Raw genomic sequence first — 243,793 nt, forward strand, 5'->3', positions numbered from 1 at the left:
TCCCTACACAGTGCCAGATATGCCCCCAGTGCCAGATACACATGTCCCTACAGAGTGCCAGATATGCCCCCAGTGCCAGATACACATGTCCCTACACAGTGCCATATATGCCCCCAGTGCCAGATATGCCCCAGTGCCAGTTATGTCCCCAGTGCCAGATACACATGTCTCTACACAGTGCCAGATATGCCCCCAGTGCCAGATGCACATGTCCCTACACAGTGCCAGATTTGTCCCCAGTACCAGATACACGTCCCTGCACAGTGTCAGATATGTCCCCAGTGCCAGTTATGTCCCCAGTGCCAGATACACATGTCCCTACACAGTGCCAGATACACATGACCCTACACAGTGCCAGATATATCCCCAGTGCCAGATACACGTGTTCCTACACAGTGCCAGATATGCCCCCAGTGCCAGATACACATGTCCCTACACAGTGCCAGATATGCCCACAGTGCCAGATACACATGTCCCTACACAGTGCCAGATATGTCCCCAGTACCAGATACACGTCCCTACAGTGTCAGATATGTACCCAGTGCCAGTTATGTCCCCAGTGCCAGATACACATGCACCTACACAGTGCCAGATATGCCCCCAGTGCCAGATATGCCCCCAGTGCCAGTTATGTCCCCAGTGCCAGATACACGTGTCCCTACACAGTGCCAGATATGTCCCCAGGACCAGATACACGTCCCTACACAGTGTCAGATATGTCCCCAGTGCCAGATATGTCCCTAGTGCCAGATACACATAACCCTACACAGTGCCAGATATGCCCTAGTGGCAGATATTTCCCCAGTGCCAGATATGTGTCCCCCCGCCCCCACTGGCTGCTCACCGCGCATCTTGTGTGCTGAAGAGCGGGGAGGCTGCTGCTGCTGGCTTCTGCTCTTACATTGAGGGTGGGGAGGAGAGCGCAGTGTGCGCCTCTCCTGACCCTGTCTCCGGTGGCCGCGGCGGTGTTTAACTCCAACTAGGCGCTGGTCTGTGAGCCAATCAAAGCTCGCGGTCCGGCGGCCAAGCAGGAGTCTCAGCTGCCGGACCAAGATCTCTGATTGGCTCACGGGCCCGTTAGCGGGGAGGGGGTTTGGGCTGTGGGATGTGATGCAGGGCACACGGCACAGCAAGTCTCTGCTAGTAGGCGCACAGCAAGTCTCTGCTAGTAGGCGACACTGCTGCTCTCTGGGGATGGCTCCAATATGGCGATCAGAGCTAGCGGCGCCCATAAAGTGTGGCGCCCTGTTCGGCCGCTCTATTGGAATGTGCCTGGAGCCGGCCCTGAGGAACATCTCAAGTATCAGTGGAAACAGGATACAACTGAGCTCAATTTTGAACTTCATGGCAAAGGCTGTGAGTTTTTTATTTTTAATAAATTAGCAAAAATCTCAACAAAAACTGTTTTCACATTGTCATTATGGGGTATTGTGTGTAGAATTTTGAGGGAAAAACGAATTTATTCCATTTTGGAATAAGACTGTAATATAACAAAATGTGGAAAAAGTGAAGCACTATGAATACTTTCCGGATGCGCTGTGTATATATATATATATATATATATATATATGTGGTTTATATATATATATATATATATATATATATATACACACACACACAGCTCCAGCCCTGCCCACATGCCAGGTCCGCAGCTGCAGCAGTCACTAAATAAACAAGCCGCCCACCGCCACATCTCTCACAGGCATTGCTAGACTTCCTCCCCTACCCCTGCCTCCCTCAGTCCCCCTTTGAACCATGTTCACATGCCAATGCCTGCATTCTGGGATTGACGTAGTAAGGGTTGATCCCACGTACCCATTCTATTCAGCACTCCCCCTTATTTTTGCATTCTTATGCTCTCCCACTTACACTAATTGTAAAATGGTGCTATCCATGCCCAATAAGTGGTGCTAGCCATGCCCAATAGGTGGTACTAGACTTGCCCCTCCGGCTTTGCACACCTTAATAAAATGTGCTGCACAAGCCTATGTAGGCTGTAGGACATGCCGAGCAACACCAAGGTCAGTATCCAGCTTATATCTGCGGATCATTATCCACTGATCTTGTTAGGTACTATGAAGTGAATGAGAAACATTTGGGGGGTATGTAATGCTTGTCGGATCCTTTCCGACGGAAAGTATCCGACTATGCAGTATTCAATGAGCGGCCAAATCCGACAGGATTTGGACAGTCCTCACAATGCCAGTCCGACATTTTTTAAAGAATTGCCGACTTGTCGGGAAATAAGCAGGCCGACTGAATAGGTCGGAACAGTTTCTGACCTAAAAAAAGTCGGAAACTGACGTCTTTCCGACAAGACGGCAGTTTCCGACTGCAATTGAATACACCCCTTAATAAGCAATTGTTTAGTCTGGACAGGGAGAATTGAAATATAGCTTTCCCAGAGTTCAAAAAACTTGGCAACTCTAGATTCCTTTTCCAAGGACGCCTCAATAAAATCCATTCGAAATAGATAAAATACTTTTTCTTTAAATAGAGAAATGGAGGTGTTTCTGGATGAGTCCAGACTTGTAGAATAGTCTTTTTTGCCGCCGTGCTCAAAATCAATACTAGTTTGCGACAACCACGTGACACCCGTTGACCCTGGGGAAGAATACCCAGAATAGCCCATTCAGGCTTAAATGGCAGATAGTTGACTATATTACCGAGGACCTTACTCTTCGACAAGACCACAGACAGTGAAATAGGTCTGTATTTTCCTTTTGACAGCGAGGGTATCTATGCTAGGAGGATGACCCCATCACATAGCTTTGATGAGGGCTAATATATGTTCTGTGGTGAATGTTCAAGAACAACTTCCTATATGAACTGGCAGGAATCATATGACAGGAGTCAGACAGATTCTTTAACAACCTGTCAACTGTAATGTCAGGAAAATGCTGCCGCCATTGGGGTAAGGCAGATTGTATTGTGTCAAAATCAATTACAGTATGTAGCACGTTATAGTGTCTAGAAATTGCTTTGTACTCGGGTGGAGAGTGGGATAAAAATGTGTCAAATGAATTGTTCCAATCCTGATCTGAATAATTACAAATAACTTGGCTTACATAATGTTGTTTGACAAAATAAACTGACTCTTTTACAAAGGGGCAGTACGGATGGTGTAATGGTTAGCATTACTGCCTCACAGCACTGAGGTCATGGGTTCGATTCCCACCATGGCTCTAACTGTGCGGAGTTTGTATATTCTCCCCGTACTTGCGTGGGTTTCCTCCGGGTACTCCGGTTTCCTCCCACAATCCAAAAATATACTGGTAGGTTAATTGGCTCCCAACAAAATTAACACTAGTATGAATGTGTCTGTGTACATGTGGTAGGGAATATAGAATGTAAGCTCCACTAGGGCAGGGACTGATGTGAATGGGCAAAATATTCTCTGTACAGCGCTGCGGAATATGTGTGTGCTATATAAATAACTGGTAATAATAATAATAATAATAAAATGCTATACTTACACCAAACCGTTCCTGAATAAAACGCAAAGGCTTGTTGCGGAAAGTGAGATTATCCTATATCCAGAGCGGGAATTCCCAACCACAGTCCTTAAGGTAGACTAACAGACCATATTTTTTGTGATATCCATGCTTTAGTACAACTGGTTAAATCAAAATAACTGAGGTACTAATTAAGTCTCCTCTTCTCAAGTATGGCTATCCTTAAAACCCGGACTGTTAGTATAACTTGTTGGGAATTCCTGATCTTCAGTAATTGTCCTCCCAGAATCAGTTATGTCACACGCTGCTGAATGAGAGTCTGAGGGAGTTTAGAGCTAACTGGTGTATCGAGATGATATATGGTTATTTTAATGATGTGGTGAATTGTAAATAGTGCACAGTACCATAACTAGACATTTTAGTGCTGTGTGCAAGAAACCGCATTGGCGCCTCCCCCCATATTTAAAATAGGGCCAGTGCGCGCTGTATGTGCGCATCAAAAATATAGGGGCATGGCTTCATGGGGACGTGGCCACAAAATAATACCAATTCATATCACATTGCACAGTAGTCTCCATTGTTCAAATTACAACAGGAAGAGCTCCTTTTTACACATTACGGCAAGTAGAGTCCCCCTTTTTTACACATTACGGCAAGTAGAATCCCCCTTTTTACACATTATGGCAGCAGAGTCCCCTTTTTACACATTATGGCAGCAGAATCCCCCTTTTTTACACACTACGACAGCAGAGTCCCCCTTTTTACACATTACAGTGTCAGAGTCCCCCTTTTTACACATTACGGCAGCAGAGTCCCCTTTTTACACATTAAGGCAGCTAAGGAGATTTATGGTAGACTTACCATTAAATCTCTGTCTGTGAAGTACATTAGATTCCACAGGGAAACATTGGGTGTAGAGTGGATCTTGATCCAGAGAGGCACTAACAGGCTAAAGCTTTAGGCTGTCCCAGGATGCATTGTGAGGCCTCCTCTATAACCCCGCCTTCAGGCACTGTGAGCTCAGTTTTGCTAACCAGTCCAATGCAGGAGCAGGTAAAAGAGAAGGCAGATATTAGTTACATAGAACCACATTCTCACAACAGGAGAAGGGACCAGCGGCTATGGCCATACAAACCCAAAGAAGCTAGGTGCGTCAGGGTGGGTGCCCTGTGGAACCCAATGTATTTCGCAGAAAAAGATTTAACAATGGTAAGTCTATCATAAATCTCCTTTTCTACAGCAGGGTACATTGGTTTCCACAGGGAAACATTGGGTGATGTCCTAAAGCAGTTCCTCAAGGGAGGGGACGAGCCTTAGCGGGTATGAGAACCCGGCGTCCAAAGGAAGCATCCTGGGAGGCAGAAGTATCAAAGGCATAGAATCTAATGAACAGGTTCACTGAGGACCATGTAGCCACCACAATTGTTCAGCAGCCACTCGAGAAGGTCCAACAGACTGAGTAGAATGGACAATAACAGCCGCAGGAACTGGAAGTCCAGCCTGTGCATTCACCATTCTAATCCATCTGGCCAGGGATTGCTTATTCGCAGGCCAGCCACGTTTGTGAAAACCAAACCGTACAAAAAGGGAATCTGACCTCCACATAGAGGCAATCCTCTCCACGTATATACGGAAAGCCCATGTCACATCCAAAGACCGCTCTTTGGAGGACAAACCAGAAGAGATGAAGCTCGGAACCACAATCTCTTGGTTAGGTGAATAGATGACTCCATTTTAGGTAAATAACCAGGGCGAGTTCTAAGAACTGCCCGGTCACGGTGAAATATCAGGAAGGGTGGACGACAGGACAAAGCTCCTAGGTCTGACACCCTCCTAGCAGAGGCATTAGCCAGTAGAGACAGGACCTTGACTGTGAGCCATTTAAGGTCCACTGACTCAAGAGGTTCAAGTGGAGACTCTTGTAGGGCATTCAGGAAAACAGACAGATCCCATGGAGGGACATAGGGAGGCTGAATCCATAAAACACCCTGAGTGAAAGTATGAATGTCAGGAATAGACACAAGTTTTCTCTGAAACCACACCGACAAGGCAGATAATTGAAACTTGAGAGAGGCCAGACGAAAGCCGAAGTCCAGGCCTTGTTGCAGAAAAGCCAAAAGTCTGGAAGTTCTGAATTTGTATGCATCGTAAGTCTTAGCAGCACACCAGGTGAAGTAAGAATTCCAGACCCTGTAATATATCTGTGCAAATGCCGGTTTTCGGGCCTTTAGCATAGTTTGGATAACCACCTCAGAGAATCCTTTGGCCCTCAGGAGTGATGCTTCAAGAGCCACACCGTCAAAGCCAATCTGGCCAATTCCGGGTAGACACAAGGGCCCTGAACGAGGAGGTCTGGGCATTGAGTGAAGTAGAAGAGGGCGCTCTATCGAGAGACCCTGCAGGTCTGAGAACCAATGCCATCTGGGCCGCGCTGGAGTGACTAGAAGTAGTATTCCTCCTTCTTGTTTGAACTTCCATAGTACCCTGGGCAGGAGTGACACTGGAGGGAACACATAAGGCAGCCGAAAGTTCCATGGAATTGCCAGTATGTCCACGAACACTACTTGAGGATCCCTGGTTCTTGATCCGAAGACCGGAACTTTGTGATTGTGTTGAGACGCCATCAGGTCTACATCTGGTAGCCTCCATTTGTCCACTAGGAGTTGAAAGACTTACTGATGAAGACTCCACTCTCCAGCATGCACGTCCTGACGACTGAGGAAATCCACTGCCCAGTTGAGGACTTCCGAAATGAACACTGCCGATATTGCTGGCAGATGGCATTCTGTCCAACAAAGGAATTGTGACACTTCCATCATTGCCATGCAACTTCGAGTGCCTCCTTGTTGGTTTATGTATACCACCGTGGTGGCATTGTCTGACCGTACTTGAACAGGCCTGTTCTTTAACAGAGGCAGGGTGAGAGTCAAAGCATTGAACACTGCCCGCAATTCCAAAATGTTTAGCGGGAGGAGTGATCCCTCCTGGCCCACTGACCCTGGAAAGAGTGTTGCTCCAACACCACACCCCAGCCCCTCTGACTGGCATCCGTAGTCAGTAAGACCCAGTTGGGTATCCAGAATGGACGGCCTCTGTTGAACTGTTGGTCCTGTAGCCACCAGGTCAGCGATAGACGAACCTCCGGAGTCACGGAGATCATGTGAGACCTGATCCGATGAGGTAGGTCATCCCACATTTCAAAAAGATTAACCTCTGCAGAGGGCAGGAATGAAATTGAGCGTACTCTTCCATGTCGAAAGCTGACACCATCAGGCCTAGTACTTGCATTGCCGAGTGTATCAACACTCTTGAGCGAGAGAGGAAGTATCTTATCCTGTCCTGAAGCTTCAGGACCTTCTCTGGAGACAGAAACAGCCGTTGACTGTGTGTGTCCAGCAGTGCCCCCAGGTGCACTATGCTCCGAGCAGGGACCAGCGAGGACTTCTTCCAGTTGATGAGCCATCTGTGGGCTTGTAGGGAGTTTTACCGTCAGTTGCAGATGATTGAGGACATCGTGGGAGTTTGCCAGGATCAGCAAGTCATCCAGATACGGCAGGATCCTGACTCCCTGGTGACAGAGATGAGCCGTCATCATGGCCATAACCTTGGTGAAGATCCGAGGGGCCGTTACCAGTCCAAACGGCAGAGCCTGGAAATGATAGTGAAGGTTGCCAATAGCAAACCGCAGATATTGCTGATGTGATATGGCAATAGGTATATGCAGGTAAGGATCCTGTGCATCCAGGGATACCATATAATCTCCGGGTTCCATGGCCAGTACAATTGAGCGCAGTGTTTCCATACGGAACTTTGGATACTCTCACAACCTTGTTCAGTAATTTGTGTTTGAGTATAGGCCGGAAAGACTCACTGGGTTTCGGTACTAGAAACAGAGTCGAATAGTATCCTCTGCCTCTCCGGGATAGAGGTACCGGAACCACCACTCCTGTATCCAAGAGGGAACTCACAACCATTTGTAGATCTTGCGCCTGTAACAGATCCAAAGGGATAACCGTTGTGCAGAACTGGCGAGGGGGATGGCTCTTTAAAGAGACTGCTCACCCGTGACAGACAACTTGTCACACCCATGCATCTGAAGTGGTCTTTAACCAGACCTGGATGAATCACAGAAGTCGGCCTCCCCCAGGGGGAGGCTTGTCCCGTTATGCAGCACGCTTGTTTTTGGAAGCACGAGATTGTCTTGGGTATGCCTGACCTTTTGCTTTCCCTTGAGGCCGAAAGGAGCGAAAAGTGGTACCTTTTGTCTTCTGTGCAGAAGGAGTAGTGTTAGGGAGAAAGGCAGTTGTAGCAGTCACCAAGTCAGCCACAATTTTATTGAGGTCTTCCCCAAACAGGATGTCTCCCTTAAAAGAGAGTACCTCCAAGGTCTTTCTGGAGTCCAGGTCCACCTTCCATGACCTCAACCACAGAATACGGCAAGCCAGGATGGACTTAGTCGATGCCTTGGCCGCCAACACACCTGCCTCAGAGGATGCCTCCTGAATGTAATAGGCGGCGGTGGTCACGTGAGACAGGTAGTGTCTGGCAATGTCAGATATATCCTGAGGCAGCTCTTCCTCTAATGCCTAAACCCATGCTTCAATTTCTTTTTGCAGCCCAAGAGGCTGCTATAGTGGATCTATGTACAGCACCTGTAAGGGAGTAAATAGACTTCAGGAATCCTTCCACACGCTTATCTGCTGGTTCCTTCAGTGAGGTGACAGTGGTGACAGGCAGAGTAGACGACACCACTAGACGGGTGACATGGGAATCCACCGGTGGTGAATTTTTCCACTTGTTACACAACTCTGTAGGGAGAGGATAGCGAGCTACCATCGTTTTAGACAGGGAGAATTTCATTCCTGAAAAAGACCAGGGTTCTTGTCGTATGTCCACTAGATGGTCAGAAGTAATAACGTTTTAGTTACCTTCTGACGATCAAACCTATCAGCTTTCTTAGACACCGTAGTGGAATCCTCGTCATCATTAGTGATTTGTAGGATCTGCTTATTGGCAACCACTAAGTTAGGGACATCAACCTGATTAGTGGATTCCTCGTCGGAAGCAGCTGTGTCAGTGTCTGATGGGACAGTATACTCCCCATCTTCATCAGAAGAATCTTCTGAGAGATTAGTGGATTGTGAGGGGGAAGTAGCCCGCTTAGATGACCCCGTGACACGAGAGTGACTTGGGGCAGTTTTATGTCTAACCAATGAGTGACTCCATTGCTGCAATTGGTTAGACAAATTATCTGCCCAAGGTAGATTTACCGTAGGGACAATATGTGACTGTAATTACACAGGAGGTCCCATAGGGGGCGTAAGGCATGTCACATGCGTATTGAGCATAGTTGAGAACGTCGCCCAAAGTGGCTCCTGATTGGTTACAGGAGCCGCGGTCTGACTGGGAGATGTATGGCACATAGGGGGTAATTCCAAGTTGATCGCAGCAGGAATTTTTTTAGCAGTTGGGCAAAACCATGTGCACTGCATGGGGGGCAGATATAACATGTGCAGAGAGAGTTAGATTTGGGTGGATTATTTTGTTTCTGTGCAGGGTAAATACTGGCTGCTTTATTTTTACACTGCAATTTAGATTACAGATTGAACTCACCACACCCAAATCTATCTCTCTCTGCAAATGTTATATCTGCCCCCCCTGCATGGTTTTGCCCAACTGCTAAAAAATTTCCTGCTGCGATCAACTTGGAATTACCCCCATAGTACACAGACCGTCATACAAAACTTCCCCCTCAGGCAAATCCTTGGCGCATGTGCTGCAGAATGTAGGGTCGTCCTCGGATTTCCCTCCCTTTGTGTTATTATTATGACATTATTAGTGAATGCAACCGCAGAGTGTATTAGTACGATACAGCCAGACAGAGTACAATATCTGCGAATAAATTCCCTAGTATGTGACTGCGTACACAGTACACAAACACCAGTGAATAAGTCCGGTATTATGCGACTGAGCCTGCAGTAAACACCAGCAAACAAATCCGGTATTAGGTGACTGAGTACACAGTAGAGTACACTTTAATCGGTAAATACTGTGAAGCACTATATATGGACCCTGACACACCTAGTCCCTTAGGGTACAGAATACAGTGATAGATATAGCTGGGATACACTGAAAGTGAAATCCACACAGCAGATACAGGCACACACAGTCACTGTGAGAATGCAGATAATTATTTTAGTAATACAGTAAAACTGCACTGGACTAGTATATGTATATTATATATACCAATGCACGGTCTGAGACCAGATGTATATATCAGAATACTCGTACAATATATTCTGGCACAGGTACACTTGTTCTTAACTAACACTGTCTTATTATCGACATTTAGAATACTTCAGTGCTTGTAAAACCACGGCGCTGATGTACAGGCGGGTTTACAAAGGAGACCTTGCCCTGCAGTCCCAGAGACCAGTTGCATCTATTTTAGAATATGGCACTCAGCATCTCAGTAAGGGAGTGAGGGAGAGTGTGAGGCAGCTCCAGGGCAGGAACACCAACAGTAGATGGCGCCCTGGGCCGGGGGAGAGGCTACAGGTCAAGCACCGGTTCCCCTATGCTGGACTTTACCACCTGGTACTATGGAGTCTTATTAAAATGGATATTAGGATATTCAACCTGTACTCCTATGCCCTGGTGGATATAGCGGGGTACCTGCTCGATGACAGTGTCCACGCCAGCGTCGCAGTCCGTCTCCTTAGACTGCGTCAGGAACGCGATTTAGTGGCGGGTCCCACCTGGGAGACCCTCTTACCTCCTCCCCGTAGCAGCCACGCGAACCAGGAGAGTGTCTGCGACCGTGTGCCTAAGCCGGAGCGTCTCCGCCGCAAGTACCCGAGAACAGGCCGTGGGAGTATGCAACGCCACTTGGGAGGTGATGGAGCTGCAGCGCTGAAGTGTCACCATGACATACAGCGCTGACAGCCCAGTTTTGAAGACATTTTCTGTCAGTAAAAGCTTTTTCAGGGCTGCCAAGTGCAGCCCGCCTGTTAGTGACTGCTTCTGCAGGCACCAACTCAAAACTGAGCTCACAGTGTCTGAAGGCGGGGTTATAGAGCATCCTGAGACAGCCTGAAGCTTTAGCCTGTTGGTGCCTCTCTGGATCAAGATCCACTCTACACCCGATGTTTCCCTGTGGAAACCAATGTACCCTGTTGCAGAAATAAGTATTTTTGGAATAATATCACTTAGAGATGAGCGGGTTCGGTTCCTCGGAAACCGAACCCGCCCGAACTTCAGTTTTTTTTACACGGGGCCGAGCGACTCGGATCTTCCCGCCTTGCTCGGTTAACCCGAGCGCGCCCGAACGTCATCATCCCGCTGTCGGATTCTCGCGAGGCTCGGATTCTATCGCGAGACTCGGATTCTATATAAGGAGCCGCGCGTCGCCGCCATTTTCACACGTGCATTGAGATTCATAGGGAGAGGACGTGGCTGGCGTCCTCTCCGTTTATAGAGAAGAGAGTGAGACAGTAGAGAGAGACACAGTAGTAATTTTGGGGAGCATTAGGAGGAGTACTAGTAGTTGTTACTTGCTGAAGTGATAGATAGTGTGACTGTATTATCTGACTTGTGGGGGAGACACTGACAGTGGGGAGCAGTTAGAGTCTGAGAGCAGGACTCAGGAGTACATATAACGTACAGTGCACACTTTTGCTGCCAGAGTGCCACACTGCCATTGTGACCACACTGACCACCAGTATAATATATATTGTGATTGTCTGCTTAGGAGTACTACTTGCAAGTTGCTGATAGTGTGACCAGTGACCTGACCACCAGTTTAATAATCACCACCAGTGAGTTTAATATATATATATATATATATATATATATATATATAATTGTATATAATATATATATAATATTGTATACCACCTACCCGTGGTGTTTTTTTTTTCTTTCTTCTTTATACATACTACTATAGTAGCTTACTGTAGCAGTCTGCGGTGCTGCTGAGCTGACAGTGTCCAGCAGGTCCGTCATCAGTCATTACATAATAAATATATCTACCTGTCCGGCTGCAGTACTAGTGATATTATATATATATATATATATATTGATTTCATCTCATTATCATCCAGTCTATATTAGCAGCAGACACAGTACGGTAGTCCACGGCTGTAGCTACCTCTGTGTCGGCAGTCGCTCGTCCATCCATAATTGTATACCACCTACCCGTGTTTTTTTTTTTTCTTTTCTTCTTTATACATACTACTATAGTAGCTTACTGTAGCAGTCTGCGGTGCTGCTGAGCTGACAGTGTCCAGCAGGTCCGTCATCAGTCATTACATAATAAATATATCTACCTGTCCGGCTGCAGTACTAGTGATATTATATATATATATATATTGATTTAATCTCATTATCATCCAGTCTATATTAGCAGCAGACACAGTACGGTAGTCCACGGCTGTAGCTACCTCTGTGTCGGCAGTCGCTCGTCCATCCATAATTGTATACCACCTACCCGTGGTTTTTTTTTTTTTCTTTCTTCTTTATACATACTACTATAGTAGCTTACTGTAGCAGTCTGCGGTGCTGCTGAGCTGACAGTGTCCAGCAGGTCCGTCATCAGTCATTACATAATAAATATATCTACCTGTCCGGCTGCAGTACTAGTGATATTATATATATATATATATATATATATTGATTTCATCTCATTATCATCCAGTCTATATTAGCAGCAGACACAGTACGGTAGTCCACGGCTGTAGCTACCTCTGTGTCGGCAGTCGCTCGTCCATCCATAATTGTATACCACCTACCCGTGGTTTTTTTTTTTCTTTCTTCTTTATACATACTGCTATAGTAGCTTACTGTAGCAGTCTGCGGTGCTGCTGAGCTGACAGTGTCCAGCAGGTCCGTCATCAGTCATTACATAATAAATATATCTACCTGTCCGGCTGCAGTACTAGTGATATTATATATATATATATATATTGATTTCATCTCATTATCATCCAGTCTATATTAGCAGCAGACACAGTACGGTAGTCCACGGCTGTAGCTACCTCTGTGTCGGCAGTCGCTCGTCCATCCATAATTGTATACCACCTACCCGTGGTTTTTTTTTTTTCTTCTTTATACATACTACTATAGTAGCTTACTGTAGCAGTCTGCGGTGCTGCTGAGCTGACAGTGTCCAGCAGGTCCGTCATCAGTCATTACATAATAAATATATCTACCTGTCCGGCTGCAGTACTAGTGTGATATAATATATATTGATTTCATCTCATTATCATCCAGTCTATATTAGCAGCAGACACAGTACGGTAGTCCACGGCTGTAGCTACCTCTGTGTCGGCAGTCGCTCGTCCATCCATAATTGTATACCACCTACCCGTGGTTTTTTTTTTTTCTTTCTTCTTTATACATACTACTATAGTAGCTTACTGTAGCAGTCTGCGGTGCTGCTGAGCTGACAGTGTCCAGCAGGTCTGTCATCAGTCATTACATAATAAATATATCTACCTGTCCGGCTGTAGTACTAGTGATATTATATATATATATATATATTGATTTCATCTCATTATCATCCAGTCTATATTAGCAGCAGACACAGTACGGTAGTCCACGGCTGTAGCTACCTCTGTGTCGGCAGTCGCTCGTCCATCCATAATTGTATACCACCTACCCGTGTTTTTTTTTCTTTTCTTTCTTCTTTATACATACTACTATAGTAGCTTACTGTAGCAGTCTGCGGTGCTGCTGAGCTGACAGTGTCCAGCAGGTCCGTCATCAGTCATTACATAATAAATATAGCTACCTGTCCGGCTGCAGTACTAGTGATATTATATATATATATATATATATATATATATATTGATTTCATCTCATTATCATCCAGTCTATATTAGCAGCAGACACAGTACGGTAGTCCACGGCTGTAGCTACCTCTGTGTCTTTTAGTTGTGCCTATTAAAATATGGAGAACAAAAATGTTGAGGTTCCAAAATTAGGGAAAGATCAAGATCCACTTCCACCTCGTGCTGAAGCTGCTGCCACTAGTCATGGCCGAGACAATGAAATGCCAGCAACGTCGTCTGCCAAGGCCGATGCCCAATGTCATAGTACAGAGCATGTCAAATCCAAAACACCAAATATCAGTAAAAAAAGGACTCCAAAATCTAAAATAAAATTGTCGGAGGAGAAGCGTAAACTTGCCAATATGCCATTTACCACACGGAGTGGCAAGGAACGGCTGAGGCCCTGGCCTATGTTCATGGCTAGTGGTTCAGCTTCACATGAGGATGGAAGCACTCAGCCTCTCGCTAGAAAACTGAAAAGACTCCGGCTGGCAAAAGCACCGCAAAGAACTGTGCGTTCTTCGAAATCCCAAATCCACAAGGAGAGTCCAATTGTGTCGGCTGCGATGCCTGACCTTCCCAACACTGGACGTGAAGAGCATGCGCCTTCCACCATTTGCACGCCCCCTGCAAGTGCTGGAAGGAGCACCCGCAGTCCAGTTCCTGATAGTCAGATTGAAGATGTCAGTGTTGAAGTACACCAGGATGAGGAGGATATGGGTGTTGCTGGCGCTGGGGAGGAAATTGACAAGGAGGATTCTGATGGTGAGGTGGTTTGTTTAAGTCAGGCACCCGGGGAGACACCTGTTGTCCGTGGGAGGAATAGGGCCGTTGACATGCCTGGTGAAAATACCAAAAAAATCAGCTCTTCGGTGTGGAAGTATTTCACCAGAAATGCGGACAACATTTGTCAAGCCGTGTGTTGCCTTTGTCAAGCTGTAATAAGTAGGGGTAAGGACGTTAACCACCTCGGAACATCCTCCCTTATACGTCACCTGCAGCGCATTCATAATAAGTCAGTGACAAGTTCAAAAACTTTGGGCGACAGCGGAAGCAGTCCACTGACCAGTAAATCCCTTCCTCTTGTAACCAAGCTCACGCAAACCACCCCACCAACTCCCTCAGTGTCAATTTCCTCCTTCCCCAGGAATGCCAATAGTCCTGCAGGCCATGTCACTGGCAATTCTGACGAGTCCTCTCCTGCCTGGGATTCCTCCGATGCATCCTTGCGTGTAACGCCTACTGCTGCTGGCGCTGCTGTTGTTGCTGCTGGGAGTCGATGGTCATCCCAGAGGGGAAGTCGTAAGCCCACTTTTACTACTTCCACCAAGCAATTGACTGTCCAACAGTCCTTTGCGAGGAAGATGAAATATCACAGCAGTCATCCTGTTGCAAAGCGGATAACTGAGGCCTTGACAACTATGTTGGTGTTAGACGTGCGTCCGGTATCCGCCGTTAGTTCACAGGGAACTAGACAATTTCTTGAGGTAGTGTGCCCCCGTTACCAAATACCATCTAGGTTCCACTTCTCTAGGCAGGCGATACCGAGAATGTACACGGACGTCAGAAAAAGACTCACCAGTGTCCTAAAAAATGCAGTTGTACCCAATGTCCACTTAACCACGGACATGTGGACAAGTGGAGCAGGGCAGGGTCAGGACTATATGACTGTGACAGCCCACTGGGTTGATGTATGGACTCCCGCCGCAAGAACAGCAGCGGCGGCACCAGTAGCAGCATCTCGCAAACGCCAACTCTTTCCTAGGCAGGCTACGCTTTGTATCACCGCTTTCCAGAATATGCACACAGCTGAAAACCTCTTACGGCAACTGAGGAAGATCATCGCGGAATGGCTTACCCCAATTGGACTCTCCTGTGGATTTGTGGCATCGGACAACGCCAGCAATATTGTGTGTGCATTAAATATGGGCAAATTCCAGCACGTCCCATGTTTTGCACATACCTTGAATTTGGTGGTGCAGAATTTTTAAAAAAACGACAGGGGCGTGCAAGAGATGCTGTCGGTGGCCAGAAGAATTGCGGGACACTTTCGGCGTACAGGCACCACGTACAGAAGACTGGAGCACCACCAAAAACGCCTGAACCTGCCCTGCCATCATCTGAAGCAAGAAGTGGTAACGAGGTGGAATTCAACCCTCTATATGCTTCAGAGGTTGGAGGAGCAGCAAAAGGCCATTCAAGCCTATACAATTGAGCACGATATAGGAGGTGGAATGTACCTGTCTCAAGCGCAGTGGAGAATGATTTCAACATTGTGCAAGGTTCTGCAACCTTTTGAACTTGCCACACGTGAAGTCAGTTCAGACACTGCCAGCCTGAGTCAGGTCATTCCCCTCATCAGGCTTTTGCAGAAGAAGCTGGAGGCATTGAAGGAGGAGCTAAAAGGGAGCGATTCCGCTAGGCATGTGGGACTTGTGGATGGAGCCCTTAATTCGCTTAACAAGGATTCACGGGTGGTCAATCTGTTGAAATCAGAGCACTACATTTTGGCCACCGTGCTCGATCCTAGATTTAAAACCTACCTTGGATCTCTCTTTCAGGCAGACACAAGTCTGCTGGGGTTCAAAGACCTGCTGGTGACAAAATTGTCAAGTCAAGCGGAACGCGACCTGTCAACATCTCCTCCTTCACATTCTCCCGCAACTGGGGGTGCGAGGAAAAGGCTCAGAATTCCGAGCCCACCCGCTGGCGGTGATGCAGGGCAGTCTGGAGTGACTGCTGATGCTGACATCTGGTCCGGACTGAAGGACCTGACAACGATTACGGACATGTCGTCTACTGTCACTGCATATGATTCTCTCACCATTGAAAGAATGGTGGAGGATTATATGAGTGACCGCATCCAAGTAGGCACGTCAGACAGTCCGTACTTATACTGGCAGGAAAAAGAGGCAATTTGGAGGCCCTTGCACAAACTGGCTTTATTCTACCTAAGTTGCCCTCCCACAAGTGTGTACTCCGAAAGAGTGTTTAGTGCCGCCGCTCACCTTGTCAGCAATCGGCGTACGAGGTTACTTCAAGAAAATGTGGAGAAGATGATGTTCATTAAAATGAATTATAATCAATTCCTCCGTGGAGACATTGACCAGCAGCAATTGCCTCCACAAAGTACACAGGGAGCTGAGATGGTGGATTCCAGTGGGGACGAATTGATAATCTGTGAGGAGCGGGATGTACACGGTGATATATCGGAGGATGATGATGAGGTGGACATCTTGCCTCTGTAGAGCCAGTTTGTGCAAGGAGAGATTAATTGCTTCTTTTTCGGTGGGGGTCCAAACCAACCCATCATTTCAGTCTCAGTCGTGTGGCAGACCCTGTCACTGAAATGATGGGTTGGTTAAAGTGTGCATGTCCTGTTTATACAACATAAGGGTGGGTGGGAGGGCCCAAGGACAATTCCATCTTGCACCTCTTTTTTCTTTCATTTTTCTTTGCGTCATGTGCTGTTTGGGGAGTGTTTTTTGGAAGGGCCATCCTGCGTGACACTGCAGTGCCACTCCTAGATGGGCCAGGTGTTTGTGTCGGCCACTAGGGTCGCTTATCTTACTCACACAGCTACCTCATTGCGCCTCTTTTTTTCTTCTTTGCGTCATGTGCTGTTTGGGGAGTGTTTTTTGGAAGGGCCATCCTGCGTGACACTGCAGTGCCACTCCTAGATGGGCCAGGTGTTTGTGTCGGCCACTAGGGTCGCTTAGCTTACTCACACAGCTACCTCATTGCGCCTCTTTTTTTCTTCTTTGCGTCATGTGCTGTTTGGGGAGTGTTTTTTGGAAGGGCCATCCTGCGTGACACTGCAGTGCCACTCCTAGATGGGCCAGGTGTTTGTGTCGGCCACTAGGGTCGCTTATCTTACTCACACAGCTACCTCATTGCGCCTCTTTTTTTCTTCTTTGCGTCATGTGCTGTTTGGGGAGTGTTTTTTGGAAGGGCCATCCTGCGTGAGACTGCAGTGCCACTCCTAGATGGGCCAGGTGTTTGTGTCGGCCACTAGGGTCGCTTATCTTACTCACACAGCTACCTCATTGCGCCTCTTTTTTTCTTCTTTGCGTCATGTGCTGTTTGGGGAGTGTTTTTTGGAAGGGCCATCCTGCGTGACACTGCAGTGCCACTCCTAGATGGGCCAGGTGTTTGTGTCGGCCACTAGGGTCGCTTAGCTTAGTCATCCAGCGACCTCGGTGCAAATTTTAGGACTAAAAATAATATTGTGAGGTGTGAGGTATTCAGAATAGACTGAAAATGAGTGGAAATTATGGTTTTTGAGGTTAATATACTTTGGGATCAAAATGACCCCCAAATTCTATGATTTAAGCTGTTTTTTAGGGTTTTTTGGAAAAAAACACCCGAATCCAAAACACACCCGAATCCGACAAAAAAAATTCGGTGAGGTTTTGCCAAAACGCGGTCGAACCCAAAACACGGCCGCGGAACCGAACCCAAAACCAAAACACAAAACCCGAAAAATTTCAAGTGCACATCTCTAAATTATCACTTACAAGTGCCTCCAGGAAGAGGACCATTGAATGGGCTGTAGTAATAGGATGCAGCAGCCAGTGAAGGGAAAGTGGCAGTTGAAGGTTACAGCAGCTGAAAAGTGCCAAGACACACAGCTCAAGTGCACAACCCGCGATTTGTTGGTCTTTGAAGTTGGTGAAGGGGGTGGGGCTTAAATAGCAGCTTGCGGCTCCAGCTTCTTTGCAGGGCAGCGCTGCAGAGGTGGGAGGCAGTGAGAGAGAGTGGGCAGTGGCCGTGCGGTTGGTGCTGCCAGATGGTGCGCCCACAGTGCAGTTGTGCTGTGTGCATGGTGCTACTGGCACACACTAAGTTACGGGCCTGATAGTGCGCATTAATTCAACTGAAAAAATAGGATTTTGATAACCTACCGGTAAATCCTTTTCTCCTAGTCCGTAGAGGATGCTGGGGATGACATCAAGACCATGGGGTATAGACGGGATCCGCAGGAGACATGGGCACTCTAAAGACTTTTCATTGGGTGTGAACTGGCTCCTCCCTCTATGCCCCTCCTCCAGACCTCAGTTGTAGGAACTGTGCCCACGGAGACTGACATTTCGAAGAAAAGATTTACTTAAATTAGTGGTAAGATATCTACCAACTCACACCCTCAACCATGCCGCACACATGGCATTCAACATAACACACGCCAACAGGCATGAACCAATTGCAGCAACATGCTGAAACCAAGATAACACAACTTATGTAACTGTAATAACTAAACTGCAGGTAAAGTATACACTGGGACAGGCACCCAGCATACTCTACGGACTAAGAGAAAAGGATTTACCGGTAGGTTATCAAAATCCTATTTTCTCATACGTGCTAGAGGATGCTGGGGACGACATCAAGACCATGGGGTCTATACCAAAGCTCCAGTACGGGCGGGAGAGTGCGGATGACCCTGCAGCACGGATTGACCAAACTTTAGGTCCTCATCGGCCAAGGTGTCAAACTTGTAGAACTTAGCAAATGTGTTTGACCCTGACCAAGTAGCTGCTCGGCAATGTTGTAATGCCGAGACCCCCCGGGCAGCCGCCCAGGATGAGCCCACCTTCCTAGTGGAGTGGGCCTTTACCGACGTCAGTAATGGCAATCCAGCCGTAGTATGAGCTTGCTGAATCATATTTCTAATCCAACGTGCAATAGTCTGCTTGGAAGCAGGACAGCCAATCTTGTTGTGATCATACAGGACAAACAGAGCCTCTGTTTTCCGTATACGAGCTGTTCTAGCAACATAGATTTTCAAAGCTCTAACCACATCTAGAGACTTTGACTCAGCGAACGTGTCCGTAGCAACTGGCACCACAATAGGTTGGTTTATGTGGAAAGAGGAAACCACCTTTGAAAGAAAATGTTGATGAGTTCTCAACTCTGCCCTATCTTCATGGAAGATCAGGTAAGGGCTCTTGTGGGACAAGGCCCCCAATTCAGACATCCGCCTTGCGGATGCAAACGCCAAAAGCATCACCACTTTCCAAGTGAGAAACCTCAACTCTATTTCTTGTAGAGGCTCAAACCAACCCGATTGAAGGATCTGCAACACCACATTAAGGTCCCATGGTGCCACTGGAGGCACAAATGGAGGCTGGATGTGCAGAACCCCTTTCACGAACGTCTGAACTTCTGAAAAGGAGGCCAATTGTTTTTGAAAGAAAACTTATAAGTACGAAATCTGGACCTTGATTGACCCCAATCTAAGTCCCGCATCCACACCAGCCTGCAGAAAATGGAGAAAACGTCCCAACTCAAACTCTCTCGTAGGAGCCTTCTTGGATTCACACCAAGACACATATTTTCTCCAAATACGATGGTAATGTTTAGATGTTACTCCTTTCCTGGACTGAATAAGAGTGGGGATGACTTCCTTGGGAATACCCTTTCGGGCTAGGATCCGACGCTCAACAGCCATGCCGTTAAATGTAGCTGCGGTAAGTCTTGATACACACACGGCCCCTGCTGTAGTAGGTCTTCTCGAGGAGGAAGAGGCCGAGGATCTTCTATGAGCAACTCCTGAAGATCTGGATACCAAGCCCTCCTTGGCCAGTCTGGGGCAATGAAGATTGCTCAAACTCTTGTTCTTATTATTATTTTGAGAACTTTTGGAATCAGTGGAAGTGGAGGGAAAACATATACCGACCGAAACACCCACTGGGTCACCAGTGCATCCACTGCTATTACTTGAGGGTCTCTCGACCTGGAACAATATCTCTGAAGCTTCTTGTTTAGATGAAATGCCATCATGTCTACTTGAGGAACTCCCTAAAGACTTGTCACCTCTGCAAAGACTTCTTGGTGGAGGCCCCACTCTCCTGGATGGAGATCGTGTCTGCTGAGGAAGTCTTCTTTCCAGTTGTCCACTCCCGAAATGAAAATTGCTGACAGAGCTCTAACATGTCTTTCTGCCCAGAGGAGAATCCTTATCACCTCTCCCATTGCCGCTCTGCTTTTCGTTCCGCCTTGCCTGTTTATGTACGCAACTGATGTTACATTGTCCGACTGGATCTGCATGGGATCTTGAAGAAGATGTACTGCTTGTAGAAGGCCGTTGTAAATGGCTCTCAATTCCAGAACGTTTATGTGAAGGCAGGCTTCCTGACTTGACCATTTTCCTTGGAAGCTTTCCCCCTGTGTGACAGCTCTCCAGCCTTGGAGACTTGCATCCGTGGTTATTAGGACCCAGTCATGAATCCCAAACCTGCGTCCCTCTAGTAGGTGAGAACTGTGTAGACACCACAGGAGCGAAATCCTGGCTTTGTGGGACAGGATTATTTTCCGGTGTATGGTAGGTGGAATCCGGACCACTTGTCCAACTGGTCCCACTGGAATACTCTGGCATGAAATCGGCCAAACTGTATGGCCTCGTAGGCCGCTACCATTTTCCCCAACAACTGAATGCATTGATGGATCGATACGCTTGTTGGTTTCAATATTTGCTTGACCATTATATGGATTTCCAGAGCCTTTTGCACTGAAGAAATACTCTCCGTACTTCTGTGTCCAGAATCATCCCTAAAAAGGACAATCTTGTCGTCGGTTCCAACTGCGACTTTGGAAAATTCATGATCCAACCGTGTTATTGGAGTATTGACAGGGAGAGTGCAGTGTTCTGCACCAACTGTTCCCTGGATCTCGCTTTTATCAGGAGATCGTCCAGAAAAGGAATTATATTGACTAATTTTTAATGAAGGAGGACCATCATCTCCGCCATCACCTTGGTGAATACCCTCGGTGCCGTGGAGAGTCCGAACGGCGCGTCTGAAACTGGTAATGGCAATCCTGTACTGCGAATCTCAGATAAGCTTGGTGAGGAGGATAAATGGGAACATGCAAGTAAGCATCTTTTATGTCTACTGACACCATGAAGTCCCCCTCTTCCAGACTGGAAATCACTACCCTCAGGGATTCCATCTTGAACTTGAACCTTTTCAGGTAGAGATTCAGATTTTTCAGGTTTAAAATCAGTCTGACCGAGCCGTCCGGCTTCGGAACTAGGAAGAGGCTTGAATACAAAACCTTCTCCTTACTGTGCCAAGGGTACCAGGACAATGACCTGATCCTGACATAATTTTTGAATTGCCGTTGTTACTGCCTCTCTTCCCGGAAGAGAAGCTGGCAAGGTCAATTTGAAAAATCGGCATGGAGGGACATCTTGAAACTCTAGTTTGTACCCATGGGACACTATTTGTAAGACCCATTGGTCCAGGCCAGATTGAATCCAGATTTGGCTGAAAAGTTTCAGACGTGCTCCCACCCAAGCGGACTCCCGCAAGGGAGCACCAACGTTATGCTGCAGATTTGGCAGAAGCAGCGGTGGACTTCTGCTCCTGCGATCCGGGAGATGCTGCGGATTTCTTTCCTTTTCCCCTTCCCCTACCTGCAAAAAAAGGGGAGACCTTTGGCCTTTTTGTATTTGTTGGGCCGAAAGGACTGTATGTGAGAGTGATGTGTCTTTTTCGCCGGTGTAGGAGCATAAGGCAAGAATGACGACTTACCTGCGGTAGCCGCCGAGACTAACGCATCCAGCCCATCACCAAACAAGGCCTCACTTTTATACGGGAGAGCCTCCATATTTCTTTTGGAATCTGCATCAGCATTCCACTGGCGAATCCACAATGCCCTCCGAGCCGATACTGCCATGGTAGCGGTTCTTGATCCCAAGAAACCAATATATTTAATGGATTCTAGTACGTACGCAGCAGCGTCTTTGATATGACCTAACGTTAGGAGTATCTCGTCTCCATCTATTGTGTCAATGTCTAATGACAAGTTTTCTGACCACTTTTCAATAGCACTACTCACCCACTCACAGACAATGGTAGGCCTGAGTAGTGTCCCATTGGCCACATCAATAAATCACCTCACTCACTTGCGGTCTGTCGGCTCCTTAAGTGAAGCCATTCCAAGTGCAGGGAGAAACACCTTTTATCTTTTATGACAGGGCCCTGTCTAAAATGCGGGGTGACTCCCACCTTTTTTGGAAAAAGGTAAGCTGCCTGATATCCTTTTGGGAATCAGAAATTTATTTTCAGGTTAAATCAGACCTGAGGTAGAGGGAAAATTACATTACTTCTTTACTAAAGTAAACCCTCTCCTTGTGGTAAAAGAGGGGGCTTCGTAACTTCTAACACCTCCTTTATAGCTAAAACATGTTTTGAATGCTTTTTTGCTAACTTAGGACCTATTCCCCTGGAATCACTAGTGTCGACACAGGAATCAGAGTCCGTGTCGGTATCAGTGTGTACTACTTGTGCAAATTTGTATGTGACCCAGAAAGGTCCCTGTGGATGAAAGGCAGAACTATTAATAATCACATCTTCAACAGATTATTTTCATTTTCTGTATGAGATTCAGTCCAACCTCTTACTGATATGATTCACACTATCATGTAACCTTTCACCCAGTCAGGCTCTTGGTGTCATATTACACCTCTATGTCCCTAACATGTCTCCACAGAGTTCCCTGCCACAGACATGTCACACACGTGCAGAACCACCCCACAGACACTCCGGGATTTATAGGGGACAGACCCACAGTAAAATCTGTCAGAGGGACACAGATAGGATTTTGCCAGTTCACAACCCAGCGCCAGTAACACAATGGGGTATATGCAATTCACGGCGAATCGCGGCAATTTTTCGCCGTTTTTTAATTCGACTTAATTCGACAGGTGAATTCCGGAAGGTGGCTGCCGGAATTCACCATATTCAATGAAAAACGGATTCGCCAGAACCGCGGGCGAAAATTAGAGATGAGCGGGTTCGGTTTCTCTGAATCCGAACCCGCCCGAACTTCATGGTTTTTTTCACGGGTCCGAGCAGACTCGGATCCTCCCGCCTTGCTCGGTTAACCCGAGCGCACCCGAACGTCATCATGACGCTGTCGGATTCTCGCGAGACTCGGATTCTATATAAGGAGCCGCGCGTCGCCGCCATTTTCACACGTGCATTGAGATTGATAGGGAGAGGACGTGGCTGGCGTCCTCTACATTTAGATTAGAAGAGAGAGAGAGAGAGATTGACCTGATTTACTGGAGCTTAGGAGTACTGTAGAAGTGTAGAGAGTGCAGAGTTTACTAGTGACTGACCACAGTGACCACCAGACAGTGCAGTTTTATTTAATATATCCGTTCTCTGCCTGAAAAAAACGATACACACAGTGACTCAGTCACATACCATATCTGTGTGCACTGCTCAGCCCAGTGTGCTGCATCATCTATGTATATATATCTGACTGTGCTCAGCTCACACAGCTTATAATTGTGGGGGAGACTGGGGAGCACTGCAGTGCCAGTTATAGGTTATAGCAGGAGCCAGGAGTACATATTATATTAAAATTAAACAGTGCACACTTTTGCTGCAGGAGTGCCACTGCCAGTGTGACTGACCAGTGACCTGACCACACTGACCACCAGTATAGTTAGTAGTATACTATATTGTGATTGCCTGAAAAAGTTAAACACTCGTCGTGTGACTTCACTTGTGTGGTGTTTTTTTTTTTATTCTATAAAAAACTCATTCTGCTGACAGACAGTGTCCAGCAGGTCCGTCATTATATAATATATACCTGTCCGGCTGCAGTAGTGATATATATATATTTTTTATATCATTATTTATCATCCAGTCGCAGCAGACACAGTACGGTAGTTCACGGCTGTAGCTACCTCTGTGTCGGCACTCGGCAGTCCATCCATAATTGTATACCACCTACCCGTGGTTTTTTTTTCTTTCTTCTTTATACATACATACTACTACATCTCTTTATCAACCAGTCTATATTAGCAGCAGACACAGTACAGTACGGTAGTCCACGGCTGTAGCTACCTCTGTGTCGGCACTCGGCAGTCCGTCCATAATTGTATACCACCTACCCGTGGTTTTTTTTTCTTTCTTCTTTATACATACATACTACTACATCTCTTTATCAACCAGTCTATATTAGCAGCAGACACAGTACAGTACGGTAGTTCACGGCTGTAGCTACCTCTGTGTCGGCACTCGGCAGTCCGTCCATAATTGTATACCACCTACCCGAGGTTTTTTTTTTCTTTCTTCTTTATACATACATACTACTACATCTCTTTATCAACCAGTCTATATTAGCAGCAGACACAGTACAGTACGGTAGTTCACGGCTGTAGCTACCTCTGTGTCGGCACTCGGCAGTCCGTCCATAATTGTATACCACCTACCCGAGGTTTTTTTTTCTTTCTTCTTTATACATACATACTACTACATCTCTTTATCAACCAGTCTATATTAGCAGCAGACACAGTACAGTACGGTAGTTCACGGCTGTAGCTACCTCTGTGTCGGCACTCGGCAGTCCGTCCATAATTGTATACCACCTACCCGTGGTTTTTTTTTCTTTCTTCTTTATACTTATACATACTACTACATCTCTTTATCAACCAGTCTATATTAGCAGCAGACACAGTACAGTACGGTAGTCCACGGCTGTAGCTACCTCTGTGTCGGCACTCGGCAGTCCGTCCATAATTGTATACCACCTACCCGTGGTTTTTTTTCTTTCTTCTTTATACTTATACATACTACTACATCTCTTTATCAACCAGTCTATATTAGCAGCAGACACAGTACAGTACGGTAGTCCACGGCTGTAGCTACCTCTGTGTCGGCACTCGGCAGTCCGTCCATAATTGTATACCACCTACCCGTGGTTTTTTTTTCTTTCTTCTTTATACTTATACATACTACTACATCTCTTTATCAACCAGTCTATATTAGCAGCAGACACAGTACAGTACGGTAGTCCACGGCTGTAGCTACCTCTGTGTCGGCAGTCCGTCCATAATTGTATACCACCTACCCGTGGTTTTTTTTTCTTTCTTCTTTATACTTATACATACTACTACATCTCTTTATCAACCAGTCTATATTAGCAGCAGACACAGTACAGTACGGTAGTCCACGGCTGTAGCTACCTCTGTGTCGGCACTCGGCAGTCCGTCCATAATTGTATACCACCTACCCGTGGTTTTTTTTTTTTCTTCTTTATACTTATACATACTACTACATCTCTTTATCAACCAGTCTATATTAGCAGCAGACACAGTACAGTACGGTAGTCCACGGCTGTAGCTACCTCTGTGTCGGCACTCGGCAGTCCGTCCATAATTGTATACCACCTACCCGTGGTTTTTTTTCTTTCTTCTTTATACTTATACATACTACTACATCTCTTTATCAACCAGTCTATATTAGCAGCAGACACAGTACAGTACGGTAGTTCACGGCTGTAGCTACCTCTGTGTCGGCACTCGGCAGTCCGTCCATAATTGTATACTAGTATCCATCCATCTCCATTGTTTACCTGAGGTGCCTTTTAGTTGTGCCTATTAAAATATGGAGAACAAAAATGTTGAGGTTCCAAAATTAGGGAAAGATCAAGATCCACTTCCACCTCGTGCTGAAGCTGCTACCACTAGTCATGGCTGAGACGATGAAATGCCAGCAACGTCGTCTGCCAAGGCCGATGCCCAATGTCATAGTACAGAGCATGTCAAATCCAAAACACCAAATATCAGTAAAAAAAGGACTCCAAAACCTAAAATAAAATTGTCGGAGGAGAAGCGTAAACTTGCCAATATGCCATTTACCACACGGAGTGGCAAGGAACGGCTGAGGCCCTGGCCTATGTTCATGGCTAGTGGTTCAGCTTCACATGAGGATGGAGGCACTCAGCCTCTCGCTAGAAAAATGAAAAGACTCAAGCTGGCAAAAGCAGTAGCGCCGCAAAGAACTGTGCGTTCTTCGAAATCCCAAATCCACAAGGAGAGTCCAATTGTGTCGGTTGCGATGCCTGACCTTCCCAACACTGGACGTGAAGAGCATGCGCCTTCCACCATTTGCACGCCCCCTGCAAGTGCTGGAAGGAGCACCCACAGTCCAGTTCCTGATAGTCAGATTGAAGATGTCAGTGTTGAAGTACACCAGGATGAGGAGGATATGGGTGTTGCTGGCGCTGGGGAGGAAATTGACCAGGAGGATTCTGATGGTGAGGTGGTTTGTTTAAGTCAGGCACCCGGGGAGACACCTGTTGTCCGTGGGAGGAATATGGCCGTTGACATGCCTGGTGAAAATACCAAAAAAATCAGCTCTTCGGTGTGGAGGTATTTCAACAGAAATGCGGACAACAGGTGTCAAGCCGTGTGTTCCCTTTGTCAAGCTGTAATAAGTAGGGGTAAGGACGTTAACCACCTCGGAACATCCTCCCTTATACGTCACCTGCAGCGCATTCATAATAAGTCAGTGACAAGTTCAAAAACTTTGGGTGACAGCGGAAGCAGTCCACTGACCAGTAAATCCCTTCCTCTTGTAACCAAGCTCACGCAAACCACCCCACCAACTCCCTCAGTGTCAATTTCCTCCTTCCCCAGGAATGCCAATAGTCCTGCAGGCCATGTCACTGGCAATTCTGACGAGTCCTCTTCTGCCTGGGATTCCTCCGATGCATCCTTGCATGTAACGCCTACTGCTGCTGGCGCTGCTGTTGTTGCTGCTGGGAGTCGATGGTCATCCCAGAGGGGAAGTCGTAAGACCACTTTTACTACTTCCACCAAGCAATTGACTGTCCAACAGTCCTTTGCGAGGAAGATGAAATATCACAGCAGTCATCCTACTGCAAAGCGGATAACTGAGGCCTTGGCATCCTGGGTGGTGAGAAACGTGGTTCCGGTATCCATCATTACTGCAGAGCCAACTAGAGACTTGTTGGAGGTACTGTGTCCCCGGTACCAAATACCATCTAGGTTCCATTTCTCTAGGCAGGCGATACCGAAAATTTACACAGACCTCAGAAAAAGAGTCACCAGTGTCCTAAAAAATGCAGCTGTACCCAATGTCCACTTAACCACGGACATGTGGACAAGTGGAGCAGGGCAGGGTCAGGACTATATGACTGTGACAGCCCACTGGGTAGATGTATGGATTCCCGCCGCAAGAACAGCAGCGGCGGCACCAGTAGCAGCATCTCGCAAACGCCAACTCTTTCCTAGGCAGGCTACGCTTTGTATCACCGCCTTCCAGAATACGCACACAGCTGAAAACCTCTTACGGCAACTGAGGAAGATCATCGCGGAATGGCTTACCCCAATTGGACTCTCCTGTGGATTTGTGGCATCGGACAACGCCAGCAATATTGTGTGTGCATTAAATATGGGCAAATTCCAGCACGTCCCATGTTTTGCACATACCTTGAATTTGGTGGTGCAGAATTATTTAAAAAACGACAGGGGCGTGCAAGAGATGCTGTCGGTGGCCAGAAGAATTGCGGGACACTTTCGGCGTACAGGCACCACGTACAGAAGACTGGAGCACCACCAAAAACTACTGAACCTGCCCTGCCATCATCTGAAGCAAGAAGTGGTAACGAGGTGGAATTCAACCCTCTATATGCTTCAGAGGTTGGAGGAGCAGCAAAAGGCCATTCAAGCCTATACAATTGAGCACGATATAGGAGGTGGAATGCACCTGTCTCAAGCGCAGTGGAGAATGATTTCAACGTTGTGCAAGGTTCTGCAACCCTTTGAACTTGCCACACGTGAAGTCAGTTCAGACACTGCCAGCCTGAGTCAGGTCATTCCCCTCATCAGGCTTTTGCAGAAGAAGCTGGAGACATTGAAGGAGGAGCTAACACGGAGCGATTCCGCTAGGCATGTGGGACTTGTGGATGGAGCCCTTAATTCGCTTAACAAGGATTCACGGGTGGTCAATCTGTTGAAATCAGAGCACTACATTTTGGCCACCATGCTCGATCCTAGATTTAAAGCCTACCTTGGATCTCTCTTTCCGGCAGACACAAGTCTGCTGGGGTTGAAAGACCTGCTGGTGAGAAAATTGTCAAGTCAAGCGGAACGCGACCTGTCAACATCTCCTCCTTCACATTCTCCCGCAACTGGGGGTGCGAGGAAAAGGCTCAGAATTCCGAGCCCACCCGCTGGCGGTGATGCAGGGCAGTCTGGAGCGACTGCTGATGCTGACATCTGGTCCGGACTGAAGGACCTGACAACGATTACGGACATGTCGTCTACTGTCACTGCATATGATTCTCTCACCATTGAAAGAATGGTGGAGGATTATATGAGTGACCGCATCCAAGTAGGCACGTCACACAGTCCATACTTATACTGGCAGGAAAAAGAGGCAATTTGGAGGCCATTGCACAAACTGGCTTTATTCTACCTAAGTTGCCCTCCCACAAGTGTGTACTCCGAAAGAGTGTTTAGTGCCGCCGCTCACCTTGTCAGCAATCGGCGTACGAGGTTACATCCAGAAAATGTGGAGAAGATGATGTTCATTAAAATGAATTATAATCAATTCCTCCGCGGAGACATTGACCAGCAGCAATTGCCTCCACAAAGTACACAGGGAGCTGAGATGGTGGATTCCAGTGGGGACGAATTGATAATCTGTGAGGAGGGGGATGTACACGGTGATATATCGGAGGATGATGATGAGGTGGACATCTTGCCTCTGTAGAGCCAGTTTGTGCAAGGAGAGATTAATTGCTTCTTTTTTGGGGGGGGGTCCAAACCAACCCGTCATATCAGTCACAGTCGTGTGGCAGACCCTGTCACTGAAATGATGGGTTGGTTAAAGTGTGCATGTCCTGTTTTGTTTATACAACATAAGGGTGGGTGGGAGGGCCCAAGGACAATTCCATCTTGCACCTCTTTTTTCTTTTATTTTTCTTTGCGTCATGTGCTGTTTGGGGAGGGTTTTTTGGAAGGGACATCCTGCGTGACACTGCAGTGCCACTCCTAAATGGGCCCGGTGTTTGTGTCGGCCACTAGGGTCGCTTATCTTACTCACACAGTCAGCTACCTCATTGCGCCTCTTTTTTTCTTTGCGTCATGTGCTGTTTGGGGAGTGTTTTTTGGAAGGGCCATCCTGCGTGACACTGCAGTGCCACTCCTAGATGGGCCCGGTGTTTGTGTCGGCCACTACGGTCGCTAATCTTACTCACACAGCTACCTCATTGCGCCTCTTTTTTTCTTTGCGTCATGTGCTGTTTGGGGAGGGTTTTTTGGAAGGGACATCCTGCGTGACACTGCAGTGCCACTCCTAAATGGGCCCGGTGTTTGTGTCGGCCACTAGGGTCGCTTATCTTACTCACACAGTCAGCTACCTCATTGCGCCTCTTTTTTTCTTTGCGTCATGTGCTGTTTGGGGAGTGTTTTTTGGAAGGGCCATCCTGCGTGACACTGCAGTGCCACTCCTAGATGGGCCCGGTGTTTGTGTCGGCCACTAGGGTCGCTAATCTTACTCACACAGCTACCTCATTGCGCCTCTTTTTTTCTTTGCGTCATGTGCTGTTTGGGGAGGGTTTTTTGGAAGGGACATCCTGCGTGACACTGCAGTGCCACTCCTAAATGGGCCCGGTGTTTGTGTCGGCCACTAGGGTCGCTAATCTTACTCACACAGCTACCTCATTGCGCCTCTTTTTTTCTTTGCGTCATGTGCTGTTTGGGGAGGGTTTTTTGGAAGGGACATCCTGCGTGACACTGCAGTGCCACTCCTAGATGGGCCCGGTGTTTGTGTCGGCCACTAGGGTCGCTTATCTTACTCACACAGTCAGCTACCTCATTGCGCCTCTTTTTTTCTTTGCGTCATGTGCTGTTTGGGGAGTGTTTTTTGGAAGGGCCATCCTGCGTGACACTGCAGTGACACTCCTAGATGGGCCCGGTGTTTGTGTCGGCCACTAGGGTCGCTAATCTTACTCACACAGCTACCTCATTGCGCCTCTTTTTTTCTTTGCGTCATGTGCTGTTTGGGGAGGGTTTTTTGGAAGGGACATCCTGCGTGACACTGCAGTGCCACTCCTAAATGGGCCCGGTGTTTGTGTCTGCCACTACGGTCGCTAATCTTACTCACACAGCTACCTCATTGCGCCTCTTTTTTTCTTTGCGTCATGTGCTGTTTGGGGAGGGTTTTTTGGAAGGGACATCCTGCGTGACACTGCAGTGCCACTCCTAAATGGGCCCGGTGTTTGTGTCGGCCACTAGGGTCGCTAATCTTACTCACACAGTCAGCTACCTCATTGCGCCTCTTTTTTTCTTTGCGTCATGTGCTGTTTGGGGAGTGTTTTTTGGAAGGGCCATCCTGCGTGACACTGCAGTGCCACTCCTAGATGGGCCCGGTGTTTGTGTCGGCCACTAGGGTCGCTAATCTTACTCACACAGCTACCTCATTGCGCCTCTTTTTTTCTTTGCGTCATGTGCTGTTTGGGGAGGGTTTTTTGGAAGGGACATCCTGCGTGACACTGCAGTGCCACTCCTAGATGGGCCAGGTGTTTGTGTCGGCCACTAGGGTCGCTTAGCTTAGTCATCCAGCGACCTCGGTGCAAATTTTAGGACTAAAAATAATATTGTGAGGTATTCAGAATAGACTGAAAATGAGTGGAAATTATGGTTTTTGAGGTTAATAATAATATGGGATCAAAATGACCCCCAAATTCTATGATTTAAGCTGTTTTTTAGGGTTTTTTGAAAAAAACACCCGAATCCAAAACACACCCGAATCCGACAAAAAAAATTCGGTGAGGTTTTGCCAAAACGCGGTCGAACCCAAAACACGGCCGCGGAACCGAACCCAAAACCAAAACACAAAACCCGAAAAATTTCAGGCGCTCATCACTAGCGAAAATCGGCCGATTTGGCGGATTTTGCCGCGATGTTAAAAAACGGGAAAACCCCGGAAAAAAAAAAGGCGTGGGGTCCCCCCTCCAAAGCATAACCAGCCTCGGGCTCTTCGAGCTGGTCCTGGTTCTAAAAATGCGGGGAAAGATTGGGCAGGGATCCCCCGTATTTTTAAAACCAGCACCGAGCTCTGCGCCTGGTGTTGGTGCCAAAAATACGGGGGACAAAAAGAGTAGGGGTCCCCCGTATTTTTAACACCAGCATCGGGCTCCACTAGCTGGACAGATAATGCCACAGCCGGGGGTCACTTTTATGCCGTGCCCTGCGGCCGTGGCATCAAATATCCAACTAGTCATCCCTGGCCGGGGTACCCTGGGGGAGTGGGGACCCCTTCAATCAAGGGGTCCCTCCCCCCAGCCACCCAAGGGCCAGGGGTGAAGCCCGAGGCTGTCCCCCCCATCCAATGGGCTGCGGATGGGGGGGCTGATAGCCTTTTGTGATAATGAAAAGAATATTGTTTTTCCAGCAGTACTACAAGTCCCAGCAAGCCTCCCCCGCAAGCTGGTACTTGGAGAACCACAAGTACCAGCATGCGGGAGAAAAACGGGCCCGCTGGTACCTGTAGTACTACTGGAAAAAAATACCCAAATAAAAACAGTACACAGACACCTTGATAGTAAAAATAAGAATTTACTTACCGATAATTCTATTTCTCGTAGTCCGTAGTGGATGCTGGGGACTCCGTCAGGACCATGGGGAATAGCGGCTCCGCAGGAGACAGGGCACAAAAATAAAGCTTTAGGATCAGGTGGTGTGTACTGGCTCCTCCCCCTATGACCCTCCTCCAAGCCTCAGTTAGGATACTGTGCCCGGACGAGCGTACACAATAAGGAAGGATATTGAACCCCGGGTAAGACTCATACCAGCCACACCAATCACACCGTATAACTTGTGATCTGAACCCAGTTAACAGTATGACAAACGTAGGAGCCTCTGAACAGACGGCTCACAACAAATAACAACCCGATTTTTTTTTTTTTAACAATAACTATGTACAAGTATTGCAGACAATCCGCACTTGGGATGGGCGCCCAGCATCCACTACGGACTACGAGAAATAGAATTATCGGTAAGTAAATTCTTATTTTCTCTAACGTCCTAAGTGGATGCTGGGGACTCCGTCAGGACCATGGGGATTATACCAAAGCTCCCAAACGGGCGGGAGAGTGCGGATGACTCTGCAGCACCGAATGAGAGAACTCAAGGTCCTCCTCAGCCAGGGTATCAAATTTGTAGAATTTTGCAAACGTATTTGCCCCTGACCAAGTAGCAGCTCGGCAGAGTTGTAATGCCGAGACTCCCCGGGCAGCCGCCCAGGATGAGCCCACTTTCCTTGTGGAATGGGCCTTGACAGATTTAGGTTGTGGCAAGCCTGCCACAGAATGTGCAAGTTGAATTGTGCTACAAATCCAACGAGCAATCGTCTGCTTAGAAGCAGGAGCACCCATCTTGTTGGGTGCATACAATATAAGCAGTGAGTCAGACTTTCTGACTCCCGCCGTTCTTGAAATATATATATTTTCAATGCCCGGACCACGTCCAACAACTTGGAATCCTCCAACTCGTTAGTAGCCGCAGGCACCACAATAGGCTGGTTCAGGTGAAACGCTGACACCACCTTAGGCAGAAAATGAGGACGCGTCCGCAGTTCTGCCCTGTCCGTATGGAAAATCAGATATGGGCTCTTATATGATAAAGCCGCCAATTCTGATACTCTCCTGGCTGAAGCCAGGGCCAGTAGCATGGTTACTTTCCATGTGAGATACTTCAGCTCCACCGATTTGAGCGGCTCAAACCAATGGGATTTGAGAAAATCCAAGACTACATTAAGATCCCACGGTGCCACTGGGGGCACAACCGGGGGCTGTATATGTAGTACTCCTTTTACAAAAGTCTGGACTTCAGGAACTGAAGCCAATTCTTTCTGGAAGAAAATCGACAGGGCCGAAATTTGAACCTTAATGGACCCCAATTTGAGGCCCATAGACAATCCTGTTTGCAGGAAATGTAGGAATCGACCCAGTTGAAATTCCTCCGTGGGGGCCTTCCTGGCCTCACACCACGCAACATATTTTCTCCAAATGCGGTGATAATGTTGTGCAGTCACCTCCTTCCTGGCTTTAACCAGTGTAGGAATGACCTCTTCCGGAATGCCTTTTTCCTTTAGAATTCGGCGTTCAACCGCCATGCCGTCAAACGCAGCCGCGGTAAGTCTTGGAATAGAAACGGTCCCTGCTGAAGCAGGTCCCGTCTTAGAGGTAGAGGCCACGGATCCTCCGTGAGCATCTCTTGAAGTTCCGGGTACCAAGTTCTTCTTGGCCAATCCGGAGCCACTAGTATCGTTCTTACTCCCTTCTGCCGTATAATTCTCAGTACTTTTGGTATGAGAGGCAGAGGAGGGAACACATACACTGACTGGAACACCCACGGTGTTACCAGAGCGTCCACAGCTATTGCCTGAGGATCTCTTGACCTGGCGCAATACCTGTCCAGTTTTTTGTTGAGGCGGGACGCCATCATATCCACCATTGGTTTTTCCCAACGGTTCACAATCATGTGGAAGACTTCTGGATGAAGTCCCCACTCTCCCGGGTGTAGATCGTGTCTGCTGAGGAAGTCTGCTTCCCAGTTGTCCACTCCCGGAATGAATACTGCTGACAGTGCTATCACATGATCTTCCGCCCAGCGAAGAATCCTTGCAGCTTCTGCCATTGCTGTCCTGCTTCTTGTGCCGCCCTGTCTGTTTACGTGGGCGACTGCCGTGATGTTGTCCGACTGGATCAACACCGGCTGACCCTGACGCAGGGGTTTTGCCAGACTTAGAGCATTGTAAATCGCTCTTAGCTCCAGTATATTTATGTGAAGAGACATCTCCAGGCTTGACCATACTCCCTGGAAGTTTCTTCCTTGTGTGACCGCTCCCCAGCCTCTCAGACTGGCATCCGTGGTCACCAGGACCCAGTCCTGTATGCCGAATCTGCGGCCCCCTAACAGATGAGCACTCTGCAACCACCACAGAAGAGACACCCTTGTCCGTGGCGATAAGGTTATCCGCTGATGCATCTGCAGATGCGATCCGGACCATTTGTCCAGCAGATCCCACTGAAAAGTTCGTGCGTGGAATCTGCCGAATGGAATCGCTTCGTAAGAAGCCACCATCTTTCCCAGGACTCTTGTGCATTGATGTACAGACACTGTCCCTGGTTTTAGGAGGTTCCTGACAAGTTCGGATAACTCCCTGGCTTTCTCCTCCGGAAAAAACACCTTTTTCTGAACCGTGTCCAGAATCATTCCCAGGAACAGCAGACGTGTTGTCGGGGTCAACTGAGATTTTGGAAAATTCAGAATCCACCCGTGTTGTTGCAGCACTACTTGGGTTAGTGCTACTCCGTCCTCCAGCTGTTCTCTGGACCTTGCCCTTATCAGGAGATCGTCCAAGTAAGGGATAATTAATACGCCTCTTCTTCGCAGAAGAATCATCATTTCGGCCATTACCTTGGTAAAGACCCGAGGTGCCGTGGACAATCCAAACGGCAGCGTCTGAAACTGATAATGACAGTTTTGCACCACGAACCTGAGGTACCCTTGATGTGAAGGGCAAATTGGGACATGCAGGTAAGCATCCTTTATGTCCAGGGACACCATAAAGTCCCCTTCTTCCAGATTCGCTATCACTGCTCTGAGTGACTCCATCTTGAACTTGAATTTTTGTATGTACAGGTTCAAAGATTTCAGATTTAGAATAGGTCTTACCGAGCCGTCCGGCTTCGGTACCACAAATAGCGTGGAGTAATACCCCTTTCCCTGTTGTAGGAGGGGTACCTTGACTATCACCTGCTGAGCAAACAGCTTGTGAATGGCTTCCAATACCGTCTCCCTGTCTGAGGGAGACGTTGGCAAAGCAGACTTTAGGAACCGGCGAGGGGGAGACTTCTCGAATTCCAACCTGTAACCCTGAGATACTACCTGCAGAATCCAGGGGTCCACCTGTGAGCAAGCCCACTGTGCGCTGAAATTCTTGAGTCGACCCCCCACCGTTCCTGAGTCCGCTTGTAAGGCCCCAGCGTCATGCTGAGGGCTTTGCAGAACCCTGGGAGGGCTTCTGTTCCTGGGCAGGGGCTGCTTGCTGCCCTCTCTTACCCCTTCCTCTGCCCCTAGGCAGATATGACTGTCCTTTTGTCCGCTTGTTCTTATAGGACCGAAAGGACTGCGGCTGAAAAGACGGTGTCTTTTTCTGTTGGGAGGGGGTCTGAGGTAAAAAGGTGGATTTTCCGGCAGTTGCCGTGGCCACCAGATCCGATAGACCGACGCCAAATAATTCCTCCCCTTTATACGGCAATACTTCCATATGTCGTTTGGAATCCGCATCACCTGACCACTGTCGCGTCCATAAACTCCTTCTGGCAGATATGGACATCGCATTTACTCTCGATGCCAGAGTGCAAATATCTCTCTGCGCATCTCGTATATAAAGGAAAGCATCCTTTAATTGCTCTATAGTCAATAAAATACTGTCCCTATCCAGGGTATCAATATTTTCAGTCAGGGAATCCAACCAGACGACCCCAGCACTGCACATCCAGGCTGAGGCGATGGCCGGTCGCAGTATAACACCAGTATGTGTGTATATACTTTTTAGGGTAGTTTCCAGTCTCCTTTCTGCTGGATCCTTGAGGGCGACCGTATCCGGAGACGGTAACGCCACTTGTTTTGATAAGCGTGTGAGCGCCTTATCCACCCTAGTGGGTGTTTCCCAGCGCGTCCTAACCTCTGGCGGGAAAGGGTATAATGCTAATAACTTTTTTGAAGTTAGCATTTTTCTATCTGGGTTAAACCACGCTTCATCACATACATCATTTAATTCCTCTGATTCAGGGAAAACTACAGGTAGTTTTTTCACCCCCCACATAATACCCCTTTTTGTGGTACTTGCAGCATCAGAGATATGCAAAACCTCCTTCATTGCCGTGATCATATAACGTGTGGCCCTTCTTGAAAATACGTTTGTTTCATCACCGTCGACACTAGATTCAGTGTCTGTGTCTGGGTCTGTGTCGACCGACTGAGGTAAAGGGCGCTTTACAGCCCCTGACGGTGTCTGAGACGCCTGGGCAGGTACTAACTGGTTTGCCGGCCGTCTCATGTCGTCAACTGATTTTTGTAATGTGCTGACATTATCACGTAATTCCATAAACAAAGCCATCCATTCCGGTGTCGACTCCCTGGGGGGTGACATCACCATTATCGGCAATTGCTCTGCCTCCACGCCAACATCGTCCTCATACATGTCGACACACACGTACCGACACACAGCAGACACACAGGGAATGCTCTTATCGAAGACAGGACCCCACTAGCCCTTTGGGGAGACAGAGGGAGAGTTTGCCAGCACACACCCAAGCGCTATAATATATATGGGAACAACCTTATATAAGTGTTGTTCCTTATAGCAGCTTAAATATATCCAGTATATCGCCAAAAAATGCCCCCCCTCTCTGTTTTACCCTGTTTCTGTAGTGCAGTGCAGGGGAGAGTCCTGGGAGCCTTCCTCACAGCGGAGCTGAGCAGGAAAATGGCGCTGTGTGCTGAGGAGAATAAGCCCCGCCCCCTATTTCGGCGGGCTTTCCTCCCGTGGATTTAGATAAGTGGCATGGGTTAAATACATACATATAGCCTTAATGGCTATATGTGATGTATTCTTTTGCCTTAAGGTAATAAAATATTGCTGCCCAGGGCGCCCCCAGCAGCGCCCTGCACCCTCCGTGACCGCTTGGTGTGAAGTGTGTGACAACAATGGCGCACAGCTGCAGTGCTGTGCGCTACCTTCATGAAGACTGAAAAGCCTTCTGCCGCCTGTTTCCGGACCTTCAATCTTCAGCATCTGTAAGGGGGGTCGGCGGCGCGGCTCCGGGACGAACCCCAGGGCGAGACCTGTGTTCCGACTCCCTCTGGAGCTAATGGTGTCCAGTAGCCTAAGAATCCAATCCATCCTGCACGCAGGTGAGTTGAAATTCTCTCCCCTAAGTCCCTCGATGCAGTGAGCCTGTTGCCAGCAGGACTCACTGAAAATAAAAAACCTAAAAAAACTTTTTCTAAGCAGCTCTTTAAGAGAGCCACCTAGATTGCACCCTGCTCGGACGGGCACAAAAACCTAACTGAGGCTTGGAGGAGGGTCATAGGGGGAGGAGCCAGTACACACCACCTGATCCTAAAGCTTTATTTTTGTGCCCTGTCTCCTGCGGAGCCGCTATTCCCCATGGTCCTGACGGAGTCCCCAGCATCCACTTAGGACGTTAGAGAAACTTTATTACACACTACCGACACACACATACTTACCTATGTTGACACGCCGACTGCCACGGTCTCCGACGATCCGAGGGTACCTGTGAAAAAATTATACTCACTCATCCACGTCCAGAGTATAATCCACGTACTTGTTAAAAAAACAAACCGCAAATACCCGCTCCATACCGGACTGAAAGGGGTCCCATGCTGACACATCAGACCCCTTTCTCCCGAATGCCGGGACATCACGTGACTCCTGTCACTGAAGACCCTTCAGCCAATCAGGAAGCGCTACTTCCGTGGCGCTCACCTGATTGGCTGTGCGCTGTCTGTGCTGTGACAACGCATCGCAAAGCCGCTCCATTAGTTTCAATGGTGGGAACTTAGCGGCTAGCCGGGGGGTTACCCGCGGTCAGCCGCTGACCGGCGGGTGACCTCACCGCTAGCCGCTAAGTTCCCACCATTGAATATAATGGACGGGGCTGTGCGATGCGCTGTCACAGCACAGACAGCGCACAGCCAATCAGGTGAGCGCAACGAAGTTGCGCTTCCTGATTGGCTTTAGAGACCTTTGTGTGACAGCTGTCACTGACAGGTCTCATTCGTGGAAAGGGGTCTCATGTGTCAGCATGGGACCCCTTTCAGTCCGTGTGGTCGGTTGTCCGGTTTGTTTTTTTCTCCAAGTACGTGGATTTATCTCTGGACCCTGGTTGAGGTGAGTATATTGATCTTTTATTTTCAGGTACCCCTGGATTCTACATGGAGAAGAGGACCGATGTCGGCGTGTAAACATAGGTAAGTATGTGTGTGTCGACGTATGAAATAAAGTTTTACTATCAAGGTGTGTGTGTCCTGTTTTTATTTGGGTATTTTTTCCCCAGTAGTACTACAGGTACCAGCGGGCCCGTTTTTCTCCCGCATGCTGGTACTTGTGGTTCTCCAAGTACCAGCTTGCGGGGGAGGCTTGCTGGGACTTGTAGTACTGCTGGAAAAAACAATATTCTTTTCATTATCACAAAAGGCTATCAGCCCCCCCATCCGCAGCCCATTGGATGGGGGGGGGACAGCCTCGGGCTTCACCCCTGGCCCTTGGTTGGCTGGGGGGGGGGACCCCTTGATTGAAGGGGTCCCCACTCCCCCAGGGTACCCCGGCCAGGGGTGACTAGTTGGATATTTGATGCCACGGCCGCAGGGCACGGCATAAAAGTGACCCCCGGCTGTGGCATTATCTGTCCAGCTAGTAAAGCCCGATGCTGGTGTTAAAAATACGGGGGACCCCTACTCTTTTTGTCCCCCGTATTTTTGGCACCAGCACCAGGCGCAGAGCCCGGTGCTGGTTTTAAAAATACGGGGGATCCCCTGTCAATTTTTTCCCCGCATTTTTAGAACCAGGACCAGCTCGAAGAGCCCGAGGCTGGTTATGCTTTGGAGGGGGGACCCCACGCCATTTTTTTTAAGGATTTTACCGTTCCAGCAATAAAAAAATAAAATAAAAAATAAAAATATTTAAAAATATATATAAATAATATTTGTGCCTCCAAAAAAAAAAAAAAAGTACCTAATCCCTTCTAATATAAATAGATATGCTATTCCTAAAAAAAAAACCACCAAAAAAAACATGTTTAAATTTTTTTTTATTGTTTTCACCCTCCAAAGTGTGGCGGATTGAAAATGACGAATTTGCTGTCTAAAAGCACTGCTGTCGAATTTCCAAACTTGAATTGAATATGCTTTGGTCGAATTGCAGCACTTGTATCATTGCAGAAAAGTCGAATTTGCAAAAATTCGAATTTCAAAAAGTCGAATTTTGAAAGTCCGTTTTTTGGTCGGAAAGCACTGAATTGCATAGGCGAATTTTTTTTTTGGGCGAAAATGACCCGAAATTCGACAATTTCGGGAATTCGACCGCAATTGCATATACCCCACAGTCTGTGAACACAAAATGCCCACTGACGTTCAGCGCTTTTATAATGTTAATCACACAATTATATAGCACCAAATTCACTGTGGCCCACCCTGTTTTGCGCCCTGATACTTGTTCAGTAGTGGAGGAGGACCGGTGTTGTCTCTGCAGCCTGAGGAGAGAGAGAAAATGGCGCTGAGCAGTGTGCTGGCTGACTGAGGAGGTAGCTCCACTCTTCAATGGTGTGTTTCTCCTCAGCTTTTATGAGGTAATTTTTTATACTGGCGGGGGTAGGACTGTGCCTCAGCAACTTATGCCCCTTATTTATGCCAGTTTCCATAGGTTTTATGCTGCCCAGGCCGTCTCCCCGCGCCCTGCACCCTGCAGTGCCTGTGTATGTGTGGGCAACATGGCGCGCTGCGCTCCCGCCAGCCGCGCGGTACCTTTAGCCGTCACTTTCTTGACTGAAGATCTGTCTTCTAACACTCACCTGTCTTCTGACTTCTGGCTCTGTGAGGGGGGTGACGGCGTGCTGTGGGAGTGAGCATCTAGGCACGGCTAGCGTTCAGTTCCCTTCAGGAGCTAATGGTGTCCTGTCAGCCAGAAGCAGAGCCATGAAACTCTTTAGGAAGTTGGTTCCTACTTCTGCCCCCTCAGTCCCACGAAGCAGGGAGTCTGATGCCAGCAGATCTCCCTGAAAATAAAAAACCTAACATAAGTCTTTTCAGAGAAACTCAGTAGAGCTCCTCAGAGTGCATCCAGTCAGCCTGGGCACATTTCTAAAACTGAGGTCTGGAGGAGGGCCATAGAGGGAGGAGCCAGTTCACACCCAATGAAAAGTCTTTAGAGTGCCCATGTCTCCTGCGGATCCCGTCAATACCCCATGGTCTTGATGTCGTCCCCAGCATCCTCTAGGACGTATGAGAAACTTTATTTTAGGTTATTATAACATAAGTTGCTTACATTGGCTTTTTAAAAAGTCCAGGCTTCAGGTTGTTAGATGCGGATTCATTGGGAGACATTTTAGTTCTTAGAACAATTGGAAAATAATTATACCTGCCAATGGGGGTAATTCTGAGTTGATCGCAGCAGGAACTTTGTTAGCAGTTGGGCAAAACCATGTGCACTGCAGGGGAGGCAGATATAACATGTGCAGAGAGTTAGATTTGGGTAGGTTATTTTGTTTCTGTGCACGGTAAATACTGGCTGATTTATTACACTGCAATTTAGATTGCAGATTGAACTCACCACACCCAAATCTAACTCTCTCTGCACATGTTATATCTGCCCACCCCTCTGCAGTGCACATGGTTTTGCCCAACTGCTAACAAAGTTCCTGCTGCGATCAACTCAGAATTACCCCCAATGTATTTAGTAATGACAACTATATATCGTTCAGTGGGCCTAATTCAGACCTGATCGTAGATGTGCTAAATTTGGCACATCTACGATCAGCTTTCCTGACATTGCGGGGGGGATGCGCAGCACAGGGCTAGTCTGCCCCGCATGTCATGCCCTACCCCGTCGCACAAGTACAAAAAGCATCACACAGTGGCGATGCTTTTGTACTTGAAGAGTAGCTCCCTACCAGAGCAGCTTCTGCGCGCCGTAGGGAGCTACTTGTCGCTGTCCGGGTCGCAGTGGCTGCGTGTGATGTCACACAGCCGCGCTGCCCACCCCCCGCACAGTCCGGGCACACCTGCGTTGCCCGGACTGCACCCCTAAAATGGCGGTCAAATGCCGTTGGCCCGCCTTCTCCCGCCCAGCGACTGCCTCTGCCTGTCAATCAGGCAGGGGCAATCGCAGGGCTGAGATGGCCGTTGGCTGTCTGTCATGCGCCGGCACACTGCTAAAACACACAGCAGTGAATCAGGTCTGAATTAGGCCCTATGTCTTCACTGAGAAATGGCAGTGGTATAACTCATTCCTGGCTTAATTACGTGAATCCTATTTAAGGTCTAAAAGCACTACATTTTTAAACTTGTGGTTTGAGTTTGGACACATAGGGGTAAATTTACTAAACCTTCTAAAACAGAGAATTGGCGATATTGCCCATAGCAACCAATCAGATAATGTCTATCATTTTCTAAAAGGCAACAAATAAATGATAGACAGAATCTGATTAGTTGCTATGGGCAACATCACTAATTGTCTGTTTTAGAAGGTTTAGTAAATTTACCCCATACAGTAGAGATTGGTTCCTTAACTGAGAAGTGTGAATCATGCCTTATCCACATCTATATCTATTGTATACAAACAGATGGGAGAATTGAGTTGGAAAGCCTTCATATCGGTTAATTGAAGAATGACTCAGTTCTCTCATGGGATATCAATTACACTTTGTATTCAATATCACATACCCATATAAAATTGATAACACAAATGATGAAAATATGGACGTTATAGTAAATTAAACATTAGACCAGTGGTTCCCATACTTTTTTGAATCATGGCGCCCTAGAGTATCATAAAAAAAATTTATGGCACCCCTAGGCCAAAAGTTTCTTATTGAGAAATTTAGAAAGAAATCTTAAATTAAGTTAATTGTGTTTATATACCATCCAGGGCTGGATTAAGCCCTCGGGGGCCCGGGGCACCTAAAATAGGGGGGCCCTCTACCTTATGTCAGCACCGCACCCTTGGCTGTGCCCACTGTGCCTCCACATCATTTGCAGGATATATCTATCTATCTCTCTCTCTCTCTCTCTCTCTCTTTCTCTCTCTCTCTCTCTCTCTCTCTCTCTCTCTCTCTCTCTCTCTCTCTCTATATATAGCAGTGTTTCCACGAAGTGGAGGGTGCACTCACGCTTGTATATAAATAGTCCATACAAAAAAAAGACTTTTTATTGAGGTTGTCAAAAGCCTTATTGTCGACGTTTCGGTTCGTTAACGAACCTTTCTCAAGACCAATAACACATCGTAGTTATATTGACATCATTCGTCATAGATTAATAATGTGTCTAGAACAAAAACAGAAACAAATACACATATTAGGGGACTCTATGTCTCCCTACTATGTCTGGACAACCTCAATAAAAAAGTCTTTTTTATGTATGGACTATATTTATATACAAGCGTGAGTGCATCCTCCACTTCGTGGGAACACTGCTATTCGAGTAGACCGACTGGGTTTATTGGGAGCACCCGCCACGTTGGAAATCATGAGATGAGAGTGCAGGATCTTTGTGGATAGATATATATATATATATATATATATATATATATATATATATCTCTACACTGCTCATAAAATAAAGGGAACACTAAAATAACACATCCTAGATCTGAATGAATGAAATATTCTTATTAAATACTTTGTTCTTTACATAGTTGAATGTGCTGACAACAAAATCACACAAAAATTATCACTGGAAATCACATTTATTAACCCATGGAGGTCTGGATTTGGAATCACACTCAAAATTAAAGTGGAAAAACACACTACAGGCTGATCCAACTTTGATGTAATGTCCTTAAAACAAGTCAAAATGAGGCTCAGTAGTGTGTGTGGCCTCCACGTGCCTGTATGACCTCCCTACAATGCCTGAGCATGCTCCTGATGAGTTGGCGGATGGTCTTCTGAGGGATCTCCTCCCAGACCTGGACTAAAGCATCCGCCAACTCCTGGACAGTCTGTGGTGCAATGTGGCATTGGTGGATGGAGCGAGACATGATGTCCCAGATGTGCTCAACTGGATCAGGTCTGGGGAATGGGCGGGCCAGTCCATAGCATCAATGCCTTTGTCTTGCAGGAACTGCTGGCACTCCAGCCACATGAGGTCTAGCATTGTCTTGCATTAGGAGGAACCCAGGGCCAACCGCACCAGCATATGGTCTCATAAGGGGTCTGAGGATCTCATCTAGGTACCTAATGGCAGTCAGCCTACCTCTGGCGAGCACATGGAGGGCTGTGCGGACCCCAAAAGAAATGCCACCCCACACCATTACTGACCCACTGCCAAACCGGTCATGCTGGAGGATGTTGCAGGCAGCAGAACGTTCTTCTTGGCGTCTCCAGACTCTGTCACGTCTCTCACATGTACTCAGTGAGAACCTGCTTTCATCTGTGAAGAGCACAGGGCGCCAGTGGCGAATTTGCCAATCTTGGTGTTCTCTGGCAAATGCTAAACGTCCTGCACGGTGTTGGGCTGTAAGCACAACCCCCACCTCATACCACCCTCATGGAGTCTGTTTCTGATCGTTTGAGTAGTCACATGCACATTTGTGGCTTGCTGGAGGTCATTTTGTAGGGCTCTGGCAGTGCTCCTCCTGTTCCTCCTTGCACAAAGGCGGAGGTAGCGGTCCTACTGCTGGGTTGTTGCCCTCCTACGGCCTCCTCCACGTCTCCTGATGTACTGGCCTGTCTCCTGGTAGCGCCTCTGTGCTCTGGACATTACGCTGACAGACACAGCAAACCTTCTTGCCACAGCTCGCATTGATGTGCCATCCTGGATGAGCTGCACTACCTGAGCCACTTGTGTGGGTTGTAGACTCCGTCTCATGCTACCACTAGAGTGAAAGCACCACCAGCTTTCAAAAGTGACGAAAACATCAGCCAGAAAGCATAGGAGCTGAGAAGTGGTCTGTGGTCACCACCTGCAGAACAACTCCTTTATTGGGGGTGTCTTGCTAATTGCCTATAATTTCCACTTGTTGTCTATTCCATTTGCACAACAGCATGTGAAATTGATTGTCAATCAGTGTTGCTTCCTAAGTGGACAGTTTGATTTCACAGAAGTGTGATTGACTTGGAGTTACATTGTGTTGTTTAAGTGTTCCCTTTATTTTTTTGAGCAGTGTATATCTGAGGGCGCTAGTAATTTTGTTTGTTCCCAGTCTAAACCATCCATAATACAATGACTACTTTAAAACATATATATTAATAAAAATCTTGTTTTTGTTCATGTAAAAGTTATTCACATCAGCATTAAAAGAATGCACAATAAATCATAAAGAGCATCTGTACAGTTTCACAGAGAAATGCTTTAGGACTTATCCAGTTGACATTACATTTTTAGTATATTTCCTTGTCGTCGTAAATGCAACGTATGACATGAGATAAAACAACTGATGGACCCAATACAGAATACAGATGCCCAAAGTAAACGTGATAAAGGTAGCTTGATAAATTGCATACATCACTGATAGTACCGATTTAGATAAATCTAAAAACCAAAATGTGTCTGGTGTATTAAGACTCAGAGTGAAAAAACTCTGTTGGGGTAGGGAAGTCTTTCAAAGGTAAGTAGCATCAAGACCAACAGTCTATATTAGACCGGGAAGATGTAAAGAAATATACAACACTGAACTTTTAGTTGATGGCGCACAACCTTCTGCATATGGGGAAAAAGATAAAATTATATACAGTATACACCAGCGCTGGCTGTCTTATGAAAAAAGGCAAACAGAACGGCTGATTAATTGTAAATGTAACACATTTATTAAATGACACACAATAAAGTCTCATACAGGGGTACGAGCGCCCCTGGCAAAGTAAGGGACTGGCGCCCCCCATATTTGTAATAGGGAAGGTGCATGTGCAAAAAAGGGACACGATCTTGTGGGAAAGGGGCATGACCATACAATAGTTCCCCCAATTCAAATGACGCTACACAGTAGTAACCCTTATACACATCATTCCCACACAGTAGCAGTTCCCTTTACACATTATGCCCACACAGTAATTCTTATAACACTGAGGAGACTGTAGGACGGAAGAAGGAAAGAAAGACTCTGTGTTGGGGCATGCTTGAAATACAAATTTATATAAAACTTAACTTTTAATTCTATGTAATATAAAAGATATGATACACAGAAAATGCAGAAAACTAATAGACGAATATGTAAAACACCTCAGCATCCAAATGCGTGAAAATATTGATTGATTGTAAATTATTCACGGAACTCCTATATTCAGATGTGTTGAATTGGATACACCTGAAGTGAAAATATTTAAGACTAGAATCTAAATAAGTGTCCAGAGAAATGAAAGCAGAGGCAATTTTATCCAATATAGGATGCCTACTGTTTCAAGGGTCTCCTGGTATAAATTAGGATTCTGTATATTCAACAAGCACTGAGGAGACATCAGCAGTGCCTGGCCTGGCTGAGGACACAATGCCACCCAAGGCCAGGTAGTATTATCAAGTAGTAGTGTAAAGAAGTGCAGTGCAGCGCACTACCCAGTGGTGCAAGTTGGAAAAAAATCATAGTGGTACAAAAAAAAATGGGTGTGGCCACATGCCACATGGGGCATGGCGAATGAAAATGGGGGCATGATACACATATGACCCCAATACTGCAGTTCCAGATACACATATGCCCCCAACAGTGCCAGATACACATATGCCCCCACAGTGCCAGATACACACATGCCCCCACAGTGCCAGATATGCCCCCACAGTGCCAGATATGCCCCCACAGTGCTATATATACCACACAGTGCCAGATACACATATTTCCCTATGTTGCCAGATATGCCACCACATTGCCAGATACACATGCCTCCATGGTGCCAGATGTGCCCCCACAGTGCTATATATGCCCCCACAGTGCCAGATACACATATGCCCCCACAGTGCCATATATGCCCCGTTTTATAGTCATAATCCCCATTCCCCTCCCAGTAAATGGCCATAGCCCCCTCCTCCCCAAGCAATAGCCATAGTCCCCACTGCACATAGCCGTAGTCTCCACCTCTCCCAACACAGTCATACAGTAGTCCCAACCCCCCTCCCATCACATAACAATAGTTCCCTGCCAGCATAGCCATAGTCCCCCTCCCTACACATAGCCCCTCACCTCCCTAAGCACATAGCCATAGTCCCCATCCCCCTCCCAGCACATATCTGTGGTCCGCCCTTAGCATATATATATATATATTAGAGATGAGCGGGTTCGGTTCTCCGAGATCCTCCCCCCCTCCCCCCGAACTTCACCTATTTTACACGGGTCCGAGGCAGTCTCGGATCTTCCCGCCTTGCCCGGTTAACCCGAACGCACCCGAACGTCATCATCCCGCTGTCGGATTCTCGCGAGATTCGTATTTTATATAAAGAGCCGCGCATTGCCGCCATTTTCACTCGTGCATTGGAGATTGAACGGAGAGGACGTGGTTGCGTTCTCTCCCTGAAAAGCTCCGTAATCTGTGCTCAGTGTGCTGCAAATATCTGTACTCAGTGTGCTGCAAATATCTGTGCTTAGTGTGCTGAAAATATCTATGTTCTCTGCCTGAAAACGCTCCGTATCTGTGCTCAGTGTGCTGCAAATATCTGTGCTCAGTGTGCTGCATTGTGTGGACTGGGGACCACCAGTATATAATTATAGTAGTACAGTACAGTAGGCCATTGCTGTATCTTGCAGCTCTGTGTCAAGTATACTAGCTCTGTGCTGCATTATTGTGAGCAGTATATAGTAGGACAGTGCAGCATTTTGGTGACCAGCAGTATACATATAGAACAGTACAGTGGGCCATTGCTGTATCTTGCAGCTCTGTGTCAAGTATACTATCTCTGTGCTGCATTATTGTGAGCAGTATATAGTAGGACAGTGCAGCATTTTGGTGACCAGCAGTATACATATATAGTACAGTACAGTAGGCCATTGCTGTATCTTGCAGCTCTGTGTCAAGTATACTATCTCTGTGCTGCATTATTGTGAGCAGTATATAGTAGGACAGTGCAGCATTTTGGTGACCAGCTGTATACATATATAGTACAGTACAGTAGGCCATTGCTGTATCTTGCAGCTCTGTGTCAAGTATACTATCTCTGTGCTGCATTATTGTGAGCAGTATATAGTAGGACAGTGCAGCATTTTGGTGACCAGCAGTATACATATATAGTACATACAGTAGGCCATTGTTATTGATATATTACTGGCATATAATTCCACACATTAAAAAATGGAGAACAAAAATGTGGAGGGTAAAATAGGGAAAGATCAAGATCCACTTCCACCTCGTGCTGAAGCTGCTGCCACTAGTCATGGCTGAGACGATGAAATGCCATCAACGTCGTCTGCCAAGGCCGATGCCCAATGTCGTAGTAGAGAGCATGTAAAATCAAAAAAACTAACGTTCAGTAAAATGACCCAAAAATCTAAATTAAAAGCATCTGAGGAGAAGCCTAAACTTGCCAATGTGCCATTTACGACACGGAGTGGCAAGGAACGGCTGAGGGCCTGGCCTATGTTCATGGCTAGTGGTTCAGCTTCACATGAGGATGGAAGCACTCATCCTCCCGCTAGAAAACTGAAAAGAGTTAAGATGGCAAAAGCACAGCAAAGAACTGTGCGTTCTTCTAAATCACAAATCCCCAAGGAGAGTCCAATTGTGTCGGTTGCGATGCCTGATCTTCCCAACACTGGACGGGAAGAGGTGGCGCCTTCCACCATTTGCACGCCCTCTGCAAGTGCTGGAAGGAGCACCCACAGTCCAGTTCCTGATAGTCAAATTGAAGATGTCACTGTTGAAGTACACCAGGATGAGGATATGGGTGTTGCTGGCGAGGAGGAGGAAATTGACAAGGAGGATTCTGATGGTGAGGTGGTTTGTTTAAGTCATGCACCCGGGGAGACACCTGTTGTAAGTGGGATGAATATGGTGTAAACGCTGATTTACATACAGGACTAAAAGCAACACTTTAAAAAGACATTTCATACACTTAAAATGAAGCCGCTGCGGCCGCTATACTTAATCCACAACCTACGTACTTATTACACCATTAGCGTACAGAGTCCCTTACCGTGTACGGACTTTGCGTACAAATGCCGCGCTGACTGTACAAAGTACACGCAGCGTGTACACACCCAAAGATACACCGTGAACCCTTAACAGCTATGCATGCGATAGTAATACACTTTAAACCTTAGCAGGGAAAGGAAAACACGACACCAGATTGTATTTAAACTGCTGGGTTCCGACACCACAACATATTATTACTGAAAGGGGGTTACAATAACAAAGCAACACAATACAAGAGAATAATGGCTACAGTCAATGGTACATACTTGTTTGGATTTCGCAGCGCTACCCAGTCTGGTCCTCGGTCATCTAGATAGATAACTTTGAGAGTCTTGTGTGACCAGGCCTGCAGCTGGCTCCTTTTATACAATCTTCCAAAACTTAACACAATGGATACTGTAATCTCTTTGTCCATTGGACACAGGGATTGTCATTTACAGTACAGGAGATGTCATAGGTTGGTTTTAATAGGTGGGCGATGTCTGTTCAAGGTGCACTTGTGGGTGGTCTCCTCTGGGTTCCCGCCACATACCTAATGTACAGTAAATACAGTTTATATTCTGCTCCTGCACATAACTATTCGCAGGAATGTGCGATCTTCTGCAAACCAACACCGGAATATTACCCTTAAAATACCCTACAGCTGGATACCAAACATCATCTTATAACCTTGTTCTGTCCCCTCCTATCCTGTAAAGGTGAATCCCTTTGTTCTTATACCATTTAAACTGTTGTAACTTGCTGGTGTGATGCGAGGAGACTATGTGTACATTGTGCACTATTTGGATTAAATATGTAATGTGTTTTGATGGCTTTTCCATGCGTTCACAAACTCTACCGTAAATACCCATACCACGCACTAATGTGCAGGACCACGGGAGCGACCATACGCAAATTGCGAATATGCGCACGCACAGCAAAACAAGTACACGCATGGAGGCCATCTGTGTGTAGTTTGTACGTGATGTGTGTACTGCAATATTTTTCGACTTTGACAATGGCCATTGACATGCCTGGTTAAATTACTAAAAAAAAAAAATCACCTCTTCGGTGTGGAATTATTTTAACAGAAATGCGGACAACAGGTGTCAAGCCGTGTGTTGCCTTTGTCAAGCTGTAATAAGTAGGGGTTAGGACGTTAACCACCTAGGAACATCCTCCCTTATATGTCACCTGGAGCACATTCATCAGAAGTCATTGACAAGTTCAAAAACTTTGGGTGACAGCGGAAGCAGTCCACTGACAACTAAATCCCTTCCTCTTGTACCCAAGCTCCTGCAAACCATACCACCAACTCCCTCAGAGTCAATTTCCTCCTTAGACAGGAACGCCAATAGTCCTGCAGGCCATGTCACTGGCAAGTCTGACGAGTCCTCTCCTAACTGGGATTCCCCTCGATGGATCCTTGAGAGTAATTCGCCTACTGCTGATGGTGCTGCTGATGGTGCTGCTGTTGTTGCTGCTGGGAGTCGATTGTCATCTCAGAGGGGAAGTCGGAAGACCACTTGTACTACTTCCAGTAAGCAATTGACTGTCCAACAGTCCTTTGTGAGGAAGATGAAATATCACAGCAGTCATCCTGCTGCAAAGCGGATAACTCAGGTCTTGGCAGCTGTGTTGGTGTTAAACGTGTGTCCGGTATCCACCATTAATTCACAGGGAATTAGAGAATTGCTTGAGATACTGTGTCCCTGGTACCAAATACCATCTAGGTTCCACTTCTCTAGGCAGGCGATACCGAGAATGTACACAGACGTCAGAAAAAGAGTCACCAGTGTCCTAAAAAATGCAGTTGTACCCAATGTCCACTTAACCACGGACATGTGGACAAGTGGAGCAGGGCAGACTCAGGACTATATGACTGTGACAGCACACTGGGTAGATGTATTGCCTCCCGCAGCAAGAACAGCAGCGGCGGCACCAGTAGCAGCATCTCGCAAACGCCAACTCGTTCCTAGGCAGGCTACGCTTTGTATCACCGCTTTCCATAAGAGGCACACAGCTGACAACCTCTTACGGAAACTGAGGAACATCATCGCAGAATGGCTAACCCCAATTGGACTCTCCTGGGGATTTGTGTCATCGGACAACGCCATCAATATTGTGCGTGCATTACATGTGGGCAAATTCCAGCACGTCCCATGTTTTGCACATATATTGAATTTGGTGGTGCAGATTTTTTTTTTAAAAAACAGGGGCGTGCAAGAGATGCTGTCGGTGTCCCGAAAAAAATTGCGGGCCACTTTCGGCATTCAGCCACCGTGTGCCGAAGACTGGAGCACCAGCAAACACTCCTGGACCTGCCCTGCCATCATCTGAAGCAAGAGGTGGTAACGAGGTGGAATTCAACCCTCTATATGCTTCAGAGGATGGAGGAGCAGCAAAAGGCCATTCAAGCCTATACATCTGCCTACGATATAGGCAAAGGAGGGGGAAAGCACCAGACTCAAGCGCAGTGGAGAATGATTTCAACGTTGTGCAAGGTTCTGCAACCCTTTGAACTTGCCACACGTGAAGTCAGTTCAGACACTGCCAGCCTGAGTCAGGTCATTCCCCTCATCAGGCTTTTGCAGAAGCAGCTGGAGGGATTGAAGGAGGAGCTAAAATGGAGCGATTCCGCTAGGCATGTGGGACTTGTGGATGGAGCCCTTAATTCGCTTAACCAGAATTCACGGGTGGTCAATCTGTTGAAATCAGAGAACTACATTTTGGCCACCATGCTCGATCATAGGTTTACATTGTATCTCTCTTTCCGGCAGACACAAGTCTGCACATGTTCAAAGACCTGCTGGTGAGACACTTGTCAAGTCAAGCGGAACGTGACCCGTCAACAGCTTCTCCTTCACATTCTCCCGCAACTGGGGCTGCGAGGAAAAGGCTAAAAATTCCGAGCCCACCCGCTGGCGGTGATGCAGGGCAGTCCGGAGAACTGACATCTGGTCCAGGCTGAAGGACCTGCCAACGATTACTGACATGTCGTCTACTGTCACTGCATATGATTCTGTCACCATTGAAAGAATGGTGGAGGATTATATGAGTGACAGCATCCAAGTAGGCACGTCAGACAGTCCGTACGTATACTGGCAGGAAAAAGAGGCAATTTGGAGGCCCTTGCACAAACTGGCTTTATTTTTCCTAAGTTGCCCCCCCCCCTCCAGTGTGTACTCCGAAAGAGTGTTTAGTGCAGCCGGTCACCTTGTCAGCAATCGGCGTACGAGGTTACTTCCAGAAAATGTGGAGAAGATGATGTTCATCAAAATGAATTATAATCAATTCCTCCGTGGAGACATTCACCAGCAATTGCCTCCAGAAAGTACACAGGGACCTGAGATGGTGGATTCCAGTGGGGACGAATTAATACTCTGTGAGGAGGGGGATGTACACAGTGAAAGGGGTGAGGAATCGGACGATGAGGAGGAGGTGGACATCTTGCCTCTGTAGATCCAGTTTGTGCAAGGAGAGATTGATTGCTTCTTTTTTGGTGGGGGCCCAAACCAACCAGTCATTTCAGCCACAGTCGTTTGGCAGACCCTGTGGCTGAGATGATGAGTTTGTTAAAGTGTGCATGTCCTGTTTATACAACATAAGGGTGTGTGGGAGGGCCCAAGGACAATTCCAACTTGTACCTCTTTTTTTTTATCTCTGCATCATGTGATGTTTGGGGCTAAGTTTTTTAAGTGCCATCCTGTCTGACACTGCAGTGCCACTCCTAGATGGGCCAGGTGTTTGTGCCGCCCACTTGGGTCGCTTAGCTTAGTCATCCAGCGACCTCGGTGCAAATGTTAGGACTAAAAATAATATTGTGAGGTGTTCAGAATAGACTGGAAATGAGTGGAAATTATGGTTATTGAGGTTAATAATACTATGGGATCCAAATTACCCCCAAATTCTATGATTTAAGCTGTTTTTGAGGGTTTTTTGAAAAAAAACACCCGAATCCAAAACACACCCGAATCCGACAAAAAAATTTCAGGGAGGTTTTGACAAAACGTGTCCGAATCCAAAACACAGCCGCGGAACCAAATTCAAAACCAAAACCCGAAAAATTTCCGGTGCACATCTCTAAAATATATATATATATATATATATATATATATGTGCAAGGGAGGGTAGGGGTAATAGCGACTCACTGTGTCTACACATTAAAGGATATATATGTGAAGAAACGATAAAATACGTATTTTTCTTTTTAAAAAACAGGGGGGTATTTATTATTAAAAAACATATAATAACAATAAGAAAAATGTGTATTTTTAGGGGTGGTATAAAAAGTCAAGAAAAAATAAAAAATAAAAAAGGATTGAAGTTAAAACATGAGTTTAAACCAATTAAAACATAGAAAACATAACTGGGACTATAAAAGTATATAAAAATATTTTTAGATAAGAGAAGGTGCTTATCTTAGAAAAGGGAGGTCACTTGAGGTATACCCGACTATTTAGTTAAGCAATTAACTAAGGCATCATAAAAAATAAGATCTATATATAGCCAGAGACAGATCTAGAGGGCTTAATCTACATAGGATGAATTTAATTAAAAAACGAGTGTCTCAACCAGTGTTATAACATGAAGTGAAGAAAAATATGTCCAGGAGCGCTTTTTGCCCCACTTCCGCCCCGCTTCCTGTGTCCGATTCCGCGTACTGCGCATGCGCGCGATGCCCCGTTTCCGGTCCTCGCGTCTCTTTGCAGGCGCTGCGCTGCCCCACTTCCTGTGTGTGTAACAGCGCATGCGCACGGCGTTCCGTTTCTGACAACAGCATAACTGTGTGGGCGCTGTGTTGCTTGTGTCTTAGTGGTGATTGGATCGATAGTGTTGTCAATCATCACAGGCGGCCATCTTTAAGAAGCCATATTAGGCAGGACACGTTCATTCAGTGGTGTTTTCAGCTATTTGCCGAATTACATAAAAAACACAAATAAAGCAGAGATTAATAAGTTGTTTAAGTTCATTATAGAATTGGAGCAAAAGGAAGGTTATATTGAAAGGAGTTCATGCTGCTTGATACTTGATTTTTAGAAATCTATATATGCATAGAAAGAGAATTAAGCCTCTAACTAGGCTATTTACATATTAGTGAAGCATTTAAATATATAATTATTTTCATTAGTATAAGGCCAATATATTAAACGGTGCAAAGTACATTTATTAAAAGCATTGTGCATTTAATGTATTTAACCAGTGAGGAGTGTATATGAGTACAGAGTGCACATGCCACAATAGGGAGAAGAAGTGTTATTCCGTGTGCACTGGTGTATAATAATTTAGCGTGTAATAACGTCGGTAATAGACAGAACGTAGGAAAGCGATACATATATTGCACAGATTCATCTGTGCAACATGATTAAGTGTGTTACGTGAGGTTAAACGATAATAAAAGCGGTGGTCAATAAGCCTGTATTTATGTCAATATTTAACATTGCTGGTATGTCATGGGCTAATTGTATCTCACATTGTACAGTACCCAGTCTTCCCAAGTGGTTCCCCGCTTGGTACTATTTGGGCCCTACACTGCTTAGCTTCCAAGATCGGGCGAGATTGGGCGTCCGCCAGTGTGGTATGACTGTATCTCGTGGATAAATAACTGAGTCGTACAGCAATCTGAATTTATTAACATGACAGGCAATTTAAACCAGTGCTTCATATTGTGATTTTAACAAGTACTAAGTGTATAAGGGTTCGATATGCCCCTGAAAAGTGAAGAGAGAAATAGAAGTGAAAATAAAACTGAAGGAATAAGACCAGGCAATGGCTCCTCATCATAAAAACGGTGCGATCTCATATCCTTCATTAAATCCTAAGGGATGAGTAGTACTCAGCTGGAAGATCCAGTACATCTCTCTCTGGGATAACTTCTTCGCTAGATCTCCACCTCTTTCGCCGCTTGTGACGTGTTCAATCGCCTTAAAGGACAGTTCTTCCGGATTAGACTGATGTTCTTGTTTAAAGTGTCTGTAGAGTAAGTGTGTATCCAATTTATTCTTTATGCTACGTACATGTTCTTGTATCCTGATTTTCAACGTCCGCTTTGTTTTGCCTACATACTTTTTGTGACAGGTGCATTCCATAAGGTAAATAATTGACGTGCTATTACAGTTCATAAAGTCTTTAATTTTGAATTCTTTAGTACCATCAGTGTTACTGAAAGTCCTCCTATTCGGGTTCAGGAATCTGCAGATATTGCAATGTCCACATTTATATGCACCAACGCATTTTGGAAGAGAGCGTTGATTATCTTCTGGTGGTAGTGCTTGTAGCATACTAGGTGCGAGGATGTCCTTAAGATTTCTAGATTTACGGAAGATCAGCTCAGGTTGTGCAGGTAGAATTTCCTTGAGGATGGGATCCATCAGAAGTATACCCCAGTGTGTTTTTAGTGAGGTTCTGATGGAATGTTCATGGCTGTTGTAAGTTGTTATGAAGGAGACGGACTCCTTCCTCTCTGTTTTTTCTTTATAGGTAAGTAATTGTTCTCTCTCCAGGTTTTTTGTTTTCTCCATAGCTCCGTCCAGTATAGTTTTGGGGTACTTCTTTTCTTCGAACCTTTTTCTGTAAATTCCCAGTTGTGCTTCGCATTCTTCGTTCTTATTGCAGTTTCTCCTGATTCTATGAAATTGGGAGTAGGGGATATTGTTTTTCCACTTTTTAGAGTGACTGCTCTTGTAATGAAGATAGCTATTCTTATCAACGTTCTTAATATAATTTTTAGTGGAGACCGCCCCTTCCTCTCCAGTTAATATCAGATCCAGGAACTCAATTGAATTTTTATCCATATTGTAAGTAAAAGACAGATTAAAATCATTGAGTTGTAAAATTTTAAAAAAGTCCATAAAAGAATCGGAGCTGCCATCCCAGATAATCAGAATGTCATCTATATACCTTTTGTATAAAATGACATGTTTTTCGAAATGTTGCGTGTTATACATATGTTTCTCCTCCCATTGGCCCATAAATAAATTAGCAAAACTCGGTGCGAAAATCGTGCCCATCGCGGTACCACATTGTTGCAAGTAAAATTTGTCTAAAAATTTAAAATAATTCCGACTTAAAATAAAGTTCATCAATTCGCAAATAAAAGTCCTGTGTGCTTCTGTAAGGGATGAGTCTTTATTGAGATATACCCTGCTGGCTTCAATTCCTTTTTTGTGTTCAATACAGGTGTATAATGACTGGACATCAATAGTTATCCATATATATGAGTTTTTCCATTCAATGTTCTTCATCTCATTTAATACCATGGTGGTGTCCTGTAGGAATGATGGTAACTTTTTGACGTATGGGTTCAAAAAGATGTCCACATATTTAGACAAATTTGATGTAAGAGAGTCTATCCCTGCAACAATAGGTCTTCCTGGTGGGTTGGACAAGCACTTGTGGATTTTTGGTAAAAAATAGAATATGGGGGTGGTGGGGTTGGATTGCATTAAAAATGAGTATTCGTCCTTTGTAAGGATGTTGCTTCTCAGACCTTGCAGAAGTAAGGATCTCAGTTCATCTATGAATGTATTTTTTGGGTCATCTGGTAACAGGGCATAGGAGCTAGTGTCTCCTAAAAGTCTTTGTGCTTCTTGGACATACTTGTCTCTGTCCAGAATGACCAACCCCCCCCCTTTGTCAGCCGGTTTTATAACTAATTGCTTGTTTTTTTGAAGATTTTTTAGTGCTTCAATTTCTTTGTTGTGGAGATTTTTATTCACCACCGGTGTGGGTTCCGTTTCGCACAGATCTTTTTTCATCAGATCGTAAAAGATGCTTATATTGCTCCCTTTGGATTCAATTGGATAATATTTACTTTTTGGTTTCAGTCCAGATTTTGAGCTTGCTTCATAGTTTGATATGACGGCGTTCTCTTTTCTCAAGAAATGTCTCTTTAAAGTGAGTTTGCGTACGAATTTGTTGAGGTCAATGAACGTATCAAATTTATTTAGACCTCCTGAAGGTGCAAAAGATAATCCTTTGCTGAGAAGTGAATGTTCTGAGTCGGTGAGTACATGTGTAGATAGGTTAAAGATTCCTTTATCTCCTGTTCCGTGGGTTACAAGTTTCTCTTTTTGAACTCTTTTCCTCCTACCGCCCAGCTTTCCTCTACTTCTGCGAACCTTCTTTTGAGCGGAGAGGCATGTTTGACGTCCTCGTAAATTGTACTCCTTGGTGGGTCTTTTATTCTTGCTCCCTGTCGTGAGGATTGATTGCTTCTTTTTTGGTGGGGGCCCAAACCAACCAGTCATTTCAGCCACAGTCGTTTGGCAGACCCTGTGGCTGAGATGATGAGTTTGTTAAAGTGTGCATGTCCTGTTTATACAACATAAGGGTGTGTGGGAGGGCCCAAGGACAATTCCATCTTGTACCTCTTTTTTTTATCTCTGCATCATGTGATGTTTGGGGCTAAGTTTTTTAAGTGCCATCCTGTCTGACACTGCAGTGCCACTCCTAGATGGGCCAGGTGTTTGTGCCGCCCACTTGGGTCGCTTAGCTTAGTCATCCAGCGACCTCGGTGCAAATGTTAGGACTAAAAATAATATTTTGAGGTGTTCAGAATAGACTGGAAATGAGTGGAAATTATGGTTATTGAGGTTAATAATACTATGGGATCCAAATTACCCCCAAATTCTATGATTTAAGCTGTTTTTGAGGGTTTTTTGAAAAAAAACACCCGAATCCAAAACACACCCGAATCCGACAAAAAAATTTCAGGGAGGTTTTGACAAAACGTGTCCGAATCCAAAACACAGCCGCGGAACCAAATTCAAAACCAAAACCCGAAAAATTTCCGGTGCACATCTCTAAAATATATATATATATATATATATATATATACATACATACACACATATATATATATATATATATATATATATATATATATATATATAAAGGTGTTGAAATCCACACTGATCTGTGTTAATAAAATTATATTGCCACATATAGATGAGAAGGATGACTAAGACTTGAAATTGGATATTCCTGTATTATGGATGGATAATATACCGGATGATGAATTGTAAAAACAATGTCCCATATATATTGGGTAGGATGTTACCGGTAGGCCAATTGTAGATGATGCAGTCCTCTTATTCCTTTAGCTCAGGAAAGATTCCTCTTTATCAACGGGGATCCTAAATTGGCCAGGTGTAGAATAATCCCAAACAGGTATAACGGTCCAATTGATGTCAGCGTGTAATATGATACCAAGTGGCAGATCACAGTGTTTAGCATGGTGGGCTCAGGCTCAACACGTTTCTCTGGTATAACCAGCTTTCTCAGGAGCATGTGAGCATGTTTCACCGTTACCTAGTCTTGGAGTGCCGTCTCATTTTTTCTGGATGCATGTGGGATCTGTACCCAGGAGGGCACCCAAGCAAGTTCTAATATTTGGGGTACAGCTGCCCCTGTGGAGTGCCGGGTTTGGACTTGGATATATATACATATATATATATATATGTATATATATAAGTTCCAAGATATCGTCCGGCACTCTGGTACAATGCTGTGAAATGCTGCGGTGCCCTCCTCATGGAAAAACGCTTCCCACCATATGCCAGAGTAAAGTAGGCGGCACTCAGCAGTATGAAGATAAATCTGGTTACTTTATTGGCAACAGGCCGACATGTTTCGGAGAAAGCCTCTCCGTCCTCAGGGCCAGACAAACATACAAATGTGCAAAATGAACATATATAGCATGAAACACCAACCATTAACAACCCTAACCATACTCACCTGCTCCACGGCGCACCCGCCCGTCATCCGTCCTGATCTACTTACGCGTTTCACAACTGCGACGTCACAGATGCGCCGCGTCGCAGGCGAGCTCCATGGTAACCAAAGCATAAACTATTCATGTCTCAGGTACCAACTGATAGGAAAAACACATAAAAAAACATTGTTAAACTCCACCTAACAATGACAAAACAAACAAAACTACTATAAAAACACCTAAAACGGGCTGGAGATAGTTTCATAAGAGACTCGGCAATAAGAAGTTGTAAGTCACTAAAAACTGTCACAATTATTAGAAGCTCACAGCTAGTCTAAATAGACCTATGTCCATAGGTGTGCGCAGGGGGGGTGCCTGGTGCGCACAGGCACCCCCTAATGTCCGGCTCCCCGATCTCACATGCCAGATGCAGCCGAGCAGGCTGATTACTGTCCCCTCTGTGCTGCACCCTGTCAGGACTGCATTACTGAACGGACGCCTGGGTTAATCAAGGGTGCCACTGCCACCGGCTTTCAAACTCCCAGCTCCACCTCCATGTACAAAAACAGCGTGATGTGATGTGATTACGTCATGCTGCTCGCACGCCCACCCGCCACATGCCCACCTCTCTCCTTCTATGCTATGACAACGCCAGCCACTGATGAGGATCAGCATGCAGCCAGCGTTCCTCTTCGGAAGACAAATTAAATACTGGCAGGCGGTCAGCAGCAGCATTGACACGTCACTCGGTTTTTCCAGCAGCAGCAGCAGTACCAGTCTGCGACTGTCAGTGTCAGTGAGTTACTGACTTGTAAGTAAGTTGCTGGAGCTTGGAGGGGAAAGAGAGGGGGAGCCAGACCAGGCTGAGGAGGAGCAGTGTAATTACAGTGAGTGTCATCAGGGGTGTTTGTTTGGTGCACACCACAACATCTGACAATGTATCTGCTTTATTAGGATTGGTACAAGGGTGGATTTTTTATATTGCGATGACCGTCAATAGATGGTGCTAGACATGCCCAAAAGGTGGTGCTAGACACACTCCTCCGATGGTGCACCCCCTAATAAAATGTGCTGCGCACGCCTATGCCTATGTCTAATTAGGAGTCTCGAAAAAGGGACTACGTACTATTTTACAGAGCTTGTTGGCAGGTTAAGAAGATAGATATTAACCAGTATAATGAACATACTTCATCTCATATATCTATTATAGAAAACATTGTAGTCCTAGGTTCTCATTTAGACCCTTGGGGAAAATAGTCCCCAGGGTGTAAATCCACCTGGACTCCTTTTATAATAGAAGCCTAGCTCTGTTGCCACCTCGCAAAGACTTGGGGACATGGTCTATAAGGATAGCCCTAATACTAGACACTCCATGTTTAGCCTCCATGCAGTGACGGGCAAATGGTTGTTCGCTTTGGCCCTTTTCATGAGCTTTTTTGATAGCACTACGGTGTAAAGCCATTCGCTCCCTAAATTGTCTTATGGTCTTGCCAATGTAGGCAAGGCCACACGGACAAGTGAGGTGGTACACCACATGTGTGGTGGTACAGTTAACCTATACTTGATTTAAATTTTTCGAGCAGTGTGGGGGTGATTAATGGTGGCCCCTGTAATGAGAGTATTACATGTGGCGCACCCCAAGCATCTAAAGCATCCCTGCTTTAATCGCAAAAAGTGGGGTTCATTGTACCTAGTGAGATTAGACACGTCTAATTTCATGATGTAATCCCCGAGATTCCTGCCCCGTGTATAGCTAGGCATGAGACGTGTGTCAGCCAAGGATGTGAGAGATTGGTCCGTTTGTATAATGGGCCAAAGCTGTTTGGCCCTTAGGGCCACCCTAGTGCTGGCTATAGTATGTTTATTAACCATGGCCAATCTAGCGTCCCCCTGCTTATGTGGACTATCAACCTGTTTGAGTAATTGTGCTCGTGGTGTATTAAGTACTTTGGTCCTAGAGGCCTGTAGCTCTCTCACTGGGTATCCCCTTTGGACAAACTTTGATAGCATATTATCAAGTGCCACTATTGTCTCCTCTGGGTCCGAAGTGATCCGCCTAACCCGCAAAAATTGCGAGTAAGGGAGACCCTTCCTAAGTGCCAATGGATGGAAACTTTCATGACATAGAAGGGTATTTCTATCTGCGGATTTAATGTAGATGGAAGTAGACAATTGTTTGCCTTTATGTTTTATTGTTACATCAAGATAATTGATGACCTCTTCATCCACCGTGGTGATAAATTTCACCACATGTGTTGTTTGATTGTGGTCAGACCACAGCTGAATCAAATCCTCTTTATGCCCCTGCCAAAGAATCAATAGGTCATCTATATAACGTCTATAATAGACGATCTGAGGCATAACATGTGCATTTAAGTAAACATCTGTTTCTTAACCTGAAACATGAAGGCATTAGCGTACGATGGGGCCACTGCAGACCCCATCGCACAGCCCGCCTCCTGTAGGTAAAACCTACCATTAAATACAAAATAGTTTCGGCTGAGTACCAGATGTAATAATTTCAGGAATACAGCTACATCCGGACCTTGGTACTTGTCATTGTCCTGTATTAATAGATGGACTGCCTCTACTCCCGCATCATGTGGGATGCAAGTGTAGAGGCTAGTCACGTCCGCACTGCACAATAACAAATTCTCTGGGACATCACCCAGCTCCTGTAGTTGTACCAACAAGGAGCTGGTGTCTTTGAGATAAGAAGGAAGCGCTTGGACGCATGGATTTAAAAAAGCGTCCAAGAACACTGCCACCGGGTGATACAGGGACCCCCTCGCCGACACTATAGGTCGGCCAGGCGGGTCTATCAATGACTTGTGTACCTTAGGTACCGTGTAGAAAAGAGGTACCTTAGGAAAATCCACTTTAAGAGCATTGCTTATGTCACTTGAAATAAGGCCCTGATCTCTAGTATGCTCTAGGTACTGATCTAATTCAGTTTTATACTCCCGTGTGGGATACCTAGTGAGCCTACTGTAAGTAGTTACATCATCTAACTGGCGATTACATTCCCTGACATACGCGTCTAGGTCCTGGACCACTATGGATCCCCCCTTATCAGCCTTACGCACCACAATATCCGTTCTAGCTGACAACGCCCTCAGTGTGCCCATCTCCACTTTAGACATATTACTAAATGAGCTTTGATCAGAAATCGCATTGCCCTCCCTTTCTAGCATGCGCAAAAATGTCCTAATGGAGGGATACAGGCTTGGGGGATCAAAGTTCGAACCAGGAATGATCTGTTGTAATTGAGGGGGAATTGAACTGTTGGTATTGCTCAATGATTTAACATTATAAAACTCTCTTCTTCTCAAAGTCCTGCCAAAGCGGTGAACTTCCACCTTCCACTCTAATGGATCCGGTCCACTCGAAGGGACGAATGACAGTCCTTTGGCCAACAGCTTGTACTCCTGATCAGATAATAGAGTAGAAGAGAGATTAAATATGAGTTCCCTTAAGCTCGACGAGGTTTTGGACCGTAAGATCCTTTGGTTTTGTTGCGAGCGCCGCGTCCTCTTCCTCGCCCGGTAGGGGGGGTCTGATTTGACCGAGTCTGGATCCCTGCTGGAGTATGTCCTAAAGGGATGCGTCCTTCTTGTTGTTCCACTGTAGAGGAAGCTGCGTCTGAATCACTGGCCGATGTGCTAGTGCCCAGGAGGTGTTCCTTATAGCGTCTCGGCTGGTTCCTACGCCTTTGGTACTTTTGTTCCTGACCAGGAGTGGAGCTACCCAGCCACGGATACACCTGTCTCTGTGCATAGTCTCTCTGAATCTTCGTCAGTTTATCCTTCTTAAATCTAATGAGATTTTGACGATATTGTTCAACTTGCACCCCCAGCTTATTGATCCAATCATTCTGGGTGTCCTGGGCCATGCTTGTCTTATGTAGTGATTCAAACTGCTGTAACTGCTCTTTAATTTGATTGAGTTCCCTGGTGGACTCCATCGAGGATCAGGTCCATCGAGCATTTATTAAGAGGATCAGGTCCATCGAGCATTTATTAAGGATCGCAACCCACCGCCGGCAAAATTGTGCATTATAGCGCCCTATGGTCGGTGAGTTGCGTATCCTGAATCCTCGTGGGATCAAATTACTGCGGTAGTAATCCGAAAGCATAATGCCATGGTATGTAAAATCACATTCTCTCTGTTTGAGACGAAGCCATGTTCTGAATAATTCATCATTTGAACTAGTGACTGGTTCATCCTCCAACCGTCTCCCTATAAGGATGGCGTTTGCCTCTGCGTCGGAGAAACTCAGTCGGTCGCTTGCATCCTTATGTATTAATTCAAATGCCGCCTCCAAGTCTGCATTCACTCCTGCCATAATGGCAGCGGGTATTCGGGTATTCAGTATGCCAATATCAAATAAATGCCACTAAGGTCACTTAATGATCCCCAGGCCCTGAGAAAGAGGTGTACTTAAAAATCAGCAATGGATAGTGGCTGTTAACTGAACGCTGGTCCCTTGCAAAAATGTCCACAACTTGGATAAATAGGTGCCTTGACCGGATAATGCGCCGTGCAGTATGGCTGCTGCTATCGCATATTCCTAAATAAGTTCCAAGATATCGTCCGGCACTCTGGTACAATGCTGTGAAATGCTGCGGTGCCTTCCTCATGGAAAAACGCTTCCCACCATATGCCAAAGTAAAGTAGGCAGCACTCAGCAGGCTGAAGATAAATCTGGTTACTTTATTGGCAACAGGCCGACATGTTTCGGAGAATATATATATTTATTACACAGTGGGGCAAAAAAGTATTTGGACAGCCACCGATTGTGCAAGTTGACCCACTTAAAAAGATGAGAGAGGTCTGTAATTTCCATCATAGGTACACTTGAACTGTGAGAGACAGAATCTGGAAGAAAAAAAAAACAGGAAATCACATTGTATGATTTTTAAGCAATTTACTTGTATATTCTTGTGGAAAATAAATATGTGGACACCTACCAAGCAGCAAGATTTCTGGCTCTCACAGACCGGTAACTTCTTCTTTAAGAAGCTCTTCTATCCTCCACTCGTTACCTGTATTAATGGCACCTGTTTGAACTGGTTATCTGTATAAAAGACACCTGTCCACACCCTCAGTCAGACTGCTACCTCTCCACCATGGCCAAGACCAGAGAGCTGTCTAAGGACACGAGGGACAAAATTGTAGAGCTGCACAAGGCTGGGATGAGCTACTTGACAATAGGCAAGCAGCTTGGTGAGAAGAGATCAACTGTTGGCGCAATTATTAAAAAATGGAAGAAATACAAGATCACTGACAATCTCCATCGACCTGGGGCTCCATGAAAGATCTCACCTCGTGGGGTATCAATGATCTTGAGAACGGTGAGGAATCAGCCCAGAACTACATGGGGGGACCTGGTCAATGACCTCAAGAGAGCTGGGACCACAGTCACAAAGGTTACCATTAGTAACACACTACGTCGTCATGGATTGAAATCCTGCAGCGCCCAAAAGGTCCCCCTGCTTAAGCCAGCACATGTCCAGGCCCGTCTAAAGTTTGCCAGTGACCATCTGGATGATCCAGAGGAGGATTGTGAGAATGTAATGTGGTCAGATGAGAGCAAAATCAAACGTTTTGGTATAAACTCCACTCGCCGTGTTTGGAGGGAGAATAGCATTCCAAGAACACCATACCCACTGTGAAGCATGGGGGTGGAAACATCATGCTTTGGGGCTGCTTTTCTGCAAAGGGGACAGGACGACTGATCCGAATTAAGGAGAGGATGAATGTGGCCATGTATCGTGAGAATTTGGGCAAAAACCTCCTTCCCTCAGTAAGGGCATTGAAGATGAAACGTGGCTGGGTCTTCCAGCATGACAATGACCCCAAACACACCACCTGGGCAGGGTCCTTATATTAAGCCTGCAGCCTCCAAGACAATTCTGAACCTGGTTGCTGTGTGGAATTGTCTTGGAGGCTGCAGGCTTAATATAAGGACCCTGCCCAGAAAAATCTCTATATAGAAACTGTCAAGAGGTTCTTCATTTATGAGAAAAGGCTCTAAGTTATTGGGTTTCACCGCCCTTTAACCAATTGGGAACGACTCAATCAAAAATCAAATTTTAATCTATATATGTATGGAATATGGATACTTGTGAAGCTTTTTCCTTTTTCTTCTCTTTGTTCTTTTTTTGTGATACCATTTATTAACCCCTGAAGAAGTCATTTTGACAAAACGCTTTGGATCAAATCAGTTACAGTCTTCAGTTCACCACCACATCTTTTGAACTTATACCTGTAAAGGTGAAGGTGCTTGTTCCAAACTGTTATAGCTGACGGATTTCCTGAACTGTTTTGAGATGTTATTTTAACTATGCATGTATCTTTTAATAAAAAGCTCATTTGGTATCTCATCTAATTTTGTCCTTTGGCCATTTTTTGGGTGATTTTTTGGTGGAAGGGTATATCCGCAGGTCTACAAAACGACTGATTTCATGGAGAGAATTCTCTGAATCTTGTATGGAATAAAGTATCAGATTACTACTTTATTCTAAAGGCTATATACTAAGCGCAATTGGTCTGTGTTTGTAATATATATATATATATATATAGATATATATATATATATAGAGAGATGTCGCTTTCCTCCTCCCAGCAACTCATCACATTCACCCCTTTTATAAAATATTTAATAATCCTCCCAATCCCTTACATATATGATCCTCGACCCCTTAAATATTTAATGACCTCCCCCGCCCTTGTACAGTATATATATTTAATTAACTTCAGACACTTTCATCTTATAAAATATATTTAATGACTTCTGCTGATTGATAGGAGTGCACCCAGTCAGGCAGCTTCCCCATCCTCCCGCTCCTACTCGAGGCAGCTCCACCATCAAATGTACAGCACCGGCATCTGCTAGTATTCGCCAGCGCTGCAGGAATAGTAGGGGAGCACACAGTGCCGCCTCCCACCGCGAGAACAGACATAGTTGAGGTGGAGGCATCGGTACGATTCTACTTTTCTTCAGTATCTGCTGTCAGCAGCAGCTCTACCAGCAGCTTCTGCTGCTGCTGGCAGTGAAGCATGGAGAGAAGTAGAATCGACCCTGTACTGCAGGTCCGGCCGGGGGGGCCCTGAGATTGCGGGGCTTGGGGGTACTTACCCCCTGGGCCCCCCCTTAATCAGGCATTGATGCCATCCTTAGGTTCATTTGTATGGTGAGTTGCAAGATTTGCTTCTGTTTGGTAACATATTCTATTAATTGGCACCCACCAGCACTGGTTTTGTTATTACATTGACCGTAAATAATGTGAATTTGTCCTTGTCCACCAATCCAAGGCACCCCCGCAAGTGTTCCGAGGCATTGGTATCATCATTGTGATTATATTTGTTTCTATACCATTTGCTTCTCCTTATGTTTTGTATCCTAATTTCCCCATTGCTTAAATCAACACTTTTCTCAAGTGTTAAAGGAATGTAAAAAATGACAATAAAAACCTGTTGAACAAAACAAATTCTATAATACCATTATTCAAATAATATGTCACTATTTAGAAATAAACTATATCCATGCACAGAAATGGTGAGAAATTAAGAATTTACTTACCGGTAATTCTGTTTCTCGTAGTCCGTAGTGGATGCTGGGAACTCCGTAAGGACCATGGGGAATAGCGGGCTCCGAAGGAGGCTGGGCACTCTAGAAAGATCTTAGACTACCTGGTGTGCACTGGCTCCTCCCACTATGACCCTCCTCCAAGCCTCAGTTAGGTACTGTGCCCGGACGAGCGTACACAATAAGGAAGGATTTTGAATCCCGGGTAAGACTCATACCAGCCACACCAATCACACCGAACAACTCGTGATATGAAACACAGTTAACAGTATGAAACGATAGAGCCTCTCAACAGATGGCTCAACAATAACCCGATTTAGTTAACAATAACTATGTACAAGTATTGCAGATAGACCGCACTTGGGATGGGCGCCCAGCATCCACTACGGACTACGAGAAACAGAATTACCGGTAAGTAAATTCTTAATTTCTCTAACGTCCTAGTGGATGCTGGGAACTCCGTAAGGACCATGGGGATTATACCAAAGCTCCCAAACGGGCGGGAGAGTGCGGATGACTCTGCAGCACCGAATGAGAGAACTCAAGGTCCTCCTCAGCCAGGGTATCAAATTTATAGAATTTTGCAAACGTGTTTGCCCCTGACCAAGTAGCTGCTCGGCAAAGTTGTAAAGCCGAGACCCCTCGGGCAGCCGCCCAAGATGAGCCCACCTTCCTTGTGGAATGGGCATTGACAGATTTAGGCTGTGGCAGGCCTGCCACAGTATGTGCAAGCTGAATTGTACTACAAATCCAACGAGCAATAGTCTGCTTAGAAGCAGGAGCACCCAGCTTGTTGGGTGCATATAGGATAAACAGCGAGTCAGATTTTCTGACTCCAGCCGTCCTGGAAACATATATTTTCAGGGCCCTGACAACGTCTAGCAACTTGGAGTCCTCCAAATCCTTAGTAGCCGCAGGCACCACAATAGGCTGGTTCAGGTGAAACGCTGACACCACCTTAGGGAGAAACTGGGGACGAGTCCTCAATTCTGCCCTATCCATATGAAAAATCAGATAAGGGCTTTTACATGATAAAGCCGCCAACTCTGACACTCGCCTGGCAGATGCCAGGGCCAATAACATGACCACTTTCCACGTGAGATATTTCAGATCCACGGTTTTTAGTGGCTCAAACCAATGTGATTTTAAGAAATTCAACATCACGTTGAGATCCCACGGTGCCACAGGAGGCACAAATGGGGGCTGAATATGCAGCACTCCTTTCACAAATGTCTGAACTTCAGGTACTGAAGCTAGTTCTTTTTGAAAGAAAATCGACAGAGCCGAGATCTGTACTTTAATGGAGCCTAATTTTAGGCCCATATTCACTCCTGCTTGCAGGAAATGCAGAAATCGACCCAGTTGAAATTCCTCTGTTGGGGCCTTTTTGGCCTCGCACCATGCAACATATTTCCGCCATATGCGGTGATAATGTTTTGCCGTAACATCTTTCCTGGCTTTAATAAGCGTAGGAATGACTTCCTCCGGAATGCCCTTTTCCTTCAGGATCCGGCGTTCAACCGCCATGCCGTCAAACGCAGCCGCGGTAAGTCTTGGAACAGACAGGGGCCCTGCTGTAGCAGGTCCTGTCTGAGCGGCAGGGACCAAGGGTCCTCTGAGATCATCTCTTGAAGTTCCGGGTACCACGCTCTTCTTGGCCAATCCGGAACCACGAGAATTGTGTTTACTCCTCGCTTTCTTATTATTCTCAGTACCTTTGGTATGAGAGGTAGAGGAGGGAACACATACACTGACCGGTACACCCACGGTGTCACTAGGGCGTCCACCGCTATCGCCTGAGGGTCTCTTGACCTGGCGCAATACTTCTCTAGTTTTTTGTTTATGCGGGACGCCATCATGTCCACCTGTGGACGACCCCATTGATTTACAATCATTTGGAAGACTTCTGGATGAAGTCCCCACTCTCCCGGGTGGAGGTCGTGCCTGCTGAGAAAGTCTGCTTCCCAGTTGTCCACTCCCGGGATGAACACTGCTGACAGTGCTAGTACATGATTCTCCGCCCATCGGAGAATTTTTGTGGCTTCTGCCATCGCCGTCCTGCTTCTTGTGCCGCCCTGTCGATTCACATGGGCGACTGCCGTGATGTTGTCTGACTGGATCAGCACCGGCTGGTGTAGGAGCAGGGATTTTGCTTGACTTAGGGCATTGTAAATGGCCCTTAGTTCCAGAATATTTATGTGAAGGGCAGTCTCCTGACTTGACCATAGTCCCTGGAAATTTCTTCCCTTTGTGACTGCCCCCCAGCCTCGTAGGCTGGCATCCGTGGTCACCAGGACCCAGTCCTGTATGCCGAATCTGCGGCCCTCCAGAAGATGAGCACTGTTCAGCCACCACAGAAGAGACACCCTGGTTCGTGGAGACAGGGTTATTAAACGATGCATCTGAAGATGCGATCCGGACCACTTGTCCAACAGGTTCCACTGAAAGATTCTGGCATGGAACCTGCCGAATGGAATTGCTTCGTAAGAAGCTACCATCTTTCCCAGGACTCGCGTGCAGTGATGCACCGATACCTGTTTTGGTTTTAGGAGGTCTCTGACTAGAGAAGACAACTCCCTGGCTTTCTCCTCCGGGAGAAACACTTTTTTTTGGGGCCGTGTCCAGAATCATTCCCAGGAACATTAGACGTGTCGTGGGGACCAGCTGTGACTTTGGGATATTCAGAATCCAACCGTGCTGGCTCAGCACTTCCTGAGATAGTGCTACTCCCACTAACAACTGTTCCTTGGATCGTGCCTTTATTAGGAGATCGTCCAAGTATGGGATAATTAAAACTCCCTTTTTTCGAAGGAGTATCATCATTTCCGCCATAACCTTGGTAAATACCCTCGGTGCCGTGGAGAGTCCAAACGGCAGCGTCTGGAATTGGTAATGGCAATCCTGTACCACAAATCTGAGGTACTCCTGGTGAGAATTGTAAATGGGGACATGTAGGTAAGCATCCTTGATGTCCAGGGATACCATGTAATCCCCCTCGTCCAGGCTTGCAATAACCGCCCTGAGCGATTCCATCTTGAACTTGAATTTCTTTATGTATGTGTTCAAGGACTTCAAATTTAGAATGGGTCTCACCGAACCGTCCGGTTTCGGTACCACAAATAGTGTGGAATAGTAACCCCGGCCTTGTTGAAGTAGGGGTACCTTGATTATCACCTGCTGGGAATACAGCTTGTGAATTGCCGCTAGCACTGCCTCCCTGTCTGAGGGAGCAATCGGCAAGGCGGATTTTAGGAAACGGCGGGGTGGAATCGCCTCGAATTCCAGCCTGTATCCCTGAGATACTATTTGAAGGATCCAGGGATCCACCTGTGAGCGAACCCACTGATCGCTGAAATTCCTGAGGCGGGCCCCCACCGTACCCGGCTCCGCTTGTGAAGCCCCACCGTCATGCGGCGGACTTGGAAGAGGAAGCGGGGGAGGACTTTTGTTCCTGGGAACCTGCTGTTTGCTGCAGCCTTTTTCCCCTGCCTCTGCCTCTTGACAGAAAAGACCCTCCTTTTCCCCGCTTATTTTTCTGGGATCGAAAGGACTGAACCTGATAAAATGGCGCCTTCTTAGGCTGCGAGGGGACATGGGGTAAAAATGCTGACTACCCAGACGTTGCTGTGGAAACTAGGTCGGAGAGACCATCCCCAAATAATTCCTCCCCTTTATAAGGCAAAACTTCCATGTGCCTTTTGGAATCTGCATCTCCAGTCCACTGGCGAGTCCATAAGCATCTCCTAGCAGAGATAGATAGTGCACTTACTTTAGATGCCAGCCGGCAGATTTCCCTCTGTGCATCTCTCATGTATAAGACTGAGTCTTTTATATGGTCAATTGTTAACAGGATCGTGTCTCTGTCTAGTGTGTCAATATTTTCTGACAGGTTATCTGACCATGCAGCGGCAGTACTGCACATCCAAGCTGACGCAATTGCTGGTCTGAGTATAATGCCTGAGTGTGTATATACAGACTTCAGGATCGCCTCCTGCCTTCTATCAGCAGGTTCCTTAAGGGCGGCCGTATCCTGGGATGGTAGTGCCACCTTTTTTGACAAACGTGTGAGCGCTTTATCCACCCTCGGGGGTGTTTCCCAACGTAACCTATCCTCTGGCGGGAAAGGGAACGCCATTAGTAATTTCTTAGGAATCGCCAATTTCTTATCAGGGGAAGCCCACGCTTCTTCACATACTTCATTTAATTCATCTGACGGGGGAAAAACTACAGGTAGTTTTTTCTCCCCAAACATAATACCCTTTTTTGTGGTACCTGGATGTAAATCAGAAATATTTAACACCTCTTTCATTGCCTCAATCATGCAGCGAATGGCCTTAACGGGCATTAAATTTGACTCATCGTCGTCGACACTGGCGTCAGTATCCGTGTCGACATCTACTTGTGCCACCTGAGATAACGGGCGTTTTAAAGCCCCTGATGACTTTTGAGACCCTTGGACAGGCACGAGCTGAAGACTCGGCTGTCCCACAGTCGGCATGTCGTCAAATTTTTTATGTAAGGAGTCTATACGTGCACTCATTTCCTGCCATAATACCATCCACTCAGGTGTCTGCCCCGCAGGGGGTGACATCTCTGCTAAAGGCATCTGCTCCCCCTCCACATCATTATCCTCCTCAAACATGTCGACACAGCCGTACCGACACACTCCACACACACAGGGAATGCTCAAATAGAGGACAGGACCCACAAAAGCCCTTTGGGGGGACAGAGTAAGAGTATGCCAGCACACACCAGAGCGCTATATATATACAGGGACTAACTGAGTTATGTCCCTAATAGCTGCTTATACTGTATACAGTGCCAATTTAGTGCCCCCCTCTCTTTTCCCTCTTACTGTACTGTAGAAATGCAGGGAAGAGCCAGGGAGCTTCCTTCCAGCCGAGCTGTGAGGGAAAAATGGCGTCAGTGTGCTGAGGAGATAGGCTCCGCCCCTTTTTCGCGGCCTATTCTCCCGCTTTTTTTGGGATTCTGGCAGGGGTATTTACCTCATATATAGCCCCAGGGGCTATATATTGAGGTATTTTAGCCAGCCAAGGTGTTTTTATTGCTGCCTCAGGGCGCCCCCCCCCAGCGCCCTGCACCCTCAGTGACCGGAGTGTGAAGTGTGTATGAGGAGCAATGGCGCACAGCTGCAGTGCTGTGCGCTACCTTGGTGAAGACAGGATGTCTTCATGCTGCCGATTTTCCGGACCATCTTCCTGCTTCTGGCTCTGTAAGGGGGACGGCGGCGCGGCTCCGGGACCGACCATCAAGGCTGGGCCTGCGGTCGATCCCTCTGGAGCTAATGGTGTCCAGTAGCCTAAGAAGCCCAATCCGGCTGCAAGCAGGCGAGTTCGCTTCTTCTCCCCTTAGTCCCTCGCTGCAGTGAGCCTGTTGCCAGCAGGTCTCACTGAAAAAAACAAATTCTAAGACTATAACTTTCTAAGAGCTCAGGAGAGCCCCTAGTGTGCATCCAACCTCGGCCGGGCACGAAATCTAACTGAGGCTTGGAGGAGGGTCATAGTGGGAGGAGCCAGTGCACACCAGGTAGTCTAAGATCTTTCTAGAGTGCCCAGCCTCCTTCGGAGCCCGCTATTCCCCATGGTCCTTACGGAGTTCCCAGCATCCACTAGGACGTTAGAGAAAGATGTTTGTATTTATACAATGTTGGGTTAAAAAAAAAATCCGTGACATAATGTCACACTAAGGGCGTCATTCCGAGTTGTTCGCTCGCAAGCTGCTTTCAGCAGCTTTGCACACGCTAAGCCGCCGCCTACTGGGAGTGAATCTAGCTTATCAAAATTGCGAACGAAAGATTCGCAATATTGCGAAAAGACTTCTCTGTGCAATTTCTGAGTAGCTCGAGACTTACTCTGCCAGTGCGATCAGTTCAGTGCTTGCCGTTCCTGGTTTGACGTCACAAACACACCCAGCGTTCGCCCAGACACTCCTCCGTTTCTCCAGCCACTCCCGCATTTCCCAGAAACGGTAGCGTTTTTTCACACACTCCCATAAAACGGCCAGTTTCCGCCCAGAAACACCCACTTCCTGTCAATCACATTACGATCACCAGAACGAAGAAAAAAACCTCGTAATGCCGTGAGTAAAATACCTAACTGCATAGCAAATTTACTTGGCGCAGTCGCACTGCGGACATTGCGCATGCGCATTAGCGACTAATCGCTCCGTTGCGAGACAAAAATAACGAGCGAACAACTCGGAATGACCCCCTAAATCTGCAACATGCATACAGGGAGAAGGCTCTTCATTAAGAGAACCTTGGGGCCTACATGAATAGCATTCACTTAAATAACAAGTTTTTTCCTTTAATTTGGCATCCACAACCTTGTTTTTAAGTACTTGAAGAACAAGTTCTCTCACTTGTAGGTCAGTAAAGTTTATTATCTGTTATTTTCATATAAATAAAGTATCAAAATATTAAAACACACAAAAGTCACACATAATAAGATATAAATTAACAAAGCAGAACAGTGCTTTAGTGAGAAAAAAATAGGATTTTAATTACCTACCGGTAAATCCTTTTCTCGTAGTCCGTAGAGGATGCTGGGCGCCCGCCTAGCGCTTCGTGATCCTGCAGTGGTTACTTTGTCCAGTACTGCTTAGTTCTCGGTTTAGTACTGTTTTATTACTTGGTTAAGTAATATTGGCCCTCATTCCGAGTTGATCGCTAGCTGCTTTCGTTCGCAGCGCAGCGATTAGGTAAAAAAGCGGCACTTCTGCGCATGCGTGTGAGGCGCAGTGCGCACACGCGACGTACTTTCACAAAAGCCGATGCAGTTTCACACAAGGTCTAGCGACGCTTTTCAGTCGCACTGCTGGCCGCAGAGTGATTGACAGGAAGTGGGTGTTTCTGGGTGGTAACTGACCGTTTTTGGGTAGTGTTGGAAAAAACGCAGGCATGTCGGATAAAAACGCAGGAGTGGCTGGGGAAACGAAGGCGTGGCTGGCCGAACGCAGGGCATGTTTGTGACGTCAAAACGGGAACTAATCAGAAGTGATCGTTAGCTAGAAGTAAGTCTCGAGCTACTCTGAAACTGCACAATCTTTTTTTGTAGCAGCGCTGCGATCCTTTCGTTCACACTTCTGCTAAGCTAAGATACACTCCCAGAGGGCGGTGGCTTAGCGTTTGTACTGCTGCTAAAAGCAGCTAGAGAGCAAACAACTCGGAATGAGGGCCATTGTTCAGCTGTTGCTGATGTTTCAAGCTAGTTAGCTTGGTTTGCCTTGTATGTGTGAGCTGGTGTGAATCTCGCCACTATCTGTGTAATATCCTTCTCTCGAAGTTGTCCGTCTCCTCGGGCACAATTTCTAGACTGAGTCTGGCAGGAGGGGCATAGAAGGAGGAGCCAGCCCACACTCTCAAACTCTTAAAGTGCCAGTGGCTCCTAGTGGACCCGTCTATACCCCATGGTACTAATGTGGACCCCAGCATCCTCTACGGACTACGAAAAAAGGATTTACCGGTAGGTAATTAAAATCCTATTTTCTCTTACGTCCTAGAGGGTGCTGGGGTCCACATTAGAACCATAGGCTGTACCAAAGCTAAGATAAATCTTATAGGGATAGTTCCGCAACAGGTTATTCGTGCAGACCTAGACCTAAAAAGGGTTCTTGGTCTGTGACCGACTTTAAACTGATGATGTACACAGAGTGTGACAATTACTAGTCGGTGGTGCTCCCAGAGTCAGTAATTTTAAGGTATTTACAAGAAGAGAAGAAAGACTCTATGTTGGGGCACTCTTAATCAAAAATTAGACATCTAAAACGTAACTTTTAATAATTATATATAAAAATTAATTAAAGTGACATGGTTTATAAGTTTATACAAAACAATTATGTCAATTTTGACAAAATAAATATAGTAATGAACGCCTTGGTGAAAAATATTTGTAGTAAAATGAAAGATGGTCTATCTGTAAGATATAACAAATTATATATTTTTAGATCCCAACAGGAGATGTGCTTTGGTTACCTCCGCGTTATGATTGCTTTCAAGTGAAAAAGAGAGGGGGGTCAATATAATATGACAAATTAAATAAATTAAATAATTAAATAATTGAAATGTTGCCTATAAGGGTTACTTTACACCTACTGCTCTATGTTTAGGCAGCCGTGTACCCAGAAAGGCTTTTACTGGGTAAATATGGTATCATTCGACTTATGCTACAAGCAAAGAAGTCTATAAATGATGGATATGTGCTGACACAGCAGAATGTGTATAATAAAGAAATCTGTTAATAGAAGTAATTTATGCAGAGTAGAATATTACATATATACTTTATTAGGTAAGAGGACCCTGAATTAAATAGTAAGAAAAGATTAGGTAAAGAAAAAAGAAGATGAGGTTATGAGAGGGGGTGTCTTACTTCTGCTGTTCAGCTGGGTTGTTTACTGCACCTGGTGTTCGCTGCTGGTCCCCCAGGCAGTTACTGACCAGGCCTGCCACAGATTTGCTTCCAAGATCGAACGGGATCAGGCGTATCCTGTGGAGTATGGCCGTAATCTGCTGAATGAGAGAGTATGACTACCAAGATGCTTCTGCTGTCCAGGTTAGTGGATGAGAGAGCATGAAAATTGTAGACTGTATATTAGGGAGAACATATGGAAATAATTTTATGCTAATATTGCTGATAGAACATGTACTTTCAATGATCTCTTTACAATTATTGGCCTATAATAGATTGATTTCCAATTTGTACAGTGAAGAGTACTATTGATTACACATAGATGCACATTATCACAGTAAAAGGTGAAGAGAAATTTGAGAACAAAATAGCTTAATGAGTATAAAGCATAAAAATGCTGATAAACAGAGAGGTACTTGAAAGGTGATAGTTAAATATTGCTTAATGATCACATAGATGTATCACTAGTAAATGTCAATAAAATAAGATTATTAGTATGCAAAAAAAGGGTACATTTATCTTGTTTTGCTTTGTAACAGACATGTGCCTCTAATATAGAGGTTAGGCTATCACCTGGTTAAGAAAAGGAATGCATAGTTGTACTAAGGATATTATACTCTCACAACCAATTGATGCATATATTCACATAGCTTAGTAACCAAGAAGCATTTTTTTAAATGATAGCAGTTGGGAGAAAGATGTTTAAGGATCTTGTTGCCCAAAAAGGGCGCTTACTAGACCAAAGTGTTCCTTCTCTGGGGGTGGGCTGCGCAGTCCCACTGAATCCCACTTAGTAAACCAGACGGACCGTTTCACCTTTAGGATAGGCTTGTTCACTGGTCATCTTGGGCAACAAGATCCTTAAACATCTTTCTCCCAACTGCTATCATTTAAAAAAATGCTTCTTGGTTACTAAGCTATGTGAATATATGCATCAATTGGTTGTGAGAGTATAATATCCTTAGTACAACTATGCATTCCTTTTCTTGACCAGGTGATAGCCTAACCTCTATATTAGAGGCACATGTCTGTTACAAAGCAAAACAAGATAAATGTACCCTTTTTTTGCATACTAATAATCTTATTTTATTGACATTTACTAGTGATACATCTATGTGATCATTAAGCAATATTTAACTATCACCTTTCAAGTACCTCTCTGTTTATCAGCATTTTTATGCTTTATACTCATTAAGCTATTTTGTTCTCAAATTTCTCTTCACCTTTTACTGTGATAATGTGCATCTATGTGTAATCAATAGTACTCTTCACTGTACAAATTGGGAATCAATCTATTATAGGCCAATAATTGTAAAGAGATCATTGAAAGTACATGTTCTATCAGCAATATTAGCATAAAATTATTTCCATATGTTCTCCCTAATATACAGTCTACAATTTTCATGCTCTCTCATCCACTAACCTGGACAGCAGAAGCATCTTGGTAGTCATACTCTCTCATTCAGCAGATTACGGCCATACTCCACAGGATACGCCTGATCCCGTTCGATCTTGGAAGCAAATCTGTGGCAGGCCTGGTCAGTAACTGCCTGGGGGACCAGCAGCGAACACCAGGTGCAGTAAACAACCCAGCTGAACAGCAGAAGTAAGACACCCCCTCTCATAACCTCATCTTCTTTTTTCTTTACCTAATCTTTTCTTACTATTTAATTCAGGGTCCTCTTACCTAATAAAGTATATATGTAATATTCTACTCTGCATAAATTACTTCTATTAACAGATTTCTTTATTATACACATTCTGCTTTGTCAGCACATATCCATCATTTATAGACTTCTTTGCTTGTAGCATAAGTCGAATGATACCATATTTACCCAGTAAAAGCCTTTCTGGGTACACGGCTGCCTAAACATAGAGCAGTAGGTGTAAAGTAACCCTTATAGGCAACATTTCAATTATTTAATTATTTAATTTATTTAATTTGTCATATTATATTGACCCCCCTCTCTTTTTCACTTGAAAGCAATCATAACGCGGAGGTAACCAAAGCACATCTCCTGTTGGGATCTAAAAATATATAATTTGTTATATCTTACAGATAGACCATCTTTCATTTTACTACAAATATTTTTCACCAAGGCGTTCATTACTATATTTATTTTGTCAAAATTGACATAATTGTTTTGTATAAACTTATAAACCATGTCACTTTAATTAATTTTTATATATAATTATTAAAAGTTACGTTTTAGATGTCTAATTTTTGATTAAGAGTGCCCCAACATAGAGTCTTTCTTCTCTTCTTGTAAATAAATAATATAAATAAAATGCTGTACCAAAGCTCCCAGAACGGGAGGGAGAGCGCGGAGGCTCCTGCAGAACTGATTGACCAAACTTCAGTTCCTCAGCGGCCAAGGTATCGAACTTGTAGAATTTAGCAAACGTGTTCGATCCCAACTAAGTAGCCTCTCGGCAAAGCTGTAAAGCCAAGACACCCCGGGCGGGAGCGGTATAAAATACCTCCAATCAAAATCCCGACGGTCAAAATCCCGACATGGACAAAATACCGACATTTAAAATACTGATAAGGTCAAAATACCAACATGTAAAATGCCGACAGGTTAAAATACCGACATGCGTTTTTCATTGGTTTTTGTGTGTATGTCGACATAGGCCGACATGGACACCATATAAGTGTACCGCGTCCCCTCGCATGGCTCCCGCTCGGCACACTATTATATTCCCCCTCCAGGTCCACTGGGATGGTAAAGTATGAACAAGTCGGCTTCATTGAAAAAATCATTAAAAACCCATGTTAGCATTTTGACCTGTCGGCAGTTTACATGTCAGTATTTTGACCTTGTCGGTATTTTAAATGTCGGTATTTTGTCCATGTCGAGATTTTGACCTTGTCGGGATTTTGACCGTCGGTCAATTGCTGTCGTGATTTCGACCGTCAGGATTTTGATTGGAGGTAAACTGACTGCATCTCCCCCAGGCAGCTGTCCAGGAAGAACCCACCTTATGAGTAGAGTGGGCCTTAACAGACGTAGGACACGGCAATCCTGCCGTAGAACACGCATGCTGGATAGTGAACCTGATCCAGTGATAGATTGTCAGCTTAGAAGCAGGACACCCAAGTTTCTTGGGATCATACAGGACAAACAGAGTCCGATTTTCTATGACTAGTAATCCTCTTCACATAGATTTTCAGAGCCCTTACAACATCTAAGGACTTTGATGAAATTGAGGAGTCAGCAGCAACTGGCACCACAATAGGTTGGTTGATATGAAATGCCGACACAACCTTCGGAAGGAACTGCTGATGTGTCCGAAGCTCAACTCTATCTACATGGAAGATCAAGTAGGGGCTCTTACAAGACAAAGCCCCCAGCTCCGACACACGTCTAGCAGAAGCTAAGGCCAACAAAGTGACAGCCTTCCATGTGAGAAACTTGACCTCAACCTCCTGTAGAGGCTCGAACCAATCCGATTGGAGAAACTGCAGCACCACGTTAAGATCCCATGGTGCCGTAGGCGGAACAAAGGGAAGCTGGATATGCAGAACCCCCTTCAAAAAGGTCTGAACCTCCGGGAGGGAAGCCAGCTGTTTCTGGAAGAAAATGGATAGGGCCGAAATCTGGATCTTTACGGATCCCAACCTCAGGCCAATATCCACACCTGCTTGCAGGAAGAGGAGAAATCGTCCCAGTTGAAACTCCACCGTAGGAAACTTCTTGGACTCAAACCAAGATACATATTTTTTCCAAATACGATGGTTAAGTTTAGATGTTACTCCTTTCCTAGCCTGTATCAGGGTAGGAATAACCTTGTTCGGAATGCCCTTCTGAGCTAATATCTGGCGTTCAACCTCCATGCCATCAAACGTAGCCGCGGTAAGTCTTGATAAGCGAACGGCCCCTGCTGCAGCAGGTCCTCCCGAAGAGGAAGAGGCCTCTGCTCTTCTAGCAGTAGATCCAGAAGATCCGCGTACCAAGCCCTTCTTGGCCAGCCGGAGCAATGAGGATCACCTGAACTCTTGTTCTCCTTATGAGTTTTAGAACTCTTGGAGTGGAAGTGGAGGAAACACGTACACCGACTGGAACACCCACGGAGTCACTAGGGCGTCCACCGCCACAGCTTGTGGGTCCCTCGACCTGGAACAATACCGCCGAAGCTTCTTGTTGAGAAGAGAGGCCATCATGTCTATTTGGGGTAACCCCCAAAGGTCTGTTATTTTCTTGAACACCTCCGGATGGAGACCCCACTCCCCCGGATGGAGATCGTGTCTGCTGAGGAAGTCTGCTTCCCAGTTGTCCACCCCCGGAATGAAGATTGCAGAGAGTGCCAAAGCGTGTTTTTCTGACCAGAGGATGATTCTTGTCGCCTCTGCCATCGCAGCTCTGCTCTTTGTTCCGCCCTGTCGGTTTATGAAAGCCACCGTCGTTACATTGTCCGACTGTACTTGAATGGCCCGATTTCTTAGAAGATGGGCCACCTGAAGAAGACAGTTGTAGACGGCTCTTAGTTCCAGGATGTTGATCGGCAGGCTGGCTTCCAGACTTGACCACCTATCTTGGAAGGTTTCCCCTTGAGTGACTGCGCCCTAGCCCCGGAGGCTCGCATCCGTGGTTAGAAGGACCCAGTCCTGAATCCTGAACCTGCGGTCCTCCAGAAGGTGAGACAATTGGAGCCACCAGAGGAGTGAAAGCCTCGCCCTTGTCGACAGACGAATTCTCTGGTGCATGTGTTGATGAGATCCTGACCACTTGCCCAGGAGATCCAGTTGGAAGGCCCGAGCATGGAACCTCCCGTACTGGAGAGCCTCGTAAGAGGACACCATCTTTCCCAAAAGGCGAATGAATTGATGAACCGACACCCGGGCTGGCTTCAGGACATTCCGGACCATTGTCCGTATCACCAACACCTTTTCCTGTGGAAGAAACACCCTCTGCACTTCCATGTCGAGGATCGTCCCCAGAAAAAACAACCTCCGGGTTGGTTCCAAATGAGATTTTGGAAGGTTCAGAATCCAACCGTGGACTCTGAGTAGGTGGGTCGTGAGTACAATGGACTGCAACAGCTCCCTCTTGGACGATGCTTTTATCAGTAGATCGTCTAGATACGGAATGATGTTCACCCCCTGTTTTCGGAGTAGAACCATTATCTCTGCCATCACCTTGGTGAACACCCTTGGTGTCACGCTCGGCGTAAGTTGGGGTTCCGACAACCGAGTTTTGGCTGAAGGGACAGCTACCTGTGAGGAGAGTAAACGAGGTGGCTGAATGTAATTCCTCCTCAAGGGGTGGAAGCCTAACTAAGTGTTAACGTTGGCTGGAGGGCGTAAAGAAAAGGAGGACTTCGTAGGAAGATAACTGTAGTTTTAATGAATAATCAGGCTGTACACGAATATTGGAGCAATTGAAGAAACTGGAAGAATTAGAGTCTATGGTTAAATGACTTGAAGAGTGAAGCTGAAGAACTCCGGTAAAGAAGAACTGAAGACTGTGTTTTATGATTAAAAGATGAGGCTGAAGAACTTGGACTTTGAAGAAATGAAGACTGTGGTTTGTAATTGAAAGACGAGGCCAAAGAACTTGGACTCTGAAGAAATGTAGACATCTGTGGGAACCGCCGTTAGCACCTGGAGCTCCTCTATGACCTGGGACCCCGTGAACGCTTCCACGAGTGGCAACGGACTTAGACAGCAGGACTGCAGCAGCGTTTAGGTAACCGATGGATGAGAGCAACCAGGACCAGGGAACCAGAAGTAACCTGGGAGCACAGAGCTGGAGAACCTTTCACAAGGAGGTAACATGAAGCACTGTCACTCTCCCTCTGAGCCAGCCCCCTTTTGTAAGGGGAGAACATGCAGGATTGGCTGGACACAGATTGGGAACTTCATTGGTAATACTCTGGTCTCCAACATGGCTGCCCCCAGCACGGGAGACATACTTAGCTGTTAGCACACAGCTTTAGCCAGCTTCTGTCTCTGACACACTTTACTGTGTCTCCACTAGAGGACCTTACCGCAGCGATCCCCGCCGCAGCACCCGGCTCTCCAGACCCTCGGCCCCCGGCCCATGGCAGCCGCACATCCGTCCAGAAGGACCCGCCGCCAGCAGCTCCCTGCCGCCACAGCCGTGCCAACCAGCGGGATGGTAACCCGCTGGAGCACCCGTCGGAGGTAAGGCTCCGGAGCCTGACACTTGTTGCTGTAGAGAGGCCGAATGGCAGGGCCTGGAACTGGAAATGACAGTCCAGTAATGCAAAACGGAGATAAGCCTGATGCGGTAGCCAAATCGGAATGTGGAGGTACGCATCCTTGATATCCAGGGACACTAGGAATTCCCCCTCTTCCAGACCTGATATCACCACCCTGAGAGACTCCATTTTGATCTTGAACTCCTTCAAAAGGGTTCAGTGATTTTAGGTTCAGAATGGGCCTGACCGAACCATCCGGTTTCGGTACCACGAAAAGGTTCGAATAGTAACCCATGGCTTGCGAATGAGGAGGCACTGGCACAATGACCTGTGCCTCCACCAACTTCTGAACCGCTGCTTGTAGGACAGTCCTGTCCGCCACCAGAGCTGGCCAGCCTGATTTGAAAAATCGGTGAGGAGGGAGATTTTGAAATTCCAACCTGTATCCCTGGGACACAATATCTCCAGGCTGAACGATACCCAGACGTGACTGAACTGCCTGAGCCTCGCTCCCACTGGCCCCACATCCAGGCCTCGCGGTCCACCATCATGCGGAGGACTTCGGCGTACTGGAAGCAGGCTTAGTTTCCTGGGAACCTGCCGCAGCAGGTTTCTTGGATTTAGCTCGACCTCCCCTAAAGAAGGTATTGGACGGCTTGGCCTTTCTAGGCTTGTTAGGCCGAAAGGACTGCGATGCTGATGAAGAGAAGGATTTCTTCGAAGCAAGTGCAGCTGAGGGAAGGAACGGAGACTTACCCACCGTAGCGGGTAGCCTGACCTGTGTAGGGTAGGAACTCCACACTTTTCCTGGATTCCGTGTCGGCTGACCACTGGCGCAGCCACAGTCCCCGACGAGCTGAAACAGACATGGAAGAGATCCCCGCAGCCATGGAACCCAGGTCTTTCATGGATTCTACCATAAAACCTGCTGAATTGAGAATGTTACGCAAAAACAATTCAACATCACCCTTATCCATTGTATCCAAATCCTCAAGCAAGGTGCCTGACCATTTTACTATAGCTTTTGCAAGCCATGCACTAGCAATAGTGGGATGTAATATGTCCCCCAAAGCTGTGTACATTGATTTAAGTGTATTATCAATCTTTCGATCAGCCGGCTCCTTTAAGGCGGTAGATCCCGGAACAGGCAAAACCACCTTTTTTGAGAGTCTGGACACAGATGCGTCAACAATTGGCGGGCTTTCCCATTTTTTCCTATCCTCCTCAGGGAAAGGAACGCCACCTGGACCCTTTTAGGGATCTGGAATTTTTTCTCCGGGTTTTCCCATGCTTTCTCAAATATAGCATTTAATTCCTTTGATGCAGGGAAGGTTAGCGAGGCTTTCTTATTTTCAGTTAAAAAAGCCTCCTCAACCTGCTCAGGTGTGGTATCATTAATATTCAACACATCCCTGATAGCCTTTATCATCAATTGCACCCCCTTTGCAAGAGAGGCAGACCCCCACAACACATCCCCAGTACCGTCTGTGGTATCAGAATCGGTATCCGTGTCATCTTGCATGACATGAACAAGCGCACATTTGTGGGGGTATATAGCGGAGTGTCCTGAGGTACCAGAATCGGGCCATACAGCCATAGAGTTCTGTAATACCTGGGTTGCGGATTCATTACTTGCAACCCTATCTGAAATCTGAGAAATCCAAGATTTGATAGAGGAAAACCACTCAGGTTCCCTTGCTGGAATCTGTGCTAAACCAATGCTATCCTGATTACATGGAATGGATCATCCTGGGAGGACATATCCTCCGCAGCATATGACACAGTGTCCCTGGACATAGCTAAAGGAGACCACAAAACACTCCACACACACAGAGGGGAGGGCAGACAGAGTTCACCCCCAAGAATGGCAAGAGAGACACAGAGATTGGAGACAACCCACACACAGCATTTTTAACCAAAGGGAGACCCCTTGTCAGCGCTGACTGTGCACCTTAATAGGATACACAGTCGTATTGCAGCCTCCCCCCCCTTCTACAACCCCCTGGTACCGTGAGAGATAGCTGGAGTTGCTGTGGAGGGACCTTCTTTCTCCTGATCAGCGCTTTGCAGGCAGGAAAATGGCGCTGAACGCTACTGGGTCCGCTCTGAGAAGCTCCGCCCCCAAAATGGCGCTGTCTTCCCGCTCTTCATCTGATTATACTGGCCTGAGGATTGATACTGGCTGAGATCCTGGGACCCCCGACAGGCTTTGTGACCAGTGTAGGGTGTAAGCGCTGGCCCAGGGCGCCCCTCACCGCGCCACACTATGTACCGCTGAGCCATCCCAGAGCGCAGTTAATACTGCGCTCCTACCCTGCTGCCGCCATCTACACACCGGCCCCCCGCTTGCTAGGGGGGTCGCTGTCTTACTTGCCACAATCTTCAGCTCTGTAAGGGGGTGGCAGCATGCTGCTGGGGTGAGCGATCCCCTGTGGCGGGGAACGATCTATCCCCTCAGGAGCTCAGTGTCCTGTCAGCGGAGTAAGTGGCTCAGACCCCACAGGGCGGACACTACTCCCCCCCTTAGTCCCACGTTGCAGGGAAGCTGTAAATGAAAAGAGGATTGGATCTGTCTAAGGCGCCCCTGGCTGCTGAGTGATGTATGACAACTGAGAGAACACCCCTCTCTAGACAATAACCAATGGTACAAAAATAAATGTCAACATGTAACATCAAGCGCCAAAATAAATGGAAAACTTCCCTTAGGTGTGGAAAATCCCGTAGCGGATATTTCTTTCTATTTTCCAGTTAGTGGTTTCTCCTTTCACTCTCAATATGGATGATACATGTAAAAGAATATAACAATACAATAGTGTAGTATGTCTATAATAGGTGATATTACACCCGAGTGGTAGGTTCTGAAGTAAGGCAATAGTGCAAATCCTTCACCATGGCTTCAAAAAACTTTCCTTTCAGTTAGGTGGCTAACTTCAGGTATGCATACCCCAACTCACAGGTAAGATGTTTTTTTCAAACATAAAAAGGTATCTTTAAGCGGATGTATTAGATCCCCAAGAACAACTGTCTTAGCAGGCGTACCCCAACTCACAGCAAATGGTGATATATCAAACACATAAAGGTTTCTTTCTGAAGTGACAGGAGATGACAGCGTACCCCAACTCACAATTCAGGTGATTTTCGTAAGCATGTAAAGGTTTCTTTCAATGTCCAGGAAAAAACCAAACAATGGATAAAAAAGTCCAATGAATTTATTCCATAAAAGATATACCCCAAACTGGTTAACAAAAGGGGGATACAAAAATGTCCATAAAACATATAAAATTACAAGGAGCAATGTTGCATGGTCTCACCCAGGGAAACAGGCTTCTGGTTTCCAAACACTTGAAAAGTCGGATTCCGGAATGTCCCACTAATTCAAGGCTTCCAGAGTTCAGAATCCAAAAGGGGAGACCAGGCAGTACATAAAAAAGTGGTCAGCTCCTGTCTGCAACCAACGCGTTTCGATCTCTCCAGGAGATCTTTATCAAGGCATGCAGACTAGGAGCCATGTGCTGGAATTTATACCAAACATCTACCTGATACAGGAAGTGAGGTCACGGGTTGAATTAGCCCTCTTTATGTCCTTTTTAAATGATTCAATCGTTTTTGATATCAGCCCAGAGTGTTCATAAATCCACTCTGAGTCTAATTTATCCTGAGAATTTTTTTTTTAGCTTACTAGTAGCCTCAAATGTGCGTTTAAACCCTACGGCGGAACCGGAAGTGTCCCGTCGTGGAACGCACCATGGAACGCACAATTCCATCTTGCTTCCGGCGGAAACGGAAGTGTCTGGACGCTAGAGCTAATTTCATTGCGCTCCCTAATGGGAACGGAAATGCCGGCCGCTGGAACGCATATGCGTTTCACTGAAAGCTCACGTGACACAATACTTTCACAGTGAGCAGACCCTTATACGTTCCACTCCAAAAACGTGAAGTGGAACGCATAAAACTTTTAAAGGATCATTTAGAAAGGCTTTTCAACCCCTTCACAGTGGATCAGAATATTTATATACTCATCTATATATAAGTTAAACAATAATTGAACATATATACAATACATAGGCCTTCCAAAAATTGATAAATATAACAAAAAGCCCATCATTCCGTCAGCAGGTCCTGAGTATTCCATCAAGAACTTATTTCATAATGAGTCCATACAGAGTTCATATTTATATATGTGACTGAGGAAAAAAGCAAAAAGCAATCAGTGAATATAGCAAACAATGTTTTACAAAAACCATTTGGTCTCGAAATCACTGTTAAGACCACTGGGTATAAGGGTTTTGTAATTAAAAATAAGAGACATTTCTTTCTTTGCCAGTTCACTGGCAATGTCTTTATTCCTAATATCCTGTTCAATAATGGATAGGCCATAAAAACCAGTAATATGAGTGGGTGAACATTGATGTACTTGTTTAAAATGAAGAGAAAGGGCATGTGTTTCGAGACCATTTTTAATGTTCCTCAAATGTTCCCCTATACTTACCTTGAGGGGTAAGACATTGCCAGTAAACTGGCAAAGAAAGAAATGTCTCTTATTTTTAATTACAAAACCCTTATACCCAGTGGTCTTAGCAGTGATTTCGAGACCAAATGGTTTTTGTAAAACATTGTTTGCTATATTCACTGATTGCTTTTTGTTTTTTTCCTCAGTCACATATATAAATATGAAAACTGTATGGACTCATTATGAAATAAGTTCTTGATGGAATACTCAGGACCTGCTGACGGAATGATGGGCTTTTTGTTATATTTATCAATTTTTGGAAGGCCTATGTATTGTATATATGTTCAATTATTGTTTAACTTATATATAGATGAGTGTATATAAATATTCTGATCCACTGTGAAGGGGTTGAAAAGCCTTTCTAAATGATCCTTTAAAAGTTTTATGCGTTCCACTTCACGTTTTTGGAGTGGAACGTATAAGGGTCTGCTCACTGTGAAAGTATTGTGTCACTTGAGCTTTCAGTGAAACGCATATGCGTTCCAGCGGCCGGCATTTCCGTTCCCGTTAGGGAGCGCAATGAAATTAGCTCTAGCGTCCAGACACTTCCGTTTCCACCGGAAGCAAGATGGAATTGTGCGTTCCATGGTGCGTTCCACGACGGGACACTTCCGGTTCCGCCGTAGGGTTTAAACGCACATTTGAGGCTACTAGTAAGCTAAAAATGTTTTTCTCAGGATAAATTAGACTCAGAGTGGATTTATGAACACTCTGGGCTGATATCAAAAACGATTGAATCATTTAAAAAGGACATAAAGAGGGCTAATTCAACCCGTGACCTCACTTCCTGTATCAGGTAGATGTTTGGTATAAATTCCAGCACATGGCTCCTAGTCTGCATGCCTTGATAAAGATCTCCTGGAGAGATCGAAACGCGTTGGTTGCAGACAGGAGCTGACCACTTTTTTATGTACTGCCTGGTCTCCCCTTTTGGATTCTGAACTCTGGAAGCCTTGAATTAGTGGGACATTCCGGAATCCGACTTTTCAAGTGTTTGGAAACCAGAAGCCTGTTTCCCTGGGTGAGACCATGCAACATTGCTCCTTGTAATTTTATATGTTTTATGGACATTTTTGTTTCCCCCTTTTGTTAACCAGTTTGGGGTGTATCTTTTATGGAATAAATTCATTGGACTTTTTTATCCATTGTTTGGTTTTTTCCTGGACATTGAAAGAAACCTTTACATGCTTACGAAAATCACCTGAATTGTGAGTTGGGGTACGCTGTCATCTCCTGTCACTTCAGAAAGAAACCTTTATGTGTTTGATATATCACCATTTGCTGTGAGTTGGGGTACGCCTGCTAAGACAGTTGTTCTTGGGGATCTAATACATCCGCTTAAAGATACCTTTTTATGTTTGAAAAAAACATCTTACCTGTGAGTTGGGGTATGCATACCTGAAATTAGCCACCTAACTGAAAGGAAAGTTTTTTGAAGCCATGGTGAAGGATTTGCACTATTCCCTTACTTCAGAACCTACCACTCGGGTGTAATATCACCTATTATAGACATACTACACTATTGTATTGTTATATTCTTTTACATGTATCATCCATATTGAGAGTGAAAGGAGAAACCACTAACTGGAAAATAGAAAGAAATATCCGCTACGGGATTTTCCACACCTAAGGGAAGTTTTCCATTTATTTTGGCGCTTGATGTTACATGTTGACATTTATTTTTGTACCATTGGTTTCAGGGAGGCTGTTGCCAGCAGCCTCCCTGTAAAATAAAAAACTCTAAAATAACATTTTACTAGAAAAGCTCTGGAGACCTCCCCTAGCTGTGACCGGCTCCTCCGGGCACAATTTCTAAACTGAGTCTGGTAGGAGGGGCATAGAGGGAGGAGCCAGCCCACACTCTCAAACTCTTAAAGTGCCAATGGCTCCTGGTGGACCCGTCTATATCCCATGGTACTAATGTGGACCCCAGCATCCTCTAGGACGTAAGAGAAATGTTATTAATAAATGTAACAAATGATCTGTTTCGGGGGTTAGGATTGAAATGGACAGAATACCGACTGTTGCATCCCGTTGTTTAGAATCCCGTCAGGGGTCGGGTAAGCATGCTATCCCTCACCCCCTAACCTCCCTTACTGCAGCCTATACCCCCTGTCAGAATCCATTTGGATTTTCCTTTGTGAGAACATATTAGTAGGGACTGATGTTCACGGTACAATAGCAAGTTTATTAAAGCAGTGTACAACTGTAAACAATAAATATAAACCAGGAATAATTGGAGAACACAAAATGAAAGGGAGAACTAAGGGGACATGGGATGCCAGGAGACTGTGAATACACGGGATGCCAGGAGACTGTGAGTACATGAAAATGGTGTAGACTGTGGAAATACTAGAGACACTGTGGACTGTGAAGGCACTTTGCAATAGGATTGTTCAGTAGCGGATATTGCACCATAGCAGGATGCACTTGAACAGGGAATGCAGGGTTGCAGGATTGCACTGTGGTAAAGTATGTAACATACCAGGATAACACGATTGCACTGTAGCAGGATCACAGGATAGCACTGTGGTAGAGTATGCAACGTAGCAGGATAACAGGATTGCACTGTAGCAGGATCACAGGATAGCACTGTGGTAGAGTATGCACTGTAGCAGGATAACAGGATTGCACTGTAGCTGGATCACAGGATAGCACTGTGGTAGAGTGTGCAACATACCAGGATAACAGGATTGTACTGTAGCAGGATCACAGGATAGCACCGTGGTAGAGCATGCAATGCAGCAGGACAACAGGATTGCACTGTAGCAGGATCACAGGATAGCACCGTGGTAGAGTATGCACTGTAGCAGGATAACAGGATTGTACTGTAGCAGGATCACAGGATAGCACTGTGGTAGAGTATGCACTGTAGCAGGATAACAGGACTGCACTGTAGCTGGATCACAGGATAGCACTGTGGTAGAGTATGCACTGTAGCTGGATCACAGGATAGCACTGTGGTAGAGTATGCACTGTAGCAGGATAACAGGATTGCACTGTAGCTGGATCACAGGATAGCACTGTGGTAGAGTATGCACTGTAGCAGGATAACAGGATTGCACTGTAGCTGGATCTCAGGATAGCACTGTGGTAGAACCTGGCAGTACTATGGATAATTTAGCAGTAGAGACCAGCATAACCAGGACCAGGAACTGAGACAACCTTGACACGATGAACTGGCAACAGGGAGCCTGTGTGGCTGGCCTAAGTAGTGAGTTCAGGTGCTGCTCACAGCTGTGGTAACAGCTGATAATCAAGCTGCAGATACAGAGCAGAGTGCTGAGCACCAGAGCAGAGAGCGCCACCCCAGGCATGGAGGAGAAACTGCATGGATCGTGACACCCCCAACCCCAAACCTAACCCTCCCCAGCGCAACCTAACCCTAACCATCCCTGGGGAAGACTATCCCTTACCCCGGCTCTTTTCAGCTAAACCTACACCCCCTTCCCGCAGCCTACCCCCATGGGTTACCGCTCCAGCACGCCGGCAGTGATGCAATCGGATCCTGGCTGTCGGGTTGCCGTCCCCAGCATTGTGATCTCCTTAGGGATGCCAGCGCCGGCATTCTGCTCAGTGTCAGGATTCCGGCATCTGTATTTCGACAAATAATTGCAGCATGTTTGTGGCCGACCGATCCGTAAATATCAATCAGTCATTGCGGATTGTCCAGTATGTCTATCCAATGCAATATTTTATGTGTCTGGTCAGCCGCATCGGGCAGTGCATGCCCTAACATGGCTGATTAACGGACATTTTCCCTGTTCATTCACATCCCCAGGGGTGGTGTAACAATATCATGTGACATACACTGTGAGAGATCTCACAGTGCATACCTGTGATATCGACATTATCTGAGGATACCAGACAAAATGCTTGATGGTCTGACAGCATTACAGTACAGAACCTTGACATTGTTTACAAATATTGCTGCACCAGCGGTCATAATAGAACACACAAAGGTTAGTTGCTGTTGTAGGCAGTATGGGTTAGATGATAAGCACATGAGGGAAGAGGGACCTGCTCATGAGAGCTTACATTCTAAAGGGGAGGGGCAGGCAGTGAGCAAGAAGTGTAGAGCAATAGGTTATGGAATAATGAGTTAGGATAAGAGCTGGATGGCTTTGATAAATAAGTGGGTCTTGAAAGCTCGTTGGAAGTTTTAAAGAGAGATGGAAAGTTAGATAAGGAGAGTTCCAGTGGTAGGGAGCAGCAGGTAAAAAATCTTGGAGGCAAGTAGGAATGTGAAGGGAGATAAGGTCAGAGATTAAAATAGGAGAGGATTGGGTGAGGGCTTTTGTAAGTGAGTGTGAGATGTATAAATTGGGTTCTGAAGGAAAAGGAGAGCAGGAGGCAGATGTAGTACATTTGGAGAGGAAGATGAGCCGAGCAGCAGCATTGAGGACAGATCAGAGTGGAGAGACATGGAAGGCCAGATAACAGGGTTACAGTAGTCCAATCTGGAGATGACCAGTGAGTGGATGAGGGTCTTAGTTGCCTCCAGGGTATTTATTATTATTATTATTATTATTATCCTTTATTTATATGGCACCACAAGGGTACCGCCTCACCCAATTACAGAGTACATAAACGCATAATCAAAAACAGGAAAACAGCAACTTACAGTTGATGACAATATAGGACAAGTACAGGGTAAAAAAACATAGCTACATCAGCAGACGACACTGAAATAAGTATCAGGTGGCAGAAGACTGCTGGATTTGGTGCAGTTGAAGATTATTAAAGTAAGAAAAAGGATGAGGGGAAAAGGGCCCTACTCGTGAGAGCTTACATTCTAAGGGGGAGGGGTAGACAGATGGGGTGACACAGATGGGGTACATAGAGAACATGGAACAGAGGGTTAGGATGAGATTTGGCTGGGATTGGTGAAGAAGTGGGTCTTGAGAGTTTGAAGTTTTGTAGAGAGGTGGAGAGTCTGAGGGGGAGAGGTAGGGAATTCCAGAGAAATGGAGAAGCACGTGAAAAATCTTGGAGGTAGGAGTGGGAGGAAGTAATCAGTAGGCAGGAGAGTCTGCGTGCATTAGCAGAGCGAAGAGGACGGGTGGGAGTGTAAAGGGAGATACGGTCAGAGATGTAGATGGGAGAGGAGTGGGTGAGGGCTTTGTAAGTGAGTGTGAGAAGCTTGAAATGGATTCTGAAAGAGAAGGGGAGCCAGTGAAGGTCTTGTAAGAGAGGAGAGGTGGATGTAGTGCATTTGGTGAGGAAAATGAGCCTGACAGCAGCATTGAGGATAGATTGGAGTGGAGAGAGGTATTTGTCAGGAATGCCAGTCAGGGGGAGATTACAGAAGTCCAGTCTGGAGATGACCAGTGAGTGGATAAGAGTCTTAGAAGCATCCTGGGTCAGAAAGGGTCTGAACCTGGAAATATTTTTTTAGATGAAAACGGCAGGTTTGCGAGAGGTGCTGAATGTGTGGTTTGAAGGAGAGGGAAGCGTCAAGGATTACTCAAAGACAGCACACTTGGGGGCTAGAGGAGATAGTAGTGCCATCAATAGATAATGAGATTCTAGGAGGAGAGGTTATGCGGGAGGGAGGGAAAATGATCAGGTCGGTCTTAGACATGTTAAGTTTATGAAAGTGCTGGGACATCTAAACAGAGATAGCAGAGACACAGTTGGAGATACGAGTGAGTAGAGCGGGGGAGAGGTCTGGAGAGGAAAGATAGATTTGAGTGTCATCAACATAGAGTTGATAGTGGAAACCAAAAGAACTAATGAGCTTACCTAGTGAGGACAAATAGAGAGAGAAAAGAAGAGGACCAAGGCCAGAACCTTGTGGTACACCTACAGTTAGTGGAAGTGAGGGAGAGGTGGTGTCATGAGAGAAGACAGAGAATGAACGGTCAGAGAGGTAGGAAGACAGCCAAGAGAGGGCAGTATTACGCAGACCAATGGAGTGAAGGATTTGCAGTAGGAGAGGGTGGTCCACAGTGTCAAAAGCAGAAGAGAGATCAAGAGGAATAAGTAGAGAGTAGTGGCCCTTAGATTTAGCAGCATTGAGGTCATTGCAGACTTTTGTAAGGGCAGTTTCAGTGGAGTGGAGAGGACGGAAGTCAGACTGGAATGGGTCAAGCAGTGAGTGTGAGGTAAGAAAGGAAGTAAGGCGGTTGTAGACAAGGTAGACAAGGGTAAGAAAGGGTCTGATCCTGTAGACATTTCTGAGATAGAAACAGCAAGACTGCGAAAAGTACTGAATGTGTGGTATGAAGGAGAGCGAGGAGCCAAGGATATTAATAATTCAGCATGTCATATGCAGAACTGGTAAAGCTAATTTCTGCACCAAGCGCAGTCGCTCCATTGCAGCGCATCACTCATCTAGACTGTCAGGACATGTTCCAAGGCATAATGATAATAGAGGCTGTTTAATTTATGTGGAGCCAGTGCCGCCGGGACATAGGCTCCGCCATCTTGCCTGAGACCACTGCTCAAATGATTCCGGTCTAAGAGGGTCATTCAGACCTGATCGCACGCTAGGATTTTTCACTGCGCTGCGATCAGGTCAGAACTGCGCATGCGTATGTACTGCAATACGCAGGCACGTCGTACGGGTACAAAGCTGATCGTTGCTGGGCAATAGATTGTACAAAGAATCCATTCGCACAGCCGATAGCAAGTTGATTGACAGGAAGAGGGCGTATGTGGGTGTCAACTGACCGTTTTCTGGGAGTGTTTGGAAAAACGCAGGCATGTCCAAGCGTTTGCATGGCAGGTGTCTGACGTCAGTTCCGGCCCCGGACAGGCTGAAGTGATCGCAGCGGCTGAGTAAGTCCTGGGCAACTCAGAAGCTGCACAAAACTTTTTTGTACCACTCAGCTGCACATGCGTTCGCACACTTACAAAGCAAAAATACACTCCCCTATAGGCGGCTACTATCTGCTCGCAGCAGTGCAAAAAACCCCAGCGAGCGATCAGGTCTGACTTAGTCCTTAAATCTCCTGCATATGACTCCAGAGACCTATAGAAATACATTAGAGAAGAAGTAAGACTCTTTTGTGGGTGCACTCTTAAGACTGAATGGCGATATTCAGGATATGTAGAACATCTAAAACGTGACTTTTAATAGAGATAATTAAAATGTGGTATCCAAAATGACAAACAAAACACATATAATATAAGGTACTTAGGTCTAAAGATTATAACAATTTATAATGACCAGGAAAATCTCCTGAATAGAGTTGCACAGACCCAAGCTGCCAACCTAGCAAACTGGTTACCAGAATGATAATTTTAGAGTCCATGCAAATAATCTGTGCCAACAAATCATAGGTATAGCATTAATGTGCCAGACCAAAGTTAATAGAGGTGAGCAAATAAAGAATTGAAGGAAGACGAGCGCAGTGATTTTGCTGTCAATGTTAGGCAGGGACTCAGGGGCTAAAGAGTGATTATATTCTACTCGGTATTCCCTGGTGGTCCCCCAACCAAGTACTGACCAAGCCCAACACTGTTTAGCTTCCAAGATCGGACGGCATTGGGCGTCTTCAGTGTGGTATGAGAGTAGATAATAAGGACACATCAAATCCCTGGATCAATGATGTGAGATCACTATCAGGAAAAATTATTGATAGAACAAAGTGGGAAATGATAGATAGGTGGATCTGCTGCCAACGTTAGGCAGAGAGGGATTTTGAACAGGGATGTTTGCCCATATTCCCACTCTGGATCATTGGTGAGAGTCCACGAAAAAGGGAGCAGATTGAAATAGGTGAAACAGTGGTTCTAGCTCCAAAATTATACCAATACAGGATGAATGACAAAAGTAGTCACAACATTATTTCTGGTACATGTGAAAAAAATATGTATACCATCATTAAACAATGATACAATGGCATAGTAACCTTTAGGGTTGACATTTGCTCTACCTAAGGCTACATGAATTGATCCGTGTAGAAATATAGAAGATTCTCTATTAATGGCTACACCATTTGGTCCAATAACCTAAAATGTTTCTACGTCAATGGCAGTGTGTGGCTAGAATGCACAGTAACTAAAAAGGTCAGCACGCTTGTATTTAGGTAATGTACTAGCACCAGGTTGATTATAGAACAATGGGGGTAATTCCAAGTTGATCGCAGCAGGAAATATTTTAGCAGTTGGGCAAAACCATGTGCACTGCAGGGGGGGGCAGATATAACATCTGCAGAGAGAGTTAGATTTGGGTGGGTTACTTTGTTTCTGTGCAGGGTAAATACTGGCTGCTTTATTTTTACACTGCAATTTAGATTGCAGATTGAACTCACCACAGCCAAATCTATCTCTCTCTGCACATGTTATATCTGCCCTCCTGCAGTGCCCATGGTTTTGCCCAACTGCTAAAAAAATTCCTGCTGCGATCAACTTGGAATTACCCCCAATGTATCAACTCAGATGGGACCAGAGAGGGGCTGTTCCAAATTGAAACATGAAATAATTGGACTACATGTCACCAGCGATATCCATAATAGTTATTCTGTGATGATAAGATCAAAATGAAACATAGAATAATTCAATTACAAATCACCAGTAGTATTAGTGATAATCAGTTCCAAAATAGAATCAGGATGGAACAGGGACACCCAATTAGCAGCGTGACAGGTCACACGGATTTGCTCCCATTGGTGGTTTTAATACACAAAATAAAGGAGAGAAAACCTGTATGATAATATGACGAAAGTGTCAAACGATACTGGTGAAAAAAACCTGTCGGGGGGAGATCTGAGCCGTGGGTCTAAATGACAGCCGTCCAGGAGAAGTCCGTGCCGTGGATCTAGCAACCAGCTGCAGAGAAAGGCAGGGGAGCGGAAGACCGGTTTCGCCCCTCACGGGCTTGATCACTTCTAAATTTGTCACATTTGGAAGTGATCAAGCCCGTGAGTGGGCGAAACCGGTCTTCCGGATCAATTCATGTAGCCTTAGGTAGAGCAAAACTCAACCCTAAAGGTTACTATGCCATTGTATCATTGTTTAATGATGGTATACATATTTTTTCACATGTACCAGAAATAATGTTGTGACTACTTTTGTCATTCATCCTGTATTGGTATAATTTTGGAGCTAGAACCACTGTTTCACCTATTTCAATCTGCTCCCTTTTTCGTGGACTCTCACCAATGATCCAGAGTGGGAATAGGGGCGAACATCCCTGTTCAAAATCCCTCTCTGCCTAACGTTGGCAGCAGATCCACCTATCTATCATTTCCCACTTTGTTCTATCAATAATTTTTCCTGATAGTGATCTCTCATCATTGATCCAGGGATTTAATGTGTCCTTATTATTTACTCTCATACCACACTGAAGACGCCCAATGCCGTCCGATCTTGGAAGCTGAACAGTGTTGGGCTTGGTCAGTACTTGGTTGGGGGACCACCAGGAAATACCGAGTAGAGTAGAATCACTCTTTAGCCCCTGAGCCTAACATTGACAGCAGAATCACTGCTCTCGTCTTCCTTCAATTCTTTATTTGCTCACCTCTATTAACTTTGGTCTGGCACATTAATGCTATACCTATGATTTGTTGGCACAGCTTATTTGCATGGACTCTAAAATTATCATTCTGGTAACCAGTTTGCTAGGTTGGCAGCTTGGGTCTATACAACTCTATTCAGGAGATTTTCCTGGTCATTATAAATTGTTATAATCTTTAGACCTAAGTACTTTATATTATGTGTTTTGTTTGTCATTTTGGATACATTTTAATTATCTCTATTAAAAGTCACGTTTTAGATGTTCTACATATCCTGAATATCGCCATTCAGCCTTAAGAGTGCACCCACAAAAGTGTCTTACTTCTTCTCTATTGTATTTCTATAGTACTACTGTTGACTCAGGGTGCACCACCACATAGACTCAATTTGGCGAAATTGCCCTCGATTGTCTAAATTTGGTAATTCCTATAATTTACAAGTATTGTTACTGGTGCGGAATCACCTCTCTTACATTACTCCAGAGACCTACCAACAGCCAGGGCTCCCTATATAAGCCTCTCCCTGGCCACTACTCATTGCCAAACAACTTCTGCTGTATCCTGCCTGCTAGTTCCAGTCTGTGGTATTCTGAGTTTAGCTACACAGTTCCATCAAGATTTTGTGTATTTCTCCAGTGATAGGCATCTTTGCTGAGTGCTATTCTGAGGCCCCTATGTATTATTGAATGCTTCAAGTACCAGCCAGTCCTTCAAGACTTCTCTGCAAGTTGACTGTTTCTCCAGTGCTAGCCAGCCTTGCTGAGTGTTATTCTGAGACTCCTGTCCAATATTGAATGCTTCAAGTTCCAGACAGTCCTGATGTACGCCATTAACGACTCCTGTGTAGAGTTGTATATTTCTCCAGCACCAGCTAGCATTACTGAGTGCTACTCACAGTCTTCAGTGTATTACTAATGCTTCCAGCTCCAGTCAGTCCTGTTGTTCACAAACTGTGTTCTATGCAAGTGCTACTCAGCACAGCTGAACGTCATCCAGAGATAACAGAGAGCCAGTTGGAAATACGAGTGAGGCGTAGAAGTCAGGGTTGAGAGGTAGATGATGTTGGGTTTCTGACTTTTAATTTGTCACAATTTATTGTTTTGCCGCCTCGTGCAGGTTCCCTGAGGTCCTACATCCATGATATAACCTAATTGCCATTCGATGTTTTGTTTCACCAAAATATCATGGCGAGAAGCAGCAGTGCGGTGTAATTATCAGAGTGACTTAGCATCCTCAAGACTATTTCTATACTTTGTGATTGGAATTTTATTGTCTCCCTGTTTTCTCCCCCTCTCTCTTTTTTCTTTCCAGTGCTCTCTCATCGGTTGCATAATTTACATTAGGACAGTTACCATCAGCAACCGACAGTAGAAGCACCCTACTTTCTTCTAATACTATTTACACTCACTCACTGACCATCCGATGTTCTAATGATTGATGGTATGATGGTGAGAAGCAGCAGTGCATGATAGTTTCAGGTTTGAAAATCACTACATACTGCACCCGCTCACTGGCCATTCGATGCCCTTATTGTTGGTAGTTGGATGGTAAGAAGCAGCGGTGTATGATATTGTTCTATGAAGTTTTGCTATTTCAGCTACTTCATCTTGTATACAGTTTCCTTTTCTTTTCTTTGTTTAAAATATAACACAATTAGATACAAATATGTATGGTGGATGATTATGATATACAAATATATAATTACCAAGGGTAAATTTCGGCATTGCAGTTATAATTGTTAGGTTTGGATAACAATATGAAACAGTATCACTATGGTGGCAACATATTATAGAGACTCAGACTGAATCACTTTGTTGCTATCTGTCTACATGAAGTGTTTTTATGTTATAAAATCCCTTTTTTTGACAAGGAATTGAATCTTTAGTGAGAATGATTTAAATGTGCTATACATAGAATATTGACGTATATATTGCTCCATTGTGAGATTTGCATGAATCTCTGGAGTTATTTTTGAATACTTGACAATATAGATTTTGATTGAGTATTTGACAATTTAGGGTGGATGTTTTTTTCTCTTAATTGATGATTGCGGGCACCTGTTTTGAACATGGGTAATGGACAAGAAATCATAAATTAAGAGAGACGTCCAGGAAAAGAGCATTATGACCCTCTCAGAGAGGGCCATGTTGGGAGGTATGAGGTTTGCATGAAAGGGGATCAGCTGGACTTATTTTTAATGATGTTCCGAACTTAGTAGTAACCTAGGGGGGCCCATATACTGAACATGAACCAGAATCCTGCAGGGGAAGATGTAGAATGTCTCTTAGCACAGAGATAAGTAACAAGATAAAACATCTCCCTCTCAATATCTTATGGCTTGGGATCACTGAAGGGGGATGCGGTCAAGTTGCCGCCGGCCGGAATCCCGGCGGTCGAAATACCGACGCCGGAATCCCGACCGCCACAATCCCGACATATTCTCCCTCCGTGGGTGTCCACGACACCCATAGAGGAAGAATATAAGGTACTAGGCAAGCTGCGGTTCTCCAGCTGTGGTGAGGCCACACTGACATGCCTGAGCCCGGCTGCCACCATGGTGTGCGGAGACGTGCAACCTCAGCACAGCCATCGCTACCCGTCAGGAGATTAGAGCACAGGTTCTCAAACTCGGTCCTCAGGACCCCACACGGTGCATGTTTTGCAGGTCTCCTCACAGAATCACAAGTGACATAATTAGCTCCACCTGTGGACCTTTTAAAATATGTCAATGAGTAATTAATACACCTGTTCACTTGCTGGGTTACCTGCAAAACATGCACTGTGTGGGGTCCCGAGGACCGAGTTTGAGAACCACTGGATTAGAGAATACCCGATCTCCCGAGTCCTTGTGGTTATATACGCTTGACCCCAACCAGCGTCAGCCCGTGGGTAGGTGACACAGACCTCCAAGCTCCAGCATACAACCCACTGGCTCAGCCGCTCTGTCCCCAGCTTCACTCTCTTCATCTCTATGGTCATGAACTTTGATCACCGGCCAATCGCAGACGCTGACACAGTGAGTGGGCGTGGTGTGGGCGGAGCGGCGTGGTGTGGGCGGAGCGGCGTGACGTGGGCCGTAGTGTTGTGTGTCCTGCCGCTGCCGGCCAGGGTGCACTCACTGCCTCACACACCGGCGGCAGAGAGCCCCTGACACCCGGCCGACCTGCTGCGCTATCGTCCGATCTCCTTTGCCCGATATCTTCGGGGCGCGATCTGCCGTCACCGCCTCGCCAAGTACCTGCACCGGGGATGGAAGCGGAGAAGATGGACGAGAATGAATGGAGCTACCACGGGGAGGGGAACAAAAGCCTGGTGGTGTCTCACTCGCAGGTGAGGTGGCGGCCGGGGCTTCCCCGCCGTGTGGTGCATGCTGAGTCCCCGCAGCTGCGGGCCATGTTCCCTGTCACCGGGGTGTCCCCCGTACGGTGAGGGCGGGATAGGGGAACACCATAATGATTCGGGCGATGAAGCAACCACAGAGCTGGCGCATACGGAGGGGAAGGGGGATGTGGGTGTGCCGTGTGTCACTGAGGTGCTTGGGGTAATACTGTCATTGCACGCCTTGGCTGTGTTTCTGGAGGGCTGTGCTGCCACTGATCTCCTCGTCCCCTGTTTAGTCAGTGGTTTGCTGTCAGTACACTATGCCCCCTCTCCATCTTTTAGGGGTTGTATTTTCACTACCTACCCTATGTCTCATCACTTTTTGCAACCTCCAACTCCTGTCTACTGATTGGGAAGGGGGTGCTGTCACTGCATTCAGTACAGCCCTCATTCAGTGCAGCCCCCATTACCCCTCCCCACTGTACTTGGGGTGTTTTGCTGTCAGTGCTCATTGTAATTAATATCTTCCCTGTCTACTGGGGGCAGTTGTGCTGTCGGTATCCTCTGACACCCCCCTTTCCCATCCCTGTCTTTTGGGGTTTGTGCTGTCACTGCCCTATGTCCCCCTGTGTATTGTGGGCTGTGCTGCCACTGCCCTCTGCCACCCTTCCTGTATGTTATGGGTTGTGTTTTAACTGCCCTCTCTTCTATTGGCAATTTTTTTTTTTTTTTTAGCTGCCCTCTGTTTCCATTTGCTGTTGTGCTGTCACTCTCTAATTGCGCTCTGGTCAGGGTCTTGTGGTGTTTCCCTCTACCTCCTGCATATGTTAAGTTTTGTTGCTTTTACACTGTCCACAGGGTGTGGGTGGGAGGATGCAGGCATTACACACTTTCCCTTATCTTCTTGATTTACAGGCACCAAAGATTTCTCTGTCTGGAGGATGACTGGTCTTCCCTTGGCCTCTTTGGTTGCAAAAAAACCCATTGAGATTTCTTAATATTTGCTTGTACAGTGGACAGGCCGGGGTCTTGTTTTTGTCTATGCTCTTATTGCAGTCATCAGACCTGACAACTCTTGTAAACAAAGCTGAAAATATATGCATGATGTTTATACTGGCAGTATGGTGTGAAATATTAGCTGACGGTGAATAGTTGTGAATGTCTGTTTCTGGTAAATGTTCTTGTCTGTCGTGAATCAGTGTTGATTGCATTTTACAAGTGGCCATCATAACTACGTTTTTCAAATGGAAAATCTGAATCGTCCTCAATCCCATGTTATTGAGAAGTAACGTATGTCATGCTTGCAGGCTTTTGCAGAGCTTTAACAATTGGATCAAAAGGTAAAATGTAATCTTTCCCCTTATTTGTGTGCTGTAGTGTTTTAAATTAATAGCAATAGACACATTTTGCATTTATTTTAATATTTATTATAAAGGCATTAGTAAACACTACTGACGCTCATAGGTCTAAATAGCTAAAAAGTCCATTTGTACAGGTGCAAGCACTGTGGGTGGATTTCATTGGTTTTCCCCACGGCTGCCTATGGAGTTAAATTATTGGTCCATTCAGGCACGATTATCTGCGGGGAGACACAATCCAGCTCAGAGCCCCCTATGCTGGCAAGCAGAAATGTGTGAAAAGTGACCCGTTTAGGTACACAAACTACACTTTTTGCGTCGCGCCCAGCACTTTGCTGGATGTAGCCATTTTACGTGGCAAAGCCCAACACTTACGGGCGCGAACCCAACATTTGAATACCACCCCATCCCCTCCCTCGATCTCCCTTCACTTTACGTGTGAGATCGGGCATGGTAAAACAATTGTTGGATACATGTTGTGAGTTTTCTGATTTGTTGAAATGGATCGTCAATTTGGTATACGTGAGAAACTGTAGGAGTGGGATTTAAGGAGCGTAGACCGCTTTGTTCTTCTACATGTCTGTCTGCGTTTTTTCCCACTTCCTGCGGCTGGGGAATTTTATATACAGGTTGAGTATCTTTTATTCAAAATGCTTGGGACCAGAGGTATTTTGGATATCGGATTTTTCCGTATTTTGGAATAATTGCATATCATAATGAGATATCATGGGGATGGGACTTAAATCTAAGCACAGAATGCATTTATGTTTCATATACACCTTATACACACAGCCTGAAGGTCATTTTAGCCAATATTTTTTATAACTTTGTGCATTAAACAAAGTGTATGTGTACATTCACACAATTCATTTATGTTTCATATACACCTTATACACACAGCCTGAAGGTCATTCAATACAATATTTTTAATAACTGTATTAAACAAAGTTTGTATACATTGAGCCATCAAAAAAACAAAAGTTTCACTATCTCACTCTCACTCAAAAAGTCCGTATTTCGGAATATTCCGTATTTCGGATATTTGGATATGGGATACTCAACCTGTAGTATTTTTCAAAGCATAATGACGCAACTTGTGTCCACCTCTGTGCATTGCAGCTTGCATCATATAGTGAGGCCCACGATGTCATGGCTGGTAGCGAATCACATCACCAATGACCCGTCTTCTTCACTTGGGAAGTGCAAGGGATCCTGGATGGTGCCTTATTCTCTAAGGAAAGTCAGGAGTTTCCTGGACATTACCGGGGAGGAATTCAATTCCCATCCTGTGGGTGGGAGCTATTCAACTGACAGCATCGTGGCAGGCACTTAAGTCGGGAGATGCAGCCTGGGGCTTAGTCATAGTCAGGGCCGTAACTACGTGTGTGCCAGAGGGGCCTGGCACACAGCGCAGTTGCCCTGAAGGCGCAACTGTCCGCTTCCCTGTTCAGGGGGCCCAAAATCTGCGGCATTGTAATGAGTCAGACTGACTCATTACAAGCCGCCTCTGATCCCCGCTGCCCGGCTTCCGCCCCCACACTTTTACTGCCGCCTCCTGACCCCTGGTGCTCAGCTCCGCACGGAGAGGCAGGACCAGCAGCGGCAGTGGCGTGCCGGCTCCAGCCTCCTGACCCCCGCTGCCTGACTCCCGCCCCCACACTTAAGCTACCGGCTCCCGCCTCGTGATCCCTGCTGCCCGGCATCCGCATCCACTCTCCTGCTAACGTACGTAGAGGCAGGACCAGCAGCGGCAGCAGGGTGCCGGCTCCAGCCTCCTGACCCGCTGCCCGTCTCCCGCAGCCACAGTTCTGCTGCTGCCTCCTGGTGCCCGGCTCCTGCACCCACTGTCCTACTCCCGCACGGAGAGGCAGGACCAGCACTGGTGGCTGCATGAGGAGAGGTGAGATGAGAGGGGACTGACGAGGGAGAGAGCCAGGGTGGGGATAGACAGAGAGTATAAATGTGTCAGATAAGTGTGTGTGTATATAGATTGTGTCTATATATATGTCCGGACATCTGGTATGTACTTACGCCCCTGGCCTGTGTAAAAAGGGGACTCTGCCTGCCGTACTGTGTAAAAAGGGGGACTCTGCCTGCCGTACTTTGTAAAAGGGGAACTCTGCCTTCCGTACTGCGTAAAAGGGGGACTCTGCCTTCCGTACTGTGTAAAAGGGGACTCTGCCTTCCGTACTGTGTAAAAGGGGACTCTGCCTGCCGTACTGTGTAAAAGGGGGACTCTACCAGGTGTAATGTGTAAAAGGGGCTCTACCTGGTGGTGTGTATTGTGCGGCGTAATTTGAATAATGGAGACTACTGTACAGCGTATTATGAATTGGTATTATTTTGGGCCACACCACTATATTATTGGCATGTGCCTACGGCACACACTGGCCCTATTTTAAAACTGTGTGTGTGTGGGGGGGGGGGGGGGGCGCCGATGCTGTTTCTTGCACACAGCGCTAAAATGTCTAGTTGCGGCACTGGTCATAGTAATCTGCACTTTCCGGCTTCTGTGCCGGGCACCATGCTGCCCTGAGGCACTAGGTAACACCTCAGGAGGGTGCGAGCAGAAATCTGCTACCCACAGATTTACGGCGCAGGCAATTGAACAGCTCTGGGCACTTCACCTGGGAGCGACATGGGTGCACTGGGAATTGAACCCCCCCTTCTCCCTTCATCCCCCAAGGAGAATAGCAAGTATGGAATATGTGTGTCATTTTATAGAAGCACCTATATGCTGAAGTCCGTTTAGCAACAACTGCACCACGTGCCCTAAGTGAATAGCCACTGATAAGAGAGCAGAAAAGCTTTTCTGTAGATTACATAAGTCTTCTTACAGACTTCAACCGATAACTCTTCCATAACCTTAAAGTTACATTACAGCATTGATCTCATCATAGGTACCACTAACACTGTAGGTAAGTGTAGTCAAAAGTACATAGAAAAACAATCTAGTATAGCACAGTAATCAAATTCTCGTTCTGCTTACAGTATCTTGAAATATCCAGGTGAGGGCTCACAGAATGTTGTGATCTTCCCATCCCTATACAGTACAAATCACCAATCTCAAAGTTCCCAAAACATGGGGCAAAATTCAATTCTGAGAAAGTTGAATAGCGCCGGCTATTAGCTTCTGGTGCTATTCAATACAGCCGACGAAGGGATTTCTTCTGGTGCGAACAGAAATCCGACAAAAGTGCTGGCGCAATGCTGATTTCTGCCCTTGGTGCACCGGAAACAGCATCGTGCTGGGCAATTAAGTCGGAAAATGACGGTTCTCATGACAGAACACCTTGTTTAGTCCAGGGGAACGTGCATTTTCTGACTTGTATTCCGGGATGTATTGAATAGCACCGGGAGGTAATTGCTGGCGCTATTCAAGTCTCTAAGAATTGAATTGTCCCCATGGAGAGCTAGGAAGCTGACAGCTGTGCTAAAGTTTTAGCAAATAACATGTACGGTTTCTTCTCTATGGGCTAATTCAGACCTGATCGCTGCTGTGCGTTCTCGCACAGCGGGCGATCAGGTCTGAACTGCGTATGCAGCAAAATGCGCAGGCGCGGCAGACCGCAGCAACGGGGATCACCAGGCAGCGACAGGATGGTGTGAAAATTCTGAACGCACCGGCGATCGCAAGGAGATTGACAGGAAGAGGGCGTTTGTGGGTGGCAACTGACAGTTTTCAAGGAGTGTACGGAAAAACGCAGGAGGGACCAGGTGTTTGGAGGGAGGGTTTCTGACATCACTCCGTCCCCGATCATCGCACTGGAAGAGTAAGTCCCAGGCTGCGCAGCGACTGCACAACATTAGTTTGTGCATCTCTGCTACACATCCGAACGCACACTTGCACAGCGAATTCCCCCTCCCCATGTAGGCGGAGACTACCTGATCGCAGGGATGCAAAAAAACGCACCCTAGCGATCAGGTCTGAATTGCCCCCTATGTTCCAGCCAAACCTTTCTCAATGGCTTATGTATAGCAGACAACCATTTACGATAATGGGTTTGGTACAAAATGTTGACATTCTGAAAGTCAACATAATCCATAGCTCTGCAGATCTATCTATATATTAGTATATTATATTAGGTTTAATTAAATTTGAAGGTATGACAACACCTAGCTGCAATAGCTTGTTTCACACTCGTTTTCTTCTTTTAGGGTGTAAGGCATTGCTTTTCTCTATTGGTTTTCTTGCAGTTCTTCCCACTTCTAGAAGTCTGCTGAAGAATCAATAAGTACACCACCAGCTCTAAGGCTCCTTGTAAGTCCTTGCTTGTTTTAGCTGGACAAAATACTTTTTTGTTCGCTTAAACACTGGTTTGTCAGTTCATGGTATTGTACGGCTTCTGCCTGCATTTTCCATTCTATTTTCATTATATAGTTATACAGTTCTGGTTTTGCTGTGAGTTTTAAGCAGGCTTGAAACACTAGATTTACTGGGGCAATCTCGCTGGTCTCGTACACAGTGCTGCTTTTCCGGATCAGGACAGGGGTGACAGGGCCATAGCAACCAATCCGATTCTAGGTATTCTCTTCACCTAGAAGGTGCTAGATAAATAAGTAGAAGCCGATTGGTTATTTGGACGGACTCTCTGGACACTTAATGTGGAGAACAGGGGCACAATATGATGAAGTAAGTTCATGAAAGGTATGTTTTCAGCCTAGTGTCTTCCCCTGGGGTGGGGGTGGGGGGTACCCAAATCATTTTTCCTATTGACTCATGTTTTTGATATATGCTACTGCTTAACAAATTTATAATTTATAGATATAAAACCTCTTCTGAAAAGGGAGTAAAAGGTTTTGTAAGAGGTAAGCAGTCTTATTAGCTTATCCCTCTATGTCCACTTTTCTCTCTTTGGGGTATATGCAATTCCGGGCGAATTGCGGCACTTTTTCGCCCGTTTTTAAATTCGACACAATTCGACCGTCGAATTCCGGCAGGTGGGTGCCGGAATTCGACATATTCAATAAAAAACGAATTCGACAGTCCCGCTGTCGAAAAACGGGCGATTTGACGGATTTTGATTAGATTTTTAAAAATGTTTAAAAAACTGTAAAAAAACCCGATAAAAAATTGCGTGGGGTCCCCCCTCCTAAGCATAACCAGCCTCGGGCTCTTTGAGCCGGTCCTGGTTGCCAAAATACGGGGGAAAAAATGACAGGGGATCCCCCGTATTTTAACAACCAGCACCGGGCTCTGCGCCTGGTCCTGGTGCAAAAAATACGGGGGACAAAAAGAGTAGGGGTCCCCCGTATTTTTTGTACCAGCACCGGGCTCCACTAGCTGGACAGATAATGCCACAGCCGGGGGTCACTTTTATACAGCGCCCTGCGGCCGTGGCATTAAATACCCAACTAGTCACCCCTGGCCGGGGTACCCTGGAGGAGTGGGGACCCCTTCAATCAAGGGGTCTCCCCCCCCCCCCCCCCCCCCCCCCCAGCCACCCAAGGGCCAGGGGTCCCCGAATGCAGAGACCCCCCGTGACTCCTGTCACAGAAAGGTCCCTTCAGCCAATCAGGAAGCGCCACTTCGTGGCACTCTCCTGATTGGCTGTATGCGCGTCAGAGCTGTCAGACGCGCATCACACAGCCCCCTCCATTATCTTCAATGGTGGGAACTTTGCGGTCAGCGGTGAGGTCAGCCGCTGACCGCGGGTAACCCCACCGCTGACCGCAAAGTGCAAAGTTCCCACCATTGAAACTAATGGAGGGAGCTGTGCGATGCGCTGTCTGCCAGCTCAGACGCGCAAAGCCAATCAGGAGAGTGCCACGAAGTGGCGCTTCCTGATTGGCTGAAGGGACCTTTCTGTGACAGGAGTCACGGGGGTCTCTGCATTCGGGGAAAGGGGTCCCATGTGTAAACATGGGACCCCTTTCAGTCCGTCTGGTTCGGGTAAATGCGTTTTTTTGTTTTGCCAAGTACGTGGATTACAATAAAAGAACCGCACACTGGATCAGGTGAGTATAATTTTATTTTCAGGTACCGCGGACGTCGACAGAGGAGACGAGGCCAGAGTCGGCGTGTCAACATAGGTAAGTATGTGTGTCGGCATGTATGTAATAAAGTTATACTTTCACTGTTTTTATTTGGGTATTTTTTTTTCAGTAGAACTACAGGTACCAGCGGGCCCGTTTACCCCCCCGCATGCTGGTACTTGTGGTTCTCCAAGTACCGGCTTGCGGGGGAGGCTTGCTGGGACTTGTAGTTCTTCTGCAAAAACCAATATTCTTACATTTTTACACATGGCTATCAGCCCCCCATCCGCAGCCCTTGGATGGGGGGGGGACAGCCTCGGGCTTCACCCCTGGCCCTTGGGTGGCTGGGGGGGGACCCCTTGATTGATGGGGTCCCCACTCCTCCAGGGTACCCCGGCCAGGGGTGACTAGTTGGGTATTTAATGCCACGGCCGCAGGGCGCTGTATAAAAGTGACCCCCGGCTGTGGCATTATCTGTCCAGCTAGTGAAGACCGGTGCTGGGGGGAAAAAAATACGGGGGACCCCTACTCTTTTTGTCCCCCGTATTTTTTGCACCAGGACCAGGCGCAGAGCCCGGTGCTGGTTGTTAAAATACGGGGGATCCCCTGTCATTTTTTTTTCCCGTATTTTGGCAACCAGGACCGGCTCAAAGAGCCCGAGGCTGGTTATGCTTAGGAGGGGGGACCCCACGCATTTTTCCCCCCCTGATTTTTACACCATTCCAATAAAAAAAAAAAAAATATATAATATAATATAAAATATATATATATATATATATATATATATATATATATATATATATATACATACACACATATATATATATATATATATATATATATATATATATATATATACACATATATATATATATATATATATATATATATATTTTTAAAAATATATAAATAATACTTGTGCCTCCTAAATAGACAAACCAAGTACCTAATCCCTTCTAATATAAATAGATATGCTATTACCAATAAAAAAAAACACAAGAAAAAACATGTTTTTTAAATTTTTTATTAAATTCCGCCAGCAAAGTGAGGCGGATTGAAAATTACGAATTTACTGTCTAAAAGCACTGTTGTCGAATTTACAATCTTCAATTGAATATACTTTTGTCGAAATGCCGCATTTGTACCATTGCAGAAATGTCGAATTTGACAAATGTCGAATTTCAAAAAGTCGAATTTGGAATGGCCGTTTTTTTGGCAAAAAGTACTGTATTGCATTGTCTAATTTTTTTTTTTTTTGGCGAAAATGTCCCGTTTTTCGACATTTTCGGGAATTCGACCGCAATTGCATATACCCCTTTGTATTCATTCTGCCAAGTGTTCTGTTAAGGCAAAAATTAGAAGTGCCAAGCCGCATATGTTTATTTCCAATATGAATACGGAACCAGCAGTGATTCTTACATATGGTAATGCAGCAGGAGGCATCTGGTATAAGTAGATGTCTCCTGCATGCATGTATGATCTGCTTCATCCGAGGACCCAGCATCGGACACATGCAACACCATTGGCCGGCTGAGTAACCCTGAGGTTAAGCTGACCGGCAGCCGTCGAGGTGAAATTTGACGTAAAGTCACAACTAGGCCCAACTTTGATCCAAAGTACTTACAAGGGGTAAATGCCTAGACATGTGCAACACGACGGTGCCAGTCTTAACCCACCCTCATCCCTAACCAGCCATTTTTTTTTTTTTTTCTGTTAAGACCAGTGTTTCTAAAGAAGGATGTGAATAGTGCACATGAATAAAGTAAGTGTAAGAATCAAATAGACCAATAAAACGTTTTCTTTTTTGCTCACCCAGTTCATTCTTCTGAAACTAATTTACAGTGGTGGGTCTGACTCCTCCACATGCAATCACACAATAAACTGAAATGTAATCACCTTTTATTAAGGAGTATGATTCATTATTTCTCAATCAGGATAGTCCTCCTTGGGTTTCAAATGAGAGAGTTCCTCTTTGGGATCCACACAGGGCGTATATAATACAGTTTCACTTTCTCCTCTTGTTTAAGGATTGCTCTAAAAGCTGGGTACACACTAGACCAGTGGTTCCCAAACACTTTTGAATCACTGCACCCTACAGTGTCAGAATTTTTTTTCACAACACCCCTATTCCAAAAGTTTCTTATTGAGATATTTAGAAAGAAATATTAAAAATAGTAAATTATGTTTATATGTAATTTTTCGGTTCAGTTGTGTGGTAAGGTGCAAGATTTGCTTCTGTTTGTCCACATATGTTGTTATTGACAGCCACTGGTTATGCCTATTTGCCTCACAGCCCTGAGGTCATGGGTTCAATTTCCACCATGGCCCTAACTGTGTGGAGTTTGTATATTCTCCCCGTACTTGCGTGGGTTTCCTCCGGGTACTCCGGTTTCCTCCCACAATCCAAAAATATACTGTTAGGTTAATTGGATCCCAACAAAATTAACACTATCATGAATGTGTGTACATGTGGTGGGGTATATAGATTGTAAGCTCCACTGGGACAGGGACTGATGTGAATGGGCAAATATTCTCTGTAAAACGCTGCGGAATATGTGTGCGCTATATAAATAACTGATGATGATGTTGATGATAATAATAATATTACATTGATTATAAATCATTTGAATTGGTCCTGGGCCACCAACCAGAGGCACCCCTGGAAGTGTCCCGAGGCACACAGTTTGAGAATCACTGCACTAGAGTATAGTGTGTACCCAGCGACATCGTGTGTGGGTGGTCCCGGTGGGCTGGTGGCATCGGCAAGTGCACACACACACTTGCCGTGCCATGAGCAATGGCAGGGGGCGGGGGCCATGCTGCATTCAGCAGCATGGCTCTCGCTGGCGATATCGTCCATCAGACATGCATGCACGACCGCTGGGCAAAGTCGCTGACGACACGCAGGAGCGCGCATTGTCGGTGACATAGTGCATACACACTGGATGATATCGTGTGTGATGTGTCTGTATTGGTCACATTGTCCACTTTATCTTCTAGTGTGTACCCAGTAGAGAGATGCATGTATAACTCAAAGCATAGGGATAAGGAGTATACAGCAAACAAAGTGATAGTGCAGAGAGCTTTAGATAAATATGCTTTGTTCTCACAATTACAAAACTTCCCATTCCGGCTGTGATGGGATACAGGCTTGTCTACCCAGAGGTAGAAGTGGGGCAATTGCATAATCCCAGGGAATCATTCTCCCCACAGGGGGCCGTACCAAAATCGCCGCTGGTTGGAGTTCACACTGACCACTTAAGCTCATTGAGAAATCCTTTGTAAGTGTGGTATTGGCAGCATATTCCATCTTTACTGTGCATACTTCTAGCATTTTTTTTATTTCAAACCCAGTATATTCCCACTGAAAATGAATCTTAAAGGTAATACAGGTTGAGTATCCCATATCCAAATATTCCGAAATACGGAATATTCCGAAATACGGACTTTTTTGAGTGAGAGTGAGATAGTGAAACCTTTGTTTTTGATGGCTCAATGTACACAAACTTTGTTTGATACACAAAGTTATTAAAAATATTGTATTAAATGACCTTCAGGCTGTGTGTATAAGGTGTATATGAAACATAAATGAATTGTGTAAATGTAGACACACTTTGTTTAATGCACAAAGTTATAAAAAATATTAGCTAAAATGACCTTCAGGCTGTGTGTATAAGGTGTATATGTAACATAAATGCATTCTGTGCTTAGATTTAGGTCCCTTCACCATGATATCTCATTATGGTATGCAATTATTCCAAAATACGGAAAAATCCCATATCCAAAATACCTCTGGTCCCAAGCATTTTGGATAAGGGAGACTCAACCTGTATTTCTCCATTTATTTTTACAATTTGATACACAAATTGATTTATGTAGTCATAAATGTTGAATTTGATGTAAAGGTTTTCATTATCTGATTAAAAATTAAATATCAAATTTACGCCTATAAACATTATCCCATTTTATAATATATAGTGTATAAGTGACACTCTCCCAAATTTGAATATCTTAATATTGTATTGAGAACTTCCAGGTAATATTAAACCTGGAATGCTATGTCCAAAGTAATATTGTAAAATAGCCCTATAAAAACTCCCTAGAGGGGAGACCCCCTCTAGTTACCAGAACAGGGTAATCACACAATGGGGTCAATTCTTTTCTCCGACAGTTGAATAGCGCCGGGAATTAGCTCCCGACGCTTTTCAATTCAGTTCCAGTTAAGTCGGTGATGGCCCGTTCTCGCCGACTAAACAGGTTGAATTGTCGGGAGAACGGGCATTCTCCGACTTAACTCCCCGGCGCAAGGCTGATTCCCGACAGAATCAGCCTCGCGCGGCTGCGCGGCAGCACTTTTGTCGGGTTTCTTCTCTCATCCCCCGGGGATGAAAGAAGAATTCCTGACAATTGGGGGTCACTTGTCGCTGTATTGAATAGCGCCGGGAGCTAACTCCCGGCGCTATTCAACTGTCGGAGAATAGAAATGATCCCAATGTAGTCCTAAAAATATATCCCAATGAGAGAGGAATTATTAACCATGCATAGCTATCGGGGGAACAGTCAGAATAAGCTTACAATAAAAAGGAGTGCTAAATATCCCTGACCTTATTTTACAAACTAATTGTCTACATCTGTTAACTTTATCCTCTAGAACAGTGGTTCTACAAACTCAGTCCTCAGAACCCCACACGGTTCGCGTTTCCCATGTCACCCAGCAGGTTCACTGTGTATTACCAACTGCCACATTTTAAAAATCTACAGGTGACCTGCAAAACATGGGCCGTGTGAGGTCATGAGGATCAAGTAAGAGAACCTGTGCTCTAGAAGATCAAGTACGTTTTCTGGTGTGATTTATGGGTGACAGATTAGCAAACATACATACAGTAGCCTCAATTTGTGCATTTTAATAAAAAAAACAATGTAGGAAGCTGTTGCTAATTTTAAAATGCTGTCGCAACAGTGCATTGTCCATGCATTACAAATCATAAAATTGACATATATATGTATGAACAAGACCAAGATTTCAAGCGGTTTAGGAAGCGTTCTTTCTGGAGTACCCGTGCAAGATCCAAGCTGTTTGCAGTGTTGCTTCCTTGACAGAACATGATATTTACCTAGTATCATTGGATCTTGCTAAGATCTTCCTTCATGTCCAGCAATGAGAATGAAAGGGAAACCTTGTGTAGAGGTTACATAATTTTCTACCCAAATTTTTTCTTCTTTTACTTGGTCATCATAGGCATAGCCCTTAAAATATCTTCCTTGGGTCTATAGGCGTTACATCTTGTAAAAATCGCTAGTTTGTGGCCTATTCAATTAACTTCTTTTTCTTGTGTTATCTTTGATGCTGCCATTTTTTTATTTTATTATTTCTCTTACATCCATAGCGGATACTGGGATGGAACTTTAGTACGGTGGGCAAATAGGTTGCTGATTTGCTAGAGTGACCCATTGTTCCTGGATCTAGTTCAGGTTCTATGGGATTTGTAACCCAGTATCCAACCTTTTACAGGTCGCAGGGCCACTGCTGTAGCTGTATATTACAAATTATAGGGTGGATGGTGGTTTCTATCTGGACCCCATCTATACCCCACTGTACTAAAGTACCAGCCCAGTATACTCTATGGACTACGAGAAAAGGATTTACCGGTAGGTATTTAAAATCCTGTGTTTTGTTGTTTGTCTTGGGGGGTGGCGGGGTTTAGTACTGTAGTCTGAGAACATCATCCCTATGTGGCTAACTGGTCAGGGGTCATAGGTGCAAGGTTCTATTGGGGGGGGGGGGGGGGGAGGGGGGATTAAATTGTTTCACATGCCAGCTGCGCACACGATCTCCAGTATAAAGTGACGGGAGATTGTGGGTTCGTTATTTTTATTTTCTCTGATGTCCTAGTGGATGCTGGGAACTCCGTAAGGACCATGGGGAATAGCGGGTTCCGAAGGAGGCTGGGCACTCTAGAAAGATTTATGACTACCTGGTGTGCACTGGCTCCTCCCACTATGCCCCTCCTCCAAGCCTCAGTTAGATTTTGTGCCCGGCCGAGCTGGATGCACACTAGGGGCTCTCCTGAGCTTCTAGAAAGAAAGTATAGATTTAGGTTTTTTATTTTCAGTGAGACCTGCTGGCAACAGGCTCACTGCATCGAGGGACTAAGGGGAGAAGAAGCGAACCTGCCTGCTTGCAGCCAGCTTGGGCTTCTTAGGCTACTGGACACCATTGGCTCCAGAGGGATCGACCGCAGGCCCAGCCTTGGTGTTCGGTCCCGGAGCCGCGCCGCCGTCCCCCTTACAGAGCCAGAAGCAAGAAGAGGTCCGGAAAATCGGCGGCAGAAGACATCAGTCTTCACCAAGGTAGCGCACAGCACTGCAGCTGTGCGCCATTGCTCCTCATACACACTTCACACTCCGGTCACTGAGGGTGCAGGGCGCTTGGGGGGGGCGCCCTGAGCAGCAATAAAAACACCTTGGCTGGCAAAAATACCACAATATATAGCCCCAGAGGCTATATATGTGGAAAATACCCCTGCCAGAATATAGGAAAAAGCGGGAGAATAGTCCGCGGAAAAGGGGCGGAGCTATCTCCCTCAGCACACTGGCGCCATTTTCCCTCACAGCTCCGCTGGAAGGAAGCTCCCTGGCTCTCCCCTGCAGTCTACACTACAGAACAGGGTAAAAAAGAGAGGGGGGGCACTAAATTTAGGCGCAGTATACATTATATAGAAAAAGCAGCTATAGGGGACATAACTCAGTTAGTCCCTGCATTATATAGCGCTCTGGTGTGTGCTGGCATACTCTCACTCTGTCCCCCCAAAGGGCTTTTGTGGGTCCTGTCCTCTGTTGGAGCATTCCCTGTGTGTGTGTGCGGTGTGTCGGTACGGCTGTGTCGACATGTTTGATGAGGATAATGATGTGGAGACGGAGCAGATGCCTTTAGAAGGGATGTCACCCCCTGCGGGGCAGACACCTGAGTGGTTGAGCTTATGGAAAGAAATGAGTGCACGTATAGACTCCTTACATAAGAAATTTGACGACTACCAAATGTGGGACAGCCGACTTCTCAGCTCGTGCCTATCCAGGCGTCTCACAGGTCATCAGGGGCTCTAAAACGCCCGCTACCTCAGACCGCAGACCCAGATGTCGACACTGATACTGACACCAGTGTCGACGACGATGAGTCTAACCTGATGCCCACTAAGGCCATTCACTGCATGATTGAGGCAATGAAAGAGGTGTTACACATTTCTGACATAAATACAGGTACCACTAAAAAGGGTATTATGTTTGGGGAGAAAAAACTACCCGTAGTTTTTCCCCCATCAGATGAATTAAATGAAGTGTGTGAAGAAGCGTGGGCTTTCCCTGATAAAAAATTGGTAATTCCTAAGAAGGTACTAATGGCGTTCCCTTTCCCGCCAGAGGATAGGTCACGTTGGGAAACACCCCCTAAGGTGGATAAAACGCTCACACGTTTGTCTAAAAAGGTGGCACTACCGTCTCCGGATACGGCCGCCCTCAAGGAACCTGCTGATAGAAAGCAGGAGGCGATCCTGAAGTCTGTATACACACACTCAGGCATTATACTTAGGCCAGCTATTGCGTCAGCATGGATGTGCAGTGCTGCCGCTGCGTGGTCAGATAAACTGTCAGAAAATATTGACACATTAGACAGAGACACAATCCTGCTAACCATAGACCATATCAAAGACTCAGTCTTATATATCAGAGATGCACAGAGGGAAATCTGCCGGCTGGCATCTAAAGTAAGTGCATTGTCCATTTCTGCTAGGAGAGGCTTATGGACTCGCCAGTGGACAGGAGATGCAGATTCTAAAAGGCACATGGAAGTTTTGCCATATAAGGGTGAGGAATTATTTGGGGATGGTCTCTTGGACCTAGTTTCCACAGCAACGTCTGGAAAGTCAGCATTTTTACCCCATGTCCCCTCACAGCCTAAGAAGGCGCCGTTTTATCAGGTTCGGTCCTTTCGCACCCAGAAAAACAAGCGTGGAAAAGGCGGGTCTTTTCTGTCCAGAGGCAGAGGTAGGGGAAAAAGGCTGCAACAAACAGCAGGTTCCCAGGAGCAAAAGTCCTCCCCCGCTTCTTCTTCCAAGTCCGCCGCATGACGGTGGGGCTCCACAGGCGGAGCCAGGTACGGTGGGGGGCCGCCTCAAGAAATTCAGCGATCAGTGGGTTCGCTCACAGGTGGATCCCTGGATCCTTCAAATAGTATCTCAGGGGTACAAACTGGAATTCGAGGCGTCTCCACCCCACAGGTTCCTAAAATCTGCCTTGCCGATTGCTCCCTCAGACAGGGAGGCGGTGCTAGCGGCAATTCACAAGCTGTATTCCCAGCAGGTGATAATCAAGGTACCCCTACTTCAACAAGGCCGGGGTTACTATTCCACACTATTTGTGGTGCCGAAACCGGACGGTTCGGTGAGACCCATTTTAAATTTGAAATCCTTGAACACATACATAAAAAAATTCAAGTTCAAGATGGAATCGCTCAGGGCGGTTATTGCAAGCCTGGACGAGGGGGATTACATGGTATCCCTGGACATCAAGGATGCTTACTTGCATGTCCCCATTTACCATCCTCACCAGGAGTACCTCAGATTTGTGGTACAGGATTGCCATTACCAATTCCAGACGCTGCCGTTTGAACTGTCCACGGCACCGAGGGTATTTACCAAGGTTATGGCGGAAATGATGATACTCCTTCGAAAAAAGGGAGTTTTAATTATCCCGTACTTGGACGATCTCCTAATAAAGGCGAGGTCCAAGGAACAGTTGTTGGTGGGAGTAGCACTATCTCAGGAAGTGCTGCACCAGCACGGCTGGATTCTGAATATCCCAAAGTCACAGCTGGTTCCGACGACACGGCTACTGTTCCTGGGTATGATTCTGGATACAGTCCAGAAAAAAGTGTTTCTCCCGGAGGAGAAAGCCAGGGAGTTGTCATCTCTAGTCAGAGACCTCCTGAAACCAAAACAGGTATCAGTGCATCACTGCACGCGGGTCCTGGGAAAGATGGTAGCTTCTTATGAAGCAATTCCCTTCGGCAGGTTCCATGCCAGAATCTTTCAGTGGGACCTGTTGGACCAATGGTCCGGATCGCATCTTCAGATGCATCGCTTAATAACCCTGTCTCCAAGGACCAGGGTGTCTCTACTGTGGTGGCTGCAGAGTGCCCATCTTCTAGAGGGCCGCAGGTTCGGCATACAGGACTGGGTCCTGGTGACCACGGATGCCAGCCTTCGAGGCTGGGGGGCAGTCACACAGGGAAGAAACTTCCAAGGACTATGGTCGAGTCAGGAGACTTCCCTTCACATAAATATTCTGGAACTAAGGGCCATTTACAATGCCCTAAGTCAAGCAAAATCCCTGCTCCTACACCAGCCGGTGCTGATCCAGTCAGACAACATCACGGCAGTCGCCCATGTAAATCGACAGGGAGGCACAAGAAGCAGGATGGCGATGGCAGAAGCCACAAGAATTCTCAGATGGGCGGAGAATCATGTTCTAGCACTGTCAGCAGTGTTCATTCCGGGAGTGGACAACTGGGAAGCAGACTTCCTCAGCAGACACGACCGCCACCCGGGAGAGTGGGGACTTCATCCAGAAGTCTTCCAGATGCTGGTAAACCGTTGGGAAAAACCACAGGTGGACATGATGGCGTCCTGCCTCAACAAAAAGTGAAAAAGATATTGCGCCAGGTCAAGGGACCCTCAGGCGATAGCTGTGGACGCTCTAGTGACACCGTGGGTGTACCAGTCGGTTTGTGTGTTCCCTCCTCTGCCTCTCATACCAAAGGTATTGAGAATAATAAGAAAGCGAGGAGTAAACACAATTCTCGTGGTTCCGGATTGGCCAAGACGAGCGTGGTACCCGGAACTTCAAGAGATGCTCTCAGAGGACCCGTGGCCTCTACCGCTCAGACAGGACCTGCTACAGCAGGGGCCCTGTCTGTTCCAAGACTTACCGCGGCTGCGTTTGACGGCATGGCGGTTGAACGCCGGATCCTGAAGGAAAAGGGTATTCCGGAAGAAGTCATTCCTACGCTTATTAAAGCCAGGAAAGATGTTACGGCAAAGCATTATCACCGCATATGGCGGAAATATGTTGCATGGTGCGAGGCAAAAAAGGCCCCAACAGAGGAATTTCAGCTGGGTCGTTTTCTGCATTTCCTGCAAGCAGGAGTGAATATGGGCCTAAAACTAGGCTCCATTAAAGTACAGATCTCGGCTCTGTCGATTTTCTTTCAAAAAGAACTAGCTTCAGTACCTGAAGTTCAGACATTTGTGAAAGGAGTGCTGCATATTCAGCCCCCGTTTGTGCCTCCTGTGGCACCTTGGGATCTCAACGTGGTGTTGAGTTTCTTAAAATCACATTGGTTTGAGCCACTAAAAACCGTGGATCTAAAATATCTCACGTGGAAAGTGGTCATGTTATTGGCCTTGGCTTCAGCCAGGCGAGTGTCAGAATTGGCGGCTTTATCATGTAAAAGCCCTTATCTGATTTTCCATATGGATAGGGCAGAATTGAGGACTCGTCCCCAGTTTCTCCCTAAGGTGGTGTCAGCGTTTCACCTGAACCAGCCTATTGTGGTGCCTGCGGCTACTAGGGATTTGGAGGACTCCAAGTTGCTAGACGTTGTCAGGGCCCTGAAAATATGTTTCCAGGACGGCTGGAGTCAGAAAATCTGACTCGCTGTTTATCCTGTATGCACCCAACAAGCTGGGTGCTCCTGCTTCTAAGCAGACTATTGCTCGCTGGATTTGTAGTACAATTCAGCTTGCACATTCTGTGGCAGGCCTGCCACAGCCAAAATCTGTAAATGCCCATTCCACAAGGAAGGTGGGCTCATCTTGGGCGGCTGCCCGAGGGGTCTCGGCTTTACAACTTTGCCGAGCTGCTACTTGGTCAGGGGCAAACACGTTTGCAAAATTCTACAAATTTGATACCCTGGCTGAGGAGGACCTAGAGTTCTCTCATTCGGTGCTGCAGAGTCATCCGCACTCTCCTGCTCGTTTGGGAGCTTTGGTATAATCCCCATGGTCCTTACGGAGTTCCCAGCATCCACTAGGACGTCAGAGAAAATAAGAATTTACTCACCGGTAATTCTATTTCTCGTAGTCCGTAGTGGATGCTGGGCGCCCATCCCAAGTGCGGATTGTCTGCAATACTTGTAAATAGTTATTGCTAACTAAAGGGTTATTGTTGAGCCATCTGTTGAGAGGCTCAGTTGTTTTCATTCTGTCAAACTGGATATAGTATCACGAGTTGTACGGTGTGATTGGTGTGGCTGGTATGAGTCTTACCCGGGATTCAAAATCCTTCCTTATTATGTCAGCTCGTCCGGGCACAGTGTCCTAACTGAGGCTTGGAGGAGGGTCATAGTGGGAGGAGCCAGTGCACACCAGGTAGTCATAAATCTTTCTAGAGTGCCCAGCCTCCTTCGGAGCCCGCTATTCCCCATGGTCCTTACGGAGTTCCCAGCATCCACTACAGACTACGAGAAATAGAATTACCGGTGAGTAAATTCTTATTTTTTTTTATTTTTTTTTGCACACTGATCGTGCTCAGACAGACCGAGTTTAACTGCGTAAAATGGCTAAACCAAAATAAAGTTGCTGGATACAACGGGAAAAGTACCGTTTTGCCACTCAAATGGGTCACTTTTCAATTTTTATAGTATTGTTCAGCTGGTCAGCACAAGGGACTGTGAGCTTGAAATTCTGGCGTTGGCAGCTGTTCGTGCCCGAACTGAGCAACAATTTAAGTGCTCCATAGGGTGCCATCTAGTGGCTGCCAGCACGTTAAACAATTGAATTTTGCCCAATGGGGGCATATTCAGTTAGCTGTGGGGTTTACACAAGCTTTAATGCCCAGAACCATTCCATTTTATGCCCATTTCCTCCGTAAATCCATGGCTGATGCGCTTTAACCGATAGGTTCCGGCCTAAGTTGTTGGAGTTATGGGTTAAAGCATTTGTAACAGGCCCGTTAAAGAGCACATAGCCCTACTAACATGGATTTCTGCAGCAGGTTACATTGGTTTCCACAGGGAAACATCGAGGTGTAGAGTGGATCTTGATCCAGAGGCACCAACAGGCTGAAGCTTCAGGCTGTTCCAGGCTTCAATTGGGGCCTCCTCTATAACCCTGCCTCCAGGCACTGTGAGCTCAGTTTCAGTTGGTGTCTGCAGAAGCAGGACACTTAACAGGTGGTCTGCTCTGGGCAGCCCTGAAAAAGCTTTTTCTGACAGAAAATTTCTTCAAAATTGGTCTTTCAGTGCTTTATGTCATGGTGACACTTCAGCGCTGCAGCTCCATCACCTCCCAAGCGGCGTCGCATACTCCCGCGGCCTGTTCCCGTGTACATGCGGCGGAGACTCTCCAGTTTTAGACCCACTGTTGCAGTCGCTCTCCTGGTTCGTGTGGCTGCTACGGGGAGGAGGTAAGAGGGTCCCCCAGGCGGGATCTGCCATTAAATCGCGTTCCGTCCGCGACCTAGGGAGTCGGGTCGCGGCGCTGGCGCGGACACTGTCACAGAGCAGGGACCCCACTAGACCACCGGGGCGTATTGAGTACAGGTCGGGTGTACGAACACCTCCTTTAATAAGGCTCACAGTACCCGGGGTGGAAGTCCAGCATAGGGGAGTCGGCGCTTGACCTGTAGCCCCTCCCCCGGCCCAGGGTGACATCTACTGCAGATTTTCCTGCCCTGAAGCTGCCTCACACTCTCTCACTCCCCGACTGAGATGCTGGGCGACATCTTATAAGCATAGTTGCTATCTCGTTAAGCCACCAGTATACAGCACTGTGACTTCACAAACACTTGAGTAATCTACGTGTCTTTATACAGACTGCGTTTGTTAAGAAAAAGTGTACCTATTACAGGATATATTGTACGAGTATTCTGATATATACCTCCGGTCTAGGACTATATATAAAGTCCAGTGTAGTTTTTGTTGTTATTACAATTATCTGCATTGCCTGTATCTGCTGTGCGGTTTCAGTGTTTCCCAGCTATATCTCTCACTATATTCTGTACACTAAGGGACTAGGTGCATCATGGTCATATGTATAGTGCGTCACAGTGTTTAAATGTATTCTATTGTGTACTCCGTCACATACTAGCAGATTTATTCGCAGGTATTGTACTCTGTCTGGCTTTATTGTACTAATTCGCTCTGTTGCATTTGTGTACAATGTCTAACAAGAAAGGCAGGAAGTCTGTGGACGCTCCTGCATCATGCAGCGCCAAGGACTTACCAGAGGGAGAAGCTGTGTATGATGGTCTGTGTACTATGTGTCCTACATCTCCCAGTCAGTCCACAACTCCTGTAACCAATCGGGAGCCACCCTTGGCTGTGTTCACAAACCTACTGGGTACTCTGGTGGACTGCCTTACGGGACCACCTGTGCCATTACAGCCACAAATTGTCACTATCGTTAATTCGCCTTGGGCAGAAAATTTGTCTGACCAGTTGCAGTAATTAAATCATTCCTTGGTCAGACAAAAATCTACTCCAGGTCACTCTCTTGTCTCTGGGTCATCTAAGAGTGCTGCTTCCTCCTCACAATTCACGAGTCTCTCAGATGTTTCATCTGAGGAGGAGGGGGAGCATATTGTCCTGTCAGACACTGAATCAGGTGTTTCTGATGAGGATTTTCCATTGCAAATTGATGTCCCTGCCCTTGTGGTTGTTATTAAGCAATTCCTACAAATCACTGATGATGAGGGTTCCACTAAGATATGTTTAAATGGCAGAAGGTGGTTAAAAATCTATTAACCCATTCTGACCATTTGGTGAACATCAGGCAGGAGCCCTGGTCTAATCTAGGAAAGAAATTCCCTCTGTCTAACCGGGCCTTGGCTCGCTATCCTCTCCCTGCAGACTTATGTAACAAGTGGGAAAATTCACCGCCGGTGGATTCTCATGTCACCTGCCTAGTGGTGTCGTCTACTCTGCCTGTTGCCACTGTCACTTTACTGAAGGAACCGACAGATAAGCGTGTGGAGGGATGCCTGAAATCTATTTACTTCCTTACAGGTGTTGTACATAGACCCACTATTGCTACCTCTTGGGCTGCAAAAGGAATTTAAGCATGCGTTCAGGTATTAGAGGAAGAACTGCCCGAGGATATATCTGACAATGCCAGACAATACCTGTCTCACATTACCACTGCTGCCTATTACATTTAGGAGGCATCCTCCGAGGCGGGTGTGTTGGCGGCCAAGGTGTCGACTACATCTGTCCTGGCTCGCCGTAATTCTGTCGTTGAGGTCATGGAAGGTGGAACTAGACTCCAAAAAGACCTTGGAAGTTCTCCCCTTTAAGGGGGGCATTTTGTTTGGGGAAGACCTAAATAAAATTGAATTGGCGGCTGCTAAGACTGCCTTTCTCTCAAATACTAATCCTTCTGCACAGAAGGCTAAAGGTACCACTTTTTCTTCCTTTCGGCTTCAAGGGAAACAAGGTCAGGCATTCCCAAGACAATATCGTGCTCCCAGAACCACTAAGCCCAAGGCAAAGCAGTCCTGGGCGGTCCGTCAGCCTGCTTCTAAAGAAGACAAGCCTTCCACATGACGTGACAGGCCTCCCCCTGGGGAACCCCAGGGTGGGAGGCCAACTTCTGCAGTTCACCCAGGTCTGGTTAATGACCACTTCTGACGCATGGGTGCGAGAAGTTGTCTCTCACGGGTACGCAGACTCCTTCAAGCGACGTCTCCCTCGCCAGTTTTGCACCACTGTTATCCTTTCGGATCCATTAAAGGCGCAAGCTCTGCAAAAGGTTGTGAGTTCTCTCCTGAATACAGGAGTGGTAGTGCCAGTTCCTCTGGCCCAGAGAAGCAGAGGTTACTACTCGACCCGGTTTCTAGTTCCGAAACCCAATGGGTCTTTCCGGCCTACACTCAACCTCAAATCACTGAACAAGTTTGTGAGAGTGTCCAAGTTCCGTATGGAAACACTGCGCTCAATTGTACTCGCTATGGAACCCGGAGACTATATGGTATCCCTGGATATACAAGATGCGTACCTGCATATACCTATTGCAGTGGTTTTCAACCAATGTGCCGCGGCACACTAGTGTGCCGCAGGTGGTTGCCAGATGTGCTGCCGCACAGGAGATGCCTGCTGCTACTGGAATGACTGTCAGGCTCGGGCAATGCAGTGCTCTTCCGTGGCCGAGCCGGGGACTTACGACGTGGTATAACTCATAGGGCATGCACGCACGCCATCTTCCCGGCCAGGTGCCCAGTACTGCAGTGCTCAGTGTCATGCTGATCCGTGCTGCTTTACAGTGCTCCTCGCTGCTCCTACCACTGAGGAGAAAATATTTTACCATCACAGGTTGCGATCAGTTATTTTATTTATTTGATCGCTGTGGGCTGAAGCACCATGGGGCAGTGTATGGTATAATGTGGTGGTGGGAGGATTTGTTGAATTCCTGTGGCCGCAGTGTGTGGTGGAATTACTGTGGAAGGGTAATGTGTGTGGGGCGAATGTGTGGAATTACTGTCGGGCGCCAATATGTGTTGTGTGGTTCTTCCTTTTTTTTTTTTTTTTCCTCCCCCTTTGGGGGGTCGATATGTTTGATTTAATTCTCCATGGGGGGCAGTGTGTGTGTGTGTGTGTGTGTGTGTGTGTGTGTGTGTGTGTGTTTGTGTTTTTTTTTTTTTTTTTTTTTCTCGTGTGATACTGGTGTGCCTTGGCAATTTTAAAATTCTGTTTGGTATGCTGCAAATTGAAAAAGGTTGGAAATCACTGACCTATTGCCATGTCGCATCTGTAGTATCTTCGGTTTGCTTTTGGCAACCTCCACTATCAGTTCCAGGCTCTGCTATATGGACTGGCTACGGCTCCTCGGATCTTCAGGTCATGGCCATAATGACGGCCCATCTCCATCGCCAGGGAGTCAGGATCCTGCCGTATCTGGACAACTTGATGATTCTGGCAAACTCCCACGATGTCCTCCTCATTCATCTGCAACTGACGGTAAGCTTCCTACAAGCACACGGGTGGCTCATCAATTGGAAGAAATCCTCGCTGGTCCCAGCTCAGAACATGGTGCACATGGGGGCACTCCTGGACACACACAGTCAACGACTGTTTCTGTCTCCAGAAAAAGTCCTGAGACTTCAGGACAGGATAAGATGCTTCCTTTTGTCGTCCCAGAGTGTCGATAAACTTGGCGATGCAAGTACTTGGCCTGATGGTGTCGACGTTCGACATGGTAGAGTACGCTCAATTTCATTCTCGCCATCTGCAGAAGTTAATCCTTTCCAAGTGGGACAGCCTACCTCATCGGATCAGATCTCACATGATCACTTTGACTCCGGAGGTTCGTCTGTTGCTGACCTGGTGGCTACAGGACCAGCAATTGAGCAGGGGCAGTCCCTTCTGGATCCCCGACTGGGTCCTGCTGACAACGGACGCCAGTCTGAGGGGATGGGGTGCGGTGTTGGAGCAACACTCTTTTCAGGGTCACTGGACCATGGAGGAATCACTCCTCCCAATAAACATTCTGGAGTTGCGGGTGGTGTTCAATACATTTACTCTCACCCTGCCTCTGGTACAGAACAGGCTGGTTCAAGTACGGTCAGACAATGCTACTACGGTGGCATACATAAACCATCAAGGTGGCACTTGAAGCCGCATGGCCATGATGGAAGTGTCAAAAATCCTTTGTTGGGCGGAGCGCTATCTGCCAGCAATATCTGCACTGTTCATTCTGGGTGTCTTAAAATGGGAAGCGGTCTTCCTTAGTTGCTAGAACGTACATGCCGGAGAATGGAGTCTATATCCAGAAGTCTTTCAACCCCTGGTGGACAAGTGGGGCCTACCAGACGTAGACCTGATGGTGTCTAGACACAATCACAAGGTTCCTTTCTTCGGATCAAGACCAGGGATCCTCAAGCAGCGATTGTGGATGCACTGGCAATTCCATGGAACTTTTGGCTGCCTTACATGTTCCCTCCAGTGTCACTCCTGCCTAGGGTCCTGCGGAAGTTCAAACAAGAAGGAATACTACTTCTAGTCGCTCCAGCGTGGACCAGACGGCATTGGTTCTCAGACCTGTAAGGTCTATGGATAGAGCGTCCTCTTCTACTTCCTTAGTGCCCAGACCTCCTCGTACAGGGCCATTATCTTTATCTGGACCTGGCCAGGCTGGCTTTGATGGCATGGCTATTGAAGCATCACTCCTGAGAGCCAAAGGATTCTCTGAGGCGGTCATCCAAACTATGTTAAAAGCCTGTAAACTGGCTTCAGCTCGGATTTATTACAGGCTCTGGAATTCTTACTTCGCCTAGTGTGCTGAGAAGATTTAAGATGGATACAGATTCAGAACTTCCAGAATGCTGGCTTTTCTGCATAGAGGCCTGGACTTAGGCCTTCGTCTGGCCTCCCTCAAGGTTCACATGTCTGCTTTGTCTGTATGGTTTCAGAGAAAAATTGCATCTATACCTGACTTTAATACATTCACTCAGGGTGTCTTACAGATTCAGCCTCCCTGTTTCCCTCCTGGGATCTGGCTGTTGTTCTGAATGCCCTGCAAGAGTCTCCATTTGAACCTCTTGAGACAGTGGACCTTAAATGGCTCATGGCCAAGGTCTTGTTTTCACTGGCTATTGCCTCTGCTAGAAGGGTGTCAGACTTAGGCGCATTGTCCTGTCGCCCATCCTTTCTAATATTTCATCATGACCACCCAGGTTATTTACCTAAGGTGGTGTCACCTTTTCACCTTAACCAAGAGATTCTGGTTTCGGACTTTATCTCTTCTGATTTGTCCTTCAAAGAGCTGTCTTTGGATGTGGTACCGGCTCTCCATATATATGTGGAGAGGACTGCCTCTATCAGGAGGTCAGATTGGTTTTCACAAACGTGGCTGGCCTGCGAATAAACAAACCTTGGCCAGATGGATTAGAATGGTGATTGCACAAGCTTATGCGCAGGCTGGTCTCCCGGCTCCTGTTGCTATTAATGTCCATTCTGCTCAGTTTGTTGGACCTTCTTGGGCGGCTCGCCATAGTGCGTCTGCAGAACAATTGTGCAAGGCGGCTACGTGGTCTTCTGTGAACACTTTTATTAGGTACTATACCTTTGATACTTCCACCTCCCCAGGATGCTTCCTTTGGACGCCAGGTTCTTATACCTGCTAAGGTGCGCCCCCTCCCTCGAGGAACTGTTTTAGGACATCCCCGATGTTTCCCTGTGGAAACCAATGTAACCTGCTGCAGAAAAGGTGAGTTATGGTAGACTTACCATTGTCTCCTTCTCCTGTCGTGAGAATGTGGTTCTGTGTGACTAACATCTACCATCTCTCATGTGCTCCTGCGTTGGACTGGTTAAAGAAACTGAGCTCACAGTGCCTGGAGGTGGGGTTATAGAGGAGGCCCCAATGCATCCTGTGACAGCCTGAAGCTTTATCCTTTTGGTGCCTCTGGATCAAGATCCACTGTACACCCCAATGTTTCCCTGTGGAACCCAATGCACCTCGCAGAAAGAGAGTTAACAATGGTAAGTCTACCATAACTCTCCTTTTTTGTTTGCCTCTACAGAGGGTGCGAGCAGAAACCCACAGTACCTGCAGGCTTACTGAGGGCTGCAACTGAATATCTCAGGGAACTACAACAAGCTTGCGGCTTATTGAATACGACCCATACTTTCAACTTGGATTGCATTTTCTCTAACGTCCTAGAGGATGCTGGGACTCCGTAAGGACCATGGGGATAGACTGGCTCCGCAGGAGACATGGGCACTTTAAGAAAGACTTTAGGCTCTGGGTGTGCACTGGCTCCTCCCTCCATGCCCCTCCTCCAGACCTCAGTTTGATACTGTGCCCAGAGGAGATGGGTGCACTGCAGGGAGCTCTCCTGAGTTTCCTGTAAGAAAGTATTTTGGTTAGGTTTTTTATTTTCAGGGAGCCTGCTGGCAACAGACTCCCTGCATCGAGGGACCGAGGAGAGAGAAACAGCCCTACTTCTGAGTTTCAAGGTCCTGTTTCTTAGGCTACTGGACACCATTAGCTCCAGAGGGATTGGTACGCAGGTTTCATCCTCGCCGTCCGTCCCAGAGCTGCGCCGCCGTCCTCCTCGCAGAGCCAGAAGATAGAAGCCGGGTGAGTATGAGAAGAAAGAAGACTTCAGAGGCGGCAGAAGACGTCTGATCTTCATAGAGGTAACGCACAGCGGTGAAGCTGTGCGCCATTGCTCCCGTTCACCTCACACACTCCGGTCACTGTAAGGGTGCAGGGCGCAGGGGGGGCGCCCTGGGCAGCAGTATAAACCTCTCCTATGGCAAAAGCATATATATACATGTACAGCTGGGCTCTGTACATGTATATAAAGAGACCCTCCATGTTTTGATAGATTTGGAGCGGGACAGAAGCCCGCTGCCGAGGGGGCGGGGATTCTTCCTCAGCACTCACCAGCACCATTTTCTCCACAGCACAGCGCTGAGAGGAAGTTTCCCGGACTCTCCCCTGCTTACTGACGGTGACAGTGGGTTTTTCAAGAAGGAAGGGGGGGGGGCCACATAATTGGCGTGTATAAAGTTATAACAGCGCTACTGGGTAAAACATTCTGTGTTTTTTCCTGGGTCATATAGCGCTGGGGTGTGTGCTGGCATACTCTCTCTCTGTCTCTCCAAAGGGCCTGGTGGGTAACCTGTCTTCAGAAAACAGCTTCCCTGTGTGTGGGGGGTGTGTCGGTATGCGTGTGTCGACATGTATGAGGTTGAAGGCTCACCTAAGGAGGAGGGGGGGTGTATGAATGCAAGGTCTCCGTCGGAAGCGCCGACACCTGACTGGATGGATATGTGGAATGTCTTAAGTGCTAATGTGAATTTATTGCACAAAAGATTAGACAAAGCTGAGGCTAGGGAATAGTCAGGAAGTCAAACCATACCTGTCCCAATGTCGACGAGTCCTTCGGGGTCTCAGAAGCGCACACTATCCCAAATAGTTGACACAGATACCGACACGGATTCAGACTCCAGTGTCGACTACGATGATGCAAAATTACAGCCAAAAGTGGCTAAGTGTATTCGATATATGATTATTGCAATAAAAGAGGTTTTGCATATCACAGAGGAACCCCCTGTCCCTGACACGAGGGTACACATGTATAAAGAGAAAAAGCCTGAGGTCACCTTTCCATCCTCGTATGAGCTGAACGAATTATGCGAAAAGGCTTGGGAAACCCCAGACAAGAGACTGCAGGTTCCCAAAAGGATTCTTATGGCGTATCCTTTCCCGCAAAAAAATAGGATACGATGGGAATCCTCTCCTAAGGTGGACAAGGCATTGACACGCTTATCAAAAAAGATAGCGCTGCCATCCCAAGGACGGCTACCCTCAAGGATGCTGCTGATTGCAAGCAGTAGGTTACCATGAAGTCCATTTACACACATTCTGGTACAATACTTAGACCGGCAATGGCGTCGGCCTGGGTTTGTAGTGCTGTGGCTGCATGGACTGATTCCTTATCAGCGGAGATTGAGACCCTAGATAAGGATACCATTTTAATGACCCTAGGGCATATAAAAGATGCTGTATTATATGTGAGGGATGCTCAAAGAGATGTTTGTTTACTAGGTTCCAAAATAAACTCTGTCTGTTTCCGCTAGGCGAGTCTTATGGACCCGACAGTGGACTGGGGATGCCGACTCGAAGAGGCATATGGAGTTTTTGCCTTACAAAGGTGAGGAGTTATTTGGAGAAGGCCTCTCGGACCTCGTCTCCACAGCTACGGCAGGTAAATCGAATTTCTTGCCTTATGTTCCCTCACAGCCTAAGAAAGCGCCTCATTATCAAATGCAGTCCTTTCGTTCGAATAAAAGCAAAAAAGTATGTGGATCGTCTTTTCTTGCCAGAGGTAAGGGCAGAGGAAAAAAGCTGCACACAGCTAGTTCCCAGGAACAGAAGTCCTCCCCGGCCTCTGCAAAATCCACCGCATGACGCTGGGGCTCCCCTGAGGGAGTCCGCTCCAGTGGGGGCACGTCTTCGACTTTTCAGCCACATCTGGGTTCTCTCACAGGTGGATCCCTGGGCAATAGAAATTGTTTCTCAGGGATACAAGCTGGAATTCGAAGAGGTACCCCCTCGCCGGTTTTTCAAATCGGCTCTGCCAGCTTCTCCCTCAGAGAGGGAGTTAGTGTTAAATACAATTTTTGAATTGCATCTTCAACAGGTGGTGGTCAAGGTTCCCCTACTGCAACAGGGGAAGGGATATTACTCAACCCTGTTTGTGGTCCCGAAACCGGACGGTTCGGTCAGACCCATTTTGAATTTATAATCCCTGAACCTATACTTGAAAAAGTTCAAGTTCAAGATGGAGTCGCTCAGAGCGGTCATCGCCAGCCTGGAAGGGGGGGATTTTATGGTTTCCCTAGACATAAAGGATGCGTACCTTCATGTTCCAATATTTCCACCTCATCAGGCGTTCCTAAGATTTGCTGTACAGGATTGTCATTACCAATTTCAGACGTTGCCGTTTGGGCTTTCCACGGCCCCGAGGATTTTCACCAAGGTACTGGCGGAAATGATGGTGCTCCTGCGCAAGCGAGGTGTCACAATTATCCCATACTTGGACGATCTCCTCATAAAAGCGAGATCTCTGGAGAAGTTACTGGACAGCGTGTCACTTTCATTGAAGGTGTTACAGCAACACGGCTGGATTCTCAATATCCCGAAGTCGCAGCTGGTTCCTACACGTCTGACCTTCTTGGGCTTGATTCTGGACACAGACCAGAAAAGGGTTTTTCTTCCGACGGAAAAAGCTCAGGAACTCATGACTCTGGTCAGGAACCTATTGAAGCCAAAACAGGTGTCAGTGCATCACTGCACTCGAGTCCTGGGGAAAATGGTGGCATCATACGAAGCCATTCCCTTCGGCAGGTTCCATGCGAGAACCTTCCAATGGGACCTGCTGGACAAGTGGTCCGGGTCACATCTACATATGCATCGGCGGATCACCCTGTCCCCCAGAGCCAGGGTATCTCTGCTGTGGTGGCTGCAGAGTGCTCACCTCCTAGAGGGCCGCAGGTTCGGCATTCAGGACTGGATCCTGGTGACCACGGACGCAAGCCTCCGAGGTTGGGGAGCATTCACACAGGGAAGAAATTTCCAAGGTCTTTGGTCAAGTCTAGAGACTTGTCTCCACATCAACGTCCTGGAGTTGAGGGCCATATACAACGCCCTACGTCAAGCGGAGGCATTACTTCGCGACAAACCAGTTCTGATTCAGTCAGACAATGTAACCGCAGTGGCTCATGTAAACCATCAAGGCAGCACAAGGAGCAGGGTGGCAATGGCGGAAGCCACCAGGATTCTTCGCTGGGCGGAGAATCATGTCAGCGCACTGTCAGCAGTGTTCATTCCGGGAGTTGGCAATTGGGAAGCAGACTTCCTCAGCAGACACGATCTGCATCCGGGAGAGTGGGGGCTTCATCAGGAAGTCTTCGATCGAGCAGATCGCAAGTCGGTGGGGACTACCCCAAATAGACCTGATGGCGTCCCGTCTCAACAAAAAGCTAAAAAGGTATTGCGCCAGGTCAAGAGATCCTCAGGCGGTAGCTGTGGACGCCCTGGTGACACCGTGGGTGTACCGGTCGGTCTATGTATTTCCTCCTATTCCTCTCATACCCAAGGTGTTGAGAATAATAAGACAGAGGAGTGAGAACAATCCTCATTGTTCCAGATTGGCCACGAAGGACCTGGTATCCGGAGCTGCAGGAGTTGCTCACAGAAGATCCGTGGCCTCTTCCTCTAAGACCGGACCTGCTGCAACAGGGGCCCTGTCTGTTCCAGGACTTACCGTGGCTGCGTTTGACGGCATGGCGGTTGAACGCCGGATCCTAGCGAAAAAAGGTATTCTGGATGAGGTCATTCCTACACTAATAAAGGCTAGGAAGGACGTGACATCAAAACATTATCACCGAATATGGCGAAAATATGTTTCTTGGTGTGAGGCCAGGAATGCTCCTACGGAAGAATTCCAGCTGGGCCGTCTCCTTCACTTCCTACAAACTGGAGTGAATTTGGGACTAAAATTAGGCTCCATTAAGGTCCAGATTTCGGCCCTATCCATTTTCTTTCAGAAGGAATTGGCCTCTCTTCCTGAAGTACAGACGTTTGTGAAGGGAGTACTGCATATTCAACCTCCTTTTGTACTTCCGATGGCGCCTTGGGACCTTAACGTGATGTTAAGTTTCCTTAAGTCACATTGGTTTGAACCACTCAAAACGGTGGAGTTAAAATATCTCACTTGGAAGGTGGTCATGTTGTTAGCCTTAGCTTAGGCGAGTTTCGGAATTAGCGGCTTTATCACATAAAATCTGGTTTTTCATATGGATAGGGCGGAATTGCGGACTCGTCCTCAATTCCTGCCTAAAGTGGTCTCATCCTTTCATATGAACCAGCCTATTGTCGTGCCTGTGGCTACACGTGACTTGGAGGATTCAGAGTCCCTTGATGTGGTCAGGGCTTTGAAGATTTACGTGGCCAGAACGGCTAGAATCAGAAAAACAGAGGCACTGTTTATCCTGTATGCAGCCAACAAGGTTGGCGGCCCTGCTTCAGGCGCATTCTACGGCAGGATTGCCGTTACCAAAATCGGTTAAGGCCCATTCCACTAGGAAGGTGGGCTCTTCTCGGGCGGCTGCCCGAGGGGTCTCGGCACTACAGCTGTGCCGAGCTGCTACTTGGTCGGGGTCAAACACCTTTGCAAAGTTCTATACGTTTGATACCCTGGCTGAGGAGGACCTCCTGTTTGCTCAATCGGTGCTGCAGAGTCATCCGCACTCTCCCGCCCGTTTGGGAGCTTTGGTATAATCCCCATGGTCCTTACGGAGTCCCAGCATCCTCTAGGACGTTAGAGAAAATAAGATTTTAAACCTACCGGTAAATCTTTTTCTCGTAGTCCGTAGAGGCTGCTGGGCGCCCGTCCCAAGTGCGGACTACTTCTGCAAGGCTTGTATATAGTTATTGCGTACATAAGGGTTATGTTATAGTTTCATCGGTGGTGGACCGAGGCTATGTTGGTTTTTCATACTGTTAACTAGATAGTATATCACAAGTTATACGGTGTGATTGGTGTGGCTGGTATGAATCTTGCTCTTGGATTACCTAAAATCCTTTCTTTGTACTGTCCGTCTCCTCTGGGCACAGTTTCTCTAACTGAGGATTGGAGGAGGGGCATGGAGGGAGGAGCCAGTGCACACCCAGAGCCTACAGTCTTTCTTAAAGTGCCCATGTCTCCTGCGGAGCCCGTCTATCCCCATGGTCCTTACGGAGTCCAAGCATCCTCTACGGACTACGAGATTAAGATTTACCGGTAGGTTTAAAATCTTATTTATTTATTTTTCTGTGTTGGGGAAATCTGTTTCAACTTTTAAGTTTATCAATAGTTAAGATGTTTATTAAGGATTAGTACTGTGATGTTGAATCTTTTTTCCTGTAATGCATGTTTGGATGTCTGTATAACGAGGGCTTAATGCCGTCCTAAGTTCTTTGCAAGCTCAAACAGTTCACTTGAATAAATAGGTCATAAATTGACTGCACTTGGATAAGTGGTGTTGGTAATGTGAGAAAAAGCTTACTGCTTGTCTGTATACATTAGTGTTACCGAAAATGTGTTATGTAACGTGGGCTCTGTAATATCCATGTTTGCTATCTGTGGTGAAGTGTGTGTTTTGCCTAGATGGGGCTAACATAGCCACATCCTTAGGCATTATAGAGAACCTAGTAAATACTGCAGGCAGGAGCCACACCAAGGCTGTGCTCTGGTAATCTCTTATATTTACGTGCAACAAGCAAGTCCTGTCAGATAAATGTAGGCGTGAGCCGGTCATGCTGGTTTTACTCTGTCCATAAATTGGAGTGGTATGAAACTGACGACATCACTAGGATTGCATTTAAAGTAAATTTGAGGTTTTGGATGTTGGATTAAGTGAAGATAGAATCCTCATGACTGTAGTCGTCATTGTCCATGGAAGGTCAGGAGCTATGTTTCGATTTCAGCTGTTGGCTCACTGGAGCAACTAAACGCAGTGGCAGTCAGTATGTGGACACCAGAATATCGACAGTTATGGTGTTGACTTGGTTAAAATGTCGACATCTGCAAAATGTTGACTTAGAAAATATTGGCACTATCAAAATGTCATCATTAGGATAATAGTCAGGGGTCAGGAGGGAAAGACTTAAAAGCACGGTGTCGACAGACCGACATTCTGATAAATGCAAAATATGCTGTACTAACCCCCCCCCCAAAAAATAATAATAATAATAAATAAATAAAATAATAATAAATAAATAAAAATGCATCTCATCCTAACTGCAGTGAAGCCGTTGGTTTAGAAATAAGAAAATGTTTGCTGTCAGCAGCAGCGGTAAGATTACAAAATGGATTTAATTTGCTTACCTCAGTTGAGATTAATACATGCATGGAGATTTTTACTAAATTAATTATACATTAATCTGCTTTATAGCCTTAATCTGGAATCTGCTTAGTCGTTTTGTGTCATTAAAGTAGTATGCGGAATGGCTGAACCTGCATTGGATATGTTGCTTACTGGGCAGAGCTTTAGTTAAACTAGGGCATCTATATTAGTCTTAATTACTGTAATATTTGTAGTTCACAGCAAGTATAGTCATGGTTTGCTTTTGTTTAATATTAATAGTATTCATATGAAGTAAATTGCACTAGCCAACTTGTAAATGAGAGGAACTTATTTCAGCCCCTTACCCACTGCTGTCATTGAATGCTTCCTGCTCAGTTTTCTTATGCCCAGCCCCATCCAGACTGCACTAACTGCATAATAGCTTGTGTTTTACTGGCTACAGTGTTTTACATTCATTTAATGGTGCTGCATATCGGCAGCTTTTTTCAACTGCTAGTTAAAATACATATTTTCTACATGTTTCGTTAGTGCTGGGATAGTCACGCCTATGTTGCAGTATTATACCCCTTTTCCACTTACGAGCACGGGTCGCAGCCGGCAGCCTGACACTGGAGCTGCCCCCTGCTGCGACCCGTGCTCGGCCCCTTTCCCATCAGCAGTCACAACCCGGCATATGCCGGGTTGGTGACGCTTCTAGTGACGCGGCAGGGGCGGCGCAGGGAGATCACATGATCTCCCAGCGCCGCCCTTCCATACAGTGTAAATGGGAGCCGTGTCGCATCGACACGGCTTCCGTTTACACTACAACCCTACCCGGATCAGTCCCGTGTCCTACCCAGGTAAATAGCCGGGTAGGATTCACGGGTCACTTGATCCGGGTTTACCCTTTCCCACTTGCAAAAAACACGGGTAAATGCGCGCCCCCGTGCATTTACCCGTGTTTTTTGAGCTAGTGGAAAAGGGGTATTAGTTAGTCAGTTCATATCACTGAAGTCTATAGGATTGCCCTTTTCTGACACCAGATTTATTTATTTTTTATTATTTTTGTTATTACTATATTAGGGGAAATAAAGGCTATAATCCAGACCTAAAGAAATGAATGTAAAATATCCTAGTCCACTGCTGAATACAGTGTCGTATGCCGCTAGGTGCCAATTCAATTAGCGGTGATGTGCGCATTGTGCATGTTCAACAGCACATCTCTTCCTATTATGGGAAACTTAACTTTGCTAATTTTTTTGGACATCTCCATGTGGTGTGAGGCGAAACCAGTGATGTTCTGTTCCGGACTGTCACATCACAGCTGAGCTGAATAGATTCGCTCCGTTAGCGTGTAAAAGCAGAGTTTTCCATAGGCAACAAAAAGCCTATGAAAACTCTTGTAATAGGATATTAGAATCAGAAAGTGAGAGATTTTGTGAGTTCTCATGTGTGTTTTTTTTTTTTTTTTTAAAGTGCAATCCCTTACATGGCAAAATCAACTTGGTTTTGACATGTAAATGATTGGCGCTTTAAAAAATAAATAAATAAACACAGGAGAACTCTCACAAAATGTCTCCCTTTCTGAATCTCAAGGTACATAAACACGGTGCGATGTGTGCTTAAGATTTAGACTTTATAGTCAAAATCGTAAGACTAGTTAGCACATATTGCACCGTGTCTATACAGCTTGCGATACTGATGCGCACTCCCGTGGGGTTGGTGTCGCAAGAAAAAATAGACTGTGCTGGCAAGGCAAATTTAACTATATTGTGTACTATCTAGTTTTGTAGTATAGTCAAAATCGCAAGTAAATATAGTAAAAATTTATAGTTCTGGGCTCTGGGGAGTTCAAGGGAAATTGCATAGTCAAAATTGGCACTTAGTCAAAATCTGTGTGTGTGTGTGTATACACATTTACACCCTACTTCATCCCCCCCCCCCTCCCCCCCACAGTGTTTTCTGAACATTTTGCAGGAATATATCAATAGCATCAGAAGTTTCAAAGGGTACATCTAATAGATGTTGGATAAGATGTAATAGTAGTTATTCGCAGTGTTTTACTAATGCCTAAAATGCTACTCCCAAGTTGGTGCTGTAGGAACATCCATAGTGATTGTTACACACCAGGCTAGAGAGAGTGCAAGTTCTCACAGCCGCTGTGTTACTGTGCAACAAGGAAGTGGCATCTTGTTTCCTTATTCAGTATAGATTTTTGTGATTTTGCTCTCTGGGTTTATCAACCCTTCGGTTTTAATATTGCAGTATCTTAAAGTGAGATTAAACTATAGCTGGCTGTGATACGTGATATTTTTTTTTCCAGATGTGATTACTATGGGGGAGTTAATGCATTTGCTGTATTCTTGTAGCTTCTAGCAGAGAACAGTATTACTTCTTGTAAATCATCTGTATTATTTGTGTGTTGTACACTTGCAGTGCCAGATCTGCGTGCGGGTTTCTGCTTCTGCAACATGTATTCTACTTACACGGCAGCTTTCTGACATTCTGCTGAGTAAGGTTGATGCATTTGGACAGGACATGTTAAGCCCTGTGTGGGTACTTGGACAGAGACCTAAAAACTGTTGGCTGCAATGTTTACTGGCCTTTCTCTATCGTCCTAGTGGATGCTGGGGTTCCTGAAAGGACCATGGGGAATAGCGGCTCCGCAGGAGACAGGGCACAAAAAGTAAAGCTTTTCCGATCAGGTGGTGTGCACTGGCTCCTCCCCCTATGACTCTCCTCCAGACTCCAGTTAGATTTTTGTGCCCGGCCGAGAAGGGTGCAATCTAGGTGGCTCTCCTAAAGAGCTGCTTAGAGAAAGTTTAGCTAGGTTTTTTATGTTACAGTGATTCCTGCTGGCAACAGGATCACTGCAGCGAGGGACTGAGGGGAGAAGGAGTCAACTCACCTGCGTGCAGGATGGATTGGCTTCTTGGCTACTGGACATCAAGCTCCAGAGGGACGATCACAGGTACAGCCTGGATGGTCACCGGAGCCGCGCCGCCGGCCCCCTTGCAGATGCTGAAGACAGAAGAGGTCCAGAATCGGCGGCTGAAGACTCCTGCAGTCTTCTAAAGGTAGCGCACAGCACTGCAGCTGTGCGCCATTTTCCTCTCAGCACACTTCACACGGCAGTCACTGAGGGTGCAGGGCGCTGGGAGGGGGGCGCCCTGGGAGGCAAAATGAGTACCTATAAAGGCTAAAAATACCTCACATATAGCCCTAGAGGCTATATGGAGATATTTAACCCCTGCCTGATTTCTCAAAATAGCGGGAGACGAGCCCGCCGGAAAAGGGGCGGGGCCTATCTCCTCAGCACACGGCGCCATTTCCTCTCACAGCTCCGCTGGTCAGGACGGCTCCCAGGTCTCTCCCCTGCACTGCACTACAGAAACAGGGTAAAACAGAGAGGGGGGGCAAATTTATGGCGATATTTTTATATAACAAAGCAGCTATAGGGGAGCACTTATTATAAGGCTATCCCTGATATATATATAGCGCTTTTGGTGTGTGCTGGCAAACTCTCCCTCTGTCTCCCCAAAGGGCTAGTGGGTCCTGTCTTCATTAGGAGCATTCCCTGTGTGTCTGCTGTGTGTCGGTACGTGTGTGTCGACATGTATGAGGACGATATTGGTGTGGAGGCGGAGCAATTGCCAAATATGGGGATGTCACCTCCTAGGGGGTCGACACCAGAATGGATGCCTTTATTTATGGAACTACGGGATAGTGTCAACACGCTAAAGCAGTCGTTTGACGACATGAGACGGCCGGACAATCAATTAGTGCCTGTCCAGGCGACTCAAACACCGTCAGGGGCTGTGAAACGCCCTTTGCCTCAGTCGGTCGACACAGACCCAGACACAGGCGATGACTCCAGTGGTGACGGTGACGAATCAACCGTATTTTCCAGTAGGGCCACACGTTATATGATTTTGGCAATGAAGGAGGCGTTACATTTAGCTGATACTACAGGTACCACTAAACAGGGTATTATGTGGGGTATGAAAAAACTACCTATAGTTTTTCCTGAATCAGAAGAACTAAATGACGTGTGTAATGAAGCGTGGGTTGCCCCTGATAAAAAGCTGATAATTTCAAAGAAATTATTGGCATTATACCCTTTCCCGCCAGAGGTTAGGGAGCGCTGGGAAACACCTCCTAGGGTGGACAAGGCGCTAACACGCTTATCTAAACAAGTGGCGTTACCCTCTCCTGAGACGGCCGCACTTAAAGATCCATCAGATAGGAGGATGGAAAATATCCAAAAAAGTATATACACACATGCAGGTGTTATACTACGACCAGCTGTAGCAACTGCCTGGATGGGCAGTGCGGGGGTAGTTTGGTCAGAATCCCTGATTGAAAATATTGATACCCTGGACAGGGACAATATTTTACTGTCGTTAGAACAAATAAAGGATGCATTTCTTTATATGCGTGATGCACAGAGGGATATATGCACACTGGCATCACGGGTAAGTGCTATGTCCATTTCGGCCAGAAGAGCTTTATGGACGCGACAGTGGACAGGCGATGCGGATTCAAAACGGCATATGGAAGTTTTGCCGTATAAGGGGGAGGAGTTATTTGGAGTCGGTCTATCAGATTTGGTGGCCACGGCTACAGCCGGGAAATCCACCTTTCTACCTCAAGTCACTCCCCAACAGAAAAAGGCACCGACTTTTCAACCGCAGCCCTTTCGTTCCTTTAAAAATAAGAGAGCAAAGGGCTATTCATATTTGCCACGAGGCAAAGGTCGAGGGAAGAGACAGCAACACGCAGCTCCTTCCCAGGATCAGAAGCCCTCCCCGGCTTCTACAAAAGCCTCAGCATGACGCTGGGGCTTCTCAAGCGGACTCGGGGACGGTGGGCGGTCGTCTCAAAAATTACAGCGCGCAGTGGGCTCACTCGCAAGTAGATCCCTGGATCCTGCAGATAATATCTCAGGGATACAGGTTGGAATTAGAGACAGATCCACCTCGCCGTTTCCTGAGGTCTGCTTTACCAACGTCCCCCTCCGAAAGGGAGACGGTGTTGGAAGCCATTCACAAGCTGTACTCTCAGCAGGTGATAGTCAAGGTACCTCTTCTGCAACAAGGGAAGGGGTATTATTCCACTCTTTTTGTGGTACCGAAGCCGGATGGCTCGGTAAGGCCTATTCTAAATCTGAAGTCCTTGAACCTGTACATAAAGAAGTTCAAGTTCAAAATGGAGTCACTCAGAGCAGTGATAGCGAACCTGGAAGAGGGGGACTTTATGGTATCCTTGGACATCAAGGATGCGTATCTCCACGTTCCAATTTACCCCTCACACCAGGGGTACCTCAGGTTCGTTGTACAAAACTGTCACTATCAGTTTCAGACGCTGCCGTTCGGATTGTCCACGGCACCTCGGATCTTTACAAAGGTAATGGCCGAGATGATGATTCTTCTTCGAAGAAAAGGCGTATTAATTATCCCATACTTGGACGATCTCCTAATAAGGGCGAGGTCCAGAGAACAGCTAGAGATGGGATTAGCACTGTCTCAAGAAGTGCTAAAACAGCACGGGTGGATTCTGAATATTCCAAAATCCCAGTTAATGCCGACAACTCGTCTGCTGTTCCTAGGGATGATTCTGGACACGGTTCAGAAAAAGGTTTTTCTCCCGGAGGAAAAAGCCAAGGAGTTATCCGAGCTTGTCAGGAACCTCCTAAAACCAGGAAAGGTGTCTGTACATCAATGCACAAGAGTCCTGGGAAAAATGGTGGCTTCTTACGAAGCGATTCCATTCGGCAGATTCCACGCAAGAATTTTCCAAAGGGATCTGTTGGACAAATGGTCAGGGTCGCATCTTCAGATGCACCTACGGATAACCCTGTCTCCAAGGACAAGGGTGTCTCTTCTGTGGTGGTTGCAGAGTGCTCATCTATTGGAGGGCCGCAGATTCGGCATACAGGATTGGATCCTGGTGACCACGGACGCCAGCCTGAGAGGCTGGGGAGCAGTCACACAAGGAAGAAACTTCCAGGGAGTATGGACGAGCCTGGAAACGTCTCTTCACATAAACATTCTGGAACTAAGAGCAATATACAATGCTCTAAACCAGGCAGAACCTCTGCTTCAGGGAAAACCGGTATTGATCCAGTCGGACAACATCACGGCAGTCGCCCATGTGAACAGACAGGGCGGCACAAGAAGCAGGAGGGCAATGGCAGAAGCTGCAAGGATTCTTCGCTGGGCAGAGAATCATGTGATAGCACTGTCAGCAGTGTTCATCCCGGGAGTGGACAACTGGGAAGCAGACTTCCTCAGCAGACACGATCTTCACCCGGGAGAGTGGGGACTTCATCCAGAAGTCTTCCACATGCTGGTAACCCGTTGGGAAAGACCAATGGTGGACATGATGGCGTCTCGCCTCAACAAAAAACAGGTATTGCGCCAGGTCAAGAGATCCGCAGGCAATAGCTGTGGACGCGCTGGTAACGCCGTGGGTGTACCAGTCGGTGTATGTGTTTCCTCCTCTGCCTCTCATACCAAAAGTATTGAGAATTATACGGCAAAGAGGCGTAAGAACGATACTAGTGGTTCCGGATTGGCCAAGGAGGACTTGGTACCCGGAACTTCAAGAGATGATCACGGAAGATCCGTGGCCTCTACCTCTAAGGAGGGACTTGCTTCAGCAGGGTCCCTGTCTGTTTCAAGACTTACCGCGGCTGCGTTTGACGGCATGGCGGTTGAACGCCGGATCCTAAAGGAAAGAGGCATGCCGGAAGAAGTCATTCCTACTTTGATTAAAGCAAGGAAGGAAGTAACCGTGCAACATTATCACCGAATTTGGCGAAAATATGTTGCGTGGTGCGAAGATCGGAATGCTCCGACGGAGGAATTTCAACTGGGTCGATTCCTACATTTCCTGCAATCAGGATTGTCAATGGGTCTCAAATTGGGATCTATTAAGGTTCAAATTTCGGCCCTGTCGATTTTCTTTCAAAAAGAATTGGCTTCAGTCCCTGAAGTCCAGACCTTTGTTAAGGGAGTGCTGCATATACAGCCTCCTGTGGTGCCTCCAGTGGCACCGTGGGATCTAAATGTGGTTTTGGACTTCCTAAAATCTCATTGGTTTGAACCACTAAAAAAGGTGGATTTGAAATATCTCACATGGAAAGTGACCATGCTTCTAGCCCTGGCTTCTGCCAGGAGAGTGTCAGAATTGGCAGCTTTATCTTACAAAAGCCCATATCTGATTTTCCATTCGGACAGGGCAGAACTGCGGACTCGTCCGCATTTTCTCCCTAAGGTGGTGTCAGCATTTCATCTGAACCAGCCTATTGTAGTGCCTGCGGCTACAAGTGACTTGGAGGACTCCAAGTTACTGGACGTTGTCAGAGCATTAAAAATATATATTGCAAGGACAGCTGGAGTCAGAAAATCTGACTCGTTGTTTATATTGTATGCACCCAACAAGATGGGTGCTCCTGCGTCTAAACAGACGATTGCTCGTTGGATCTGTAGCACAATCCAACTTGCACATTCTGTGGCAGGCTTGCCACAGCCTAAATCTGTAAAGGCCCACTCCACAAGGAAGGTGGGCTCATCTTGGGCGGCTGCCCGAGGGGTCTCGGCATTACAACTTTGCCGAGCAGCTACGTGGTCAGGGGAGAACACGTTTGTAAAATTTTACAAATTTGATACTCTGGCTAAGGAGGACCTGGAGTTCTCTCATTCGGTGCTGCAGAGTCATCCGCACTCTCCCGCCCGTTTGGGAGCTTTGGTATAATCCCCATGGTCCTTTCAGGAACCCCAGCATCCACTAGGACGATAGAGAAAATAAGATTTTACTTACCGATAAATCTATTTCTCGGAGTCCGTAGTGGATGCTGGGCGCCCATCCCAAGTGCGGATTATCTGCATAAGTTGTACATAGTTATTGTTAACTAATTCGGGTTATTGTTGAAGGAAGCCATCTTTCAGAGGCTCCGCTGTTATCATACTGTTAACTGGGTTTAGATCACAAGTTGTACGGTGTGATTGGTGTGGCTGGTATGAGTCTTACCCGGGATTCAAAATCCTCCCTTATTGTGTACGCTCGTCCGGGCACAGTACCTAACTGGAGTCTGGAGGAGGGTCATAGGGGGAGGAGCCAGTGCACACCACCTGATCGGAAAAGCTTTACTTTTTGTGCCCTGTCTCCTGCGGAGCCGCTATTCCCCATGGTCCTTTCAGGAACCCCAGCATCCACTACGGACTCCGAGAAATAGATTTATCGGTAAGTAAAATCTTATTTTTACAGTAAGGCTGATAGATCACAGACATAGAGTACTTCTGGAATAGTACATATGGTTCAAATCATATGTACTATTACAAATACACGTTTCAGATTCTTACTCTGAACCACAGGCCTATATAGACCGAATGAAAATTGCTCTAGTGCTAGTATAGAGGATTATAACCTATATCTTCACTGCTGTAAAGTGGTATGCATGTTCTAGTTGTCATCTCTCAACCACTCGCTGTACTCTACTAACTACAGTACAATAAAGCTGGCTACACACCTATGCAATTACCATGACAATCGCATGATATCGGCTGATCACGACTGACTAATTGCATAGGAGTATTGGCTGATAAGCCACTATAAACGCTACTGCAATGGTTGCATCTTCTCTGCTGCTTAAAAATGAAGATGCCCAACCTACCGAGCACTTTGTAAAACATACTCTGTGCTAGAAATAGCTCAATGGGTAAGGCAGGTATTCCCAACCTCGGTCCTACAGGCACACAATCCAGGTTTTAGTGATATCCAGGCTTGAGCACAGGTGACTTAATTAGTACCTCAGGCATTTTGTTATAACCATGTGTGGTGAAGCCTGGATATCACAAAAATCTGCACTGTCCGTATGCCTTGAGGGTGGAAGTGACTGGGGTAAAGCGTTCACACTGCTCATGTAATCACTCGGCGGATTGGATCTGATCTTCATAGTGTATACCAGGCTTTACCATCTCTGGTATGGTGAAAGGTGTCTGTACGTACAGTGCCATTGACCTGGGCTGTTGAGGTAGGGGGGTTGGGGTGGACACAAGGAGGACTGAACCCTCAGTCATAGGTGGGAGTTCAGTTCTGTTGGCTGCTGGACATCGCTGCACATGTTCTGCGTGACCTCATGATATCATGTATGCTGCTCCTCAATGAACAAAAAAATTATTCTTGCACTGGCCATCTCCAGTGCAACAAAGCTACAGCCAGCAATTGCTACACTAGAATTTCTATGTCCAGCTTACCCAGATTCCTCTAGTCCACAGGTTCTCAAACTCGGTCCTCGGGACCCCACACAGTGCATGTTTTGCAGGTCTCCTCACAGAATCACAAGTGAAATAATTAGCTCCACCTGTGGACGTTTTAAAATGTGTCAGTGAGTAATTAATACACCTGTGCACCTGCTGGGTTACCTGCAAAACATGCACTGTGTGGGGTCCTGAGGACCGACTTTGAGAACCACTGCTCTAGGCTTATCAGATGAACCTAAGCATTTGCCTATACCCAGGGCTGGCTTTTGTCCAAACCTTTCTGTACTAGAAGCTTTCATAATATTAGCAGAAATGCTTTTCCTGTGCAAATGGGAATTGTCCCTGAAATGCAGTTAGCAGCGGTTACCGTGGCTACAGTGTGTGGGGTCACAGTCTGGGTGTGGCCGAGTCCAGTGGTGAGCGAAGTGGGCTGGTCACAAACCACTTTGTTTTTTCTCATAATATGAATGTAGGAATTATATTGGCTATAGTGAAATCCATGCTGAAATAACTCCCGAGTTCCCCCACGTGGGCTATACCACCAAATCAGTCGTATGCAAGAGATGAACTTGTTTTATGACAGACTTGTAGATTCTCCGTGTTGTGTTCTTAAATGTATAATTCATGAATGGTAAATGTGCACAAACCATATAATTGCTTTATTATCTGACTTGCACTAGACAAGACATACACCCTCATTAGCTACTAATATATTCTAAAGATCTGCAGAGTTGATTAGTACTCTTAAGCTGGGTACATCCACACCTATACAATCGTCAGCCCGTTCACCCGCTGTCGGGATTGTATAGGTATGTACCCAGCTTAAATGAAGCTGACACAGTTTTGGCATGTACTAAAACTTTTTGTATTGCTGTTACTTACTGTAAATAACCATTCCTGCCGACGTGATAATGAGATAAAGCATGGAGACAGTACAAAATGAGTGTATGACCTCATCCACACTTACAGTAATGCATTATTTGAAAACTGCGTTGAGTGCTTTGTATTAAGGCAAAAATGTGAAAGTTAATAAACCAATCTCACAGCAGATTTCAGATATTCTGCAATGTTTCTAACTGTATGTCACTAGTCATCTTACAATCTTAGTTATTGATTCTGTGCAAGGGGTCAAATTCTGTGTCTTGCGGATATAACCCCTGTTATTGGCTCATTGCTTAACTGCACATTCCAGTGGCTGATATGATTGTGAGCCTTGTATACAGTAATACAAACACATTGGCAGTTGTGATTGACTGACTCACAAATCTGATACAAGATTCTACTTATTGCAGATGAAATTCTGGAAGTACTGTACAAAAGACAAATTGTTAAAGTATCTGATCTTCTGCAGCTAGACCTGCTCTTTAACATTCCTATTTTCTTTCTTATACTTCGATAAAAACAAGGATTTTTCTTTTAAGAATAGTTTGTGTGTGTGTGTGTGTGTGTGTGTGTGTGTGTGTGATCTGCATGAATATTCCATCCTTAAAACATTAAATCTACATTACTGCGTCTCTTGCGTAGTGTATGTTATCTGTGTACTGTTTTTTTTGTTTTTTTTTGCTTCAATAAGAACAGTTGTTAAAAAAAAAAAAAAAAAAAAAAAAGATCCAGTTATTGAACCTTTTAATGGGTGTTAACCTTCTTAGTATCCCATGTTTTCCTTATTCCGAACCATCTTCAAAACATGTCGCTCGTTTCCAAAAACACCAGTTAAGGTGAAAATAAGAATTTACTTACCGATAATTCTATTTCTCATAGTCCGTAGTGGATGCTGGGGACTCCGAAAGGACCATGGGGAATAGCGGCTCCGCAGGAGACTGGGCACAAAAGTAAAAGCTTTTGGACTACCTGGTGTGCACTGGCTCCTCCCCCTATGACCCTCCTCCAAGCCTCAGTTAGGATACTGTGCCCGGACGAGCGTACACAATAAGGAAGGATTTTGAATCCCGGGTAAGACTCATACCAGCCACACCAATCACACCGTACAACTTGTGATCTGAACCCAGTTAACAGCATGATAACAGAGGAGCCTCTGAAAAGATGGCTCACAACAATAATAACCCGATTTTTGTAACAATAACTATGTACAAGTATTGCAGACAATCCGCACTTGGGATGGGCGCCCAGCATCCACTACGGACTATGAGAAATAGAATTATCGGTAAGTAAATTCTTATTTTCTCTGACGTCCTAGTGGATGCTGGGGACTCCGAAAGGACCATGGGGATTATACCAAAGCTCCCAAACGGGCGGGAGAATGCGGATGACTCTGCAGCACCGAATGAGAGAACTCCAGGTCCTCCTCAGCCAGGGTATCAAATTTGTAGAATTTAGCAAACGTGTTTGCCCCTGACCAAGTAGCTGCTCGGCAAAGTTGTAAAGCCGAGACCCCTCGGGCAGCCGCCCAAGATGAGCCCACTTTCCGTGTGGAATGGGCTTTTACAGATTTTGGCTGTGGCAGGCCTGCCACAGAATGTGCAAGCTGAATTGTACTACAAATCCAACGAGCAATAGTCTGCTTAGAAGCAGGAGCACCCAGCTTGTTGGGTGCATACAGGATAAACAGCGAGTCAGATTTTCTGACTCCAGCCGTCCTGGAAACATATATTTTCAGGGCCCTGACTACGTCCAGCAACTTGGAATCCTCCAAGTCCCTAGTAGCCGCAGGTACCACAATAGGCTGGTTTAAGTGAAACGCTGAAACCACCTTAGGGAGAAATTGAGGACGAGTCCTCAATTCTGCCCTGTCCGTATGAAAAATTAGGTAAGGGCTTTTATAGGATAAAGCCGCCAATTCTGAGACACGCCTGGCTGAAGCCAGGGCTAACAGCATTACCACTTTCCATGTGAGATATTTTAAGTCCACAGTGGTGAGTGGTTCAAACCAATGTGATTTTAGGAACCCCAAAACTACATTGAGATCCCAAGGTGCCACTGGAGGCACAAAAGGAGGCTGTATATGCAGTACCCCCTTGACAAACGTCTGAACTTCAGGAACTGAAGCTAGTTCTTTTTGGAAGAATATTGACAGGGCCGAAATTTGAACCTTAATGGACCCTAATTTTAGGCCCATAGACAGTCCTGTTTGCAGGAAACGACCCAGTTGAAATTCCTCTGTAGGGGCCTTCCTGGCCTCACACCACGCAACATATTTACGCCAAATACGGTGATAATGTTGCACGGTTACATCCTTCCTGGCTTTGATCAGGGTAGGGATGACTTCATCCGGAATGCCTTTTTCCTTCAGGATCCGGCGTTCAACCGCCATGCCGTCAAACGCAGCCGCGGTAAGTCTTGGAACAGACATGGTCCCTGCTGGAGCAGGTCCTTTCTTAGAGGTAGAGGCCACGGGTCTTCCGTGAGCATCTCTTGAAGTTCCGGGTACCAAGTCCTTCTTGGCCAATCCGGAGACACGAGTATAGTCCTTACTCCTCTCCTTCTTATGATGGGTATGAGAGGCAGAGGAGGGAACACATACACTGACTGGTACACCCACAGTGTTACCAGAGCGTCCACAGCTATTGCCTGAGGGTCCCTTGACCTGGCGCAATATCTGTCCAGTTTTTTGTTGAGGCGGGACGCCATCATGTCCACCTTTTTGATTTTTCCCAACGGTTCACAATCATGTGGAAGACTTCTGGGTGAAGTCCCCACTCCCCCCGGGTGGAGGTCGTGTCTGCTGAGGAAGTCTGCTTCCCAGTTGAACACTGCTGACAGTGCTATCACATGATTTTCCGCCCAGCGAAGAATCCTTGCAACTTCCGTCATTGCCCTCCTGCTTCTTGTGCCGCCCTGTCTGTTTACGTGGGCGACTGCCGTGATGTTGTCCGACTGGATCAACACCGGCTGACCCTGAAGCAGAGGCCTTTCCTGACTTAGGGCATTGTAAATGGCCCTTAGTTCCAGGATATTTATGTGAAGTGACGTTTCCATGCTTGACCACAAGCCCTGGAAATTTCTTCCCTGTGTGACTGCTCCCCAGCCTCTCAGGCTGGCATCCGTGGTCACCAGGACCCAGTCCTGAATGCCGAATCTGCGGCCCTCTAGAAGATGAGCACTCTGTAACCACCACAGGAGAGACACCCTTGTCCTTGGAGACAGGGTTATCCGCTGATGCATTTGAAGATGCGATCCGGACCATTTGTCCAGCAGATCCCACTGAAAAGTTCTTGCGTGGAATCTGCCGAATGGAATCGCTTCGTAAGAAGCCACCATTTTTCCCAGGACCCTTTTGATGCACTGACACTTGGCCTGGTTTCAGGAGGTTCCTGACTAGGTCGGATAACTCCCTGGCTTTCTCCTCCGGGAGAAACACCTTTTTCTGTACTGTGTCCAGAATCATCCCTAGGAACAGCAGACGTGTCGTCGGAATCAGCTGCGATTTTGGAATATTTAGAATCCATCCGTGCTGTCGTAGTACTACTTGAGATAGTGCTACTCCGACCTCTAACTGTTCTCGGGACCTTGCCCTTATCAGGAGATCGTCCAAGTAAGGGATAATTAAGACGCCTTTTCTTTGAAGAAGAATCATCATTTCGGCCATTACCTTGGTAAAGACCCGGGGTGCCGTGGACAATCCAAACGGCAGCGTCTGAAACTGATAGTGACAGTTCTGTACCACAAACCTGAGGTACCCTTGGTGAGAAGGGCAAATTGGGACATGGAGGTAAGCATCCTTGATGTCCAGAGACACCATATAGTCCCTTTCTTCCAGGTTCGCTATCACTGCTCTGAGTGATTCCATCTTGAATTTGAACCTTTGTATGTAAGTGTTCAAGGATTTCAGATTTAAAATAGGTCTCACCGAGCCGTCCGGCTTCGGTACCACAAACAGCGTGGAATAATACCCCTTTCCCTGTTGTAGGAGGGGTACCTTGATTATTACCTGCTGGGAATACAGCTTGTGAATGGCTTCCAATACCGCCTCCCTGTCGGAGGGAGACGTTGGTAAAGCAGACTTCAGGAACCGGCGAGGGGGAGACGTCTCGAATTCCAATTTGTACCCCTGAGATACTACCTGCAGGATCCAGGGGTCCACTTGCGAGTGAGCCCACTGCGCGCTGAAATTCTTGAGACGGGCCCCCACCGTGCCTGAGTCCGCTTGTAAGGCCCCAGCGTCATGCTGAGGACTTGGCAGAAGTGGGGGAGGGCTTCTGTTCCTGGGAAGAGGCTGCCTGCTGCAGTCTTTTTCCCCTTCCTCTGCCCAGGGGCAGATATGAGTGGCCTTTTGCCCGCTTGCCCTTATGGGGACTAAAGGACAGCCTGAAAAGACGGTGTCTTTTTCTGCTGAGAGGTGACCTGGGGTAAAAAGGTGGATTTCCCAGCCGTTGCCGTGGCCACCAGGTCCGATAGACCGACCCCAAATAACTCCTCCCCTTTATACGGCAATACTTCCATATGCCGTTTGGAATCCGCATCACCTGACCACTGTCGCGTCCATAACCCTCTTCTGGCAGAAATGGACAGCGCACTTACTCTTGATGCCAGAGTGCAAATATCCCTCTGCGCATATATAGAAATGCATCCTTTAAATGCTCTATAGTCAATAATATATTGTCCCTGTCCAGGGTATTAATATTTTCAGTCAGGGAATCCGACCAAGCCACCCCAGCACTGCACATCCAGGCTGAGGCGATTGCTGGTCGCAGTATAATACCAGTATGTGTGTATATACTTTTTAGGATATTTTCCAGCTTCCTATCAGCTGGTTCCTTGAGGGCGGCCGTATCAGGAGACGGTAACGCCACTTGTTTTGATAAGCGTGTGAGCGCCTTATCTACCCTAGGGGGTGTTTCCCAACGCGCCCTAACCTCTGGCGGGAAAGGGTATAATGCCAATAATTTTTTAGAAATTAGCAGTTTTTTATCGGGGGAAACCCACGCTTCATCACACACCTCATTTAATTCATCTGATTCAGGAAAAACTACGGGTAGTTTTTTCACACCCCACATAATACCCTTTTTTGTAGTATCAGAAATGTTCAAAACCTCCTTCATTGCCGTGATCATGTAACGTGTGGCCCTACTGGAAAATACGTTTGTTTCCTCACCGTCGACACTGGAGTCAGTGTCCGTGTCTGGGTCTGTGTCGACCATCTGAGGTAACGGGCGCTTTAGAGCCCCTGACGGTGTTTGAGACGCCTGTACAGGTATTAACTGATTTGCCGGCTGTCTCATGTCGTCAACAGTCTTTTGTAAAGTGCTGACACTATCACGTAATTCCTTCCATAAGACCATCCAGTCAGGTGTCGACTCCCTAGGGGGTGACATCACTAATACAGGCAATTGCTCCGCCTCCATACCATTTTCCTCCTCATACATGTCGACACAATGTACCGACACACAGCACACACACAGGGAATGCTCTGATAGAGGACAGGACCCCACTAGCCCTTTGGGGAGACAGAGGGAGAGTTTGCCAGCACACACCAGAGCGCTATATATATACAGGGATAACCTTATATAAGTGTTTTTCCCTTATATAGCTGCTGTATAGATTTATCTGCCAAATTAGTGCCCCCCCTCTCTTGTTTTACCCTGTTTCTGTAGTGCAGGACTGCAGGGGAGAGTCAGGGAGCTTCCCTCCAACGGAGCTGTGAGGAAAAAATGGCGCCAGTGTGCTGAGGAGATAGGCTCCGCCCCCTTCTCGGCGGCCTTTCTCCCGCTTTTTTAAGGAAAAATTGTCAGGGGTTAAATGCATCCATATAGCCCAGGAGCTATATGTGATGTATTTTTTGCCATCTAAGGTGTTTTTATTGCGTCTCAGGGCGCCCCCCCCCCCCCAGCGCCCTGCACCCTCAGTGACCGGAGTGTGAAGTGTGCTGAGAGCAATGGCGCACAGCTGCGGTGCTGTGCGCTACCTTATTGAAGACAGGACGTCTTCTGCCGCCGATTTTCCGGACCTCTTCAGTCTTCTGGCTCTGTAAGGGGGCCGGCGGCGCGGCTCTGGGACCCATCCATGGCTGGGCCTGTGATCGTCCCTCTGGAGCTAATGTCCAGTAGCCTAAGAAGCCCAATCCACTCTGCACGCAGGTGAGTTCGCTTCTTCTCCCCTTAGTCCCTCGGTGCAGTGAGCCTGTTGCCAGCAGGTCTCACTGAAAATAAAAAACCTAATTTAAACTTTTACTCTAAGCAGCTCAGGAGAGCCCCTTAGTATGCACCCTTCTCGTTCGGGCACAAAAATCTAACTAACTGAGGCTTGGAGGAGGGTCATAGGGGGAGGAGCCAGTGCACACCAGGTAGTCCAAAAGCTTTTACTATTGTGCCCAGTCTCCTGCGGTGCCGCTATTCCCCATGGTCCTTTCGGAGTCCCCAGCATCCACTAGGACGTCAGAGAAATAGTAATAAGCAAATTCACGAATCATATCCAACTATTTTTGTAACGAACCTTTGATTTTGACATTTGTTCTTTTTTGCTTTATTTGATCATCAATATTCCTTAATCCTAGGCACAACAGTTCCAAACAGCTAAGGGCCCTTTCTACTAATGTATGTATCTGCAATATGTGTTGTCCACTGCTAACCAGGGGAATTGATTGCCTCTGCGATTTAATGCTAATTTGAAACGAACAGTTAATGCACATTTAGTAGATTACCCATTAATCTTCTAAATGAAAGTGCAGTTCTGTGTTCTCCAGTATCACCTGAGCAAGTTGCTGTGAATATTCTGGGTGTAATACGGTTTGCATTCCTAATTCTGTCTGTCTACTAGTCCTGGGAGGCTGAATACTTGGCATTCTTACTGAAAAAACGATCCCAGGGCTAGGCTAACCTCTCTTTCTGGTGAGGGAAAGTATCATCTTTGTGAAGATGGTGGTGTTTGTATGTGGAATGCGAGGCAGGCGGTCAGCCCCACAGCAGCCCTCCTCCCCGCTATGCCGCCAGCCTGTGTCAGGTCTGCAGATCATGTTACTGATTAGCAAGAATTTTCTTTCATCCACCTGTACCAGGTTGTTGTAGGCAGGGGTCACTGACCTTTCCAAAGCCCCTTCAGGGCTGTAAAATAACAAATCCCATTCTAATGTAATGTGTATTCTCTGAAAGAGGCATGGCTAGTTACATGATTTAGCTTCTTAGCACGTACAACACATACATATTACAGCTGTCATAGGAGTGCATTCTGTAATTAGGCTTTCACTGGTGATTACCTAATACAGAGACCGTTGACTGTGTTCTGCTGCAGTGTGGGCCTAGCCCATTTCATGTCATACACGTAACATGTACTCAAGTACCCGTCATGCTTCTCTTCCCTATGTCATGTCATGTGTTGTATCTTATCTGAGAGCTGTGGTCATCGGAAACTAATTCCTTGTGTATTATGTACTGATATACTTAACAATAAACTGATTCTGATTCAGTGCAGATAAATGGAAAAGCAATTTTTTTCCGGGTTTTTTTTTTTTGTGTAAGAATGTTTAAAATCAGCGCTACAAGTATGAACATATCTTAAAACGGTCTGTAACCATTATGGCAGACTTGAGTTAAACAAGAAACCACATTTATAGAGTTTAGGAGTGTGTCAGTAATAACTATGGGTGGTAAAGCATTTCTGTGAGTGGCCAGAGAAGACATGGGCAGGTTTTGTCCCGTGTCTTTCCATCCCCAGAGTATTGGGAGGAATGGGTTATAGAATATACTCACAAAGTTTCCATCCAAACCATACTGCTATTACTTCCTCTTCAGTGCTATAAGCTCTTTCTCTTACGTCCTAGAGGATGCTGGGGACTCCGTAAGGACCATGGGGATAGACTGGCTCCGCAGGAGACATGGGCACTTAAAGAAAGACTTTAGATCTGGTGTGCACTGGCTCCTCCCTCTATGCCCCTCCTCCAGATCTCAGTGGAGACTGGGTGCTTTTCAGAGATCTCTCCTGAGCTTTCTGACAGAAAGTATATTTGTTAGGTTTTTTATTTTCAGGGAGCCTGCTGGCAACAGACTCCCTGCATCGAGGGACTGAGGGGAGAGAAGCAGACCTACTTCTGTGAGTTTCAAGGCTCTGCTTCTTAGGCTACTGGACACCATTAGCTCCAGAGGGAGTCAGAACACAGGTCTCACCCTGGAGTTCGTCCCAGAGCCGCGCCGCCGTCCTCCTCACAGAGCCGGAAGATAGAAGCCGGGTGAGTATGAGAAGAAAAGAAGACTTCAGAGGCGGCAGAAGACTTCATGATCTTCACTGAGGTAACGCACAGCAGAGCAGCTGTGCGCCATTGCTCCCACACACCTCACACACGGCAGTCACTGTAAGGGTGCAGGGCGCAGGGGGGGGGGGGCGCCCTGGGCAGCAATATAAACCTCATTTCTGGCAAAAGAGATCTATATACAGCTAGGCACTGTATATATAAAGAGCCCCCGCCAGTTTTTATTATATTTAAGCGGGACAGAAGCCCGCCTCCGAGGGGGCGGGGCTTCTCCCTCAGCACTCACCAGCGCCATATTCTCCACAGCACAGCTGAGAGGAAGCTCCCCAGACTCTCCCCTGCTTATCCACGGTGAAAGGGGGTTTCAGAGAAGGGGGGGGGGCACATAATTGGCAGCAAATAATAGTATTACAGCGCTATTGGGTAAATTGTGTGTTTTTCCTGGGGTATTAGCGCTGGGTGTGTGCTGGCATACTCTCTCTCTGTCTCTCCAAAGGGCCTTGTGGAGGAACTGTCTGCAGATAAGAGGATTCCCTGAGTGTGTGGTGTGTCGGTACGTGTGTGTCGACATGTCTGAGGTAAAAGGCTCTTCTAAGGAGGAGATGGAGCAAATGTGTGTGTGTGTGTGTGTGTGTGTGGTGTCTCCGTCGACAATGCAGACACCTGACTGGATATGTGGAATTAAGTGCTGAGGTAAATTTATTGCACAAAAGATTAGAGAACAGACAGGGAATCTACCCATGTCTGTCCCTATGTCGCAGGGACCTTCAGAGTCTCAAAACGCCCACTATCCAAAATAATAGACACTGATACCGACAGAGTCTGACTCCAGTGTCGACTACGATGATGCAAAGTTACAGCCAAAACTGGCAGAAAAGTATTCAATATATGATTATTGTAATAAAAGATGTTTTGCATATCACTGATGACCCATCTGTCCCTGACACGAGGGTACACATGTTTAAGGGGAAGAAAGCTGAGATAACATTTCCCCCCTCTCATGAACCAAATGAATTGTGTGAAAAAGAGCGGGAATCTCCAGACAAGAAACTGCAGTTTCACAAAAGAATTCTCATGGCGTATACTTTCCCTGCTAGGGTCAGGATACGATGGGAATCCTCCCCTAGGGTGGACAAGGCGTTGACACGTTTACCCAAAAGGTAGCGCTGACATACCAAGATACAGGTACCCTCAGGGATCCTGCAGATAGCATGCAGAAAAGTACTTTGAAGTCCATTTACATACATTCTGGTACACTACTCAGACCGGCGATTGTGTCGGCAGGGGTTTATAGCGCTGTAGCAGCGTGGACAGATATCTTATCAGCGGAGATTGAAACCCTAGATAAGGATACCATGTTATTGACCCTAGGATATATAAAAGATGCTGTCTTATATATAAGACATGCTCAAAGAGACATTGGTCTACTGGGTTCTAGAGTCAACGCTATGTCGATTTCTGCTAGACGTGTCCTGTGGAACATGCAATGGACAGGTGATGCCGACTAAAAGAGGCATATGGAGGTTTTACCTTACAAGGGTGAGGAATTGTGTGGAGAAGGGCTCTTGGACCTGGTCTCCACAGCTATAGCTGGTAAATCTGATCTTTTGCCTTATATTCCCTCACAGCCTAAGAAAGCACGACATTATCAAATGCAGTCCTTTCGGTCGCAGAAAAACAAGAAAGTACGAGGAGCGTCCTTTCTTACCAGAGGTAAGGGTGCAGGGCACAGCTAGTTCCCAGGAACAGAAGTCCTCCCCGGCCTCTACTAAATCCACCGCATGACGCTGGGGCTCCGCTAAGGGAGTCCGCCCCAGTGGGAGCACGTCTTCGACTCTTCATCTCATCTCATCTCATCACATCTCAGTTCACTCACAGGTGGATCCCTGGGCAATGGAAATTGTTTCTCAGGGTTACAAGCTGGAATTCGAAGAGGTGCCTCCTCGCCGGTTTTCCTTATCGGCCCTACCGGCTTCTCCCCCAGAAAGGGAGATATTAAATACAATTCACACATTGTATCTCCAACAGGTGGTGCTCAAGGTTCCCCTCCTTCAACAAGGAAGGGGTTATTACTCAACCTTGGCTGTAGTCCCGAAACCGGACGGTTCGGTCAGACCTATTTTAACATTAAAATCTCAGAACCTATACTTGAAAAGGTTCAAATTCAAGGTGGAATCGCTCAGAGCGATCATCGCCAGCCTGGAAGGGGGGGATTTTATGGTGTATCTAGACATAAAGGCTGCATACCTTCATGTTCCCATTTATCCACCCCATCAGGCGTACCTGAGAATTACGGTACAGTATTGTCATTACCAATTTCAGGGTAATTGGCGGAAATGATGGTGCTCCTATGCAAGCAAGGAGTCACAATTATCCCATACTTGGACGATCTCCTAATAAGGGCGAGATCAAAAGAGCAGTTATTGAACAGCATGTCACATTCGCTGAAGGTGTCACAGCAAATCGGCTGGATTCTCAATATCCCGAAATCACAGTTGGTTCCTATGACTCGTCTGCCCTTCTTGGGTATGATTCTGAATACGGACCAGAAATGGGTTTATCTTCCGATAGAGAAGGCCCAGGAACTAATGACTCTGGTAAAAAAACCTATTAAAGCCAAAACAGGTGTCAGTGCATCACTGCACTCGGATCCTGGGAAAGATGGTGGCATCTTACGGGGCCATTCCCTTCGGCAGGTTCCATGCGAGGACTTTCCAATGGGATCTTCGGAACAAGTGGTCCGGATCACATCTACAGATGCATCAGTTAATCACCCTGTCCCCTAGGGCCAGGGTGTCTCTCCTATGGTGGCTGCAGAGTGCTCACCTTCTGCAGGGTCGCAGGTTCGCCATCCAGGACTGGATTCTGATAGCCACAGACGCGAGCCTCCGAGGTGGGGGAGCAGTCACACAGGGAAGAAACTTCCAAGGTCTTTGGGTCAAGTCAAAAAACTTGTATTCAAGTCCACATCCTGGAGCTGAGGGCCATATACAACGCCCTTCGGCAAGCGGAAACATTGCTTTGCGACCTACCGGTTCTGATCCAGTCAGACAACATCACCGCAGTGGCTCATGTAAACCGCCAAGGCGGCACAAAGAGCAGAGTGGAAATGGCAGAAGCCACCAGGATTCTCCGCTGGGCGGAAAATCATGTAAGCGCATTTTCAGCAGTTCATTCCGGGAGTGGACAACTGAGAAGCAGACTTCCTCAGCAAACACGACCTGCATCCAAGAGAGGACTTCTATAGGAAGCCTTCGCACAGATTGCAAGTCAGTGGGAACTGCCACAGATAGACATGATGGCGTCCCGCCTCAACAAGAAGCTACAGAGGTATTGCACCAGGTCAAGAGACCCTCAGGCAGTAGCTGTAGATGCCCTAGTGACACCGTGGGTGTTCCAGTCGGTCTATGTTTTTCCCCCTCTTCCTCTCATACCCAAGGTGTTGAGAATGGTAGGGAGAGGAATGAGAACAATCCTCATTGTTCCAGATTGGCCACGAAGGACCTGGTATCCGGATCTGCAGGAAATGCCAACAGAAGATCAGTGGCTTCTTCCTCTAAGACAGGACCGGTTGCAACAGGGGCCATGTCTATTCCAAGACTTACCGCGGCTGCGTTGAACGGCATGGCGGTTGAACGCCGGATCCTAGCGGATAAGGGTATTCCGGATGAGGTCATTCCTACGCTAATAAAGGCTAGGAAGGACATGACATCTAAACATTATCACCGTATATGGCGAAAATATGTTTCTTGGTGTGAGGCCAGGAATGCTCCTACGGAAGAATTCCATCTGTGCCGTTTCCTTCACTTCCTGCAAACTGGAGTGAATTTCGGCCTAAAATTAGGATCTATTAAGGTTCCGATTTCGGCCTTATCCATTTTCTTTCAAAAGGAATTGGCCTCCCTCCCTGAAGTACAAACTTTTGTGAACGATTACTGCATATTCAGCCTCCTTTTGTACCTCCGGTGACGCCTTGGGACCTTAACGTGGTGTTAAGTTTCATTAAGTCACACTGGTTTGAACCACTTAAAACGGTGGAGTTGAAAAATCTCACTTGGAAGGTGGTCATGTTATTAGCCTTGGCTTCGGCTAGGCGAGTGTCGGAATTAGGGGCATTTATGTGATAAAGCCGCTATCTTGTTTTCCATATGGATAGAGCGGAATTGCGAACCCGTCCTCAATTCCTGCCAAAAGTTGTTTCATCCTTTCATATGAACTATTGTGGTGCCTGTGGCTACGCGTGATTTGGAGGATCCCGAGTCCCTTGATGTGGTCAGGGCTTTGAAAATTTACGTGGCCAGATCGGCTACAGTCAGAAAAACAGAAGCACTGTTTGTCATGTATGCAACCAACAAGATTGGTGCCCCTGCTTCAAAGTAGACTATTGCTCGCTGGATCTGTAACACGATTCAGCAGGCGCATTCTACGGCGGGATTGCCGTTACCTAAATCTGTCAAGACCCATTCCACTAGGAAGGTGGGCTCTTCTTGGGCGGCTGCCAGAGGGGTCTCGGCGAGCTACTTCTTGGTCGGGTTCAAACTCCTTTGCAAAGTTCTATAAGTTTGATACCCTGGCTGAGGAGGACCTCCTGTTTGCTCAATCGGTGCTGCAGAGTCATCCGCACTCTCCCGCCCGTTTGGGAGCTTTGGTATAATCCCCATGGTCCTTACGGAGTCCCCAGCATCCTCTAGGACGTAAGAGAAAATAAGATTTGAAACCTACCGGTAAATCTTTTTCTCGTAGTCCGTAGAGGATGCTGGGCGCCCTTCCCAAGTGCGGACTACTTCTGCAAGACTTGTATATAGTTATTGCTTAAATAAGGGTTATGTTATAGTCTCATCGGTCTTGGACTGATGCTATGTCGTTTTCATACTGTTAACTGGATAGTATATCACAAGTTATACGGTGTGATTGGTGTGGCTGGTATGAATCTTGCCCTTGGATTAACAAAAATCCTTTCCTCGTACTGTCGTCTCCTCTGGGCACAGTTTCTCTAACTGAGGACTGGAGGAGGGGCATAGAGGAAGGAGCCAGTGCACACCAGATCTAAATTCTCTTTCTTAAAGTGCCCATGTCTCCTGCGGAGCCCGTCTATCGCCATGGTCCCCAGCATCCTCTACGGACTACGATAAAAAGATTTACCGGTAGGTTTAAAATCTTATTTTTATGCTGGCCATACACTAGGACGATTTTCCGTGCGAATGCAAGATTTCGACGCCTTGTACGATGCATCGTGTGCACATTGTGCATTTTTGGGGTATGATTATGATGCTTGGTCCCACGTGTCGAACGTCGCATTGTCTGATCATGTTTGCTGCACATATGATCAGGTGGTCTGGGTAGCGGTGTATTAAAGGTAGGACGATCATAAGGTACAAAGTCTGATCTTCCGATATCGTACATCGGGGAGCTGCAGGGGGAACTTGGAGACGGGTCGTATCTAATTCTGGTCGGCCTGATGTATAGCAGCTTTACTCTCTAATTCTGCTAATACAGATCTCCCAACTTAGCTGATCCAGGAATCAGGTGACTGGGAGAGTCTGCTACATGCTGTGCGTCATGCGCACACCCAATGGGAGGGGGGGCATAGTCATGTCCACTTCTTCCCCTCACCTCATTGGTTGTCTGTCTAGCATACTTTCCTACTTTCCTGGAATGTAAGGGAGACTCTTGACTTTCTGGGGGTCTCTCCTGCATTTGGACAGTAGTACAACCTTCCATATGGTTAGGTCTAAAACCAAGTTGGAGAAGAGACCTCTGACGTCACCAGGGGAGGAGCCATGCCGAACAGAGTACCCGAAATGTACCCTCGCTCCGCTCGCCACCAGGTTACTAAAGGGAGTAGTTGATGGTGTGGATAGTAGAAAAACTATCCTGCTTGCCTAGCTCCTCCTCCTGGTGTTGTGGTCCCTCCCCCTGATGCCAGAGTTCTTTTTTCCAACTTGATTCTAGCATCTACCCCTCCCACATGCCACCCACTTCCTGAGTGCAGTAGGTGGTCCTTCATTATGCAGTTCCCATTGAATCTCATCTTCATGGCCCCATTCTTTACAGTGCTGCAAATGACTGTTTTCTAGAGCAGTGGCTGTGCAACATGGATGCAGTGTAAATTTGTATTTGTGCCTAGTCTATATGGATATTACTTTGTCCTGGTGTAGATTATGTCCATGTGTTTGATTTTGTTCTTATTTGGGTGTTTAGGTGCTATTTACTTAATGATTATAATTAATAATTATTTATTATATAGGTGTCTTTTGTTGTGTGTGTGGGGGGGGGGAGCATGTTGTAGCTTATGTGACTCTAACCTATATTGTACTGTCTGCGATTATTGCCTTTGTGTATCCTTGTGCTATGCTCAGGTGAATTGTTTTGGTTCAGTCATTGCTATCTAGCAGTTTCACAGAGAATATTGAAGGGTTAAGTTTATTGAGGGTAAGGTTTGGGCTGTTAGTCTTAGGATAGTAGCCCATGCTAGGAATGATTACCCGTTAGCATTTTTATTCCTAATGCTGGGCATATGCGCTACGATTATCTGGCCGATTAGCTAGATAATTGCAGAGTTTATGTGGGCGACCAAGACGAAAATATCGATTGGTCAGACATGCCGGATTGTCTAGCATGTCTGTCTGATTTGTTATTGTGTAAGTGTCATATCTGCTGCATCGGGCAGTGTGTACCCAACAGTGGACGACCGGACATTTCCCCTGTTTCTTCACGAGAACGTTCATATCGTTCAGTTAGATCTTTAGGTGTGTAGGGCACTTAACAGGCATTTATCTGTACGTGTATGCCCACCATAATCCTTAAAGAATAACTTTTGATTACACTTGGACAAATAAAGGTAATTGAGGTATGGAGACCTTTATACCAGCAATGTTTATTTTTAATTCTTTATTGGTCTATAAACACGTTTTATTGACGATATTGAACCCATTTCTTATGAAGGTGCAAACGGCAAAAATCCTTCCAGTTGATGCTTTAGTTTTTTAAATTGAAATTCAACCCTTACTACAAAGTACACTTCTCTTGTACCCTGACCTGTTTCTTGTGGCCAGAGGCCTTCCTTGGCTAAGGCTGCTCAGAGTGCTCTGGTCACCTGTGTAAAGCATAGGTAGCCATCTTTTGATTCATGAGACTATGGCTTATCTGCTAACTAGGACCCAGTGACCTAGATGAGGCGCAAAATCACGATGTTCTATTGTATTTATAGACATTGTTTTATCACTGAGCATTTGCTGAGGAATTTGTCCTGGATAACTCAGTCACTTGTCAGACAGACGTGAGTTTGGAAGGTCTTGTATTGACCCGCCGAGTAGAAAACGTATGTGGCCAGTTTTACACGGAATAGCAACCATCTTCATCACTGTAGGCCAGTAGTGATTTGCAGGAACTTACATATATTACAGCCTGGGTACGCCGGCGAAGATAGTAGACATGCACTTTATGTGACAGACAGATGGACAGGGACTCCTTACTTGGTCAGGGAGGGTGAGAAGTGTTTCACATGGTGGCTGTTTGGAACAGGAGGCGACAGAATGCATCTTAATGGAGAATGGCATCCATGTACCAGGCAGGACTTGTTTGCTCTCCTGTGCTGTATAACTGTTGTAAAACAAGACGTTAATGTTTCCTGTTAATAATACGCTTTTTATGCTTCTCCTTCTACCATATTGTAACACCAACCTTTATTTGTGTTCTAGAGATGCGTGGTCCTACGATTCCTGAAGTTTCTTCCAAACAGAAGTCTGGTAAGAAACCTTTTACTATTGCATATATAGCTCTTAGACTTTTTACGGAACAAACTTAAAGCGTTTTTGGACTGAATTTAATAATAGAGCAATGAAAAATATTTTGGTTTGCTGCAACTATTGTGCTTTTCTGATGCTTACATGAGGAATATGTAGAAAAAGGGGGGGACCTGGACTGCACATCCTATTACTAAAGATATCAAGAGGTGCTATCATGCTGAGGTTTCTAATACTATGCTGGGGGAAGAGAGATGCAGATGCACACTCTTAGCACTAAGAATACTGATAGTAAAAATAATTGAAATAAACCCTCATAATTGAAATGGAGTATAATTGAAGTTCTTAGCACACATTTGCGCAAATATGCGGGCCCATGTACCGCTGCCAGGTGACTTCATCACATGGGTCCCTAACATCCCTAATACTATCACATTCTATAAATCTATTCAGGACTTACCTCTAAATAGGGCCTTATCGAAGTGTGATCTGAAATGCAGGAACCCAGCTAATTAAAACACCTGAGGGTGAATGGGAGGAGTGCCAATGCCAGAGGAAGGAAGCCTTGCCTTCCAGTGTACAATATATACACAAATATAGTGGAAAAAGGGGGGGATCTGGATTGCACATCCTATTACTAAAGATATCAAGAGGTGCTATCATGCTGAGGCTTCTAATACTATGCTGGAGGAAGAGAAATGCAGATGCACACTCTAAGCACTAAGAACACTGATCGTAAAAATAATTTAAATAAACTCTCACAATTAACATGGAGTATAATTGAGGAATATGTAGTAAGTGTAGACACTTGTGCTCAATGGCGGCTCTATGCTGTACGGCTTTATGTACGGTTCTGTAGTTTACTGCGTAACATAGGTACTTGGTTTTTCTTTTTTTTTTTGAAATTCTTTATTTTTGCGTGGTCAGGTACATAAAGAAGGCATTCTAGGAGTACAAGGGACATATGGCCAACATAGCCAGTGTCCAAAATAGACCACAGTTTTCCAGTGAGTAACAGGGTTAATTGGTATGGGAAAAACAATCAAGTTCAAACATGGGAATCGGGGGGGGGGGGGAGAAGAGAAACAGGGGGGGGGGGGAAATAACCACATTTGTAACCATACATAATATAAGTCTTGAGAACAGGACGGTCATAATAGGGGGGGGAGGAAACGGAGAAGAGACACGGACAGAGAGGGTAATAGGAGGAAGAGATAATTGAGAAAGATAGGAGATGAGATAAGGAGGAATGTCAAAGGGAGAAGTAAGTGGGTGCCCATGGGTCTACGGGAGGAGCTGGAGCAGGTGGAGGGAGCCGGCTAACCACGTTCAGCGGCGAGCCAGGGAGCCCAGACCTGCTCGAAGACGTGGCCCCGGTCGTGGAGGTAATAGGTTATCTTTTCCATTGAGGCGATGTGCCAGATTTTAGCTTTGAGGGATAGTAGGGAGGGTGGTAAGGGGTTCTTCCAGTTGAGGGCGATCAGTGATTTAGCTGCGGCTAGAATGTGTGAGGTCAGCTTTTGGGAGAATTTATTGAGGAGTGGGGGGGGATAACACAGTAAGGAGACCCAAGGGTCTTTCATTACAGGGGATTCTAGAAGTGAGTTGAGGAGGGAGTGGACCAGATCCCAGAAGGGGACGATAACCGGGCAGGTCCACCATATGTGGAGCATAGTACCTCTCTCCCCACAGTTCCTCCAGCAGGCTGGAGAGGAGGACGGGAAAAATTTGTTAAGACGGTCGGGGGTATAGTACCAGCGGTAATAAACTTTGTAGGCCGTTTCCTTAAAGGCGGTGGCAATAGAGCTTTTAGCAATCCCTAGTCTCATGTCCTCCCAATCCTGAGTTTCAGGTGGGGGCCCGAGGTCCCGTTCCCATGCAAGTTCATGGGGCCGGGATAGGGGCAGGGAAAAATCCAGTAGGAGAGAGTAAAGTTGGGAGATTGTGCCTTTGGAGGAGTGGGAGTTGACACATAGGGATTCAAAGGGAGTAAGGGCACGGAGTAAGGCGGTGGAAGGGAGGGAGGTTAAAAAGTGGCGTATTTGTAAGAATTGAAAGGGGTTGAGTGGCTGTGAGGGGGTTTTCTGCTGGAGGTCCGGGAGGGACAGCCATTGGCCTCGATCGGCAAAGTCGATTGGGAATTTAAGGCCCAGAGTTATCCACGTCCGGGATCTCGTAGCTGAGAGTCCGGAGGGAAACATGGGGTTCTGCCAGATGGGGGTTAAGGGTGAGGGTGTAGTAGTGAGACCCCACTTCAGAGAGAGGGTGTCCCAGGTTTTGAGGTTGAATTTGATGGTGGGAAGAAGTTTAGAGGTTGGGGGTCGAGAGGCAGAGGGGAGTCCCCATAGGGGGGTCAGATCTGGGATGCCAATGAAGGCTGCTTCGATGTCCAGCCAAGAAACCGATCCTGGAGGAGCGTAGGAAGTGACAATGTGGGATAAGTGGGAGGCGAGGTAGTATAATTTGACATCGGGAAGTCCTCTGCCTCCCATGGAGGTTGCTCTTTTCAGGGTGTTGGCAGCAATGCGGGGAGGTCTGTGGTTCCAAATAAAGCGCACAAGGGCTCGTTGGATATTGCGGAGGAAGGGGGCCGGGACCGCCACAGGGAGAGTCTGGAAAAGGTAGAGCCATTTGGGGATTATGGTCATTTTAACTGCTATGATCCTGCCCAGCCATGAGATGAAGAGACTGTTCCAAGAGGTCAGGTCGGCTAGTGTGTTGGTAAGAAGGGGTGGGAAGTTTTCCCGGAAGAGGGAGTCGTAACGCGGGGTTAGGTATATCCCTAGGTATTTTATCTTTGAGGGTTGCCATTTAAATTTAAAATTGGTGCGAAGGGACTCCGCCTGGTGTTGGGGGATATGTAGCATCATGGCCTCAGATTTGGAGTAGTTGATCTTGTAGCCTGAGATGAGGCTATAGGCTTGTAGAACCGAGAATAGGTTTGGGAGTGAAATAAGGGGCTGGGTCAGGGAGAGTAGGATGTCATCTGCGAAGAGGGAGATTTTGGGATCTGTGGGGCCTACCTTTATTCCGTGTATATCTGGATGTGTTCTAATTTGAGAGGCAAGGGGTTCTATAATAAGGGCAAATATTAGGGGGGAGAGGGGGCAGCCCTGACGTGTGCCATTGGAGATGCTAAGTGGGGCGGATGGGGTACCATTGATAAGGACGGTGGCCGAGGGGGTGGAGTATAATGCTAGGATGCTGGTGAGGAAGCCACCGGACAAGCCATAGGCCTCCAAGGTGGGTCTCAAGAAGTCCCAGGAGATCCGGTCAAATGCTTTTTCGGCATCTAAGGAAAGCATGATCGTGGGGCATCTCCTGGAATTAGAGATATGTATAAGGTCAATGGCACGTCTGGTGTTGTCTCTTGCCTGGCGGCCCGGGATAAAGCCTACTTGGTCGTAGTGAACAAGGGAAGGGAGGTATGGGTTAAGACGGTTGGCCAGGATCTTAGCGAAGATTTTCAGGTCTAGGTTCAGGAGGGATATGGGGCGATAGCTTGCGCAATTAAGGGGGTCCTTGCCTTCTTTGGGGATCACCACAATTCTAGCCTCTAGCATCTCAGGGGGAAAAGGGTCGCCTTGGACAATCCCGTTGAAGAGAGAGTGTAGGTGGGGGGAGAGAAGGGCAGAGAATTTCTTGTAGTAGAGAGCGGTGAACCCATCTGGGCCCGGAGATTTGCCGGTTTTTTGCATGAGTATAGTCTGGGTGATTTCTTCCACCGTAATCTCACCGTTGAGAAGGTCCAAGGCGTCCGGGGGTAGTCTGGGTAGTTTAGAAGCAGAGAGAAAGTGGGAGATAAGGTCGGATCGAGGTTGGGGGGAAGAGCCCGGTGGAGGGGGCGGAAGGTTGTATAGGTCGGTGTAGTAGGATTGGAAGGCAGCTCTAATGGCTGTGGGGTCCTGAATAAGTTGGTTGAGAGAGTTTCTGATAGTGACAATGTTGGTTTTGGCTCTTGTGGAGCGGAGTCGAGCCGCCAGGATCCTGTCCGCCTTGTCACCCTTCTCATAAAAGGACTGGCGAAGCCACTTAAGGCGCTTGGCCACCCGTGTAGTAAGAAGAAGATCGAGTTCCGCTTTAATGGTGCGAAGTTTGGACAAGACCGCCTGGTCGGAAGACGCCTTGTGTTGGGTCTCAAGTGCATGGAGTTTAATGGAGAGCCTGTTGTATTGGGAAAGGGATTGCTTTTTAGCTTTTGAGGCTAGGCTGATGAGGTGTCCTCGAAGGACAGCCTTGTGCGCCAGCCAGAGGGTGGGTCTAGAAATATCGGGGGAGTCATTTAAGGTGAAATAATCAGAGATTTTGTCTTGGAGATGGGACTTTGTCTCAGGGTTGTGTAGGAGGGAATCGTTGAGGCGCCATGTCATAGGGCGAGGACGGGAAGCCAGACCTGCGAGGTCGCAGGAGATGGGGGCGTGGTCGGACCAGATCAGTGGGTGGATATGGGCATCGCGGAGGTTCAAAGCAAGATCATGACTGAGCAGGACCATATCAATGCGGGAGTAGGAGTTATGCGGGGCAGAGTAGAAGGTGTAGTCGCGGGCAGAGGGGTCTTTTATCCTCCAGGAGTCGTAGAGAAGTTGGGATCGCATGAGTCGGAGGAGGGATCTAGAGCGAAGGGAGTCTGACGGGGAAGGAGTAGGGGGAAAGGTAGAGCGGTCTAGCTGTGGATTGAGAACGGAGTTGAAGTCACCTGCAAGTATAAGGTCGCCCTGTCGGACTCGAGTGAGGAGATTATCTATCCTTGTAAAAAACCGTTCCTGTCGCTGATTAGGGGCGTAAACGTTAACCAGGGTGCATATATTATTGTTGAGTTTACCCACTAGGACAAGGAATCGGCCGTCTTTGTCAGCATGAGAGTCTAGGAGTTCAAAAGACAGGTGGCGGGCAATTAAGATCGCTACTCCACGTTTTTTGGCTAGGTGATCGCAGGCATGAAAGGAAACGGGAAATGGTTTACATTGCAGGGTAGGGTGAGATTCGTGCACGAAGTGAGTTTCCTGTAGGAAAATCAAATCGCCTCTATGGTGTTTAAGGGAGGCAAATAGCTTGCCTCTCTTTTGAGGGCTGTTCAAGCCCTTCACATTATGGGAGAGTACCCGGAGACCCATGGGCAGGCAGCAGTGAGGTGGTCGGATTTGAAAGGGCGGGAGTGGTTGGGGGTGGAGAAGGGGGAGGGGGAGACAGATCGAAGATATATGAAATGAGAGAGAGTGTGGTCAGAGGAGGGGTGGTAGGGGAAGAGGACCGGAGGGGGTGGGGGGGTGGTTGGTCGTCTGGCGGAGGAGGCCAGGACCGGTAAAGCTGACAAGGGGAAGGAATACTAGGCGTTGGGGAAGCACCTAGGTCAGCGGTAGGGCCCGGGGCCCTGTGGGGGCGCGGCATGGGGCCCCGATCGCGGGTCACGAGCCGCTCGGGGAAAGACAGGAGGCAAGCCTCCCCTGGGGGTACCTGAGGGAGAGAGCTGGAGAGAAGACAGGAAGAGATGATAGCCGGAGCGCCCGCCCCAAGGGGCGGAGAATAGGAGGAGGGGGAGGAGGGGAAAGAGTGGGTCAAGTATCTGCATGGGAACATATCAAGAGAGTAACTTTTGAATATGTGGGCAGTTAGACATTTAAACTACCAAACGATGTAACATTTCAATAGAGGATAACAACAATATTATTGTGAAGCAACCGAGGGGTCAGGAGGTAAGGTCACTAAGAACCTAAGGTAATGTAGCACTTCAGGTGGGGGGGTACGACCAGAAGTGATCGTCCCAATTCAATGTAGGGTGCTGTAGCGTAGAGAGGTGAGAGTTCTCAGGGCACTGGAGGTGGGGCCTGGGAGGCCCCGGAGGACGGCACCGTGAACCACTCAGAACGAGGAGACCGAAGTGAATCTCGCTGTGTCCGTGGTGGGAGGCGTGGAGAGTGGACATCTTGGTCAGGAACGGGGATGCCCAGTTTGGAGAGGAGTGTTTGGGCCTCAGGTTGGTCTCTAGCTGTGAGGAGCTTCCCTTGGTGCCACACTAAGATCCGGAAAGGGAAACCCCAACGGTACTTCACGTTGTGACGGGAGAGCAGGGAAGTGATGGGTTTGAAGTCCCTGCGTTTAGCTAAGGTTAGCGGGGATAAATCCTGAAAAATCTGGAGTGGGGTGTTTTGGAAAGTCACAGATCCCAGCCGTCGGGCCTCCCTCATAACGGCCTCCTTTGCAGTGAAGTAGTGCATTCGGAGAATGACATCTCTGGGCTGAGAAGAGTCCTGGGAGCGCGGCCGCAAGGCCCGGTGGGCTCGGTCCAGGAGGAGATGTTCCTCGGGGGTGTCGGGCGATAGGTGTGCGAAAAGGCGTTTAAGGTAGAGTTCAAGATGAGATGCCTCGACCTCCTCAGGGATACCCCGAATCCTCATATTATTTCTCCTTGCTCTATTGTCTTGGTCCTCGTTCTCCTCCCGGAGGTGGGCAACATCCTGACGGAGTTGATGCAACTCGGTCTCTGCTGTTTGCTGGAACGTTACCACCTCTTCGACTCTTCTTTCGAGTTGGTCAGTTCTGGAGCCGATATCGGCTATATCGGATTTCAGGGAGTGTAGAGCTTGGACTGAGGACTTAATGTCCCGCATCTCCTTAAGGAGGGAGAGGAAGTCCTTACGGGTGAGGGGCGTGAGATCGTCATCTTCGGCCTCCGATTCGGAGGGGGCCTGAGAGGGGCCGGGATTGTCAGGCCTGTTCGTGGCTGGGGTGCCTTTTTTGGTCAGAAATGGTGTGAGGTCGGACCCCTGGGATTTTTTGTTACCCCTGGTCATCTTGGGGGCGTAGGGGGGTAGGTGGAAAGTAGGGTGAGGAATGGGGGTGGCGCTCCCGCTATGAGGCTCAGGGCCAGGGAAGGTGACTCGGGGGCCTTAAGGAGACATTACGGTGTGGTCATCAGCCGAGCCCGGCAGATGGAGTCCGCCCAGGGAGGACCACGAGAGCAGAGGGAGGGCACCCCGGCCCGGACTGGAGAGTGTGAGTCCGAAGTCGCAGGAGAGGGGATCCCGGAGACTATCTCCACCGCTCGGGGACCACAGGGACGCGTCCCGGGCACGGACCAGCCGGCGATCGGGGCAGCCCTGGGGCGGGGACCCGGCGGGGGAGAGGACCGCAGGGTGATGTGAAAGCGGCTCCCAGGTGGGTGCCAGTGGAGGCCTCGGTGGAGTTTAGGTGGATGGAGGCAGAAGGGACCACGGTCCCAGAGACTCACCAAGCGGCCGCCGCTGGAGCGGGTTGCAGAGAGCCGGAGGTTGAGGGTGGTCCAAGCCGGCACCTCCCAAGAGAGCGTATAGGGGCTTCGAGGTGGGTGGCAGGGGTGGAGGAGATCCCTTCAGTCTCAGGAGGGGCACAGAGCCAGTGATTGATTGAGGTCGCAGGAGAGGGGGGATGGAGCTGCGGGTCTGAGTGTTGGGTGCGGGGTATGATAATCGCCGCACGCAGCCGCTAGAGCTATTCCGTCGGCCTTTCTCTGGAGTAGGTGCTGGCTTCAGGAGATAGGAGAACAGGCAGGGTTATAGAGATATAAGTATAGTGGCTGAGTTGACTATACCAGTATTCGCCACAAGAGGGAGCCTTAGTTACAGCCAGCACCAGTCAGGGAGTTTGATGGGTGCTTTGCCAGTCCCAAGATGGCCGCCGCTTATCAGTGAGAGTTAGGTCCACCGGAGGACTCCCAGTCGTCGATCCCCGCCAGCGGGGGAAGAGATCTTGCTAGATCTTGCTTGCAGTGTTGTGTGAGACGGGGGAGGAAGGGCAGGCGCCTGGAGAGGTCGGGAATCGGCCAGGTAAAGTCTAGAGGCCGGGCGGCGCCAACCGCAAGATGGCCGCCGGCTGCCAGCCAGACACTTCTCGGCCCTTACCTCCCGCCGATCGTCCGGTCCCTGGTCTCCTGCGAGGATCAGCGCCCGGTGGGTGAGTCCCCCAGTGCCAGGGAGAGCCTTTCAGGTGGGTGGGAGAGTCTGCAGGGTCGCCGAACCGGGTCCCAGGAAACGCCGGCACAGCTCCAAAATCGAGGCCCCGGCTTCTGGGGTGGAGGTAGGCCGCAATCCGCAGGGGGCAACGCAGGGCCCCCCCGATTCCGCAGCTTCTTCCTCCAGGTGCTGGGTGTAGTGGTGGGGCTTAGGGGACTAGTCCCTTGTCGGTGGGCCTCCAAATCTGGTCAAAAAGTGGGTTTTGATACAGTGCCAGCCGGAGCTCAGCAGAGACCCGACCTTCCTCTGGTACTTGGTTTTTCTAAAATAAGTTAGGGGTCTATTTACGAAGCCTTATATCGAGGTAAAGTACCAGCCAATCAGCTCCTAACTAATTTTTCAAACCCAGCCTGTAACTTGACAGTTAGGAGCTGGTTGTCTGGGACTTTGGGCTAGATGCATCATCGCTTGGAGAGTGATAAAATGGAGAGTGAAAAAGCACCAGCCAATCAGCTCCTAACTTCCATGTCACAGGCTGTGTTTGAAAAATGTCAGTTAGGAACTGATTGGCTGGTGCTTTTTTCACTCTCCATTTTATCATTTTCCAAGCGATGATGCATCTGGCCCTGTATCTCCATCCAGTGCTTAGTAAATAGATTTCTTAGTCTAAAGAGGAATCATGACTATGCTGCAGAGCTTTTATTCCCTTAGCACATGTAAACGGTCAAGGTGGATTCTGGGTTAACAGACTGATAAGCACTACAATGTGACAGCTTGAGAGAGATGGGCAGCAGAGATGATGGATGGGAACACCATGGGGTCAATTCAATTTGCCGACAGTTGAATAGCGCCGGGAATTAGCTCCTGGCGCATTTCAATTCTGCTCAATGTTAAGTCGGCGAATGCCCGTTCTCCCGTACTTAACAGGTTAATTGGTAGGGAGAACGGGCACTCTCTGACTTAACTGCCCGGCGTGATGTTGATTCCCTGCACTGTTGTCGGATTTCTGCTCGCACCCACCAGGGGTGCGAGCAGAAATCCCGATAAGTGTCGCAGTGCGCTGTATTGAATAGCCCTGGGAGCTAATTCCCGACGCTATTCAACTGTCGGCAAATTGAAATGACTCCCATGTGACAGCAAGAGGTGATAGACCAGGACACCATATGGCGGTTGGCCAGTGAAGTGTTCCGTATATTTGCAGATTGTTGAAGGGAACCGCTGTTTGAAAAATGGCATGACATGGAAACACTACTGTAGAGTATTAATATAAACTGCTATAATTTCAGAACTTGCACAGTGGTATGCAAAAATCTGGACATTAAATTAAACCAGGTGAAGACTGTTTTAGAGTTGAATAAATACTCTGAACCTTCCAACCTCTCAGGGTGCTCTGCCTACTGTCTGCAATATACGATTGTCTAAGCTCCTGTCTGCAGACTTGAAATAAAGATAATGGACTGTAACAAAAGCAGAGGAAGCTTTATATAAATTTATCTAAACACTTTCAGTTTGGAATTTCCATTGTCAGAAACACTAACAAAAGGAAGCTAAGAGCAATGTCAAAGCAAGATGTGAAAGGTACAGAAATAGCATTGGTAAAAATGCAGGACAGAACCCAGTTAGTCCTTGCAAAGAACCTACAGAAAGGTTTAACACACTGGAGCAATGGCCCACAGTACAGAGTTATGTACTTAAACATAATCTGCATGTAAGAGCTGGCAGAAGGAACCCATTCCTACCACCACTTCCTAAAAAGCAACATCTGATGTTGGCAACACAATACTTGGATAAGTCAGAAATTATAAGATTAATTCAGACCTGATCGCTAGGGTGCGTTTTTTGCAACTCTGCGATCAGGTAGTCGCCACCTACAGGTGGAGAGTATTTGCTGTATGCAGTTGTGCGATCGCATTTGTAGCAGAGCTGCACAAACATGAGTTTGTGCAGTCTCTGCTCGGCCCAGGACTTACTCAGCCGCTGCAATGATCGGGGCCCGAGCCGACGTAGGAAACCCTCCCAAATGCCTGGTCCCTCCTGCGTTTTCCCGGACACTCCTCTAAACTGGTCAGTTGCCACCCACCCACTCACCTTGCGATCGCATGTGCGTTTGCTTTTTTCGCACCATCCAGTCGATATGTATCGATGCCCAGTGCAGTCGTCCGACGCGCCGGCACATTGCGGTGCATGCGCAGTACAGACCTGATCGCCCACTGTGCAGCGATCAGGTCTTAATTACCCCCTATATGCATTACCATGGTAAAAATGCTGCAAAGTAAGAGTGCTTTCAAAAGTAGAAGTGTTAATAGTTTTTCTTTTTTGTCAATTAACAAAATGCAAAGTGAATGGACAGAAGAGAAATCTAAATCAAATCGTTATTTGGCGTGACCACCTTTTCCCTTCAAAACACCATAAATTCTTCTCGGTACACTTGCACAGACTTTTTGAAGGAACTTGGCAGGTGCGTTGTTCCAAACATCTTTGAGGACGAACAACAGACTATAAAAATAAAATTATTATTATTATTATTATTATTCTGTGGATGTACCAGAAAAAATTGGGTATGACTTATCCGGCGCTGCTGTCTAGATGGTATCCTGTATTACTTGTCCTGGACTGTTTCTCTCTCTTAAGCAGATTTTGTTCCAGGTAACCCAAAAGATGATTTAAAAATTATATAGGGAAGTACAATTTTTACACTTTTTAATAAATAACCATTAAAATCAGTTTCTTAGCTCCACATATAATAAAATTCATATACAAAGGTCATCTGAACAGCCGTGATAAATGAAATTACCAGAGAATTTGCAGTGATGCATTCAGTTCAAGATCAGCTTAATAAAGGCGAGTCCCAGGCACCCTCGGTGGTGGTTGCGTTGTTCTCAGTCACCTGGCTTCACAAAGCGCGGCTGTTACCGGCGGCCGTTTGTTAGCACCTCCGACGCGTTAGCAACATAAGTTAAACAAAAGAACAAAATCTGCTTAAGAGAGCAACAGTCCAGGACAAGTAATACAGGATACCATCTAGACAGCAGCACCGGATAAGTCATACCCAATTTTTTTCTGGTGCACATTGTGGTGGAGGTTGGAGGAAGCTTCTATCTGTGGTATTAGACAAATTTGGTTGCATACTGTCAATTTAAGTGAACTTGGGTTAGCCTCACTCTATCTCTTCTGTGGATGTAGGCTTGCTCATATCCTTCTATCTATTCATGTAATCCCAGGCAGACTTGATGATGATGAGATCAGGACTCTGGGGGGTCCGTATCATCTCTTCCAGGACTCCTTGTTGTTCTTTATGCTGAAGATAGTTCTTTTTTTTTTTTTCTTTTTTTTATTGGTCGATTTACAGTAATACACAAAATCGGTGTGTTTCATAGGCATAGAAAAACAATATAGTACAAAGATATACACAACAAAGAAATAATATAACAATCAAGTGAGTAAATCTTTTTTTTTTTTTAAGTAAGATGACAGAAATAGTGCAAGAGAAGGAAGAGTACTCTAGGTCTATGGTGCGGCCAGAGGTCGGCGTGTGAACATAGGTAAGTATGTGTGTGTCGGCATGTATGTAATAGTTTTACTTTCACGATGTGCGTGTCCTGTTTTTATTTGGGTATTTTTTTTTGCAGAAGAACTACAGGTACCAGTGGGCCTGTTTCCCCCCCTCATGCTGGTACTTGTGGTTCTCCAAGTACCAGCTTGCGGGGGAGGCTTGCTGGGACTTGTAGTTCTTCTGCAAAAAACAATATTCTTTTATTTTACACAAGGCTATCAGCCCCCATCCGCAGCCCATGGATGGGGGGGGACAGCCTAGGGCTTCACCCCTGGCCCTTGGGTGCTGGAGGGGGGTAACCCCTTGATTTAAGGGGTCCCCACTCCTCCAGGGTACCCCGGCCAGGGGTGACTAGTTGGGGATTTAATGCCACGGCCGCAGGGACCGATATAAGTGTCCCCCGGCTGTGGCATTATCTCTCCAGCTAGTGGAGCCCGGTGCTGGTGTTAAAAATACGGGGGACCCCTACGTCTTTTGTCCCCCGTATTTTTTGCACCAGGACCGAACGCAGAGCCCGGTGCTGGTTCTAATAATACGGGGGATCCCCTGTCAATTCCCCCCCCCCCCCCCGTATTTTTACAACCAGGACCGGTTCAAAGAGCCCGAGGCTGGTTATGCTTAGGAGGGGGGACCCCACACATTTTTTTTTTCAGGATTTTAACCCATTCCCACCGAAAACCATGCTCTCTATTAGTCAGTTAAAAAAAAAAAAAAAAAATCTTTAAAAAAATATATAAATAATACTTGTGTCTCCTAATAGACAAACCAAGTAGATAATCCCTTCTAATATAAATAGATATGCTATTAGCAATAAAAAAAACACACAAACATGTTTTTAAATTTTTTTATTAGATTCCGCCAGCAAAGTGAGGCGGAATGAAATTGACGAAATTACTGTCGAAAAGCACTGTTGTCGAATCGACATTCTTCAATTGAATATACTTTTGTCGAAAAGCCGCATTTTTACCACTGCAGACATGTCGAATTTTAAAAATGTCGAATTGCAAAAAGTCGAATCTGAAACGTCCATTTTTTTGTCGAAAAGTACTGTATTGCATTGTCGAATCCAATTAGACATTTTTTTTTTTTTTTTTGTCGAAAATGCCAGTTTTTCGAGTTTTGCGGCAATTCGACCGCAATTGCATATACCCCTTTAGCTGCTGTGCCTAGTCAATTTCATTATTCAGTCTCTGTGAGTGCCGGCTATATTCTGTGTATATATATATATATATATATATATATATATATATATATATATATATATGTATATGTGTGTGTGTGTGTGTGTGTATATATGTATGTATATATATATATATATATATATATATATATATATATATATATATATATATATATATATATATATATATATATATATATATATATATAACAATAACAAAGACTTTTCACTGTGTGTCCTGAAGACGGGGGCTCGTACCCCGAAACGTCGATAAAGTTTTTCAAACAGAGTTCACCTGTTTTCCACAAGACTCCTGAGTGCCGCCTCGTTCTTTGTTATTTATATACCGAGACACCGCAGTCCGGATGGGAGGGCACCGGAGCACGAGCCATGCTCAGATAGCCAGTGGGAGAGTGCCAGACAATTTGTTTTATATATATATATATATATATATATATATATATATAATATGCAAGATTTGGACGGCAGCACTCCCATAAACAAAGTATTCGTACCCGGTGCCCTCCTAAACCCGCATGGGTACGGGTCAAATATACAGTCCTATGTGTGTATATATATATATATATATATATATATATATATATATATATATATATATATATATATAATGTGTGTGTATATATATATATATATATATATATATATATATATATATAATGTATATAAGCTTGTCACTCAGATGCAGGGTTCGGAACATTAACCACCTCGCAAGATCACTAAACACCGATCTTACAAAAAAAATAATAATAATAATAATTATAAAGTGACACATTCACATCTAGACTGATAAATAAATCTCCAGTAGTAGCCTTATTGCTCTTTAATGTACAGCTAAATGTAAGAAACAATTATAAAAAGTGCATATAGTAAAAGGTGGTGTGATAAACTACGGGTTTATAGGTTCTTCGGTATAAAATAACTTTACTAGACTATTATATTGCAGTGATTTACTGTTCCCTCTAGCCATGGTACAAGTTCAAAGGTTTTTCATGGAAATAGACTCTATTGTTGCATCATAGAGGACGTGTAACGCTAATAAACAGTTCCCTCTCTTGCAGGCACTTTCATCTGATGCTAGCTTTGTATGCTTGCCAAATAAATATTAGGGGTTGTCAGATTGTGCCTGAATTAATTAATTAAACTATCTCTCATTGACACATTTGGAGAAGTTGCTGCCTTCTGAATAACAATGATAATATAATAATGCAGGGTAGGCAGTTCATATTGGTCTGTCTGTCCCCCCTCCCGCGCTAGTGATTTGATCATTTGCTAATGAAATGGCTTGCCGGAAGGAACTAACTAAAATTGAAAAGGGGATCATCGTAAGATGTGTGATGTCATTTTTCCAGGGTGACGTTGGAGTGGAATATAGAAAATATATATGATGTGTGGCACTTGGGGATACAAATAGCACAGTAGGCAGCATTAGTATATCAATGTTTCAGAGCTCCTTTTATTGGTGCTGTCTTCAAGACAAAGATTTCTCCAAAATATGAGAACAGTGTCGCCAAATAGTGCGTCTTTAGTACTATCGTCTGCACCATATTTCATATAAAGTGGTCATGCTAGTGTACAATTCTAAGATGTACCTTTTCTTCTAACTTTCTTTACTATTTGTCACTTTAGCTACCTGTATCCTCATTCTGTGTGACTGCTCTTTGCAAAGAGATGTTTGTAGAAGGCTGGGAAATGTAAACATAGTATGAAGGCTGCGCATTGTGAGGAGAGCAGTGCCTGTCTTTGTTGTTGTGCTGGCAGCATGCTTTCTTCTGTGAGCAAAGACTTAGCCTACATATCGCCCCTCTTTAACACCTTACCAGTCTCCTCGTCTATCAAACAGTCCCTGCAGACTTATTTAATCTGACATACATTTAATACCTCCTACCGGTCCCAGTTTTCAGTGGAACTATCCTCATTTTAGGAGTTTGTCCCACCATCCTGCAATCGATGCCTTCACCCCAATTTGTTAGAGGTCAGGAGGTATTTAACCTGACGCACACAGCGGAGGCACATGCACATTACATTATCGCTTGACTGTGTTTGCATCACTTTAGGCATTGCGTTAAGTACCGCATGATTGGCTTATTAAATAATTACATTTGAATTTAGTGGCCACCTAATATTCGCTAGGAAAGAGGCCACCTAGTGTATATTAACATAATCTAGCATAGTACAGGTTGAGTATCCCTTATCAGAAATGCTTGGGACCAAGAAGTGTTTGGGATTTAAGAATATTTGCATCTACATAATGAGATATCTTTGGGATGGGACCCAAGTCTTTGACTGTGACCCCCTCACATGAAGACTGGTGTGTAAACTTCCAGTTGTGGTGTCCAACTAAAGTTTCGGTGTTACATAAGGAATACTCATCCTACGTTGCGTTAGTGATGGGCCACACTGAAAAATGTATAAATATCTATCTTGAAACTCTTTGCTTGGCTTGATATTTTGTACTCCTAAAATATTTCTTGCTTAAATAGTGTTTTACTTGTTTCTTTTTCGGAGACTTCAAAACATATAATCTGAGTGGAATGTCTTCAGTCCTTGGCAGGGAACATCTGTGGAATGTGTTGCAGGCATCACTAGATTGCTTCAATATATTGTATACAAATTGAGACATTTTGAAGAGGAAGGAAAAACAATGCAATATCTTATCATTTTACTCATTTATTTTATCCCGGTTTATTTTCAGACAGCAGAAGAAGTCTATCAGCACTTGCACAACATTCTCTACTTCGGAAAACACATCATGAAGCAGTTTTTAGGGGAAAACTATGTTCACCATGGGGTAAGTAAACCAGAGAAAGTGTAATATATATGTTTATTGCATGGCAGGTCTGTAGGACTAATCCTGGCAACAAACTGTGAGTGACTGGATCCATGTCCAATTTGGCCACACACGCATAGGTGGCCAAATTGGATGAGATCCATCCATTACTGGCTGAGCGACTGCTTAATTCTGGCATCATTGGGACACAGATGCTGCAATAGCAGAAGAGTTGTCTGGCCTAGTACTTTATGTGACCAGCTTATACCTTACAGAACTGTAAGTTAATCATTATGGGCCTCATACAGATATGATGCAAAGAGAATTCCTAGCCATTGAATGGATCCGCCTTTTTTTTTTCTTCTCTATATTGACAAATTTTTATTTTCAGTAAGAATTTGACAAAACATATAAAACATCTAAAAGTAAGGTACAATTTGACATAATCGTTGTACCAGTAACAATAAACAGAAGATGCCGTAGGTCATCACATTCAAAAGGGTGTGAATCACAGAGGCAGAGAACTATAAAACGTCTGAGTAAGGCTGTGACAATGTTGAGCAAGTAAGGCCGAAATGGCCAGATAGCCATGTAAAATTACAAAAGACCTCTTATATCAATGGACATACGATTAGTATGAGAACATTGAGTATTCTATAGTGTTGAGGTTTTACCTCCTGCGCCCAAATAAACAACCACTGCACATTTAATACGGCGATCACATCAAAAACAACCTAAAAAGAACAAGATAACAGTGGATACCTAAAGTAAGAAAGAAGGAGAGAGGGAGAAGAAGGGGGGAGACAGAGACACAAAAGGATACATACTGTGCACACGGACATGAGTAGCAGGGACAAGCAAAAGGACATGGATATGCCGGACTTCTGGCATGGCTTTCATATTATATAATAGACTATAGTGAAGTCCACCTGGGGTCTCAAGGGCAGCAAAAAATTTAGAGATATGATTCTTGTTGTCTGTACAAATACCAAGTAATATTTTCAAATAGCTTATACAGTTGTGCTCATAAGTATACATACCCTAGCAGAATTTGTGATTTTCTGGCCATTTGTCAGAGAATATGAATGATAACTCACAAACTTTTCTTTCACTCATGGTTAGTGGTTGGGTGAAGCCATTTATTGTCACACAACTGTGTTTACTCTCTTTAAATCAGAATGACAACAGAAACTACCCAAATGACCCTGATCAAAAGTTTACATACCCTGGAGATTTTGGTCGGATAACATGCACACAAGTTGACACAAACGGGTTTGAATGGCTACTAAAGGTAACCATCCTCACCTGTGATCTGTTTGCTTGTAATCAGTGTGTGTGTATAAAAGGTCAGTGAGTTTATGGACTCCTGAAAGACCCTTGCATCTTTCATCCAGTGCTGCACTGACGTGCTTAGATTCTGAGTCATGGGGAAAGCAAAAGAATAGTCAATGGATCTGCGGGAAAAGATAATTGAACTGTATAAAACAGGATAGGGATATAAAAATATATCCAAGCAATTGAGAATGCCAATCAGTAGTGTTCAAACTGTAATTTAAGAAGTGGAAAATTAGGGATTTTGTGGAAACCAAATCACGGTCAGGTAGACCGACAAAAATTTCAGCCACAACTGCCAGGAAAATTGTTTGGGATGCAAAGGAAAATCCACAAATAACTCCAGCTGAAATATAGGACTCTCTAAAAAAAAAAAGGGGTGTGGTTGTTTCAAGATGCACAATAAGGAGGCATTTGAAGAATAATGGGCTGCATGGTCGAGTTGCCAGAAGAAAGCCATTACTACGCAAATGCCACAAAGCATCCCGCTTACAATACTCCAAACAGCACAGAGACAAGCCTCACAAACTTCTGGAGCAAAGTCATTTGGAGTGATGAGACCAAAATGTAACTTTTTGGCCACAGCCATAAACGTTACATTTGGAGAGGAGTCAACAAGGCCTATGATGAAAGGTACACCATTCCTACTGTGAAACACGGAGGTGGATCGATGATGTTTTGGGGATGTGTGAGCTACAAAGGCACTGGAAACTTGGTCAAAATTGATGGCAAGATGAATGCAGCATATTATCAGAAAATACGGGAGGAAAATTTGCTCTCATCAGCCCGGAAGCTGCGCATGGGACGTACTTGAACGTTCCAACATGACAATGATCCAAAACACAAGGCCAAGTCGACCTGTCATTGGCTACAGCAGAATAAAGTGAATGTTCTGGAGTGGCCATCTCAGTCTCCTGACCTCAATATCATTGAGCCACTCTGGGGAGATCTCAAACGTGCAGTTCATGCAAGACAGCACAAGAATTTACAGGAACTGGAGGCTTTTTGGCAAGAAGAATGGTCATCTTTACCATCTGAGAAAATAAAGAGCCTCATCCACAACTACCACAAAAGACATCAAGTTGTCATTGATGTTAAAGGGGGCAATACATGGTATTAAGAACTGGGGTATGTAAACTTTTTGATCACGGTCGAAGTGCATAAAATGGGAAAGTAATTAATCACTTTCCTATTAGAAGATATGGCTTTTATTTTGCGTACCCCCACTCACGCTGTTAAGGGGTATATGAAGCACATCAAGGTATCTTTATTCTTCTACATGCACAGTCTGAATATCCACAGTCTCAATACAAAAAGAGGAGGAAAGACTGGGTATCGTACCCCAACTCACACAGCTGTGTAGGTGTGGACTCCTATCAAGGTTTCTTTTCTCTGCTGTTTAGAGATGTGGTCTCTGGAATGAATTTCTAGTCCAAGGTAACCTCATATGAATTGGAGCATAGGGAAGAAAAACAACCAATGTGTAATATCCCCTTTACTTTATGGGAATTTATGTTTTATAAAGGTTATTTCTATGTCAAAAACCGCACCAAAGTCAATTTCAATATATGTTGAATCGTTAATGGTGCATCATCACATAAAGACCCTCCACCGATCAATGGCATATATGCACGTACCCCAACTCACACAGTGGTAAATGGGGTGACTCCCGTAAAGGTATCTCTAAAGTGATTTATAGGCGTATCCCATCAAGGTATCTTTACTGCTCCCCTCCGAAAACCAATTTCTCTAGTCGCCAGCCAAAACCATAAAAAAGCTTGTGGTCTCCAGAAAAATTGTAACAATTTATTGGTTCCTCAAGAAGGCATAGAAGACAGTTTCAATCTTATACAAAAATATGTAAATATGAAAAAATTCCATAAAAAATCAAATCGTAAAAATTATAAAAAGTACACGAACAAGTCCATAAAATATCACTGATATAGAGATGGCTACTCACACAGCAGTCTTCCGACGCGTTTCGGTCCTTAGACCTTTGTCTTGGAATTTTTTCATCATATTTACATATATATATATATATATATATATATATATATATATATATATATATATATATATATATATATACAAAAATATCTATCTATCACACACACACACATATATATATATATATATATATATATATATATACAGTTGTGCTCATAAGTTTACATACCCTAGCAGAATTTGTGATTTGTGCCCATCTGTCAGAGAATATGAATGATAACTCACAAACTTTTCTTTCACATATATATATATATATATATATATATATATATATATATATATACATACACACACACACACACACACACACACACACACACACACATCATCTTCCAAAGCAGATATGTAGCATCCCCACTTTTTGTTAAAGGAAAGAGCTCCCTTTTCACTATCGGGCAGGGTGGCTCTCCTCTCCAAGTATATAATACGAAGGATCATATTTTTAGCCTCTGTTAATGAAGGGGAGACACGTTTTATCCAGTATTTCAATATCAACTTTTTTGCCACTGCCAATATCACATGCAGAGCCGGGGCCAAACGCCTCGCAGTCGGGCCCAAGCACCACGGAGTAAAATCATGCAGTAGACATGCCAGTGGGTGTCTCTGTAGCGACAACAAAAACATCTGGTTTACAAATCCCATAATTTTGTGCCAAAACACAGCCACCCTACCACATTGCCAGAAGCTATGGAAATAGGAGGCATTGGGTACCGTACATTTCGGGCAACGTCCAGAATCATCTGGTATCATATGTCGTCTCTGAGCAGGAGAGACATAGGCCCTATGTACTGTTTTGAAATAAACCTCTTGGAGAGACGTAGAGTGGAGATATTTGTATATTTTCGTGATATGCGATAATATTACCCCCAAATCTGGAAAATCTGGGATGTCTGAATTCCAGCGACTAAGAGCATTTTGCCACATCTGATCTCTGTTAATCACTTTTAAATCGGAGTAGTAAAATTTCAGACGGTATAAATCTGTGCTAGTAAAGGATAAAAGAGAGCAGAAGGGGTCCGACGACTCCCTAGTGGGCATAGCCTCAGGCAATGTCTGGACAAAATGTCTAACCTGAAGATACATATAGAATTGTTTATTATACAGACCTCACGTATCTTTCAATTGAGAGAAAGACATTAACTTCCCTCCTGGAGCAAACACATCTCTGATTGATGCTAATCCCGCTTCCCTCCACACTTTGAAGCCTACATTTTCCAAACCAGGCGGGAAAGCTGGGTTGCCCTCCCCATTTTTTTTATTGGTAAACCACCAGGTAGTGTGGGCATCTTTTAAACAAAACATTATTCATTGTGGCAGCTGGTAAATCCTTTTTTGGGGTGTGAAGCAATGCGCTAGCGGAAAAAGGGGCCATCATCTCCCTCTCCAGATCAAAGTTCACAAATGTAGAAAGACCTCAGAACCAGTCGACAATGTATCTGAAAGAGACGGATCTACTAAAAACAGCTAAATCAGGGATATTAAGGCCGCCTTCAGATTGACGCATCTGTAGCTTAGGGTAAGACACCTTGGGCTTCTTACCAGCCCAAAGAAACTTAGAGGACAAAGAGTTAACTAGATGGATGTCCCTCTTCAGAAGACCAAAGGACAGCATTTGCAAGAGGTGTGAAAGTTTAGGGAAAGCTATGCTTTTAATGACAGCCGCCCGTCCAGCCAACGAAAGGGGGAGACCCATCCAACCCGTCAATAATTGGGATATGGAACCAATGGTTGGGCCTAAGTTTACTTTATAGAGAGTGTGAAGCGTCTTAGGTATTTTGACGCCTAGGTATTTAAGTGAAGATGAAACCAGGGAAAACTGTGAGAGGATAGGATGGTTAGTGTATTGAGATATATTTCCTGCAATAGGTAGGAGTTCCGATTTGGAATAATTCACCCGGTAGCCAGCAAAAGAGCCAAACTGTTCAATTAATTCAATTATGGCCGGCATAGAAATCTCAGGGTTCGATATGAATAATAGCATATCGTCAGCGATTATTGCGATTTTGGCCTCCACCCCGCCAATCCGAATTCCAGAGGATGTACGTAGGGCAATCGCCAGGGGCTCCAGAGAAATCACTAAAAGCAAAGGGCCAAAGGACACCCCTGGCGAGTACCTCTCTGAATAAGAAAGGAAGGGGATAAATATCTATTACCTATAATTTGAGTGGCGGGGTTTAAGTAAAGGTTGGTCATTAATTGAATAAATTCCTCCGGGGCTCCAAATCGGCGTAAAGTACTAAATAAATGATTTTTCGGCATCTAATGATAAAATCGCTCTATCAGCAGAGCTACCAGAATCCTGTACATGTTGCATTATAGAGAGAACTTTCCTAATATTAACTAAGGATAGTCGGCCATGGATAAAGCCGGATTGATCAGGGTGTATGATGTGGGGTAGAAGCAACTTTAGTCTATTTGATAAAATTTTAGTGAATATTTTGTAATCCGAATTCAACAGTGAGATGGGGCGGTATGAAGTGGGCAGGCTAGGGTCGCGGCCTGCTTTAGGTAATACCTTAATAAGCGCTGAGTTGAAATATTCAGGTGGTGCTTAACCACCTCAATATTTCCCTCTCCACAACAACGACTGGTTCCGAGTACAACTGGGAGTAAAAGGATCTGAAAGTATCAGTTATACATTTATTGGACCTGGCTAGGGTGCCATCAGAGGTACGCAGCGCTTTGATGGCAATAGGAGGCCTACGGCCTCGTAATAAATTAGAAAAAGTTTACTAGATTTGTTACCATGTTTGTGAAATATAGCCTCCCTATAATATGTGTATTTTGACTCCATGTTTGACAGTATATTCTCAAATAGACTCTTCTGGTGATAATAAGCTGCCTTAGAAGTACGAGTGGGTGTGCGCTTAAATTCCTGAAAAGCCTCAGTAAGGTTCCTCTGACCTTCCAGATAGGCCTCACCCATCCTACTATCATGTTTGCAATATGAAATCACATGACCCCGTACCACATGTTTGGCTGCCTGCCAAAATTATTTGTCTTATAGTCAAGCCACGCCGACTCTAACATATTGCAAAATTTCATGGAGGAGGATAAGTGGGAAGGAAATCTCCACTGTCTAATAGGGCCCCGGTCTGTAAGAACCGAGAGCTCTATTCAACATAAAGTATGATCCGACAGGTGAATGGGTTCTATGTTAGAGTTTAAAACCCTAGAAAAAATGTACCCAGCCATCAGAATATAGTCAATGCGGGAGAGTGTGCCATGAGCAGCTGATAAACACGAGCAATATATGGGATCCCAACCTTCGGATTAGGTGCACGCTTACTACCGGGTGCATTCCTATCCAAAACATTTGAGGACTCCAGGTTAAAGTCCCCTCCAATGATAAGGGGAGCGGTTGAATGACAGTACAATTTAGATACCATTTTTAAAATAAATTCTTTTGTTCCTTTATTAGGTGCATATATATTGCAAAATACATATTTGACAGAATTAATAGAGACCTCTACAATGACGTATCGCTCTTGGGGATCAGAGATGGTGGAATGAACCTGAATATCCAAGTTCTGTTTGGCCAGCACCACTACCCCCCTAGCCTTAGAGGTGTACGTAGCGGAGGCCAGTACCGACCACCTTAACATATTCAACTTTAAAACCTCTGGGGGCAATAGGTGGGTTTCTTGAATGAAAGCTATATCAATATTCAATTTATTAAGGTATAGAAGTATTTTTTTTCTCTTAGCTAGGGAGTTAATACCCCCAACGTTCCAGGTGCCCAATTTCAAACTAGCCATGAGTAGTCAACCTGATAATACATGTAGTCATACCGTTACATATTGAGAAACCATCTGTCACATCCGTGAATAGGTATGAACAAAGATAGTGCACACTACATAAGCGCTCACCAATGACCAAATAGACCCATGTGTATTATAACAAACAGATTATGGGTACAAATACATTCACCCTTAATAGGATGTTGGTCCTCAAAGGTGGACCACGATTTTTCTGTTTAATTCTTTCCTTCACATATGGAACTCAGGTCCGATTAATTGGTCCTTTAGATGACCTGGAACAATAAATACCTCCAGAGGGATCCGACGCCACAGATGTAAAGCAGTGTGGGATGCAGATAAGCTCTCCGGAAGGCTTACAGCATGCAGGATCAAAACTCCAGGCCGATGATGTATTCCGCAGATACCAGGGTCAAAGTCCAGAATAAAATACACGGGTCACGCTTGACGCGTATCCGACATAAAGTCCTTCCTCAGAAGCTTCTGAGGAAGGACTTTATGTCCGATACGCGTCAAGCGTGACCCGTGTATTTTATTCTGGACTTTGACCCTGGTATCTGCGGAATACATCATCGGCCTGGAGTTTTGATCCTGCATGCTGTAAGCCTTCCGGAGAGCTTATCTGCATCCCACACTGCTTTACATCTGTGGCGTCGGATCCCTCTGGAGGTATTTATTGTTCCAGGTCATCTAAAGGACCAATTAATCGGACCTGAGTTCCATATGTGAAGGAAAGAATTAAACAGAAAAATCGTGGTCCACCTTTGAGGACCAACATCCTATTAAGGGTGAATGTATTTGTACCCATAATCTGTTTGTTTTCTCTAACGTCCTAAGTGGATGCTGGGGACTCCGTCAGGACCATGGGGAATAGCGGCTCCGCAGGAGACAGGGCACAAAAATAAAGCTTTAGGATCAGGTGGTGTGTACTGGCTCCTCCCCCTATGACCCTCCTCCAAGCCTCAGTTAGGTTTTTGTGCCCGTCCGAGCAGGGTGCAATCTAGGTGGCTCTCTTAAAGAGCTGCTTAGAAAAAGTTTTTTAGGTTTTTTATTTTCAGTGAGTCCTGCTGGCAACAGGCTCACTGCATCGAGGGACTTAGGGGAGAGAATTTCAACTCACCTGCGTGCAGGATGGATTGGATTCTTAGGCTACTGGACACCATTAGCTCCAGAGGGAGTCGAACACAGGTCTCACCCTGGGGTTCGTCCCGGAGCCGCGCCGCCGACCCCCCTTACAGATGCTGAAGATTGAAGGTCCGGAAACAGGCGGCAGAAGGCTCTTCAGTCTTCATGAAGGTAGCGCACAGCACTGCAGCTGTGCGCCATTGTTGTCACACACTTCACACCAAGCGGTCACGGAGGGTGCAGGGCGCTGCTGGGGGCGCCCTGGGCAGCAATATTTTATTACCGTAAGGCAAAAGAATACATCACATATAGCCATTAAGGCTATATGTATGTATTTAACCCATGCCAATTATCTAAATCCACGGGAGGAAAGCCCGCCGAAATAGGGGGCGGGGCTTATTCTCCTCAGCACACAGCGCCATTTTCCTGCTCAGCTCCGCTGTGAGGAAGGCTCCCAGGACTCTCCCCTGCACTGCACTACAGAAACAGGGTAAAACAGAGAGGGGGGGCATTTTTTGGCGATATACTGGATATATTTAAGCTGCTATAAGGAACAACACTTATATAAGGTTGTTCCCATATATATTATAGCGCTTGGGTGTGTGCTGGCAAACTCTCCCTCTGTCTCCCCAAAGGGCTAGTGGGGTCCTGTCTTCGATAAGAGCATTCCCTGTGTGTCTGCTGTGTGTCGGTACGTGTGTGTCGACATGTATGAGGACGATGTTGGCGTGGAGGCAGAGCAATTGCCGATAATGGTGATGTCACCCCCCAGGGAGTCGACACCGGAATGGATGGCTTTGTTTATGGAATTACGTGATAATGTCAGCACATTACAAAAATCAGTTGACGACATGAGACGGCCGGCAAACCAGTTAGTACCTGCCCAGGCGTCTCAGACACCGTCAGGGGCTGTAAAGCGCCCTTTACCTCAGTCGGTCGACACAGACACTGAATCTAGTGTCGACGGTGATGAAACAAACGTATTTTCAAGTAGGGCCACACGTTATATGATCACGGCAATGAAGGAGGCTTTGCATATCTCTGATGCTGCAAGTACCACAAAAAGGGGTATTATGTGGGGGGTGAAAAAACTACCTGTAGTTTTTCCTGAATCAGAGGAATTAAATGATGTATGTGATGAAGCGTGGTTTAACCCAGATAGAAAAATGCTAATTTCAAAAAAGTTATTAGCATTATACCCTTTCCCGCCAGAGGTTAGGGCGCGCTGGGAAACACCCCCTAGGGTGGATAAGGCGCTCACACGCTTATCAAAACAAGTGGCGTTACCGTCTCCGGATACGGCCGCCCTCAAGGATCCAGCAGATAGGAGACTGGAAACTACCCTAAAAAGTATATACACACATACTGGTGTTATACTGCGACCGGCCATCGCCTCAGCCTGGATGTGCAGTGCTGGGGTCGTCTGGTTGGATTCCCTGACTGAAAATATTGATACCCTGGATAGGGACAGTATTTTATTGACTGTAGAGCAATTAAAGGATGCTTTCCTTTATATGCGAGATGCGCAGAGAGATATTTGCACTCTGGCATCGAGAGTAAATGCGATGTCCATATCTGCCAGAAGGAGTTTATGGACGCGACAGTGGTCAGGTGATGCGGATTCCAAACGACATATGGAAGTATTGCCGTATAAAGGGGAGGAATTATTTGGCGTCGGTCTATCGGATCTGGTGGCCACGGCAACTGCCGGAAAATCCACCTTTTTACCTCAGACCCCCTCCCAACAGAAAAAGACACCGTCTTTTCAGCCGCAGTCCTTTCGGTCCTTTAAGAACAAGCGGACAAAAGGACAGTCATATCTGCCTAGGGGCAGAGGAAGGGGTAAGAGAGGGCAGCAAGCAGCCCCTGCCCAGGAACAGAAGCCCTCCCAGGGTTCTGCAAAGCCCTCAGCATGACGCTGGGGCCTTACAAGCGGACTCAGGAACGGTGGGGGGTCGACTCAAGAATTTCAGCGCACAGTGGGCTTGCTCACAGGTGGACCCCTGGATTCTGCAGGTAGTATCTCAGGGTTACAGGTTGGAATTCGAGAAGTCTCCCCCTCGCCGGTTCCTAAAGTCTGCTTTGCCAACGTCTCCCTCAGACAGGGCGACGGTATTGGAAGCCATTCACAAGCTGTTTGCTCAGCAGGTGATAGTCAAGGTACCCCTCCTACAACAGGGAAAGGGGTATTACTCCACGCTATTTGTGGTACCGAAGCCGGGCGGCTCGGTAAGACCTATTCTAAATCTGAAATCTTTGAACCTGTACATACAAAAATTCAAGTTCAAGATGGAGTCACTCAGAGCAGTGATAGCGAATCTGGAAGAAGGGGACTTTATGGTGTCCCTGGACATAAAGGATGCTTACCTGCATGTCCCAATTTGCCCTTCACATCAAGGGTACCTCAGGTTCCTGGTGCAAAACTGTCATTATCAGTTTCAGACGCTGCCGTTTGGATTGTCCACGGCACCTCGGGTCTTTACCAAGGTAATGGCCGAAATGATGATTCTTCTGCGAAGAAGAGGCGTATTAATTATCCCTTACTTGGACGATCTCCTGATAAGGGCAAGGTCCAGAGAACAGCTGGAGGACGGAGTAGCACTAACCCAAGTAGTGCTGCAACAACACGGGTGGATTCTGAATTTTCCAAAATCTCAGTTGACCCCGACAACACGTCTGCTGTTCCTGGGAATGATTCTGGACACGGTTCAGAAAAAGGTGTTTCTTCCGGAGGAGAAAGCCAGGGAGTTATCCGAACTTGTCAGGAACCTCCTAAAACCAGGGACAGTGTCTGTACATCAATGCACAAGAGTCCTGGGAAAGATGGTGGCTTCTTACGAAGCGATTCCATTCGGCAGATTCCACGCACGAACTTTTCAGTGGGATCTGCTGGACAAATGGTCCGGATCGCATCTGCAGATGCATCAGCGGATAACCTTATCGCCACGGACAAGGGTGTCTCTTCTGTGGTGGTTGCAGAGTGCTCATCTGTTAGAGGGCCGCAGATTCGGCATACAGGACTGGGTCCTGGTGACCACGGATGCCAGTCTGAGAGGCTGGGGAGCGGTCACACAAGGAAGAAACTTCCAGGGAGTATGGTCAAGCCTGGAGATGTCTCTTCACATAAATATACTGGAGCTAAGAGCGATTTACAATGCTCTAAGTCTGGCAAAACCCCTGCTTCAGGGTCAGCCGGTGTTGATCCAGTCGGACAACATCACGGCAGTCGCCCACGTAAACAGACAGGGCGGCACAAGAAGCAGGACAGCAATGGCAGAAGCTGCAAGGATTCTTCGCTGGGCGGAAGATCATGTGATAGCACTGTCAGCAGTATTCATTCCGGGAGTGGACAACTGGAAAGCAGACTTCCTCAGCAGACACGATCTACACCCGGGAGAGTGGGGACTTCATCCAGAAGTCTTCCACATGATTGTGAACCGTTGGGAAAAACCAATGGTGGATATGATGGCGTCCCGCCTCAACAAAAAACTGGACAGGTATTGCGCCAGGTCAAGAGATCCTCAGGCAATAGCTGTGGACGCTCTGGTAACACCGTGGGTGTTCCAGTCAGTGTATGTGTTCCCTCCTCTGCCTCTCATACCAAAAGTACTGAGAATTATACGGCAGAAGGGAGTAAGAACGATACTAGTGGCTCCGGATTGGCCAAGAAGAACTTGGTACCCGGAACTTCAAGAGATGCTCACGGAGGATCCGTGGCCTCTACCTCTAAGACGGGACCTGCTTCAGCAGGGACCGTGTCTATTCCAAGACTTACCGCGGCTGCGTTTGACGGCATGGCGGTTGAACGCCGAATTCTAAAGGAAAAAGGCATTCCGGAAGAGGTCATTCCTACACTGGTAAAAGCCAGGAAGGAGGTGACTGCACAACATTATCACCGCATTTGGAGAAAATATGTTGCGTGGTGTGAGGCCAGGAAGGCCCCCACGGAGGAATTTCAACTGGGTCGATTCCTACATTTCCTGCAAACAGGATTGTCTATGGGCCTCAAATTGGGGTCCATTAAGGTGCAAATTTCGGCCCTGTCGATTTTCTTCCAGAAAGAATTGGCTTCAGTTCCTGAAGTCCAGACCTTTGTAAAAGGAGTACTACATATACAGCCCCCGGTTGTGCCCCCAGTGGCACCGTGGGATCTTAATGTAGTCTTGGATTTTCTCAAATCCCATTGGTTTGAGCCGCTCAAATCGGTGGAGCTGAAGTATCTCACATGGAAAGTAACCATGCTACTGGCCCTGGCTTCAGCCAGGAGAGTATCAGAATTGGCGGCTTTATCATATAAGAGCCCATATCTGATTTTCCATACGGACAGGGCAGAACTGCGGACGCGTCCTCATTTTCTGCCTAAGGTGGTGTCAGCGTTTCACCTGAACCAGCCTATTGTGGTGCCTGCGGCTACTAACGAGTTGGAGGATTCCAAGTTGTTGGACGTGGTCCGGGCATTGAAAATATATATTTCAAGAACGGCGGGAGTCAGAAAGTCTGACTCACTGCTTATATTGTATGCACCCAACAAGATGGGTGCTCCTGCTTCTAAGCAGACGATTGCTCGTTGGATTTGTAGCACAATTCAACTTGCACATTCTGTGGCAGGCTTGCCACAACCTAAATCTGTCAAGGCCCATTCCACAAGGAAAGTGGGCTCATCCTGGGCGGCTGCCCGGGGAGTCTCGGCATTACAACTCTGCCGAGCTGCTACTTGGTCAGGGGCAAATACGTTTGCAAAATTCTACAAATTTGATACCCTGGCTGAGGAGGACCTTGAGTTCTCTCATTCGGTGCTGCAGAGTCATCCGCACTCTCCCGCCCGTTTGGGAGCTTTGGTATAATCCCCATGGTCCTGACGGAGTCCCCAGCATCCACTTAGGACGTTAGAGAAAATAAGAATTTACTTACCGATAATTCTATTTCTCGTAGTCCGTAGTGGATGCTGGGCGCCCATCCCAAGTGCGGATTGTCTGCAATACTTGTACATAGTTATTGTTACAAAAAAAAATCGGGTTGTTATTTGTTGTGAGCCGTCTGTTCAGAGGCTCCTACGTTTGTCATACTGTTAACTGGGTTCAGATCACAAGTTATACGGTGTGATTGGTGTGGCTGGTATGAGTCTTACCCGGGGTTCAATATCCTTCCTTATTGTGTACGCTCGTCCGGGCACAGTATCCTAACTGAGGCTTGGAGGAGGGTCATAGGGGGAGGAGCCAGTACACACCACCTGATCCTAAAGCTTTATTTTTGTGCCCTGTCTCCTGCGGAGCCGCTATTCCCCATGGTCCTGACGGAGTCCCCAGCATCCACTACGGACTACGAGAAATAGAATTATCGGTAAGTAAATTCTTATTATAATACACATGGGTCTATTTGGTCATTGGTGAGCGCTTATGTAGTGTGCACTTCATACGTATTGTCTTGTTGGTGTGTGGGATTCACATCCTTTTGTACACTTTTTGCTGCTCATCAAGTTTGTTGCTCATATACACTTAAAACATCTGTCCTATCCTACATCCGTGAATAGAGCACAAGTGGGCAAAGAAAACAAGTAGACACTACAAGAAACAAATGGAGAAAAGACAGGGGTAAAGAGGTGAAGAACGAAGAAGAAGAAGAATAAAGAGACAAAAACACATAATTGAAGAGCAAAGGGGGCACATCCACACCCCATACACATGGTATAAATTTGACTTCCAGTGCTAAAAATGAAAAAAAAAAAACATTCTCGGGGTATTCATGAGGAAGCTCCTAGAGCATACTGGCGATAAGCACCAGCAAAATCGTGAAAATAAGAAATTTTGCAACGGGCAAATATAACAAGAAATAAATGAGAAATATGTGTACATGCATGCGAGCAAAGATATGGCCGCTCCGGAACACAAAACCAGAGACACAATAAGACAACCATTGCTGCAGACAGTGTTGCATTATGATGAGAGATAGAGGGCTTCTGTCAGTAATGTAGATGACCAGATCTAACAATGCAGCAGGTAAAAAATAGAGGTAGATGATTGTAAACATAATAATTTCAAAAATAAACACCAAGCAGCATAATCCCATTAAAGGATTGCAAACCATAAAAGCAACGAGGTGAAATCAAACTGACACATAGCGCAGAGAGCATATAAAGTGACCATAATAATGAAAAAGGCACATGGTGAGGATACTCCGGCAATAAGCAGAGTGGTATGGCCCAAGCAAGGGCCACAGGTGGAGCAGTGAGCCAAGTCTGAGCAAGCAGAACATCACAGGTGAGACATCAGGGCGGTACGGCCCACCTCTCAGGTGTCAGGCAGTAAGTCATCAGAAATGAAGCGATCAGCGTCTCCGGCTGATAAGAAATCCTTGATGGAGTCGCCATCAAAAATCCGAAGACTGGTAGGGTATATTAAGGCAAACTTGTGATGAGCTTTAAACAGACTGGAGCATATAGGTGAGAATTCTTTGTGGGCACGGGTGACTTCTGCAGAATAGTCCTGGAATATATGGAGTTTAACACCATCCCATATGAGGTCATGTTGTCGCCTGGAAGGCAGACCATATAGCATCTTTGTGTTGATAATTCAAGCAGCGAAAATTCGTGACGCGCGGTCTCTTATTAGTGGACGGGCGTGTCGGACCATTTCTATGTGCTCTTTCCACGGCCATATCTGAACATTCTGTCTGAACACCCAGCAATTCCGGAAGTGATATAGTTAGAAAGCGATGGAGATCATCACCCCTTAAGGATTCACTTAAGCCCACTATTCTGAGGTTGTTATGGTTCGAACGATTTTCCAAGTCGTCGAGCTTATTAATGACATGGTTATAAGATTTCTGCAGAGAGGCATTAGCAGCCTTCAGCTCCTCAACATCCTGGAACATCACCCCCCACTCTATTATCAGTAGTATTCACCTTTTGTGTGAGCTGTTTGAGTTGTGATTTTATATCCAAGACAACCTGTGATAATTTTGCAGAGTGTGCATCCATGAGAGGGCCCATCGTTTCTTGAATAGCCTTCACAACTTCACTGTAAGTGACCGGGTAATCTGAGAGGTCAGAGAGGTGAATGTGGCTGGGATGCTGTGGGCATATCGGTGTATGCAGCAGCACGTGTGTTCCCATCCCCTGTATGCAGCGATGCATCAGCCGTGGCCATCTTGGTAGAGGCACTGCGTTTTTCAGAGCGGGAGCGGTGTACCTTAGGCGGCTGCTGCGGGGGGGAAGAACTTCTCCATCCGATTCCTGGATGTTCAGCAAGCAGGGGGAGATGTGTGCGCCGTGCAGGGAACCGCCGATGCGGCGTTGTAAAGTTGATATCGCCGGTGCAGCAACGGAGCCTCTCACTAAACTGCCATCCGCCACTGCGCCGGAACCGGAAATCTGGATCTGCCTTTTAGTAAGAATATAGAGAGGTGGTTTCCGCTACAAGATGACTACTGTTATTATTGGTTATATAAATTACACGTATGATAACATGTTAACCTAATGGTTTGTAAAATAGAAACGTCTATATTTTTCGAAAAAGCAGCTACCATTGATCAGAGCCTTACAGACAGTGCTGAGAATCCTTTCTGTATTTTTTTTTTTTTCAATATTTCTATGCGGCTTTAGCAATTGCTTCATGAACTAGCAGCAGGTCCTGTGGGTTAATCTTATGTGTATATTTTCAGGTCTTTTTTTTTTGTATATATGGTAGTTACACCACACAAATCAGGGGAATTATGTGATAGCCTGCGATATGCAGGCCCGGTCGGTTTTGCCTTGTTAACGATTGCCACTTTAAAAATATGGTCAGTCGCATTAATTCCTGAGACCGCTGCACATCGCAGGGTATTACATATTGCCCCAGATCTGGTTTTATTTTTTTTCCCTCTTCTGATCCAGAGTTGGAGGTAAATAGAGCGTACATTGCTCCAAAAAGGCCTGTATGGAATATGCATTCGCCCATATGCACACTTTTATGTATCTGACTAGTAGCAAACCCAGTGTGCATGCAGATGTGGTCACATATTGAGATGCATAAAAGTGTGCATATGGACGAATGCACGTTTTGTTAAGGCAGGCGTTCCCAACCGTGGTCCTCAAGGCACACCAACTGTGCAGGTTTTAGTGATATCCAGGCTTCAGCACAGATGGTTAAATCAAAATAACTAAGGTACTAATTAAGTCACCTGTGTTCAAGCCTGGATCTCGCTAAAACCTGGACTGTTAGTGTGCCTTGAGGACTGTGGTTGGGAATCACTGTGTTAAGGCCTTTTTGTGGCCACATCTGAAAGCACTCTGGGTTTGCTACTAGTTGTCATGTCAGGTAGCTCTTGTTTCTTCCCTGTAATTTCTGTAACATTCTTATCTCTAAGTATAAATGAAAAAGGGTTAGTTACTGCACTCGATACTTCCTCTGTGCTTAGGTCCGGTTTCATGTTTGTAAAGGGGGGCACACACTGAGTGATGTTCGGCTAATTTCTAAGCAATCTGGCTAGATTGCTTAGAAATTAGCAGAACATCGCTCAGTGTGTAGGGGTGCCGGCAACAGCGATGCTCGGTCCCGCGCGACGCTATCGCCGTTGCTAGATTGGCCTGCATGCAGGCACTAAGTAAAGCAAAAAAGCAAGCAACTGGCCAAAACCATGTTGCACTGCAGGTGGGGTAGATGTAACATGTGCAGAGAGATTAGATTTAGGCGGGGTGTGATCAAACTGAAATCTAAATTGCAGTGTAAACATAAAGCTAACATTTGTGAAAAGCAGCCGGTATTTATCCTGCACAGAAATAATATAAATGTTTCCTCCCCTTGCATGGCAACATGGTTTGTTCCAGACACAAAGTTATGTGCTTTTTTTGCTTTACTTACAAACATGAATCAGGCCATTGGTTCAAACCAGGCAGTTGAAGATGGGCATGGCGGAGATTAATGTAATGCATGGTTTAGTATTCCTTATCCAAAATTAAAAATCCAACATTTTTGGTTCCCCTACTGAGATAATGACATATGTTATTTCTGCAGCGGGGTACCCTGGTATTCCACAAGGAATAACATCGGGGTGTAGAGTTGGATCTTGATCCAAGGCACCAACAGGCTAAAGCTTTGACTGTTCTCAGGAGGCATTGCACCGCCTCCTCTATAACCCTGCCTCCAGGCACTGGAGCTCAGTTTGTAAGTTGGTGCCTGCAGTGCAGGTCACTAACAGGTGGGGCTGCGTTAGGCAGCCCTGAAAAGAGCTCTTTTAGAAGACTTCAAGGGCCGCAGCACTTTCTATGTCAGTCTGACATTCTGTGCTGCAGCTCCATCGCCTCCCCAGCAGTGCTACATACTCCCGCATACTGGTTCCCGGGTACTTGCAGCGGAGGCACGCCGGACTTCAGGCACACACCGCTGACGCTCTCCTGGATCACGTGGCTGCACATCAGGGAGGAGGTAAGAGGGTCCCCCAGGTGGGACCCGCCAGTAAATCGCGGTCTGGTCGCGGTCCCAGGAGACGGACCGCACTGCTGGTGTGGACACTGTACTGCACAGGGACCCCACTATATCCACTAGGGCAGGGAGCACAAGTCAGATTTACAAAATATATGTACATTTGAATAAATTTTAAAAATATAGAATATATCGACATTGGTGTTGTAAGAAAAGGGACATTGGGTTCATAGAGGATCATTTTAAAATATATCCTGAGTATATTGGTGCACCTAAGGAATTTATTGTGATATATATATATATATATATATATATATATATATATATCACACACACACACACACACACACACACACACACACACACACACACACACACACACACACACACACACACACACACACTCCTATAGCTTAAATCCTCTGTTTTGTGTCCTGTGCTTACTGTCACATAACATAGGGGTTTTTTGCAGATATTGTGTTTGTCTGGCTATATTGTACCGTTGCACCCTACGATTACATTCCCTATAATGTCTGATACACAGGGTGCAAAATCTGCGGAACAAGATTGTAACCAACTTGGCCACTGCCAAGATTGCGTGTCTCCCAAATACCAATTCTTCAGTTCCGAAGGCTAAGAGTACCACCTTTTGTTCCTTTCGACCTCCAGGAAAAGCGAAGGCTCAGGTGTATCCGTGACAGGCTCGTGCTTCCAAAACCACTAAGCCTAAATCTAAACAATCCCGGGCCTCCCGTCAGCCTGCTTCCAAACAAGACAAGCCTGCTGCATAACGGGGCGGGTCTCCCCCTGGGGCACCCCACGGTGGGAGGCCGACTTCTACAGTTCGCACAGGCCTGGTTAATGACCACTTTGGACGCCTGGGTGTGAGAATTTGTCTCTCACAGGTACATGATCGCTAGTTTTGCACAACGGTTATCCCTGCGGATCCGTTAAAAGCGCAAGCTCTAAACTTGGTTGTACAACCCCTCCTGGATACAGGAGTGGTAGTGCCGGTACCTGTGTCTCAGAGAGGTAGGGGATACTATTCGACCCTGTTTCTAGTTCTGAAGCCAAATGGGTCCTTCCAGCCTATACTCAACCTCAAATCCTTGAACAAGTTTGTGAGAGTATCCAAATTCCGTATGGAAACTCTGCGCTCTAGAGTGCTGGCCATGGAACCTGAAGACTATATGCTATCCCTGGACATACAGGATGCTTACCTGCACATACCTATTGCCATGTTGCATCAGCAATATCTGCGGTTTGCTATTGGCAACCTACAGTACATTATCAATTCCAGGCACTGCATTTTGGATTGGCTACGACCCCTCGGATCGTCACCAAGGAGAATCAGGATCCTGCCGTATCTGGACGACTTGTTGATCCTGGTGAACTCCCAAGAGGTTCTCCTCAGTCATCTGGACCTGACTGTCCAATTCCTACAAGCCCACGGTTGGCTCATCAACTGGAAAAAGTCCTCGCTGGTCCCAGCTCGGAGCATGGTACACCTGGGGGCATTACTGGACACACACAACCAATGATTGTTTGTTTTTGTCTCCAGAGAAAGTCCTGAAATTTCAGGACAGGATCAGATATTTCCTCTCTCGCCCAAGAGTGTCTATACAAGTACTAGGCCTCATGGTGTCGGCTTTCGACATGGTAGAGTACGCTCAAGTTCATTCCCGCCCCCTGCAGAGGTTAATCCTTTCCAAGTGGGACGACCTACCTCATCGGATCAGGTCTCAAATTATCTCCTTGACTCCAGAGGTTCGTCTGTCACTGAGCTGGTGGCTACAGGATCAACAGTTGAGCAGGGACTGTCCCTTCTTGATCTCCAACTGGGTCCTCCTGACAACGGATGCCAGTCTACGTCTGAGTTGGGGCGTGGTGTTGGAGCAACACTCTTTCCAGGATCGGTGGACCAGGGAGGAATCTCTCCTCCTGATAAACATTCTGCAATTGCGGGCAGTGTTCATTGTGTGTTGACACTGGCCCTGCCTCTAGTACAGAACAGGCCTGTTCAAGTAAAGTCAGACAACGCACCACAGTGGTGTACATAAATCATCAAGGCGGCACTCGAAGCTGCATGGCAATGATGGAAGTATCAAAGATCCTCCGTTGGGCAGAACGCTATCTGCCAGCAATATCAGCAGTGTTCATTCATTGCCGGAGTCCTCAACTGGGAAGCGGATCATCTCGACACAATCACAAGGTTCTGGTCTTCGGATCAAGGACAAGGGATCCTCAAGCAGCATTCGTGGACGCACTGGCAATTCCATAGAACTTTCGGCTGCCATGCGTGTTCCCTCCAGTGTCACTCCTGCCCAGGATACTACGGAAGTTCAAGCAAGAAGGAGGAATATTACTTCTAGTCGCTCCAGCTTGGCCTAGACGGCATTGGTTCTCAGACCTGCAGGGTCTCTCGATAGAGCGTTCTCTTCTGCTTCCTTAACGCCCAGACCTCCTCCTTCAGGGTGCTTGTGTCTACCCAGACCTGGCCAGACTGGCTTTGACGGCGTGGCTCTTGAAGCTTCACTCCTGAGGGCCAAGGGATTCTCTGATGTGGTTATTCAAACTACGTTGAAAGTCCGTAAACCGGCTTCTGCACGAATTTATCATAGGGTCTGGAATTCTTACTTCACCTGGTGTGCTGGTAAGAATTATGATGCATATACTTTCAAAACTTCCAGACTTTTGGCTTTTCTGCAACAGGGCCTGGATTTAGGCCTTCGTCTGCCCTCCCTCTAGGTTCATATATCTGCCTTGTCGGTATGGTTTCAGAGGAAAATTACGTCTATTCCTGACGTTCATACTTTCACTCAGGGTGTTTTAAGGATTCAACCTCCCTATGTCCCTCCTGTGGCTCCATGGAATCTGTCTGTTGTCTTAAATGCCGTACAAGAGTCCATTCGAACCTCTTGAGTCTGTGGATCTTAAATGTCTTACACTTAAGGTCGTGTTTTTATTGGCTATTGCCTCTGCTAGGAGGGTGTCGGACTTAGGCGCTTTGTCCTGTCGTCCACCCTTTCTGATTTTTCACCGTGACCGGGCAGTTCTCGCCCTGGTTATCTCCCTAAGGTGATATCATCATCTTTTCATCTTAACCAAGAGATTGTGGTTCTGGCCTTTGTCTCTTCTGGTTTGTCCTCCAAACAGCGGTCTTTGGATGTGGTACGGGGTCTCCGTATTTATGTAGAGAGGTCTGCCTCCCTCAGGAGGTCAGATACCCTTTTTGTACTTTTTGGTTTTTCACAAACGTGTCTGGCCTGCGAATAATCAAACCTTGGCCAGATGGATTAGAATGGTGATTGCACAAACCTATGCTCAGGCTGGTCTCCCAGCTCCTGCTGCTATCAAAGCCCATTCTACTTGGTCTGTTGGACCTTCAGCGGACGCGCCACGGCGGGCCCACCCAAGAACAATTGTGCACGGCGGCTACGTGGTCCTCAGTGAACACGTTCATCAGGATCTAAGCCTTTGATACTTCCCACTCCCAGGATGCTTCCTTTGGACGCCGGGTTCATGTACCCGCTACAGTGCGTCCCCTCCCATGAGGAACTGCTTTAGGACATCCCTAATGTCATTCCCTGTGAAATACCAGTGTACCCTGCTGCAGAAAAGGAGATTTATGGTAGACTTACCATAGTGAAATCTTTCTGCAATGTACACTGGATTCCACAGGGCGCCCACCCCGACACACTTAGCTTTTTTGGGTTTGTATGGAATATGGTTCTGTGTGACTAACATCTACTGTCTCTCTTACCTGCTACTGCATTGGACTGGTTAACGAAACTGAGCTCCAGTGCCTGGAGGCGGGGTTAAAGAGGAGGCGGCGCAATGCATCCTGGGAACACTCAAAGCTTTAGCCTGTTGGTGCCTCGGATCAAGAACCAACTCTACACCCCAATGTTCCCTGTGGAATCCAGTGTACCTCGCAGAGATTTAACTGTGGTAAGTCTACCATAAATCAATCTCTCTCCCTCTCTCTCTTATATATATATATATATATATATATATATATATATATATATATATATATATAATATAATGTCTCTCATATATATATATATATATATATATATATATATATATATATCTCTATAGATATATATATATGTCTCTCTATATGTCATAATCTCGGTAGGGGACCCAAAAATGTGGGATTTTAGATAAGGGATATTCAACCTGTAATAACAGCCACAATTTTTTATCCACCTCCTATAAAGGGTTTATGTAAGTGGGTTGTTTGTGCTCTCCAGAGTCTCCATTGTACAAAGAGAGCCCCCAAAAATCAGTCTTTTTTTTTTTTTTTTTTTTTTTTTCTTTTTCTTCATGCATATATAGTAATGTCTCTACAATACATATTATTTGCACGTCTGAGACTGCTTAACCTGCAGTTTTATGATCACGTCCCTATGCAAGCTCTCATAAGTGATACTGACAATTTCTGCCTCTTCGGTTGTATAGATGCAGAATTACATAAGACTTTGTATACATACTATTTTACATTTTTTTTTAGTCAGACTACTTTTGTATAATAAGAGTGCCAACCAATAGAGATTTTTTTCTTAATATATAATATACAGAATACATATGGGAGACTCACAGAGGGAATGCCGGCTGTCAGTATTCCAAAAGCTGCATCCCACCAGCTGGAATCCCGGCTGTGAGCCACCCAACCCCCCCCCCCAACTTTGGGCCCCTTTGCTCGCCATAGGTTATATTCCCCACTACATCTAGTAGTGAAATAAATCTTTATTCTAATGTTTTATTCCAATCAAACTAAATAGTTTTAAAGATTTATTTTTGCTACAAGTGGATGCTGGTATTTTGGAACGTTGTTTTCCTCTTTTTGTGTTCTTCCTATTAGTTGCCCCAATGCTGGTTATGTAAGCTGTGAGCAGCAGTGCTACAGTGAGTGTATACACATACATCTTTCCAGTGGGTACATCACAAAGTGTCAGCTGGAACCCTGTGTAATATGCTGGAATCATCAGATCTGTAGGTGTTTGGCTGATTTGTTTCCTGTTGGCTCACTGAAAGTATTTGTTTGCTGAGACATTCAGAAACGTAATAGGGATATGTTAGCTGTGTTACAATGTCCCTGTTCAATGACATCATTGTTGGGAGCTTGTGTGCCTAGTGTATCCGTGCGTAAACTTTGCAAAGTGATTAAATAAGGGCATTGGAACGGTGACTGTTTAACCTTTTATCTCAGCATGGTTTATGTGTCACATATAAGTTCTATTCATCATTCTACCAAACTGGAATAGTAATTGTAAAATATATTGCATTATTAGTGTATTGGCCTATTTTAAAGATATCCACTTAAATGTTTTTAGTCATATCTGCCAATGTAAACTCCTGTTCCGTGCTATCTGGATATTGCTGCTGTACAGTTTCTCTCAGGCTGGCTGCAGATATGACTCAACTTATGTCGACAGTCTTTGGGTCGACCAGGGAAGGTCGACAGGATCAATGTCGACTTGGTCATTAGGTCGACATGTATTACGTTGACATGGGTTTTTGGACTTTTTTTGGTGTTGTTTTCTTCGAAGAGTGCCGGGAAACCCCAATTCGTACACAGTGTCCCCTCGCATGGCTCGCTTCGGGCCAGGTTACCGTTCCCAATTGTAGTCCACGCGGATCGTCAAGCATGAAAAAATCCCAAAAATGGGGGGGGGGGGGGGGGGAAGAGGTGAGAATGTGAAAAACCTCATGTCGACCTTTTGACCTGGTACATGTTGACCTAATGACCATGTTAGCCTATTGACCATGTCGACCTTCAGTAGTCTACCTAATGACTGTCGACCTAAGCTATGTCGACCGTATCCCGTAGATACTGTAGATCTCTGCAGTTCTTAGTAGCACATTCATTACCCAGCTCAGCCGCACAGGTGGGATCCTGCTCATGCCTGTTGGTGCTGTATGCTTCAGACTTCATTTTTCAACATGCTTGATTACTAATCCAACCGAGTGTGATTATAGGTAAGAGTCCCAGCTTCACGAGGGAATCAAAACTGGGATTTTTTTCTCCCCCCCCCCGCCACCTCAAAAAAAAAAAAAAAAAAAAAGAACTCCAGAACCCAGGAAGAGGCCCCTTCTTCATCAAGTGCCTGAATGACTGTATAATATACCAAATGGTTACAAATGTCATCTTCATCCACTAAGTACACTTATGACTGATCAGTCAGCCACTCGTTATGACTAGCCAGAGACATCACAACTAAGCGGGCGTTTAATACCCACCCAGTTATGATGTCATTGTCAGCGGTTACTGTGGCGGCATAACGTGTGGGTCGCCTGTACACGTTAGATGCACTGATATATATTGGCTGTGCTGCAGGGACGGCCTGATATGTTGTTCATGCATATTGGCTGTTCACACCCGCCAATGCACTAGCGATATATATCGTTTGTTGGCTGTGCAAACAATACATCTCGTATGTATCTAGCTTTAGGATACATTATGAACCATAAAACCGTTGACATGCAGTGATTCTTTATAAGCACAAACGTGTTTTAATGTTCTTGCCCATTAATTGGATGTTCCACATAATGCAGTTGGTGAAAACAGTACAGCTTTCCTATGAATTTCCAACCTGCTTCCATTTCAGGACCACCTCTTAATTTTTTATTTTGTGTCACTTTTGTGTGTTTCGAAGCTCATTATATTGGTGAAAGTATGCCCAGAAGTGCAACTACACTATATAGACAAGAGATTGGACGCTCTCAGCAAATAGATCAACAAGGTGTTATTGATATCAGCACTTTGTAGGTCCACCATGTGCACTGATTACTGCAGACACCCTTCTTGGCAAACTGTCCCCAAGTTCCTGGACAACAGCAGGCTGTATGACTTGCCATTCCACCTTAAGTGACCAACTGCGATGCTGAAGGAGGTCGTGTCTGCCTAGAACGCACCAGTCACTCCAATTTGTCCAGAGGTTCTCAATGGGGTTGAGATTTGGGCTCTGAGTTGGCCAGTCCATGTGGGACACCGAATTCTGTATACCAGTCCAGTGTCATCCTGGAAACATGACAGGTGGCATTGTCGTCCTGGTTAAAACATTCCTAGGGAGCACAGAGTTATCAAGAACATCTCTATACTTATCAAAGTTAATGTGACCATGCATTACAGCTAGTGGACTCATGCTGAAACAGCCCCACTGCATAACGCCACTACCTCCATGCTTTACTGTAGGTACTGTATGCAGGCCCAGCAGCAGAAGGGGATGCTTGTACTGGGCCCTGAGATTCCGAGGGGCGCCGGTGGACCCTCGGGATACCAGTTGCTGTGTCGTGCCCCCCCCCCCCCCCCCTCCCTTGCCTGTGCCACTGCAACAGAGCATGAGTATGTAGTAGGAAAGAAGGGAGCCCAGCCGGCCACCGGCGGCTAGCAGTAGCGTAATAACGTTTCTTTTGTGTTAACTTACGCATGTGATGCAGAGGAACCAGCTGAGCCAGCTGGCCACCTCTGAACTGAGGGGGTTATTCAGGTTTGTTAGCAACTGGGCTGAGAGACACAGGTGAGATAACTGCATGCTTGGAGATGGAGAGACATGGGAGAGTGTGTGTGTGTGTGTGGGGGGGGGGGGAGGCTAGAGACGCAGGTGAGGATGAGGCTGGAGCGATACAGGTGAGCAGTGAGGCTGGAGAGATGGGGATGAGCCAATAGCCAACCGACCTGTACTTACCAGGCAGGGATGGGGCCTCAAAAACATGAGTGTACCGTGCTTCAAGATTTCTGTTGCTGACCCTGACTGTACACTCTGGCATCAGATGTTCTACTAGCAATTGCCAAACCCAAACACGTCCATCTGATCTGAAAAGTTTAAATCGTGATTCATTACTTCGTAACACTCACCGCCATTGTTCTACTGCTAAATTTTTGTGCTCTTTACACCATCTGCTGCATTCTTCTTTGTGAATAGAGGTGTATGAGCAGCTGCTTGCCTATAAGTGCATGGGCCTCCCTATGAAGCGTTCTTGTCGAAACCGGCACATTAGTGGCCATTTGGAACTCGTGTGTAATGGTATGCATGGGACAACCCATGTTCTTTCGCTGCTCCATGGTTAGCACTCTCTGGTCCCTGGGTTGCAGTTTCAGGGGTCTTCTAGAGCGAGGTGCATTCCTGCAATGACCATTTCTCTTCCACACATTAATGACAAAAGATACAGTAGATTAAGGAACCTTCCTAACATCTGTAGTGCTTCTCACCCTCCTTCCTCCTGTCGAGCAGCCTACAATGATCCCCTTTTTTTTAACTCTGTTAGCTCCTTGTGGCAAGCCATTTAGTTAGTGAATGATCTAATCCATGCTCCTCTACCCGTTTTATACTTTCACTAACACGTGTCTGCTGCAAGAGTACACCATTTCACTTGTGCGGGGGTGTCCAATCACTTGAGTGTATAATGTTTAAGGTGTATGCCAGTAAGAGTATAGGGATAAGTCCTGATCACCAGAACCTCACAAGTGTTGGTGATGTCATGCCCTTTTGTTGGGAATAAAGACACCTCTTATTTCATATAAATGATTCTCCCAAATTAAGTCCTTATTTACATCGTAGTGCAAAACTAGTCCTCCTTGTGCTCCTAATCTGCACTTGGCAAGACTGTCCTTACACTGTCTGTCTCCTCTCATCAGCCGGTGCAATTGTGCTGCAAATCCATACCATTCTCTGGTCAACAATTATCACTGTGTAAAGTTACAAGAGAGCATTTGCTCTGCAGTTTTGCCCTTCTGTGCTTTGTAAATGACTGTTACTGAAGGATCATTTACAGATATTCAAATTGCTCCTAATATTGGTGTAAATTGGCACTAAACCCTCTCAGGGCAGTGTTAGCAAATAGCTCACTGTCTTCTGGCACCGAGTTTAATTGGCTTCTAGTGGCTTTTTGCCATTTTCTGCAACAGTATTTCAGACAGGATACTGGGTGTGTATGAATGACATTGCAAGTGGAACAAAGTTTATCATGAATGGGGATTATCACATTTTGCAATGATGCATAGCCTTTCCCAAGCAGTATCCTTGTATGTATGATGTCACCACGATGTTCCTATACTCTGGGCCAACAGGATGATTGTTACTCGGATCAAGTCTCTCCTGTAGGGTGTGGTTCATTATATCGACAAGAGTTAGGTCGACATACATTGGGTCGACCACGTTTGGTCGACATGGTCATTAGGTCGACATGGAAAAAGGGTGACATGAGTTTTTTTAAAAACTTTTTTTTGGTGTTGTTTTCCTTGAAAAGTGACGGGGAACCCCAGTTAGTGCACCGTGACCCCTCGCATGGCTTGCTTTACTCACCGTGCTTCGGGCATGGTGCCGTGCTCCGCTGCGCTCGGGACAGGTTACCATTCCCAATTGTAGTCCACGTTGATCGTTAAGTATGAAAAAGGTAAAAAAATGAAAAAAAAATTGTGAAAAACTCATGTTGACCTAGTGATCGTGTCGACCATATGTGGTCAACCCAATGTATGTCGACCTAATGACCGCCATGCTCTCCTGACATTGTGACCTGGGGGTGGTCATAGTTAGGTAGAAGTATTAATAAAATACTATTAACTGATCAATTAGATGACAAGTTTAAACTACAAGTGGGTAATTTGTATGGAATACAATTATTTATTCTATATTATTGCCAGTACTATTTTTCTGGAAAAATAGGTTCAGGAACTACAGGTCTGGGGGTGGAGATATTAAAGTGATGGATAGACAGATGACGTATAGATAGTTAAAAAAAAAAAAAAGGCACTCAAAATGGACTTTTAAATAACACTTATCTTACGGAAAATACATTTTGGCCCAGGACAGGTTCGGAACCCAGTTCCTGATGATGTCCTAATTAATGAGAGGTTCAGAAACTTGGTTCCTGCTGAAGAATAGCACTGATCATTGCCCAATAATGAGTTTTTGGTCTTTTAAGGAGGTTGAGAACATATCACATCCTAGAAAGGGACATTGGGATTTGTTAGGTGAGCATAACCTTTGTGATATAACCTAAACCACATGTGGGGAATTACATTAGCCACAATAAATTACTTTTCACCTGCCTTTGTCAATCTTCGGGCGAAAAAAAATGCAATTGAATTGCCTGATAAACAACATAGGGCAAAAACTGCGAAAACAGCCTGTTGTTTTTTTTTTCACCCAGAAAAATTATTGGGCATAATTGAATTCCCCCCCATAGTGTTCATATTTTTGTAATGCACAAATTGATCATTTTATGACTCTAATTTTAAACAAAGTTGTGTCATTTTGCAGGATGTGGTTAAGTTACCTTTGGATTTTCTGAAACGTCTCTGTGTGAAGGTCCAGTCTGAAAGGCCAGGTAAGTAGCTAATTGTAACTATTTACAGCTAGTAAAAGTCATAGGGGAAGACTGACAAACATTTTGCTTGACTACAGACTTACAATAAATTTCGAAACCGTGTTTTAAATATATGGGGTGTATTTATCAAGCAGCTTATTCATAATATTATGCAGCAACTGCGGCTTCTGCATAACCTTATGTATCACTGCTTTGTAAGATTCCTATGCTATCTGTAACCATATTTTTGGTGTGTTTTTCATATGCTCTTGCCTATGCTCCTGCGCTCTATTTTCTATGGATAGAGTGCACGGAGTTTACAGATAATTACAACAGATAATTACAACAGACAACATTCAAGAATACTTTTTTTTTTTTTTTGTTGTTGCTGGTGTTCTCTCTGTTATAACAAAACACAGTAGCTTGCTTTGCCTGCGTGTGATGCTGTCTTCTAAGGAATCCTTAGTTCTTGGGAATACTAGCCTAAAATCCTTTTACAAAACAGAGCTTTTGTAAGTAGCTGCTTCTTGGTGGGTTTGACCAGTAAATTTAAAGTGACAATAATATTAACGGGCCAAATACGCAGCTCTGTACACTTTGCCATTTTTAATTTCTGGGTCAAGCTCACCAAGAAGGTGAAAACCTTTGTAAATCTAGCCCTAAAAGTCCCTTAACATTCTGGAATACATAGGTACAGTATGCAATGTTCTGATCATTTATCTGTTGAGCTCTGTGGAATATGTTGGCACTGGAAATAGAAAAAAATAGCAATACCTCGATTTAGGGTTTCTAAATTAAACAGGATCTCCCCATGCACCAAGATTTAGTGCTGCTCTGTAATTGCTTGCTTTAAGCAGGCAGCAGTGTTGTCAGAGCCCCTCTATGAGCTTTCCAGTGAGTGTGAAAGGAAACCAGGAGCATCAACAACACCGCTGCCTGCCTCTGAGCCGGCAGTCCTAGTACTATGCAGCACAGCAGTGTCTGGCCCATTGTGGGTTTAGGGGAACTCATTAAATGTGTAGAGCAACACACCCATAATAAAAACGTATCTATTTTATGTTACCATGATGAGCGCCACCCGAATATACATTTTACGTTTTGGGTGGAGTACTTTTAAACTTCCATGGCAGCTGGTACTCTAACAGCTCATATTAACTTGCTTCTGTTTTTATATAGAATAATCTGTTGCTGCATTATATGACGTGTGTAGAGGCTGTAACACAAGTGCTAGCATTCATCAGACAAAAGACACATCACAGCAAGCTCTATAGGAAAATTCTAATATAGATGATGTGATTTTGAACATTTTAGGCTTAATTTACAAACTAACGCGCACATACCTTTTTCTTTTTAAACTACAGTAGGTTTATTTTATCATATTTGCAATACATGCAGAAAATAGTTAGCATTTCCCACCCTCCACTAATATTAACCTACCCCTTACAATCAAAGGTTATGCAAGACTTAAGGCCCGTACACACTGGTCGATGTATCGGCCGTTCTCTTGAATGGCCGATACATCGCGGGACCGTCGGCCAGTGTGTACGGGCGATACGTCTGTGAACTCCGTCGTTCACAGATGTATCACGTCGGCCGCGCAGCACAGCCGACAGCCAATATATCTAAGGATATATTGGCGCGTTGCTGTGTGTGTACGGGGCGGTCGTCCGACCGCCCGTACACATGCTGCGGCGGGCGGCGGTGATTGACAGGTGAACTGGGCGGGCGCTCGCGCCCGCCCGCTTCATGACGTCAGTCCCCCGACGGATCGGGCTGTGTGTATGCACAGCACACTGCCCGATCCGTACATAGATATATCTGCAGATCAATTGATCTGCAGATATATCTAATAGTGTGTACCCACCTTTAGCCGTTCTGTGGCTCTCCAACTGTTAAGTCCCAGCATGCCCTGCCACTGTTTTGCTGTTGAAGAATGCTAAATGTGTCACTTCACAACTGCTGGAGAGCCACAGATTGCCGGGCTTGAGTGAAGCAATATTAAACCTTTACCAAGTGAGAATAAAACATGAAGTGAACTACAAGTATTTAAATAGAACACACATCTACTGACACCACCTCTACTATACACTGCGGGCTTGTCCTTTTTACACACCTCTAGAACCAACGGCTCTGATTCATATGCCCCAACTGCACCTTCCGTGTCATTCCTTCAAAACTTGAGGTCCACGCAGTCTGCATCTTCTATCCAATATACATTCGTATTGCCACCTTTTTATTGTTCCCCTGGTCTGGTCTCCCAGTGTCTCTTCCCAAAAGCTGGAGTCTTGTTGAACTTATTCCCATTAGTTTTTTAATTCCTTTTTAGACTCCCTTCTCTCCATCATTACTACCCTTGCCTGCCCTGACAATGCTCTCACTACTGTCCTTGATTCCACTGCCCCAGCTGTTATCAGTCTTCATAGGTAACCTCTCAAACCCTGGCACTCCTCCAAAAATGTTCCCGCTTTGTTGTGCACCTCTGAGAGTAGTCACACTCTCTTGCTGACTTTCTCCACTTCATGTTCATTCTCTCATTCATTCTATAACTCTGCTCTCACTTGTCAAACAATCCTTTTTCAAAGTTCTCAACTCCACCTAGTCCTCCAACACTCACTACTTCTTAGCTACCTTCAGCTCTCTCATTGTGATTGATTTGCCACCCACTTCACCTCCAAAATAGAGTCCATCTGCTATGACATCTTATCACCTCTACAAATTTTTCAAGAACCAGGCCCTTTTTCACCATGGAAGTTACTAAAACTCTCTCTAATTCATATACTCATAAGTTTACATAGTTATATATTTACATAGTTTACATAGTGCTCATAAGTTTACATAGCCTAGCAGAATTTGTGATTTTCTGGCCATTTGTCAGAGAATATGAATGATAACTCACAAACTTTTCTTTCACTCATGGTTAGTGGTTGGGTGAAGCCATTTATTGTCAAACAACTGTGTTTACTCTTTTTAAATCATAATGACAACAGAAACTACCCAAATGACCCTGATCAAAGTTTACATACCCTGGAGATTTTGGCCTGATAACATGCACACAAGTTGACACAAACGGGTTTGAATGGCTACTAAAGGTAACCATCCTCACCTGTTATCTGTTTGCTTGTAATCAGTGTGTGTGTGTGTGTGTGTGTGTGTGTGTGTGTGTGTGTATATAAAAGGTCAGTGAGTTTCTGGACTCCTGAAAGACCCTTGCATCTTTCATCCAGTGCTGCACTGATGTGTCTGGATTCTGAATCATGGGGAAAGCAAAAGAATTGTCAAAGGATCTGCAGGAAAAGGTAATTGAACTGTATAAAACAGGAAAGGGATATAAAAAGATATCCAAGCAATTGAGAATGCTAATCAGCAATGTTCAAACTCTAATTAAGAAGTGGAAAATGAGGGATTCTGTGGAAACCAAATCACGGTCAGGTAGACCAACAAAAAATTCAGCCACAACTGCCAGGAAAATTGTTCGGGATGCAAAGAAAAATCCACAAAGCTGAAATACAGGACTCTCTGAAAAAAAGTGGTGTGGTTGTTTCAAGATGCACAATAAGGAGGCATTTGAAGAAAAATGGGCTGCATGGTCGAGTCGCCAGAAGAAAGCCATTACTACGCAAATGCCACAAAGCATCCCGCTTACAATACTCCAAACAGCACAGAGACGAGCCTCAAAACTTCTGGAACAAAGTCATTTGGAGTGATGAGACCAAAATTGAACTTTTTTGCCACAACCTTAAACGTTACATTTGGAGAGGAGTCAACAAGGCCTATGATGAAAGGTACATCATTCCTACTGTGAAACACGGAGGTGGATCGCTGATGTTTTGGGGATGTGTGAGCTACAAAGGCACTGGAAAATTGGTCAAAATTGATGGCAAGATGAATGCAGCATGTTATCAGAAAATACTGGAGGAAAATGTGCAGTGATCAGCCCGGAAGCTGCGCATGGGACGTACTTGAACGTTCCAACATGACAATGATCCAAAACACAAGGCCAAGTCGACCTGTCATTGGCTACAGCAGAATAAAGTGAAGGTTCTGGAGTGGCCATCTCAGTCTCCTGACCTCAATATCATTGAGCCACTCTGGGGAGATCTCAAACATGCAGTTCATGCAAGACAGCCACAGGAACTGGAGGCTTTTTGCCAAGAAGAATGGGCAGCTTTACATCTGAGAAAATAAAGAGCCTCATCCACAGCTACCACAAAAGACCTCAAGCTGTCATTGATGTTAAAGGGGGCAATACACGATATTCTGTTATGCTGCACCTGCCCTGTGGATTGCCCTCCCGTGCTGCACCTGCCCTGTGGATTGCCCTCCCGTGCTGCACCTGCCCTGTGGATTGCCCTCCCGTGCTGCACCTGCCCTGTGGATTGCCCTCCCGTGCTGCATCTGCCATGTGGATTGCCCTCCCATTGTCCATTAACTTATCTAGCCTCCCAATCTTCAGGGTTGTCCTTAAAACAAATCTTTTCTTTCTAGCTTACAACCCCTCCTCTCAATTCTGCAGTTTCTGCCTTCTCACCATTGTGCCCACCTGTATTCCTTATAAATTGTAAGCTCCTATGAGCATGGACCTCTCCCCTTTGTCTTCTCTACATACTTTCACTTAGAAATAAAAATAATAATGGGAGTATTTTGAAGGCTCATGTCATTTGCTAATGGTGTATACTAAATAATTTGACCGTTCCTAGTACAATAGCTGTTTCACTCTACTAGGAAGGGTAATTATTTTTGGAACATTGTAAATCTGTTGAGATGAGATAAGGTAAAAAAATATGGTAAATGATGACAGTCCTCTGTAATCTGTCTGCACCACCATCCTCACTGTTTCCTATAGACTCGTTGATGGGACTGTTTTGAGCATAGCAAGTCATGGTCATGTATTTTTGTCTTGTAACATACATGGAACTTGTTAGTTTCTTGGTGACACATTTAAAAACACATTAATTAGGTTGAATGTATGATCGTTTGTCTCCTATAGTCATGTCTGATTTAGTGTTCCTACACCAGTTTGGCAGGAGCCTCGCATCGCTATCTGAGCTGATGTACATGCTCACATTGGCTACATGTGGCTATAGCTCTGTAGATTTACACGTGCTCATATACTGTATGCTTGTATGCTTCACTTGTGTTTAAGAATAAAAAGCCCATAGCCTGTAACCTACACCCCCTCTCCCCACCCCCACCTCCCCATACATCTCGACATAATAGAAAAGCTTCTTCCCTGATGTCAAGCAGCTGCAGGTCTCTCTAGGGTCCAAATTTGCATTATTGCTAGATGGCGCCCCACTCTTTTTGTACTGTGCACCTGATGAGTGACATCCTGGCCAACCTGGAGTTATCTAAAGCCATCTGTGGCCTCCCAGTTGCTTCCCCTCATAATGACCCTGTACTTACTGTGCTCAGATACCCAAGTAGACAGGTTATCCAATCCCATGAGACCATCAGCTGAACATTAACATCAACTGAGGACCTGTGCTCTGTGTGTCTTCCACACACCAGTTTTTCTTACAGATTCATTTAAATGAGTAGTATTTTTTTAGACCATGTGTGGACAACAAAATATATTTATTCTTGTCACTCATAGATGAGGAAATTTGACTAGTGATGTAAAAGATGAGCAATTCCATGTTCCAATTAGAAGACTCCAGTGATGTATGGTTCGTGTGGCAACGGCAACCGGCAATGGAGTCCTGGTCCACAGCAAGGGAACTGCTAGGTGAAGAGTCCTGGATGTTGAGAATGGCCAATGCTAGCACTGGTCAGTAGTATCCACTTTGAGTCTTGGAACCTGATGCGTTTCGCTGCTCCAGGCAGATTTACCAATGACCTTTGATAAATTGGAACACGGAACTGCTCTCTTGCTGTGGACCAGGACTCCACTGCCAGTTGCCGTTGCCACACGAACCATACATTATTGGAGTCTTCTAATTGGAACACGGAACTGGTAATTACATCCAAGTTGATGAACCCTTGTTATATATTGTTATCTCTGGACACCCTCAGTGACTGTCCATGTGCTAGCTAACCTGCACTTATACCGATGGCGATACTACAATTCTGGTCTTAAACAACAAATATATACCCCTCTTTTTTTAGTTGCACATTCCCAAAGGGTCTGACTACCCCTTATTGGCTACAGCTGCTAGGCGAGACCACTCATCACAGTGCCTGATTATATATTTGACATATACTTTGCATGTAAAAGATAAGGTTGCTTTCATAGGCATATATTTTATACAAGGATTCCCACCACTCTGGTATTATTCGATGCATAGATTGTGGCTAAGCTTGTTGTTATGTTAGCTATCTAGAGGATTTGTTTAAATTAGGTTAGATCTAATAATCATACTGGCCAGTCCTCCAATTATTGCGCACAGGAGATCCTTTCTGCTGCAGGGGCGTGTGATTTCCAAGCAGCACATGGGTTGTACTTGTTGTCTCTGTTCCATGAGCTTCCTATGGGAGTTGCAGTATTAGTGGGCAGTGTATTTTTATCATATGTCCATTCCACTCAATGCTAAAATCACGTGTTGGTGATTTCCATGCATCCTCCTTATCCTATGTATTCTCTCCTTGTGTTCCAGAATCTCGGTGTGAGAAAGAGATGGACGTCAGTGGCTATGCCATGTGCCTGCCTGACCTCACACGCTTGCAGACCTTCCCATTCATAGAGCACAGGCCAATCTTCTGCATAGAGATTAAGGTGAGCAACATAGGAACTTTGTATTTTTTCAGTCTGCAGTGTTAGAATATTATTCAGAACCCTGCGGAGGGCTTTACAGATTAAAGGGAATTTATTTTTGGTAAATCCTAATCTTATTTACTTTATTAACCTCTGTCTCAAATGTGGTGTTAATTAAATGTGCATTCTAAGAGATACTGTATGCAAAATGTTACTGGCGTGGAAGCTCAGTGCTTTATATGACATATAAACACATATCTGCACAAACAAAATATCTGCCTCTGGCTTACTCAGAACTGACTCAGGCTGCTGCACCATTATTGTTTACTACTCATTGTGGCTCCGGATGTTAGGTACCCTAATGATAACTTGCTATCCCTAGTTTGAATGTTTTTGGACCCTTTTGCCTAATTGTTTAAGTAATGGTCCAAAAACCTTCAAACTAGGGATAGCAAGTTGTTATCAGGGTACCTAACATCCGGAGCCTCAATGAGGAGCAAACGATAATGGTGCAGTCCGTTCTGGATTTAGTTTTTGTGTTTTAATATATACTACTATATAGGGGTATATTCAATTCGTGCCAAGTTCAGACAGTCGGAAAATCTGCACTGATTCGACCATCTGATATTCAGTAGTGGACGTTTTTGACAGTTTTTTGCTCCCTTTTCAACTTTTTTTTGTAGTCGAATCAGCATGGGTAAAACGGACCAAAAAAACTGTAAAACGCCGCCAAATTCGCCCTGGAGGATTTTTCGACAACTCGAAAAATCGGAGCGGGCTTTGAATAGGTTGAATGTGAATTCGACCTACAAACAGGCGGAAAGTGCTGTTTTTCCCCCCCGACTAGTCGAAAAAAGGCACTAATGGAATACCTCCCATATTAGATGTGTTTTGATATTAAATGAAGGCTTCTAATTATTGCATTTTTTCAACACCAGTTCCATTCACCTTTATTTGTAATACAGCATACTGTGCAAGCGTCTGTCGTAGGAGCAGCTCAGATTGGTAGTCTGCTGTTTGTATGTAGGTCATTTCTAGCTGCATCTCATAGCCTTATTCTTTGCTAGCCAACAGAGTGTTAAAGCGATGGTTCTTTCTCTGCTCTTACCATTTTCACTCTGACATTAAATTGAGGGTTTAACTGTTGTATCTACCTAATATCGGTTCCGTTTTCAATTGAAAGTCAGTCTGTTAGCGTCTTTGACCTCCTAGCTAACGGCTTTATAAGAGTCTTTTGCAGCTGCACTTTTTAGCCCTATCTTCAACTAAAAACTCAAACAAATAGATACCCTCTATCTTTATAATGTGTTATATTTATTATATAATTATCAGCGCTGCTGCCACTTCCTTAGTAACGGTGAGGGATACAGTAGGCAGGAGAGCAGAATACAAAGTGTGACTCCCCCACTCATTAGAGGAAGCCAAGAAAGAAAGTGTGTGGAGCCAATTAACATACCAGTATATTTTTGAATTATGGGTGGAAACCGGAGTACCCGGAGGAAACCCAGGCAATGTACAGGGAGAACTGGTTACTCCTCCTGTCCACATCGCCTTGGATTGTAGTAGTTCATACACAATATTAAAGCTTACTATTGTTATTAGTCTGATATTAGTGTCTTAGTCTTGCGGGACAATTCCTGCATTACTATCTGGAGGAGGATGACCGATAATAATAATAATAATAATAATTTAACACTGATGGGGTGATTCAATTGTTTTATCAGTCGCTATGATTAATGGGCACCCGACGGAACAATTCAATTGTTCCGGGCATCCGTTATTATCTCCCGTCTCGCCTAAATAGACCAGGTTTAGCAGCGTATAGCGAAAAGTGCTGGTTGGGCATCCAAACAGGACACTTGGCACATTTATGCCCGCCACATCAGAAGGTGGTGAGAACAAATGTGCCCCCACCCCCATGATGATGCTAATAACATTGTCCATATTGCAAACTCACATTTCCTGTGTTTGCAGTTAATTAAATAACATCTCTCTGTTTATCAACACACATCATGTAGCATACTGCGTGCCTCCTACCCAGACAGTAGAGAAATGGATCTCCACACCGTGCTCTGCTCAAGTGTCACACTGTCTGGACACAGTACAGTGAAGGGGGTGGTGTCATGTGTCTTTCCACAGATTTTTCTACTTATAAACTATGACTACGCTACTTATTGCAGTGTTGTGTTTATATGCCCTTTTCTCTGACGTCCTAAGTGGATGCTGGGGACTCCGTAAGGACCATGGGGAATAGCGGCTCCGCAGGAGACAGGGCACAAAAGTAAAAGCTTTATGATCAGGTGGTGTGCACTGGCTCCTCCCCCTATGACCCTCCTCCAAGCCTCAGTTAGGTTTTTGTGCCCGGCCGAGAAGGGTGCAATCTAGGTGGCTCTCCTAAAGAGCTGCTTAGAGTAAAAGTTTTGTTAGGTTTTTTATTTTCAGTGAGTCCTGCTGGCAACAGGCTCACTGCAACGCGGGACTTAGGGGAGAAGAAGTGAACTCACCTGCGTGCAGGATGGATTGGCTTCTTAGGCTACTGGACACTAGCTCCAGAGGGACGATCACAGGTACAGCCTGGATGGGTCACCGGAGCCGCGCCGCCGACCCCCTTGCAGATGCTGAAGAGAGAAGAGGTCCAGAAATCGGCGGCTGAAGACTTCCCAGTCTTCTTAAGGTAGCGCACGGCAGCTGTGCGCCATTGCTCTCAGCACACTTCACACCAACGGTCACTGAGGGTGCAGGGCGCTGGGGGTGGCGCCCTGGGCAGCAATGAAAGTACCTATGCTGGCTAAAAATACATCACATATAGCGCCTGAGGCTATATGGATGTATTTAACCCCTGCCAGGTTGTCAGAAAAACCGGGAGAAGAGCCCGCCGGAAATTGGGCGGGGCCTATTCTCCTCAGCACACAGCGCCATTTTCCTACACAGCTCCGCTGCTAGGAAGGCTCCCAGGCTCTCCCCTGCACTGCACTACAGAAACAGGGTTAAAACAGAGAGGGGGGGGGCATTTTGTGTGGCGATATTATAATATATTAAGATGCTATAAGGGAAAACACTTATTATAAGGTTGTCCCTGTATAATTATAGCGTTTTGGTGTGTGCTGGCAAACTCTCCCTCTGTCTCCCCAAAGGGCTAGTGGGGTCCTGTCCTCTATCAGAGCATTCCCTGTGTGTGTGCTGTGTGTCGGTACGTGTGTGTCGACATGTATGAGGACGATGTTGGTGTGGAGGCGGAGAAATTGCCTGTAATGGTGATGTCACCCCCTAGGGAGTCGACACCGGAATGGATGGCTTATTTATGGAATTACGTGATAATGTCAACACGCTGCAAGGTCGGTTGAAGACATGAGACGGCCGGCAAACCAATTAGTACCTGTCCAGGCGTCTCAAACACCGTCAGGGGCTTTAAAACGGCCATTACCTCAGTCGGTAGACACGGACACTGACTCCAGTGTCGACGGTGAAAAAACAGACGTATTTTCCAGTAGGGCCACACGTTACATGATAAGGGCAATGAAGGAGGTGTTACATATTTTTGATACTACAAGTACCACAAAAAAGGGTATTATGTGGGGTGTGAAAAAACTACCTGTAGTTTTTCCTGAATCAGATGAATTAAAAATTGCTAATATCTAAGAAATTATTGGCGTTATACCCTTTCCCGCCAGAAGTTAGGGCGCGTTGGGAAACACCCCCTAGGGTGGATAAGGCATTCACACGCTTATCAAAACAAGTGGCGTTACCGTCTCCAGATACGGCCGCCCTCAAGGAACCAGCTGATAGGAGGCTGGAAAATATCCTAAAAAGTATATACACACATACTGGTGTTATACTGCGACCAGCGATCGCCTCAGCCTGGATGTGCAGTGCTGGGGTGGCTTGGTCGGTTTCCCTGACTGAAAATATTGATACCCTTGACAGGGACAGTATTTTATTGACTATAGAGCATTTAAAGGATGCATTTCTATATATGCGAGATGCACAGAGGGATATTTGCACTCTGGCATCAAGAGTAAGTGCGATGTCCATTTCTGCCAGAAGATGTTTATGGACACGACAGTGGTCAGGTGATGCGGATTCCAAACGGCACATGGAAGTATTGCCGTATAAAGGGGAGGAGTTATTTGGGGTAGGTCTATCGGACCTGGTGGCCACGGCAACAGCTGGAAAATCCACCTTTTTACCCCAAGTCACCTCTCAGCAGAAAAAGACACCGTCTTTTCAGCCTCAGTCCTTTCGTCCCCATAAGGGCAAGCGGGCAAAAGGCCAGTCATATCTGCCCAGGGGTAGAGGAAAGGAAAAAAGACTGCAGCAGGCAGCCCCTTCCCAGGAACAGAAGCCCTCCACCGCTTCTGCCAAGTCCTCAGCATGACGCTGGGGCCTTACAAGCGGACTCAGGTGCGGTGGGGGGTCGTCTCGAGTTTCAGCGCGCAGTGGGCTCACTCGCAAGTGGACCCCTGGATCCTACAGGTAGTATCTCAGGGGTACAGATTGGAATTCGAGACGTCACCTCCTCGCAGGTTCCTGAAGTCTGCTTTACCAACGTCTCCCTCCGACAGGGAGGCAGTATTGGAAGCAATTCACCAGCAGGTGATAATCAAAGTACCCCTCCTACAACAAGGAAAGGGGTATTATTCCACACTATTTGTGGTACCGAAGCCAGACGGCTCGGTGAGACCTATTCTAAATCTGAAATCTTTGAACACTTACATACAAAGGTTCAAATCAAGATGGAGTCACTCAGAGCAGTGATCGCGAACCTGGAAGAGGGGACTATATGGTGTCCTTGGACATCAAGGATGCTTACCTCCATGTCTCAATTTGCCCTTCTCACCAAGGGTACCTCAGGTTCGTGGTACTGAACTGTCACTATCAGTTCAGACGCTGCCGTTTGGATTGTCCACGGCATCCCGGGTCTTTACCAAGGTAAGGGCCGAAATGATGATTCTTCTTCGAAGAAAAGACGTCTTAATTATCCCTTACTTGGGCGATCTCCTGATAAGGGCAAAGTCCAGGGAACAGTTGGAGGTCGGAGTAGCAGTACTGCTACAACAGCACGGGTGGATTCTAAATATTCCAAAATCGCAGCTGATCCCGACGACACGTCTGCTGTTCCTAGGGATGATTCTGGACACAGTCCAGAAAAAGGTGTTTCTCCCGGAGGAGAAAGCCAGGGAGTTATCCGAGCTAGTCAGGAACCTCCTGAAACCAGGAAAAGTGTCAGTGCATCATTGCACAAGGGTCCTGGGAAAAATGGTGGCTTCTTACGAAGCGATTCCATTGGGCAGATTTCACGCAAGAACTTTTCAGTGGGATCTGCTGGAAAAATGGTCCGGATCGCATCTTCAGATGCATCAGCGGATAACCCTGTCTCCAAGACAAGGGTGTCTCTTCTGTGGTGGCTGCAGAGTGCTCATCTACTAGAGGGCCGCAGATTCGGCATTCAGGACTGGGTCCTGGTGACCACGGATGCCAGCCTGAGAGGCTGGGGAGCAGTCACACAGGGAAAAAAATTTTTTTTCCAGGGAGTGTGGTCAAGTCTGGAGACTTCTCTCCACATAAATATACTGGAGCTAAGGGCAATTTACAATGCTCTAAGCTTAGCAAGACCTCTGCTTCAAGGTCAGCCGGTATTGATCCAGTCGGACAACATCACGGCAGTCGCCCACGTAAACAGACAGGGCGGCACAAGAAGCAGGAGGGCAATGGCAGAAACTGCAAGGATTCTTCGCTGGGCGGAAAATCATGTGATAGCAGTGTTCATTCCGGGAGTGGACAACTGGGAAGCAGACTTCCTCAGCAGGCACGACCTCCACCCGGGAGAGTGGGGACTTCATCTGGAAGTCTTCCACATGATTGTGAACCGTTGGGAAAGACCAAAGGTGGACATGATGGCGTCCCGCCTGAACAAAAAACTGGACAGGTATTGCGCCAGGTCAAGAGACCCTCAGGCAATAGCTGTGGACGTTCTGGTAACACCGTGGGTGTACCAGTCGGTGTATGTGTTCCCTCCTCTGCTTCTCATACCCAAGGTACTGAGAATTATAAGACGTAGAGGAGTAAGAACTATACTCGTGGCTCCGGATTGGCCAAGAAGGACTTGGTACCCGGAACTTCAAGAGATGCTCACAGAGGACCCATGGCCTCTGCCGCTAAGAAGGGACTTGCTTCAGCAAGTACCATGTCTGTTCCAAGACTTACCGCGGCTGCGTTTGACGGCATGGCGGTTGAACGCCGGATCCTAAGGGAAAAAGGCATTCCGGAAGAGGTCATCCCTACCCTGGTCAAAGCCAGGAAGGAGGTGACCGCACAACATTATCACCACAGGTGGCGAAAATATGTTGCGTGGTGTGAGGCCAGGAAGGCCCCCACGAAGAAATTTCAACTCGGTCGATTCCTGCATTTCCTGCAAACAGGAGTGTCTATGGGCCTAAAATTGGGGTCCATTAAGGTTCAAATTTCGGCCCTGTCGTTTTTCTTCCAGAAAGAATTGGCTTCAGTTCCTGAAGTCCAGACGTTTGTCAAGGGAGTACTGCATATACAACCCCCTTTTGTGCCTCCAGTGGCACCGTGGGATCTCAACGTAGTTCTGGGATTCCTCAAATCACATTGGTTTGAACCGCTCAAATCTGTGGATTTGAAATATCTCACATGGAAAGTGACCATGCGGTTGGCCCTGGCCTCGGCCAGGCGAGTGTCAGAATTGGCGGCTTTGTCTCACAAAAGCCCATATCTCTTTTTCCATTCGGACAGGGCAGAACTGCGGACTCGTCCCCAGTTTTTCCCTAAGGTGGTGTCAGCGTTTCACCTGAACCAGCCTATTGTGGTACCTGCGGCTAATAGGGACTTGGAGGACTCCAAGTTGCTAGATGTTGTCAGGGCCCTGAAAATATATGTTTCCAGGACGGCTGGAGTCAGGAAAACTGACTCGCTGTTTATCCTGTATGCACCCAACAAACTGGGTGCTCCTGCTTCTAAGCAGACGATTGCTAGTTGGATTTGTAGTACAATTCAGCTTGCACATTCTGTGGCAGGCCTGCCACAGCCAAAATCTGTAAATGCCCATTCCACAAGGAAGGTGGGCTCATCTTGGGCGACTGCCCAAGGGCTCTCGGCTTTACAACTTTGCCGAGCTGCTACTTGGTCAGGGGCAAACACGTTTGCAAAATTCTACAAATTTGATACCCTGGCTGAGGAGGACCTTGAGTTCTCTCATTCGGTGCTGCAGAGTCATCCGCACTCTCCCGCCCGTTTGGGAGCTTTGGTATAATCCCCATGGTCCTGACGGAGTCCCCAGCATCCACTTAGGACGTTAGAGAAAATAAGAATTTACTTACCGATAATTCTATTTCTCGTAGTCCGTAGTGGATGCTGGGCGCCCATCCCAAGTGCGGATTGTCTGCAATACTTGTACATAGTTATTGTTACAAAAATCGGGTTATTATTGTTGTGAGCCATCTTTTCAGAGGCTCCGCTGTTATCATGCTGTTAACTGGGTTCAGATCACAGGTTGTACAGTGTGATTGGTGTGGCTGGTATGAGTCTTACCCGGGATTCAAGATCCTTCCTTATTGTGTACGCTCGTCCGGGCACAGTATCCTAACTGAGGCTTGGAGGAGGGTCATAGGGGGAGGAGCCAGTGCACACCACCTGATCCTAAAGCTTTTACTTTTGTGCCCTGTCTCCTGCGGAGCCGCTATTCCCCATGGTCCTTACGGAGTCCCCAGCATCCACTACGGACTACGAGAAATAGAATTATCGGTAAGTAAATTCTTATTTTCCGGGCTTGTTCATTCTGGGTATTGTAACACAACGATAGTTATTATTTAAGCATGAATGGGCCTGAAAGTATTCGTGCAGCACACTGTCCTATACTTAGAGGAGGGTTCCTATTGCACACTACACAGCCTTGAATATGACATAAAGCAGGATGAGCACTATACAGAGACTGTGTACAGGCTGTTGTTTTTTACACATACATACATACACACACACACACACACACACACACACACACACACACACACACACACACACACTCACAGTGAGCTCTAGGGAGCTTTTATTTTTTTAAATAATTTAAATGTCACACCTGCCCGATGCATGATGTAACGATTGGCAAGGTATATGCACAAACTAATCCGCTGCCTGATATGTCTGGCAGCAGTCATTTGAACATGCCTGCCCACTTTGTTACGTCAGATTCAGTGGCTGCTTCTGCCAGCCTACTGCCCTGTTGGCCATACACAGACAGATGTGCCAATATACAGTATCTGCATGATATTGGCATCGGCTGGGCTGCAGAGCTAACACGATAGGTGAGTGAATGACTTTGTTCAGACATATCGGGTGTACACTTGCGATATACCGTTCGCTTATATAACAATGCCTTGTGTAGCTCTAAAACTGTAACTTTGACTGCCACAACATAAATACCGTATAGGCCGCCTTCACATCTGTTTTTTTTTTTAATGCATTTCATACGGGTTATTAAAAAAACATGTAATGCGCCTCAAACTATTCTCTTGGTGTAGTTCAGACTGTTTCACTAACATGTACTAGCTTTATTTAGAATGTGACGTGTGTATGGGATATTAATGTACTGGGTAAATAAAGATAATACTTGAGGAAAACAAAAGTGCAAAATAAATAAAAAGAATAAAATAAATATACAGTAATGTCATGCCTATTGTTTGATGATGGCCTAAAAAAGTGGAATAAACTCAGATGTAAAATCTTTGTTCCTGAGTCCTAATGAATCTTGATAACTAGCTGAAGCACCTGGCGTTGCCCGGGTTTACATTTTCCAGTTATTAAGTTATCAATGAGTTGGATGTAACCGTCAACATATTAAAAATAATTAGTAGCTTAGCAGCTCTTCCAACACACCCATGAGGTGGCTGGCCAATGTCGTTTTTGTGGTGTCGCCAATAGCCCTGATCCGCAGATTTCTTTTTTGTTCAGTTTTATAATCACTTTTCCATTGCGAGATGGGTGTAAAGTTTTTTCCTTCTGTCATCAATATTGCTATTCCTAGGCTTTTGGGTACACATTATTAGACTTCCCACCTCCATTTGTCAGTTATTACAGTTCATTGAAGTTTTCATCCAAATCCATCCAGTTGAAGGCCCAATACAGGTTCCCTAGGTCACATTTCTGTCCAGCGCAATATGCCATGAGGTCCAACCGGACCCTAACCCCCTTAAAACCTGGCCAGAATTCAGCTGGACCACCTTGTGTTGGTTTCATCCCAATCGGTGCAGGTGTGTGCAAATGCATAACCATACAGACAAACGGACCAATGAATTTTATATTGAAAGTGGTGGATTTTTTTTAGTTTAAACCCTGCCGTTATTTTAAGTTGGATAATGAAGGGTATACCAAGTTAGGTCCAGATCCATCAAGCCATGTAGGAGCTGATGAATAACAAATATACATACATATTTTCTCTAACGTCCTAGTGGATGCTGGGGACTCCGTCAGGACCATGGGGATTAGCGGCTCCGCAGGAGACAGGGCACAAAAATAAAGCTTTAGGATCAGGTGGTGTGCACTGGCTCCTCCCCCTATGACCCTCCTCCAAGCCTCAGTTAGGTTTTTGTGCCCGTCCGAGCAGGGTGCAATCTAGGTGGCTCTCCTAAAGAGCTGCTTAGAAAAAGTTTTTTAGGTTTTTTATTTTCAGTGAGTCCTGCTGGCAACAGGCTCACTGCATCGAGGGACTTAGGGGAGAGAAGTGAACTCACCTGCGTGCAGGATGGATTGGCTTCTTAGGCTACTGGACACCATTAGCTCCAGAGGGAGTCGGAACACAGGTCTCACCCTGGGGTTCGTCCCGGAGCCGCGCCGCCGACCCCCCTTGCAGATGCCGAAGTTGGAAGAGGTCCAGAAGCAGGCGGCAGAAGACTTTTCAGTCTTCCTGAGGTAGCGCACAGCACTGCAGCTGTGCGCCATTGTTGTCGGCACACTTCACACAGCGGTCACGGAGGGTGCAGGGCGTTGGGGGGGCGCCCTGGGCAGCAATGTATAATACCTTTTTTATGGCTAAAAATACATCACATATAGCCCTTGAGGCTATATGGATGTATTTAACCCCTGCCAGATCTCACAGTCTCCGGAGAAGAGCCCGCCGAAATAGGGGGCGGGGCTTATTCTCCTCAGCACACAGCGCCATTTTCCTGCTCAGCTCCGCTGTGAGGAAGGCTCCCAGGACTCTCCCCTGCACTGCACTACAGAAACAGGGTAAAACAGAGAGGGGGGGCACTTTTTTGGCGATATTACTATATTTAAGCTGCTATAAGGATACAACACTTATATAGGGTTGTTCCCATATATATTATAGCGCTTGGGTGTGTGCTGGCAAACTCTCCCTCTGTCTCCCCAAAGGGCTAGTGGGGTCCTGTCTTCAATAGAGCATTTCCTGTGTGTCTGCTGTGTGTCGGTACGTGTGTCGACATGTATGAGGACGATGTTGGTGTGGAGGCAGAGCAATTGCCGGTAATGGTGATGTCACCCCCTAGGGAGTCGACACCGGAATGGATGGCTTTGTTTATGGAATTACGTGATAATGTCAGCACATTACAAAAATCAGTTGACGACATGAGACGGCCGTCAAACCAGTTGGTACCTGCCCAGGCGTCTCAGACACCGTCAGGGGCTGTAAAACGCCCTTTACCTCAGTCGGTCGACACAGACCCAGACACGGACACTGAATCTAGTGTCGACGGTGAAGAAACAAACGTATTTTCCAGTAGGGCCACACGTTATATGATCACGGCAATGAAGGAGGCTTTGCATATCTCTGATACTACAAGTACCACAAAAAGGGGTATTATGTGGGGGGTGAAAAAACTACCTGTAGTTTTTCCTGAATCAGAGGAATTGAATGATGTATGTGATGAAGCGTGGGTTAAACCAGATAGAAAAGGGCTAATTTCAAAAAAGTTATTGGCATTATACCCTTTCCCGCCAGAGGTTAGGGCGCGCTGGGAAACACCCCCTAAGGTGGATAAGGCGCTCACACGCTTATCAAAACAAGTGGCGTTACCGTCTCCTGATACGGCCGCCCTCAAGGATCCAGCTGATAGGAGGCTGGAAACTACTCTAAAAAGTATATACACACATACTGGTGTTATACTGCGACCAGCCATCGCCTCAGCCTGGATGTGCAGTGCTGGAGTGGTCTGGTCGGTTTCCCTGACTGAAAATATTGATACCCTGGATAGGGACAGTATTTTACAGACTTTAGAGCAATTAAAGGATGCTTTTCTTTATATGCGAGATGCTCAGAGGGATATTTGCACTCTGGCATCGAGAGTAAGTGCGATGTCCATATCTGCCAGAAGAAGTTTATGGACACGACAGTGGTCAGGTGATGCGGATTCCAAACGGCATATGGAAGTATTGCCGTATAAAGGGGAGGAATTATTTGGCGTCGGTCTATCGGATTTGGTGGCCACGGCAACTGCCGGGAAATCCACCTTTTTACCTCAGACCCCCTCCCAACAGAAAAAGACACCGTCTTTTCAGCCGCAGTCCTTTCGGTCCTATAAGAACAAGCGGGCAAAAGGACAGTCATATCTGCCCCGAGGCAGAGGAAAGGGTAAGAGAGGGCAGCAAGCAGCTCCTTCCCAGGAACAGAAGCCCTCCGCGGGTTCTGCAAAGCCCTCAGCATGACGCTGGGGCTTTACAAGCGGACTCAGGAACGGTGGGGGGTCGACTCAAGAATTTCAGCGCGCAGTGGGCTTGCTCACAGGTGGACCCCTGGATCCTGCAGGTAGTATCTCAGGGTTACAGGTTGGAATTCGAGAAGTCTCCCCCTCGCCGGTTCCTAAAGTCGGCTTTGCCAACGTCTCCCTCAGACAGGGCGACGGTATTGGAAGCCATTCACAAGCTGTTTTCTCAGCAGGTGATAGTCAAGGTACCCCTCCTACAACAGGGAAAGGGGTATTACTCCACGCTATTTGTGGTACCGAAGCCGGACGGCTCGGTAAGACCTATTCTAAATCTGAAATCTTTGAACCTGTACATACAAAAATTCAAGTTCAAGATGGAATCACTCAGAGCAGTGATAGCGAATCTGGAAGAAGGGGACTTTATGGTGTCCCTGGACATAAAAGATGCTTACCTGCATGTCCCAATTTGCCCTTCACATCAAGGGTACCTCAGGTTCGTGGTGCAAAACTGTCATTATCAGTTTCAGACGCTGCCGTTTGGGTTGTCCACGGCACCTCGGGTCTTTACCAAGGTAATGGCCGAAATGATGATTCTTCTGCGAAGAAGAGGCGTATTAATTATCCCTTACTTGGACGATCTCCTGATAAGGGCAAGGTCCAGAGAACAGCTGGAGGACGGAGTAGCACTAACCCAAGTAGTGCTGCAACAACACGGGTGGATTCTGAATTTTCCAAAATCTCAGTTGACCCCGACAACACGTCTGCTGTTCCTGGGAATGATTCTGGACACGGTTCAGAAAAAGGTGTTTCTTCCGGAGGAGAAAGCCAAGGAGTTATCCGAACCTAGTCAGGAACCTCCTAAAACCAGGAAAAGTGTCTGTGCATCAATGCACAAGAGTCCTGGGAAAGATGGTGGCTTCTTACGAAGCAATCCCATTCGGCAGATTCCACGCACGAACTTTTCAGTGGGATCTGCTGGACAAATGGTCCGGGTCGCATCTGCAGATGCATCAGCGGATAACCTTATCGCCACGGACAAGGGTGTCTCTTCTGTGGTGGTTGCAGAGTGCTCATCTGTTAGAAGGCCGCAGATTCAGCATACAGGACTGGGTCCTGGTGACCACGGATGCCAGTCTGAGAGGCTGTGGAGCGGTCACACAGGGAAGAAACTTCCAGGGAGTATGGTCAAGCCTGGAGATGTCTCTTCACATAAATATACTGGAGCTAAGAGCGATTTACAATGCTCTAAGCCTGGCAAAACCCCTGCTTCAGGGTCAGCCGGTGTTGATCCAGTCGGACAACATCACGGCAGTCGCCCACGTAAACAGACAGGGTGGCACAAGAAGCAGGAGAGCAATGGCAGAAGCTGCAAGGATTCTTCGCTGGGCGGAAGATCATGTGACAGCACTGTCAGCAGTGTTCATTCCGGGAGTGGACAACTGGGAAGCAGACTTCCTCAGCAGACACGATCTACACCCGGGAGAGTGGGGACTTCATCCAGAAGTCTTCCACATGATTGTGAACCGTTGGGAAAAACCAAAGGTGGATATGATGGCGTCTCGCCTCAACAAAAAACTGGACAGGTATTGCGCCAGGTCAAGAGACCCTCAGGCAATAGCTGTGGACGCTCTGGTAACACCGTGGGTGTTCCAGTCAGTGTATGTGTTTCCTCCTCTGCCTCTCATACCCAAAGTACTGAGAATTATACGGCAAAGGGGAGTAAGAACGATACTCGTGGCTCCGGATTGGCCAAGAAGAACTTGGTACCCGGAACTTCAGGAGATGCTCACGGAAAATCCATGGCCTCTACCTCTAAGACGGGACCTGATTCAGCAGGGACCGTGTCTATTCCAAGACTTACCGCGGCTGCGTTTGACGGCGTGGCGGTTGAACGCCGAATTCTAAGGGAAAAAGGCATTCCGGAAGAGGTCATTCCTACACTGGTTAAAGCCAGGAAGGAGGTGACTGCACAACATTATCACCGCATTTGGAGAAAATATGTTGCGTGGTGCGAGGCCAGGAAGGCCCCCACGGAGGAATTTCAATTGGGTCGATTCCTACATTTCCTGCAAACAGGATTGTCTATGGGCCTCAAGTTGGGGTCCATTAAGGTTCAAATTTCGGCCCTGTCTATTTTCTTCCAGAAAGAATTGGCTTCAGTTCCTGAAGTCCAGACTTTTGTAAAAGGAGTACTACATATACAGCCCCCGGTTGTGCCCCCAGTGGCTCCGTGGGACCTTAATGTAGTTCTGGATTTTCTCAAATCCCATTGGTTTGAGCCACTCAAATCGGCGGATTTGAAATATCTTACATGGAAGGTAACCATGCTACTGGCCCTGGCTTCAGCCAGGAGAGTGTCAGAATTGGCGGCTTTATCGTATAAAAGCCCATATCTGATTTTCCATTCGGACAGGGCAGAACTGCGGACGCGTCCTCATTTTCTGCCTAAGGTGGTGTCAGCGTTTCACCTGAACCAGCCTATTGTGGTGCCTGCGGCTACTAGCGATTTGGAGGATTCCAAGTTGCTGGACGTTGTCAGGGCATTGAAAATATATATTTCAAGGACGGCTGGAGTCAGAAAATCTGACTCGCTGTTTATACTGTATGCACCCAACAAGCTGGGTGCTCCTGCTTCTAAGCAGACGATTGCTCGTTGGATTTGTAGCACAATTCAACTTGCACATTCTGTGGCAGGCCTGCCACAGCCTAAATCTGTCAAGGCCCATTCCACAAGGAAGGTGGGCTCATCCTGGGCGGCTGCCCGAGCGGTCTCGGCATTACAACTCTGCCGAGCAGCTACGTGGTCGGGGGAGAACACGTTTGTAAAATTCTACAAATTTGATACCCTGGCTAAAGAGGACCTGGAGTTCTCTCATTCGGTGCTGCAGAGTCATCCGCACTCTCCCGCCCGTTTGGGAGCTTTGGTATAATCCCCATGGTCCTGACGGAGTCCCCAGCATCAACTAGGACGTTAGAGAAAATAAGATTTTACTTACCGATAAATCTATTTCTCGTAGTCCGTAGTGGATGCTGGGCGCCCATCCCAAGTGCGGATTGTCTGCAATACTTGTACATAGTTATTGTTACAAAAAAAAATCGGGGGGTTCTTGTTGTGAGCCGTCTGTTCAGAGGCTCCTACGTTGTCATACTGTTAACTGGGTTCAGATCACAAGTTGTACGGTGTGGCTGGTATGAGTCTTACCCGGGATTCAAAATCCTTCCTTATTGTGTACGCTCGTCCGGGCACAGTATCCTAACTGAGGCTTGGAGGAGGGTCATAGGGGGAGGAGCCAGTGCACACCACCTGATCCTAAAGCTTTATTTTTGTGCCCTGTCTCCTGCGGAGCCGCTAATCCCCATGGTCCTGACGGAGTCCCCAGCATCCACTACGGACTACGAGAAATAGATTTATCGGTAAGTAAAATCTTATTTTCACTTTTCTATATATAAATAGATACTTTACACTCACCACCTGATCCACACGAGGCAGGGTAACTAAGCATGTAACTCGTTTCATTGTATCAGTAGATATTGGATAATATTTCTTAATACATATTACCATGTAACGCCAAGCGAATAAGAATGAGTGGGTCTAGCTGCATCACGCATGCGGTAAAGAAGCCGTTTTTTGTGAAGTGCAGACATTTATAAAGACAACTCTTCCATCCTAGGACCGTGCCTGGGATTTAGGGCTGTTGGTGACTATGAAAAGGACACCAAAAATAGTTTGTACAGGCAGGAGTACTGTTCTTGGCACTAAAATCTCTGTCCAATATTCTCAAGTTCCCACAACTTGTAATTTGGGAGAGAATATCTGTATGACTCTTTCCTTTCTTTTCATGCAGCCTAAATGTGGTTTTATCCCATGTTCTGCGCATGTCACGAAGGAGATTAAGAAGAAGGTGTGCCGGTTCTGTATGCACCAACATCTAAAGGTGAGTGTCTGTAGTTAGCCAAGGCCCCCTTCATGTCATTACACGGAGCAAGAGGTACTGTAGTAATGTGTGTGTGCATGGCCCTGACTAGCTACATGTTTCCCAGTGCTCTAGCACTACGGACACTGTGCCAGTAATGTTGTTGAAATATTCCTGCAGCCACTTTGGCAGATGCTGCTAAGCAAATCTACTTCATTTTCATACGCTGAAAGCTTTGGCAAAGAATGCTTATTTCCCTAACAAATAGGAACGGGATGTTATGATGTTTCACATTCAAAGTCACAGCTTCATTTGGATATTTATTGCAGCAAATTCAAACAAAAGTAATTTATGTCCAGGGTCACAATAGAGAGAAATGTAGCAGTGAGGGAGTTCAGCTAAAACAGGGACAGTGACCAGTTTCCTAGAGAGACACACAGTGCGAGTGCGACTACAATCGTTCTATATATCTGCAGTTCCTATACAGCTCTGGTCGTGGTGTTTTCCTGTAACTCATCTATATTTAATGAGAGATTTTACATTCTGTGTTAGTAAAAGACCTGCCACTGTCACAGAAGATGTGACTGTACTGGAACATCCGGTCTCCTGCACTGGGATTATATAAAGTATGTGGGTGCACTTTGGACATGTAAATCCAAGTTCCCAATAGAGAAGTGGATTGTTTTGCTGTACAAGGCGCGCCAGTGTAACGCATACTCCTGTCCTTTGTGAAGCCTGCCAAATGCAAAGTACCCTGTGGTTAGCAGAAGCTTCACCCATACTGAGCCAGAGTACTCCTGTGAGGACTGCTCTGTTACATGAGTTCCGTAGAAATGTTATTTATTCAGTCTGTTGTTGCTTTCCTTTACCTGGTCTCCTGGGCTTGTAACACCAAGAACGCTTCTCTGTAAGTATCTGCAGTCTAATGGAGCTCCAGCGCTCACAGGTTATTGACTATTGCCCAACAAGATGCAATTACAGGAGTTCCCTGTGAAACATTGAATGGGAGGTGTCTCAAAACAGTGGAGGTGTTGTCAATAGCAACCATCCAGATTCTAGCTATCATTTTACAGAATGTACTAAATAAATGGAACCTGGCTGCTATGGGTAACCACGCCACTTATCCTCTTTAGAAGGTTTGATCAATCCCCCCCCTGCAATCTACGACCAATGGAGCATCATTGCACTTCAGCCTCAACCATTGCTGAGTTACTACAGAATTGGGTGTTGCTCAGCTCTTTGGAAGTTTAATGAAAAAAAAATCCAATTCTTTCATGTAAAATACAAATGGCTATTTGCTGTAGATGTGCTGGTGAGCCGACTGTACCTTTCTGCAGGTTGGTTGTCTGCAAACTCTCCATAGCCTGTACTATATCACCCATTTTAAATTGGATACAGAGCATGCTTTTTCCATTAGTCCTCCACTGTATTAGGACAAACAAGTGGACCGCTCTACGCTAGGTCAGTGCTTTCATGTTGTCATTGCTGCCGGGAATGAAATCTAACCAGATTTTGATGATCACAGGCTGTATCTACGCCTGTACTGTGGGTATCTCACGTTAACAATGTACTCGTAATTTATACTATTTCATTATTTTTACATAGGTCACCAAAGGAAAGTGGAAGCGGATTAGCAAATACTGCCCATTGGATCTCTTCTCGGGGTACATGCTTATTTATCCATTTGCTTATTTATCCATTTGCTTATTTATTTTTAGTCATTTTTATTAAGCAGACGTCACACAGAGCAAAATAGCCCAGTCTTCTGGATCACTAGTAATTGTGTTGGTTTGTTAGAAGAAGCTGGTGGTATCTGTGATATCAACACTATAAAAACCACTTGGCTGCCAAAACTTCTCTCTCGCACATTTAAAGAGCTTACACCAACATAACGTAGGTGTTCGAGCACAGGTAAGTCTACCTTCATAATGCCTGTACATCAACAATTACCCTGAAGCATGCAAGTTTTTGTTTGTGTGTGGACAGAGGCCCTCATTCCAAGTTGATCGCTCGCTAGCTGCTTTTAGCAGCAGTGCACACGCTAGGCCGCCGCCCTCTGGGAGTGTATCTTAGCTTAGCAGAACTGCGCGTAAAAATTTCCATGCAGTTTCTGAGCAGCTCGAAACTTACTCCTACCTTGCGATCACCTCAGTCAGTTTAGTTCCTGCTTTGACGTCACAAACACGCCCTGCGTTTGGCCGGCCACTCCCCCGTTTCTTCAGCCACTCCTGCGTTTTTATCAGGCACGCCTGCGTTTTTCAGCACACTCCCTGAAAATGCTGAGTTACCACCCAGAAACACCCACTTCCTGTCAATCACACAACGATCAGCAGTGCGACTGAAAAGCGTTGCTCGACCGTGTGTAAAACTGCATAGTTTTGTGTAAAAGTACTTCGCACGTGCGTACTGCGACCCGTACGCATGCGCTGAAGTGCCACTATTTCAACTAATCGCCGCGCTACGTCCGAAAGCAGCTAGCGATCAACTCGGAATGAGGGCCAGAGGCAGATAGAGATCCAGACATTGCAAAGGTTCAGCTCACTCCACCATCCTTGGTCCAGGCTGTAGGTGACTCTCCCCAATATTACTTTTCTTTTTACACTTAAATGTATTCAGCAGTTATGTCCTAAATGTAAAAGGGGGATCGGCACTTTCTGGCATCTTCTATGGGATTGCCCGTATATTCAGGAGTTTTAGTCTGAAGTGAAAAAAGTACTAGATTCTACGGGCATAGCATCTGTTTTACTGACCCCTAAATTATGTGTACTGGGGGCTGGTGAAGATGGGGTCCTGGCTCAGGCTGACACGCAGTTTGTCTTTAATGTTTGTGGTTTGGCCAAGGTTAATAGTGCTCACTCTTGGATGGCCCCCACTGGCCCTGATTTTCCTTCTTTGCAAGCACTTAATAATTCCGCTATTGAGCTTGAGCGCTATGTATACGTGTCGAGACAAGAAAGTAATACATTTGACTAAATATGGTCTAAATGGCTTGGGTCTTCGTACGATTCTCTCACCCTGAGTATACGGATCACCTATCTACACAATGTACGAGGTGTTTGATTTTTTTTGGCTTCTACGCGACAAGCTCTCTCTTTATTTTTATTTTTTTGCTTACGATCTGTGACATTGGGCAGGCAGAGCTCAGCAGGAACCTTTTTTATTTGCTGTTGGGATTTTCCTTCCATGTTGTTTTGTGTTAATGTGTGTGTGTGTGTGTGTGTGGTCCTATAGACACGTACTGTATGATTGTTATATACTGTTGGGAGATATAGATATATATAGATATAGATAGATATAGATATATATATATATATATATATACATATATATATATACATACACTCACAGGTATGTATATATATATATGAGAGAGAGAGATCTCTATCTATCTATCTATCTATCTATCTATCTATCTATCTATCTATCTATCTATCTATCTATCTATCTATCTATCTATCTATCTCTTCCAGTTGCCACTGGTGCAATGATTTCTACAGTGAACCATTGATGCGTCTGTATTATCTTGGGCATATATTGTTACTGTAACCACTGTTGGTTGGATGTGTACGCAGAACTCCTGTTTAATAAAAAGTACTTTATAAAAATAAAATAAAAATGTATTCAGGATTTGCCTTCTGTAATTTCCATGGAGGGCCTCTAATGGCTTTCTGTAAATGGGAGGAGGTGAGGAAATGGTTTTGGCAGATACAAAGCTCTCAAGGGTAGGCCGCTGTTGCCCTTCAGTACAATGCAGCCAGCAGATCGTAGCTCATATCATATTTACGTTGTCTGCCTTTCCTGTTTTTGCAGACATAAACAGAGGATGCATTTTGCCTTGATGAATTTACTTCAGGAGTCGCAAAACAACTTAAAAATATTTAAGGTATGTGCATTGTGCCTAACAGCTGTCAGGATTTACCGTTCCATTCACAAGTGTTCGTTATTTCATGATTCACATAGTGGAATATTGTGTCACACATTGTCATTTCAGAACGGAGAACTAGTGTATGGCTGTCGGGATGACCAGGAATATTTCTCAGACCTGAATGAGCTTGCTCACCACCTGAAGCCATTTTTCTACCCTGCGAATGGATTGGTTGCTGGACCTCAATGTACGAAAAACATCTTGAAAGAACTCATTCATGTGCTGACAACCACGTTGCTGAGTACAAGTGTGGACACTGGGAGAGCTGGGAACATGAAGTCTATCCCAGTATCGCAGGGACGTAATTACTGTGAGGCTAGTCGCTTCTGCACAGAGTTCCTGAGAAATGGTAAGCTCAATAGTAACACACGGCTTCATACAACGGAATGGGTTCAGCCCATTGATTAATTTATTGGCAAGCTACAGTAAAGACTTATTCCATTGGTTCTTATTTTGCATGATGAGTTAGAGAGTTTTTACAGATTATGGTCTGAATCCAAGGTATGGCTCCATTGCTGTGAGGCAGCAGCGCTAACCACTATTCCACTGCATCTGTTATCCAGATATCACATATAGGGTCTCTCTGCCTGTGTGTAATGTGACACTGGTCCCTCTAAACTGAGCGAGATAGACAGAACGGGCAAAACATGGACTTGTTAGGGGACACACAGAACCTCTGCTTCATACCGGTCTAAATTGTATCCAAACATAAATGCACTGGCAGATAGTTCTATTGGCCATTGAGAGATTTTGTACTGGAGTGACAACATTGACTGTTTTCTGGTAGGTAAACACAAAGTGGAAACCATGGGATTGCCTAAAGGATGTATATTATATAAGACCCTCCAGGCCCAAATGCTGGATATGTTGGACATTGAAGGATTGTACCCTTTGTATAAGAGGGTGCAGAAATACTTGGAGGAATGCCCTGGGGAGAGGTAAGAGTTCCTTTTAAGTTGTTCTATCACCACCCGAGAATCGGTAACCGTTGTTCAGCAGTCTTTGGTGTATCACCACCTGAGGATGTGTAATATTTATTCAGCAGGCATTGGTTAGACGCAAAGTAATGTAATAGGACACACAAGCAGCTTCTGAAGATTAAAATGATATGCGACATGCCTGTATTCCGTGTGTAATTGCGGCTCTATCAGCATCCGAAATACCATGTTAGTGTTTTCCATTAAAACACTCTAGCATAGCATTTTGTATGCAAATACAGTCAATTAGGGGTCATGGGAGATTTCTGTGGATCACACTGGTCTTGGCTCATGTGTGATGCTATTACACCTTGCAAAGGACTGCCTGGAAGTCTTCCTAGAACAGAGCTGCATAGTTTGCAGTGTTCTTCCCACCGCACCCATGTGAGTTTGGCAGGGAGACAGCTTTGTTTATAGTGGACAGCTAGGCGTGTGTGGAATTCCTAATATTGCAGAGTGGGGAAGTTCCATGTGATACAGTACAGAATACATAACCTGGAATTACAGCTGCTAAACCTATTATTATATAAAGTAGGGTGGGAGAGGGTGATACTCCTGATTTTACAGGTAAATATGCACTTATCTATTCCTGAATATAGTAGTACACCATTTGTTCAAATACAGTGTAAAACTGCGACACTGCACTTTTACAGATTAATCTGCTCTGAATTTGACACATGCAGATTCAGTACAGTATGGGTTAGGGATGGCCATTGGGTGACCATCCGTGGTTTCACCAACAGATGGTCATCCTTTTTCTTTGACTGGCTGGCCCTTGGGTCAATCAGAACCTGGGGTGGGGCTTTTTGGGTGTCAGGGGTGGGGCTATGTGCAGTGTCCCGGCACCTTGGGTTGGTGGGGTGGTGGTGGTGGTGGGGGCGCGGTTAGATTTAGTAATACTGTGTATTACATTGGCCGTAAACAGTCGATGATTATGACTCATTGATGGTCAATAGCCATTCCTAGTGTGGCTCATGTGTTCCACTGGGCTAGTCCCACTTTAACGGTGATACCCACATTGCTGGAGTTTGTAGAACTATCAGTGCCAGCATGCTTTGGAAGTTGCAGGTGATGAGAACGAATGAAGGGGGTCCACGCTCAGCCAGTTGCGTTGAGACTAGCAACATGTTTTCTATGCCATATAGGCCTCTTCCGGAAAGATTATTCCCATTTGGCTTCTCATTTTCCATCCTGCCATGTTTTGGCAGGCCATGTCCCCTTGGAATTCAGTTTCAGGCTGGTTCACATTGAACTATTTGTTTCCCTGTTCCAGCATGACCAGCACAGTATGGTAAACCCTGATACTGGTTACCGCTTTTGCTGGAGAACCCCACACACCCCCTCCTGTTTTTGCAGTAAGCGACCCAGCACTGTGTATCAATTGCTTTTAAAGATGTAGTAGTCATTATCAAATGGGTGTTGCTGCTATATCCCAACACCAGACACATGAAACATGCGTTTAAAGTGCACAGCTAAAACGGAAATGTTGCAGATACGTTCAGGACACAATTTTGCAGCCCATTCTAAATTAGGCTCTTCATTTATTTTGATATTTGCAGTTCAATTACTTACCACTAGATGGCACTGCGGTCTTGTTCATATAATTACATTTCCTTTTCTCAATAGCGTTTAATGTTTTGTGAATAATAGCTGGTACTGTAATAAGGTTTGTACCAGTGAGTAAATCCTGTGCAGACAGGATTGGTAACCCTGACATATAGTATTTATAAGCTGTACAATCATTAGTTCTGATTCTCTGCACTGTAGAGTGTATCGGAGTTTTAGCCTTAAATGCCGTGCTTAAAGACTGGTGTTTCTATAATCGCTTGTGTGATATTACTTATGTACTGTAGTAAAAATCAAAGTAAACAGTTTAAGGGCAATTCAGTTCTTGGTTATGTGTGGTACCCCTACATCCCACGTGTTCCAGCACCCCTATGGGGTGTGAGGGAAAGTGATGATGGTGGCCTCCAGGTTCCAGCATTCTGACAGTTTCCCAGACACTTTACGGCTCTATCGCTTTCAATTGAATTGCCCCCTTTATGTTCTTTCAGGGATGAGTACAAATGAGGCCCATCAAACGCCTGGGGATGCAGCTAAGCAGACTCCTAGGTCAGCACTTTACAGGATGGAGCACCAAAGTGTTCCGTTCATTTTACGTCCTTATTTCGATTTGTCCAGAACTTGGTTCGTTATGTCATTGTACAGGTGCCAAGGGTGTAACATGCTTTCTGACCCTCAGCATAATTCTCTATTACACTGTTCTAATGAATTTGTACCTCCCAGCTGTCCTGATACGATGGGCCAGGCCGCTTTGTGGGAGCTATGCAAATAATGTGACATCTGCCTCTAGGATAAATACTAGCACTCTGTTTAAAGCTCCTTCTAAGATCCATTTGTACTTCAAAACTGATTTTGCCCCAGCACTCTAAAAGGGGATTCAGTTTTTTTTATAAGCCACGATAATAAATGGGCGCCCAATGTTGCAGTTCAGTTGTTTTTGGGTGCCCGTTAATTATCACGCCCAATTAGAGTTTAACCGTGTAAAGTTGCTAAACCCATCTAAAGTCCTGATTAGTGCGACCAAACAGCAGTTTTGGCTACCACACCAGGACTTATCGCACATTTCTGCTTGCCATCTCAGGAGGCCGCAAGCAGAAATGCCTGAGTTGGCAGCTTTTTACGCACGAACAGAGCAAAATTTGAATTCCTTTGTTTGGTGCAAACAATTGAATTCCCCCTTAGGGGGAGACACACCCAAAAGACAGCCATCTCTGTGCCTGCGCTAAGCCCATTCCCGGTAAACATGTGCAGTAGCAAAAAATCACTTAACTTGAACATGGTCATTGCTCTGAATCAGGGCCATTACGTCTTACTCTGATAGGATCAGGCATTAAGATAACGAATGCTTATATATCTGACTTTCTAAGGATAATATAGAGGTAGATATAAGCATGCGTTGTATTAATGTTTGTACTGATCAACGTAGGATATGAAGTTTTATAATACAGCATTCCCTTGTATATGTGACAGAAGAAATCTTGGTCTTAGGATTGTAAGATACGTGAATACACAGAGTATTGGACAAAATATATTTGGAGATATTGAATGAAGTAAACATTGAAAGGCCTATACTCTGTATATGATTATTATATTTTATACTGTTTAGTATTGTATCTGATTATAGTTTAACTGATCTCAAGGGTATTGCTTATAAATCTCCCTACTCAACTTGGAATGTGTTTTCCAGGGCTTCCTGCGCAGACTCTTAGGCGGCGATTCAATTGTGCTGAGTGCCCCCCCCGCTGGTCGTCTATATGAGTGGGCGCATGACAGAGCAATTCAATTGTTTCACCTTTTGGGTACCTATTAGCATTTAATGTGCCTGAAAGCTCCAGAGACTGCTAGAAAAAAAATGTCTGACGCGGCTATTAGGCACCTGATCAGAGCAACAACCGAATCGCTCTGATAGACACCATTTTGTTTAGATGGCCAGCAGGGGGCGCCTGGAACATTTAAATTGCCCCTTAATACACTTGTAGATGTGATGAGAATACATGAGATGTGTGGAAATAGAATATAAAATCTGTAATCTATATTTATGTTTTCATACTGTACGAGTTGTGTATGTACTGGTATCACGTGTTCCTCTTCAGAAGCAATCTACTCCTGGATGGACCTTACGATGAAACCTTCTTCGAGAAGCTGAAGGACCTGTCTCTGGAAGATGATGGCAGCGTGGAGTATGCGGTGACAAAGGTGACTGGTGGTGCGCATGTTGCTTACGCACAATAGGTTGTAAATTGTTTTATAAATCGCATTTGATGGAAACCGTCTTGGATTTTCCCCTAAAACATTTTGTTGTTTATCCTCCTTTATGGCTGAGTTTTACCATGTGAGTGACAAGCATGTGACCTCTAGTTATTACTTGTTTGGCAGATTATTATCAGATTGCTCAGTGGGTGCCTGGAAATACTCTTCACCATATAATGGGTCTCTAAGTCTAGAGAAATCCTGGCAGCTCTGAGCTGGCATGGAAGTGGCTATGGCAAGGAGTGCATTAACCAGCCGTTCATCTAAAAGCAAACCAAAATAAGTTAGCAATTAGGCAAAACCATGTTGCACTGCAGATGGGGCAGATGTAAAGTGCAGAGAGATTTGGGTGGGGTGTGTTCAGACTGAAATCTAAATTGCAGTGTAGAAATTAAGCAGCCAGTATTTACCCTGCACAGAAACAATCTATCCCACCCAAATCTAACTCTCTCTGCATATGTTACATCTGCCCCACCTGCAGTGCAACGTGGTTGTGCCCAATTGCCTACTTTTCTCATACGTCCTAGAGGATGCTGGGGATGCTTCAAGAACCATGGGGTATAGACTGGATCCGCAGGAGACATGGGCACACTATAAGACTTTGAATGGGTGTGAACTGGCTCCTCCCTCTATGCCCCTCCTCCAGACCCCAGTTAGATTCTATGCCCAGCGAGACTGGATGCACACTGAGGAGCTTGCCTGGGTTTCTCAGAAAAATACTTTATTTAGGTTTTTATTTTCAGGAAGACTGCTGGCTACAGGCTCCCTGCATCGTGGGAGTGAGGGAAGAGAAGCAGACCTACTTCTTAAGAGTTCAAGGGCTCTGCTTCTTAGACTACTGGAAACCATTAGCTCCAGAGGGTTCGATCACTACGGTACGCCTAGCTGCTTGTTCCCGGAGCCGCGCCGTCACCCCCCTCACAAAGCCAGAAGATAGAAGCCGGTGAGTATGAGAAGATCAGAAGACTTCAGTGACTGCAGAAGACTGCTTGAGGTACCGCGCAGCGGTCGCGCTGCGCGCCATGCTCCCACACTGATCATGTGTGCAGGGCGCGGGGGCGCCCTGGGCAGCATGGGGGGCCGCAAATACCACTGGCATGCAATATAACAGTGCCCAGGCACTTGTTAAGGGACCCCCGCCAGTATAAAGAATTTTGAGCGGGACTAAAGCGCATCATGTCAGGGGCGGGGCTTAGCCGCATAGCTCTCACCAGCGCCATTTTTCTCTTCACAGAAGGCTGCAGAGACGCTGGCCCTGGTCCTCCACAGGGTGGTAACAGAGTGCAAAATGGGGGGGGGGGGCACTGGTAATTGGTGAATTATATTATTTGATACAAGCGCTAGCAGGTCTGGGCAGTATTGTTGCTGACTTCAGAACCGAGATAGGCGCTGGGTGTGAGCTGGCTGAACTCTCTCTGTGTCTCTCTAACAGGCTCTGCTGTGGGTCTGTCCCCTATAGCCCAGTGGGTTTGTCGCTGTCGGTACGTGTGTGTGTCGACATGTCTGAGGCTGAATGCTCTTCCCAGGAGGAGGCTGGCGTGGGGACTGACAGTTCTGTGAGAGTGACAGTGTCGGCACCGCCGACGGATGATTGGGTCAATATGCTGAGTGTTTTAAATACAAATGTGACTAAGTTGGCTAAGAGGTTTGATAAATCTGAGTCTAAGAACCAGACATGGAGGAAATCCATGGAAAATGCTTTGTCACAGGTCCAGACCCCTTTGGGGTCACAGAAACGTGCATTTGCCCAAATAGCAGATACAGATACCGACACGGACTATGATTCCAGTGTCGACTATAGTGATGCCAGATTACATCCAAAACTGGCTAAGAGTATTCAGTACATGATTGTGGCGATAAGACGTTTTACATATCACTGAGGATCCTGCTGTTCCTGATACGAGGGTCTGTATGTTTAAAGGCAAGAAACCTGAGGTAACGTTTCCTCCCTCTCATGAACTGAATGCACTTTTTGAAAAAGCTTGGGAAAATCCCGACAAAAAGATACATGTTCCCAAAAGAATTCCAATGGCATATCTGTTTCCCTCTGGGGACAGGGACAGCTGAGAGTCAATCCCCACAGTAGACAAAGCTTTGTCGCGTCTATCCAAAAAGGTAGCGCTTCTGTCCCCTGACACGGCAGCCCTGAAGGATCCTGCGTATCATAAGCAGGAGAATACCCTGAAATCCATTTATGTCACTACAGGGTCGCTACTCAGGCCCGCTGTTGCTGCGGCATGGGTGAGTAGCGCTATTGAAAAGTGGGTGGATAACTTGTCATCTGAGGTAGATTCCCTAGACAGGGATAGTGTGCTTTTGACCTTGGGTCATATCAAGGACGCTGCAGCGTATTTAAAAGAAGCAGTAAGGGATATTGGCCTTTTGGGATCAAGGGCCAAAGCCATGGCAGTCTCTGCTAGGAGAGCATTGTGGATTCCTCAATGGAATGCTGATTCTAAGAAGGCGATGGAGTCTTTACCGTTTAACGGTAAGGTCTTGTTTGGTGACGGCCTCACTGACCTGGTCTCTACGGCTACCGCGGGTAAGTCATGTTTTTTACCTTATGTTCCTGCACAGCAGAAGAAATCGCCTCACTATCAGATGCAGTCCTTTCGGCCCAACAAATTCAAAAAAGGACGTGGGTCCTCCTTCCTTGCTGCGAGGAGGAGAGGAAGGGGAAAAAGGTCACAGGCTGTGGCAAGTTCCCAGGAGCAGAAGTCCTCTCCGGCTTCTACCAAATCCACTGCATGATGCTGGGGCTCCTCTGCTGGAGTCCGCTCCGGTGTGGGCACGTCTCAAACTCTTCAGTCTGGATGCACTCGGACCTGGATCCTTGGATAGTAGAAATAGTAACCCAAGGGGTACAAGCTAGAGTTTTAAGACGTGCCCCCTCACCGATTTTTTTCAAATCGGCCTTGCCAGCTTCTCTGCCAGAAAGGGAGATAGTAAGCGCTGCGATACTAAAGTTGTGTCAAAATCAAGTGATTGTCACGGTACCACCGTCTCAACAGGGGGAAGGTTTTTATTCAAGCCTGTTCGTGGTCTCGAACCCGGATGGCTCAGTCAGACCGATTCTAAACCTAAAATCCCTCAATTTCTTTCTAAAAAGATTCAAGTTCAAGATGGAGTCTCTACGAGCAGTGATCTCCAGTCTTGAGAAGGGGGATTTTATGGTGTTGGTCGACATAAAAGATGCCTACTTACATGTCCCCATATATCCTCCACATTAGGCTTACCTGAGATTTGCTGTGCAGGATTGTCATTACCAATTTCAGACGTTGCCGTTTGGTCTGTCCACGGCTCCGAGGATTTTCACCAAAGTAATGGCGGAAATGATGGTTCTCCTGCGCAAGCAGGGAATCACAATTATCCCGTACTTGGATGATCTGCTCATAAAGGCAAGGTCCAAGGAGAAATTGTTGAAGAATGTTGCCCTTTCACTGGCGATTCTGCAACAACACGGTTGGCTCCTAAATTTGCCAAAATCACAGTTGGATCCAACGACACTGCTGTCATTCCTGGGTATGATTCTGGATACAGAATTACAGAGTTTTTCTTCCAGTGGAAAAAGCTTTGGAAATACAGAACATGGTAAAACGGATTCTGAAACCGGCAAAGGTGTCAGTTATCACTGCACTCTGGTTGCTGGGTAAGATGGTGGCGGCCTACGAGGCCATTCCGTATGGCAGGTTCCATGCCAGGGTGTTTCAGTGGAACCTGCTGGACCAGTGGTCCGGGTCTCACCTGGACATGCACCAGAAAATTATTCTATCTCCCAAGACAATAATTTCCCTTCTGTGGTGGCTGCACAGTTCTCACCTTCTGGAGGGACGCAGGTTCGGGATTCAGGATTGGATCCTGGTGACCACGGATGCAAGCCTCCGAGGCTGGGGAGCAGTCACACAGGGAAGAAACTTTCTGGGGAAGTGGTCAAGTCAGGAAGCTTGTCTACACATAAACATTCTGGAATTAAGAGCCATCCACAACGGCATACTGCAAGCAGAACATCTTCTTCGAGGTCTGCCGGTCTTGATTCAGTCAGACAACGTGACAGCAGTGGCGTACATAAACCGCCAAGGCGGAACAAAGAGCTGAGCGGCGATGGCCGAGGCCACGAAGATTCTTCGCTGGGCGGAAAGACATGCCAGCGCTCTGGCTGCGGTCTTCATTCCAGGAGTGGACACCTGGGAAGCAAATTTCCTCAGCAGACACGATCTCCATCCAGGAGAGTGGGGTCTTCATCAAGAGGTCTTTGCAGAAGTGACAAATCGGTGGGGAGTTCAAGTGGACATGATGGCGTCCCGCCTCAACAAGAAACTTCAGAAATATTGTTCCAGGTCAAGGGACCCTCAGGCGATAGCGGTGGACACCCTAGTGACACCGTGGGTGTTTCAGCCGGTCTATGTGTTCCCTCCACTTCCACTCATTCCAAAGGTGATAAAAATTATAAGAAGAACAAGGGTTCCGGCGATCCTCATTGTTCCAGATTGGCCAAAAAGGGCCTGGTATCCAGATCTTCAGGAGTTGCTCATAGAAGATCCCTGGCCTCTTCCTCTTCGGTAGGACCTGTTACAACAGGGGGCGTGCATGTATCAGGACTTATCGAGGCTGTGTTTGACAGCGTGGCGGTTGAACGCCTAATCCTAGCCCGGAAGGGTATTCCCAGTGAAGTCATTCCTACACTTCTTCAGGCTAGAAAAGAAGTAACGGCGAAGCATTACCACCGTATTTGGAGAAAATATGCGTCTTGGTGTGAATCAAAGAAGGCTCCTACGGAAGAATTTCACCTGGGGCGGTTGCTCCATTTCCTACAAGCAGGTGTGGATGCGGATCTAAAGTTAGGCTCTATTAAGGTACAGATTTCGGCCTTATCGATCTTTTTTCAAAAAGAATTGGCCTCCCTTCCAGAAGTTCAGACCTTCGTAAAAGGCGTGCTACACATCCAACCTCCCTTTGTGCCCCCAGTGGCACCATGGGACCTAAATGTGGTGTTGCAATTCTTGCAATCACATTGGTTTGAACCTTTGCGCAAGGTTGAGTTAAAATTCCTTACTTGGAAAGTGGTTATGTTGTTGGCCTTGGTGTCTGCAAGGCGAGTATCTGAGTTGGCGGCTTTATCTCACAAAAGCCCCTATTTGATTTTCCATGCTGATAGAGCGGAGTTGAGAACTCGTCAGCAATTTCTGCCAAAAGTTGTTTCATCATTTCATGTTAACCAGCCAATTGTGGTGCCAGTGGCTACTGACGCCTTGGCGGAGTCAAAGTCTCTCGATGTGGTCAGAGCTTTGAAGATCTATGTCACCAGAACGGCGCAGATTAGGAAAACAGAGGCTCTGTTTGTCCTGTGGGCTCCCAACAAGATTGGGGCTCCTGCTTCTAAGCAGACTATTGCGCGCTGGATTTGTAATACGATTCAGCAGGCTCATTCTACAGCAGGATTGCCGTTGCCGAAATCGGTGACAGCCCATTTTACCAGAAAGGTGGGCTCATCCTGAGCGGCTGCCCGGGGAGTCTCGGCGTTACAACTTTGCCGAGCGGCTACTTGGTCGGGTTCAAACACCTTTGCAAAGTTTTACAAGTTTGATACCCTGGCTGAGGAGGACCTCTTGTTTGGCCAATTGGTGCTGCAGAGTCATCTGCACTCTCCCGCCCGTTCTACAGCTTTGGTATAAACCCCATGGTTCTTGAAGCATCCTCTAGGACGTATGAGAAAATAGGATTTTAATACCTACCGGTAAATCCTTTTCTCTTAGTCCGTAGAGGATGCTGGGCGCCCCTCCCAGTGCGGGCTGTTTCTGCAGTTTGCTATAGTTACGCTCATGTTGAGTTTAGTCATTCTGTGACTGTTGTTGGTCATGCCGTTGCATGCGTTTTTGTTGAATCCCATGTGTACGGCGTGTTTGAGGTGTGAGCTGGTATGTATCTCACCTTAGTTTAAAATAGTTAAATCCTTTCCCCGAAATGTCCGTCTCCCTGGGCACAGTTCCTATAACTTGGGTCTGGAGGAGGGGCATAGAGGGAGGAGCCAGTTCACACCCATTCAAAATCTTATAGTGTGCCCATGTATCCTGCGGATCCTGTCTATACCCCATGGTTCTTGAAGCATCCCCAGCATCCTCTACGGACTAAGAGAAAAGGATTTACCGGTAGGTATTAAAATCCTATTTTTTGGTTTGCTAACAATTCTGAATAACCCCCACAGTCTGGACAGTGAAGAATATGATGTGGCCTCCTGTATTTAATTTAGTTATATAGGGGGAGGGGCCCTAGGCTGCACATCCTAGCTACTTGTAGTGAGAGGTGCTACCTTGCGGAGACTGTTAGTACTACACATAGCTGGGCTGATTTGGGGGTGTCCCATGCCCCCGACATGAGCCCTTAGAATGTTAGGGACTTACCCGATGAGGTTACCTGCACGTTAGTAGGTAAGCCCATAACTTTGGCCAAATTTATGCTAACAACCTCTTAATTGATATTTTAATTGTAAAATGTGTTTAAATTTTGAATAGTAATGTTTGCATAGTGCACCTGTATCTTTTCTTTCTGTTTCATTTTAGTTACTCAAACATCAATGTTCCAGGGAAAATACACGGAACACAGAATGACAGAACACATAGTAGCCAAGTCTGTCATTGACTATCTTCTGTTCGTCTCTTCTCAGATTCAGCAGTACAGAGTGGCCATGACTGCTAAGGACTGCTCCATTATGATTGCTCTCTCCCCCGTAGTTGAAGAAGAATGGTAAGAGCAGGTCTTTGACTTGTAGGTTATGATATTTCTTCAAAGACATTTTCATGATGGGAAATAAAGGCCAGCCAGTATTTTTCTTCTATTACAGTGATTCCCCCCCTACTAGTGTCTTATCCCAGTTATGGGGTTGCGTCAGTCCTCTTAGTTCATGTGCCTTCTGCTAAATGTAATCCTGAAACTTTTCAGTGTTACAATTTACCAACACATTGAGTTGTACATCGAGTCTGTCCTACCACCCAGAACAACTTGCTGCTGAGAGACAAGGGTATAAAGAGGGCCTAATTCATGTTTATACACAATGCTGATGTTTCACGCAACTCTGTGATTATCGGCAGACTGCGCATGTGCCGCGATCACTTTGTGCAGGCACCAAAGTACCTCTGCAGTGCCGCAGAGTGATTGACAGGAAGGGACCATTTGGAGGAGGATAACAGGGAGTGGAGGCAAATGCAGGCGTGTCACGGCCGTTTTAAGGGCATGTATCTGCCTTCAGCTGAGATCATGTATGTAGAGAAACATGGCACCAGCATCGCTACTGCCACGGCCAGTCTGCGTGACCATAGACCCACTCGGTGAGTCGATGTTCCTCGTTACTGCGTTGATAAGGACTTTGTTCCGGTGAGCATCTACATTCTTTTCTGGGCGGCAGCTTCACTTGCGATAATTAGCAATTTCGTAACTTGAAAAATCGCAGCTGTGTAGGCAAGTGCGTACAAACATGAATTAGAATTAGGCGTGAGCAGTCTGCCCTCTAGTGGTGATTACTTATGCTGACAATAAAAAGTGTGCTGCTGTTAGTCGTCAATATATACTTACACTGGATGAATAGGAAAAAAAGTTTCCTACACCACTTAGTTTTCTAAAAGGCAAAAAAAAATTTTTATATCAAAATATACAAAAACTTAGTATGACCCCACAGTTATTAATATATTTCAATAGTTTTACCTCTAATGGGCAATAAAACAATAGTAATAGTTAAGAAAAAGTATAGAATATAAATGTATACAATATAAACTTGTGCAAACACGTACTGACTGACATACACGAGTACATACACTTACATACATCATGTACATACATTCTATGGAGAGTATCAGAAATGTAGATATTTGGGATAAAGTTTCTCCTTATGTACAGCTTGAGTCTGGAAATGATGGCAGAGAACGTTAATGTGTGCTCTGTGCTTCATGGGAAACGTTGCAATCATGTTTTGATCTAATGTCTTGCTTGAGACTTTGTCAACCACTTATTATACCCCTTTCACACCGCACAAATAACCCGTGACGGGTCGTCTGACCGGTAATTCAACCCGGGAATAAAGCATTGTTATTCACGGGTTGAATACCGGGTCAGTGGCACCTGTTCACTACAACAGGGAGAGGCGGTGCAGAGATGATGTCATCTTCCAGCACCGGCTCCGCCCCCCGCCGCTATGGCAACCCGCCCGGCATATTGCCGGGTCGAGGAAGCCAGCAGTAGCGTCCAATGCCGGATCCCACCCGGGAAGGTCAAGTTTCCAATTCCCGGGTGGGATCCGGCATTGGCGGTGTGAAAGGTGTATTACCCCTTCACATTGTAAACCCGGGTCCGACCCGGGAGTTTAAACATGGGTCAGACCCCTTTCACACTGCTCTTCAACCTGGCTTATTTCCGGGTTGGCTCTTTTCAAACTGAACCCGGGTCAGTCCTTTAAAACACTATGGATGTCATTTAAAATTTACTTTTTCAGGCTCTGTCCAGGGCGCTGGCTACTGACATCAGAGAGACATAGGAACAGGCAATCGGCTATGTTTACTGAGTCCCGGGTTGGGTAACCCAGGTCGGACACTTTCACACTGCACTATGACCTGGGTCGGACCTGTATATAAACCTGCTTTAATGCCGGGTTGCTCGACCCGGGTTATTTCACTTGGAGCTTTCACACTGCACATCAACCCGGGTCGACATGGCAATAACCCGGGTTATTTTGGCGATGTGAAAGGGTAGTGATACATATATAGTATAGCTGGTCTGCCCTTGCTCTCTGGACCCCTGAGCTTCTCCATGGTAGTTTCCACTACTTGCATCTGGTCTCTCATCCTACTCACAGAATTACAAACATAAGTGAATGGTTTGAGACACCCCATGGATGGTATTCCTAGTATGTCATCCTGGAGAGTGTGTCTTAAGCAGACTATTAGACCTGTGTGGAATAAAGGCTGAAAGACCTGTCTGCCCATCGACCATAAGATGAATACATGTCCTCAGCTGCTAAGCGAGTTATATTTCTGAATTGTTACTACTCCTACTAGCTCTCTTCACATATGATGACATATTGTATTTTACTTTTAGGGTATAGAGACTTTAACCAAAGAGCTCATGTCTTGTCTGCTTGAATACGTATGAGCAATAATTATAATGGTGCTTTCTTGTTTCAGCTTTGAATCAAGACCTGTGATTAAGGCCTCTCGGTCCAGCTTCATGTATTCTGTTTCCATCCTGGACTTAGATTTGAAGCCTTACGAGAACATACCACACCAGTACAAACGTGACAGTAAGATCGTTAACCATTACCTAAAAAGTACCCAGACTCGAGATGAGGTGGCCACATCCCTCATCTTTCCGGAAAGTGAAGACTGCACTCTGCTTCTCCACAAAGTATAGCACACAGAGCATCTGATACTTGCTGTGAATGTTCCCCATCGTATCACCGTGTCTTGCTGGGGCAGCATGCAGGGCGCAGGTACCCAAACCTTTCTGGGAGATTGCAGAGGCCACAATTTTGACATATGAATGTTTTTGAAACCATGGCTTGTCCTAAAGGAGCTGGAAGGACTCGTTATTGCATGGTTGAAACTTTTACTAGAGCCTCTGCATTCCTCATTTGATACGCGAAGACTAGCTACAACATATGTGTTTTTTTTGTTTGTTTTTTAATTTGTAAGATGGACGGACATTTGTAAAACGAAAAGGACGACGCGCTGCCATTAATTAGACAAACCTGGCCCCTTTTGCATTCATGTTGCTGCTTTCATCTGATGTGCCTAAGGGAGGTCCAGGCATGTCTTACTGAGCCTTATGCAAAGGTCTGTGCTTGATCAGGGTAAGGACATATCTCTACACAGGCTGTGGTTTTATACAGTGTGCAATGAAAAAGGATTACTATATTCTCCGTTCCAGTGAAGGGTGGGTGTCTTTCTATAGATATTCACATGGAAACCCCTCTTGTTGTTGTCTCTGAACCTTGCCTTATTTGTGGATTACCTTTCTATCCCATTGTTCCAATTGTCAAAATGTGTTTTTCAAAACTGTCCTAATTAATGTTTCTTATGTAAACACTTTTTATTTGTCCGTTTTAACCTGTTGGAAAGTCTCTCTAAGGTATATAGCCACAGGTACATTTTTTTTTACTATATATTCTGAGTTTATGAAATTCCCAAACATTAAAGAGCATGTGACAATGTGACACTGCTACGGCACACGTGTGTGATGTTCGGGGTGGCAGTGAACCTCAGTGTGTTCTCTCGGTATTTGCTGACTGTTCTGCCCTATGAAGTGTAAACATGACTCACTCAGACTATTTGATTTGTGAATATTTAGTGATCAAGCATAAAACGTTCCCACACAAGGTGCAGATCAGTGCTCTATCCTGCAAGTTTCTACGACATAGAGGGTGTCCACCCAGAATTAGGTGCTAATCCTATTTCAAAACTTGAATTTTAGCTTAATAAATTAAAAATAATTAGCTGAGAGCTTACCATGAAACATTGGCATAATATACAGTACTTCTACAACTAGTTATGTTATTTATTTTATAATCATTTTATTTACGCTTTATAGGACTAAACTGTGCTCTTACTGGGATCCGTGGGCTGTAATATTCAGTTACATAGGTACAGAAAATGGTACTAGTGGAAATTACTGTACTGCAGATACTGTAGAGGCTAACGTGGCTCAGAAGAGGACAGTAGACTCTAGCGTGATGACTAACAGGTCACGTCCAGGAAATCTGCACACATTTTACTGCCGGCAAGATATTTTAGGTTCACGTTAAATATACTTTAATTTGCTACTTCTACATGTGTAATATAGGAATAAGCTGTAGATGTAAGATGTAAGCTGTATTCCTCATGTCTGAAATGTGTGAGTTATGTCCACTGCTGTGATTTTGTGCCAACGTACTACCTTCTGGCACCTCTGCATTCCCCAGAAGAAGCTTGAAGAACCTTTTCATACATGTAAGGTGCAGTACAGTGCTGGAGCTTCTGTCGCCAGTGAGGACAGTAGATGCTCCCCTGTGAGTACATTTAGAATAATGCATTATACACGCAGGCGAGGTGCTAGAATACTATGTATCTATTACATCTCTTACTAGACACCATATGCAGGCGCTACAGTCATTAAATTACTTGTCTTACCCTCTTTGGTCTCTGGTACAATGACTGTCATATTCAAGGAACTTCTACCATTGCTGGGGTGTGGCCTTTGTGGAGCCTGGTGCTGAGGTGAGCCTGATGAAGCAGGCCTACCCTTACAGGACCCCCACCCTTTGCCAGCCTTGCGATGCAAACTCAGGCTCCCAAGCATACTCTGTAGAGCAGGGACCTGCGGAGGGTGGATGGGGCCATTTCCCAGGTCTTGTGAACAGATAACTGTGTCTAGGACAAAACATAGAGGACATACTTGGTTTTAGAGAACGTTATGGTGTATTTCAGCTTGTCCCTGACCACTGTACTGTCAGTGTAACGTTCGAGGCATGGACAAAGTACGTGCTGCTCTGATTCCCCCCCCTACCCATTTGTTCATGCTCATCAGAATGGAAGATATTGGTGAGGAGTTTGTGATATGGGCAGGATGCACATAAAGCTTGTAGTATCAGTCAGTACAACATAGCATCAAATAAAACCGTTGCGTATGTCTACCTTTTCCATGCTCTGTTTTTCTCTTCCCAGAGACCTCAGACCTATCTTGTCATTAGGTCCATGTCACCATGTTTTGTGGAGAAAGGATTATCACACCATGAGATATGAGGATTTTGGGAAGAGAAGGGGATTATGGGACAGAAATGTAACATTGGTACTTTAGTGCATGATGGGGGCTGCCAGCATACTTGGTAACACATACTAGGACTGTATACCCATGGGGGCTGATTCAGAGGTGGGCGCAGAGTAGACTAGGCGCCCGTCTGCAGTTTTATGCAAATGGCGCTATGAAGTGTACATCTGTGCAAGTACTGAGATGCCCACTGTCAGCGTCTGTACACGCTGTAATACCGATTGGTGCATCCTTAGTCACATCATGGAAACTTGGGTCCGAGTCTAGTCACCCTATGTGAGCAGTTAAGTGTTTGTGTACACAAACACTATGGCAGATGGGTATAAGATGAGCCATCTCTGTGCCTGTGTTAAGCCCCCTCCCAACAAGCCCCAGGAAAGCCCACTACATTTTCAACACCTTTCTGACTGTGTCCCCCCATGCACCTCAAAAGCAACTCTGTCTGCGCACACGTTATCTAGATGCATGCACAGAAGGAAATCATTCCACTGATTGGACATAAGCCGGGCCTTTGTGCATATGCCGCAGGGTTCACGGATTTTTTGCGCACATGAATATCAACATTGCATGCAGTTCTGAACCAGGCCTGTGTCTGTTTTATGCTAGGATTGTGTTGCATCAGCCCTTTGAACATAGCAGAGACCTCATTGCTCTGTATGAGAAAGGCCTCGTGCAATGATTCCTTCAGTAGAAGAATAGACTCCATAGAACGTGGGGTCGCAGCTGCATCTAGTATAGCATGAAGCTATGGCCACACTGTCTGAGAAATGTATATACAGTACGCTAGATATATTTTGTTACAGTATTATGGTTATGCATTTGAGTCCATTGAATCACAGTGCAGACAGGCTCTAGTCTGGCTAAGAGCAGGTTATGTACTCGGGCTGCACAGAAAATGTAAATACGTCCAATCGCTCCTGTTCTAGGAAACACTTTCATAAATACAGTATGTATAGTTGGCAGCGCTGCTCGCAAATGTTGGGAAGAAATGATACTTTAAATAAAGAACCACTCATTTCAGGAGGAGATGTCCTTTTAGTACATGCAGAACATGGATGTATTTAAAATCTTCAACCATATTGTTAAAAACGCAAACTCTATAGTGTGCCGCTTATTACACATTACAGTACGTATGCCTTTCAGCCGTGATCAGACTGGACAATAAGGGGAGTATTCCGGGACATCATAACTCTCTACTTATGTTCTCTCCTATGCCAAATATGTCCCCAGCCCAGCAGCACAAAGATCAACACTTTTATATATTAAGCTTTTCCTACTGTTCCAATTGTACAGCGCAACGGAATATGCTGCGCTATATAAGAAACAGTTAATAAATAAATATTAATTTTTTCCTGTAAAATGAGGAATTGGAGAACTGGTGACATTGTACACTGGCTATTGGCAATGTGTGAGCCATTAATAAGACCAATGGGATATGTTCTCTTTAACTAGAGCTAAACTATATACAGCTTAAGGATCTGTCTGAATAATTTGTCTTACAAGAGTCGGCTGAATATTAACCAATTCTGAACTCTAAATGTCCTACTTGAAATGAGTCTGTATGGCCCTAGAGATCCAAGGAGAGATCCAAGCTTAAATTCTAAGCAATCTT

The 243,793-nt window shown here is 46.0% G+C and overlaps 1 protein-coding gene and 3 pseudogenes across 1 annotated transcript; 2 read left to right on the forward strand and 2 right to left on the reverse strand.

Moving 5' to 3' along the window:
* Window positions 1–53,420: 53,420 nt before the first annotated feature.
* Window positions 53,421–53,539, reverse strand: LOC134964728 (5S ribosomal RNA; annotated as a pseudogene).
* Window positions 53,540–91,759: 38,220 nt separating this feature from the next.
* On the reverse strand, window positions 91,760–91,878 carry LOC134963124 (5S ribosomal RNA; annotated as a pseudogene).
* A 1,750-nt stretch (window positions 91,879–93,628) lies between these two features.
* Window positions 93,629–93,747, forward strand: LOC134964005 (5S ribosomal RNA; annotated as a pseudogene).
* Window positions 93,748–96,827: 3,080 nt separating this feature from the next.
* IPPK (inositol-pentakisphosphate 2-kinase) lies at window positions 96,828–241,548 on the forward strand. The gene is made up of 13 exons (XM_063940715.1): window positions 96,828–97,148; window positions 155,969–156,016; window positions 171,388–171,483; window positions 199,357–199,423; window positions 205,996–206,114; window positions 221,614–221,703; window positions 223,288–223,346; window positions 225,493–225,565; window positions 225,674–225,956; window positions 226,395–226,545; window positions 230,241–230,343; window positions 237,059–237,138; window positions 239,565–241,548. The coding sequence occupies exons 1-13, from the start codon at window positions 97,068–97,070 to the stop codon at window positions 239,788–239,790; spliced, it is 1,476 nt and encodes a 491-aa protein (XP_063796785.1). The 5' UTR covers window positions 96,828–97,067; the 3' UTR covers window positions 239,791–241,548.
* The last annotated feature ends 2,245 nt before the right edge of the window (window positions 241,549–243,793 follow it).

This window comes from Pseudophryne corroboree, chromosome 9, assembly GCF_028390025.1.
Source record: "Pseudophryne corroboree isolate aPseCor3 chromosome 9, aPseCor3.hap2, whole genome shotgun sequence".
Taxonomy (NCBI): Eukaryota; Metazoa; Chordata; class Amphibia; order Anura; family Myobatrachidae; genus Pseudophryne; species Pseudophryne corroboree.

Excerpts from the sequence above, each read along its gene's own strand:
- IPPK (XM_063940715.1), top strand. The coding sequence starts at position 97,068 with ATGGAAGCGGAGAAGATGGACGAGAATGAATGGAGCTACCACGGGGAG. Across the intron at positions 230,344-237,058 it reads TGGAGTATGCGGTGACAAAG|ATTCAGCAGTACAGAGTGGC; the intron begins GTGACTGGTGGT and ends GTCTCTTCTCAG. Across the intron at positions 237,139-239,564 it reads CCCGTAGTTGAAGAAGAATG|CTTTGAATCAAGACCTGTGA; the intron begins GTAAGAGCAGGT and ends TTCTTGTTTCAG.